General features: G+C 53.7%; 11 protein-coding genes and 2 long non-coding RNA genes across 27 annotated transcripts in view; 3 read left to right on the forward strand and 10 right to left on the reverse strand.

Moving 5' to 3' along the window:
- Positions 1–3,179: 3,179 nt before the first annotated feature.
- On the reverse strand, positions 3,180–38,518 carry FAM222B (family with sequence similarity 222 member B). 2 transcript variants are annotated; one of them, XM_084299497.1, is made up of 2 exons: positions 38,467–38,518; positions 3,180–8,516 (listed from the first exon to the last, which is right to left on the reverse strand). In XM_084299497.1, exon 2 carries the CDS (start codon positions 8,497–8,499, stop codon positions 6,937–6,939), a length of 1,563 nt encoding a protein of 520 aa, XP_084155623.1. In that variant the 5' UTR covers positions 8,500–8,516; positions 38,467–38,518; the 3' UTR covers positions 3,180–6,936. The 2 variants fall into 2 exon arrangements, with proteins under 2 accessions (XP_084155623.1, XP_084155622.1); XM_084299496.1 differs by lacking the exon at positions 38,467–38,518 and adding an exon at positions 13,341–13,469.
- A 1,490-nt stretch (positions 38,519–40,008) lies between these two features.
- On the reverse strand, positions 40,009–45,051 carry ERAL1 (Era like 12S mitochondrial rRNA chaperone 1). The gene is made up of 11 exons (XM_084299498.1): positions 44,949–45,051; positions 44,592–44,738; positions 44,384–44,511; positions 44,206–44,283; positions 43,985–44,031; positions 43,576–43,637; positions 43,006–43,118; positions 42,279–42,659; positions 41,661–41,810; positions 41,280–41,360; positions 40,009–40,972 (listed from the first exon to the last, which is right to left on the reverse strand). Exons 1-11 carry the CDS (start codon positions 45,040–45,042, stop codon positions 40,850–40,852), a joined length of 1,404 nt encoding a protein of 467 aa, XP_084155624.1. The 5' UTR covers positions 45,043–45,051; the 3' UTR covers positions 40,009–40,849.
- Positions 45,052–48,615: 3,564 nt separating this feature from the next.
- Positions 48,616–66,482, reverse strand: FLOT2 (flotillin 2). Of its 2 annotated transcripts, XM_084299501.1 has the most exons (11): positions 66,381–66,482; positions 59,752–59,833; positions 56,108–56,198; positions 52,576–52,699; positions 52,104–52,222; positions 51,690–51,803; positions 51,478–51,597; positions 50,847–51,061; positions 50,506–50,689; positions 50,262–50,411; positions 48,616–50,097 (listed from the first exon to the last, which is right to left on the reverse strand). In XM_084299501.1, the coding sequence occupies exons 1-11, from the start codon at positions 66,427–66,429 to the stop codon at positions 50,059–50,061; spliced, it is 1,287 nt and encodes a 428-aa protein (XP_084155627.1). In that variant the 5' UTR covers positions 66,430–66,482; the 3' UTR covers positions 48,616–50,058. The 2 variants fall into 2 exon arrangements, with proteins under 2 accessions (XP_084155627.1, XP_084155628.1); XM_084299502.1 differs by lacking the exons at positions 56,108–56,198; positions 66,381–66,482 and having other exon boundaries at positions 59,752–59,795.
- A 1,472-nt stretch (positions 66,483–67,954) lies between these two features.
- On the reverse strand, positions 67,955–70,667 carry DHRS13 (dehydrogenase/reductase 13; the record flags this gene model as incomplete). The annotated part of the gene is made up of 5 exons (XM_084299946.1): positions 67,955–68,217; positions 69,127–69,438; positions 69,542–69,665; positions 70,330–70,448; positions 70,541–70,667. The coding sequence occupies 5 exons, from the start codon at positions 70,665–70,667 to the stop codon at positions 67,955–67,957; spliced, it is 945 nt and encodes a 314-aa protein (XP_084156072.1).
- Positions 70,668–71,061: 394 nt separating this feature from the next.
- Positions 71,062–102,239, reverse strand: PHF12 (PHD finger protein 12). 2 transcript variants are annotated; one of them, XM_084299491.1, is made up of 15 exons: positions 101,771–102,239; positions 101,158–101,339; positions 87,403–87,475; positions 85,475–85,862; positions 84,820–84,940; positions 83,533–83,665; positions 82,672–82,836; positions 81,840–82,001; positions 79,974–80,790; positions 77,928–78,050; positions 76,460–76,603; positions 74,806–74,904; positions 74,199–74,281; positions 72,499–72,637; positions 71,062–72,234 (listed from the first exon to the last, which is right to left on the reverse strand). In XM_084299491.1, exons 1-15 carry the CDS (start codon positions 101,834–101,836, stop codon positions 71,900–71,902), a joined length of 3,030 nt encoding a protein of 1,009 aa, XP_084155617.1. In that variant the 5' UTR covers positions 101,837–102,239; the 3' UTR covers positions 71,062–71,899. The 2 variants fall into 2 exon arrangements, with proteins under 2 accessions (XP_084155617.1, XP_084155618.1); XM_084299492.1 differs by lacking the exon at positions 77,928–78,050.
- Positions 102,240–103,745: 1,506 nt separating this feature from the next.
- SEZ6 (seizure related 6 homolog) lies at positions 103,746–117,107 on the reverse strand (the record flags this gene model as incomplete). The annotated part of the gene is made up of 17 exons (XM_084299947.1): positions 103,746–103,817; positions 104,538–104,640; positions 104,731–104,851; positions 104,982–105,020; positions 105,106–105,303; positions 105,399–105,590; positions 105,684–105,878; positions 105,959–106,155; positions 106,254–106,392; positions 106,631–106,825; positions 106,912–107,078; positions 107,514–107,682; positions 107,770–107,955; positions 108,233–108,425; positions 109,070–109,203; positions 109,274–109,837; positions 117,044–117,107. The coding sequence occupies 17 exons, from the start codon at positions 117,105–117,107 to the stop codon at positions 103,746–103,748; spliced, it is 2,928 nt and encodes a 975-aa protein (XP_084156073.1).
- Positions 117,108–120,536: 3,429 nt separating this feature from the next.
- On the forward strand, positions 120,537–123,045 carry PIPOX (pipecolic acid and sarcosine oxidase; the record flags this gene model as incomplete). The annotated part of the gene is made up of 8 exons (XM_084299505.1): positions 120,537–120,662; positions 121,359–121,507; positions 121,720–121,921; positions 122,010–122,192; positions 122,260–122,412; positions 122,485–122,643; positions 122,763–122,838; positions 122,915–123,045. 8 exons carry the CDS (start codon positions 120,537–120,539, stop codon positions 123,043–123,045), a joined length of 1,179 nt encoding a protein of 392 aa, XP_084155631.1.
- A 1,249-nt stretch (positions 123,046–124,294) lies between these two features.
- On the reverse strand, positions 124,295–160,629 carry MYO18A (myosin XVIIIA). 12 transcript variants are annotated; one of them, XM_084299482.1, is made up of 48 exons: positions 155,523–155,541; positions 150,675–150,743; positions 149,764–149,819; positions 148,588–149,256; positions 148,292–148,357; positions 147,972–148,049; positions 147,546–147,581; positions 146,688–146,744; positions 146,121–146,208; positions 145,941–146,050; positions 145,689–145,865; positions 145,361–145,571; positions 145,063–145,205; positions 144,534–144,634; positions 144,390–144,453; positions 144,048–144,192; positions 142,055–142,228; positions 141,883–141,973; positions 141,590–141,782; positions 140,998–141,084; positions 140,029–140,170; positions 139,783–139,942; positions 139,515–139,701; positions 139,156–139,396; positions 138,221–138,330; positions 138,068–138,133; positions 137,646–137,774; positions 137,042–137,185; positions 136,082–136,171; positions 135,864–135,983; positions 135,670–135,781; positions 135,446–135,573; positions 135,188–135,342; positions 134,053–134,176; positions 133,766–133,966; positions 133,326–133,436; positions 132,905–133,009; positions 132,683–132,829; positions 132,475–132,588; positions 132,149–132,265; positions 131,992–132,075; positions 131,689–131,826; positions 130,711–130,896; positions 130,468–130,607; positions 129,781–129,825; positions 128,015–128,137; positions 125,909–127,105; positions 124,871–125,009 (listed from the first exon to the last, which is right to left on the reverse strand). In XM_084299482.1, the coding sequence occupies exons 2-47, from the start codon at positions 150,712–150,714 to the stop codon at positions 125,917–125,919; spliced, it is 7,194 nt and encodes a 2,397-aa protein (XP_084155608.1). In that variant the 5' UTR covers positions 150,715–150,743; positions 155,523–155,541; the 3' UTR covers positions 124,871–125,009; positions 125,909–125,916. The 12 variants fall into 12 exon arrangements, with proteins under 12 accessions (XP_084155604.1, XP_084155608.1, XP_084155609.1 ...); XM_084299483.1 differs by lacking the exon at positions 155,523–155,541 and adding an exon at positions 151,459–151,581 and having other exon boundaries at positions 148,292–148,354; XM_084299481.1 differs by lacking the exon at positions 155,523–155,541 and adding an exon at positions 151,459–151,581.
- Positions 160,630–164,768: 4,139 nt separating this feature from the next.
- Positions 164,769–169,401, forward strand: CRYBA1 (crystallin beta A1; the record flags this gene model as incomplete). The annotated part of the gene is made up of 6 exons (XM_084299513.1): positions 164,769–164,799; positions 165,437–165,501; positions 166,401–166,519; positions 168,172–168,313; positions 168,945–169,087; positions 169,254–169,401. 6 exons carry the CDS (start codon positions 164,769–164,771, stop codon positions 169,399–169,401), a joined length of 648 nt encoding a protein of 215 aa, XP_084155639.1.
- A 494-nt stretch (positions 169,402–169,895) lies between these two features.
- NUFIP2 (nuclear FMR1 interacting protein 2) lies at positions 169,896–190,707 on the reverse strand. The gene is made up of 4 exons (XM_084299495.1): positions 190,305–190,707; positions 185,967–187,676; positions 179,516–179,548; positions 169,896–178,916 (listed from the first exon to the last, which is right to left on the reverse strand). The coding sequence occupies exons 1-4, from the start codon at positions 190,468–190,470 to the stop codon at positions 178,864–178,866; spliced, it is 1,962 nt and encodes a 653-aa protein (XP_084155621.1). The 5' UTR covers positions 190,471–190,707; the 3' UTR covers positions 169,896–178,863.
- Positions 190,708–191,765: 1,058 nt separating this feature from the next.
- Positions 191,766–197,519, reverse strand: LOC311217450. Its single transcript, XR_014619031.1, has 5 exons — positions 197,451–197,519; positions 194,537–194,776; positions 193,139–193,214; positions 192,046–192,115; positions 191,766–191,957 (listed from the first exon to the last, which is right to left on the reverse strand). It is a non-coding gene; the product is annotated as an uncharacterized lncRNA (long non-coding RNA).
- Positions 197,520–209,885: 12,366 nt separating this feature from the next.
- LOC311217451 lies at positions 209,886–211,409 on the reverse strand. Its single transcript, XR_014619032.1, has 3 exons — positions 211,269–211,409; positions 211,051–211,142; positions 209,886–210,046 (listed from the first exon to the last, which is right to left on the reverse strand). It is a non-coding gene; the product is annotated as an uncharacterized lncRNA (long non-coding RNA).
- A 1,212-nt stretch (positions 211,410–212,621) lies between these two features.
- TAOK1 (TAO kinase 1) overlaps positions 212,622–276,985 on the forward strand; it is a 64,967-nt gene continuing 603 nt past the window's right edge. Inside the window, exons 1-20 of the mRNA XM_084299493.1 lie at positions 212,622–212,864; positions 241,039–241,265; positions 245,017–245,088; positions 248,007–248,108; positions 249,773–249,818; positions 250,715–250,811; positions 251,608–251,721; positions 252,539–252,630; positions 255,179–255,272; positions 256,694–256,775; positions 258,736–258,903; positions 259,818–260,021; positions 261,249–261,383; positions 261,968–262,204; positions 262,977–263,105; positions 264,575–264,778; positions 265,228–265,467; positions 269,136–269,348; positions 270,430–270,612; positions 274,503–276,985. The exon at positions 274,503–276,985 is cut by the window's right edge and continues 603 nt beyond it. Of these exons, the coding sequence (XP_084155619.1) occupies positions 241,134–241,265; positions 245,017–245,088; positions 248,007–248,108; positions 249,773–249,818; positions 250,715–250,811; positions 251,608–251,721; positions 252,539–252,630; positions 255,179–255,272; positions 256,694–256,775; positions 258,736–258,903; positions 259,818–260,021; positions 261,249–261,383; positions 261,968–262,204; positions 262,977–263,105; positions 264,575–264,778; positions 265,228–265,467; positions 269,136–269,348; positions 270,430–270,612; positions 274,503–274,964 (3,006 nt within the window). The 5' untranslated portion in view covers positions 212,622–212,864; positions 241,039–241,133 and the 3' untranslated portion in view covers positions 274,965–276,985. The remainder of the gene's footprint in view (positions 212,865–241,038; positions 241,266–245,016; positions 245,089–248,006; positions 248,109–249,772; positions 249,819–250,714; positions 250,812–251,607; positions 251,722–252,538; positions 252,631–255,178; positions 255,273–256,693; positions 256,776–258,735; positions 258,904–259,817; positions 260,022–261,248; positions 261,384–261,967; positions 262,205–262,976; positions 263,106–264,574; positions 264,779–265,227; positions 265,468–269,135; positions 269,349–270,429; positions 270,613–274,502) is intronic.

The raw sequence follows: 276,985 nt of genomic DNA on the forward strand, positions 1-276,985 counted from the left end.
GTTCTGGTCGATGCCAGCAGTGCCCAGCCTCAGTTCCCATTGGTGCCCAGTGCCACCCCATACTGGTGCCCAGTAACAGCCTTTACTGGTGCCTGATGTAATCCCATACTGGTGCCAGGAACAGCCTTTACTGGCCTCTAATGCTATCCCACACTCATGCCTGGTATTTGCCTGTACTGGTGCCCCACCTGTTCCGTACTGGTGCCCAGTAACAACCCATACTGGTGCCTGCTGCTGTCCCATGCTGGTGCCCGGTATGTTCCTGTACTGGTGTCTGGTGTTATCCCATAATGGTGCCCAGTAACAGCCCATACTAGTGCCTGATGCAGTCCCATACTGGTGCCCAGTATCAACCCGTACGGGTGCCCCACCAGTCCCGTACTGGTGCCCAGTATCAGCCCGTGCTGGTGCCCCACCAGTGCCGTACTGGTGCCCAGTATCAGCCCGTACTGGTGCCCCCCGGTCCCTCCGGTGCTCGCTGCCGCCGCCGCGCGGTGCCGGGGCTCGGGGCCGGGGCAGGACCGGGGCAGGGGCCCCCCCTCCCGGCCGGCCGCGTTCCCTTCCCGGCGGCTCCTCCCGGAGCAGGGGCCGGGCACAAGCCGGGTTTTTCCCTGCAGAGCCCAAACCCGCATTTCTCTTTATTTTTTGGGGGGGCTCTCGCTTTGGAGAGCGCACAGGGTGCCAGCACCAGAGCACGGAGCCGGGCTGCTCCCCACCCCCCTCCACGCAGCCTTTTGCTGAGCCTTGCACCAAAAAAAACCAGCCAACAACCCATGGAATTATGAAAAAGGATTGATGAAATGAGCTGAAAGCTGCAGGTCTCACACCAAAAGGCCAGCAGCCGTGGACCCGTGTTGCTGTTGTGCGGCGCAATGCCCCAAAACCAGAGGAAACCACCCCAAAAATGACCACGACCCCAAGCCACCTTTTCCCTATTTTCACCCCCCATTTTTTTTTTTTTTGTTTTCCCCTCTCTCCCTTTTCAATCTCCGGTGTGAAATTTGCCCTCTGCACGGCTTCACCCCGTACCCTCTCCCCTTCACCTCTCCCCCTCCACGTCCCTCCGGGATCCGTTCGGAGCCGGGGAGGGCAAATCCCCACCAAGAACTGGGTTGAGCAGCAGGAGATGCTCTTATAATTCACGAGGGGAGGAGGGAGACGAATCGATCCGCTGCTAAATTTAGACTCAAGCAGAGAGTTTAAAAATAAACTTCCTGGAAAGTTGTGGGAAGTTCAGTGCAAAGGACCCTAAAACATATCGGGGCTCCTTGCTCGCTGCCCCAGCCCCGCTGTGCTCGTGGACACACCTTCAGCCGAGCTGTCTGAACCAGGCATTAATATTTCATTAGGGTTAAAAAAAAAAACACAAAGACAAAAGTGCTTTTTGCGTCCTTTATTAAAAACCTGCCCGGGCTCGGCCGCCTCCCCCAGCCCTTCCCAGGACTGCGGGGTTTGAGCACCAGGACATGAAGGGAGAGGGTTTACGGGGTGGGCAGTGAAACCCCGCTGCGATTTCACCTCTTCAGTTTTAACACATCTCCCAGGCCAGCAGCCCTCCCGGCTGAACCCACGGCTTGTACCCAATTGCCTCGAAATTAGCTTAAACTAATTAGATAAAACACTCCGGTAATTTTATTACAATTTGGCCTTGTCGAGCGCTGGAAGAGAGTCAGAAACGTGGCGGCTGCACCACGACCCCAAGAGGGCTCTGCGTGTACCCAGGGCCAAGTGCTGCGTGAGGCTGGATGGCAAATCTGGGGCCAAAAACGAAGAATTAAACTTGTTTTTGTGGCATTGGCCAGGGTGGAGCAGTGTGGAGGCACCGGGCAGGAGCCACCCCCTGCCCTCACATTGTCCCCAAGCCCCCTCCCTTCAGCTGGGGGGAAATCTGGGGGCACGGAGTGGCATTTTAAGATTATGGATGAATTTAAGTTCAATGCTGTCCCACTCCCAGCTTGGTGTTTTATTTGCTACAGCTTCCCGTGTGCTGATTTTCTACACCTCTCCTAGCGCATCGCCTACCTTGGACCCAATTCAATTTTGGCAACGTGAGCCCAGCACAGGAGGAAAAGACCAAACACAGCAGCTGAACCATCAAAAAAAAAACCAAAAAAAAACAAAACAAAACAAAACAAAAAACTACACTCGACCTAAAGGAGAAGTTTCCAAGGGCTGAGCCCACTCTGCCCCCCCCCAGAGGCTGGGTTCCCCATGCCGATACCAGGGGTAGCTGATGTAAGAGGCTTTGGAAGAGGCTCTGCAGAACGGATTCCTCCTTGTGGAGACTGATGGAGACAGCAGACACCGAAGTGTGGTTCTGGCAACCCCAGGAAAAATGTTTGTTTGTCATCGGAGAAAATGTAGACGCCCGTGTCTTTCGAGCAAGTGCAGAGGGGTTTGGAAAAAATCAGTTGTTGTGTTCTCTCTTCTTGCAGAGGAAAACGTGCAGCGAGTCCCGTCCAGGAGCTCCATGATCGCTGGGAATGGAGGGAACCCCCCCCTTGGCTCCGTTTTCGGGAAGAGGTCTCTGAATGTTTTGATCCCCTTTAAAAAAGCTTTACTTAGTTTTATGCTAAGAACCCAAACTGGGAATTTATTGCACGCGCTGTTGGTGTCAAGGCTTCCGAGGGCATCGCTGGGAGCAGCCCCCCATACCCTGAGCCCTTCTTCCCCCACCCCGTACACGCAGGGCGAGGGATGGACCCGACCTCCGAATTTGTTCCACCTGGGCAGGACGTCAGCCTCCTCGCCCCCTGGCTCTGTGAGCAATTCCTTCAGCACCTCCCTGCCTCTGAGCATCGCTTCTGTTCCTCCAGCCCCCCTCTGTGCTCTTAGGGGAGAAGAGCAGCCAGGTCGTACCCCCGCACCCCGAGCCCCCTCCCCAAATTCCTTTAGGACGTGCCCAACCCCAGCCAGCAGCAGGCACCCGCTGGGTATTTCTGTACCCCCCCACGGTACTCGCCCTGCACACAAACAGCACAAGGGGCAGAGGGACCAGGGCTCTCTTTCTCTCTCTCTGTTTTTTTTTTTTTTCTGCTTTACTTTTTTTATTTTTCCTGCAGACAAAAAAAAAAAATAAAAAAAGATCTAGTTCATACCCGTAGCACATAAGAAGCAGCGTATATAATCAGTATGTGGTTTAATCAAATACAGCAGCAATTCCCCGTTGTCTCCACCGTGAGCCCCAGCAAACATTTCTGTTTGGTTTCTACGGGAGTGGCCAAGTCCCACGGAGACGTCTTTCACAGCGTAAGCTTAAAGAAAGGAAATTCACAAGTGTCTTTATAAAACGGTAACTTTGGGCTGTAACAAACTGGGCTTGAGATTTAACAGCTTCAAAGCTTCTGCTCAAAAGAAAAGACACGGAGATGGAAGCTTCCTCCTGGGAGGTTTTACACCACTTTCCTGTTTAACCCTTCTAGAAGCTATTTCATGCCAACCTCTGGCTGGCAAGGGTGGTGCCAGAAACCACCAGGATAACAAGATTCTGCTAAACCAGTGTGATACGGTACAGGGGACGGGGGTTGGTGCTGACAACACAGCATAAATAGTTCCAAAAAAAACGCCTGCAAAGACCCTGCTCTTGGCTCAAAGAGCAGAATTGCCACCTGCGGGTACCCAGGCTCCGCGCACGAGCATGGAACCAGAAATCTGGAGCTCGCATTTCCTGTGCTAGAGGTCATGAAGCCACTGAGCTAACGAAGAAAAAAAAAAAGGCAAAAAGGCAAGAAGGGAAGATCTGCGCTGGGAGCAGTGCTGTGAACTCCTGGAAGGCTCCCCGGGAGCCGAGGGGTGCTGGTCCCTGCGCCGCTGCTGCCACCGCGTTCGGCACCGCGCGTGGCACCGGCCTCCGGGCTGTCCTTCAGCAAGGAAAGGACCCACAGAGCGTGAAATAAATGGCACAGAAACACCTCCTACCGCACTGCGGGGCCCCTGGCCTCGGGATTAAGCCTCACCCGCTCCTCCCCGAGCAGCAGTGCCCCACGGGGCTGCCCTGCAGGCTGAGGCTGGGGTCCCTGCGCCTGGGAGGGAGGCAGGGCGGTGGCTGTCCCTCTGTGCAGATCTGATGGGGAAGGAGAAAGGAGAAGCTGTTAGCTGCCGTTCAAAAAAGCCCTCGCTCCTAGAACAACAAAAAGGAAGTGTTTTTGCATGTTTTACTCGGAAAGCGATGGCTGTTTTTTCAAGCAGGCACCTGGCAACGTCCCGCCTGGACGAGGCTTGGGAATATTTTTGCTTGGGAATGGTTTTGCTTCCCAGTCCTGCGGTGCCAGGGCAAAGTCTCGGAGGTCGTGGCTCTCTGCAGAGCAAATCGCAGCGGCTCCCAGTGCACATCCAGCGCTAGCAGCCACATCAAAACCACTTCGGCAAAGACCACGACAACGGGGCTCTGCTCAGGGCTCTCTCTTAGGAGAAGAGCAGGAAGGGAAAAAAAAAAAAAAAAAGAGCTTTAAATAAGAGTCTGGGGTCAGATTTGCAGCAGGCTAACGAAGAGAGGAGATGGCAATATTTTATTTAGTAAAAAGGTACGTATTCAGGTAGCAGAACACCTTACAGTCACTAACTTAGCAGGAAAGGTTAAAGTCATAGCACAGCCCTCGATCGATTTGGGGAGAGGGGAGACGCCAGGGAGACTGTAAGGGAAGCAGCTTCAGACTCGAACCTTGGCTTCCAATATAATGTATTCAGAAAAATATTGCATGAAAAGCCTCAGGATTTTAGTTCTTTCATAGATGTATATTTACCAGTTTTCACAAAGACTGCAGGAATACGATTATAAACAATAAATTAGGACTTCATGTTGCTATCATTTGGCATAACACAATCAGGCAATTTTTCCTTTTTAAATATAAGGCAACACAAGCCAACACATAATTTAATCCGTCTTTAGTCAAATTGCTTAACTTTGCTAAAGAGTTATCACTAAAGAACGGCTCATAGTACACTTAAAGGAATTTAAATAATGACATAAGTGTACTAACTTACGCAAGGAGTCAGAAAACGTACTCTGCTAAGCTTTGAAACCTAAATATTTGTTACAGCCCAGGACTACACATCTAAATTAAAAAAATACAAATAAATGTTTTCTAATTTTTCCATTTACGAAAAAACTTTAAGAATCTCTAGCCAACTATGACGTCACTTCAAAACTTGTAAGGTTTTTTTTTTTTTGTGTTTTTTTTTTCTCTTTTTTTTTTTTTGAATTTTTGTATGATGTCTTAAGATTTTAAACCATGCTCGTTAAGGAAAGTTCAAGGAGCAAATACTTAAGGCTTTGTTTTTCAAAGGGCTGTGAGGGAGGCCAGTGGATGGCAGAGGCCAGTGGGTTCACCCATACACAATGCTACTCAAACCCACACTACCAGGCGACATTCATACAGAAATATTACACTTAAAAGTTACAGTGTAGAGCAATAGGTTTTTTTTGTTTTTTGTTTTTTTTTTTTTTAGCCAGTGTACATATAAAGAATCAATGCATTTATTTGTTGGTTGTTTTTTTTTTTTTTGTAGTTTTTTTTTTTTTTTTAATTTCCAAACTTGATTGTGATCATTATGTTCAAGTATTAGCCTCGTTGACAGAGATGAGGAATTTTCTACTTACAACAAATTCGGCTCTCGGAAAAGGAAAGGTTTCAAGACATGGAAGAGAACAAGACGCTGAGGTTACCACCAGTTAGTGTCCTACCGGTCACTGACTCGACTAGCTGCTGCGAGTGACTTGGGGAAGGAACAGAAGTAGTTAGGCACCGAGACTCCGGGAAGAAGAAGGTAGGTTATTAACAGCTCCGCTAATTCCCAGAGAGGAGGGTTGTTCCAGTAAATCAGCTGGGGCGTTTTGCTGTAGGATACGGGACTCTAAAGCCCCCCCCCCCGGGTGTCTCGTGGCCGGAGCTTCGCTTCGGATCCACCGCCTCCCGTTCCACCAGAGCTGCTGCTGGAATGTGAGAGCATTGAGAACGTGGCCCCGCGCCACCGGAGACGAGCTGGAGTTAGGTCTCCTCGCCCTGAAATTCATCCTAGCTACAGGAGGAAAGAGGCTGAACCCTTTTTGGAGTTGTCAGTGGGTCTGGATTCCCGGCCCTTCGCCTGGGGACGGCCAGACTCCTAGCAGCGAGGGGTTCAGACGACGTTAGCTGGCCAAAGAGGAGCGGGGAAGGGAAATGTGATGCAGAAAAAGGCAGCTACCGACGGCAGCCAGGCTGCCTGGGCCCTAAAACCACCAATCCCCCTCTCCCCACACCCTGTCTGTAAAAAAAATACCAAAAGTATCGGAAAAAAAAAATAAATCTGTCGGAGACTCTTGACTTTGGACAAAGTCTAAACGATAAACGGCGGCATCTCCGTGAGAAACGGCTGGAAAGCTTCTTCCTATGTTAATGCCTCAATACGTACCCCTAGCTAGCTCTTTGCAAACGTAGGCTTCTTTTTCAATTAAATAGGCCTCTAGACAGTGCAAATGGTCAATGTTTAATGCATTAATGAAATGGGCTTTCGAGCTGAAAATAAGCCCTGCTTCCTGACAAATTCTGTTGCTCTTAATCTTCGGAGGAAATTGAGATGGAAATTTAAGCGGCTACACTACCTGGCTCTTCAAGGAGCTGGCGAACAGATGCAACTGCGAAACCCTGCAGCAACTCAACATCAGTCCAGCACGCAGTTACTAAGCAGAAGGCAAAAGCAGCACAAAGGGGATTCTGCGGTGAGGAAACAGCTGTGGCGTGGAGTAGTGTAATGAAATTCTTTGAAACAAAAGGCATGTTAAATATTTGATGCATAAAGGAGAGAGAGATAACATGTAGGCAAAGCTTTTAAATATACAGTATGTCTTCTTCCAACGGTTACTATAATGATCACACAAGTTTGCAAGTTAAAAATGCCTTGCTTATTAATTAAAATTAAGACTAAACCTCTAATTCTGTCTGTGAAAGTGACTGCAGCCTATCTATACCCTGGGTGTTGAATATGAAGATTTCGACTATCGGTTGGTTCAGGTGCTCGGTTGATGGGGGGCCGATGGACTTTTCCCAGCACGGCCATGCTCTGATCTCTGAAGCAAGACTGCTGGAAGTCCCCGCTTAGGTAATCCATGGTCTGCATCACATTATTCTGGCTGGATGGACCAGCTCCAGCTCTGTAATGAGTTCCTCCCGCGCAATCTAGCGGCGCTCCTGCCGGCTGGCCCCCGTGGAAAGGCATGGCGAGGTCCTGGGACCCGGAGCTGTCGCTGTTGGGCGTGGGCAGGATGTTATTCCACATGGGCTGGAAATAGTGCCCGTTGGTGTACGGCAAGGGTCCCTGCAAGCCGTTCACCGGCGGAGAGGGGGTGGGCTTCTCGAGGGGGGGCTTCAAGCTGAACGACTGGCCCATGCACAGTTCTTGGGGGTAGCCGGACGTCTTGCCGGGGAAGCTCTGCCCTGCCATCTCTCTCTGAGGGTGCTTCCCCGCCAGCCCGGCGGGCCCAGCAGCGTCCCCGCACATTTGCTGCAGATGTGCAAGCTGGTGCTGGTTCCAGGCGACCGATTTGATCTCGTTCTGGTAGGCGGGCGGCACCCTGTTAATATTCACCATGGGCACGTTAACGGAGGCAGAAGGAATAGCAGCAGCAGCATGGTCTACAGGGTTTACTACACAGGAAGGCATGGGCGTAGGGACGTTGTGAGTAGATACCCTGGTACTTGCATTGATAAGCAGGTTGCGACTTATGGGGCTGGGGTTGGCGATCTGTCCCTCACAGACTGAGGTAGTGCTAATGCCAGCTCTGGCCTGGCAGAACTGGTTGATCTGATGCACGATGCTGCTCAGGTCCGGTGGCTGGTTCTGCTGCAGGGTGGCAGCCATAGAGAGGGGAATGGTTGAGGTAGACACGGTCACATTCGGCGGCGCGTCTGCATCCGGCATCTTTCTGCTTCCATGTAAACCCGGCTGCAGCAAAGGGGCGGGGGGGTGCTGCAGAGTCTGGTGTGCCATGGGCTGAGGATGCTGCAAGCCCTGCGGCTGCTGCATATTCTGAGGGTGCGGCAGCGCCTGCGGGATCCCCTGAGGGTGCGGTAAGCTTTGTGGCTGTGGTATCCCCTGAGGGTGCTGCAAAGTCTGTGGCTGCGGGATGCTCTGGGGGTGCGGCAAAGTCTGTGCATGCTGGAGAGCCTGCTGGCGAGCAAGCGCCTGGGGGTGGGTTAAAGTGCTAGGTGCAACGTAAGGGGTGGAAGGGGGATTCATCATCGCTTCCGGCAGCAGGCGTGTGCGTGTCCCGTCAAAGTCCTTGATAATTCCTTTCGCTGGAGATTTGACTATGGCCAGGAGGCCCGTTTTCGTGGTGGCCTGAGACGGGTAAGGACTGTACCTCTGGCCCGAAGTATCAAGTCCGTTCACAGTACGGCGTATGTGTTTCCTCTGGGGAACCTTGACGCTGTTGGGGAAAATCTTTATAGTCAGTGGGTTGTTGGCGACCTTCTTAGCATAAGCATCCAATTCTGCTGGGGTAGGATACTGTGCAGATCTCATTTTCTGTGTAGTGTCCCCTGCGGAGAAAGGAAATTCATCAATACTGACTCTGGCAAGCCAGGGACCAACCCCAGGACACGACAACCACGCAGCAAGGGGAGGAGATCTCCAGGGAACCAAGAGGCACCAACTTCACCTTCCCACACCAGCAGATCATCTACCACATCCCTCGTTCCCTTTATTACCTGGAGACCAACAGCACCCCAGTTCAACTTCAGGATAAAACTGTCCAGAGGAGCCAAACCAAACCCGTGTTTCGCTCAGAGCACGTTTACAGCTGGACAAAACCAGGGAATGTGCTCTCAGCATTGGAGCCTGCAGTACTTATTGTGGCTGGTGGTGGTGGGCCAGCCTTTCGTCTCTTAATTTAAGGCTGCCTCCCCGTGACCCTTCGAGCCATTTGCAAAATCTTTAGCATGTAATTCAGAAATCAGAAAGTTATGAATTAAACATGAAACTCGCGTAACGCCGAGGTGGGAGCCTTACAGAGCACTTCGGCTCAAGCCTCCACTTAAATCTGAGCTCTCTTCTAGATGCTGCCATCTGAAAGCACTCTGAGTGTCTTTTTGTCCATTAGGAAGTCCTTGTCAGTCCAAGTTCAGCAAATGGAAGGAGGCTCCACGAACGTTATTTTATGGCTGGCAATTATTCCTTCGGCTGAATTTTCAGCCTGGCACCTTGCTAGGGACAGCAGCCCGCTATCAAACAGCAGAATTGTGCGATTACCTCACAAGATTAAAACCGTGCTGCTCCGCAGACACAGACAAAAGACTTCTGGAGACAGAGGTGTGGTTTCACGTATGCTGATTTGCAGATACCTACCTTGCCTACCAGCTTGAAGTGCTTTTGGAAAGAACTTCAGAAACCTGGGGAAGTGCTTGTGCCTCCCGTTGCAATCTCACTCCAAGCAGAGACTTGGGCCCTTTCCCTACCACAAGGCTCCTACTTCAGAAGTCATTTTGTAATCTTCAAATAATGGCTCGCAGCTTTTACAATCCCACTTTGCTTTTGCCTTTCTCCCCCCCCCCACCCCCACCTTGCAAACAGGAAAAAACGCCCATCCTTTTTGCTCCACTTCTCAGCATCCCCGTGCCTGAAAGGAGGTGAAGCACAGGAGCCAGCTCCTCCAGAGCCCAAGAGCATCCCAGCCCTGCATCTGGCTCTCTGAGCCGCGGAAATCGGAGTGCTTGATGCTCTCAGGCGAGCAGCCTTTCCTTTTGAAAATCCATCTCTGATTCTTCTAAGCAAATTGCCTCCAAAAGGCTCCCGAATGCAGCTGAAGCCCGAGGAGCAGCCGGCTCGCACTCGCTGTCTCTGCGTCCTGCGGCTTCCAGCCTTCCCGAGCCAGGAGATCAGTGCTGCTCTAAGAGCACTCACCGTCGGAAAGCAAGGGCCAGAAAACGGGAAATGGGATGAATACCGAAAGGAAGGATAATTATAGAAGTATTAAAAATACCTTTTGTGAAATGAGAAGCTCTGCAGGCGGGCTGCCGTGGGTCCCTAGCACAGCACGCACCGCGCTGCTGTTTATGCTCGTCCCCTCTGCGTGCTGTCCAAACACGGGCACACAGCACCCTTCTTCTTAATCAAAGCGCTCATTTGGCATTAACCTGAATATCCTCTCTGTTCCTATCCCCGTATCTTCCGCTGCGGGCAGGTGGTTTCTGTCTGTCCTTTTGAGAGCTGCTGTGTCCCTACCGGGGAGCAGAACCTCTGAATCGCGTTCATCAGAGGCCAAGGCCTCCGTGAGCTTCCCAACCTTTATTTTTAGCAGTGTCCCAACCTCATCCAGTTCTGTTTCTTCCCCCTGGGGCAACCCCTTGCAACACGAGTCAGGGAAGAGCCATCAACAAGGGACAAAGGAACGCATACCTCGCGTACCTGCAATCCTGAATCTGGATGGATTCCTTCCTCTGAGGGTGAAAACAACCCCTCAGCCAGGCTTAAGCAACACACCAACGTCACGTTTGGTACCCTACGGAATGGTAAACCATCTTTTAAATCCCTTGGCTGGGATCTTCTGGAACCAACCATTCGAAACAGATCCCTTTGTGTAGACAGCTAACTTGATGCTCCTCTTACTGTGAACTACCTCAGTTGATGTCCTTAGGCCTGACCAAGATGCTGGGTCCCAGTGTGCTGTGTAAAATGTTGTGCTGTGCTGTGCTCACGAGCCTGAATATCTGACCAAAATACCCTATAAACCAGTAAAAAACGATTAGGTCTTGTAGCTAAGGGAATGGAAAACCAGAATAGACCGAAAGAAAATGCTGCTATGAGGAAGAACACGTGTGATCTGTGGGCAAGCACCAGAGCTCTGTACCAGGCCACAAAGGTTCCGTGAAGAAAACAATGGGACAGTGAACGCGAGGCCGAACACTTTTTGTTGAAAAGCAATTATTTCCTGTTTACTACAGGGTAAAGCTGTGCATCCGAGCAATTACCCCATAAACTGATGGTGCTAACGCCGAGGCACGCGGCTCATCTGCTGGCATCCTTGCAGGCGTCGCACCACGCCAGAGCTATTTTTGTCAGATGAGATCCACTCCTCTGCCTCACCTCAGCGCTAATGCAGCATCTTTCAAGTGCACTTCACATTAAGCCTTTAAACCCCACGGCTTTTCGAATTGCCTATGGTTAAATTTTCATCACCGTTAAATAAAACACAACCGGGCCTTCAGGATTCCTGCCCTGTTGAGGGCGTCTGCAGCAGGACGAGCGAAAAGCAGCCGTGCTCGCCTTCTGCACAGGGGTCTCGGCTGCAGAAGACTTGAAAAAAGGAGCCTCAGCTCCCAGATCGGAGGTGATTCGGGCTGAGGATGCTGCCTTCGGCCTCAGCTGCCCGCACAGCCTGTCCTGTGATGCTGTCATAGGTTGGGATTCGAAGGAAAATAGGAAACCTGGAGTCCCTTAGTGGTTCGGTTTCAAAAGGAAGAAATATAAGTGATCAATCCTCAAAGCTCCTACTCCACGGACCATCTTTAAGAAAAATGCCTCTTATTTGAAAGTAGGAAAAAAAAGATAATCGAGCCAGTGTGGAATTTTAAGTGTGAATAAAAGTCTGATCCAGAAACCGACACTTAAACCATTAATACAAACACATGCTCAGCCTGAATAAAGGTTATCAGGTGGAGTTCTGTGCCTTTTGCTGAAGCAACAGCACCATTATTAAAGCCCTATCCCACCCCCCATCAAAAGTCACGAGTCACTGTTCATTAAAAACACTCATTAACTCAGCTTTCCCTTGGCCAGGGGCTAGAGCACTCGTGCATATACAGCGCGGAGAGAAACGCACCAATTAATCTTACACACATCTGCAGCAGGGGTGAGCGAGGTCTGTGTGAGCAGTTTCCTCCTCCACATAAATCAGAACAAACTGGAACAGCTGAGCACTACCACCGCCAGCCAGTGCCTGCCAGCTACTTTTGTCCTAAATTCTTTTAACTGCAGTGCCCCGAACACTTCACCAAGCAGCAGGCAGCGACGCTCTGGGCACGGGGATACGTCGTCCTCCGGAACAGCAGCGGGTACCATCAGGTTAAAACACTGCCTCGTAAGCTGTGTAATTAGCAAACACCTGAATTATGCACGGCTACGCTGGCGTGAACCTAAGTGATTTGCTTTCAGAGCTAAGCTTTCCAATCCGCCACAGACGCTTCTCGCAATGCCAGAGCCGAGGCACGGCCTCTCCACGGCAGCCTGCCTTTTGGGTAAGCTCGTTTTAGTCAGCAAAACTCAGACTGGGAATGGAAAGGGAGAAGGGGGAAGCCTAGCTTCGCACCACCTAATGAAGTCCTTTTGTGAGTAAGGATTTCTGCTGTAGACACAAGTGTGGTTACAGGCACCAAGCCTGTGGAGTCGGCATAAATGCTCCTCGAGAGGTGCTGGGGAGCACACGTGTACGTGAACAGTGTCACGCGCCACCGGCAGGACTGGTACTTTGAGAATGTCACCCTCAACTGCAAAATTAGCTTACCTATTTTCAGCAGCATCTTACCACGTTAACGATTTAGCTCTAACCGGAGTGTTAATTACTTGGTTTTAAAGAGTAACGAGTCCACGAGCAGACCGAGGGCACCAAGATCTCCCGGTGCACGTTTCACGCACAGCTCACATCCCTGTGAGCCACGTACACGGCTCTGACGTAGAAACCTTCTGAAATTTCAGCTGAACAATCAGGGTACGACAATAAAGAGCAGAGACAGCGTCAGATTTTAAAAACCTCTAGCCAGTAACCCTGTATTCCCAAGTGTAAGTCCTGAAAATACCACTTCGGCTATCGACAGGAACACTGGAGTTATCACAGTTCTCTGCAGACAGATTTTGAGAGGCACCAAAGAAACATCAGAAAGAAGACGGAAACTTTGAACTTTAGTAATTTGGGCTAGATCACGAATATTTGCAGTACATGCCCCAGGTGTGTACAACAAGAGAGCTGACCTCAAAGGGTTTGCATTAGCCCAGTCTAGCTTTTACGGGTGTCTACGAGTAATTAAACGAATCGAAATGAAAGAGAGTCGGGAAAAAGTTGTGTTAAGGAGCAAGTCAACCGGCACGCTTTTAGCACAACATGTTTCCAGCAGAGGCATGAATCTCACAGAAACCTTGCCTGCATTTTGGCTCGTGGTGGTTAAAATTACCCTTTGGAAAGCCTTGCTGCACGCACGTGAACCTCCACAGCGCTTTCTCGTAGCCATTGCTGAGGGATGCCTTGAAGGCACAACAAAACGAGGCCTCTGACATTAAATGGTTTTTCCACTGTACCCTAAATGTTTATTTCACAGCTGTACCAGAGCCAGATTTAACAGTTAACCACATCCTGCAGACAAAACGTCACTCACATTTCTGAAGTCCAGTGTTCATCTGCGTGTAAGAAAGAAGCTGAAAGGAGAGGTCACCTGGTCCTGGCAGACAGGCCAGCATGGCAGACAGGCACTAACACAACATGGGGCATTCACTCCTCTGCACACTGCAACAACAGAGAGACAATTCAAAGTTATAATACACGGAGGAACACGGAAAAGAAAGAGGCAGAGAGCCGTCCCTGGGAGAAGGCCTGACCAAGCACAGACGCAGGACCACTGGCCCGTACCAAATCTCGTGGCAGCAGTGGAAACGCTTTGAGAAGTGGGTCAGCTACCTGCTTAAACCAAAATACCTGTCTTGCTCTCTGCTGGCTGACACGCAGAAGGGGATCCGTAATTCTCTCTTGGATTTCAAAGACGGTTGTTACGGATGGCAAAGAAACCTCTCCTTCATTTGACTGGCTCTCTCACATCGCATGAAGAGGCAGGGCACGTGCTGTCCTCTTGCTCTGCATGGGCTCAGAGTTTCTGGCCCCAAGCCCTCACAGCAAGGCACGAAGCACCGAAGCTGTTTATATGCAAGCTCTGCACCACTACGCTCAAACCCCACCATCAGTGTGCCAATACATGGTGGGTCCAGCAACAAAACCAACTCAGGATTCAAGTCTCCCAGCATCACCAGGGCTGGGGAGAGAGTTTTTGGTTGGAACAAGGTCTTTAGAGGCTACCTGGCCCAAGCCCTTGCTGCAATCCCCCCTCCTACAGCAGGACACAGCACTGACAGACAGCCACGAGCGCTTCACAAAGCTCAGGAAAATGATGCAGCTGAGCCAAGCTGGAGAAATCCGTCCGATTTTCCTCCTTGCCCAGATCTCCACAAGCATCAGCACTGCTCTACAAGCACTAGACCACACGCACTACCAGAAATGGAAGATGTGCAGCTGTAAAACCTTGCAAAACCAACTCCACACCTGGATTTCTGCTCGCCCTCTGCAGCAGGTGGAGTGCTCAGAGTCCTTCCCGAGGTGCTGAGACACAAACACCCATCACATCCACGTCTCAGAGGAACTTTAGCAACTGAGCCGTTGCTTGCCGTCCACAGATGAGATTTCTTCATGACTCTAAGTATGCAATATTCAGGGAAAACTTCACAGACATCCTGTGGGCAGCAATTTCTTGCCTCAAATTACACCCAGCAAGACCAAAAGAAAAAAATAAGACTCCAGCTCCTTTTAATCGGGAGACAAAACCACCGTACACTGCCTGAGCTTTACCTGCGTGAGCAACAGAAATGCTCGGAGTCAGCAAGAGAAAAAATTGTATTTTTCTCATTTCATCGTCTTTGTAAGACTAAAAAACAAGACCTATTTCTCAGTGGAAAGCAGGCAACAAAATTAAGAACCTTCACCGCAGTCGAAAAGCCACCAGATCACATCACACCCACCCAACTTTTGCTCTCGTAAGGTGTGATGCCAGTCCAGGATCACTTCTTAACTGCATGGCCAAGGGAGTTTGGTGTCTGAACCACCACTGATAGCAAGTGCAGCCCTGAAAGAGAGCAAAGCCTGCTGCAGAGCAGCACAGCACCCGGGCTGAGCGAGCAGCAATTCCTCCAGCGAGACAGGGGCAGGGGCTGCTCACCATCAGCATCAGCGTCCATGACAGCCCCAGCACCGAGACATGGACTTTAATATTTTAGAGCATGCTGTAAAGGCAAGTTGCTCCTGCAGATAGATAATCACTTCGGGCAATGCCAAAGGTTCATACAAGACTGGGGTGGCAATAATAATTTTAAAGGAAATATCTGACTTAAAAAAAAATCATTTTGAGTGGAAGCATAAAATCATTCTCTTAGCCTGATTTGCAATAAGCAAATTGATGCCATCTAGGTCACTGCTGAGCATTAAAAAAAGGAATTCAGACTTAGGCAGAAGTGCTGACCATGACTCCATTACTGAATTCCATATTATAATTAAAATCCTGCTCCATTTTTTGTTCTCCATGAAATTAACATTTCTACAAAACGGGTATCTCGGTACTTGACAACAAACGCATTTGAAACATCTTTACAAATGCATTAATATTTTTTTTTGGTTAGAAATTAATTGACGTTTATTCCTGATGAGATTTCTCCTGCTGACCCTCAACAGGAGCTGGTGCAGACAGGTCGAGCAGACCACGGGGCTGCCACGAACTGAGAGCTGCTGCGTGTTTGGGTTAAGGTGAACATCCCTGGCTGCCTCACACCCTCGTTACGCCTCGGGTCAGGAGCTCAGGGTCCTGACACGGGGGCTGCAGGGCCCATCGCCCCCTCTTGTGCTCGGCTTTATTGCCTCTAATTAGTCCAGAGCAGGAGAGAAACTGAACTTGGCACGGCAACAAATCCTACCAGCAGCCTTGGCTCCGAAGCTGCAACTTGTGTGGGCACCAGCACCTGCGAAGCTCCCCACGCTGCCTCGGTCCTGGGAGCACACGAACTCTGTTACTGGGGGAACTGGGAAGGGTCACAGCGCTTTGCACCATGCCAGGCTCAGCAGCACCGTCCTCTAAACTGGTCAAACTGGGCAGCAGGCTGCCCGCTAGGCTCTGGCAGCTGTAAAACCCTTACCTTCAAAGTTTTTCAATCGCATTGTAAAGCGCTTCTGTGCATCACCAAGCACAGCTGAACGAGCTCTGTCTTGAGAATGTATGCAAAAAGATAACGTACGGTGCTAGAGAAAAACAATCATTAGATTAAATAAACAAATACCTCTCTTTGAAGTGATTTTAATCTAATCTGGCTGCAGGATATAATCCTACCAGCACGCGGACTGCAGTACGCTCTAGGAAATAGTTAGCAGGTTTAGACACATGAATAGATTTTTTTTTCTCCTAAGATGCATTAATAATTAAAACGTTTTAAGCTTAACAAGGATTTACAGTGCTTGGGGTTTCGGAGTAACTATAACGTTGCCACAACGACTGTTCCAGCCAGCCTTACCTTGGTTTTTTTGGTCTAGGCAGCGCAGCGCATCCTGCGGAGGGCAAGCCAGGGTTCAGGGCACGACAGGGAAACTCACCTCTACCCACCGCCAGGGACACCACCCTGGGTAATTTCAGCAAAACTTACCAAATATCGTCTTTCTGGACTGAATACATCACGAAAAAATACGTGCATGATTGTCTGGCTGATATTCCAAGTGTACCACTGCCTCTGCCAGGCCCCGCGCCAGGGGGAACTTTGACACGGAGGAGTAAAAGCGAGGTGTAAAGCGACTCGGCACCGGTAGGAAATCTCTCATCCTCCAACACAGCTTTATCATTACATAAACAGACCCCACACACCGAGTTATTGCCAGGATTTTAAATACGAGTGCCTGAAGCTCTCGAGAGGCCTTCCAGGGTAAGCACACAAAGGAAACGCTCCCCGTAAACCACCCCCGGGCAGTGAAATATGGGAAGCCGAGCTGCTTTAGACGAAAGCAAGCTGCTGAAGTCTAAAGTTAGGTTCATGAAAGTAAACACGCATGTTTGAAATTCCAAACTGCGGGCTCGGGGCGGGAGGGAGCAGGAGCATCTACCCGCACAAAAGAAAAGCTCGCAACTATTCCAAGTTTCCAGCACCCCGGGGTCCCGTAAGCTGGGAGTTAAGCACTCGGGGCTGACCGACACGCTTCGCTTCTCCTCCTCATTCACGAGGTGGCCACGTGAGATTCCCGAACTGGAGGCAGGATTTATGGAGAACCCCCAACACGGGCTGCACGGCCCAAGTTCACCATATATATATGTGTATATATATATATATAAATGATGCAAACGAGACCAAAAACGAAGGTGGGTTGTGAAGTTTCTTGGGTCCAAACGTTTGCAGGAGCTTTCCAGGGAATATAATTGAACCTGGGCCCATCCTCCTGCTCCAAGGGAACCTCGGTGTCTCATTTACCCCCAGCAGGCTGCTTGGGACCGAATGAGACTCAGTCCTTTTCCTTCTCCTGAAGTAACCTAAACATAAAGGGGGGAAAAAATTTGTTCCCATCAGCTGCACACGCCGAATCCCCTGCCAACCTCGGTGCTCAGGATGGTTTTTTTCCAGCCTGCTGGGTTTTACTCAGCACCCTACTGGTCCTGCAGCTCCCTGCCTCTCTCCAGCCCTGCACAGCCCTCTCTGCCCGGCCACTCACTGCACCCTCTGCTTGCTCGGGGCTGCTGAAAAGCTGGAGGGAGATCTTACCTTTTCCTGGAGAGAAATTACCAAAGGAGCACCGTGCTGGCGGCCAGCTGGTAGCTCATCCCCTTAATGATTTTTTTTTCTAAACGGAAAAGTGCAAAAATAAGGTGCGGAGAGGCGGTCTTTTGAAACGGCGATAAATCACGATAGCACCAGGGGTGTTTGGGGGTAAATAAAGAGGAGCACTGAACAATAGCAAGGCGCCTTTCCTAACGAGCACAGTGCTCCGTCAGCGTCTGCCTGGACGGGACCTCTTGGCTTCCTGCACCCGGCTGGACCTTTTGCAGAGCCCTGCAACAGCTCCCATCAAAATCAATCCCTGCTCCTCGCGGTTTAATTACCTATGATTTCGCTTGTAAACTGCTTCACCTTTCAGGCTGACCTCCATTTACAACGTTACTCAGGCAACAAAATTAAAGAGTTTGGAGTGGAGAGCAGGGAGAATTGAAATGTGCGGGGCGTGCTTTGGGGAAAGGGCAGGCACCTGCTGCAGCACAGCTCCCTCCCCGAGCCAGGATGGCAACGCTAGGTGAGTGGAGGAAAAAAGCAGAAGCTTTTGGGTAAGAGCACTTAAATGGGACGCTGCTCGTATCACGCTCCTCGTGCCACGCGTGACATTGGTTCCATCAAATCCCCTCCTCGGCTGAAGCGGCAGCGAGCTCAAGGTTATGCTCTCGGAGTTTAAAAAGCTGTTTTTAGGTCGGTCCCAAGAGATTATTTTAAAACACGGCACAAGGCAGCTGCTGGAGAGGAGAAGAGTCGGCTTTAATTGTACGATGGGTTTTTTACATAGCTTCTGACCTTTCGTCTAATTGAGGCCTGAAGAAGGGGAAAAAAAAAAAAAAGAGGAAAAGCTACACGTCACTTCGGTTATTAAAATCCATCAGGCTCAGACTTTAGCCCTGGGATAACCGCAGCCAAAAAATTGACTCGCAAGTAATTATCACTGCTATCTGCAATAAAAGTTAATTGGACATAATTGAACTAAAGCCCTAATCTGAATGAAGCTGTTGCTGGCAAGAAGCCTGCTCCTGCCTGCACTTTGCAAATGAAACTGCTAAGCAGGGAAATGGACAAACACGGGGCTGCTCCCACAGCCTGCAAACAGCTCGTTAGCTGCGCCAGGAGAAAGCCATTAGCGGGGCCCGTCCTCACCAAAAGAACCTTCTGACGATACCCAAGTGGGACAGAGGGAGAGAGTTTCCAAAGCAAGTTTTCAGTTTTACAGACCTCGTCGTGCTATTGAGCAAACCCTCGTATTTGTCAAAAAACGCTCAGTTTGGTGAATCTCCCGTCGCTGTAAAATTATGCACTTTTGGAGCGTGGGGAGATGCTAACTCCAAAGGTTTCCAGTGTTGATAATTCGCCGCCTGCGTGCAGTCTGAGGGGCTTTCCTGAGCTAGGACGAGCTGCTCTCATCTCCTCTGGGCAGCAGACTGAGCTGCACAGTGCAGGTGGCTGGGGGCAGGGGGCGTGGAACCAAATTCTCGCCGATTTGCCCAGCCTGGTTTGCATTTTTGTGAACTACCAGACCAGAAAAGGGCAGCCGTCTCCCGTGCTGCTTTAGAACTTCCTCCCAGTTTTAATTATTAACACCCTGCCCTTCACCAAAGCGTATCGAAGCACTTTACAAACATCACCGAGCCCGCACAACCGCTCCGAGACGGGCAAAAATTGCACAGGGCTCATTTTACAGAGGCTTAAGGGGTTTTTGGACCAGCTTTATATTACAGGACGGGTCTCATGATTATGGAGCTCGCCTACGATAGGAGAGGTTGAGGGCTGTAGCTGGCTCACCACGGATCCCTGACGTGGTTTTGGATGAAGGGTTTCATCACCCCATGCCACGGTTGCTCCTTCTGAAAAGGATGGTAGTGGGTGACAGTTTGCTACCACGGGAGAATATCCAGGAAGACAAATTAAACTGCAGAGCATCCAATACCCCCTCGACGGATCACTTACAAGGTCAAAATCCGGGAAGGAAGGGACTGGAATCGGACCACACTTCGTACGCCTCAACTCCATTTACTCACCGCTGCTCCTCTTCATTTTCATGTGTCAGGACAGAGGAGAATTTTAGCTCAAGAAAGCTGCAACAGAGAACTAGTGATATAAATTCCCTTTCATGACCTAAATCAGTGGCTTATTTTACTTTACTCAAAGCCTATCACCTCTTTTTAAGCCTATTTTTAGATTTAACTCCACATTTTGCAATGTGGCAGGAGCTGATAGACAACACAGCCCTAAGTAGGTCTCGCCAGGTGTTGCAGGTCTCTTCTCAGGCTAAGGGAAGATGTAAAAAAGACAAGTCAGAACGTTTGCAGGGCCTGGCCACAGCTTCAAAGGAGGATTTCTGGCTGTGCTTGAAACACAGATGCCAGTGGTCAGCTATGAGACAGATGAGATACTGCCCTCACCATGGGAACTCGAGCAAGAAATAGGAAAATCAGCCCATATTCAAAGGGAATTTGAATAACTTTGGATCTGCCTCCTCTGAATTTTCGCTAGACTAAAGCACTCTGACCTTTAATTAATTTTCCTTCTCCTTTTAAATGGTAACTTCCAGCTCCGAGGCTTTTAACGCGGTGTTGGCGGGGGTGCAGGAGCAGGCTGGGCTGTACCCCAGCGATGTCGAGCAGTGCACAAACCTGCACGGTCATTTCGGAGAGAGCACAGGGTGCTACAATGGCTGAACTGCCACAATGAACATCAGGGGCTGGGTAAATACAGCCCTGCCATCGATGTCAGGGCTTGCCCGGATATTAGGCTTCGATTCTTATTTTCAGAAGACAAAAAGCTCCCTGCCAGTCGCTGTAAAGGCTTCGATTCTTATTTTCAGAAGACCAAAAGCTTAACTTTCACTGAAAATACCACGTTTTTCAACGAGGTACTAAGGGGAGCGAAGCAACATTCCTTCCTCAAAAGCATCCATTACCTTCGGGGCAAACTAAAGCCACGTTCCTCCGACTGCTTGAGCACCATCTCTGCTGTAACAGGGAGCACAGACCCAGGAATCCTACACGCCGGTATTTCGGGGTATTTCAGGGTATTTAAGTTAGCCCCGACGACGTGCCCACGAAGCACGCCCCAAACAGCCAGCCTCCAGGATGCTGCTCGCACACAGCCCAGCAGAGGCAGGTTTCACCAACAGCCGCTCTCTCCCTTCTCGTGCACGACTTCCTTCTGCCTTCAAGCGATAAGAAACCCAGCTGCAGGCTGACCCTCTTCCCAGGGCAGAGGGCACGCTGTTAACAGCCACCAGCAGCACGCCGTTGTGTGCCCCGTGCCTGTTCCCTGCCCCTTCCCACGCCTTAAGGTGGCCGGGAGCAGCAGGAGGTGGAATTCTGGGGTTTGTTTTACCACGAAGGACGTCCAGAGCGCCTCCCTCGCGATTTCTCCTGCACCAGCGCTGGGCCACAGGCCTGGCTGGAAAGGAAGCTTTGCTTAAGCACAGCCACAGAAGGGGAAAGGAAATGTGAAATACTTCTCTCTCCAGTGGCTGCCTTGCACGGATCACCGTTATCTTTAGCTCCTCTCATTCCAAATAACCCTGTAACAGCCCAGAATTAAAGCCTTAATGGGGACTTACACAAATGCTCATGGCTGCACAGGACAGAACAACAGTTTGTCCTTTAAAAATACCACCAGAAGTTAGAGATTCTGACAGTTCCCCGAGCAGGAAGGTAGCTCTCCTCCTCTGTTTCGTACAAGCTGATTATTTAATATTTTTTCAGAGCTAACTTTGAACAAATTTCACCTATAGGCAACACACAAAGAGCAAGCCAGATGCGCTAGATATCGAAAACTCCGCTTCGAGTCCCGCTTTAAAAATAGACTCGCTTGAAAAACGAGAAAATATTTGCAAATAAGATGAGGCAGAATGAGCTGCACTTCGTGCAAAACCCAAAACGGAACTGGTGCTAAGAACAAAAGCAGTGACTCACTCGCTGAGCAGGTGCCGGGGTGCGGGGTGGACACGGTGGCCGGTGGCACGCGGGCTCTGGGTCCTGCTGGCCATGCACGTGTGCCTTCCTGCCCCGTGCACTCACGCTGCAAGCTGCTGGGCTCAGGGCTGAGCTGTTTGGCCACCGAGCTCGGGTCCCACCTATAGGGCAACGGCAGCAGCCCGCTGACAAAGCAGAGGCGTGCACAGACCATTTTTGAGATAGAGGAGTGGAGATGGGCATCTAAGCCGTCACCGTGCCGGGGCTTCCTGCCGGACCCCGGCCGAATCAGCTCGGAGATAGATCCACAACCGTTTGCAGGCTCCAGATAAGACCTTCTCTAGCTGGAGATGTCGTGCAGCCCTGCTGTCGAGATGACAAGCCTTCCAAGAACTCGAACAGAAGCTGCCACACCAGCACACGACACTCAGCAGCGGCCAACACAAGCCGCCAGAGGAACACGGAGGGGATGGACAGATGCTGCTGTGTTTTCCTACCGACTTCCAGACAAGGTGCCACCGCCCCGACGGCTCACAGACACAGACCTACCGTCCTCACCAACCTGCCACGGAACTCGAAGGCCGTCTCCTAACTCTACAGAAAAAAGGAGAAGAAATGCACTATTTGGGAGGTACCATACAGAGCCCGTGCTCTGCCCGGTGCCTTTCCAAGAAGGATGAAAAGTGGCCAGCGGCACCGCTGGCAGTTCAAAACAGCCCTGGGGAAAGCAACATGAGCACACAAGGCATTTTCAAAGGCACAAGAACCAGAGATTTTTGTCTGCTGGCCCCACAGAACAGCTCCGAGCGATCTCACCTACTTCTCTGAGCAGCCACGAACACATCACCGTCAAGAAGAGCTTACACTCGAAGGGATTCCTTTTCCCACAGCAAGGTTTACTGACTCCAGGTGAGCAGGAGCCTTTGGTTTGCTTGCGTGTCCTTCCCCCTTTGCACTTACCTTTTTATATACGAAAAAAGAAAGAGATGGTGATAAATAAAGCGCGTGGACAGGCCACAGCTGCAGCTGTAACATCCCTTGGATGTAAGCACAACCTGGCTGCAGGGGGGAGAGCCTGGCCGAGCGCCTACCCCAGAAAGTCACCGAGGCAATCCCCCAACGGTTGCTTCATTTCCAGGCAATTTCTCTTCCCTACCATGGAGTAACCAAGCTAGCTGCGGTCAATGAATTCTAAAAGGTAAATTTTTCTACCTTCAATTAACTGCATTAGTACTGTTTATAACCGTGCGATTGATAAACGCTCTGCAGAAGCTGTAATTAATGTATTTTTTTGTCTTGGAACACATAGCGAACCCCTTGGCACTCAGACACTTAATGAAAAGCAATTTATCAACCTGCTTTGAATAGCTCAATCCGACTCCTTAATGCAAGGAGCAGCACGCTTTGCTCAAGGCGCTCCAGCTCTGTGAAAGCAACGCGTGCTGCAGAATCACAAATGCCACCAGACACGGTTTGGATTTCGACAGGGATGACACCAACCAGGATGCTCATTGTGCTGAGGACCGGGTATTTCAGTAGGATCTGGGGCTTAGCTGGGATCCTGGCCCCGGGTGCAGATGTGGTTTTCCAGGAATGAGGTTTAAAGGGTGCTTTTAGGATGCTGGATGAAGCTCTGGATTCTCCTCCTGTGCTTCACAGCCACGCAGCGCTGACCCGCACGGGGACGCAGACAAAAATAAAGTGATTACGGAGCATCTGAATGCTAATTTCTCAAATTCGGTGTTGCTTCGTACGTTTGACACATGCAAAAAATAAAACAACTCCACCACCAACAAAAAAAAAACAGCGTTTAGAGGGAAAGGCTTGACATCGCAGAGTTTTATGTCGGTATTAGCTGCTGGGGGGATTAGCCAGCCTTCAAAGCCTAAACTCTAAACTCGCATTTCTGGAAGCACAGGCTCCAAATATTCAATACAGAAATGGGTCTGTCCTCCATATGGCAGCCTGCATGGAAGGATTACATATTTCCATCGCACACGTGAGCCTGCTCCCCGTTCCTGCAGCGTCTTGCCCTCTTCCATTTGTCTTTTGATTCAGATAAAAGCCAGCGCAGATCCTAACTGCTGATACGGAGAAAGGCACAAGACACAGTGTGACTTTGGATGAAGGAAGGAAAAAAAAAAAGAAAGGACTCGGGTCCAGACTGCTAGAGCATGTCAAGAGATTGGCTTTGAAACTACAGAACCAGAAATGAAAGCGCGGCTTTTTTATTTGATTTGATCAAAGCAACTGGGGACTGGGAGGGGGGGGGGAGAAAGAAATCACATCCTACAGATGCAGGCTAAATTTTAACTACTTCACACATAATGCGGGACCAGCTGATCCCACAGAGGCATAAATAAAGAGAGAAAACAAAGAGGTAAAGTCACTCTGGCTCTGAATGCGCTCTTTCCACAGATCGCTGCTTCAGGGTCTGCCAAAGAGCAACAGGAACCCATTTCAAAGCAAGAAAGGCACAGGAAGCATGTACCCAGCACTCTCGCCAGGGGCACACATTTGAAGTCTCCAGCGAAGAGCAGAGGAGCGAGCTTCTGACGACACAGAGAAAACGCTCACAATGCAACGGCTATTGGGGTAAATAACCTGCTCCTCCCTCCGGGACTCTGCTCCCCAGATCCGACTGCGAGGTAGCAGCAGCGTGAGACAATCCTCCAGAGGCAGGCTTTGTGCTGCCCGCTGAGAATTACCAGCAGGTAATTCTTTCTCCTCGCCCAGAGCATCCTCTCTGATCCATGCTGGGCACAGGAGGAGGAGGTTTTGCAGAGTACAACCCAGAGCACGGGTTCTTGCAGGCCCCAAACGGCAGCAGGGGAGAACCAGACGGCCGCAGCTGCCCCCCTCCCTGAGAGGAAGGGTTATAAATACCTGCCGGGTGGGCTGCGTGCCTGTGGAAATGACTGGCTGCAGAAGGTGAGCCGTTTCCTCTGGGTTAGCACGGCCAAGCTCTTTGCCTTTCGCTAAAAACGAAGCAGAAGTCATTTTAACATGTGAGGCAGACAAATAGTCGCGCCCAGGGGATCAAACAGCTCTCCAGATGTTTATTTTAAATGAAATTCAGAAGCCAGCATGAACCAGATTTTAAACGCTGAATAATCCGCACCGTGATTTGCATGAGAAACCTAGGAAAAAAAAGGGAAAAAGGTTGCGTCCTACCGCTCCGAAACTCTCCAGGAACATGCAGGGGTCAGAAAGGACGTCCTGAGGAGGAGGGCAGGAAGCAGGGAGCACAGAACTGAGCAGCAGATCTGTTCCCAGGCTCTTCAGCTGACACCTCCAAGCACGAACAGCCCCGCGCTGAAACCTGACGGCTGTTGAGTGCATTTCTGCCTCCTGCGCTGTGTGCTCCGACGGATGCTCCACGCACACCTCCTGGGGCATCTCATGTGAGAAGCCTTTTGACCTTCCTCACCAAGATTATTCATAATCACGGGCTGAAAAGCGTCTAGAAATCTCAGCCCTACATCTTGAAGCTCCTTCCCACCTTGCTCCTGGAGTGAATGCCTCCTGATTGTGCGAAAGCAAGAATATTCAGCCCTCAATCTCGTAGCTTGGGTGTTATGCTGACAATGTCTCCGGAGAGCGGAAGAGAAGCGAGGACAGATTTCCAATAGCTCAGACGCTGCTCTGGAAGAAAAGCTGCTACACAGCAAGAGAGATAAATAGAGAGGGAAAGGAACACGCCGGGGAACTTCTCCCAAGGTCACATCAGGATGCCGAACGCCACCCATCTGCAGGGGGAGATTCAGACGCTGGGTTTAACCACCTCCATCCATTTGCTTGTTGGCAGCCACGGTCCTCATTAAACCAAACTGGTTCTGAGCATGAAAGGAGGGCGCAGGGAAGACGGTGCTAGCTAATAAATACAACGGGAAAGGCAACAGAGGCGGGCCTGGATGGAAAACGCAGCCACACAACGGGCAGAGACTGTGCAGAGCCAGCGTGAGGCTCAGCACCATGGCACATCCCCAGCGGAGCCTCCAAGCCAGGCTCGTGGCTCCCAACCTGCAGCAAAGATGAAATCCTGCAACGTGCAGGCACAAACAGCACCGGGATGCCGGCAGGAACCGGAGCTTTTACGACTCTGCTGCCACGCAGGGTCACCCGCCCGTCCCAGCTCCTCACTGCTTCGAAACGCAGGCTGTCGACACGTGGCAGATCACCCAGGACAGAGCGTGGCGTGAAGGAAAAGCCCTGCCCCAAATATTAGATCAGTTCCTGCTGCGTGCCCTCGTCACAAGAGTGCTTCTCGCCCGTCTCAGCGCTCTGACAGACTCGCTGGGCAGAATTTCAAGCTCTGACAAAGTGATCTTATCACTCCTGCGCCGCGCTCGCTACACAAGCCCCTGATTCAGCAGCATGTAAAAAAAAAAGAAAAAAAATCTTCATTTGCATGAGAAGCACTCGCTGATCACAAAGTCTTCTGTTCAGCACTCCCCTTCCCATCGGCAGCAAGACGTGAGAGCTCTGCTCTCATTCTGCTGGCGGCCGAGGTGGAATATTCTGCCTGTGCTCCCCACGTTTGAAGGCGATCTTTCCCCAAGATTTTCGCTGTGTTTCGGAGTACCACAAAAGCTGCACACATCCAGTGCCAAGGCCCTCGTGTGCGATGCTTTCACTGGCACTTTTAATAACCCTGCCGCACAAAGGAGGTTTCATATCAACGTGCAGCCACCGCAAACACCTCCAAAATGTCTCAACAAGTCCAGTCTTTTCCAGTCTCCGTTTACAGCGCTCGGTGCCACGGCATGCAGAGCTTAAAGAGGACGGACTGCCATCGAGAGGGAGGTGCAGTCATGCGGAGAACAACGCTCTGATTGCAGTGAGATTAATCTCTGTCGTGGGAAACCCAATAAAACACGTATTTTGTTATCTTTCATGACAAAGGGGCTGTTAAAGCTTAACTGCGTTAGCAAAGTTTTGCCTTTGGACTAAGCCATGAGCCTGCAGCATGGAGGTAACGCACACCGGCAGAGGCAATTAGTCGGTTCTCTCCTGATTCGGAGGGAGAAAGTCCACGGTTTCAGCAGCTGAAGACTTTATGCAACAGTCCCGTGCCCTTTCCCGATCACCAGTGGGTCACTGAGGCTGGTCCCAGCCTCCAGGCAGCTCCAGAGAGCTCCTACCAGCTCTCACCTCCAGCTATCCGCCAGAGTTCGTCGCGAACCACGCAACCCGAAATCACACAGGACCCTGAGCTAACTCACCAGAAATACCTCCCATCCACGCAGCGACGCGGTCCCTGTTTGGAAACATCTCCTTTCATCTCAATCCAGCGCCGAGGAGTCAGGATCCGATCCCGAAGAGGTGCCGGGGCTGCTGCTGCTGCCTCCCGTGCGTCGCCGAGCATCTCGGCCGGCGCGTGGCCGCGAGGCGACGGCCCTACGACGGCTGCTGCTCAGCAACTCGTGGAGGCTGCATTTTGGAGCACGCTGCTCTAAGCTGCTTTGCTGGCAATTTCTGGCCCGCGCGGCGTGCGAGAGCACAGCCCCGGCCTCACAAAGAGCAGACCTGTAAATGACATCTCGAGGATTAAACTGATTGAGATGCAATTTGCCTAGCAACCATTCATTAAGCAGAGTTCACAAACAGGCCAGCAATCTATTCCACCTCCTTATCCGAGCAGTAAACAGATAGCAGTCTCTGCTGTGTCCTCTCTCCGCCAGCTCAGACACGTTGTAAACAGATTTTTCAGAAGTTTCGACTCCTACGGTCAACGGCGGAGCACAAATCCTGCCCTCCCAGCGCCAGGGATTCGGTTCCAGCCAGCGCCTCGCCGGCCTCGAGCAGCTCCAGAAGGATGACAACGCAAATCAGAAGGCAAACGGTGAAACATCTCCCCGGGATTTTCTCACCTCGAGCACTAAGTCTTTATCCCAGCCTCCTATCCCAATCTTTAAAGAAAAATCTTCATCATGCGAGCATGTGGCACTGCTGTCCTGATCGCTGAAAAAGACTCAATGAAAATCTTGTTCCCCTCCTTCGTCTTCTGAAAGGAGTTGAAAGGCACTTCCAAAGTTTTTGATAAAGGTTCCCCCCTTCAGAGAAGGAAGGAAAAGTCACATTCTCCCTCCCATTAAGTGTTTTTCCTCAAAATAAGCACGACAATGCCAGTGGCATCAGCAAAAATCAAGCCAGCTATTTCAACGTCAAGAATTCAGCTGGAAAGTTTAAGCGAAATCGTGATTCTGCGTCATTGTTTCCCCACAAGAAACATCTGATACTACCCCGTTCTGCCCCAAAATTAACCAACAAAGCTGAGCTCGGACACATTGCAGACTATATACCTGTACCTGCATGGTTTTACTTTTTTCTTCTGGGAAATCACTGCGACATCCAGCACGCTCTTACAATTAAATATGCAAGAAAGAAGAATTAAACTGGCTATGAATAATTAATCTCACATAATACTACTTCATAAGGGAAGTCTGGCTGAATATTCCCATGGAGGAGACGTCCCCAAATACAAGGCACACCACGACCAGTGGCTTTCCTTTTCTTATAGGGTCTACGAGTAACTCCATGGCTGCTGCTCGGTTCTGGAGTAGGTTCTTCCTGGCCGTGCCTCCCTTCTCCTCCTTTTCCCTGCCCATCAGGGTTCAGGAAAGCTTGAAGAAACGAGCTGCTGCACCGCTCATCTGCACCTCAGAGCTCGCAGGCTTCCCAAACACTACCCATTAAAAAGCAGAAAGCAATTATCTCCCTTCCCAGCGGAGGATAAAGCAAGTATGATGCAACAATTACTTACAAGATAGTATCAGGTTAAGGTTGGGAGAGAAAAAAAAAAAACAATTAAAAAGGTTTGCAGGAGCTAAGGAATGCAGTTTGCTCTCCCAGAGCCTATCTGGAGGAGAAAGATAGCATCAGCTCGCAGAGCAGACCTTCCTGCTCCGGGTTTACTTTTGGAGGCTACGGGACATAAATCGCAGCAAAGCTACGGCCCCATCCCTCCTGGCTCTGCCTCACTAGTTTCTAGAGCAAAAATCAACTGAAAATAGGTTTTTAATTGAAACCCTGAGTTGTTTCACCTAATATTTGCTGAAGTCTCCATAAAATTGGGATTTGGCCCTGGGCACTGTGCACTAGGTACCCGTGGGGTCAGCTCCATGCTGATCACTTGCTCCACGCGGAAATCCCCAGCTCCCCGACGTTTATCCGAGCAGCACGGCACGCAAACAGCCTCCTGCTGCAGAGCACGACTCCTGGAGACGTGCATTTGAAATCAAACCACACTCGGTGCTGCTTAAAGCAGAGCTGGGCACAGAGATGGTGACAGCCCTACGGCTCAAGCCCCCGCTGGAGGATTCGGCGCTTTTCTCCACCACAAACACGAGTCGGGGGTCCTCCTCCACGCCGGCAAAGTCACGCTGGAGATGTGCAGGTTTAATATGAATTTTCTATTAAAAATTAAGAAGATTAAATGAAACCTGTGAGCTGGAAGGTGCCGCCAGTGTTGCTTCGCTGCCGCGCTCGCTGCCCGGAGGAGTTGGATGCAGAGGCAGACGGGGATGGGGCACAGCACTGCTGGCTTTGGGATCCCCCACAGACTTCAGAAAGACTCCTTTATTTCAGCAGGAGGTGAGGACAGCGGCTGCACCCCGGTGCTGCTGGGTTTCAGTAGCACGGGGGGTTTACTGTCTGCCTTCTGCTCTTCTTTTTCCTTCATGCATGCGAGCACAGGGCAGGTGGCTCTCCATCGCATCCGTGGCGAGGGCTGGAGGAGCAGAACCCCATTTCCAGGTGCTTTTGGGGGTTGTTGCTACCAGCCAGGAGCTGGATGGAAGGTGGAGCCCGTAAACACATCATCCCGCTGAAAATCCCCGCGCCTTCTCTCCTGACATCCAGTCCTCTGGGCACCAGCACTGATCTTTGCGAGCTCGTCCCTTTCTGCCTGCCCGAATTTAATCACCTTGCCAGGAAGCATCCTGCAAATCCCCGGAGTTTACAGAAGCCAAGTTTAACCTTCAGTCCCTAGGAATGCTAACAGAACAGGAAAAAAAAAATTAACCCCGGCGCAACGACAACAAAAAGTCCGTAGCTGCACTCCTAACGACGCAGCAAACCGCAGCACGTGGCGGTATTTCCGAGCACCTTGCTGGGGATAAAACAGCAAACGGACCACAGCTTCCATTTTGAGGAACAGAGGGAAAAGCCAACGGAGCCGAGGCCGTCAGCAACAAGGCACCAGGGTGGGAGAATTAAAGGGAATACAGCACCACGTTTAAGCGATGGTAGAAATGTCACTGATTTGAAAAACAAGTCACCTTAAACATTTCAAATTTCGCCATCTCTGGTACTTCTCGTGGCTTAGCCTACTTTTCCCAACCTCATTTGCATCAGCCCAATAGGCCTCCTGCTGGGAGGCATTAAAATGGCAGCGCCCCATGGAGACGGGCTCCCTTCACCAAGCCAGGCTGAAGGACTAATAAGTATTCCTAAAACATTTTAAAGCCATTAATGGTGTTTAGTAAACATTTATTTAGAATTAGTGCCACCGGTAGAAGCTGCCTTAATGTGCTCTGCTGCAGCATCTGAGGGAAAGGTCGGGCAGAGCAGCAGGTACCCCCCAAAAATCCCAAAAGCCCCAAATCCGAGGCTCCTGCCCTATGCCACCCCACTGATTTGCCGTCCCCAACCCCAAAGCCGTTGTCTGGGTATCAATGTGTGATTCCCAAGAGCGCAGGGAGCCTTGCAGACCTCCTGGCTGGGGTTTGCAGGGGGGAATTTGGGTTCCTCTGACCGCCCGTGGCTGGAGGTGGGCCCCCAGTGCCACGCCTGGTTCCCAGCAGGGAGCTGTGCAGGATCAGCGCGTGTTTTTGTGGTGTTTGGGTGGCTGCAGGACAAATCCACTCCGCTTTTGGCGATTCATTCCGCCAGCTGAAGGGAGAGACCAGCACAAATGCAGTGTCCAGCTCGGCGGTACCGATACCTTGAGGATTTGGTACAAACGCAGGGTGCTCTCCACGAGTGGCCGGGCGACGCGTTATCTGCTCGGAGCCATCTGCACAAAACCAGGTAGGGTTTTATCGAAGCTCTGGAAAGCAGAATAAATCATTTCCTCCGTATCTGTGATCCTGACAGAGACAGACGCTGCAAATCCGCGAGCCGGCGAGTGCAGGCTTGTCTGGTTAGCAGAAATAAAATTATATCGGCATCATATCTGATTTATTTTTAATAAAAAAGAAGGCAAACCAGACCTTTAATATTGAAACACTCACAGCCAGCACCTCCCCGGCCCACAGGAGACATCACATACAGAGTAGAATTGTGAAAATAAACCCAGGATGGGCAGTGGCATTTCTCCTAGGAAGAGCCATCGCAGTCGAGACGCGTTTTAATTGTCACACGTAATGAAAAGCACCCGACTCCTTCTTCATTTGCTGTCCTTATTGCTAACAGTGTAGGGCCGTGAGGTTTCTCAGGGTGTTTTCTGACACCACCAGCGTGGCCGTGCCCCGTCAGGGCATCAGGAGCGAGCTCGGTGGCCACCACCACGCGGTAAAAATAGCGCAGCCCCCTGCCACAACGTCCCTACCAGGTTCCCGGCACCATTCCCTGAGGCATCTCTGCATGAACACCCTGTGGAAATGGGGAAACTGGCACTGGAAACTCACCGAAGGGGAACGCTGATCCCTTGGGACATCACAGCCACTGCTTTAAAGCCTCCTTTCCCCAAAGAGCCCTCAGCTCCATCTCCGAAAGCTACCAGAGGGTAGTAAATAAATTATATTCCCCAAAAGCGCTGTGAACAAGAGAAACTCCTCCAAATTCAGCGAGAAAATCCTCGCTGAATTTGGTCCTCAGGCAGCAGCCACGTCCAAGGGTCCACACGGGGTGACTGGGATCCGTGTTTTATTTCCCGACACCCTCGGAGTAACTTCTAACACCTGAACTCGCTGCTGCCCTGGGTGTTACTGGGTGAGCCGAGCGCTCCAACGCGTGGATTACGACAAAAGAGCCACCAAGCATCTTCAGATCTCACTTTCCTCCACAGACGGAGGTTCCTGCGCTTTCACGGGCAGTGCTGCACCAGAATAAAATCCGATTTAATTGGCTCCTAAACAGCCGAGCAACCGCTTTCATTTGATTTCAGCGGCAGTGATTCCTAAATCAAGCGGCTCGACCTCCAGCATGGGATGACAAGCAAACAGGACAAGCAGAAAGGGACATCACAAAGCTACCCGGAGCCCCAATCTGTCAGCCCTGGGATGCCACACAGCCCTGCAGCACCCACTGATTAACCAGGACCAGCAAACGATCCGATCTTTGCTCCAGAGGAACCGCTACAGCGGCTGGGATTGAACCCTAGGTGCAATTTCCCTCGTGCACGCTAGATGGGAGCATGGAAAACCTTAATTCTTTCCTGCCTTGGCTGAATGTTAAGTGGCTGAAATGTATAGCACGCTGTCACATTCGGAGAAGCCTCTTCTGTCCTTCATCTGCAGCTTGGCTAATTGACACGCTGCGAGTAAGAAGCTGCCCGGAACTATTAAGGCTAAGCTGTGCTGGAAATGAGTAGTAAATAGGAGAGAATATACAGCAGAAGTATTAACCATAGCATTCAGACCGCTTTTTAAAGCACACGTATTCCATTTCCAGAGCATTTCAATAACCAGCGCCGATGAGATCCATCACAGAAATTGGATTTAGGTTTTAGAAACCTTTGGCTTATTTTCACAACCCAGTGATTCTATAAATACCACCTTGGTCAGGAAGAGGAACGAGAGATGGGAAGGTGCAAGAGGCTTCAGGAACGTTGCTGGAGCTTTGAGTGGGAAACAAACACATTTCTGGAAGATACTGGGGGAAGTATGGGGAGAAACAGCGCCCCGGAGTCTTGCAAAAGGATCTCAACACAGATGAGAGCAGCAGAGCATCGAATCTCCCTGGGATTTCACTACACAGAAGTCTTCAGGAAAGTCTCTTAAAAGTCACTTGTTCCCAAACCACGCCATTTCTAAATTTAACCACCGAAAAGAAGAACTCGACTCAGACAATGGCACCACCAGGAAGAAAGGCACTGGGAAGAGCTGCTCTCCCTCGCCCGCTTCGGCCTTTTCACTTATTGATTTTCCTCCACATTCATTCACGAACGCTCAGCACGGTTGTGAATAACCTGAAGTCAAAGAACACACGAATTACCAGCTCTAGGAACACATCGCCTGTTCCAGAAAAGCCGAGGGCTCTCCTGGAAGTGCACAACAGGCTGGGGAGCGGATAAAGGGCAGCCAGCAAATGCCCGTGGTTCCCTTCCACAACGAAGCCCAAGCATCCTCTGTCATCCCCTAAATGGCTCTTTGCCCCCCAAACCATCAGGCTTCGTCCTCGGGGTCCTCGTTTACCTCCTGAAACTCAAGGAATAGGAATAAACTCGTCAAAGAACGGGCTGGTTACAGCTGCTACGAGCCAGCCCCGCTCACCTCGCAGAGGGTCCCGGTGTCACCTGCAGGGCCGTGGGGAACAGCACACCAAGACAAGGCTGAGAAATGGTGACAGAATAAAAGGAAGAACGGAGACAAATGACTTTGCTGGAGAGTGGAGTAATAAACTGGGCGAAGGGCTCCCCTTTCCAGGTGTTAAGTGGTTTTTTTTTCCCGTTCCATGCTAAAATAATAGATCAGCAGAGGAGGAAGTTACTCCGGGGAGTGGAGTTTCCATTTTTTTGGAAAGGCTGACACAACGCCCTTTCCATCCAATGGAATCTGAAATACACAGATTTATGGGATTGGCTCGAGACAGCCATCGTAGGACACTTTTCAAAGCCTTCTGCCTGCAGGAGCTGCCTACAGAGAGGAACAAAACGAGCAGCGAGACAACAGCCACAGGAAAGGGCAGGGCTGCGGGACGCGAGTCCTCCAAAAGGCACGTTCCAAGTTTTTAAGCAAGCTGACAGCAAGAAGAGGGATCGCAGGATACAGCCGAGGGTGCAGGGGGGTCAGGAAACGAGCAAACCCCGCGGCGCTCCGTCCTGACTTCTGCAGGCAGGAGCAAACGAAACCACGTACCGTTTCTTCTTCCACTGCGTTCTCCCTCAAGCCCCGAGTGATTTTTCCCTGCCTCCATCCACCCGACAGGGCGGAATTAAGGGGCAGGCAGAGCCTGGCTCCCATCCTAGCTGCTGAGCACAGGACGGGGAGACAGCCCGAGTCTGAGGGGCGAAATTGCAGAAAGGAAGCGAAAGGGAGACGGGCTCCGAGCAGCAAAGCGCATCCCCATACCTATTTCCACTCGCCCTCACGTGGTTCCCGAATTAGAAACAATCAGAATCCTGCTGGAAACAATATACAGCTCCCTAATTGGGTTGTCTGCGCTGCAGACGTCAGCAGCGTATCGCCTAGCAGATCGCTTTTTGAGTGTTTTTTTTTTTCTTTTTTTTTTTTTTTAAATACTAAAAATAGCTTCGCTTGCCTGGTTCACCTTCCCTGCACCGCATCGCTACGAACCTACAAATCCCTCACTCACCGCACGGCGGCTGCGAGCTGGGGGCATTCAGGATCCGCTCCCTCCGGAGGCAGGATGCGGCGCCTGGAGCCCTTCGACAAAATCTCCCCGCGAGCCTCAGCCTCGGATGCGCTGTGTTTACAGAAATCCTCATTTCTAACACATTTCCCTGTAGTATGCCCGTCAGCGCATCTCGTTAGAAGCCCAGAGCAGCTCAGCTACCTCCGAACAAATAAAGAAGCCAGCAGCTCGCTTCAGCTGCCCCGTGTGGTTTGAAAACTTTAAAGCCTCACCCCACCAAATGACACTCCTGTGAGATGATCCCGGTAACAAAATATCGCCGTTTTCTTCACAAAGCCTGGGAACTTGGATCTTCAAGCACAGCGTCAACGAGTTACACGCTGGGAATCCACAAACTGAGCATCGTTTCTGAGCACTACCGGAGAAAATCCTAACAATAAACCACATAAAAAAACAAGGGGGGAGGCGTGATGGCAGACAGACTGCACTGGAAAAGGGTCTGCAGGGTTTATAAAGCTGGATCAGCCGTGGGCCGCAGTCACTGCTTCTTTAAAATGCCCAATTTAAATCAAAAGCCGAAAGAGGCAGCCAAAGATCCTGCCAGTCTCTGGCAGTCCCAAACCGAACCCGGCTCAGGTTGACTGAGGCCAAGCTCCTGTTTTTTGGATAGGAAGTTTAGCTTTTGAAGAATGCAATCCACAGGAAAATATCTTTGGGCACGTTTAAAAAACAACCTGCGAGGATCCCAGCTGGCAGGACACCTTTTAGTACCTCTGTTCCTCGGTAGCTGACTCAGTATTTGCAAAACAACTTCTTTATAGAAAGAAAAAAAAGATGAACAGTGTGACAAACTCCTTCGAGCATTCATAGTCAAACCGATGCTGTGCAATTAAAAATTGCTCACAGAGCCCATTGTGATTAAGATTTTACCACGAGTCACAAAATGCAGTGGGGAAGTGGCACAACGCACAAACAACGGGTTGAAATTCTTCGCTTTCCAGCCAGAAAAAAAGCTTCAAACGCAGTCCCTTCCAGATTTCACCAGCCTCTGAAACCTGTCCTCACCTCCAGCAGCATCTCACCCCAAAACACACCCCAGAGGCTCCAGCAGGCCGAGGGACGAGCAGCCTGATACTCAAACAGTGGCTGTGGTGTCTCAGCAAACTGCTACGTGCTCCTGAGGCAGTTCTTTAAAAGTTCCAGCCGTCTGCTAAATAAATCAGGCAAGCTGAGCTTTGGCTGTGCTCTCAGTGGGGTGGTTAGTAATTCCATAAATCCTGGAATCCTGGAAATGACCAGGCTTTAGAGAAACGCGACATGGACATGACTTCATCGCCCATCCCCATCAATCAGCGCCTCCCCTCGCTGCCACAGCTCGCCTGCTGCAGATGAGGGTGCTGAGCAGCACGGGCACGGGACGTTCTGGCTCGGGGCTCTGAGGACAAGAGGTTTTGGGGTGGCAGGAGCGTGCCTCTGCCCTCTCCATCCCTGTGGGCCAGCCAGGAATGAGTCAAGGGCAAAAACGGGGAAGAATAACCGTGAATGGACGAGCCACGGTGGAAGGGAAAAGTGAAGGAGGAAACAAGGAGTTTCCATCCCATATCGTGGTGTTTCGGTGCGTGCAGCTGAGGACGCAAGCTAAAGCTCGCACACATCTTAAAGCAGTCTGCATTTCTGGAGAGCACAGATACCTCGACAGAAGCCTTACTTCTCCTCTTCATCTCCAGTAACAGCTCCCAGAAGCAAACGTAGCTAAAGCAGCGTCTCTGTCAGAGGACAACTTGAAACAAATACAAATAAGACCAGAATTACGGCAGATAGCCAAGCTGCAAAGAACAAAAGGGGGATTTAATTTGATGTTGGGAGAGAAAGACAATCCTACGTGGACACTCTCCAACGTACTTCTGATGTTATTAACAGCAAGAGCACCTCAGGCTGTGCTAAAGCAGAAAAAGCGTGAATCTATTTGCAAAGTGAATGGAAAGGGGGGATCAAAAATACCATCTTATTAAACGGCGTGCGTTTGGTGCTAAGTGCATTATTTATCCGCTCGAGAAATTCCCCAAATGAGAGCGGGTGCCCGAAGTAAGGTCACTGCTTGATGTCAATTCCAAAGCAGAACTGCGCCTTGTGAGGATTTCAGCACATGCCTGCTCTTTTATCTCAGCACAAAACGAGATCTATTTTTTTTTACACTTCAAAAGCCACGTAAGGCAACAAATAAAACACACGCCGAGCACGAAGGCCCAGAAAACATGCCAGCATCTCTCAGCAGTCATCCTTCCCGTGTCATCCGTTCTGTCAGATTTATCTGGTTTTGCTTAATTCGGGTTCCACTGATAGGCATCTTTCCTCTCTAGACCATCAGGCCGGGTAGACTTGAACTCGATGTGGCTTCTTAAAATAGCAGAGAGAAACTACAGCCTATTCATCAACCGCTCTCCCAGCTCCAGCTCTGCTTAGGACTCTCCCCGAAGAGGGTCAATCTCTGATTTCCTCACCTCAGAAATTCTACCCGACCGCACCGTGTAAAGAGCACTTGAAAAAACAGATACAGCCTTTCTTTTTTGGAAGCTTTTCCCCCTGAAAGCTGTATTTATTGCGGAACAATCCTATATTTATTGTAAATCCCACTCTCCTTTTGTCCTGACTCATACTTGTTTGTGATCCAAAACCTCCTCTACCAAAATCTACCAAACAGTCAATTTTCCTGTGCTTGCTTTCCGTTCCTGCTGCTTTTTTCTCCCCTTTTCAGGTCCTCTTGGACCTGTTTTGCACCGCTCCAGACCCACCTGCCTGCTGCTTCTGCATCCTTCATTCCCCGGGCTGCTGCAGGCAGTGAGACCTTGTTCTCTTCATCTCTAATATCTGTAATATGTTTCAACAATGTCTTCCCCGCTGCCTTATAAATCTACTTAAATGAATGCACTTCCTAGCTAAGGCAGCTCCGCTCCTCCTCGCGTTTTTAACCTCTTTCAGCATCAGCCCTTTCCACTTTCATCGAGTCAAGGAGCCTCACGTGAGGATCAGGTCTCTGTGACAGCACGATCCTGTAACCTGTGCTCACAAGAGCGGCTTTCACGTGTGTTTTCAGAACAGAAAAGAATGAAACGCCCACTGAATTCAGCCCATGATGGCTTTTCCCTCTACGGACTGCTTTCTAAGCTTATTTTGGATGAAAAATTGCAAGTGCTCTGCTGCTGCTTCCCATCCACGTGAAATGAGTAACGCTGGGCTCTAACAAGTTCAGATTCAGGTGGCAAAGACCCACTCGGAAACGCGTGCGCAGGGAGGAAAAAGCAACCATCACGAGTCTGCTCCTGCCAAGGCAGCAGCAGCAGCCACAGGACTGAATCAGACAAAGTTCCTACAGCACGTACACAGAGCCCACGGAGCCCAGGAGGAGTTATTTGAAGGTATCCCCGCTGCTCCAGCACAGACACCGCTCGGGAGCCCTGCGGGGTGCTGCTCTCTTACAGCCACCCCGAAAACAAAGCAGCGCCTTTCTGCAGCAAAGAGGTAAAAGCCTTACGGGAAAAAGTTTTCTAAGCGAGCTTGTGACTTTAGTTGTGATAAAAATGAACGAGAACGATTAGGACCATCGCAAAAAGTGGGTGCAAAGTGTTCCTGAACTAGGCAAGGCCAGAACCGGGCTGCACGGGATTTATCCTACGGGCGGTACGGGGCCGGGAGAGGCAATGTCAGCGAGGGCAGCACACCTCGGCCAGCCCCACGCCACACAGCCGAGAGCTTTCAAGCACTTCACCTCCTTCAAGCAGCCCGGCCGCACCTCCTCCTCCAGCTGTCTTTCTGCGCGTTTTTTTTTTTGTGTGCGTGTTTTTGCATTTTTTTTTTTTTTTTTTTTTGCTTTCCCCTTCACGCTCCGCCGTTCAGCTTCCCGTTCAGGTGCTCCAGAAAAAGGGCTGGCAGGAAATCAGAGGGCCCAGGGCGGCGTTAACAATGGCTCTTGCAAAACCGCGCCGCCGAGAAGCCGCTCCAGCTCCTTCCCCCCCTCCACACACCCCCCTTTTTCCACACACCCCTCCCCGGTGCCTCCGGGAACCGTGGCACAAAGGAATCGCTGCGAAGCTCCCCGGGGAGAACAGAACCGGGGAGGGCCCCCCCTTTAGGAACCGGGCCCCGGGGCCTCCCGTTGGGGCCGGGCCGAGCCGTGCGGGCCCCTCCTGAGGCGAGCACCGGGGCTGTGTGAGGAGAGGAGGGGGGGGGGGGGGCGGCCCCGTGGAGCCCCCCCCCCCCCCCCCACCCCGGGCTCCGGTCAGGCCGCAGCCCTCACTCCCCCCCCCCCCCCTTTTCTGTCACCATTACACCTTTTGTCCCGCGCGCGCTGTCGCGACACTCCCCCTATCGCGACAGGCGGCGTGAGGATGCGTGTGTGGAGAGATGGGGGGGGAGAAACCGGGAAGGACAATGAGGAAAAGAGGCGATGGGGGGGGGGGGGGAAAGAACGGAAAAGCCCAGCTCGCCGCTTGTGCCCCCCCCCCCGTACACCTCCTGGAGGCCCCGCACTTACTCTCGGTGCCCCTGCCCGGGCCTCATGGCGCCGCCGCCGCTGTGCCCGTGCCGGCCCCGCCGCTCCCCCCCTTCCTCCTCCTCCTCCTCCTCCTCCGCCGCCGCCGCCGCCGCCGCCCGCCCCGGCCGTGGTGGCTGCGCCAGGAGCCGCCGCGCATGCGCCCCGCCCGCCAACGGCCCCCGCCGCCCCGCCCCGCCGCCATTACAGCGCCCCCTCCTCCTCCTCCGCCTCCTCCTCCTCCCCTCAGCGGCCCCGCCGCCATGACAGCGCCACCGCGCGGCCGCCATTAAAGGGCGGGAGGAGGGCTGAGGGGAGGGGGGGGGGGTTGCGCGTTTCGGCGCGGAGCTAAGGAATTAAATGTGTGAATTTGTGACGGAAAAGCGGCTCGCTGTTGAGTTTTTGTTTGGTTTTTAATAAAAATGAAGGAGATGGGGTACAGAAGGGAAAGGGGGACGCAGACAGGCGCGGCGACATGGCGCCCGGGGGCTGTGGTGGCTGTGAGGGGGGCAGTTGCGGGCTGGGGAAGTAACGCAGAGCTCCCCACACAGGGACAGGGACACGGTACTTGTGCTGAGAGAGTAGAATCACAGAGTCATAAAATCATTAGGGTTGGACCAAATGATCTTGGAGGTCTTTTCCAACCATCACCCTCCTGCCAATGTCACCTCAAAGGGTTTGGGTTCCCTGTAGGAACTCCCAGAAGACCCCTCCAGATCTCTCCCTTCAGCCCAGAGGTGTTGGTTTGTAACAGCACACTGGATTTCACCCCAATTTCTGGAAGGAAACTATTCAGTACTGAAAAAATTGAGCCTGAACTCAAGCCCACAGACTCAGCCCCACACCTAAAGCAGCACACAGCACCACTGAGCGCCCCCAGCCCCCTTTGCTCAGCCTGCAAAAGCCTTGCCCACACCCTGACCCATGTCAGAAGCTCTACATCCCCAACAGCCTCCCCAGCCTGAGCTGCTGCCCCAACTTTGGCCTCTTCTTCAGCTCTGATGGTCTCTAACTTCCAGTCTGCAACCTTGGTGCAAAGAGTAATGACTCTGTAGTAATGTTCCTGTAATAAACTGAGTCCCTAAGAAAAGGGTTGCCATCTGTTTCTGCATGACTAACTAGCCCTTCTGAAGTAAGCACCTACGCAATGCTGCTAGAGGCATCTTCACACCAAATCCCTCAATGTTCATTCATTAGCCAAACGTCCAAATGGGTGTAAAGCCAGGACACCACTGGGCACTGAAACCAAGATGTGTTGAGGCAGGAAGACACCTATTCCCTGCTCTGCATGCCCTTCTTACAAATATGCTCCAGCAAATGCTTGTGTGTTCAGCAAGCAGTTCTCTGGCCTCTCTGCTCCCTTCACCTGCAGTCAGGGAAGCAGCTCGCATACACACCAGGAACGGATCACAGTCCAAGCTCCATTTCTCTGCTTCTTCAATAATCCACTCAGAAGAGGGTGGCACCAGGCACATCCCTCCTGAGTCAGCACCACCTGCCAGGAGCAGTGAACTGCCTAGGACACTGAGGGGAAGGATGCCAGGGTAAGGAGAAGGAACACATTTTTATTAACTAAAGCATAGAAAAGGTGAACGTGAAAGAAATAGCTGGCAGTCGTCTAAGCGGAAGGTGCACACATGCCTGTGGCAAGAGCTCCAACACAGCAGCTGGAAACCACTGGCCTTCATGACCTATAGAGTTTCAGAGCTCTCTGCCCCACCCCGTTATGAGAATGTTTCTGCTAGCCAGCAAACTCTTCCAACTCAAGCTCCCTGGGCAATACTGACTCCCTCGCAGCTCTACTCACAACCATGAACAGGGTGCAGAGCAAGAAGCATGACAGAAATGAGAACACCACATGGGCTGGGGTAGCCCCTTCCTCCTGCATTACCACGGCTGGCATCACTCAGCCTTCAGAAGAGATGATAAACGTGCGCTAACAATTCTTCACTGCGACCCTTTGCTAAAGGACAGGAGATGTTCCCCCACACTTCGAAGAACCACAGTATTCACCCTTCCCTTTTTGAGCCAGACTCTTGACTCAAATCATCCTGAACTTCCAGCCACAATCGCTTGGCAGCAGGGATGTGGGACACAGCCCAGAAGCAGATGACAGCTCTGCAAATGCGGTGCTAGAACCACACACGCACCAGGTTCTCCAATGTGTGTCCCATTTCCATATGATAAGGCGTAGAAGATCTGTAGAGTTTATTTCCATTTGGGCCATTCCCCAAAGAATAATATATTCTACTTCAGCCCGCTATCTGGACTCCATCCTCCTGTTTCTGGATTGAGCAAAGGTGTTAAGATACCTGCAGCACAAACTGGGAGCGGTTTCTCTGCACGACCACAGAGCTCAACGGCTGTCAGAGCCTCCTTAAAGAGTTCAACTCTTCACCTCCACCTTGAGCTTCAAGCGGACATCACAGAGGAAAGCGTTCATCAGGTCCTGGCCAGCCTCCTGAGCGATCCTGCTGATAACCGTACCTCTTTTTCCAATCAACATCATCTGTATTAAAACCCAGAGAGAACACCATCACTCTCATTCTTCCTGTGGGGAGGAGTCACCTAAGAAAACAAGGGTGCGGGCACAGAAGCGTATACAACATAGCAGCCAGGGATGTCCTACGACCAAACCATGGGCAACTGATTGCTTCAGAAAGGTGCAAGGTGTTACTGAACGGCCTGTGACTGTCACAGACCTGGATCTTTCCAACACAGAGCCCACTGCTGAGAGAAAAGGTGTCTAACACAGCAAGGGCACACATGCAGGAGCAAGGGGGCCTCCTCTCATGCTCCCCAGCTCTCTTACTCACCATATGAGACTTCCTTGGGACCACGAGGTTCTGCACAATGAGGAGCTCTCCGCTTGGCCCTTCCTCCCACAGCTCTGTCACCTGCAACAGCAAGCACAAACCCAGCAGCTCAGCACAGGACCTCACAATTCAGCACAGGATCTCTGGAGCCACAAATGTGACTCTTTCACAGACTAAAGCTTAGCTCCCTGGAACATGCACGTGTGTGACCCCACTTAAAACACACAAAGGCTCTCGCTGCCCGACACCCAACTCCCAGGTCATCCCACGTGGCCTGTGAAGGGTCTGGCAGATTTCACAAACTCAAAAAAAAAAAAGGAATTTTCATCACACTGCCAACAAAATAACTTGAAGGCAAGTCCGCTTGCACACGCTTCCCACCTGAGTCACGCCATAGGGCACCTCCAGGGGCAGGTACTCCAGAATCTTCTCCCTGATGATATTGTCACAGATCTCTTGAGGGGACTGGCTGGTCAGGACCCCGCTGTGAAACTCCCACGGGCCTGGCTTGGCTTGCATCAGGAGGTAGCGCTGTCAGCACAGAACACCCATCACACCCGTTAGCTGCCGCGTGCCATCCTTGTAGGGCCACAAAGCTCTGTGGTGAGTTGCTATGAGGATGCTCCTTCTAGCCACCAGGGCGGTGGCGTAATATCTTTGGCATGGAATGGAGAAAGGGAAGCTTCTGAAACTGAAACAATCCCAAAAGGTCACACCTCCCGAAGTCATTTGTACGAGCTACAAAAGCCTACAGTACTACTCGCAGCTGCGTGATGCTGCATCGGGCGTCCATCATTATGGACAGGCTGCTATTTGGGGAGCCTCAACTAAGACAGAAAACTCTGGAGATGTCAAAAGAGAACACATCCCCCAGCACAGACCCACCCCAGGCCAAGGACAGCAGCTCTGCTGGCTCGTCACAGGAGGAGCAGCTCAGTACGAAGCCCTAGGGTGCCACGAGGTGTTTCACAGCCTAACAGCAGCTCAGGCTGCAGTTACCTTCAGCGTATCCACCTCCTCTCCTGTGAGAGCTGCCAGCATGAAGATCTCCTGGAAGCGTGGCCAGCCCTTCCTGTTTTTCAGATCTCTGCATTCACGGGGCTTTGGCCCTTGTGCTTCTGTGACACGATCAGCCCTCGTGTCACTGCTGCTATCCAAGCCAGAGCCTTCTTGGGCTTTAACTGTTTCCTGCAGACCAGGAGACTCGTGGGCCCGGTTCTCAGGTGGAGAAGCCTGAGTGTTTTTAAGAACAGTTTTTGCTGAAGAACTCAGATTGTGTTTAAATGGAGACCTCACTTCCAGCTTCTTTCCGTTTACAACTCCCTCTGTTAGCTCAGTTACGAGTTCCAGCAGGATGTACTTCTTCTTCAGCAGATCCACCTGGTACGAAAGAGAGGTATCACAAACTTGTCCCAAATGAGGCTGGCATCCGGACCCTGGCTGTTGGGGAACTGAAAGAATCCCCCCAGGGCCAGCAGCTGCACCAGGACATCTGCAGCTGAAGCAGACAGCTGGCCAGCTCCACTGTTGGACCAGCGGTTGTTTCCAGGCTGATTTAAATTCTGTTTTGCAGCAGACAGCTGCAGGGACACGTGTGCGTGCAACACAGACACATAAACACACAAATATTCTGCAGTGGAGAGGAAAATCAGTGTCCTTTGACATACCCGGAAACACACCGGTGTGACTGACTGCTAAAGGCAGGACAAACGAGCTCCTCATTTACCTTGTTCAGAACCAGGACGCTGGGGACATGGGGAAACTCAGAAAGACACTTCAGCACCTCTTGGCTCAGACAGTTTCGTGTCCAGTGATCCGACACATCCACCAAAACCAGGACTGCCAGGAAAGTGAGGGAAATATAACGAACCTGTATTGTCCAAAACCTTAGTTTTAAGTTTCCTTGCAGCCCATGGTTGAATCGTTTCCCTCCTGCTGCTACTTCTCTCTCTTGTAGAGGACAGCATGCAGGTGGAGCCAAAAAGGAGTGTTTTAGTTGATAAAACAATAAATCCAATTTATACTTGCTGTGCTAAAGAGATCACAAGTTCTAAAATGCAACATCCACGCCCATACGTTAACCCAAGCTTCAGACTTCCGCATCAGACAACGCTAATCCCCTCCCTTGGTGAAATAATTCAAGTTTTTTCAATGCCCTTCCCTCCTACCTCCTAGTTAAAGCTCCCAGGACTGCTCTTACTGCCCAGTAACGTATCCAGATACCGCAGTAGGAGGGCTGTAAGTTTGTGTGGCAGATAAAGGGTTTGGCTTGATGCAAAGGAACTTGAGCACCCACCTAAATCTGCATGTTTCATGCTGTCCCATGGGTCTGTCAGCATGGCCTCTTCTAGTTTATGCCTGAAAGACAAAGGCAGATGGATAAGCCAGACATGAGCTGGACGACAACCATCTTCCTTCCCCCTGCAGGGGAGGAAGCAGCACTTTCCATCGTCCCAGCTCACGCCGAGCTGCCTTGCTGGCTACAACAGCCCTCACTGCACACACACACAGAATCAAACACACAACGGGGCTGGAGGGATTCTACAAGTTCTGCGTGCTGCTGAAATAGCAACAATAAAAAGGTGAGAAACCAAAACGAGGCTAAAAATAGAAGTTCCTGCCCTTTCTATTTTACAGACTCGTCACTTTCTGCTCTATCAAACCTCAACTTGACAGAACCCCGTCTCTCCCTGCAGCAGCGATACCTTTTGGCTTTCAAGGGACTGGTGAGGCCAGGCGTGTCCAGAATGACCTAGGAAGGAAAAAAAAAACAGATCCTGTCAGTCTGCCTGCAGCCAGTGGCAAAACTAAAACTTACATCTGCGTGATTAATTTTGTAAGAGATACAAACGAGAAAATCCTTCACTATCTGGCTAGCACTCCCTGCTGCCTCAGGCACGCCATTTCGGCAGCGCTGGAAACTCACCAGCTGGGTGTCCTCAAATGTGACGACTCCCTGGGCTTTGCATCGGGTTGTGTGCACTTTCTTCGAGACGGGGAAAACCTGTAAGAAATCAAAAACATTCCACATCCAGGACACGTGAAAGAAGGGATTTAGCAGCCCGAATCTGGTGCTGTAACACATTTATAACAGCGTTCAGTACCTTTCTGCCCAAGAGCTGGTTAGAGAGTGTGGACTTCCCAGCATTCGGTGCTCCAATGATGGCGATTCTTAAAACTTTGGGGTTCTGGGGCTGGTCAGGCCGGTCCCGTAACAGCCGTTTTTGCTCCTCTGGGGGGTTAGAAGGAGCCCGAATGTTGCTAAATCCCCACTGACAGCCCCAGGGACGGCCCCGGGCCGCTACCACTCACCTTTACTGGTGGCCACGGGCGGCGGGTGCTGGCCCAGAGCGCAGACCGGCTTCTCAGCAGGGATGCCCAGGATGCTGCCGAGCGCGGAGCTGCTCCCGCTGCAGCGGGCACCGAGCCCCCTGAGGGCCCGACTCTCCAGGGGACGAGCTGAAAAAGCAGCAAAAGCTCCAAATCGTACCGAAAACGCCCCAAAACTGAGGAGAACCGTTCCCACAAAGCCCAGCCGGCTGCCCCCTCACAGAGGGCCGCTGGGCCTGCCCCCGCCTCACACACACGGGACCGGCCCCGCTCATCCCCAGTAGCTCCGGTCCCGGGTCCCCAACCCCAAGGCCCCGGCTCCAGGTCCCCGTTCCCCACCTGCCCCCCCGGGACGTGCCCCCGCCGCCGCCGCAGCCCTCAGGGCCCGGCTCAGGGCCCTGCCCGCCGCCGCCACAGCGCCGGGCGCCGCCATCTTGCCCCGCCGCGGGGCAGGGCGGGAATGCCACCGCCGCCCGCGCCCATTGGCTGAGAGGGGGCGGGGAGCATAGAGACGGGGAGGGGCGGGGCAGAGCGCCGCGCCGCGCCGCGAGGGGTTGTGGGAAGGAAGCGGGAGGCTGGGGGGGGGCGGGGTTAAAATGGGCGGAAGGGGGGTTGTGGTGGTGTGGGCGGGGCTTAAACGGACTGGGCGGGGCTTAAAGGGAGTGGGCGGGGCTTGTGGTGGAGCTCCCCCTGCCGGCCCCGCCGCGTGTTGCTGGAGCGCCCAGTGCTCCCAGTGCTCCCAGTGCTCCCAGTGCTCCCAGTGCTCCCAGTGCTCCCAGTGTCCCCTGCCACACAGCCCGGTGCACCCCAGTGTGCTCTGTGTCTTCTGCAATGCAGTCCCCTGCCTCCTGCTGCACCCTCCCAGTTCATCCCAGTGCACCCCAGTCCAGCCCAGTACCCCCTGCAGCACTCCCCAGTCCATCCCAGTGCACCCCAGTCCAGCCCAGTACCCCCTGAAGCAGTCCCCAGTCTATCCCAGTGCACCCCAGTCCATCCCAGTGCCCCCTGCAGCCCAGCCCATTCCCCTCAGTGCTCCCCAGCGAGCCCCAGCACTCCCAATTCCCCCCTGCAATGCACCCCAGTGCCCCACTGCACCCCAGTGCTCCCCAAGTCTCCCACAACACACCCCAGTGCCTCCCAGTGCTCCCCAGTACCCCTTAGAGTGCCCCCCAGTGCTCCCCAGTGCTCCCCGTGACACACCCCAGTGCTCCCAGCACCCTGCCCGCACCCCCTGCACCCAAACTCCCCGTAGGGCGCCCTGTCCCACCCCACACCCCAGAGCCCCAGCGGACCCCAGCACCCTGGGGGCACACAAAAAGAAGGAAAACCAGAGCCGTGGTGCCGCGAGCGCCTTTATTGCCCCCAAACCCGCTCCGGGGGGGGCTCCATCTGCGGATCCGTGCCGAGCCGTGCCGCGTGCCCGGCCGGCAGCAGAACCATTACCATTACTAAACTCAGTAATGGTAACGGTTTCCCCGCCGGCCGCGTTCCCTGGCTGCATCCAGCGCAGCCCCACAAACTTGGGGTGCCCCAAATGTCCCTAAATCCCTCCCCAACCCCAATTCCCCGTCCCCTCCGTGCCCTCGCGGTCCCACGAGGCGGCTCTCGTTGCGGTGGTGGGGTGCAGCCCGGGGGAGTACATCATCTATACTGTAGTGTCTCATAGCCAACTTACAGTATACGATGATATCCAGCCCGGGGCGGCGGGAGCAGCGCCTGGAGGAGAGGAGAATAGGGTCAGCGTCCCCCTCTTGTCCCCCCCCACGAGCACAGGGGGGTCCCCCCGCTGCTGGCACCCACCTGGCGGGGTGCTGCCGGGCCCCCCACCCCGCTGGTTCTGGGGGGTGCCGGCTCTGCCCCTGATTTATAGGAGCTGCCGGGGTTCATCTGCATATCTCGAATCTGCAGGGCACAGCGGGGGCGGCCCCATAACCCCCCCCGTAGGGTGTGGGGGGGCTCAGCCCCCCCCAGCAGCTCCGTGCCACCCTGGCGAGGCTTTGACACATTGGGGACACCAAGGACAGGGGGCTCCCGGGGGGCGCCTTTGTGTTGAAGGCAATGGGGTGGCCACCGTGAGCCCCCTCCATGCTCCATCTGTGGCTTGTGCACCCCTAAACTGGGAGCTACTGGTTGCAAACTGGTGCCCAGGGGTGGGCTGTGGGTGTCGGGGGTGGCAGCCCCATGGGGACAGGGGTGCTGGGCCACCCCCCAGCTACGTGTGGCCTGCCGAGAGCCGTGTCCCCGTGTCACATACAGTTCCCTGAGGGACAAATCCCTCAGCCACGTGTCCCCAAGAGGGCCGTGTCACCTCCCCGTGCAGGACCGTGGCTGTCCGTATCCCCCGGCCACGCGTGTCCCCAAACCCCGTGTGTCCCCACGGGGCCAGCGCCGTGCCCGGGTGTTTGTGGCGGCGGGGCAGGGACGTGCTGGCATTCCTGGAAGCCACCTGTGGGGCCGTGATAAGTCCCCGTCTGCGTGGGCACCCCGATAAGCAGCAGCCACGGCTGCTGGGGACCCTGCCCTGGGGTGTGAGGTGTCCCCCGGACCTGCTGTCCCCTCCGTGTGGTGACAGAAATTGGGGCAGCGTCACCTGTGCTGCCATGGCCAGGCCCTGGCAGGAGGTGGCACCGGCCTGGCCCCGGGCAGCACGAGGCCACCAGGATTTGGGGACAACCAGGGGCTGTCCCCTGCTCTCTTTGCCCCTCACTGTGACCCAGGGGTCCTGGGGGGGCTGTAGGATTCCCCAGAATGTGGCACAGGCACCCCAAAACCCAAAGCAGGGACTTCACCAAAGCGTCCCCATCCCCACCAGCCCCGCTGTTCACTCAGCACCCGTGGCACAAGGGGACAGCCCTGCCCCATGTCCCCGCACCCCGTGGCACTGAGCGGGGCCAGGGGGTCCCCAGCAGCCCCCAGACCAGCACTGAGGAGCTGATGGGGGGGCCCCGGCTGCTGCAGCCCCCCCGTGGCGCTCAGGGCAGCGCCTGGCTGCAGATAAGGAGCCACCGAGCCGTCCCCACCCTCCCTATCAGCAGAGCCACCCCAATGGAGGGGGGGGGACATGGGACAGGGGCCAGCCCGTGCCCCTGGGGGGACACGGAGGGGCTGGGGGCGTGAGGGGTCTGCAGGAGGCAGCAGGACGGAGCCCCCATTGCTCGCTGTCACTGTCCCCATGGGTGTGCTGAGGGGGGCAGAGCCACCCTGCTGTCCCCCAGAAAAGCGGGTGCCATGGGACAGAATCACAGAATATTTGGGGTCAGGAGGGATCCTTAAAGGCCACCGGGTCCAAGCCCTGTGCCATGGGCAGGGACAGGGACACCTTTCACTCCAAGCCCCATCTAACCAGGCCTCCATCACTGCCAGGGACAGGGCACAAACATCTCCGAGGGTCCTGTCCCTGTCCCTCATCCCCAAAAACCCCTTCCTTACATCCCATCAAACCCACCCTGCTGCAGTTTAAAACCTTTATCCCTTATCCCGTCCCTCCAGGCCCTGCTGAAAGTTTTTCTCCATTTTCCTCACAAGGCCCTGTGGGCAAGGCCCGGCTGCGGCCTGGGACTGCTCGGGGACACTGGGGACAGCGGTGGTGGGAGCTGCTGGGGACAGGGGGGCCTTGTGGTGTCAGTGGTGTCCCCACAGCGCTCAGCTCCGTGGGGTAACGATGGTGACATGGATGGGGCGGTGCAGGAACGGGATGAGGCCCCAGGCCCAAATAGAACAGCTCTGGGGATGGGACGAGGAGGCTGTGGGGACACACGGTGATGGCAGAGAGACCCCGATCTCTGCAGGGGCACCAGGAATTGGGACCACAAATTGGGACCACGAGCCCCGATGCCAGCAGGAACACCCAGCCCGAGCAGGGTCCCGCAGCACCCGAGCAGCCCACACCACGGCTGGCCACGCACCGGCTGCCGGGAGGGCGAAGCCTCCAGCCCAGGGACGCGGCAGCAGGGGACAGGACGGGGACAGGAGACACAATTTGGGAGCCAGGGCTCGTGGTGACACGTGGTGACAAGGCTTTTATTATCGCACAGCAGTGACACGGCGCAGGCATGCACACGCACATGCAGATAGGGCGCCCTGCCCGGCACGCCCGCCGGCGAGCGCCAGATCGGGGCCGGTGGCCACGAGTCGGGGGCTGATAAGGCCGGGCCCCCCCCACCCTATAGAGGGGACAGGGCGCTGCTGGCCCCACAGCAGGTCACCCCGGCAAAAGGACTGGCCAGTACCTGTGGCACCACCAGGGCAGGGGTCCCCGCACACCCCCTGCCACAAATTGGGGTGGCACCGAGCTGGGGGTGAAGGAGCTTGTGGAGCGACCGCCGCCAGATGGGGTTTTTATGGACACATTTGTCGGCTACACCCACACCACAGGCGGCGAGACGGATGGGGACGGGGGACGGGGCGGTGGCAGGCACTATGGGGACACGCACAAAACAGACTTTTTCACGCTGGCAGTGGGGACAGCAAAGCCGCTGGCCAAAAGACACCAAGGGACTGAGCTTTTGGGGACAAAGGGTTTTGCAGGAACACTGGTCCCCAGGCCAGCTGCAAGGGCTGTGGTGCCAGAAGGGGAACGTCCTCACTGCGGTGCACGAGATGCACGGTGGCACTTGGGGCCAGCAGCCTGAGCAGTTCTGCCTCCCTTTCAGGATGGAGCAGCTTTGGCACCACGCTACTTTTTGGGATCCTTGCAGGGCCGGGAGGGGATCCAAACCGCCCCTAGCCTGCCTGGCCCTGCAGCACGGCCACCCTGCGGGGGTCCCTGAGCTGGGGAACCTTTGTGTGCCCTGCTGGGGAAGGGGCACGGCAGCCGAGGGAGCTGGCTCGGGGCTGAGCAAGATCCCAGGAGGAAAATCCCTGAGGGAAGGCAGCAGGGGAGCGGGCACCATCCCCTGGCAGTGCCCCGGTGCCACCCTATCCGGGGTGTGACTGCCACCTCCGGGGAGCCCTGCACGGGCAGGACAGGGCCTGGTGGCACAGCGGGGCCCCTGCGGGCCAGACAAAGAAAGCTAGCCATAAAAACAGCCGGTGGGCAGCAGCAGGGGTCGGGAGGGTCGCTGTGGGAGGGCAGGGAGCCCAGGGGAGGGCCTGGCTGTTCTCTTCCTACAGCTCCAGGCGTCCTGCCGAGTCTTTTGGGGTGGTCGCCCGAGGCCAGAGAACAGCGAGGCAGCACCAGACAAGCTGCCAGGAGTGACTGCGGGTCGGGGGGGGCCAAAGGCCGGCCAGATCCAATACACGGTTAGTTACAAAATAAATCTCCTCCCACCCTTTGGAAGAAAGAAAGAGTGGCTGGCTGAGCATGCATCCTTCTGGCCCTACAAAAATAAGGCACCAGAGCTTAAAAACGAAAACTCCGATTGTCTTTGATAGAAAAGGAATTCCCGAGTGTTGAAGGCAGTCGATGTCGAAGTGCAGAACGGGGAGGGCTCTTCACTAGCTTCGGGCCTCATGCCTGGGCCCCGGTGGCTTTCTGGATCAGGGGAATCTGCAGGAGGGGAAGAGAGAAGCTGTTAGGGCTGGTGGAGAGGAGGCAGGGAGCTGCGCTGAGCAGCGCTGGGGCACGAGGCTCCCCAGAAGCCTCAAGAATTTTGGGTGAGTCCCAGCACCCCGAGAGCCGCAGGGGTTGCCAGCTGGGGGTCCCTGGCTCACCTTCGTGAGGTCCACGCCGGTGATGGCACGCACGGAGGCGGGGATCTCGGCGAGCAGGCGGTTCACCTCGGAGGTGGTGCTGCTGCTCTCCCCGCTGAGAACAACGATCTCGTCCACTTTGGAGAGGGGAGCGGCCACTTTGGCCGCGATCTGGGGAAGGAAGGAGGGTGAGGACCCTGTCTGTGTGTTCCCAGCCTGGGAACTCAACACCTCTCAGAACAGGGGAGAGCTGCCCCCTCCTCACCTCAGGCAGTGCATCCAGCACCAGCGCCAGCTGGGCGGCCTCCCCGTAGCGCTGCAGAGCTTCGGCCTTCAGCTTCATCCCCTCGGCTTCTGCCATCCCGATGGCCTCGATCACAAAGGCCTCCGCTTCTCCCAGCTTGCGGATCTTTTCCGCCTCCGCCTGAGCCATGAGGACTTGCCTCACCCTGCCGAGGGAAAGCCAAGCCCTCCAGCAGCCGGGACCCTCGCAGCCCTCACCCGGCTGCCCTCCCTCCCTCAGCGCCGTGCGTCCCCTCCAGAAGCGATCTCGGCACTTTGCCGGGGACAGAATTGGACCCTCTGACGAGGTGGGGGCTCACTCACTTCTCTCCCTCGGCGATCTGCTGGATGCGGTAGGCTTCGGCCTCGGCCGGCCGCTTCACGGTGGCGATGAGCTCCTTCTCCTTCCGGATGACTTCTTTCTCTTCGACGTCGATCTGCTTCTTGCGCTGCACCACCTCGATCTCGATTTCCTCCTGGCGGATCTTCTGCTGCTCCCGGGCGCTCTGGAGCTCGTAGGCCAGCTGGGCCTCCGCAGTCTGCAGGCAGGAGAGGGGAGAAAAAGGGGTCTTGGCCGTGATCTGCTGGGTGCAGACGTAAGGACCCTTGGCAGGCTCTGAACCAGACGTGGCTCCTGCTCTGGACCAGGCCTCCACTCAGGGAACATGTCCCTGTCCCCAGTGCTGTGCTCAGGGTCCTTCTCTGTGCTATTATTTGAGCACAGCCAGCTCTGGGTTCAGTTTGGGTGACCCTCCCCATTCTTCCACCTCCTCCTAGTCCCACCTAACTGCTGCAAAGAGGGCAGGAGAGGAATCTGCTGCGAGGAGCACACGCAGAAACGTGGGGTCTCCATCTCTAGCTCTGCTAACACACGAGGAAGGAACCTGGAAAGCCCCAGAGCTACCAAGGCCACCACGAACCAGGGAGCAGCAGCGGGCTGTCGGGTACCTCTCACCTTAATGTTGACCTCCTCGGTGAAGGCAGCTTTCTGCAACTCAAAAGCACGCCTGGAATCTGCTATTTTGGTATCCGCCATGAACTTGACATCCAGCATTTCCTTCTTGCACTCTGCCTCCTGCGGAGAGCAAACAGAGAGCAGAGCTCAAGAGCCTGCAGCTGGAGCACAACAGGCAGCTGAGGGGAAGCTCAGCACGTCCCGGGACTCACCCGAATGCCCGCGTCTCGCTCGGCTTCTGCCACCCCGATGTCTGCATCCCTCCGGACAGCCGCCGTCTGAGTCTTCCCCAGGGAGCTCAGGTAATCCACTTTATCGTAGACATCCTGGGGAGGAGGAGATAAGCTGCGGTCACTTCACACGAGCCGCTCCATCTCGCTCCCTTCCTGCTGGAGCTCACGGCCACCATTTGGTAGGGCCAGGTCAGAAAGGGCCGTGTCAGCCTGCTGGGCTATCGTTGAGCTCCTCCACCAGCCCTGTTTGGGGCTTGCAGGACGGGAGCTGTCACGGAAAGCCCCAAAGGGCTGTAGGTTGTCACCTACAGCAGGGGCACGGGGCCAGACTCAGCTCCTGTGTCACAGCACGGCCGGCTGCAGCCCAGCCCCATGCCCCTCGCCTGGGCATACCTTGATGGTGAAGCTCAGGATCTCGATGCCCATGCGACCCACGTCTGGAGCTGCCACCTCCCGCACCAGCTTGGCAAACTGATCCCTGTCCTGGTAGATCTGCTCCACCGTCAGGGTTCCTGCAGAGGGAAGGCAGGGAAAGCACTTTATTAGGGGGAAAAAAAGCCGCACGGAAACAGCAGCACGGGGCTAAGCTCAGCAACATCCTCACTGCCCAGAACCTCTCCAACCACGAGGTCAGGCCTGGGCACGAGGGGGCCTTTTCAGCCCACGCCGACATCTCCAAAGCACAGCCACCACGCACAGGCTACCTGTGACCCCCGGGGACTCGGACATCTCTTACTGCAGGCACTGAAAACTCATTTATCACGACACCCAGCAGCAGATGCTGCAAGGGAGGAACCATCTCAGCTGTCCCATCTGCGGGCAGCAGAGGAAGCACTGCCTCAAGGCTGCGGGAGCCCCTCCGCACCTAGGATGGAGCGCAGATGCCCCTCCAGTGTCTGAAGGACCACGTTCTTCACGTCCTGCACGTTCTTCCCCAAAAACTGCTCGCAGGCCACAGCCAGCAGCTCCTTCTCGGTCATTATCTTCACCTGGAGACAGGAGACAAAAACCAAAAGGCTGAATGTGCCTCTCCGTGGCGGGACGCGCACCCAACAGCAGCAGCAGCAGCAGCAGCACCACCACCAGGCTGCCAGGCCCCCGTGCCACCAGAGCTCCAAGGCCGAGCCACGTCACCGGCCCCACGGTTGGGCTCCTGCTCCCTGCTGCTGGGGACAGCCCTGCGGGCACGCCTGAGCCCTCCCGAGCCATGGCTGCAGTGTCTGAGGCCAGGGCAGGCACCCTTGCACCTCTCCAAACCCTGACGGTGGCTCGGCACGGAGAGGTGCTCCCTGAGGCCATCCATCCTGCAACATCTGAGAACAGCCCCACCAAAGAGCCCCAAACAACCCGTTCAGCCCCTGCACCAAAACCAGACCTAGGAGGAGAGCACTTTCTATCGCTACCCTGTCCAAAAGCCATTTTATTACCCTTCTCTCCCTCCTCCTTCGCTAGAATTACTCTTTCTGAAAGGCAGAGGACAAGGAAGAGCCTGGCGTGCCCAAGGGACACCTTGGGAGCAGGGGCTGTGCTCGGTGCTCCCTGCAAGGAGAGGGGACGAGATGGCTGCAGCACACCAGGTATGCCCATACCTGGGAGCTCCTGGCCACGTTTTGTGCGACTCCTTTCACGCGTGGTGACCAGCACCCCTCCGTCCCACTCCCTGCAATCTGTTAATGGTCCCCAGAGCTGGGCACAGCCACCCCAGCTGCGCTTTCACCTCCCAGCCAGCTCCAGCTGTGACACCACCCCCAGGCTGAGATGAGCCAGGGTCTTAAGAAGGTCCTGCCGGTCCTTTTTAAAAGCAAACCGGGTTAAAAATCCCTATGGATTTTTAAACCTCCACGCCAGGCAGTGGAGATGCAGCACACGCCTCCGGCTCACATTCAGAGCCCTACAGGTGCCAGCCACAGGGAGCTGCGGCCCCAAATGGTGGCAGCTCCTTTTGGCCAGGCCCTATTGCCACAGGGTGCTGAGCGAGTCCCACAGCACCCTCTCATGGAGAATTTGGGGCTGGGCACCGCCTGCTGCTGAGGAAGGGCTCTGGCCCAGGAGATCCTAGAGGCAAGCTACATCCTACCTCCTGCCCCATGGACTGCTGCTGCCCGGCATCGTCCTGGCTCAGGGACCTCCAAAAGGGACCCCGAGGGTCTCGCCATGGGCTCTTGGTGTCAACGACACTCAGCAGCAGTGGTTACGGTGTGTGTCCTCTCCCAACAACCCCACCTTTGGGGAGCCACAGAGGAGATGGTCAGAGCACAGAGCAGGCACACGGGGAGCAGGGAAGGGTCCTGCCTCTGCAACAAATCCAAAAACCGGGTTTATTCGGGTGCTGCTACACCCGAACCATCCTGGAGTCAGTTCACCACGCAAACCAAAACAGGGCCGAGAGATTCGTGCTCAGCTCATTTCCAGTTCTCATTTTCCCCTGCAACAGTCGGTGCGTCTTCAAACGTCTCCAAATCAGAGAGTTTGGCTGGCACGGCAGCAGTGCCTCTACAAACCAACCCCATCTGCAGGAGCAATACTGCCGTGCCCAGCTCCAACCAGCTGTGTTCCCCACAAGGGGTGAGCAGGAATAACCAAATGAGCCCAAAGCTAAGAAAAATGGGGCAGAAGACACAGCTCTGCTGGTCTGAGGCAGTGTCCCCCGCACCCCAAGCGCCCAGCCGACAGGGGAAGGAGGCCACTGGAGCGCTCCTCACTTGTGGCTTTAAGAAAGAGCATCCTTGGGAACACTCAGCACTTCTTTTATTGCAGCAAACATTTAAAAAGGTGTTTATCTGGTAGTAATTTCCTTTTTTTTTTTTTTTGCACAAGCTTTTAAAAGAAAAAATGGTTGCCTCAAAAGTTCTCCCTCTGGACTTCTGCAGAATTCAGAACTCTGCCCTGTACCTCCCAAACCCAACTGCCTCCAGCGAGCTTTCAGCACGGTAATTCCCCACATCTCACAATCCTAAACCTTGTAAGGTCTTTAAAATGAATGAATTGACAGCAGAAAAAAAATAAGTGAATGGTGGGAAGAAAGAATAACCTAAATGAGATGAATTTGGAGCTGCGTTTTTAATCAAGGCACCTGGAGGTCCAGCCTTCTAGCAGCGTGCGCTGCCTACTTTTTGTAGGCAATGGAAGAATGCCCCAAAACTAAGCGAAAAAGGGAATGTTTAACAGAAATACCTCCCCTGAACGGTGTCACCAAATGCAGGACAGAAAGGACTGCAGAGTTATGAAACGTGGGGTTGGAGCCATGGGCACATGCATTTTGCCAAGCATGCGAAGACCACTGAGGTTAGGTGACATGTTAGTACCTAAATGGGCAGAAAGAGCTGAAAAAATGAAAATGAGGATGCTTCACACCAGCAGGGAAATGCCCTCAGCCCCTGGAATTATCCGAGCTGTGCTGCTCCTGTCTCACAGGCTCCAGCAAGAGCCACCCTTGGAGCCAGGAGGAGCCCACAGAGCTCCCGTGCTGGGGCTCCTGGGCACAGCCACGTTCCCAAGAGCAGCACAGTGCAGGACCAGCCTTTGCCTTGTGCAAGAACCCAAAAAACTACTCCTGGCTGAGCTTACATCCTTGTCTACGCACTAGACAACACACAATTACTCCATGGTGTCAGCTCAGAGCAAACCAACGAGCCTCGGGAGGACTCTGGTGCCCTGCAGAGCGCTGGGTGAATTCCTCCTGACGCTCCCGAGGGGCTGTGGCTGGCTCTTCCCGGAGGAGCCTCTTGACGCACGTGAGATTTTGGGTACGTCACTGCAACCTCCTGCCAGCGTCCCGCCCGAGGCACAGGGACAAGCTGTGTCAGGGCAGCACACCCCAAAGCCTGGGAAATGCAGGTGTTTAGATCAGCACGAACTGGATTTCACGTGTGGAGAAGGCTTGAAAGAACCAAAATTCCTTTCAAGCCGGAAATTTTATGTACAAATTTTATCGTCCAGAGGGACCGAGCTCTTTCTTTAGGTTTTAACTCACTGTGAAGAATTACAAGATCCACGTGCTAATGATAATAAAAATAATAATAATAAAAGACACCCAAAAGACACCATCTCAGGAGGGAATGGCTCGGTCCTGCGGTGTCACACAGAGCTCCAGGGGCACACCAGCATCACAAAGAGATCAGTCACCAGCACACACCTCATTTGCCACGGGGACAAATGAGACACCAGAAAAACAGGGATGATTTTGGGGAGAGGAGAGGTCACCCCCCCCTGTACAACGCAGACATGCGGTCGTGAGCTGGAATCAACGAGGACAGCGTGGTGTTTTTTTTTTTACAAACACTTCTTTTAAAGCAGTTGGCTTCTGTTCCTGGACAACAGCAACCTTTTAAGGGGGAAAAACCAGACGCAGGTTAGAGACATGCAATTCCTGAAAGGATGGTTTGGAGTTACTGTACCTGTGCCACACCTGTGACAGTTAAAGCTACCCCCTCCGCCGTCTCTACGTCCTCACACCTGGGCTGTAACGTCATTATCTCTAGGGAAATCCTGCCAAAAAACGTAAAATATTTGCACGTTTCCAGGTAACACAGGCTCAGCTCTCCCCTCGCGTCTCCTGCCCCAGGCCACCTGCAGCTCTCGTCGCAGGTAATGTCAGACAGGCACGGGGGGCACCCAGGGGCTGAGTCCGTCCCCGGAGGCAGACAAAATGCTTTGGCCAATAAAAGATTTCCAAATCATGCTTAAAGGTGATTTATCAGCAGGGAAAGGCCGGGAGCCAGGCTGGCAATAGGACCGTGACCCCACAGGAATGCGGCCAGGAGCTCGCGGCTCCAGGACCCCGTGGGAGGCTGGTGTCAGGTTTAAGAGCACAGCACGGACCCCGGGTGCGCCCACCCAGCATCACCACCCCCAGGGTAACCCTGTGCACACCCTGCTTGGCAAAACCCAGCGCTGCAAGAAGCCTCTGCCCCTGCTGGGTTGGCATTAACACAGACCTGCTTCCTCAGTGCCTCACCCTCCCTATTTTTCCTGTCCTGTAACCCGCAGGCAGACAGGAGAAGCGAGTCTCCAGCTCCTTGGGGCCATCCCTGCACAGCATCGGGCACCCTGAAGCTCTTGCTGCAGCTCCAGAGCCATCTGATGGCCTAACCCACACCTCGAATTAATTTAAATGCTGTGCAAGTCCCAGGGAGGTTTGGTGTCAGCACTACGCTGGTTTGCAGCCGCTCGCAGTGCTGAGCAAACACTCGCCCTCTGGGTTGCAACTCCCCCAGGGTCTCCGTGCTGTGCTGTTAAACGTGACAACATCCACAGCGGGCTCTGCCTCCACGTGGAGGAGGAAGGGCTCAGTGGAAACCCACATCCAAACCTAGAGAGCCGGCTACTGCTGCAGTTTCCCCACGGGTGCACGGATTTCCTTTTGAAGTGGCACAAATCCTGGCTTCCCACCTTCCCCAGAGGCTGTGCAGAGCCCGGCCGTGTACAAGCTGATGCCTTTCTGCCCTCCACCAGGCACAAGATGTGCTCAGTGCTGCCGAGGGGAGGGTCACAGCCGGAGCAAACCTCTGCAGCGCCGTCGGAAGGAGCTGAATTTGGGATCTGCCCCCGTGTGCACCTGTCTGCATTACCCACAGAGCAAGGGCCGGAGAAGGGGAAGGAGAGGAGAGCTCTGAGATTTGCCCTCTCCCGTTAGAAAACCATTCGTTTTGGGTCATCCTGCTGCTGCTGCTGCTGCTGCTGCTGGAACCAGAGGCAGAAGGGTTAGCCGCGCCGTGAGGAAGCCGGTGGGTTATTACCTGTGCGACCCCCGTTACGTACAGTGGGACGCCCTCCGACGTCTCAATGTTCTCGCAGCGACAGAGGATGGTCATAACCTCCAAAGACAGTCTGAGCAGCGAGGAACAAGGGCGGGACAGCAAATACACACAGCGGTTACCAGACAGTCAGACACTCGGTGCAAAGGACAGGCGGGACTCGGGGGGCTCGGCTTTTCCCTGCCCTGTTCGCATTTCTCCCTCTGCCCGCTCCCAGGACTTCGTAATGCTGGCCCAGAGCAGCCCCCTCACGCTTAAAAAGCACAGCCAGATGCTGTAACGGGGCTGGACAGGGTCTCATCCCCCCCCCAAATCCCATTTGAATCCCAAATCCCATTTGAAGCTGAGCCATGGATCCCACCCTGAAGTCAGCTGGAATTTTCTCTCACCGTGCTTTTCACAGACAGAAAATTCCTTTTTGTAATCGTTTAAGTGCTTCTGTGCCAACACGTACGATGGGCTAGCAAAATAAAAGCACCAGGGGTCTGGCTACACATCCCTGGCTAAGGCATTGATGAGAGAAGGTGCTCCCAAGGCTGTCCTGAAACACTGAATAATACCACTTGGTTCCCTGCTTCTCGGGCTTTTATTGCTGACCCCTAACCAAGGACAGGATTTTTTACTTTTTTTCCCCCAATCCTCAAGGTTGCGGCAGGGCAAGAGCCCAGCTCCCTGCCAGCTCTAACTGTTCCTTTTGTCCCCAGTCAGTGCTACCTGGCGGGGTGCCACTGCTGGCGACACAACAGCCGCTGCCTCCTCATGCCACCGGCAGCTCCAGAAAAGCTGGCCTCATTTTGGGAACCAGCCTCAGCTCTTCACGTGCCTGCAGCAGTTTGTGGAGCACAGCTTATGGGATTTGGGCAAGACACTGGTTTGCAAAGGAGAATTAAGCCCCGTATCCCATGGCATGAGCTGGGGGTGAAGATTTTGAAGTGAAGGATTTGTTTGGACGCTGGCAGCGCTCTCCGAGCCCCGTTTGCTGGGCGATGCAGGGACCTCCAGCTCGCTCCTGGCAGGCAGTTCTTCGCCCTGGACTCACCCCTTGCTGAATTTAGCCTCCTGAATGGGGCTGAATCTCCTGCAAACGGCAGGTCAGGGCCCTGCACTGCTCTCTGGGCTTCTCCCACCGCGAGACGAACGGGAACAGCAACCAAAATTTGAGGAGGAAGCCAGACTGAATGCACTCCTCGAGCACTGTGCCAGAGAGCAGGGCCTTTCCTTCCCCTCCCACCTTACACAAGCATCGCTAGGGACCCCGGGCCGAAGCAGGGGGTGTTAGCTGGGGTCTCTCCATGCAGCCAGCGAGCTGTCACAGCCCTCATAGCAATCCCTCGTGGCAATCCCACGTGCCAGCCACCCGGGAGAGGACCCAGAGGCGTCGTGAGCCCATTGCCAGCAGCAGCAAGGGCTCCTTTGAACCATGCAAGCTGGGTGACCCCGGGAGAGCAGGAGGGCATCGTCTGCAGAGCAAGGGCAGCAGCGTGCTAGCTTTGTCTGCTGGTGGTGACACGGGAGCAGGGAGAAGAGGTGGCAAGGGCAGGTGGTAAAAGGTTAACTGCAGCCGCTGGGCTTCCCTCAGTGCAGAACCCCAAAAGTCACGTCTTTGGGTTTTTCCCTATCTATTTTTTTTACATAGATAGACAAAACCTGCATCAGGGAGGTGTTAGGACAGAGGCACACATAGGAGCATTGCCACAGGTCCTAGGAATAAGGAGCTACATCAGCAGGGCAGCAGCAATGACAGCACGTTAATTGAGAGCAGCAACAAGCAGCAAGCAGAATCCACGGCTGAGGAAAGGGAGAGAAAGGAAATCCCGTGGTTTTAAACAGGAACATGGTCTGCTCTTGTGGCAACAGCAGTCAGCACACCTTTAGCAATCCAGGCTACGGGGGCAAGGGCCCGTTTGCTGTGGGGTGAGGGCTGGGGCCACCCTGGGCAGAGCGTGGCAAATCCTCCCGGTGCTCAGTGCTCACAGCACCTCTGCCCTGGGCAAGCTCAGCACTCACAGAGGACAGCCAGAAGCTGTGTGGCTGTGAGAGACCCTCTGATCACCAAGGGCACGAGACAGGGCCCACGCTGCTCCTGCCACGGCTGTACAGGGGGAGCCTTCCTCTGAAGAGCCCAGAGGTGGCTGCAGATGGAGGCAGAGGGCTGGGCTGATGCTCAGCCGTGGTTTCTCAGGTACCGGCCGGTCCTGTGCTCCTAAAAATCCTCCTGACAGCCCTGCTGGAGCAGCTCTGCCTAGCCTGCACCCTAAAACCTCGAATAACTGAGGTCTGCTTACCTTTGGGTGTCGGTGATGCACCACCACGCCCAGGCCCAGCCTCCATACACGTACTGCTTCACGTCAGAGCCACAGCAGCCACCTGCAGCACAAAGCACAGAGATTGAGGGATTTCATACACGTGCCAAGGAAAAACCCGCACCCTAACGGGGTGAAGCACAAGCTGAACAACCTCAGAGCACCGAGGAAAGGGTCACCAGCTCTGCCAGCCCCTCGGAGCAGGGAGAGCACCTTGCATCAGCTGCCTTACGGTGCTGCAAAGCCCCGCTCCACAACATCACCCAGGTGAATCCCAGCATGCCTGCGGTGTCTGATAAATAATAAACAGAGAAAACTCTTCCCAGGGCCCGCAGGGAAGAGCTGAGACTGTCCCAGCACGGCCCCAGTAAGCAGCGCTGGAGCTGGAGCTCCCTCGTGGTGGACACAGGGAGCCCCGTGCTTTCCTCCCCTCCGCAGCCCTTCCTTCTCACAGCCATTTCCCAAAGGCAACCTTTTTTTATAACTGGCCTACGAATCCAGAAAACTGCATTTACAATAAATTGCTCTGACAAACAACAGCACACAAAGCTACTCTATTTCAAACCAGGGTTGTATTTTACTTTCGTAAGGCAGTGTCAGCAAACAGAACCACCCTAAGCTGGGACGCACCAGCTCTGGCACAGAAGGCCACGTAAGAAATCCTTCTCCTTTCCCTCACCAGTCACCTCCACTGCAAATCAGCAACCCTGAAACCTCCCAAAAAGCCAGCAGGTCAGTGTTAGAGGCAGGGAGAACCTTCAAGCTACCCTGCAAACACCTCCTGGTTCTGGCAACAAGTACTGTGGCACACGAGGCTTTGATGGTCCATCATGGAGCCGACCACAAACAGAGCATGGGCAGCCCCCAAATCTCCTCCAAGAGGCATTTCCCACCCCGCAGGGCTCCAAGCAGGCAAAACAGAGCCAGCGTGGTGGTCTTGTGCTCCACAGCACAGAGGAATCGCCTCTCATGACCTTCTTCTGTAGCTGGAGGGCTACGTCAGGCGGGCAGGGTTACAGGAGCTGCTGTCACAGCCCCGCGAGGCAGTAACTCCGTGCCTTCTAACATTTCTTGGCGGACGTGAGCCCGGCCAGCTCGGCCGGCCAGCCAGGCCCTTGTTTTCCAGGAACAGGAAGGGAGGTGTTGCTGCAGCGCCGCGTGGAAAGGCCTTTGGGTCTGCGGGATCGACGTGGTCCTCTGCTGCACCGCTGGGAATTGTTTCATAACCTCCTGAGAAAACTCCGCGCCCTCGAGCCGCCGCTGTTACAAGGAAGGAACATGCCTCTGCACACAGGTTTTGTTTTTTGTTTTTTTTTTTTAATATTTCTTCTGCAGGCAGTGCAAGGAAATGCCTCGTTTAGGATCACACCCAAAGCCAGTCCTGTGCTTGCCTCCCAGGAGCGCGTAGCGCAGCTACACAGCTCTGCTCACTGAGCTACGCTGCGTGGCAAGAAGTGTTTGAGGCATAAGAAAAACAGGGAAACCTAAGACATTAACCAGGGGAGGGACGCCAGCTGGTAGCTTTCACACAGGCTGGGTGTCTGAGCTGAGCAGAGCTTGGTCCTGGTAACACCTCAGAGCAGCCGATCGCTGATTCCCCATTGCAGCTCTGCAGCCCTGCTTCCCAAATCTCAGAGATCAAGTGAAGAAAAGGAACGACCAAAGTGAAACCCTGGCAAGGCTGAAGAACAAACCCTCTAGCACGATGAGATGTGGCAGAAAAGTTGCCTTTTCCAGCTATAATACACCCAGCCTGGGTCCCCCAGCTACTTGGACATCACCTCCATGAGCAGCCACCGTGCCTCTTCTAGGGGCACCATGCTACAAACGGAGGATTCACGACCTCTGCCCAGATGGAGGGGTCCTGTGTTCATGCAAGAATCCCCAGAGCCAAGAGAAAGCACGTTGTCTGTTCTTTTTATGAAATCAGATTAATCATTTGAGATAAACAGTTCTCTGGGAAACACAGGAAACCTGCCCTAATGGACAGCATGCAAGGAAGAAGACAAACCCCGAGGGTTAAGGGAACACGGGGCTCAAAGCATCAAGGCCAGCCTTGCAGGACAATTTAGGCTCATGAACAAGCTCCGTGTCCTTTGATCTCCCGAGGTAACCTGAGGCTTGTAAGGTGGCAGGAAGCGGTGAGCGTTCAGGAAAGCAAACCATGGCAGCAGGCTGCTCGGGTGGCTGGGCTCCCTCCCAGGGGCTGCCCAACGCCCAGCACAGGATCAGAGAGCGATGCTGCTGCCTTCACGTGCACGGGAGCTTCCATCTGGCGCTGGGATCGCCTCCTCTTGCTGCTGGAGGTGGAAACAAACAGCTCGGTCGTGTCGGGATGATGCCAGGCTGGCCGGAGCATCGGGCTTGTGCTGGGAAATGTCACGGGGTGCTAACAGCCGGGTGCAGAAGGACAAGGCACAAATTGGTAACTGGAAAGAGTTGCTGGAAAAAGGCATAAAGGAGAGGGGAGAAAAAGGCGAAGGCATACGTAAAGCATCTCATGGAATAAAGCAGAGTCTAGACTACAGTCAGCGTCTGGTTCCCACGTCCTACCGTGAATATAAATCAGGCTTTGTCCCATTGCAGAAGTGGTGCAAGGTTAACAAGAATTTATTTCAACAGATGCAGCATTCTGAGCGGATCCGTTCAATTCTTTGAGGGTCACTACAGCAGGTGAAAGCAGGTTGTGCTGGTTAGCTTGGTTTGGAGACAAACTGAATCAAAATCACTCAATTTAAACTACGAGCACCAATAGTACAGAGTGGGTTTAAAAAACACACCTTTAGTTTAACCAATCTTGTAAACAGAAACCCAGAAGACTGAAACCACCATGGAGACGCATGACAAAACCACTGAGATTTTACCCCAGAATTCTTCCTGGAAACAAAAAGGGAAGTCCGGAGGCTATTTTGTCTGCCTCTTTTCCTGCCATCCTCTCTGAAAAGCCTCGAGGATTTAGCAAGCATCTGACGAGGGAGAGCTGGAGCTCCAGCACCTGCAAGAAGCTGAAGAATTAGCTCCTGAGAAGGAAGTTGGTGTCTCCTCGGGGGCTACAGAAACCTCCGTAGGGTTTCTGTGCTCATGTAATCGATTGTCCTCACCTAAGAGCTGCTCTTTCACATCGCCAAACTGCATGGTGTTTCTTTCGGGCCATTTGGGCAATCTGTTGAGTTCATTTCGAGCCTAATCCCGCTCTCCAAAGCTCTCAAATCCATTCCCAGCTCGCTGCCATCTGCAAACTCAATAAGCACATTCTCGATTCCGTTATCCAAGCCAAAACAAGGAACTCGATAAATCCTTCCAGCCGAACAGTGAGCCACTGTTAGGTTCCCTGGCAATGGTTTCCCAGTCACTCTCGTACCAGTTTTGTAAGATCTGAGAGCTCAGCTCCTCCTCACACTGCAGGCCTCTTGCAGAACGGGCAGGGTTTGCAGAACTTCCAGAAGCCTTTATTTCAGGCTTTCAAAACTCATAAAAAGAGCCTGTTCTCTTTTTATGGTACATTGGCTCAAAATCGTGACCTCTTACGGGAAGTAGAGGGCTGTGAGCGCTCAGATTAGATCTGGAAGGGTTAATTATCCCCGAGTGCTGGGGCCTGGCATGAAATGTTTACACAAACTAGAAATAAAATGCCAGCTCTTCTTTGACTTTGAAAGAGATTAAAGAGCCCCAGAGGGACTTGACTTAAAAATTCGAGAAACTGAGCTGGATGCTATTTCTCGAGCTGACTTCTGAGAAATCACAAGCCAGCGCAAGAAGCCTCAGTAAAGGCGAGGTGTGCCTCAGCTGCTGCTCTTCCCCACACTTACCTCACCTGAGGGGGAAGGCAGATGAGCTGGATGTGGCTTATGTTCATCAAATACGTGTCAGGTGTTTTCTTCCGAGTAGTATTTGTTTTGGTGTTCTCCTAGGAAATAAAGCTAGACCGACTGGGCTGTCACTTCCTGGCTTTTTTGTTTTTCTCCTCCTTTCACATCACGAACTTTAGCTGAAACAGCAGTCTGTCCTGCCCCAAAAACGCTGCGGTCTGCACCGACTGCTCCCGTAACACGCCTGCAGGTGTCCAGCTTGAATTTGCCACCCTGCAGCCCTTCCAGCCAGGATGGAAGACGGCCAAGCTGCAGAGATGTGGGCAACGCTGCCTGCCCAGGGGAGCTGCAGGATGAGCAGAGCCATTAAATATCGCATCTCCTCATTACGGGGCCCTGCAGAAACCTTACAGCGCCGTCTTTCAAAAGGAGCAGATCGATCCTCAGCCACAAAAGCTGCTTTCACCCAGGCTGTAACCCAAAACCAGTGTCACGGATTGGAGAGAATCCATTTATCTTAGTGGGAAGAGCCTGACGTCAGGATGAGCAGATATTTTCTGCTTCCCCAAACTCTCGGCCGGCTCCAGCCGTGGCTCAGAGCAGCCAGGAAGGAGCCAGACACCCGTCAAAGGCTCCCCAGGGCTTGCACCGAGCCTCACTGGCAGCTCCCAGCACCACTGCTCTTTGGCAATGCCAGAGCCACGTCCCAGAGGGACCATAATCACCTAGGTACGGCTCCACGGAGCATCCCTGCCACGCCTGGCCTCCGCATTTCACAAAGGGATTGCCTGAGAGCAGTTTCTTAGAAGGAGAGGAGCGTTGCTCAAGAAGGGCAGGACGTTGCTCAAGAGGGGCAGGACGTGAGAGCCAGCAGGCAGCTTCCCAAAAAATGCCACGAGGCTCCTGCACGCACACAAGTTCCCCAGCCACAGCTCCTGCGGGGCTGGAGGAGCTGAGATGTGCCACGAGGAAGTGAAAAGAAAAAAAGAACACCACTCCTCAAGGAACAGAAAAAAAAATACATGCCAGAGGAGGCACGTGACAGAACTTCCTTCAGCAGCCCCAGCTAAGTTTACAAGAAGGAAAACTTTCCACTTTGCTTCACGATGTCGAGGTGCCTTCCTGCAAAGCGAAGCCTTGCAGATAACATCCGTATGACAATTCAACACCGCAAGCCAAAAGCCTCCCGTTAACTTGCTGTTGGGTTATCCTTCCCTTCCCTCCTCCCTCCCCAAACCTGACCTAACCCCATCCAAGTAAGCGCTGGGCCATGAGGTCCTGTCTGTTTTTCCCCAGGGACTGCTTGAGTTTCTGGAACCAGAGCTGCCCGGAGCTGCACCCTCCTGCCCCTGCCCTGGCACTTGCCCAGCACGTGGGTGCTGAGGAGCTGTGGGGTGGCTGCAGGGCTCTGCAGGGCTCTGCCACCCCCGAGCTGGTGCTCTCAGGGGACAGTAAGTGCTCACAGGTCACAGTGGAGGGCAGCCGGGTCTGGTGGCAGCACCGAACCCAGCTCCGACCCCCAGGGCCTGCCATGATTTGTGCTTTCCCCCCAGAAGGCGGCTGTGTGCTGAGAAGCATCCTCGGCTCGCGGCCGTAGGAGAATACCAGCAGATGCCACAAATTCCTGCTGGCCCATCCTACAAAGCCGCGTTTTAACTTCTGAAAAGAACAGGGGTTAAACCAAGCTGTTAAAACAATGCCATACTGGCACGGCCCCTTGGTTCCCCTGCTAAATGTGGCGTTTCACCAAGCTGCGCTGGTTTTGGAGGGGTCTCTTGGAGGGAGGCGCAGCATCAGCTCTAGATCTGCGGACCAGATCCCAGCTGGAAGCACCCAATTTCTTCAAGGTTTTCATGTTTTTTTCCCAGCTTTGGGACCACAGACGTGCAGCAGCTGCTCACGGACCAGGAAAGCTGCAGGAAACTGCTGCTCCAGCCAGCTGGCGGGTGCGGTTTGCGACCCCTCCGAAGCGGCGGTCAGAGGGCACATTTGTTTCCCAAACTGCAGTCTGTTCCTGCCATCTCTTCAGAAATTCCCATAATTATCCGAGAGATGAACTGACAACAGCCCAGCCGGGCTGCGGCCTGCTGGATATTTTGGTCCAAAAGCATGACGATGTGGTTTCACCGCAGAGCTGCGACCACAGCATCCCCCTGGCACTCACCCGCAACTCCATGCGAGTTTAGGTTCGAGGATCACAGCATTGACCTCAAAGCCAGCCCAGCGGTGAAAAGAAGGACGTAATGTGACCGAGGGCACACAAAGTGACACCAGCCTGGACCTAACCCCGTTATTTCCTTGCACGTGGCCCCATACCAGCGGGGCACGCAGCCCTCACAGCAAGCCCTAACGTCACCTCACCAGCCCTGCCTGCAGCCTGCCCCGTGCCAACGCATGGACTCGGGGGATTTTACAGGTGGTTTAATTAACACCAGCCTAATTAACCGGCTCGCCTGGTGGGCTTCCAGCATCAGCACCCCTGTGCAGCACTGACACCCGGGGTGCTGGTGGCTCCTCGGCCACCGAAGGCTGCCAGCCCCAGCGTCACGCCGTGTCCCCACCTGCTGCCACCCACAGCGGGGACACGGCTGCAGCCCCTGTGACAGTGCCCCCCGCCACGTCCTCCCTCGTGGGGCACCCCAAAAACCCCTCGTCCTCCCTTCTCACCCCCAAACAACCCCCATGACAGAACCACCCCCACACCACCTCCCCGCTGTCCCCCCTCAGGACGGGACCCCCGCAGCCGCAGCGGCTCCCCAAAAGCCCCCTCCCCGGCTCCCCCGAGCCCCCCTCGACCCGTACCTGACACCACCAGCGCCTCGTTGGGCCCCACCGTGTGGCAGTTGCCCATGGTGGTGCCGCCGCCGGCCCCGCCGCCCGCTCCCGCAGCGCCCCGCGCCGCCCCGCCCGGCCCCGCCTCGCGGCCGCCATCTTGGGAAGGTCGGGGCCGGGAGGGGGGGCGGGGCTAAAGGAGCGCGGAGCCGCCGCCATCTTGGGGGCAGCGGGAGGGGGGGGAGGCGGAACGGGGGTGTGCAGGGTGGGTGTGCAAGGGGGTGTGCAAGGCTGGGTGTGCAAAGCAGGCGTTATTGCATGGTGTGCAAGGCGGGTGTGCAGGGTGGGTGTGCAAGGCAGGCGTTATCTGGGGTGTGCGAGGCAGGGTGTGCAAAGCTGGGTGTGCAAGGCAGGGTGTGCAAGGCAGGTGTTATGTGGGGTGTGCAAGGCAGGGTGTGCAAGGTGGGTGTGCAAGAAAGGCATTGCATGGTGTGCAAGACTGGGTGTGCAAGGCTGGGTGTGCAAGGCAGGTGTTATGTAGGGTGTGCAAGGTGGGTGTGCACGGCTGCGTGTGCAAGACTGCGTGTGCAAGGCACGGTGTGCAAGGTGGGTGTGTAAGGCAGGCGTTATTGCGTGGTGTGCAGGACTGGGTGTGCAAGGCTGGGTGTGGAAGGCAGGTGTTATGTGGGGTGTGCAAAGTGGGTGTGCACGGCTGCGTGTGCAAGACTGCGTGTGCAAAGCTGGGTGTGCAAGGCAGGGTGTGCAAGGTGGGTGTGTAAGGCAGGCGTTACTGCATGGTCTGCAGGGCTGGGTGTGCAAGGCTGTGTGTTCAAGGCTGGGTGTGCAAGCTGCAGTATGTGTGTGCATGGCAGGGCAGGTGTTATTGTGGGGTGTGCACGACAGGTGTCACTGTAGGGTATGCAGGGCCGGGTGTGCAAGACAGGGTGTGCAAGGCAGGCATTATTGCATGGTGTGCAAGGTGGGTTGTGCAAGGCAGGCGTTATGGTGTGCAAGGCTGGGTGTGCAATGCTCAGTGTGCACGGCAGGGCAGGCTTTATTGCAGGGCGTGCACACTTCAGTATTTGCAGGTGTGTACACAGCAGGGCATGTTTTATTGCAGGGTGTGCACGGCAGGGCATGCACACTGCAGCAAGCTGGTGCATGCACTGCAGAATGTGCATGTGCAAGCAAAGCAGGGCACGCACTGTGTGAGGTGCAGCACGTGGCTGTCTGTGCCTGTACGTGCAAGGCAGAGCGTGCTGTATTGCAGCACATGCCCACTCTGCAAGGCTACACGTGCTGCTTTGCTGCAAGTGCAAGGCGGGGTGACCCGTGTGTGTGTGCACAGAAGCTGTGCTGCCTTGCGAGGCGTGCACGCTGCTCGGCAGCTGCTGCAGGGCAGCTCAGGGCACTGCAACCCGCGGTGCCGGAGCAGGAAAGCAGCCTGCACTGCACACACGGCCACCGCCTCCCCAAAACAAGGGCACCTCCTCCACATCCACCACCTCGCCGCGTCCCAACCCCGCTGGCAGGCGACGCCGTTGCAGGACGCTCGGTTTTATTGCACGGGGGACACGGGGAGGGGGACAGCGGGCTGGGGGGGGTCACGGCGCCAGCCCCACCAGCCTCTCGCTGGCCTCCCACAGCTCCCGGGCCACGGCGTCGTCGCGGGCGTGGGGCCACGGCTCCTGCAGGCGGCAGTCGGCGAAGTAGCGGCCGCTGAAGCGCTCGAGGCCCTCCTGCGTGGCGCAGAACAGCGAGGTCTCGGCGCCCTCGGCGGCGTCGCGGAAGAAGAGCCAGGCCAAGGGCACGAAGAGAGGCTTCAGCCAGAGCGGGAGGTGGCGGAACAGCTCCGTGTTGACGAAGCCTGGGGCGAGGGGAAGGGGTGGTGTCGCAGCCGAGGCCCGTTGGGGAAGGGACCCCCGCCCACAGGGTGCTGTTTGGTCAGGGTGCTGCCTGTGCCTGAGCCTGGCCCGGCTTTGCAAAGCTGCTCTGCAGTGCACGGTGCTCTGTGCAAAAAGGATGCGCTGTGCAGGGAGTGCACCGTGCAAAGGGATGCGTCGTGCAAAGGGATGCACTGTGCAAAAGGTGAGCTGTGCAGAGGGATGCTCCATGCAAAAGGACACACCATGCGAGGGGATGGGCCGTGCAAAGCGTGCACTGCACCAAGGATGTTCCATGCAAAGGATGTGCTGTGCAAAAAAGGCATCATGCAAAGGGTGCAACGTGCATGGAATGCACTGTGCAAAGGGACCCTGTGCAAAAGGTGAGCTTTGTTGGATGCTCTATGCAAAAGGATGGTCCACGCAAAGGCAGGCACTTTGCAAAAGGACACACCATGCAAGGGGATGTGCCATGCAAAGCATGCACTGAAGGGATGTTCCATGCGAAGGGTGCACCGTGCAACAAACACATCATGCAAAGGGTGCAACGTGCAAAGGGATGCTCCATGCAAAGGGACCCTGTGCAAAAGCTGAGCTGTGCAGAGGGCTGCTCCATGCAAAAGGACGGCCCAAGCAAAGGGATGCACCGTGCAAAAGGACACACCATGCAAAGCATGCACTGCACCCAGGATGATCCGTGGAAAGGATGCGCTGTGCAAAAAAGGCATCATGCAAAGGACGCAACGTGCAAAGGGATGCTCCACGCAAAGGAATTCTCTGTGCAAAAAACTTCTCTGAGCACAGCCTGCACCGTGCACAAACCAAAACCCCGCGCTCTGCACAGGTGCAACGCAGGCACCGCATGAAGGACGCTGCGCCCGGCGGGGCCCTACCTGGGTGCACGGCGTAGGCGGTCACCTGGGTGCCCTGCAGGCGCGTGGCCAGCTCGCGGGCGTGCAGCACGTTGGCCAGCTTGCTGTCGCAGTAGCCCTGGAAGGTGGGCAAGGGGCCGGGGGGCGGGCGGCCCAGCGCAGCGGGGTTCAGGCGGCCGGCGCAGTGCGCGGAGGAGGCGACGATGACCACGCGGCTGGGAGCGCTGCGCTGCAGCCGCTCCAGGAGCAGCTGGGTGAGCAAGAAGTGGCCCAGGTGGTTGACCTGGAAGGTGAGGCTGAAGCCGTCCTCCGTCGTCCCCCCGGCGCTCACCCCTGCGGAGGGGCAGCGGGCGGTGGGGGCGGTGCTGGAGGTTGGGGAAATTTGGGGATGGTTTGAGGGGGGTGGGGGGGGTCCCCGTGCAGCCCGGGGGCTCACCGGCGTTGTTGACCAGGAGGTGCAGGTGGGGCTCCTGGCACAGGAAGGCGCTGGCGAAGGCGCGCACCGAGCGCAGGCTGGCCAGGTCCAGGGGCATGAAGAGCACCTCCGGGTTCCCCGTCTCCTGTGGGTGCAGTGGGAGGGGTGCTGGGGGTGCTTTGGGGTGTCCTATGGGGGTGTTTGGGAGGGGTACTGGGGTGTATGGGGGGTACTGGGGGTGCTTGGGGGGATACTGGGGGTGTATGGAGGGGTACTGGGGGTGCTTGGGGGGATACTGGAGGTGTATGGGGGGATACTGGAGGTGTATGGGGGGTACTGAGGGTGTATAGGGGGTACTGGGGTGTATGGGGGATACTGGGGGTGTATGGGGGGGTACTGGGAGTACTTGTGGGGGTACTGGGGCCTATGGGGGGACACTGGGAGTACTTAGGGGGTACTGGGGGTGTATGTTGGGGTACTGGGAGTACTTGGGGGTTACTGGGGGTGTATGGGGAGGGGTACTGGGGGTGTTTGGGGGGGGTACACTGGGGATGTGCTGTCAGGGTGCCCAAGGAATGTCCTAGGGGTGCCCAGGGATGTCCCATGGGGGTGTCCTAGGGGTGCCGGGGGGGGATTTTGGAGGTGGCGGGGTACACTGGGGGTGGCGATGGTGCCCAAGGGCCATCCACGGGGGTGCAGCGGGGTGCCCGGGGGGGTTACTTATTGGGATGCCCGGGGACGTCCCCCTGTGGGGGTGGGCTTTATGGGGTTTCGGGGTGTGTGTGCGGGCGGGGGGGGGGCGCTCTCACCGTGCGGATGCGGCGCGCCGCCGCCTCCCCGCGCCGCGCACAGCGCGCAGCCAGCACCACGCGCGCCCCGCAGCGCGCCAGGCCCCGCGCCGTGGCCTCGCCGATGCCACCGCTCCCCCCTATAAAGCACGGGAAAGGATGGGGGGGGAGGTTATAAACCCCCGGGGGGGGGCCGTACCGGGCCGTTCCCGGTCCGTACCGTGCCGCTCACCCGTGACGATGGCCGTGCGGCCCCGCAGATCGGGCCGGGAGCGGGGTTGAACGGGGGCGCGCAGGCGGTGGCGCAGGAGGACGCCGAGCGCCAGCAGCAGCCCCGCGCCCAGCAGCGCCCACCCCATGCCCGGCCCCGGTTTTTCCGTTCCCGGCTCTGCGCCGCCTGCAGGAGCAGCCCCGGAGCCGCCCGACCCGGCCCCGGCCTCCCGGCAGCCCCGGCGGGAGGAGGAGGAGGAGGAGGAGGAAGAGGAGGGCACGGGGGGGTGCTGCGCTGCTCGCACCCGCAGCTGGAATTTGGCCCCCGGAGCAAGGCGAGCTGCTGGGGAGCATTGGGTGGTTGCAGCAGGATGGGTGGAAAAGAGGGTAAAACGGTAAAAAAAAAATAAGGCTGGAGGTGTGCAGCCCTCCCTCCTCCAGGCCTGGAATGGGGAAAATGAGGTTCCCCCCCCTCCGCCCCCCGTCTCCCCAGGTGGTGGGCACAGAGTGAAGACAGACAGGCAGAGAACGGGATGTGAAGTATTTGTTTTTATATACAGAATACAGGAAAGTTTCTGTAAAGTCTAAAACGTTACAATTACTATGTACAGTGGAGCTAGCTGTTCTGCGGGAGGGGGCGGGGGGGGGGGTGGCTTATAAACAAAAGAGACAGACAGGTTACGACAAACGAGCTGCTACAATAAGACAATTTGAGGAACGTCATACCACATGTAGCACTGTACACAGCTTTAAAACATTGAAAATGCCATCACTGATGTATTTACACAGAATCCCAACACTTTTCCTTATTCGAAATAAAAAAAAAAAAAAAGAGGATGGACACCAGGAAAAGAACTCATTTCTCACTGCCCATAATACACAGTAGCTACTTGTAGTGCAACCATAGCAGGGAGGGATGGGAAAAAAAATAACTGTGGGAAGAAGAGCGCTTCTTTACATTAAATAAAACAATGATATTGTATAGATTTGCTGTATGAAAACTGTATTTCTCTTTTAATATAAAACTATTGTCACTGGCACAAAATAGAACAAGTTTCTGATTATTTTACAACTGCATGGGAACTATCTGTCAGAGAGAGTCCTCGAGTCAGACAGCGGTCGCCCCTCGCTCTGACGCGTCCTGCTCTCGCTGCAGTTTTTCCTTTTAAAATGAAATGTATAGTACAAATATATGTGCAAATGCCCCTAAAACTTGAGCAAAAAAGAAAAATTAAAAAAAGTTAAACGTTCTTCATTTCATGCAAACGGCGTGTGAACAGTCTCTGGGCTGACATAGAAAATCCCACCTCGGTTTGTACATTTTTGCATTGCAAGAGTCTGAGGGCGTTCCCCTTGCTCCAAAGCTCTCTTCCTACAATTCCTAGGGAACAGAGTTGGACCGCAGCACGGGCACCTGGTGGGGTTTCAGAGAAAGCTTCTCCTCCAAGTCCATGTCTTGTACTAAGGCAGTGTCCCCCTTGGGCTGTTTGGTCGCAAATTCGGTAATGCTGAACACAAACTGCAGGCAGCCCAGCTTGATGTAACTGCCGTGGTGGAGCAGGGCCGTGCCCTCCCAGCCGGCCCCGCTGCCCCCTATCAAGCTGGAGCTGCTGGCTTTGCAGTTGCAGGGTTTCCGATGCTGCCCTTGTGCCTGCGAATTCATCACAGTGGCTTCTTCATGCGGCTCCTCTTCCTGCTTCCTGCTTTTATGGCGCTCTGGAAAAAGGAAAAGCGACGTCAGGTACAGGCTGGACGGAGCCAGGGGGTTGTTTTCATCAATGGGGGCTGCTGCTGGGGTGCCTCAGGAGCAAAACCCTGCAGCCGTGAGGCATTTCAGCAGCAAGAGGCTGACCCCAGGGCTGCAGAGAAAAGGAGAGACCCCCGAGAGGTGCAGCAGCCCCGAGGAGGAGTGACGTGCACCCGCTCCTGTCCCCCTCCAGCAGCTCCCCCACGTGGGGCCGGCCCCGTCTCCACACTCACTTATCACGCTCTGCACTTTGGCAACAATACTGCTGGGAGGAGTGGGTGCCATCTTCTCCGAGAAGTCACACGAATAGAGGACGTTGTCCACGGTCGTCCCATGCTCACTGTAGTTCAACAGCTCGTAATGTTTCGTATTCTGAAACGAGGGAGGAGGAGGAATAAAGACACCAGGTCAGAAAGGCTTCTGCCCATCGGGAGGACTGAAACACGAACCCCTCCCTCCCTACAGCTGTTGATGGTAAAATCAGAGCGCTTAAATTGAGTTCTGACTTCAGAGAGCAGCACCCCCAAGCTGGTACATGGCTCACAGCACAGCTGGCTTCCCAACCAGCTGCTGCCCAGGATGCTTCCCAGCAGGCAAATAAGGCCAGGCAGCTTTGAAGAGGAGTGGGTTTTACCTGCTGCACTTGAACCGACAGATCTTTTGGAAATGGGTTCCAGCTGATCCGTGCACAGCAAGCACGCTGTTTTAACAGGCTAAGTTTGTGCCATGTGGCTTAGTCCTGTGCCTTTGGGAAGCAGGCACAAGATGAACAGAGGGGTACCAGTGTGCAGCAGCAGACATGGGGTAGGGTGGCTTGGATTTACAGACCTTCCATGAAGGCCGAAATGCCAGGAGACATTACCGTGACATAGAGCATGACACCAGCAGCCTAACACTCAACTGAACTCTGCAGAGGATGTCGACAGCGTAGAAGAGATTCCAGGTTAGCTCAGAGGAATCATCTGACAGCAAGAGCTTGTCCTGCCAGGGCTATGGAACTTCAATCGAGTTACAAAAACTTGCCATGCACAGGGGAGCAAGTTTTCAAGTAACCTGCTCGACTGCAAACCTCCAGGCCAGAAACTATAGACAGAGCTAAGCAGGGGAGTTCTGCCTCTTTTTAGAGCAACCACAACCACGGGAAGCTCTCCAGAGTACAGAACAAGTTCAGTGATTCCTTCGGATTGACCGCTGTGAGGAGATGCTTCGGCTCAGATTTAGGATCTGGATCCCATTACCACGCGTGCTCTGGAGCTTGTAGTGCACCCAAGGAGCAGCTAAAGCAGTTTGTGGGTTAATCCTGGATCCTGCACAGCAGCTGGTTGACAAATGGGGACAGAAAAGACTACCTGGCTTCAAAAACTGTTGCCATGCTAAGAGACATCTCCGGTGGCACTTTTATTGGCAGACCAGTCTGTTCACTTCAAGAACAAACTAATCTCTGGCCTGTAGTTAAGAGGCAACCGTAGACCTCTGTTTACACTGAGAGCTTAACTAAAACTTTAGTTAAATAAGAGGCATGAAGCAGCTCCCTGTTTTGTTCCCGTCGAGGTTCTACGTAGGCAAGTGAAGCTTAGCTTTTATTAGCACAGCTGCATCAAAAAGTATCGAACCATTTCCATGATTTTTTTTTTTTCTTCTTCCCCTGGATGCCAGCGGTGACAGTGCTTACTTGTGGTCAGTCTTTGTCCACGAGCAGTTAGCTCAGAGAAATCCTGCTGGCAGAGCTCTGTGCTTCAGAAAAGGGGTTTGACAGAAAATGCTGACGCAGCCTTCACTGGAGTGAAACCATTCACAGCTCTGGCTCTTACTTTGTAGCCCACAAAGGAGCACCACACAAAGACAACCTGCTGCCTGCATCTCCAGCTCTCACTGCCATGCATGCCAAATAAAAAAAAAATAAAATAAAATAAAAAAGGACTCAGGCACTCACCTCATCGTAGAATATGCAGGCATGTTTGCCGGACACGTAGTTACAGTGACCATAGCTTGTAAGGCACACATCCATATCAGCTCCTGGCAATGGGGAGGACAAAAATACTGGGTTTATTTCAGGGAAAAAAAGAAAAAAAACCTGTCAGGCAGCAGAGAACAACAGACAGAATTAAACTTCAATTAGCAAAACAACAGGGGAGCAACTGCCTTTGTCCGCACTCCCAGGCCTGCATGAATAATGCTGCGATAAGCCACGAACAAAGTTTCAGTGGGGGAAGGGAGGGTTGGGGCTGCACGAGGCAGGAAGGCTGCAGAGTATTTTGGTGTTGCTGGGCCTTTCTGGAGCGCCAAAAGAATCTAAGCAGAGAAATAAAACCCACAAACAACCCTTAACTCTCCTCTCCATCAGGCAGTTAACCTCTAGGAGCCATCCTGCTGTTACAAAAGTGGAAGATTCAAGTGGATGAGGAATTTCCACCCTTCTTGTTAGCAAAAGGGGTCCGTTTGGGTCTGTTTTCTTCAACGTCCGCTTGGCAAACAAGCAGGGAGGGCTGGGAAGAACCACCCTGAATCTTAAAGGTCACGCTGGGGAAAAAGCCACTCACCTGTCCCGATGTAGAGGGTTCGATAGCACATATTGACTGCACCCCCCAAGCCCATCAGAGGATAGAACACAGCCCGGGCTTGCACTTCCTTTCTTTGCGCTGCAAGATAAAAGAGAAAGGACTTGAACAATCTTATCAGCTACACAGGCTGCTTGACGCCAGGCTCTCCAGAAAGCACTGATCCTAAGAGGGACGCAGGCAGCTTTGGCCTAAAGGTTTCCCAACCCTCTAGGAATGCGTGTGGATTAAACATCTTTGTCACCAGGGAAAATTGTTCTTCCCAGTAACCCACACAAGCCACGCAATTGTGGAGTGAGCACAACGGAGCCGTGCTGGGGAGAACACAAGCTTCCTGCCACCAGCTTCTTTCTTAATCTCTCCCGGTTTGGGTAATCAAAGACCTGCCTCTTGCTGTAAAAGCACCACTTTAAAAAAAAATAATAATTGGTGAACGCCACCAACTGAGCAGCTGAGATTCAGCTTCCAGTGAAGCTGCAGGAAAACCACATGGATTGAGCAGGGTCCAGGACTGAGCCTCCAGAGCTCCTGGCAGCAAAGTTCAAATCACACCTTCTCCCACGCCCCAGTGAACTGGGCAGAAAATCATCTTCTGTGGAACAGAGATCACACTCCAGACCCCACAGGCCTGCCAGGATTTCGGCAGCTGCCTTTTGGAGATAAGCCCCTTACGCAGGCAGAGCCTCTTCTGATAGCACATCTGGGTGGTAGTTTTGCAGCAGGAGCGTGGTATCAAAGAACAGAACATGAGGATTACAAGAGATTGTTTGCAGAGTCACCTGTGTCAAGAACAGTGGGGTTGGATGTGCAGTGCTTAATACAGCAGAAACACGCAGCCTCCCATCTCTGTGCAGCTGCCCTGCAGAGTCCTTTCAGCTGTCCAGCTCTGCTGACTCAACAGGGCTCACTAGAGGTTTTAGATCTGATTTTTATTTCATCAGCAATGCTAAACAGTCAGCTGGATGCATCATCCTGCCCGGAAAGGGCCAGGGGTTAAGACAGCACCAAGCTGCCTTTTGGGAGGGAGGCTGCTGAAGGATTCCCAGGGCAGCACAGGAAAGCAGCTCCAAGCACAGCCTGGTGCTGCGTCCTACAGCAGGGCTCAAAAAGATTGACAAAGTGTTTAGTGAACGCTGCGATGCTACAGCAGGCAGGCAGAGAGTTTCAGAAGGTGGTTACTGGTACTAGCAGGCTTCCCAAGATCTTATCTTGGGTATTTAGCCCCAAAACCCATAGCAGGCAACTGCTCCTGCACCAAGGCTGTCCGGTTAGTGCTTGAGGGCAGATTAACCCTGACTTCATGCAGAGGAAGAGGAAGACACGATCCCCATGCAGATTTAGGCGTTGGTAATGTTCATAATATAAATCAAGAGACCATAAACAAAGCCAATGCCGAACTCAGGCCCATGGAGATTATTTTTATTGCTACAATTTGAAAAAAAAAAAAAATAATTACAGAGGGACCTGTAGGATTTTCTGGCCAGTGGGGAGCCAGAGCAGGAAATGCAAGGAAAGAAGCCTGAGAGGTGGCACCAGGCAGATACCAAAAGAGGAGTGAGGATGTTCAACCAACAGGCAGGGGAATGCCAGAGAGCTACGGCTCAACCCAAACCGACTGCTCTAGGGCTGCTCTTACCTTCGACGTGGTTTGCCACGGGAGACTGCTGATGGGCACTGACACCGCTTGCTAGAGACTGAGCTTTGGAAGGGAAAAGCTGATGTATTCTCTGCAAGGCCAGAAACTTGATCAGCTGCTCATCCAGCATATTTATCTCAATCTCTGTTAACAAACAAAAAGCAATTAGTCAAGTGATTCGCGGACAGGGTGCCATCTGAGCTGGATTTAACCGTCCCATTTTCCAGCGTGCCATTTGCTTCTCCAGCAAAGACTGCCAAATCCTGCAACACAAGAACGTTACGTACAGGCGGTCAGGCTTCATACCAACACCTCACGTGAGCAGCACGTGAGGAGAGTGTCAGCTCCGGCTAGAAAGCTGCAGTTTGGGCAGCAAGCACAAGTTCAGGGCAACGAGGTCTGATAAACTGAAAATCTGCTGTTTCAGCTCAGAAGCAACAGGTCTGCAGAGGTGGACGTTGCCCCTTTTGGCAGCGGGTTGGGTCCTTCATTTCCTAGCCAGAAAGGCTGGCTCTGTGCTGCAGAGGAAAGCAGTAACCACTCTGGGGCAGCTACACGCTCCTTCTTGAGTCACGCGCTGTCAGAGCGGGGTCAATTAACCAAAACAAGGTAATTCAGACAAGATTTTCAACCAGCTTTGAGGTAGATCTGCTGCTGATAGCTGCGGAGTGTTCCCGTTCGCGAAGCCCCACGGAGATCTGCCTTCTGGGAGCAAAAGCAGGCTGCCCGACCTCTTCTCCACGTCAGCAGCAGGTCAAACAGCAGGCAGAAGAAGCAGAGCCACGAGGGCCCTTCCCGAGAGCAGAGAGGCAGCCCGGCCGAGGGGAGCAGTCGGGGCTCACCCAAGAAAAGAGGGTGACCACGCCAGAAAGGCTCTTGTTCAGAAGCAGGCACTGGCGACAGCCTGCTGTGCTGGGTGACAATCTCCTCCTCCTCACGTCGCTCTGCTAAGACTCTGCATTTCTTGCCAAGTGCAACAAAAGGAGAATAAAAAAAAATAATAAAAAAATCATGCCAGTCTAGGAGACGACTGACAGAAGCAGAAATCAATCGGAAAATTAACGGAGCCAGTAAAGCCTCACGAGCCGGGTGACCGCTCGATGGCACGATGGGGAGCCGTGGGCTTCCTGCACGTCGGGAAGCCCTGCGGGGTGCAGGCAGCACCAGGGCACGGCAGGGCTGCAGGTTTCTGCACGCGGATCCCACCTGGAAAGCAGCCCGTGCAACAGCACCGTGATTGTTCCCCAGAAAAGCTTCAGGCAGGAACACTTCATTGGCCTCGCTGCCTTGGCAACGCTCCGAGCAGGGAAGCAGGGAAGCGTGTGGTATTTAAGGGAAGGCATTTCCAGCCCCTCCCTCACCTGACTGCAACCCTTTCATCTCGGAGCTTCTCCTGAAGCAGAGCCTGGGTGCTCGGGAAGCAAACAGGCAGGGCTAGCAGAAGACTGAGAACGAACTAAATACTCACCGCCGTCCACAAACGCTTTCAGGGAACTGCTGAGGTCCAGCATAGCTGCGGAGTTTGAAGTGAGTGATGAGGGCAGAGTTAAAGCGCTTCCTATGGATAAGGTGCTGGGACTGACCTTACCATCTACAGAGAAAGATGGTGCAGAGAAGATATGTCACTGTGACGTTCGTCAGACATGCACCCAGCCCCTCGGGCTGCTCGCAGCTTCCACGCTGCTCAGAATGATTAATTCTGCTCGGAGCCACGCTTTGAAAAAAGGCCCGAGTTACAGGCCGAGTGCTTTCGGCCCCTCGCAGAAGGATTAGCGTGTGCCTCGAACGCAGGATCAGCTCTCGGGCTCTGCACCTAAATATTTAAGGCTCTGCTCCCCCGTCTGAAGGAGCAGCGATGAGAGGCTGCAAGCGATGTCATGCTACAGAGGCCGGGAAGACGAGCACCGAGCCCCCAGCAGCTCCAAGAGCTGGCTAAACCTTTGCCAAGTGGCTGGGTCTAGGCCTGAACATGCAGAAAAAAAAGCACGTCTGCTGCATCCTTTTGATTTCTGGACGATTATCGGCTGCAGGGTGCAGCGCGCTGCCTGGTAGGAATGTGACAGTCGCTGGCAGGATTTATTATCCACCAAATACAATCCCACTGCCTCGGCAGTGACTGCGCAGCCCAAAGAGGCAAATGCCAGGAAGCAAAATCCCTTTAAGGCATGGTCGATACCAGTTCTTCTCAAGTTGGTCTGCTCAGAGCTACGGTAAGCCTGAAGCTTATGAAAAAAGGGGTCACAAATCATTTGTATTTTTGTCAGTTTGCACCCGCTCTGCAGAGCACCATTTAAGATGTTTGTCAGTACACGTGTGGTGTTAGATGTAGTCCATCTGAACACATTTACGCCTTTCCCAAGAGAAACTGCATCCAAATGATGGTTTAATGGGCGTTTTGTGGAACCCAAACTTCACGCTAGGAGAAATTTAACATCTTAAGTAGCTGCAAAATGATGGAGGGGTTGGTTTGCAGTGTTTTCAAGCCACAAGGAAGAGGCTTCCTACAGCACAGCCCCTTTTCTTTCCTCCTCCTAAAGGCCCCCCAGCCTCGCACGTCTAAGCAGGGCACCAACTAACAGCCCTGGGGTAACTCGGTTTGTTTGGCAATAAGCAAGGAGACCAAGTGCTCTGGGGACTGCTTCCAAACACGAGATAAAACCCAGAAGCTGCCTGTAATAATTTTTTTTTTTGTAAAGAACAATAAAAGATGGTGCCTGCGTTGCCTGGATTGCTCCACCCAAGCCTGCCATTGAGCAAGGACTGCAGAAGTGACAGCTCTGGCGCTTGCTTTCCAGCCACTGCTTCCAACCCAGCCTGCACAAGGGGGCTAACGGCTTGAGGTTAGAGCTGCTGGGGCAAAGTGAGGAGGAGAAGGCTTCAAGTGAGAGCTTATTCCAGCAAAATTTACGAATTATGGGCCGTTACTCCCGCCCTCTCCTCCCAACATCTTTGACTTGATGGTTTTATGCTGATGAATGGGTGCAGGCACCTCAGCAGCGAGGTTCTGGGCTGTAACCCAGGGCAGAAGCAGTACATCCAGCCCGTGACTGCCCCGTGTGAGCAGACTGGCAGGCACTGAGCACACCACAACACCCCAAACCCACGTTTCTCTAACATCGAGGCTGTGCAGCTGAAGATTTCTAATACCTCTGTACCAGAGGACGCAACCATCACCAGGACAGAGATGAGAGGTGCAGGGGAGCTGTTCTGGGAAAGGCCTGCCTCGCAACCAGCCAGTCCTTTAGAGCAGCCAGCTGTTGAGATGTTGAGAGCAGGATTTACACCTGCTGCTGCTTTCCAGAACCAACTGGATCTATCACCCTGCTTCTCAGAGTGGAGTTCCCTGCATCCCATGGCTCCCATGAAGGGACCTAGGACATAGAAGACCTAAACTTCCCCCTGCTCTCTACAGAAAGCCGAATTCCCCATTAAGCAAGGGCGTGCTGCTAGAGCCTCGAGGTTAGCTGAACGCCTTCTCAGCCCTGGGGGCCAGGATCAGCCCTTGGGCCCTTACCTGAAGGTGGTGCTGGTGAACAGAATCTGTTTGTGGACCCGACAGCCGAGATCCCATCTCCTGCAGCCTGGGGAGGGGTGAGAGCCCTGGTGGCAGTCAGAGGGGAGCCCACGGATCGCAGGTCTGCTGTCAGCGGCGGTCCGATCTGCGTCTGCACATTCTTTCTTTGCAAAGTGCTGGTGGTGTCCAGGCTGGCACAGGAGCTCGATATGGAAGTAGGCATACTCGTGACCGGCACAGAACCCCTTTGTGCACAAGAAACGGGTCCCGCGACGTTCTCCGTTTTGACGACGGTTCCGATCGTGTGATTCAGCAGCCCACACGTCGCTGGGGGCGTGAGGGGCCTGGGCCACGTTTGCCGGTGCGACAAAACGGGGATTGTGTTACCCGACCCCATCAGCCTCTGGGAGTCAGTCAACTGTGCCGCAGGTTCGGACGAAACGCCGTAGAAATGAGGCCCGTTGACCTTCACGTCAGAGGCTGTGGGCCCGTTGGAAGTCCCGCAAGAAGCCCCCTTCTTGGATTTGTCTATACAGGAGCTGCAGTTGACCTCTTCCTGTGACAAAGTCTGCTGGGGTTGCGAGGAGCTCAAGGAATTCTGAGTGGTAATCCCTGAGGTGCAGGATGACATGGAATAGAGGGAAGGTGTGGGTGCCTTGTCAGCTGCCTGGTAAGGGTTGGCGAGTGCGCCGTCTGCCACGATAACAGGCTTAATATCAGCCTTCTCTGTTTGCTCAGAGTCCCAAAGCGAAGTCATCTGCTTAGCAGATAAATGTTTCAATATGCTGCACTGGAGCGCAACAACACTACAGAGCCACTGGGAGGAAGACAGAAAAAAGAAAAAGCACGTTAGTTCTACAAGCAGACGCTGCTCCAAGCCTCAGCCACCCCATCGTGCCCCACAGCCCGCAGAAATCCAGCTGCCTGACTGCTGCAGAGCGCTCAGCATCTGTTCTGGTGCTCATCTAGCACCAGGAGAAGTCTTTGCTCAGATGTACACGTGCACGTCCAAAATTAAGTGCTGTTTATCTCTGTGCTGGGGACAGTACAACGAGGAGCTGAGATTACAGGAGAGGGAAGGCAGCAGACACTCCCCTCACTTCACATTTAAAGCACTGCAAACTTTTCAGCTAGTTACGTACGTATTTTCCACTGACACGGGCTTCTTTCCAAAGAAAACCCTCTATCTTACTCTGTTTCACGCTGGAAAGAAATGCTGATCTACCTCACGTTACTGGGAGCCACCTGCAGGGGTGGAGAGCACCTTTTCTTCTACACCAGGTAGAAGACGACCAAAAAACTTAAATTTTTAAGCTTCATGGTGAACGTGCCCATGCCATATATAAGAACCCAGCCCGAGCTAACAGGAATCAGACCACAGCACCGATGGCAAAGCAACGTGCCTTCGCCTTGCTGAATCCAGCAAGAAATTTCATGCAAGACTTGAACGCTCACTTGACCTTGATTTGAAAATCTGAGGCTATCGGCAATAAAAAGCAGCCCAGAAATGTGACGTTAACACACAAACGTGTCAGAGAGCAGCCTTACATAATCAAAGGGGAAAGTATTTCCCCTCAGCCAGGAAATAAAACTGACATCTAGACAGAAAGCCCTCAACTCCGCCGTTCAGACCAGGCGACTCTCTCACCACTTTCCTGAAGTGTCAAACGAGGAGCTTTACATTTCAGCTGCAAAGCCGAAATGAAGTTTTAATGGGCAAAAGTGTCAGAACCAAGACGAGCTATCACCTTCAGACGCACGATTTTGAGACTGGTTTCCTAGACAACTGCTCTGATCACGACTGAAATGGAAGAGGACCGTCGTACCGAAGCGACTAGAGAGTCCAAGCATTTTGACTTCATTTACCTCCTGTTGTTCTGTCTGGCTGGCTAAGTGCTCAGTGTTCAAAAGGTGCTTCTGCAAGGGTTCCTCGGGGATCCCGTTACAGATCAGCTCGCCGTCTCTAATTGCTGCAGGCGCAAGTAACGGGGGCGGAAGCCGGTATTGGGACTTTATAGCATCAGGAACCTACATTGTGGAGAAAGAAGATGACACATGAGAACAATTACTCAAGAATGACTGGTTAAATGAAGTGCCTAACCAGCACTGTGCCTTGTGTTTGCTGCTTTCTGACCCAGAGGAACCCTGCAGACAATACATTAGAAGTTTCAAGTGCCGAGTACTTTAATTTAATGCAACTATGCTGAAATTAATAGGTTTCATTCCCTTAGGTCAGGCATGACTTCAGCGTAACGTGGTGGCTCCAGCATAAAAAAAAGTCACGCAAAGAAAAGGCGAGGTAAGAAGGGAAACGTTTAAAATACCTATATGGCATTTTTCAGGCATTCTGGCAGAAAATGCTTTTTGTGGTTTAACAGGGAACATGAGGCAGCCCAGATTCTGCCTCTAGTGCCACCTTCAATGGGTTTGTGTTGTACTTCTCGTGCCTGTGTCAGATTTACAGGCTTGCTTCTAAGAGCTGAGCGTTATGGTTGCTGGAAAACGAGCTTCTTAAATCCTACACGTAGTGAAAACTGCTCTGACTGCCGACTTCCAGACCTCTCACCACACGTTTATTCAGACCCCACCTTCTTCCTCCTGCCCCGACAAGGCGATCCCTATGGGGCACGCCGGATTCCCTTCCAAACTAAAGCACGCGCGTGGGGAATTCTGCCAGTACCTACTTGTTGACACTCACCTTCAAACCCTTTCTCTTCACTGACTGAAGAACTCTGCGATTCGGAGGATGTTTCTTATGGATTCGGTTTAAGAAATCCACTTTGACAACATGCTGAGATATGGTATCCTGGAACCGGTCAAATACTCGGCACCGATTACTCAGGGTCAAGTTCTTCTGGTTCAGCTGGGTGATCAGATAATGCCACAGAAGTTAGGGATCTGCAGGTCACTAAGGCACCCTAAGACTCTCATAACGCCTCGTAGCACTGGCAGTACAGCATCAGCTCAGCTTTAGACTATTCGCTTCCTGCGGCACTAACCCTTTCTGTTAAAGGGCACATTGCTGGAGGTGAATACAAAAGCACTTAGAGGCCTCCGAAGTAGCATCAATGCTCTCAGAAGCAGTTTCTCTGGGCACAAGCCCTTTGTTCCAGCCCCCTGTTTCCTGAGTATTTAGTCTCAAGTACAATGCTCTTCCACAAATGAAAGCTCCCGCTTGGAATGAACGCTTTTTGGGTTAAGCATGCAAAGAATTACTTCCCCTATTTGTAGCACTGTGCTGCTTTGTATCACAGTTCTGGAAGCTCATCTAGATCTTAAGGAGTCCAGTCTGAAAACTAGACAAGCTGCCAGTGAGTCACAATCTGAGCTGTCAGCTTCAGTTACGGGAAGGAGTTCCCCCATCCTTATATTTTATTGCAGCGAGCAGCATCATATTCCTTTGGAGAGCGTGTTGCTTGCAGCAGGAGCTTTACAAGCGTTACAGGGAGCAATAAGAGCTCGGAAGCTGTTTTACATTTGTTGTACTTTGTCCTTTAATGGACCTGCCAGGTTCCACTCCAGCATCCGGTTACCATACTGCAATCATAGTCCTGCTTACCACCACGTGCTCTATGTGATTTGGGCACATCCATCTACCCAGAGGCATGGCAGTAAGAGGTGGCTCCAGACAATCCATGTGGAACAGGAGTGGGCAATAATCACACTGAATGAGAGGTGCCACTCTGCAACTCCTGCAAAGAGAGAGCCATATCTTATTTCCCACGCAGAAAGCAGAGCATTAACTGAACGTGCAGGCAGGCTTGGCTGGCCACTTCGGCTTATCTTTCCCCACCAACTCCCCTAACGCCGTGTTACTTGCATCTAAAATTAGGCTTCAGATTTGTAACTCGATCTATATGGACCTTCTGCAAGGCCCACTCAGGGCAAAAGGACCTGCCCATAAACGAGGGTTCCTTGGTTCAACAGAAGTCCTTTGGCAGGAGGAGATCCCATTGCTGGAAAGCTGCAAGAACCTGTCCGAGTCACGTAAGAGACTTCTCGAGTTGACCTTGTGCGTTAGTTCTGAATGGCTTCATTTAGAGCAAAATCCAGAGATCCAAAGGAAATCTCAGATTGTCACAATTTTCCTCAGACCAATCTTGTGTGAAGCTGGGACATTTACTTCAATAAGCCTGAGATGTTCTCAGAACACACCTCGAACTCCAGAAAGCTACTACCCCCACTGCTCTGGGTTCTCTAAGCAGTCAACTCTATGACAAAGCCATCAGCCGTTCCCCACAAAAGCCCACCTGAGTCTCCAGCTTCATTCCAGAAACTCACCCTGACTGGGTTCCTGAAATAAAGTTTTTTGGTTCTGCTGACATTTTGAGCCAGGATTTATCGGTGCTTTTATTTCTGCAGTTATAAAAGAGCACAGCAGTATTTTATACTAGTTCTAAGATTTACTATTTCAGCACAATACTCCTGTTTGCCTTGGGCTTGTATCTCTCTGTAGATTTCTATTTCCTAAAGGTCACCTCCTCACATATCTCCTTCACAAACCATAAACAAACATCTCAGTTGTCTAAACAACCATCACTAGAAGTCTTCCTTGTAGAAAAACACTGAAGGCAATACAGCTCGCTCTTTTCAGGCTACACTTTAAAACCTTTACAGCCATGCAGGACTGCAGAAGCCACACCTATACTTGTCACTAAGCATTTGTTATTTAGCAAGGACAATTATTCCTCCATTTGTTTAGCAGATTGTAAAGCGGGAACTGACAGGGAATGGAAAAGGTAACAGATAGTTTGCTTTTTTCATCAAGAACTTTGTTCCCGTGAAGGGTGCAGCTACACCAACGGGCTTCCCTGGAAGAGTGAGCTTCCCTGGAAGAGTTACGTACCTGTTGCATGTGAAGCAGACTTTGACCGGCAAGGGAACCAAACCATTGTGGTCTAACTCGTGTTGTGCTTTCTTGACGTTCTTTCCTGTGGTTTCTTCCTTTCTCCTCCTCTTGCTAGTACCTGAAAGTAAATTTTAAAAGGCTTTGGGTTACCCACATAGCAGAGATTCGCTTCCTGGCTGATACACATAATCTTCTCAGGCAGAGGCAAATAGAAAAGGCAGGAAAGAACTGCTTAAGGAGCCCTTATCAACCACTAAATCTAGAGTCAAGTGACAGAAATGGGCTTTAAAGGCAGACATACTTTAAGCTTAAGGCACAGGATGTCACTGAAACAATTACGCTGTTACTCGACTAAGCTATTGTACCTAGAGTCAAAATCAAGTATTTGGACAACTGGAAACTTTTTCTTCAGATCGATGATCTAGACTAGGCCGAATACAGAAAACATCTATTTCAAGGAGGTGGAGCTCCCAGCAGCATTCCCACTGGGGAAGCCAAGAGGCCACCTGCTGTTGTATGAGGACCAGGGGCACTTCTGCACTCTATTTTCACCAGACAGCATCACCAAAACCACAGCTACCAAGGAGCAAAGAGGGGAGAAAAGGCAAGTTGGCAGCAGGATGCAACTGCAGACACCTTTACCAACGCTCACCTGGAAGTGCTGTGGTGCAGGTCAGTTCATTCGGCAACTGGAACTGCGTTGGGTTCCTTTCCATGGCAGCAGCAATAAGAAGCTCAAAGGGTCGCTTCAGCTGGGGCTGCCCACAGTCCATTTCTGCAATGGCAGAGTCATCATCCACGTCAATTATGTCCTCATCGACATCATTCTGCTCCGAGTTGGGGGTCTCGGTGCTGGCATTGGATGTGGGAGTGCCAGGCCGGCTCGCTCTCCTTTCCAAGATCCTGGCATGCGCATTAGCCCTGATGCTGCTGCTAGACCTGTCCAAGAGGTCTGCGTCACTGGTTGGGGAGGTGGTCCTTTTCCCAGATTTGTCCACCAATCCATTTACCTGCCCCAGCTCTTTCTTCTGTTCTCGCTTCTGCACGACATGAATAGGCAGGCTTATCATGGAGGCCACAAACAAAGCACATCAACCTTGACAAATAAGCAATCGAAGACAAACAGCATCTGAAAAGGCTTCAGCCACTTACTACGACTTCCCCCGTGAAGTCACCATAAAGCCTTGACCTAGCAAAACCAATTTGCTTGCAGCTAACACACAGATGACAAACCAGCTGAAGGGAACCAAGCACAGGGAGGAAAATTAGCATGTCTCTCCTTTCAGGACAGCCGCATTTGAGTCCACATCAGGACAATGTTTCACAGCTTCTAGTCCTAAACACTTGACAGATCAGACAACTCTGTTTACTTTGCTAGCCAACACTGAGAAACTCCATGGTAGACCACTCATTGTCGACACAGTCTATTAACCCTGGCAGTGCATCTGAACCCATTACAGAACAAGGAGCTTGAGAACACAAGCACAACGTAAAACCAGCACACTATCTCTTGACGCCAGGACTCTTGAACAAGGTGGGCAGAGAGGACTGCAGCAGAGGAAAACAATACATGGCAATCACTGAGGGATCCGTTTTTGCAAGAGAAGGGGGCAGCTGCATGGCCTGGTAGCGGCAGCTGAACTGCTCCAGTGCCAGCGTCACCAATCTACAAGATCACTATGAAGTGGTCTGTAAAAGGAGAGAAGTGTTATCAGACAATTTTTAATAGAGAATTCTTTTCGTTGGTGTTGTGGTGTTTATTTGTTTTTAAATTTGTGACCCTCCTCTGTGCTGTTAGCAGATGACTGAACAGTACCCTGGAAACAGAACAAGGAAATAGCTTCGGGAACAAAAGACTGAGTACAGAGTTTTCTTCAAATCTGTTCTGGGTGTCACTTTAAGGGAACAGTTACTAGTTGGTTGGTACAGTTTCTAAATCCTCTGGTACGCAGTCTTACGTACTCACAGCAGTAAGATGTTTACATTGTGCAAGACAGCTTCCTGGAGAAAGAGTATCAAGGAAAATAAGACAAGCCACAATCTTGCCCAGTCATCTCCTCCCCATCCTGTTCAACAGCCCAGGAAATCACAACTCACTGTGATTTCACCCTCTGCTGATGTGCAACTGCTGTGAAGTCACCCTTCTAAAAAACGCACATTAACCAGAATCACAGCCCTGATGCCAAAGCTACATTATCAGGCCACCTGTTTGACCTGAACACAGCTCACCTCCTCCAGCATTAGAGCCCTTCCCTCTGTGCCTCAGTTCTCCCTCCCTTCCAGAATGGGAGAAAAAGGAAAGCAGGTTAAAAGGCACAGCTTGACACAAACATAGCAGGCACTTCAGTTTTGTGGTTCTTAGTAGCAACATTAAAAAATACCAGGACAATCTCATCAAGACACTTTGGTTTTCTTGCAGCCTGTTCCTAACAAAGCCCCCTTTACGACCCTAACCACAAAGAGCAATTCTGGTGGCGTGTACGTTCACATTAAGGGGAGAGGAAATTTTAAAATAAAGGGTTCACATTTCAGATGGACAGTTGGAAGGGCAGGGAGCACGGTTGTTACAAGAGACTTTACCTTTCGGCGCACAGTGCAGCGGTGACACATCCACTCCCCTGGAGGCAGCATTTCCTCACTGAGCGGAGGGTTGCTAGAAGAGAAATAAAAAGCAAAGCTTTACTGTTATTTCTGGAACATCTCATTTACACGTAGCCCAAGTCAGGGCAGCTCTGTCACCAGTGACGTTAAGTCTTCCATGACTCCCGTCTCATCTCCACGATGCAGCATGCTCCATATTTTTAAGAGGACAGTCTTAGAATTGAACGGCAAAGATAAATGGACAATTCATTTGCGTGCCATAAGTATACCTTCCCCTGACGCTCAATCCGCCTTAAATAACTTGATTACTTGATGTAACACTACAGAGATTACTGTGCAGCAAGCATTCATATAGTGAGGCATTTCTAGCCCTTGAATTTGCAGTGCGAATGCAACTGAACGAGCTGCCATGAAGCCTACCCACTGCTTCTCATGTACTCCATCCCTGGGCACACTAACTTCATGGTGGAAACCACCTCCTATCTTAAGACAACCCAAATACTCTTAAAAGTGTCACCATGTACAGCTTGCCTTGGCTATGAAGCACAAGATGCATCCTACTCATATGGATTTGCACTTACTATAAAGGCTGTATCACATCAAAATGACATTCTCATTTTGATTCTAGAAATAAACCCAAGTAAATTAGACGAAGGAGCAAGGAAGACTATTTTGAGAAACGTTTTTTCCTCGGTGAAAGGCAGAGCAGCATATGTTAGATGATACACTTCCCTTACAAATCCTACTACTAGCTCGAGTACTTTCCAACACCTCTTTATCATTAAGTTTTGTTATTTCAGCAAACTGCTGACTCTCGCAGGAAAAACATCCACGCTGTCAGATAAACAGCTAGTTACCACGCAGCACGGCTTTAAGATCTGCTTGAAAGAGTCCTGCCTATCGATGCTGGAGATAATTACACAGGAACTCCACAAAGCAAGGCCTGTGCTGCGTGCTCAGCGGATGCAGCACCACCAGAAGGACGCGGAGGCTCCTTCACCCACGCCAGCATCACCTCGGCTATGGCAGGGTTACAAGATGACCGCTGCGTGGCCGCACCGGCGAGGAGCTCACAAGGCCTTGCCCAGGAAGCTGCGTGGGCAGCCAGCCTGCTCCAGGAGACTTGTTCCTAGCAGACTGAAATCACACAGGGTCCCAGGCCGGGCTCCCACGCCTGAGCTATAAAAACAAACGCGTTTCCTTTGTTCAGGCACGGCCCTGGCAAGCCTTGTCCCGTGCGTGTGCTGTCGGTCCCACAAAGCCGCCTCAGGTGCCACAGCCAACAAGGGCCATGCTCAACCTTGAGCCACTTTGCCTGGGTGACCAGGGGGAGAACGGAGTGAGAACCAAAGCGGTGTGAGCCGCGGTGTTTCTGGTGTCAGGCCCCGGGGAATTCAGTAGAGCCAAGACATCTGGCAGCCATTTTGAGGAGCAGCGCAGGGTTTCGGAGGCCTCAGCGTTGCAGGCGGCTCCAGAAACGCCACGCTCTGCCCGTGCACAGAGACGTACCTGCAGCTTGCTTCTGTTTCTCATTTCCTGGAGGGCCGGGATGAACAAGAGATCGGGCTCTAGATGACAGCACCAAAGCCTCAGCCACCGCCTGCTTTACACCAAGCCTCAGGTGTTTGGCTGAAGCGGCGACTCCCCCCTCCCCGGCCCACGCTAATCTCCTGCTGACAGAAGCGTGGAAAGGGGGTGGAAGGAGGGGAAAGGAATGAACGATCCCCATGTGCTCGCTGCCCTGTGAATCCAGGCTCGGCCCTGAAACAGCTCAGCTTTTACCCCTGCTGCCAGCAGGGTTTGTAGGTCCGCAGCCACAGTCAGCACACATCGCCTGGCCCACCTCCGCCTCCCCTCCCAGCACCCCGGGGAGGAAAAAAAACCAAAAAACCCACAGCCTTTGACTCGTGGAGGAAAAAACCCACAGCCTTTGACTTGTTTGCGGTGGATCTGAGCCCTCTGAAGCCGCCGCCGAGCGTGCCTCAACTCCTGGGAACACGTCTGCCCCATCCCAACGCACGCGCGGCCTGCCAGGCGTCCACGCGCTGCCAGGTGCCTGGGGGCATCTGTTTTACCTGCTTGCCTTCGTCTGACGTGCCTCACAATGAAACAATTAATACCGCCAGGAATCCTGAGAGGTGCCTGGAAGAGTCAGAACGGGCTCCGTGGTAAAGGTGTGTGGCGTTATGGTCGTGGGTTTTTTCATGTTTGAACTATCTGCCAGGGCAGCCCTGTGTACACAGTGCCCTTACGGGACAGCTCACCCAGGATTTACTGGAATGCTTCTTCCCAAAAGGCCTGGGAAGGAGGGGAAAAGACGAGCCTCAGAGCAGCAGCGAGGTTTTGGCTCTCAGACTAGCCTCCTGAGGTGTTTTTTTTTTTTTTTTTTTTTGCTTGCTGTCAAGGCCTAACTGCTCCAGCAAGTGTATTAAAAGACTGATTCTGCTTCTCCTGGTTAATGAACTGTTCATCAAGGCAGCTCGCTGCACTAACAAAGACTGATGAATGCTGTTCCTGGACTGCTGGCCTCTCCGCACGGAAAGAGCATTTCCTGGGTCTTCACATAAAGCCAAGGAAGTGCTAAAGAATGCTATTTTAATTGACTAGTTATGACCGCATTCTTCAACCTTTTACTGTAAGCATAAGAAAAACTCATTTTTAAATCCGACCAAGGCGCTTGATCTTCATAACCAAGGTAAGAATTAGCACTTTGGCAGGAACACCATGGCCGCTTTCTCCCTATCTTTCATACGTTCATTAGCATGCAGATCTCCAGCCGCCAGTGTTTGCTGCCAACATGACCTGTGGCTGCACAGCACCAACTTTATCCTCACTTCCAGCACATCTCCTCTGAACCACACACCACTCCATTGTGCTGCTCTGCAAAATTTTGGCAAACATTCACTTCGGAAAGGTCCCCCCCTTTTGTCATCACAGGCAGGAGCGATGACCGGGGCTATTTAACCTGCAGGGTTTGGTCTGACCTGAATCAAATGTGCTCAGACAAACACATTTCTGAATTTAAGACAAAGACAGATCCAAAAAATGGAGTCTGATTTTTAAGGTTAATATCCACACAAACACCTGGAAGAACAACTCTGAAAATTACACATGTCCATCACTGCCTATTCAAAAGCCACTACACCAAATTGCTTTATTTATTTATTATTTATAATACTAGTCTAATAGCTTTTTTTTTTTTTTTTTTTTTTTTTGAAATAGCCAAGTAGCATCTCTTGAAATTCACCAGATTTATGTTTTCACGACTTGCTTTTGCAAACTTTTGGACTAGCTCCCATGGTCTCAGCATTATGCAGAGCCCCACTTAAATAAAATTTAAATAGCTATGATGAAATCAAAAATCTCCAAGAGTCATCTGTGTGTTCGGAGTTTTTAATCAAGCAAACAATAGCACGAAGCCACTCAGCTTTTCAATTTCACACTCTGGAGCTCTCATACATCAGCTGCCTGATGTTCGTCTAAATCCCATAATTACTCTTCACTTTGCTGACCTCAATAAATAAGTAAACACGCTCAAAGAACGGCACCTTTCTCAATGCAAGCCGGGCCACGGCTCTCGGAGGGAGCCTTACAGGCAGACCCGTGGTTATTTACACACGGCGTGCCTGGTGGCCATCTCACGTCAGAAGCATGTCGAGGCCGCGGAGCGCATGCCCCAGACCCACCAGGCTGCAGGCTGCTGCTCTCAGGCTGGGGTAAAGGTGGCAGGAAAACACCACGGTGTCTGGAGGAGCTTTCTGCAACGACTTGCCTTTGATTTTAGTTGTTTTCAGCAACTGGGCTTAATATTTTTGCTGTGCGGTGGAAAATAGTAACCCTGTGAAAAAAATCTAGGTAAGATTTCTGAGTTTTGTGTCCTCAGAAAACTTCCCTTTACCTTAGCAAGGCTCAGTGACAGGCTCGTGATGAAGGATGCCGGTTACGGCTGCCAGTAAAGCAGAGGAAGAAGCGTTCGGCTCTTCTATCGGGCTCCTATTTATCCTGATGATGGATAGAGGTACAGCTGCTCTACCGGCTTCATAAAGAACAAGGCTCCCTGGCTTCCTACGGCAGGGCCTCAATGGCAGCCCGAGCTAAAACAAACCAGGAAACCAACCACGCTGCCCGCGCATTACAAGCGCCCCATTGAGAAACAGAGAAGGTTGCATCACTGACACATTCAGGCCTCCGGAGCGGTTTTGCTGAGCCCAAGTTACACGTTTCTGCTCACAGCTGCTCCCAAACCCTGCAGGAAGACACCTGGGACACAGCGCTTGCAGCCCCGGCCGAACCCATAAAACCCCACAGAACGAGGCAGCAGCTGCAGCTTGGTGTAGGTTCCCTGCTGCAGCTCCCTTACCTTCCTACTGCGAGTCCTGGATCAAAGAGGAGTTTACTATTTTCCGTGAAGAAAGAAGTGAGGCTTCATTACCTTAAGATAATTACTGGGAATACTGTCAGCTTTCCATGCCGACAGCGTCTAATCAGAGGTCTACAAAATGTTCTTCAAACTCCATCTGCTCCTTAAGAGGAGCAAAGTCCTGACGCTCAGGAGCACAAGAAAATCCTCCTGATGAACACACGGATTTCTCAAGCACCGAAGCAGAGACCACCAGACTTGAGACAAGCTCAGCACAATTTCTGTTCCTCGCAGACCTCTGAGCGTGACCCGATCGTGTTACAACCAGCAGAGTTTTAGGAACTTTCTGATCTCGAATAGGCTCACATATTGTATACGTTACACCTACTTAAGGCCAGCAGTGCAATTCACATGAACTGCAGAGCATCAGCTGCTGTACTTCTGTAGCTGTGGTACAGATTCCCTTCCCCTAGGGGAATGAGTGGGAAAAAAGCTTAATAGCAGCCAGCCTACGTTTGTTTACATCGAGGTGAAAGTATTGAGCACGTATAGAAAAAGCAAGGAGAGGTGTGTACATCAGCAAGGAGACCTGGGCATCACTGGACAGGTCAGTACACGATTATTTCGGCTGCCACTAAGCAAGGATGAGGACAGAAGTGACCATTTCACATGTCACAAATTATACTGTTATAAGGCCACACTGGGAGAAACGATGCATGCAAGGGAAGATGAAGGTACCCTAACAATCTGTCCATATGCCAGGACAAAAACAGAGCAAGACTTGAACCCTAAGAGCCTAGGACATTAATACTGCCAGGGATGCAATCTCCCAAAGTGTCATTCGCTGCGTGCTTCTTGCATCCTTCCTTACACCACTCCTGCCAGCCCGGTGCTGTGAAGAGCACCAAGTACCACCTCGTGGAAGCCTGCATTACCTGCCTTACTTCACCTCTCCTCCTCTTCATCACCAGTGCTCCTGCCCCTCCATGTGCACATGGGCACCCCTTAGGCTCTCAGAAAATCAGTAAAATTCTCTCCAACACAAAGATGTCCAACTTTTTTGTCTTGGACCTGAAATCGGGAGCTTCCAACAGATTGGTTAGGCTGCATGAAAAATGTGACCACCTGATGCCACGGGTTCCTTCTATTCATAGGAAGAACCTGGCCTAGAGAGCATTCCCCAGACAACCCATTAGTTATTATCCTCATTAACAGCTGACAAAAAATAAAAAATAAAAGCACTTTTCCCCTTAATTTCAGGTGTTGGATTTCCATATATAAAAATAAGCACATATCTGTGCAAGTAGATATGAATGAAAATGTATGTATATTGTCACGTGCACCCTCTAAGTACTTTTTTTGGTTTTAATTTAGTTTGGTTGGTTTTGAGCTCTGATATTTGGGACATACTTGCTAGCAACTGTCTGGCTTTGTATTTATAACCAGAAATCAGAAAAGTCAAGAGGAAGACTTGTTGACTTTGGAAAATTTGGGTCATACCCTGAAATTCAGACGTTTTGCACATCCCATTTCTTTCCTGCACATCACTCCTTACGCCTGCACCGCAGACAATGGTAACAATAGCCCGAATTCAATGGCCAGATCCATCATTAAGTGTTCGGATCTTTATAGCACCATCTTCTTAACAGATTAGAAGTCATCTCCTCAAAGCTGGCTGACACATAGGGCAGCAACGGGGAGAAGAAAGAGGGCTGAGGAACAACACAGCTCTGGCGAGAATCGGTTCACCCGATCGTGTCTCTAAAGAACAATAAATGAAGAGACAGCTCTGGGGGAAAAAAAAAAAAAAAAAAAAAAAAAAAAAAACAGGTTGGAGAGGTTTCTGAAAGGTGAGCACATTCAGCCCTCGCGATACTGAATGTGTTCAAAGGAGACGGGGCTGAAAGGACGGAAGCAATAAGGTGGCAAAGGGAGACCAAACGCAGGGAAAGCAGAACATCAGAAGAGGCTGAAACGCAGGCCCATAAAAGCAAGGATACGAATTTGCTGTCACACGGCCAAGTGCAGCACAATTCTGACACCTACCCGGGGGCTAGGTTTTCCCGAGAACACCGGGGAGGAGAGGGAAATGAAGAGCAAGAAAAACAGCCCCCCAACCCCAACCAAAAGAAGAAAGCACAACCCAAAAAGCGACCTTACGCCGGGGTATAAATCCTTTTCTGCCTTTTCCCGATCACCTTCATATCCTGCTCCCGTTGCTATTCTAGACTGAGATCACCGGGAGGTTCACATGACGCCCTGCCCCAAGTCAGAGGCTGTACAGGCAGGTGTTTCACACCAATCACTGCCGCTTGCCAGAAATTCAGCATGGGGTTTTCAGCCTGCCAAATTGCATCCTCAGGCCACTGCTTTCTGCGGGGTTCAAAGGCAGTAATCTCCAGCTCCATCTAGTTTACTTCAAGTGACTCGTGCAGAGCAGACGTCAGCAGAAACGGGTTAGAGTTGGGTTCAGGCGCTCCATTTCCCCCAGCCAGCTCAGAGGCTTTTTGTACTCGAGATTTGATGCTGGAAGGACAATTTAGAGGGTTTTTCCTTCCTCTTTTCTGACTACGGGAAGCGTTTGCTCCGTACCCTAAACGAAAACGTGATCGCGTTACCACCAGTGCTTCATTAAAGAGAAGGTGCAGCACTGTTGTTACACAGCTTACAGACACCAGGCCCCGCAGCACTCCTGGGAGAAGCTGGGCAGACATCTAGCGTGCCGTGGAGCTGCAGGCAGCGTAAGGAAGAGCCGGCTCCGACCATCTGACTGCGTCGTAAAATCCCAAGTTTAGCCAGTAACTCGACGTGGCAAGCGGCTTTTTGCTTACACTCACTCCTTTCGGATCCAGCACTTCGTACTCCCAGAACAAAGCCATATTATGTTCTGAGATACGTTAGCATTTTCAGAACTCCGAGCTCACTTCCTGACTGGTTTAAAAAAAAACAAAACAAACAAAAAAAAACAGGTAGCTGAGCCATTCTCACATGTGATTTATATTGCAACAGGCAGCGTTCCCTGAACGTTCAGGCTTTGCAACGCCTGCTTTCAGGAAGATACACACCTCTTTCCTGCTCTGCGAGGAGCTGCTTGCTTTCTTTGCAGCAGATTCCTGCCGCTTGCTGCTCACAGGGGCTCCAGAGCACAGGACAAGCTCAGGAGCCTCACAAACCACGGAGTCAGTCCAGAAAGAAAGACAGTTTAACACCCACTTGCACTACACACAGGGGTTTTTTACACCACCACCACAAGAGCAAGTGCAAACCAAGTCAAAAAGGTCACGTTCAGGGGGCAAAACGCATATCTGACCCTTTCTCTTCCTAAAAATACAAAGTTTGTGGTTAAAAATCGGTAGCTGACAACAGCACGGGAGCACTCCCACACACCAGCCCTACCAGAAGCACAGCAGGAGGTCAGACACGCTCCCCATTTACTATCCCCACCTAAAGCAACTTTGGGAAATGGAGAGAGGGGAGAATTATCAGAGCGTCACACCACTTGGTGCACTCACACGGTGGTCCTTCTCCCAACCCCAGCTTGAAGATCTGCAGGCAGCTGCACGACCGAGCTCGCGTGCAACGAGCAGGCACCAGGCAGGCTGAATGAAGGTGAATATATTTACAAGATAGCGCTAAGATCTCCATAACAAACAGTCATTAGCAGATTAGTATTCTGAATCTAATCCAATTAAGAATTTCCTTTGCAAATGCCTGGAGGAGATGGAATTCCTCCGGGAAGACCTTTCCACGTTTTGAAACGCTCCCGTGAGTCATGCCTGCAGGTCCCACGTACCAGGAAAGACCAGCTCCGGAGCAGCTACCGAGGCCACTTCATCCGAGGGAACTTCGTCAGGATCAAACCTCAGCTCCAGGACAGCACCGAAGGAGTTCTCAGCTCCGCCAGTCCCAGTCACGGTGAAGCTGGCACCTCCCCAAGCAAAGGGATGAAACCGCCGAGAACTTTCCTTATTAACAGCCTCACGCCGTGCCCTTTTACAGGATCAGGCCGGATGTTTGCCACGGGGCTGGTCTGTACACGAGCTGCCTGCAGACAAAGCCTAAGCGAAGCAGTTAAACATCCCCTCGCTGATTTTCAGGATCCTCGGGGCTTGCAAGTCTCGCCCCTTCACGCTGATGGTGGCGATTCACAGCTTGATCCCAACGCCCGGCTCGGGCCAACTCGTGCCCACGCTGCAGAATCTGCTCACACTCAGCCCAACGCGAGCACGCACACGCTGCCGGGAGCTGGGATTTGCCAGCCCCCCCGAATTAGATCAGTTCCTCCGCTTCTCCTTATCGGCGGTTTTCTGCTGCCCTCGGCTTAAGGTCACAAATTCAGGTTGACCTTATCTGGTTTTGCACCGAGAGATTTAGGCCGAAAATAAGGGGGGGAGAGAAAAGCTTTCATTGGTACGAGCGCCGCAGAGAACTGCCAGGACCGATCATGTTACCACATCTGCAGACACATGCGCAGTGACCCCGCGCTGGGAAACCAGGCCAGTGCGACTGCTTCCTTCTGGTTTGGGAGCTAGACCACGCTGGCCCCGACAGCGCCGAAGTACCAGAAGGGGAGATGCAGGGCAAGAAAAGCTGCCTGCCTCTTTTTGCCCCTCACTTTCCCGTTCTAACAAACTCCATCAGTTAAGACAGAGAGAGTTAGAGCGACGTTTTGCACAGAACTGCACTCATACAGATGTTGGAGCAGGCTTTTGCCAGGCATTTAATGTAAAAACCAAACCAGGAAACCTCAAAAGAAAAGCCTTCGCTGAGTTAAACTACACTTTTTGAAACTGTCAGAAGAGCCAACGCGTCCGAATCGCACCGACATGTATTTAATTCAGAGTCCGGGAGCTGTGCTCCTCCTCAGGTCACTCAGGGCTGAGATAAGCCTCTGGGCAGCTTCCCGGCCACCTTGCCTTTCCCGGCAGGGGCAGATGCTTTGGGTTCTTTCAAAGTTTCACCTGAAAGCCGGAGGCAGCCCAAGAGGCACCTTCAGGGCAGGATCAGCAGAGACAATAGCCAGGGTGATGCTCCCCTCCCCTCACCCCCTCCAAAGAATGGGGATTTATGCAAAAACGAAGGGAGACGGAATGCCGAGATAAGGCAGGGAATGCCGAGATAAGGCAGGGCGGTTTAGACCTGAATGAGGCACGGAAAGAGTTACTAATGTCCCTCCAGTTAAACCCAACTCCTTTTTCCATTCTATGCACCAAGCATTTAACCCGTGCGACTCAGAGAACGTCCCCAAGGCTCAGCTCTGGCTGCTCCCCTTTGCAGCTCCGTCACTCCCGTTCTTCGACAACAGCGCTCGGGAGGAGGCTGCCAAATCGGAGGGGAAACGGAGCCAAAAGCTCCAAATATAAACACGGCGAGAGGCAAGTGCTGCAAGGAGTCCGATGGAGCTCGCGGGCCCCGCTCGGGATTCGGCGTGCTTGTCCCAGCAGGGCTGCGGGGAGATGCAGCCCGGGGAGATGCAGCCTGTGGGGGAGAAGCTGTTTTGCCAGGCAGCACCCCGACGCCGTGTGCTTACGGTTAAGGGGCAGTCGGTGGGATTTAGGCAGTTCGGGTGGCTCCGCCACGCTAGCAGCACAGCTCCCAAAGCCAGCAGCAGGCGGTTTTAGGAAGGACTCGGAACAGCGGCGCCCGGCGAGGTGAGCGATTTCCAAGAGGGCTCCTCCAAGCAGAAACTCGCAGCGAGGCTTGAAAGGGAACACAACACTGGGCTGCCTTAGCTCTCCCTCCCGCCGTCGCTCCCCTCCCCCAGCTCGCTCCCGAAACTTTTCCTCTCGCAGGGATCTCTCTAATCCTCCGCTGAGGCTGGAACAAATTCGCAGCACCGCGAACCGGCTTCAACACGAACTCTGCTTACCCACAGCTTAAGAAAACACAGGGAGTTCTAGCAACCACACAGCAGGAGGGGGATGTAAACGGGAAGGATAGCAGAAGTGCTGAGAAATAAAATTATTTTTCCATCGCATGAAGGCAGGGCACACACACACACACCGTTAGCACAGAACATCAGGACAAAACGCTTCGTGTGCCACGGCCCCAGCCCAGGTCACAAAGAGCAGAGGATCAGGAGCTAGAAGCCGTAGGCTCTGCTTCCACCAAGTACCAAGGGGAGAAAAAAGCCTCTCTGGAAGTTTAAACCTGAAGACAGTCACCTGGCTGTGATATTAATCCAAGTGTGTCAAAATTAAGTATCTGGAAGGGATTGCACACTTCCCCAGCCGAGGCAGGTTATCTGCAACCTCCCGCAGCGGCACCCGAAGGATCCTTACACCCAGCGAGTGATTTGAGTGATTCAGAGCTGGTGCTGTGAGAAGAGCCCAAACCCTCCCAGCAGCCGAGCCGGGGAGGCGCTTCCACCCACAGAAACTCAGCCACTTCCACGGCAGAGCTGGGTATTTACCCTCAGAGACGCGCAGCGCCGCCAGCCGCGAGATTCTCAGCGTTTTGGCCGAGCGTTTTCTGGTTTCTGTAGAAGACGAAGGGTTTGGGGGCTACGTTGCTTGTTCTTATTTATGCCAATTCTTATTTCCAAGCAGCGCTCAGCAGAACAACTGCAAAGAGCGCAAGGACCACGTGCGGCGCCTCACGTACCGACACAACCCCAGCACTGCATGGGAGCCGCATGATCCGTGCAGCTCCTTTTTCAAGGAAAGGCAAGCTTGGGAGCCACAAACTTCTTCCCTAAAGAACCAACGTGCAGCTGTGTACAACACGACACCGAGGAGCCTTCCCTACACAGAAACCATTCTGGTTTACGGGCCAGGCTTGTCTCCAGCCCACTGCGTTAACCCGGGCCGATCACGCCTCGCCTTTCATTTTCCATCATCTCCTACACAGCACCGACCACAACCCCTTGGCCTACGAGGAGCTTTTTGTTTTCTATATCGATAATAAATGCAACCTGGTGCTAGAGCTGGCAATAAATATTTAAAGAACGGTTAAGCTGTTGACACAATTCAGCTACCATGCTACAGCAGCGTATTTAAAGTGCTGTTCCGATTACTTAAAACAAGCGTTGCATTACAGCTGCTGCTCTTTAAATAAAAAAAAAAAGAAAAAGAAAAAGAAAGGAGGCAGAAAGGAAGCTGCAAGTGCAGCCTTTATGCCTAAGTTTATATCCAGAACGGAAGTTTACTTTAAGCAAGATGTAGGAGGTAAAGGGGAAGAAAATGTGGAAAGAACCCCAGCATCCCTCTGACACAACCTGGCCTGCTCGGAGGACTCGGCAGGAAGGCAGGACGGGGCCCTCAGGAGCAGCACGCAGCAGGGTTTGGGCTTTTGCTGGTCATCCGAATGCTCACCACCCAGGAGATATCCCAAGGAAGGTGAGAAAAGCAGGAATGAACAATCCGAACTGCACCTTCTGATCCTGTCCTGACGGGCGACTAGTTAGCCAAAGGGTTTTTGTGATTATAACACAAACCAACTCAACCCTGGTACAGCCAAAGCTCCCCAGCTGTCTGGCTTACACGGCCATTTCCCACCGACCAGCTGCAAGGAACTTCCCAGATTAAGTCACGAAATTTAGCCAGATTTAGCCCTGCACTGAACAGACTCGTTTACAGCCGAGGTTAACCAGGATTCAGAGCCAACCAAGCAACTTTGCAGCCTTCGTGACAGGTCTCCCATCTCAAAATCTAACATCCTAGCCTCAGCAAGAGAAAGCTCAGGATGTGTTCGAGAGTACCTGAAAGCAAACGCCGTGTTTTAACCAAATACACCCAAAATACGGAGGAAAAACCTTCAATTAAAGCCCACCGAGACGGTGGGATGAAAAAAAAACCCTTGGTGCCATTCTAGCAAGCGCGGAGGATGTGCAGCACCAGCAGCAGCACTTCCCCGGGGCAGGAGGGATGATGTCATGGCTGCTACAGCATTGTCGGGTGAGCCTGGCCCTGCGCTGCTAACGGGACACTCCCTGCACGACCGCGGCCGCACGCTCAGCAATCGGTATCAGCAATCCCTTAATAAGTGCTCAGAGACCTGCAATTAGCATAGAAACACGGCATAACCACCAAGAAAAAAAAAAAAAAAAAAAAAAAAGGAGACAGCTGGAACAGGGCAGCAAACAAAGCTCCAAAGCATGAAAGAGAGAAAGGAATGCGGTTAAAAAAAAATTCTCCCCTAAGGAAGAATCCTCCGTGCGCCCGAGCTCCAGCTGTTTGACTCGCCCCGCTCCCTCCTCCACCCCGTTTCCCCGCTCTGCCTGCGCTCGTTTCGCACCAGCCACCAGCCCCGTGGCAACTGTTGAGCAGCCTCTGCCCCACCTGGGCTCTCCCCCCCCGCGCGGGAGAGGAGAGAAACTTCGGGGCTGGGAAAAAAAGTTCAGGTGTTTTTCTCCTCTGCTGTGAGGCTTTTGTGCGGACCCGGTGCCCTCCTCCCCGCTGCAGCCTCGCAAAACCGCCTCCGCGCGCGCACCTCCGCGCCACGGCCCCGAGATTTGCATGCAGGAAAAAAAAAAAAAAAGCAGAAAAAAAAAAAAAAAAGCTCTGCCTTTTTATCAACAAAGCCGCACCGACTCCGGGCACGGAGAAGAGCCGGCCGCCCCCCAAAATCCACGGCGCTTGGATGAGCCAAGCGGGTCTCCGGAGTCAGGAGGAAGGCAAAAAAAAGGAGGGAAAGGAATAAGCCGGGCCAATTTTTAAACTCCGCAGGCCCGGATTTCCACGGAGGGGGAGGAAAAGGGAAGGTATTTGCGCCGTTGAGCTACCCGGCGAGGGCCGCGAGGGTTCGGGAGTCATATATGCAGCCAAAATGGCGCTGAGAATAAAAATATAATTTAAAGGAAGGTCGCCATATTGTAAACAGTGAGGCAGGGAGACACAGAGGCAGCAACCTCCATTATTCCCAGCAGCTGCAGCAGCACGGAAGCGCCGGGAGAACGTCAGGCCCCGCGCGGGGGGAGACGCGGCCGCGGCTTCCACCCCACATCCCAGGGGGGGGAAGGAGACCCCCGGGGGGCGTCCCCAGGGCGAGGGGTGAGGAGGGGAGGCCGAAGGCCCCGGGGGGAGGTGGCAGGGCTGGCGCGGGCAGGAGCAGCCAAGCGGCCGGGCTGCGGCCTCGCCGCTCCTCGGGGCCTCTCGGCACAAAAAGAAAGGAAAAAAAAGCTGGAGGTGCCCAGGGGGGTGTCGCGGTGGCTGCCCCCCCCAGAAAAAAAACACAGAGGGGGTGCTGCCTTCGTGCTGCGGGTCTCCCAGAGGGGTTCACGCCTCCTTGATTTTTTTTAAGGTTGGCCTCCCGGCCCCGTTCGGCCCTCCTGGATCTAACGGGGAGCTGCCGGAGGAGGAGGAAGAGGGAGGGAAGGCAGCGAGGGGGACGTGGAGGGAGACGGAGGAAGGGAGCGACGGCGGCGGGAGCCTTACCAGCACTGGAGGTGGAAGGCGGCGGGGCAGTGGTCGCAGCAGAGCAGGTCCCCTCCTTCCTTGCAGCTATCGCAGCTGTCGTGGTTGGTGGCCCTGCCGCTCCGCCGGGGCTCCTTCTCGGGCCTCCTGCTCTTCTTCTCCCCGTCCTCGCTCTTGGGGGGAGCCAGCAGGGCCTGGATTTGCTGCGTGCACACGCACACACACACAGAGAGACACAAAAACCCCCGGCGGGGCTCTCAGGGACTGCTCCACACCCCAATCCCACAACCCCCCCTCAACCCCACGACCCCCAGCACCACCCCAAGCCCCCCACCACCCTTCTCCATACCCCGGGGGGGGGGGATGGCGGCGGCCGGGCCCGCCCTGCGCCCTGCAGGGGCCTCTCCCGGGGGCTGGGCGAGCCGCCGCCTTCCCTCCACACTTCCTTCTATGGCCACAGGGCTTTTTTTTTTTTTAATTTTTTTTTAAATTTTTTGGGGGGGGTCCCCGTGTGTGTGTGTGTGTGTGCCCACCCCGGTCCCGGTGTTTGGAAGCGGGGCCCGGTGTCTGTGTCCCCCCCCCCCCCCCCTTCTTCCTCCTCCTCCTCCTCCTCGTCCCGGCGGCCGGGCCTCACCTCCATCAGCCCCCCGGAGGTGTCCAGGTCGTAGACGATCGTCTTGGTCTCCATCTTCTCCCACATTCAGCCAGCCCCGGGAGCGGCCCCCCCCGCCCCGAGCTCACACACACACACACACACACACACAGAGAGAGGAGCGGAGCACCGGCAGGCGGACAGCAACCGGAGAGGAGCAACCGGAGAGGAGGGCACCGTGAGGGGAGCCCCCCCCCCCCCGCCCCCCAACGCTTCTCGCTCCTCGCCCAGCGGCCTCGGCCCTACCCCACGGGCCGCTGCGCTCCGCCCGCCGCCGCCGTCCTCCTCCTCCTCAGCACCCAGCCGGGCCCGGGGGCGGCTGCGGGGGACCCGCCGCCTTCTGCCATCCCCGTGACACCGGCAGAGGGCTCGGGGCTGAGCTTTTGGGGTGAGGGGTGAGGGGGGAGCGGCCCCGGCCCCGCAGCGCCCCCGGCTCCGCTCCGCACCCGCCCGGGCCCCGCCGCCGCCGCCGCCGCCGCCCCCCGCGCACGCGCAGCCCGCGCCCCGCCGCCCCCCGCACTGCGCATGCGCGGCCCGCGCCGCCGCCGCCACCGCCGCCGCCCCTCCCCCTCCTCCCCTCCTCCCGCCCGCCCGGCGGAGGAGGAGGAGGAGGGGGGGGTGGGGATTGCGCATGCGCGGCGCTGCTACCCCGCTCGCCCCGCCTCTTTCCCCGCCCACCCGGCTCGCCCCGCCTCTTTTTCCCGCGCAGGCGCGGCGCATGCGCAGCGGGGAGGGAGGAGGAGGGCGCGCGCGCGCAGGCGCGTGGCCGCCGGCACGTTCCGAACGCGGAGGGAGGGGGGAGGGGGAGGGGGAGCGGGGTTTAGAGCGGCGCGGTGACGTCACGGCGCGGGGTTTGGCGCGCCGGCGGAGGGCGCGCCTGACGTCACCGCGGCGCGGGCCGCGCCTCTTAAAGGCGCAGAGCACCTGGAAAATTTGGGGGGGGGGGCACCCAGGGGGTGGGGGCTGGGGGGGGGGGGGAGCAGCGTGGGGAGCACCCAGGGGTGCTGCAGGGCGCCCCCTCGGGTGGGGGGGCGCTGTGCCCAGCCCGGGGGGGGCGTTATAGGGTGGTGTGTGCCCCCCCACCCCCACCCCAGGGACCCCTCCATTACCCCAGGGACCCCCCCAGGACCCTCCCAGGACCCCCAGTGCCCCCCCCGCTCAGCACCACTCCAGGATTTCTTCGAAAACACCGCTTTTTTTATTAATGATCCGACCAAAAGATGAGGGGGGGGCTCCTCTGAAAAGGGGGGGGGGGGGCACACACCCTATGTGACACCCCCAGCCCCAGGGAGTGGGGGGGGGGCACACAGGGACACAGCCAGGCCCGCTGCCCCCCTGCCCACCCCGGGGCTGTGGGGGGGCAGATCCGGCCCCATAGGGTGCCAGGACGTGCGGTTTGGGATTATTTTTTTTTTTTTTTGGGGGGGGGGACATGGGGACACCCCCATGGGTGCCCCCCATCCCCCAGGAGGGTGAAGCAAGCAGAGGGGGGGGGGGACACCAGGAGGTGGGGGGGGGGGGGGCAGCATGCTGGGGGCACCGGGGTCAGGAGGGGGATGGGGGTGGGGTGGGGGCACCCCGAGCCCCCCCTCGTGTCCCCCCCCCCCCCTTTAGGACACCCCATTACCTTGCTGGCTGCCCCCCCCCATACCCCCCCGGCACCTTCAGGCTGCCCCCCAGGGACCCCTGCCCATCCCTGGGGGCTCCCCACAGCCTCGCACCCCCCCCCGCCCCATTTGGGGGGCGTCCTCCATCACTGGGGAAACTGGGGGGGGCTCAGCACCCCCTGCCCACCCCCATTAGGGGGGTCGGGGGGGGGCTGGGGGAGACCCCACGGGGGTCTTGGAGGGGTTGGGGTGGCGGGGAGGTTTTGGGGAGGGGGGCTCCCGCCGGGGGGGGGCTCCTTGCGGGAGGTGTGCCTGGCCCCATAGGGGGGGGGTTTGGGGGGGGGGGGGGCTCAGGAGGGGGCTGCGGCACCCCGGGCTAGATGGACACCTCGTATTCCCTCGTCTCCTGCAAAGGAAACAGACTGCGAGGGGTTGGACACCCCCTGATGCTGCGGGGTGTCCGGGGTGGGGGGGAAACGTCTCCCACCCTATATGGTCCCGGGGGGGGGGGCACATCCCGTAGGAAGCTTGTCCTACAGAGCCCAGTCCCTGGGATGGGTGCTGCGTCCCCTGTGGGGGCGTTGGGGGGGCTGTCCCACCCCGGGTATAGTGCTGGGGGGGGTGTCCCATCCCATACTCGGTCCCCAAGGTGGATATCCCATTTAATAGGTGGCCCTGGGGGTGCAGTCCCATCCCATACCCGCTCCCCAAGACGTAAATCCCATGGAACAGATAGCCCCAGGGGTGAATACCCCATCCCATACACGCTCCCCGAGACATAAATCCCATCCACTGGATGGCCCCATGGATGCACATCCCACCCCCTACCCGGTCCCTGAGACACAAATCCCATCCCACACACGTCCCTGGGGCTGAACCCACCCCACACACACTCCCTAAGACCCACATCCCACCCTATAACGTCCCGGGGGATGCCCACCCACCCCATACCCCTCCCCAAGCCCCCCCTATCCCACCCCACTCATTCCCCGGGGGGGGTGCACGGCCCCCTGCGCGCACCCCTTGGGGACAAGCAACCGGGGGGGGGGTCCCCGGGGAGCACGATCCCCCCCTTTATCCGTGGTCCCATGGGGGAGGGGGCGCAGACCCCCGGCTATGGGGGCGGGGGGGCCGGTGCTTACTCCGGTCTCGTAGGTGGGGTTGTCGAACGCCGACTCCACGGTGATGTGGTCGTAGGGGTGCGAGCCGGAGAGGGGCAGCTGTAGGGCCGGCTTCCCCTGGAGCCTGCGGGGAGACGGAGACAAAGGGGGGACAACGGAGGGGCTGGGAGCATGGGGGGGGGGTGCTGGGGACCCCCCCCCGGTGGGCACTCACTTGGAGAAGTAGAGGTAAACGCCCGCGATGAGCAGGGCCACCACCAGCACGGGCAGGAAGACGGCGATGGCCACGTTGGTGCCCTCCAGCGCCGGCCCCGAGGGCACTGCCTTGGCCACGGCTGCCCCGGGGGGAGCAGAGGAGGAAAGGAAGGGCTCAACGGGGGGGGCACCCGGCAGCGGTTGCACCCCCGGGGTGCCCACTGTGTGCTAGCACCCATGGGTGCCCCAGCAAGCCCCCACTTCCCTTACCATCCAGGTTGCGGTTGCTGTAAAACTCATCGTAGGAGGCTGCAAAAGGAGCTGATAAATGGGGAGAAATGTGGAGGGGGGGGGTCCACGGGGGTGCCGGGGCAGGGGTTGGGGGTCCGCTCACCCGCTTTGCAGATGGGGGGAGAGCCGCTCCAGCGCGAGGGGTGCCCGGGCAGGCAGCGCAGGGTGCCCTCGCCCAGCAGCGCCCGGCCGGAGGCGCAGGAGAAGCGCAGCGTGGCCCCCGCCGGGTACAGCCGCCTCTCGGGGCTCTGCCGCCCGCCCGCGGGCACGCCGGGGTTGTGGCAGGGCTCGTACGCCTCCGCTGCGAGGGCAAGGGCACGGCCACGTCACCGCCCGCTCGTCCTCCCTCCCCACCCTTGGGTGCACACCGGCCCCCCGGGGGTGCCCCCGACTCACGGATGCATTTGGGCAGGCGGTCGCTCCACTTGGGTCCCCCCGACGCGCGGTCGTGGCAGGTGAGGAGCCCGGCGCCCGCCAGCACGTAGCCCTTGTCGCAGACGAAGCGCACGGTGGCCCCCACCGGGAATTTGGGGCTGGAGACCACCCTGCGGCTGTGCTCGGCGTCCCCGGGGTCGCGGCAGGTGGTGACTGCGGGCGGCAGGGACGGGGAGGTGAGGGATGCGGCCGAGGGATGGGGTGGGCGAGGAGGGGACGTGGGGGGCGCGTGTCCCCGCTGCTCACCCCGCTCGCAGGAGGGCAGGTCGCCGCTCCACGTCAGGTCCCAGTGGCACATGAGGAGGTCGGTGCCGGCCAGCTCGAAGCCGGGGTAGCAGTGGAAGGTGACGACGGTGCCGTGCAGCAGCTCGGGCTGCGAGGCCGTCTTCCAGCCGTTGGCGATGTCGGGCAGCTCGGGGCACGTGTCGTTGCGGGGCACCTCTGCGGGGACAGCGGGGTGAGAAAGGGACAGGAACAGGGACGGGGAGGACGCCGACACCCCTCCTTGCCACGGGGCTCACCGGAGAAGTGGATGACGAAGCCCTGCCGGTAGGCGAAGACGCCGGCGCCGGGGTCGGACTGGAACTGGATGGTGACATCGGCGCTGGAGGCGAAGAGCTTGAAGCGGCCGCGGGCGCCCGTGTACTGGCCCAGGATGCGCGCCGTCAGGTCGTCCCCGTCGTAGAAGGTGAGCACGTCCCCGGCACCCAGCCGCAGCCTGGGGGACACGGGGGGGGGTGTGAGGGCAGGGTGGGTGTCCCTACCCCCAAAACCCTCCCGGACTCATCCCCGTGCCGCGGAGCCCCCCGCACTCACACGCGGACATCCAGCATGACGCGCTTGTCCTCCTCCACGTGCAGCCCCCAGATGCAGTCCTGGCCCTTGCCGTACGCCTCCGGCCAGTTGGGCGACAGCACCACGCCGGCCGCGTCCGTCAGCTCCCCGCTGCACACCGCTGCGGGCGCACGCCGGGCTCGGCACCACCGTGGGGGCACTCGCCACAGCGCCCACCGTGGCCCCCCCCCAGCTCCAGCACCCGCTTTGGCACCCCGAATCTAGCACCCAGCATCGTGGCGCTCACCTCCAGCACGCGCCGCGCCGTGGTGGCTCCACCACCCGTGGTGACCCATCCCCAGCTCCATCCCCCCCAGGTCCGGCACCCACAGCCCCCCATCCCCGTCCCCGGTGCCCACCGCGGCACGCCGGCTCCGTCTCGTTCCACTGCGGGTCGCTGGGGTCCACGCACTCGATGATGGTGGAGCCCTGCTCCAGCGTGTAGCCGGGGTCACAGCTGAACTCCACCGTGGTGCCCACCGGGTACCGGGGGTCGCTGGCCGTGAAGTTCCCGTACTTGACGAAGGGCTCGTAGCAGTGCCCCTGCTCGAAGGCTGCGGGCACACGTGCAGAGGTCTGTGGGGTCCTGGGGAGGGGGTGTGTGTGGGGTTGCCCCCTCCCCGTGACCCCGACCCCGTACCCTCGTAGCGCAGCGCCATGCCCGCGGCGGCCCCGCTGCTGTCGGTGGTGAGCTCCACGAAGAAGTGGCGCCCGGTGCTGAGCAGCCCCTCGATGGGCAGGTACTCCACCTCGTAGGAGTCGTACACCGGGGGTGCCTCCACGTTGTTCCCGTTGCGGATGATGAGCCTGGTGAGGCGCGGGGGGGTCAGGGCGCTGCACCCAACCTTGGGCATGGCCAACGGTGCCCATCCTTGGACGTGGCCAATGATACTGACCCTAGGACATGGCCAACGGTGCCCATCCTTGGATATGGCCAACAGCACTGACCCTAGGACGTGGCCAACAGCACCCATCCCTGATCATGGCCAACGGCACCCAGCCTTGAGTGTGCCCAATGGTCCCCATCCCCTGGCATGGCCAACGGCACCTATCACTGAATTTGGCCAAGGACACCCATCCTTGGATATGGCCAACAGCACCCGTCCTTGAGCACTGCCATCCCCCTGTCCTTGAGCACGGCCAACATCACCCCTCCATCAGCAAGGCCAACCCCTCCCACCCCCTCTCATGGCGCGGGGCTGTCCCGAGGTGCCCCCTCTCCCACCCCGTGCGGACCCAAACCTGTCGTCATCCTCGGCCAGCGAGACCTTCTCGAAGTGGAGGTGCAGGCGGTGGCCGGCGGGCGCCTCCAGCAGCCAGTGGCAGGTCAGGTTGTTGCTGTAGTTCCCGGGGAAGCCGGGGGAGATCACGCGCCCCACCGTGGCGTTACGGATAGCCCCGCCGCACGCCGCTGCGGGACGGGCAGGGGTGGTCAACGGGTGCTTGGGTGGCACCGGCCGCGTCCCCACAGGGGGTTCACCCATGCACCGGGGCTCACCCATGCACTGGGGCTCGCGGGCGCTCCAGAAGGGCCGGGTGGCGTTGCGGCAGGTGAGCAGGCGGGCGCCCTGCAGCTGGTAGCCCGCGGCGCAGCGGAACCGGGCATCCCCGCCGGGGTGCAGGCTGCTGACCGAGACGTCGCCGAAGGCGGGCCGCGATGGGAAGGGGCAGCTCAGCAGGTAGGCTGGGGGCGGGCGGTGGTGTTACGGGGCAGGACAGACCCCCTCCGGGCACCAACATGGGGGTCCCGCACCCAGCCCTCAGCCCCAGCCCCTTGCATGTCGGTGATGTTGCTGATGGTGCTCAATGAGGGCGTAATTTCTAGTGCTAATTATCTCTCCATTAGTGTACCTGCTTAACCTGGATCGCCGTGTTGCAAATTGGTGCCACACCAACGGGGGCACCCCACGGGGACAGGCAGCACCCCGCGGGGTGTCAGCAGTCCCGGCAGCGCCCCGTACCTTGGTAGTGGAAGCGGTAGGAGCCGGGGCTGGCGGGCTGGGGGCTCTGGAAGCGCAGGGTGAGCAGGTTGGCGGGGCTGCGGATGACCTGGCCCCGCAGCAGGAAGGACTCGTTGGCCAGCACCGCGGGCTCCAGCCCCGCCGCGCTCTCCACCGTCAGCGTCTCGCCCTCGGCCAGGCTGATGTTGTGCACCTTGGGGGGGGGGGGAAAGACACGATGGGGGTGTCACCGCGCTCCCTGGCAGCGGGATCTCCCGCGGTCGATAGCGCGCCGGAGCTTGTCCGCGCGGGGCAGCGCCTTTCAAACACGGTTAGCGCCGCCGTAAATCTCCCCGTGGCACATGGAGCAGCAAGAGCCCAGCCAGAGCCCTGCGGCACGGCCGGGCCCGCGGCAGCCAGGCGCGTGCTCCAGCACTCCGGAGCAATTTGCTGTTAATGATGTTAATTAAGCAGCGCTGCGCGGTGATGAACGGCGGCGCCGGCGAGCGCGGCTCGGCGAGCTGGGGGCTGAGCGCGGAGCAGCAACCCCGTGCTGCTGCCTGCTGCTTGCAGGAGGCTTTTGGCGATGCCAGATTGGGTTGATGCCGTCGTTAATTAAATCCTATATTGCTTCTTCGTCAACAGGTGCCAGCCGTGGCAGCCGACAGCCACGGGGCATCGCGCCAGCCCCGTGCACCCACGTCTCTGCTCTGGAGCCCGAGGGTGGGCGATGCCCTGAGCTGTTTCTCCTGGGACAGTGGCACAGGGATGGGGACAAGGACAGGGACACGGCTCTCTGCGCCCTGTAGGGCCATGCGTGGAGACAGGGACTCACGCCCTGTGCCACCCGCAGCTCACCTTGATCTCCACGCCATAGCCAGGGTAGACGGAGATGGTGTAGGTGCAGTCCAGGCTGCTGTCATACGGGGCACCAGCCGGCTCTGGGGACACCAGCCAGCCCTCGGGGCCCGCCAGCGTCCGGTTGCACGGGGCTGGTGACAAGGAGACCCCCGCATCAGCCCCGTGTCTCCCCGACCCCCCAATCTCCCTCCCGGTGCTCACCTGGCCCCTGCAGCGTGGTGACGGTGGTGGTGGTGATGGTGGAGGTGGTGGTGGTCCCCTCCTCGTCCCCGGACACCCCAGTGCCCCCCGGGGACGTGCCAGGGGTGGTGGGCACCCAGCTGGGGGCTGCGGGGCTCGATCCTGACCCCGCAGTGGGTGAGGGCGAGGGGTCTGCACCCGGCGTGACCCCCCACGGCTCCCCCCACGGCCCCGGGCGCTCGGCTGGCGTGGTCAGGGGGGCGGTGGGGAAGGCGGCACGGGGCAAGGCGGGGGCACGAGGAGGGGAGCGGGGGGCCGGGGGGCCAGGGGCCGGCCGCAGGGCATCAGCAGGCAGTATGGGGCCGGGAAGGGCGGGCGGGAAGGGCGCCTGGGCCAGGTAATCCTTCTTCAGGAAGGCCTCGTGCAGCAGGTCCTCCAGCAGCGGGTGGTGGTTGAGCAGCTTCAGGGTGGGCGCCGTGCTGACGAAGCGCGCCTCGGCCTCCCGCTCGGCCGGCGTGGGCAGCGCCGTGGGGTCCCCCTCAGCCTCCGAGCTCTCCCCGGCCTTCCCCTGCAGCCCATTGAAGCCTGGGGGGAGGAGAGAGAGGGTGGGGTGGCGGGGACGTGGTGCACCACGGGCTGGCGACACACCGTGGAACGATGATACACCACGGGCTGATGCTGCACCGTGGACCAATGCTGCGCCACAGACCAACGATGCGCCTTGGATTAATGCTGCACCACAGATTGATGCTACACCAGGGACCAAAACTGCCCCACAAACTGATGTTGCACCACGAACTGATGCTGCAGCACAGATTAATGCTGCCCCACAAACCCGTACTGCCCCACAAACCCACACCTCACCACGGCGCTGCCCCAAGCACGAGCCCTTCACTGCGCACTGATGCCGCACGCGGTGATGCTGCGGTGCCACCCGCACCTTTTGGCCACGCTCCCAGCACAGCGGTGCCGTGCCGTGCCGTGCCACGGGGAGAAGAGCGGTGGCAGGGGGACCGAGGGCTGTCGATAAAGCCGATTGCTTTCTCCAGATGCATTCCTGGGTGAGCAGGGCCTGAGCCAGGGCAGCGAGCGAGCGCATCGACCGCACGCAGCAGGGCTCGGCCGCACCTCACCCCAGCGTGCTCTTCACCAGGGCAGCATGGGCAATTAGGGCTTGGCTAATTAACGCACAGCTGGGTCACGCTGCACGTTAAGGGTTGCCCTCCTGTCCTCTGGAATCAGCCCTGCTGGGGGCAGCCCTGGCCTCAGCTTGCCCTCTCCGTGGCAGGGACCCCCCCAGGACCCCCATCCCCATGGTGCAGACGTGCAGGTGGCTACCACGGGGCCGTCACCGTAGCCCCAACGCTGGGACCGTGCCCACCAGCACCCCAAAATATGCCAGACCTGGCCCCCTCCCTGCTGCCCCACACAGCCCTGAGGACCCCCCCGGTGCCACCTCCCAGCCCCCTTTACATCAACACCCAGCTCTGCGAACACCCCAATTAACCCAAACGAGAACAGGACTTCATCAGCCCTAACGAGCCACTGTGGGGGTCCCGGGGGCGGGGGGGCTCAGCCCCTATCCCAGCCGTGCTGTGGTGCCGGGGGGGGGGGTGACAGTGACGCTCAGCACCCCGACGTGGCACGGAGCAGGGCGCATGGGCACATCTCGCCGCGCACCGGCGCTGATGACACGATACTGCCAATTACCGGGTAATTAGACTGAGCCGTAGCAGGGCAGGGCCCCGCAAAGATTAATTACTCTGCAACTGCCACTTTTAAGGGACTATTAAGAGACATTAGCTTCGGAGAGCAGCGTGGGGGGAGCCGCTGGGTGCTGCAGCTTGTCCCCAGCACCACGTCACCCTGTCCCCGCGTGTCCCCCCGCTGCCCAGGGGGGTGAGCGCCCAGCCACGACGCCTCCGCGAGGTTAACCTGCCCCCCGGCACCGCCAGAATTATTTTCTAACAGGATCCATTTATTAGAACATAAAAGTTAATGAGTTTATATTGAAGGGCGCCAAAAATCGCTTTTAGGCTTTTACAGCAGATCGGCGCTCCGGGCCTGGTCCCGCGCTGCTCGTGAGCTGTCCCACACAGCAAACGGGGGCGCTGGGGCAGAGACATCCCCCCCCCAAGCCCCTCACACCCCCTACCCACAGCCTGTCACCTGCTCAGGGTGCTGGGGGCACGGTGGCACGTGTCTGGGCTGCGTGGATGGGGCCATAACACCACGGTGTTGTGGGTGGCACGGGATGCTCGTGGTGCCACGAGGATGTTTTGGGTGCCACTAGGATGCTCTGGGTGCCAAGAGATGCTCGTGGTGCCACGAAGATGTTTTGGGTACCAGGGGCTGATTTGGGGTACCTCTGGGCACCAGGGGATGCTCCTGACCCTCGGAGGACACCGGGTGCTGGGGGGCACCACAGAAAACCAGAGCGAGCCCAGATGCCACCACTGTGCCCCTCAGGCACCGCAGGGATTACAACCTCCACCTCCGCAGCCGTCTCTAAGCAGCTTATCTCCAGTGGCCGTGCCATGGCTCTGTCCCTCCCGGGTCCCCGAGGTGGCCGGGGGCTGGTGACAAAGGGACCTCTGCTACCCAGCACCCACCACCCTGGGGTCTGGTGCTGTCGGGGGGGGCCGAGACCCTTCCAAAGGGGCCGTTCCGTCCCCTTGGGTGCCCCCTTGGCATGCGGGGCACGTGGCTGCGGCCGGGCCGTGGTCCTAATCCGTCACATCGGCTTTGCCGGGCTGGAGTCTATTAACGGCGGCCGCGAGCCGGAGAGATGCTGGAGACTAATCCGTCTGCGGCGGGCGGCCGCCCCCCCGGCAGAAATCAATCGCGGCTGGTGTCGCAAATAAATAAATAAGCAGGCACGCAGCCGCCCGGGGAGCGCCGATCGATACGGCCGGCGAATAAAGCAATAACACAGCGCCCGGCAAAGCAGCTGGGATGGGCCAGATGCTCGGCTGCCCCCGGCACCGGCCCTGCGCCCTGCCTCAGTTTCCCCATCCTGGGGGTGCTGGCGCCCAGCTGGGGTGCAGGATCGGTGCAGGGAGCCGGGTTCGCCGCCCAGAGCAAGGGCAGGGGCCGCGGACGTGTAGGAGCCGAGGTTTGTTTTCCAATTTAAAACCAATCTGGCTTTGCCCCCGTGGCCAGGGCTGGCAGCTGTGATGAATGAGCTGTCAGGCAGCCGGCGCCACGCTCGGCACCCCGCGGTCCCCAGACAGCCTCCCCCAGTCCCCAGACACCCTCCTGCGGTCCCCAGCCACCACGGGCACGTGCGGTGCCACCGGACTGAGCATCTCGAGCCATGGGGATGTGCCTGACCGATGGCAACTCCCCGTCTCTGCCACCTGCCTCGGTGTCCCCAGGGATGGAGACGTGGCACGGGGACTGGGACGCCCTCCTGGGTGCCCAGGAGCAGGCAGGGAGCGTGGGTGGGTGCAGGCAGGGATGGGCACCCGTGGGTGGGCGCAGGCAGCACCAGGATGCAGGTGGGTGGCACACGAGCACGGATAGGGGTGGGTGGGCGCACACATACGGCACGTGAGCACCACCCTGGTGCCTCCACGGCCAAACCAGGGCTGCTGTCCCCTCTCCAGAGAGGTGACAAGCAGCGACAGAACCCGGTGCAGCAGCAGGGGACACACGAGGGGCAGCCCCCGGGGACACCGTGGGCGAGCGCGGCTTCCAGCCCCGGCAGCTGGCGGCACAGCCCGGCTTTAATATTCATGGTGGCGCTCGCAGGGAAGCGTTTGACCTTGTATGTTTTGCGATTCTCCTTGAATTGAACAGTCATTTACCCGCTGACACATGTCACATGTCGCCGCAGTCGGTTCCCCGGAGCATCGCGGCCGAGCCGCCCGCTGACATCCAACCGCGCCGCCGGCACGCGCCGCCACCGAGCCCACGGCACCCAGCACCCAGCCTGGGGGCTCCGGGGGGGCCCAGCCTGGCCCCTTCCATCTTGGTGACCCCAAATTTGGGCCACCGATGCGTTGAGACCCCAGGGAGATGGGCGCCCCCGGATCGTGGTGCCCCCATCCCCTCCGTGCCGCCCTCGCTCCCCGCGCCCCTGCTCCCCGCGCCCCCACTTCCCCGCGCTCCCTGCGGCGCTAATGCATTTGTACGGCGATTTCCAGCAGCAGCAGCGATGATAAATTGCATGTCTGCTGCTATTTCGGACCTGATCGCTGTCGCCACGCACGCCGGCGGAGCCAGCCAGCCTCGTGGCGGCGTTTCCCCCCTCCCCATGCGCACAGCGCCCGGAGCAGCCCCCCCCTGACCCCGCAGCCGTGTGCCAAAATCCCTGTCACAGCCCCCCCCCCTGTGCCACCCTGGGGTGCCAGCCCCATCCCCTGGGGTGCCAGGCCGAGCTCGGGGCTGCACGGGGCAGCCTCGGTGCTGTGCACGGGTGACGTTTTTGCTCCAGTTTTTGTGTCCCCCCCCCGACTCCCAGCCCTGCTCCTGCTGCCAGCGATCAGAACCGAAAGGCGGCGGCGCTCAGCGCATGAAACCCGCTCCTGGGGCTCCCCATTCGGCTGCTCGGCCCCGACAGCCTCCCCGCAGCCAAAACCCAGCCCCAGCAGCACGGGGATGCTTCTGGGGGTGCCAAACCTCCCCCTAACCCCCCCACCAACCCCTCAGGATCATCCCTCCCCCCGTAACATAGAGCCCCGCACCCTTCCCGGCACCCCATCGCTGCTCTGTTTGTGTAGGGCCTACACTAACAGCAAAGCCACCCAGCTCGGGCTGGAAGCCACCGAGGGCTGATGCCACGGCCACCCCCAAGGGGACCACACAGCGGCTGGGGACAGCCAGAGCCCCCCCCTGTTTGGGGACAGCCCCCGCACGGCGCCGGCTGATCTGGCATTTCAAGCACCTCTCTCCATTTTCACAGGGTCACAGCGGCGCTCGCGCGGCTGATTAATATTTGATCCCTTCAGAGCAGCTCGTTACTGCATTTAAATTATATCCGTAATAACCCCCAGCGGCACGGCGAGCGGGCCGAGGGCCAGACGTGTCCCCAAAACCAGGACGCCGCGCCACGGTCACCGCCACCGCGGGGAGCACGGGGCCAGGTCCCAGCGGGGGAGCTTGGGGACACCCCTGGCCCCTCCAGGAGCCCTCTGGGGAGCAGAACCCCGGCACGAGGAAGGGATCCTGCCGCTCCCGAGCCACCGCCACCGCCGCCTGTTACTGGAGAGAATCCATTACCTCCCTGGTTATAGGCAGCTTTCAGAGGCAATCTTTCAATTGTGCGCATTTAAAGAATTGATTGGAAGCTAAATTATCCTCTCCTGCCGGATCCACCGGAGACACAACTTCATCCACCTCCCCGGGGGCAGCCGCCTGCGCCCCCCGAAGCCCCCAGCCCACCCCGGGCACCGCACAGCACCCGACGGGCCCCGGCGAGCCCCGTGCCAGCCTGGGGGTCCCCAAAACACCCCGTGAGGGTGTCCCCATGCCCTTGCCGTGCCCTTCGCAGCGCACAGCCTCCTGGCACCCTGCGGCAGCGCCGTGCCCGGTGCGGTGCCCAGCGCCGGCTCCATCCCCGGTGAGTTTCCAAGCGAGGGGTTGCCGCTGGCCCAGCCACGCTCGCCGTCCCCGTGGGGCACCCCTGCCCCGCTTAAGAGCATTATCCAGATAATCCTGGCCCGGCAGCTCGGCGGCGTGGCGGCGATGCACTCCTCCAAGGCACGCAGGGGAGGAGAGCGCGCTCGGTTAATTACCGAAGCAGATGCTCGCTCGCTTCCTTCCCCGGCAGCCTCCTTGCACGCAAAGCCCCTCCGAGGGGGCACAAAGACCCCCCCCAGCAGGCACGCACACAGACTGCAGGTCCCCAAAAAGCACCGCTACCGGGTGTGCCTTGCTGAGGACGGATGGAGCAGCAGAGCCGGGGGGCACTGCCAGGCCCTGCGCCCCCCCAGCCTCGATCCACGCCGCCTGCCTTTGCTCCTAGGACCCCTCCTCACAAGCTGGACTCTTCAGCGTGGCAAAAAAAACCTCCAAAAATCCAGGCTGAGCAGGTTTCAGAGCTTGGGTGCTGCGGGGAAGGCGGGATGGAGCCGTGCCCTGGTACCGCAGCCGCTCGCTGCGGCAGCGCCACGGAGCTGCCCCGGTGGGCACCGGGGAGGGGGGAGCCAGGGCTGCCCCCAGGAGGGGACAGCACGGGGTGGGGCTGGCAGGAAGGGGACAGGGTCAGACCCTTCCTTACCACCACCTGAGAGCATCTCCAATCCCCCGGCCTGGCTGAGGGCCCCAAGCCCCCATCCCCGTGCCCCCTGTCCCCGTGCCACGTCCCCACCACGCACCGGCCCCGATGCTGAGCCAAGGCCACACCGAGCGTGGCGGTGCCACAAAAGTCAGTGCCAGGATGGGACCCCCATCTAACGGGGATTTTTTGGGGGGGCTGACCCCACAGGCAGCCCCCAGCCCCGAAACCACATCCAGGGGGGCACAGGGTGGATGGGACCCCACCGCTCCCAGCCCCGGGAAGAGCTCAGCACCTCCCAGGGCATCCCTACCTCTACGGCTCGGGGAAATACACATGCGGAGTTTAATTAACTTTATTGATATTCAGAAATTAGGGGACTGACTGGAGGTAATTGCTCATTAGAAATCATTAAACTGACACGGCAAGCACCAGCCTCCCTCTGGGGAAATCCTGCCCTACCCAGGGCCCCCTCTCCTAGGACAGAACCAACCCCAAACAGAACCAGGGACGCGACCCCCCTGCATCCCCACCACCCCCCCACACAGCAGGACAGGGCTCCCCGCAGCCTCACCCCAATTTTCACCCCACGGGAGGGGTCCCCTACATCCCCAAGAGGAATGGGGCCAAGGCCAGCAGCTTTGGGGTGGCAGGGCGAGCCGGGAATAGCAGCGGGCACGGGGCCACGGCGTCCTTCCCGGCTGGGCTCGGCGGCCAGATGGGAGTTTATGTAACTCCCCGCACGGCTGCTCCCTGCGGCTGGCTCCTCCACGCAGCCTGCACCCCACGGGGACGTACCCCCCAACAGGGACAGACCCCCCCGTGGGGACAGACCCCCTCACCAGACCCCCATCGCTTGCGCCGTGCCGGATCAGGGCACCCCAAAGCTTTCCAGCTCCCCTATTTTTTATTTTTTTTGGGGGTGGGGGGCTGCTGAGCAGCACGGCGGCGAAGGTGCCTGCACCCATGGGTGGTTTTAGGGTCGGCGAGGCGGGGGGGGGATGCGGGTGGTGGTCCTCCCCCTGGGAAAAGCCACCCCCTGCCCTTCCCCGCCACCCACCCCGCACCTCGGGGTCACCCCAAGCGATGCAGCAACCAAAAAGCCCCCCCCACCAACACCCCCCCACATCCCCCCCCAACCCCACAGCGGGGTCTGCACGGAGGGAGCGGACCCCAATGGGGCGTAGCCTGCCCGTAGGGGGGGGGGCGAGAAGCGGGTCCCCCCCGGGCGGTGCCAAACCGTGCTCCGCGTACCCCCCCCACATTTCACACCCCGGTAAAAGGGGGGGGTGCCACCGGAGCCCACCGTGGGCGGCGTTGCAGGCTGCAAAACCCCACCGGGGGATATTTTTTTTTTGGGGTGGGGGGCACAAGATTAACGTTTGGTGGGGGGGGGGGGCGCATAGAGGGGGAGGCTGGAGAGGAGATGTGGGGGGGGGGGGGTTCAAGTTGGCAAAGTTTGGAGCGGGGCCACCGGCACGGGGGGGTGCAGAATGGGTACGGGGGGTCGTAAAATGAAAGGGGGGGGTGATAAAATGTAAAATGGGGCGGGGGGGGGGGGGGTCTCTTACCGTGCGCGGGGGCGCGGAGCAGCGCGGCGAGCAGCGGCGGCAGCAGCAGCAGCAGCGCGCCCATGGCCGGCGGCGGCAGCACCGCGGACAGCTCCGCGCTGCGGGCGGGGGGGGGGGGGGGGGGGCAACGGGAACCTCCCCCCCCCCCTCCATCACCACCACCCATCCCCTCCCCTCCCAACGCCCCGAGTGCGGCGCCCGCCAATCCTGCGGGCTGCGAACGGGGGGGGCTCCTCCCTGCGCCCCCCCCCCCCCCTTTCCCTTCCCTTCCCTTCCCTTCCCTTCGCCACCGCCGCCGCCTCCTCCCCGCCCAGCGCCGTGATGCTGGGAGAGAGGGAGGCTGGGGGAGGGGGGCACCCCCCCCCAAAAAAAAAAAGAAGAAAAAAAAAAAATAGAATAATAAAGCCCAGTGCCCCCCCCCCATGTTGGTGGGGTGGAGCTATTGAGGGCTGTGGATGGAGAGGGGGAAAGGCAGAGCTGCGCATCGCATCCTCTGTTTTTTTTTGTTTATTTTTCCCTTTTTTCCTCCCCCCCCAAGGACCCCCACCCCATCCCAACCTTGCATACCCCCCCCCATTCCTCCCCCACCCCTAAATAGCCCCAATTAGGGCCGGGCTCATCACGCTCAAGCAGCGAAACCTGGGGGCGATGGCAGCTCGCACAGCTTGGGCACCATCCTCCCCATCCCTCCCACCCCCGTTTCATTCCTCCCCCCCCATCCAGGGGCTGAATTCTGCCCCCCCCCAGGACCCCTCCCTCGGGCTGCAGCCCCCCTAATCAGCGGCACGGCCCCCGGGGGGCTCGGTGGTGGGGGGGAAGCCATCCTTGCAGCAGGCAGATGGCGTTGGCACCAGCGCAGAGCTGCTCGGTGCTGGCTGCTGGACGGCTCCTGCCTTGTGTTAAAAATAATAATAAAAAAAAAAAAAAGGAGAGAAAAGAGAAAAAAAAAGGGCTCTTTGTTTAATAAACCACCCCCCCCCCGCCCCCCACGTCTCCGTGAAAGCCCAGATGGCTTCGCCTCGCCGCGCTGACGCCGCGCCGCGCGCAGCCCCCGCAGCCCCAAAATGATGGGGCTGGGGGCAAACGCGGCCCTCGGGGCATCCCGGGGGGGCTTCAATCCCACCCACGGCACCGGGGGGGAGCCTGGCCCTGCCACGGGGACCCACGGCCTGGTTCGGTGTGGGGGGGTCCCTTGGGGGTGCCGTGCAGGGATCTGGCACACCTGCCACGCACCGAACCCCAGCGTTTGATCCGCCGGCGGCTCCGTCGATGTGCCGTGCGCCGAACCCCGGCGGGGCTGGGGAGACGGGCGTTTTGGGGCCAAACTGAAGTTTCTAACGTGGCGATATTCAAACAATTTTAATCCGCCCGACGCTTCCCCCGGCACGCACCTGGACTGCTAATGAGGGGCTGCCTTAACCGGCTGTTGATTTTGAGACAAAGCAAACAAGCGCCGCGCGGATAGATGCCTTCGGAGCCTTCGGAGCCTCGCGGGCGGCGCGGGACGGGGAGAGGCAAAGGAGGGCGAAAGCAGCCTGAACCCCTCACACCTCAGCTCCTGGAGCTCCCTGGGGAATTTCTCTAGGGCTTTTGTAGGGGCTGGCTGGGTGCTGAGGGTGGCACAGCCCAGCAGGGAGCGTTGCGTGGGTGACGGTGGCCCTGGGGAAACTCCAGCGCGCAGTGGGCGCAGTGGGCGCAGTGCATGCAGCGTGTGCAGTGCGTGCAGTGCATGCAGTGGATGCAGCAAGCCAGTGCCGAGCCCCACCAGGCCCTGGTTGCATCTCCTCATTCCCAATCCCTCCAGCCCTGATCCAGGCAGTTTCTGCAGCCCGGCAGGGAATATTTCATTCTTACCCCGCGGCCTGGCACCGCTCTCCTGACCTGCGCCAGCTCCTTTAGGGAGCTGACTTCTTGCTGCCGCGAGCATCGCCTGTGGTTAAGTCAAACCCAGGTCAAGAGGACGGTGGCAGGGCACGAAAAAGCACGCTCTGCCCCCTCCAGCCACATCCTGCTGCCACCGATGCAGGGCTGGAGGTGCAGGGGGGGTCCCCAAAAGCACAGGAAGATGCGGCTGCTTTGGGGTGCCGGCATCCCCCGAAGCCATAAGCCCTGGTTGTGCTCAGCCACGCAAGGAAAGCAACGGGCTGATCCTGCCCCACCGTGGGCCCCACCTGGAGGGGACAGCCGTGCCCTGACGGGTGTCCCTGGCTGTCCCCACGGCCGTGGTGGCCTCCCCGGGCTTTTCCAGCGCGATCCATTACCGCGCCGTTAGTGGGAGAGGAGTTCATTTTTGCCATTTAACATTTCATGGATAATTAATTATTCTTCATGTTCCCAGCGAAAAGCAGAAGCAGGTACGGGCTGTTCAAAGGCTGGGTGCCGGCGGAAAAGCGAGCTGAAACCCTGGGAAATTGGTGAATTTATTCGCAGCATCAAAGGCGAGGGGGCGGCGGCGCCGCCGTAATGGGGCCCCGCGCTGCGCACAGCCCCCGGGCACCCGCCTGGTGCTGAGCCCGCCGCGGTGCTGAGCCCGCCGTGTGCTCACCAGGGGTGAGCGGGCGGGCAGCAAAATGGATAACGGCATTTAACATCTCCTAATAATGACAGCTAGCTGGTAAATAATGCCTGTTATACCACGGGAGCCGGAGTGAATTACTTCCCCGAGTTAGCAGGCAGGCAGCGCAAGCTGGGGGGGCTCAGCGCAGCCCCTGCCTGCATTATCCCACCCCCCTGTGGTGCCCCCTGTGTGTCCCCACATCCCAAATCGCACCCCAAATCTGCACGCTTGCAAAACGCACCGTGGGCAGCGGGGCGATGAGGGTGCCTGGCCGTGCACCCACCGCCCGGCGGGCCCTAAATCACGGCTATCTGCTGGCAGAGGGGGAGAAAAAAAAAACACAGAGATGGCAACCCAGTAGTTTATGGATATAATAAATTGCCCCGGAGGAAAAAAAAAATGTTTCCCCTGAAACAAACGGCGCGGGCTGCAATCCGCACACAAATGGCCCCTCGGTGCGCGGCCGGGTTATGGCCAGCCCCTCGTCCCAAGAGCAGGCACAAAACAGTGGGGCGGGAGCGGGGAGTTTAGGGAAAATAATTTTCCATCGTGTTCATGCTGCCCACTTGCTCCAATCTCTCCTGGCTGCCTCCAGGGCACCCCGCAGCGCCCTTGGGTGCAAGTCTGGCAGGGGGTGACGGGTCCCTGCGGTGCCAGCGGGTGGCAGCGGGGTGGCAGTGGTGTAGGGGTGGCACGGGGAGCAGGGGCTGTGCTGGTGTTGGTGGGGAATCGGGGGGGGCTCTGAGGATGGGGAGAGGCAGGATCCGGCCCCAGCGTGTCCCCACGTGCTCCCGCTGCAGGCTGGAGGGTGGCCAAGGCTCTGCTGCCAGCTCCACCCGGACGGACTCTGCCCCGTCCCTCCCCTTGGCTCGGCTCCTGGCGGCGCGAGGGGAACGGGGACAGGGACAGGGACAGGGGACGGGGACGAGGACGGACATGGCTGCCCTGAGCCAGCCCCAGCAGGCGTCCTATGACGCCATCGTCATCGGGGCTGGCATCCAGGGCTCCTTCGCCGCCTACCACCTGGCGCAGCGGCACCGGGACACACTCCTGCTGGAGCAGGTACTGGTGTCCCCAACCCCGCTGTGTCCCCAACTCTGCCGTGTCCCCAGCTCTGCTGCATGGGGACGGGGACCTGGCTGCACTGTGCCCAACCCCGTGCCATGCGCATGGCACAGAGCCCGGGTGTGCTGGTGGCACGACCCCAGTGTCCCCAGTGACAGGACCCCCATATTCCCAGTGCCAGGACCCCCATATTCCCAGTGCCATGCTCCCCATGTCCCCAGTGCCAGCATCCTGGTGTCCCCAGTGCCAAGATCCCCATACCCCCGGTACCAGGACCCCCGTGTCCCCAGTGCCAGGACCCTGGTGTCCCCAATGCCAAGACCCCCGTGTTCCCCATACCAGGACCCCCATATCCCCAGTGCCATGATCCCCATGTCCCCAGTGCCAAGACCCCCGTATTCCCAGTACCAGGCCCCCTGTGTCCCCACTAACAGACCCCCAGTGCTCCCAGCAACAGGCCCCCAGTGTCCCCAGTGCCAAGACGCCCATATCCCCAGTGCCAGACCCCCCAATGTCCCCAATACCAGCACCCCCATATCCCCAGTTCCAGCCCCCCCGTGCCCCCAGTGCCACCCCCCAGCCCCACTGTTTCTCAGAGCAGCGTCCATCAGGGTGGGCTGCGTGCCCCGCTACCTGTTGGGGCTCGGGGACACCGGGCAGCCGTGGTCACCCCGATGTCCCCGTGCCCCACAGTTCGTCCTGCCCCACTCTCGGGGCAGCTCGCACGGGCAGAGCCGCATCACCCGCAGCGCCTACCCGCAGGCGCACTACGCCCGCATGATGCCCGACAGCTTCCTCCTCTGGCAGAGGCTGGAGGCCGAGGCCGGCACCAGCCTCTACAGGTGACGGGGACGAGGACCGAGCCCCCATGCCGGGCACTGTCCCCTCCCCGGGGAACCGGGCTGGGGGTGGCGAGGGGTCCGGCGCTGTGCGGGGAGGCAGCCCGCGGCTCCGGTTAATTTATGGGGCTCCCTAAAGGAGGAGCCGTTAAGGAAATAAGCAGCTAACGGTGCCATCCGTTGTCCCCAATGTCACCGTGGTGGTGGGGATGCAGGCGGACGGGGCTGGTGGTGCTGGGGCCGGCGGGTGACCCAGAGCTGGAGGGCTGCCGGCGCGGCGCGGGGCCCGGTGACACCCTCGACGCCGCGGCGCTGGCACGGCGCTTCCCCGGCCTCCGACCTCGTGCCGGGGACGTGGCCCTGTGGGACGGCAGCGGCGGGGTGCTCCGGGCAGACCGGGCGCTGCGGGCAGTGCAGGTGGGTGCCACCTTGGGGACAAGGACGGGGGACAGGGTGGGTGTCCCCATCTCCATCCCCGCAGCCACCTCCCGCTGCCCGCACCCAGGACGTGTTTCGCCGGCACGGGGGCACGCTGCGCGACGGGGAGAAGGTGCTGAGCATCCAGCCCGGTGCCGTGCTCACCGTCACCACCACCGGCGGGGTGTACCGAGCCCCCCGGCTCATCATCACGGCTGGAGCCTGGACCAGTGCCGTGCTGGCACCGCTGGGCCTCCGCCTGCCGCTGCAGGTGAGGGTTGGTGGCACCGCGGGGCGGCGTGGCCGTGGGCACGGCTGACCCCGTGTCTCCTCCCCAGCCCCTGCGCATCGACGTGTGCTACTGGAGGGAGAAGGAGCCCGGCAGCTACAGTGCAAGCACGGCCACCCCCTGCTTCATGGCTTTGGGGCTGCCCGAGGCTCCCCATGGCATCTACGGGCTGCCCGCCCTCGAGTACCCCGGGCTGGTCAAGGTGAGCATGGCACGGTGGTGGGGGCACCGTATTTTTCCCCCCTGTTTGTCCCCACTGAGCGGCTGTCCCCAGGTGTGCTACCACCACGGCAGCCCCGTGGACCCCGAGGATCGGGACCGGGCCCCCCCGGGTGCCCCCCACCCCGATGTCGCCCTCCTGAGCAGCTTCATCAGCAGCTACCTGCCCGGGCTGGAGCCGCAGCCGGCCGTGCTGGAGACCTGCATGTACACGGTGAGACCTCGCTGCCCCCTCTGTCCCCGGCCACGGGGCCAAGAAACGTCCCCCGGTGTCCTCCCTGTGCCCATGGGGTGCAGCCCCCAGCCCCGCTTGCTCACCCTGTGACCCCACAGAACACCCCAGATGGAGACTTCATCCTGGACCGGCACCCCAAGCACAGCAACATCGTCATCGGGGCCGGCTTCTCGGGTAGGCGAGGGGCACCCGGCCCCCCCTGTGGCACCCTGGACACGGCCGTGTGCCCCCCAACTTCTCCTCCCTGCAGGCCACGGGTTCAAACTGGCGCCGGTGGTGGGGAAGCTGCTGTGCGAGCTGAGCCTGGGCGAGGAGCCATCCCACAGCACGGCCCCCTTCGCCATCAGCCGCTTCCCTGGTGTGCTCCGGGCTGCGCTGTAGGTGCTCACGCCCCGCTGTGCGTATCCCTGCACCCCAAAATGCCATCACCTCCATCTCCCTGCATCCTAGCATCCCCACAGCCTGGAATCCCGATACCCTGCATCCCCACATCCCTATACCCCACTGCCCAACACCTGGCACCCCTCTGTTCCAGCAGCCCCACACCCCAGCTTTCTGGTCCTCTGCATCCCAGTGACCCTATATCCTGGTACCCTGCACCCCAGCATCACTATATACTGTTCCCTGCCTCCTAGTGTCCCTATATCCTGATCCCTGCCTCCCAATGTCCCTATATCCTGCTCCTCTGCCTCCTAGTGTCCCTATATCCTGAACCCTTGCCTCCCAGTGTCCCTATATCCTGATTCCCTGCATCCCAGTGTCCTTATATCCTGGTCCCTGCATCCTGGCATCGTTATATCCTGGTCTCCTACACCCCAGTGACCCTATATCCGGATCCCTGCCTCCCAGTGTCCCTATATCCTGGTCCCCTACACCCCAGTGTCCCTATATCCCGGTCCCTGCCTCCCCACACCCCCCACGCCACGCGTGCCAGCCCAGCTCTGCCAAGCGCCCGTTCCCCGGGAGCTTTGTCAGCCTGACGGAGCTGGAAGAGCACGGCGAGACACACTCACTTAGGAGTCAAGTTAAATGTTTTAATGTTAAATGTGCCATTTTATTATCATTAGATCGCTCCCACTTAATGAAAGCGCATTAGCGCAGCGTGGCTGTAACAGCAGCGAGCGCCGAGCTCGGCCCATTTGTTTCGAAGAGATGCTGGGGGGGGGGCAGAACGGGATGGTCTGGGGGGGTCCCAAGGGTGCCAGGGGTCCCCAGAGGTCCCCAGGGTGCTGGGAGCTCCTGGGGTGGGGGGTTTTGGGTGGCAGCACCCGGTGGGTGCCTGTGCTGAAGCCCAGCGCAGGCGGCCAGCGGCGCACATCGCCGTCTCCTCCTCGTTAAATAATTAACAGCGGCAGGCGGAGGGCTCCCATCTCCGCCGCTCATCTGCATATTTATGAAGATTGATAAACGAGTCGGCACCCGGCACCCTGCGGGGGCCGTCTCCCACCTCCCCTTCCCCAGCACCCGTGGGTGGGGTGGGCTCGGGGAAGGCGCTGGGCTCATCCCGTCCGTGCACCCCGGGCAGGAGGTGTCCCGCTGCACCCCACAAACCCATCCTCACCCCCCCATAAAAAAAAAAAAAAGGGTGACCCCCCTGGGACACAGAGCAGGCAGGAGGCGGCGTCACCAGCCAGAAATGATGTTTATTTTCATACAGAAAGGAAGGGGATGAGAAAGGACGCACAGCTGGGCTAGTGCAAACCAAAAGAGGTGGAGTGGGGGGGCCGGTGAGGGTGGGGGGACACACACAGCCCGGGGGGTTGGGGGCGCACGGGACCCCGTCCCCACGTCCCCTTCCCGGCTGCGGGGCGGCTGCTCCCGGGGGCCCGGCCGGAGACGTCTTTGGCTCAACTAAACGGGGATGGGGAGCACGGGGAGTGCCCGGGGGGGGGGGGCTGCTGGAGGTGTTTTTTTTTGGGTGGGGGGATTTTAAGTTACAAAATAAGGAGACAGCAGGCACTGAGGAAGAGACCGAGGGGCGCGGAGCCGCCGGGGAAAGACGGGGAAGGGGGCACGGGGGCTGCAGCCAGCGAGCCGGCCGGGCTGCTCCCCCCGCGGAGAGAGCCGGGACCCCCCCTGTCTGTGTCCTCCCCCCTCACCGTGCAAAAAAAAACAAAACAAAACAGAAATACCGGCTGCCCGGGGGGGCCCCGAGGAGCCCGTGGGGCCCAGTATTTCGGGGCCGTGAGGGGAAGGGCGGCGGGGGCTACGCGGGGGTCTCGGCGGCCCGGCTCTCCGTCTCGCCGTCGCTGGTGGGGCTGCGGGACGAGCGCTCGGCACCTTCCGTGGCGTCCAGGTCCTCGTCCCATCGGTCGTAGGTGAAGGATCTCCGGCAGCCCGTGGGGCTGGGGGGGAGAAAAAAGGGGTTAGGGGGGGACGGGGCAGCTGCCAGACCACCGCCCCCCTGCAACGGGGCTGCTTTGGTCTCTTTTTTTTTGTTATTTCTGAGAGATTTGGGCACTGCCATCGCCTGCTCGCTCTGCGTGCCCAGCTGTTGGGACCCCACGTGCACAACCCCATGTCCTGAAAACACCGGGTTTGGGCTCAAACGGGTGCTGGGCTGCACCCACTGACTCTGGAGCTGTGCCCCCAGCCCTTGGGGACAGCCCCGGGCAGGGGAACAGCCCAACCAGCGATCCAACAACTTTCTGAAGGCTTTCTGTCCTCCTCCTCCAGCCCTTCTCCTGTCCAAGCCGTAGGAAAGGATTGAACCTGCTCAAAACCTGCTGCTGGGCTGGCTGGTGAGCCCCCAGCACCGCACACACCCACCCTTCCCTCTGGGGTGCAGCACCCCAGGGTGCCACCAAGGTGCTGCAGCACCCTAGGGTGAGGCTGCTTGCACCCCCCATGCTCCGGGGTGGATAGGGTGCAGGATACGGCCCCAGAGGACCCCCACACACCCAAGGCACAGCCGCCCACCCCGGCCACTCACCCGCGTCCCCCCCCCAACATCCACACACTGCAGCGGGTGCGTGTTAGTACCCGGGTACCACGGGGAGGGCTGCGGCCCCCACCTGCCCACCCCAAATTTCCTGGAGAACTCCCCACGGTGCCGGCGGGGAGCCGGCAGGGGATTTAGGGCTCCCCGGCGTCATCCCGGTGCGTCGGCTGAACACGAGGAGGGTCCCAGCAGGGATGCTGCTTCGGGGGGGTCCCCAGAACCATCCGGGGCCGGGCGAGGGTTAGGGCGAGCGGTTAGTGGCACACGGGGAGGTTCATGCTGCACTGCACACACCGCTCCCACCTCCTGCCTCAGTCGCTCTCGGGGCGGTACAGGTACTTCATCATCAGGCTGTCCACCTGCTTCTTGCGCTGCTTCTCCTCCTTTTTGCCCCGGCTGGGGCGCGCCGGCTCCTCGCCTCCCCCCCCTGCCGCCCGCGGGCCCTTCTTGACGCTGGACGTGCTCCGGTAGGAGCCGGAGGAGGAATCGGAGGAGGAATCGGAGGAGGAGCCCGATTCGGAGGACGCCTTCTTCTTCTTCTTCTTGGATTTCTTCTTGGACTTCTTGGCGCGCTTCTTGGAGCTCTTCTTCTTCTTCTCCTCCTCTTCCTCTGAGGAGGAGGAGGACTCTGAGGAAGAGCTGCTCCGGTGCCGGCTGGCGTGCCGGGACGACCGGGACACTTCGAGGGCGGATGCGGAGCGGCGGAGGCTGCCGGGGTTTCGGTCGGCGGCGCCCAGGGGGGCCGCGCTTTTCACGCTGCGCACGCTGCGGCCGTCATCCCCCGAGTCGGCCTCGGGGCTGGAAAAGCCCCCAGCCCGCGGCGAGCGGTAGCTCAGCACCTCCTGGATGGCAGCCTCCAGGTCAGGGTCGAGGTAGGAGCGGTGCCCCACCGGGCGGGCGTCCCCGGGGGGCCCGTCCTCGGAGGCGGCGCTGCGGGGCCTGGGGGGCACGGAGAAGCTGCGCCCCAGCGGGGGCTGCCCCCGGGACACCTCATCCGCCTCATCCAGGCGGCTGCGTGCGAGGGAAAGCCGCGACTCGGGGCGTCCATCCACCCCACTGCGGCGGCTCCGCAGGCTGCCGGGGCTGGAGAGGGCGAAGCTCAGCACCGAGCAGCCCTCGTCCCCTTCATCCCCATCCTCCGGCCCGCGCCAGGAGGCCGAGGAGGCCCGGCTCACCGGGGCAGAGGCGACGGAGGCTTTCTCGCCCTCGGTGTTAGCCGAGAGGGACCACCGCTTGCCCAGCCCTTGCCGAGCCCGGCCGCTGGCGTCGGCGAAGGCGCGGGCGATGACGGCCGCCCGGTCCTCGTGCTCGGCGCCGCGGGCCGCCCTGCGGGCAGCGCGCTCGGGGGACTCGGGCCGCTCGCTCAGCGCGCTGAAAAGGGTCTGCTCGTCCCCGCGGCCGCCTATGGAGTCCTTGAGGCTGGGCCGTTTCCTATAGCTCAGGCAGCTCGCCACCGACACCGGCCGCTCCTCGGCCTCCGGGCCGTCCGCGGGGGCCGATCTGGGCAGGGGGGCACCGGGCGCGCGCCGGGGAGGCAAGAGAGAAAGGAGGTGAGCTTGGGGGGGGGGGGGGAAGCAGCGTGCGGCGAGGCAGGCTAAATAATTTGCGTCAGCGGAAAACAGCTTCATGGCAAACGCCATGCAAATGAGGGTATTGTTCTAGCCCGTCACTTTGATTCCCCTTTAAAGTGCTTCGTTCAATTTATTTCATTGTCAGCTACCTGGAGCCGCCGCGTTTGATTCCCGACTTCAGAAAAAGGTGGAATTATCTCCAATAACAAAATGTTTTACATCTGCACCGCTGAATAAATTAAAGCAATTAAGAAAAACTGGCTCAGATCTTTCCCCCTGCTCGGCAGAAGGAGGGGGGGGGGGAGCCCCCCGGGACTCCCGAAGCCCTGCCAGGAAATTGGGTTTGGATGAAAGCAATCTGCACTCATCAGGTGAGCGCGCTCCCCGGGGATCGGCCCTGACCGCCGCAGCAGGGGGACGTGAGCAGGGCCACGTGTCCCCCCTCGGGGACAGCTGGGGGGTGTGAGGCTGGCTGATGAGCCAGGGACGGGTGCGAGATGGAGGAGCTGTGAAAAAGGGGAGGATGGGAAGGGGTTGCAGGGGCAGGAGCCCACCACAGGTACCTGAGCAGGGAGGCAGGGGAGGGGGCTGCAGCTGGGATGCTGGGGGACCAGGGAGGTCCCCAAAAAGAGTGTGGGGAGCTGGGGACGTGCCAGCACCTGGGCACATGTGTCCCCAGCAGAGACTGAACCTCTCACCAGCGTTTGTCTTTCCCCAGAAAACCACACGAGCATCATGCAGCACCGCAGCACCCATGGGTGATGTCCATCCCTCGCCCCGGCCCCTCGTTGGCCATCCCCGCCCTCTCCTGCATGCTGACACCCCGACCTGCACCCACCTGCTGCTCTTCAGGCTGCCGTCATCCGAGAGCGCTTTGGAGGAGCCTTTGTTCTTGGACAGCCACGACTTGACCCCATCCACGCGGTCCTCCAGCTCCGAGTCCACGTCCGAGTCGCCGTCGCTGGCAGAGGGAGAAAGCCCCACGGTGAGCGGGGGGGCACCGGGTGCCAGGGAGGTACCACCGTGCACCCGGCGTGGCCACCTCCTGGCACCCATCCTGCTCCATCCTGCTCCATCTCGGGGGCACAAACCCGCATGCTTCAGGCTCCCCGAGCCACAGCCGTGCCAAGACCCCCCCCAAGACCCCCAAAAAGCCCCCCCAGGAGGACGCGAGGATGCTGGGCAGGAGGGGGCTTGGCACAAGCGTGCCAGCTGCCCCGGGCACGCGGCGCTTCTCGCCGCAGCAGCAGGAGAGCCCTGGCTGCGCACGGCGACGTGGCTGGAAAAATACCGACGAGGCGCAGGGGGAGCGAGAGGAACCACGCGGGGCACGGCTCCAGAAACCCAGGGGGGTGGATTTCGGGCTCGCCGAGAGCACGGGGCCAGGGAGAAAATAAGTGGGTTCATTTTATAGGCCGCCGTCAGGCGCAGAATTACAGCGGGGAAGAGCCACGTTGATGTCTCTGGGTAAACAGGAGTTTAGCAGGCAGAGCTGAAATGACTCCGGCAAGGCGGGCGCACGAGCGCGGCGGGCAGATTTACGGCCCCGCCGTGACGGAGAACCCCTGATTTACACCCAGGCATAAAAAAAGCCCTATCTGGCTTAAAACATCTAATTTATAATGGCCGTTCATAACCATATTGATTGCCTTTAGAAAGAAGGTGCCGCGCGCGTTGCAAAAATCCATTGCTCCGCGTTAAAAGCATCCCTGCATAAATCTCTGCTAATACCCAACTGCTCACTGCTTTCATTAGGGTTATCGCAGCACCCGTGAGGAAATCGAAGCCTCGTGTCCCCCCCCGACCCCGCCGGGCTCCCTGCTGCCGGCCGGCACGGGGATGGATAATTTCATCCTAAACGGGTGCTTTATCCACACGGCCTTGGGCTCAGTCCCAGCCCGGGGACCGGCACGGGGAGGGGGGGGGACACAGGCTGTTATAGACCCTGCGTATGAATCCTCCTCGTTACATTCAAAGCAACGAGCTGCACTTCATCACACGCCGCTCCCTCCCCTGCAATATATCCAGGCAACGCTCGGCTTTAAAAATAAATAAATAAATAAATAAAAAAGGAAGGCAAAAAAAAAAAAAAGAAGGGAAAAAAAATAAAAAAGAAGGCAAAAAATAAAAAAAAGAAGGAAAAAAAAATAAAAAAAGAGGGAAAAAAAATAAAAAATGAAAAAAATAATAAAAACACAAGTAAACAAACTCAGGGGGCAGCCGAGGTTTTAAATCGGTGGAATTAAACTCCCCGTCAAACGCAATTTATGTCCGGAGGAGAGTGCCATTAGTTAACTGGGACCCGCATCGCGGGGGAGCGCACGAGGCAGCCCGGGTGGCGCGGGACATTAATTGCGGGTGACAGCGGGGCTCCGGCGGGTCCCGGAGCTGCTTTGTGCCCTCCCGGTGCCCGGTGGTGTGGCAGGATCCGGCCCCGGCCCCGCGGAGGCGGTTAGGGGCAGGCGGTGAGGCCGCGGGTGCTGTTAGCTGCATGCGGAGCTGGGCCAGTGGCATGCGGGGGCCCCCGGCCCCGGGGGGGGTGAGCTGGGGTTAGGGGATGGGGATGGGGTTGGGGGGGTGGAGAAGGAAAGAGGAGGTCCTCACAGTTTACTCTTTCTTTTCTGATACTTTGCCACCATGTCCTGCAAACTGGGAGGGGGTGGGGAGGGAGAAACATAAGAGAATGAACTCAAATGGAATTTAAAATAATGATAAAAAAAAAAAAAGATAAATCAAGTGGAGGGGGGATGAAAAGGGAGTAAATCAAAAGGGGGGGTGGGATGGGGGGGGGATTTGGCTGCTCTGACCCCTTCTGCAGGGCTGGGCTGGGCTGGATCCCAGCACCCTGAACCTCTAGCGACCTGGGGGTCCTGGGGCTGTCCCCAGAAATTTGGGGCTGGGGGTGCTCCGTAACGCCCACGGCCGTGCTTCGGGCACCTCTGCAGGCTGCAGGGGGGCTGCGGGTGGAAGAGGGGGGATGGCCGGTTGCGGGGCTGCGTGGGGGGCTGCGTGGGTGGGTGGGTGAATGGATGGATGGATGGATGGATGGATGGATGGATGGATGGACGGACGGACGGACGGATGGATGCACGGGTGGCCAGATGCACGCGTGCAGCGATGCACAGATGGATGGATGGATGGATGGACAGATGGATGGACAGCGCCCTGCCAAGGCTGGGCACAGCCCAGGGCCCCCCCCCCAAACCCCCGTGGCGTTTCCGAAGTGGCGAGGAGAAGCGGTGAGCCCGGGTGAGGTGCCCCATGCGGGAGCCAGGCGCGGGGCGCGCTCACCTGTTGATGAGGTCCTCGTTGCTGTCGCTCTCCATCTCGTCCTCGATGGCAGCCTGCAGGTCCCCGATGCGCTTGAAGGCCAGCTTCAGGTCCGACTGCAGGCTCTGGTTGGCGGCTTCCAGGCTCTCCAGGTCCATCTCCTGCGGGGACGGTGCGGGGGTGAGCATCGGGGGTGTGGGGCACAGGGACCCCACTGCCCTCGCAGCCCCTTTTTTGGGGGGTGCTCCGGAGCGATGCCCTCACCAGCTCGTGCTTCTTGCGGCTGGCCTCCGCCTCCTTCTTGGCCAGCTCGCCCATCTCCTCCTTGACGTCGCGGAGCTGCCGCTGCAGCCGCTTGTTCTGCTCCTTCTCCCGGTTCTCAGCGGCCGCCCGCTGGTCCCTCTCCTCCGTCAGCTTCTCCATGTTCTCCTTGAGCCTCGTGGCCAGGCTCTGCGGGGGCATCCGTGTGGCTTTGGGGGCAGCCGCAGCATCCTCCCTTGCACCCCGATGCCCTGGCCCCCCTGGGTACCCCAAAATCGCAGCAATCCCCCCCCCCAACCTGCTGCGGTTACGGGTGCTGTGCCACCCTCCCCGAGGGCTCGTCCAGATCCCGTCCCCATGAATTTACATGAGGGAAGGAGGCGGGAGGAAGAGCGGCATCACCGGGGAGAACCCCCCCCACACACACACCCCCCCAGGCCAGGGAAGGGGTAGAACAATTGCAAGGGCTTTGGTGAATTGGAAAAATAGATTTAACTTTGTGCGAAGTAATTACAGCATGTAATGTAGGGAAAAAATAGCTTCCATTCTCCAGCAGCCGCTGAGCCAGCCGCTGCATATTTATGGCCCCGGCAGAGAGAGCGGGAAGGGAAATAACAGCTAGGAAAATATTAAGAGGAGAGCTAAGCTGCTCAGCTCCCTCGGCAGAGAGCTGCAGAGGCAGAATATAAAGCAGGCTGCGTTTAGCAGGGCCGGGAGAGTCTATAATTTCACTTAGTCGATGCAGGGAAATAGCAGCACTTTGCCGGGCCGGGTGGCGGATTACGGTTATCAGCGCCCGCGGGAGCTTCCCCGGTGGGGCCGGTGGCACCGCGGCGGCGTGGGGGGTCTGGGGACACCGGGGATGTCCCCAGGGGACCCCTGGGCTGCTTCGTGCCTTGGTCGCCTCGCCGTGGTGGTTCCGTGGGGACTGGGGGGGTGTCGGACCCAGCCTGAGCCTGTTAGGGGGGTGCCTGCGCCTACCTCCAGGCGCTTGACTTGCGTCCGCTCGAACTCCAGCCTGGTCTCCAGCTCGCGGATCTTGGCCTCCTGCCGGCTCACCAGCGACTTGTCCACCATGGACTGCTCGAGGAACTCCAGCTGGCTCTGCAGCGCTTGTAGCTGCGGGCAGGCAGCCTCAGTGCCAGCTCCCCCTGTGCCTTCCCCCCCCCGCCATCCCCACGGAGAGCTCTGGGGACCCCCTGGGATAGTCCCCACGATGCTGGGGGGTCCCACGGGGCAAGCAGCGGGTTTCTGGGTCCCCCCGCCTCCAGCTTTGCTCCTCACCTTCTCCTGCAGCTCCTGCTTCTCCTTGTTGACCTCCTCCAGCTGTGCCTGGAGGTCATTCATCTGCGCCAGGTCCCGGGACGCCTGCGGGACGAGCCGGGCTGTTAGCGGGGCCGGCAGGGGACGGGCGTTATGGGGCGCGGGGGTTCCCCCTCACCTGGGCCACCGCCGCCTTGTGCTTCTTCATCAGCTCGTTCATGTCCTCCTGGTCCTCCTCCAGGCGACTCTGCACCTCGTTCTTCTCCCGCTGCAGCCTGCTCAGCTGCTCTTCCAGCTGGGGGGAAAAACAGCACCTCCCGCTGTGCCTCCTGCCCCCCTACACCTGGCCGAGCCCCCAGGGAGGGGGCACCCACCCTGGCACGCAGCAGAGAATCCCCCCAAAAAAAACCCAGAGGGTGTAGGCTCACCCTGCTGGCAGCGGGAAGGGGTCTCCCCCTGGGGGCATGTCCCCACCACGGCATGGCACACCCCGAAATCACTTACAGCTGCCTTGGCTTTGGAGAGGTCATCGATCTGAAGGTGGAGGTCTTCAATCTCCACCTCCATGGACTTGCGGGCCTTGACGGCGGCCGCGCAGGTGAACTCGGACTCCTCGAGCTGCAGGGACACGGCTCAGCACCCGGCCTGGGGGCACGGGGACATCCCCAGCCCCTCGGGGGACACGCTGTGGGGGCGGCCAGCCCGGACCCACCTGGTTCTTGAGCTGGGCGATCTCCCTCTTGCTGGGTGCGTTGTTCTTCAGGTGGTCCAGCATGATCTGCGCGTCGGCCAGCAGCGCCTTCGTCCTCTTCAGGTCGCGGCGCAGGCGCTTCTCCGTCTCGAAGTCCCTCTGGTTGGCCTGCAGAGGGAAAGCCGTGCCAGGCACCGTGCTGTGGTGACCCCCCCACGGCACCTGGGTGTCCCCGCGCCCTACCTGGTCGCTGACGGCCGATAATTTGCTCTCCAGCTCCCGCTTCTCTCTCAGCACCTTCTGCTTGTCCTCGTACTCCTCCTCCAGCTGCACCTCCATCTGCTTCAGCTGCGGAGAGCCCGGGGAGCCCGGTCAGGGGGGACAGGGATGGGGACAACCCCCCAGATGTGTGCCACGTGCCCCGGGGACAGGGGGTGACCCCTCGGGCCGGACACGGCGAGCACCCGTTTGCGCAATGAGCGGCGAGGTGCCCAGCGTGCGAGCGGGACCGGTCGGACCTGCCAAGCCTGCTGGAGCCGGGCAGCGGGCGCGTGGGAGCCGGGCGTTGTGTGATGGTGTCCCCAGCACCTCCCCGGCAGCCAGCTGGGGCACGGGATGCATCCCAGCCTCCCCTTTGGGCAGCGGGGCCGTGGCCAAGCCCTACCTTCTTCTGGCACGACTGCCGAATCTCCTCCACCTCCTCGTCGCGGCTCTCCACCTCCTTGGCGTGGGTCTGCCGCAGCCTCTCCATCTCCATCTCGAGCCGCAGCTTGGCCTGGAAAAAAGGGGAGAGAAGGGGGGGGTGGTAAGAGCCAAGGGGACACGGGGACGCCCCCACGCCGCTGCCCTGCTCACCCAGTAAACCCCCTGCTCCTCGGCCGACCGCGCCGCCCGCCCCGTGGTGACCTGCCGTGCCATGGTGGCGGCGCCACGGGCCGGGAGCTGCGTCCGCAGTCGTAGCCTGGCCTGATGCCGGGGTGAGGGCGGTCGCCTCCGCTCACCGGGCAAGCCCGGCCCAGGTAATGACAGCCCTGCACGAAACCACCCCGCCCAGAAACCCACGCGCACGCGGGGCGGCCGAGCCCTCGCCCCTCCCCGCCGTACCTGCTCCAGCATCTGGATGGTGCCAGCCTGCTCGTCCAGTTCCTCCTCCTGGTCCTTCACCTTGGCTTCCAGGTCCCGCAGCTGCTTCTTCACCTTGGCGAGGGACGCCTCGTCCTTCGACTCCTGGCAGGAGATGTCCTGCAGCTCGGCCTCCAGCGCCTCCGCCCGCTGCGTCAGCCCGGCGATGTCCGAGTCCTTATCCTGCGGGGACGGGGAGCGGCGGTGAGCCGGGGGTGGTGGTGGGGGTGCCCGGCGTGGCGAGCGGCGAGGTGCCGGGCGCCTCTCACCTCCAGCAGCTGCTTGAGGCCGAAGACCTCGGCCACCAGCACGTCCTTCTCGCGGCTCAGCTTCTCCCGCTGCAGCCTCTCCCGCTGCGCCTCCTCGTGCGCCTGCGAGAGCTCGCCGTCGAATCTGCGCGGCGAGAGCGCGGCGAGCTCAGCGCCCCGTGCCCCCACCAGCCCTGCTCCACCTGGCATCGCTGCTGGCCGTGCTGCTTACGAGCCCTTTCGTCTCCAGCGGGGAGATGCTCGGAGCAAATCCTCCCAGCACCTTCACCCAACGGCTCCTCGGGAGCGCGGCGCTTGCGGTGCGCACCCGAGCAGCCTCCCCATGGGGCTGTCGTGTGCCGGTGGGACCGTGGCTGCTGGTGGGGGCTTGGCTACGTGGGGACGGCTGCTTGAAGCAGGACGCAGAGGGGCTACAACGCACAGGGGTCTCCAGCACAGAGGGGCTCTTGCAGTGCCTCGGCTCCCTGGTCCCATCCCCGGATAGCCACAGGGACGTGAGCCCCCGGCATGGCAGCGCTCAGCCCCTCCCAACGCCCCCAAGAGAGGATCAGAGGGGTTTGCTCTGAAATCGCTGCCTCTAGGGCTTGGAAAATAACCCTGCACTCGGGTTTGTGACCTGTGTTACACACCCCGGCAGCTAATCCCCATTTTTCTTCGCGCTGGGTAATAAACAGCTGCATTAACACAGACTCCAATCCGCGGAAATTGAAATTAATTAGATTGGATTCTCTCGCTGTATTTGTGTGTGTGATCATTACCATAATGAGATGAAAGCGTCCCTGCTGCTTAATAACGTTAGCAAACTTTGGGGCTGGGAGAGGAGACGGGAAGAGAGCGGGCGCCGAGCAGAGCCGCAGGGCACAGCCCCACTTGGGGGTTCGCTCAGCCCCGGACCCCTGGGGGGGCAGCGGGGTCCCCCACGTGGGGAAGGGGCTCCCCAGCCCCGAGCATCCCCCACACCACATCCCAGGGAAAAGGGAGCCTCATCTTCCCCGTGCAAAGCGCCTCGCCCAAGCGGGAGCTGGTGAAGTGCCCAAATCCCAGCTAAAATGGTAAAACCACGCTGCGAGAGAGGCTCCCGGAGCCTCCCGGCGGGGGGTGCCACCACCCCGTCCCCGTCCCCGCGCCACCCCACCTCCGCTGCTTCTTCTCCAGGTCGTGGTTGCGTCCCTGCTGGCCCTCCAGGTGCAGCTTGGTGTCCTGCAGCTCGGACGCCAGGCGCTGGCACTTCTTTTTCAGCTGCTGCAGCGCCCGCTGGCCCTCCTCGCTGTCCGCCTGCAGGTCCGCCAGCTGCGCGCAGGGGCAGGCAGGGTGCTCAGGGCCGTGGGGTGGGCAGGAGGGGGTAAAAAAATTGGGGAGGGGGGGGGGGGTCTCTGGGCAGAGCTCCACTCACCCTCCTCTCCAGCTGCCTCTTGCCCTGCTGCTCCACCTCCAGCTTGTCCTCCAGCTCCTGCTGCAGCCGCTTCTTGGTGAAGTCGATCTCCCGCACCGCCCGCTCGTATTTCAGCCGCCACTCGCCTCCTGTGCGGGGGGCACCGGGGGACTGTGGTGGGCGACACTCCAAGGGGGCACCCCGGGGTGAACTCAAAGTTTTAGGTGCCTGCTGTGCCACGGTACCTGAATCATCGTCGTCCAGCTCGCCGTTGAGCTCGGCTGCCCGGATGAGCCGAGCTTCCATCACCTCCATCTCCATGGACTCCATCTGCTTCTTCAGGGCATCGTACTTGGCCTGCCAGGGGACACGGCCCCGGTGAGCCTCGTGGGGACCCGGGGAGGTGCCGCGGGGGCCGGGCAGAGGCACGGTGGGTTACCTGCAGGTCCTTCATCTCCTTCTCGGCCCGGAGCCTCTCGGCCGTCTCGGCGTCCAGCAGCTGGGAGGCCGACTCGCCCGTGTTGCGCTCGTCCGTCAGCTCCGACGTCAGCTCCGTGATCTGGGGGCAGCGGGGACGTGGTGGTGGTGGTGGTGGTGGGAGGCAGGCACCGGGGTTTGGGGACGCGCTGCGCCCACCCGGGGCCGGCTGGGACCTACCCTGCTCTCCAGGCGGTCGCTGTTGAGCCGCAGCTCGTTGCGCTCCTTCTCCACCTTCTCGAGCTTGCTCTTGAGCTGCTGGATCTCTTCCTGCAACACAGCGGCGGGCGGTGAGGGAGGGGGCAGGCGCCGAGGGAAGGGGCTGGCAGGCACGATGCTCTGCACCCCCAGCACCCTCCCCCCCGGCGCGGGGAGGGCCGGGTGGGGGCTCCCCGGGGCTGGGAGGCGCTGGCGGTGCGGGGGCTCTCCCCTGCCAAGGGCTGGGCAGGGACTTTCCCCAGCCTGCGCTGGCTCCGGCGGCCAACTCCAACCCCATAAATGGTGCCGAAACACCCGGAGGCCACGCAAAGTTGGCCTCCGGCAGAGAGGGGGGTCCCTGCACCCCCTCCCCCCCCCCCCGGGAAAAGGGGTGGGAGCAAACAAAGCCGCTCTCCTCCTCTCCCAGCACCCAAAGGGTTTAGGGCACCCAGCCCAGGCGGAGAGGGAGGGGATCCTGGGGGGATGCCCAACCAGCACAGGGCTCCGTGCTGCCTGCCAGCTGCGAGCACATCGCTCTCTCCCTTGTCCCCTGGTGCCAGCAGGCAGGCTGGGGGGGACAGGAGGGGACCTCAGAGCCCCCACCCCGGGTGCCCGAGGTGAAAGCTGAGCTGGCAGCAGCTCGGTGCCAGGCGGGGGGGCACGGTGTCTGGTTGCCTGTGCCGTGAAGAACCCCCTGCGCACGGTGCCCGGTTTCGTTTCCATTCTCCACGCCTTGTAACCGGGCTCTCGGGATGCTAACGACATGCTGCTTCGTAAATTAGGGAGCAATTCGTGCTGGGGGACACGGGGCAGTGGTGACCCTGCAGCCCACCCTCTGTGGGATCCCGCAGCCCACCCCGCTGAGGGTCCCTGCCCGTCTCCAAGGCGCACCCGGCCCCATCCTGCCCCATCCCCGCCCCCCCCCGGCGCAGCGGTACCCACGTCTTTGCCCCGGATCTGGTCCTCGGTGAGCTGCACCTCGATGAGGGGCCGCACGGTGGTGAAGAGCTTCCACCAGGGCCAGTCCTTCACCCCCTTGTTCTTCTTGATGTTCTTCTGCACGCAGCGGATGGCCAAATCCTGGATCTGCGCGGGGCACACGGCGTCGGCACGGCTGCCGCGGGGCGCCGCCGGCCCAGCAGGACGCACGGGTGCTCAGCACCCCCACCGCCACCCCGGCGCACTCCCCTTCATTAGCATGTGGGCTAATTGCTCCTGGCTCATCTGCTGTCCGATTACCTCCGGCACCCGCACGAGCTAACCTCGCCGCGGGCGAGGCGCCGCCGCGGTGCCTATTTTACGCGCTCCTTAATAATAAAAAGCAGGAGCTGGCACGGCCGCTTCATCCCGGCAGCCCAGCGGGGCAGGACGGAGCCGACGGCCCCGGGGCTGGCCCCACGGCTCCCCACGGCTCCCCACGGCTCCCGGGGAGGGGGAGAGAGAGGCGGGAGGAGGAGGCGCTGGGCCAGGCGGCGGCAGAAAAGCTGCGCTGCCCATTTTAGGCGAAATTGTGCAGCGGAGCGGGGAGGGGAGAGGCGCCACGAACCTTCCTCTTCTTGAAGAGCTGCCGTGCCAGGAAGCCCCTGCACGCCGCCTGGAACAGGGTGATGTTCCTGCTCGTCTGCGCGTCCCGCTGCTCCTCCAGCCTGGCCAGCGAGCCCGCCCGGAAAAACACCTGCAGGAGGGGGGAAAAAAAATAAAAGGGGGGAGATGCGGTGCCACCATCCCGCTGTGCTGGCCGGTGGGGATGTGCCACTTGTGTCCCCTTGTCCCCACCACATCCTCGCCCTTCCCCAGCCCCCTGGCCCCGTCCTGTGTAGGGTTTTTATTCGGGGTTTTTATTCCCAAGGCGTGAGGAATGGCGTGGGTGGGAGCGCACACTGCTGCCCTTGTGCCGCTGCGCCCACCCTGCCCTCAGCCAGACCCCGAAGCCTGCAGCGGGCAGGGACGGCCCCGGCGGGGTCCTACCCGGCTCAAGCCCATGTGGTAGCTGCTCTTCTCCAGGTCCAGCGACTCCAGGAGCTCCTCCACTGCCTGTGGGGAGGGAGAGAGGTCAGGGACAGGGTGCAGGACCCCAGGGTGCAGGATCCCAGGACCCCAAGGGGTGCCAGGCACGCGTACCCGCTTCTCGTCCACCACGATGTAGTTGCGCCCGTGCTTCTTGGTCAGGTGCGGGGCCAGGACGTCGAAACGCCGCCTGAACTCGGCAAACACCATGTGGTCGGGGTAGCCTGGGGGCAGAGCAGAGGATAGGGGGGCCGTGGGGCAGCCAGGATGCCCGGGGGATGGCCGGGGACAGCCCCGTGCCCCCGCACGCACGCTGCCCCCTCCCCTGTCCTTTGGGAGATCCAACGGGGCCACCCAGGACGGCTGCTGGAGGTTTTCCTTGGCCTTGTTGTTTAATAATTTCAGCCAAGATGTGGGGTGAAAGCAGCCAGATTGCTGCCCCAGGGGAGAGCAGGGACATGTGTGTCACCCGTGCAAGCAGGCGGGCCCCACTACGGGTCCGGCCTGAGCCGCAATTAATTGCCGAGCCTCCCCATCTTAATTAACGAGGGGGGTGCTGATGAAGAGGCTGACCCCTCCACAGCTTGGGGGGGAGTCATGTTCATCGCTGCGGGGAGGTGTGCGCCCGGCATCGATTTCCAAAGGCTGCAGGAAGGGTCTGGCCCCGAGGCCGCATCCCCCAGCACTTGGCTGAGCGCGACCCGGAGCCCCCCTCCCCGTCGGGACCGGGGCCGGCTGCCAGCGGGATCGCTGCCAGCAGCCGGGCAGCACCGGCGCAGACACCCAAGTAAGGCCATGCCTGTCCCCGGCACCGAGCCCCGATGTGACAACAGCCCCGCGGGGGGGAGCGGGGCCAGCCCCCCCGGGACGGGAAAAGCTGGCAGCAGCTGGGCTCTGCGCAAGGACGCGTGCCAAAGGGGTTCCCCGTGGGGCCCCGCGCTGCAGACGGGGGATTTGCTCCCCTACTGCCACGTTCTCGCTCTCTCCGCAGCCGGGATGCCCGTGGGTGGCAGGATCGGACCCTAAATTTTGGACGGGGGGGGGCTCACCTTGACGGTACATGCGGAGGGCGTCCAGCAGGCGGGAGCCGCGGAGCTGGGCGCGCAGGAGGGGCACGTCGAGCTGCATCAGCCCCGCGGCCTCGCAGTGCTCGGCCGGCAGCTCCAGCTCGCTGCCGCTCACCCGCCGGCACGGCAGCCCCCGGGGGTCCCCGCCGCCCCCCGCCGCCTTGGGCAGGAAGCAGTGCACGAAGTGCAGCTTGGACTTCTTGATGCTGTCGATGAGGGCATCCTGCGGGGACGGGGGAGAGGTGACACGGGGCAGTGCCCCAACAGGACCCGGGGACACACACCCGTGCCATCGAGGGTGCTGGGACCCCCCCCAATCATCCTGAGGGCCCCCCACTCACCACTTGCAGCTTGATCTGGATGCACAGCGACTTCTTTTTGACGGCGGCCACGCCGGTGGTGAAGGTCTTGCGCATGCTGGTGGCGCGGCGCAGGGCCAGCTGCGAGCCCCCCTCCAGCCCCGCCACCGAGCCCGACAGCACCAGCGCCGACCCGCCCCGGCCCACGAACAGGCTGCTGATGACCTTCCTGCGGGGCACGGAGAGGACGTCACCCCCAAAATCACCCCTCTCCCAGGCTCCTTCCCCAAGCCCGGGGGACCCCACTCACTTCTGCGACTCCTGCAGCAGGACGGAGGCGTTTTGGGTGGCCGGGTTGTGCTTGACGTGGTTGAGCCAGCCCGTGGCATCGTACTCCACCCAGTTGGTCCCCGAGCTGTGGCCCAGGAAGAAGTGCCGGGGCTTGTCGCTGGGGAGCAGCGGGTCGTGCCCTGCGGGGAGACACGGCACCGCTGGGCACGGGCACCGCAGCCGGCTCAGCCGGCGCAGCCACGTGGTGCCGGTCGCCCCCCCAGACCTTTCTTGCCCCCCTCCTGGGGACCGTAGTAGGCGAAGAGCCGCTCCAGCAAGGTGTCCTCGCTGCCGCCTGGCTGCAGCGCCTCCTCCTCCAGCAGCCACAGCAGCCCCCGTGCCTCGTCGGTGCGGGCCAGCGAGCGGACCTGTGGGTGACACCGCGTTGGTACCGGGACCTGGAGGTGGGCAGGGATTGGGGGGGGACCGGGGGAGACGCGGGGAGCATGCAACCTCCTCTGCTGCCAGCAGCACGGCAAAGCGGCGCCGCGCGAAACGGCCCCTGCTTAGTGGGTACCTGGCAGGGAAAGAGGCAAACGTAACGCGCCAAGCTCGGTGGCGAGCCAAACGCTGCGCTCTGGCACCCCTGGGATCAAACCCGGTGCGGGGCCAGCGCCAGCAGCCCCACTCAGTCTCTGAAAGCCTCATCCAGCAGGGAACGGAGCACCCCAAGGACCAGGGCACCCCAAGGATGGGTGCACCCTGCAGAGCGGAGCATCCCGGGGATCAAAGCACCCGGGGATCAAAGCACCCCGGGGATCAAAGCACCCCGGGGACTGGAGCATGCCAGGGATCGCCCCAGGGCCATCCTGCCCTCATCCTCCCCTCCCGGAGGCACCGGGGAGCACAGTGCCGGGGATGCACCAGGGCTGCCCGCTGCTCACACGCTCAGTCACGCTCTCATTGCCAAGCACTTAGGAAATCACCTTTCCTTCCCCATAATTACCGCTAAAAGGACAGCAAAGCAGCACGGCCGATGCTATCGCCGTGCCTAATGCTCAATAACCCGCCGTAATGGATCGCGGGGCTGCCAGCAGCCGCTCGGTTACGAGGAGGAGCAGCAGCAGCTGCCTCCAGCCCCGCTGTCCCGGCCCTCATCCGTGCTGCAGGAGCGGGTTTTGGGGATGGAGGTGGCCGCAGAGGAGCTGGGTCACGGCCGGGATGGAGGCCGCGAGGAAGCGCTGTGGGTGCTTACCAGTGCCTGGTGTGAGGGCTGGTCTACAGTGGCTACAGAGCCCCAGGTAGCGGGCTCTGTGTCAGCCAGTGCAAGCTCTATGTTTTCCTGGAGAGGACGGACAGAGGAGCGATTAGTGCCTGTGTGACTGGAGATCAGCGTTAGGGCCCCCGCGGGCCGGTCAGTACGTTAGTCTCAATCGGATCTAGACAGGAGATGGGGGTTTCCCGGGCGTCCCACCGCCCCGCTGCTCCAGGGAGAGGTGCCAGGGGCAGTCAGGACACCAAAAGGGGTCCCCGTGACACCAAAAAGGGTCCCCGTGGGCACCCAGGTGGTGCCGAGATGGAGCAGCGGCCACCGTCACCCTCCCACCACCCGCAGCAGGCCCCCCAGGGCACATTTGCCGGCACCATCGGCGGTGGGAACCCCCCCGGAGAGACCCCTGAAGCAGAGAGCGCGGTGTCAGAGCTGATTGGGTTGGACCCGGTCCTGAGCGACCACTTGTTAAGAAATTTGGGGAGCAGGGGGGGGGGGGGGGGAGGTGTCACAGGAGATGCTGGAGCAGAAAGGAGAGAGGAGGGGGTGACGGCGCCCCCGGGGGCGTCCCCGCTACCTCCTTGTAGCGCTCCAGCTCCTGGGCGAAGGTGCGCTGGTGGAAGAGGAGCTGCAGGCGCTCCTGGGCGTAGTTGTGGCACAGCTCCTCGAAGGTGGCCCCGCGGCTCTGCCCCGCCACCTCGGGGTTCTGCGCCCCGGGGGTGTCCACCACCGTCACCGAGCACACCGAGTGCTGGCTGGACTTGAGCGCCCTGCGGGGGACGGGAGGGGACACCAACGGGGTGGGTGGGTGGGGGGGTGGGTGCTGACCGACCTCCCCTGCCACCCCCCACCCCAAATCCCGTCGTGTACCTGTTGAGGAGGGAGATGAGGAGGGTGAAGAGCTCCGAGTACAAGCCCGCGGCCATGCCCTCCAGGCACTCCAGCGCCGTCAGCTTGGGACCTGGCGGAGGGGACGGCTGCGCCCTGAGTGTCCCCAACCGAGCGTCCCCCTTGGGGCCACCCGTGCCTCCCCGCGCCCTACCTGTGCCATCGCCCATGCCCTGCTCCTCGGGGCCCTGTCGGAAGGAGGTGGAGCGCTGCAGCGTGCCCTTGGGCTGGTGCTTGAAGATGGAGGAGGAGAGCTCCTCCAGGCTGCAGCCCAGCAGGTAGGCGGCTTTCTGAGCCCACTCGTGCCGCGCAAACTGCTTCCTCCCGGCTGAGGGGGGAAAAAAAGGAGGCTCAGCGCCGGCTGTCCCACCTTCGGGGCTCTCCTGGTGCACCCCGGCTGGTCACTGGGTCCCCCACGGTGGGATGGGGACAGGGGTGGCACACAAAAGCCAACCCCGAGGCGGGGATGCTGTGCACGGCTGGCGCAGGGGGAACCCGGGGCTTGCACGTGGCCAGCACCAAGAGGAAAAATTTGGGGCTCGATTTGAGGAGATGGGGGGTGAGTGGCTTCGCCTCCCTGCAAGGCTGAGCCATGCTGGGAGATGGGGACACCCCTCTCCATCACTGCCCCCCGCTTTGACATGTCCCTGCTCGGCGCAGCGGGACAGACCGCGGCTGCCGGACAGACACACGGACACGGGGCGGGGAAGGGAGGTGGGAGCGGGTTAATGGGGACACGGAGGGGGGGGGGACACGAGGGTGGGACGGGGCGGGGAAGCCAGAGCCGCGCGGAGAACAGGACTTTACCTTCGTCGGCGTCTGCATTGCAAAAGGGCAGCATGCACCATGCGAACAGAGACAGGGGTTAGCAACACCGGCACGCGGCAGCGCGGGCACGCGACGCGGGGACGCCCTCCTGCCGAAACCCACACGCACCGAGCCTGGTTCCTAACCCCCCCCCCCGACCCCCTGAGCACCGCCACGGTGAGATGTGAGATGCTGAGACCCGCTGTGGGGTCTGCCCCTGCCCCACAGCAAGCACCACGGGCACCACCTGCCCAGATCCAGCCCCAGGAAAAAGGGGGCTGGGGCGGCCGAGCTGGTGCTGAGCATCCCCAGGGCCTGCGAGATGCAAGGAAGGCACCGGGAGCAGGAGTTGGGCTGGAATGCTCCCCCCCCACAGGCAGGATTTGGGGATGCTCCCCCTGAGCAGGATTTGGGGATGCCCCCAGCCCCTCGCAGAGGCTCCCGCACCAGCCATGCGTCCCCGCAGCGGTGCAGCAGCGGGGCCCTGCTGCCCTCTAGTGCCTCGAAGCGCCCCTGGGAGCACGCTGTGCCCGCCGAGCACCCAAAACCCGCTCCAAAACGCGGCACAAATGGGGCTCTCCGCCCATTTCCATCTCGATTCCCTCCCCCCAAGCTGCTGAACCCCTCGATCCAAGCCTCCTGCGAGCATGCAGAGCCCAGGGCAGGCAGCAGAGGGGGCTTCCAGCACCTTGGGGGTAACACAAGACCCCCAGCGGGGAGAAGAGCAGCTGCAGAGGCACCCTCAGCCCCCCGAGCCAAATTCACCCCCCCAGCAGTGAAGAGGTGAACCAGTGCCACCAGGGCAAGCCCACGGTGCACTCCCGTGCTGGGGTGCCAAGAGGTAACCCCAGGGCTACCAGAGCCCAGCCCGGGGCTGCTCCCAGCACCCCAGCAGCACCCCAAGCCCCTTCTTAGCCCCCAGACCACCACCAAGCCCGGAGCAGAGCCCTGCATGGCTCCAGTTACCAGCTCCATCTGCCAGTGGTTCTGTGGGAGGACAGGGGAGGGAACGGCGTTAGGTGGGGGGGACAACACATGTGCGCCCCCCACGCTCCCTCGTCCCCAGCCCCAAAACTCCCCGATGTGACAGGGACGGTGCCAGGGTCTCACTCTGGTGGTGCTCATGGTGTTTGATCCCTGTTGGCTGGGAGCTACCCCACTCACCCCGACCAAGGGGACAAATCCAGGTGCCACGGAGCACCCAGAGCACTGCCCGTCAGCTTGCACAACCCCAAAACACCCCCGGAGCCTGTCTGCAAGGCACAGAGGTGCCAGCATCAATCTGGACCCCGACCAGCCAGCAGAACTGAGCTCAGCTTAACGCGTCCCAGCCCCGTTACCTTTGGTGGCTCCGGCGGCCCCCAGGTGACAAATGGCCCCCAGGACGAGCCAGAAGGCTTTCTGCTCATCGCTGGAGATGCCCATCACCTTCATGGCAGCCTGCAGCTTGTTGAACTGCTGGGCTGCCTTCTGCTTCTCCTCGGGCTGCGGAGAGCAACGGGAGCCATTGGCACAGGGTGACAGCTCCCAGTGCCTCTGGCCAGGCCACGAGCACCCAGAGGGGCCGGGGACCAGCAGAAATCCCCCTGCCCGATGGGACAGGGCCACCCTGGCTCTCCCATCTCCTTCCCCATGCCCAAACCCCGCTGTAGCCCCTTGCCCAGCCCCGCAGCAGGCAGGACCTTGGCGAGGGGCACGATGCCGAAGACGTTGTTCTCCGCCAGGTGGTTGAAGTGGAGCTCGGTCCTGTTGGGGGAAACACCACCCAGGTTGGACCCTGAGGTGCCGGGAGACCTCAGAGACCCCCGTGCCGGGGCCAGGCTCACCGCAGGGCGCTGTCGGGGCAGGCCAGCAGGTAGTAGAAGACGTTGAAGGTGGCCTCGTTGGCAGGGCGCCGGGCGACACGGAGCTTCTCCAGCAGCAGCGTCTGGGAGAGGTCAGAAGGGTTGGGAACCATCCCCGAGGGCCACACTCCCACCAAGACCCCCCAGCCCCAGCCTCATCCTTGCTGCCAGCCCAGGATTTCCTTTTCCCTGGGCTCCCAAGGAGACGTGGAGGTCTCCTGGCCCTGCTCTGCAGGACGCTGCAGTAAGGCAAACACCCACGCAAACCCCGAGCATCTCTCCTGGGGGCGCAGGGCTCGATCAGCAGGTGCACTGGAGCACGAAGGGGCTCTGCTGCATTTTAAGGGCTGCTGTTATCACCCCGACTGGCTGCAAACAAAGCCACGAGCTCGACGCTTGGCTGCGAACACGGCCGGGCTGGCAGGAGCGGGTTAGAAAGGAGAGCTGGCAGGAGAAAACGCCCTCGGGACGGACCGGCTCCTGCGCCGAGGGGGCCGCCCCGGCCCCTCACCTGTACGGAGGCGGACGCCACCTGCCCAGCCTGGTCGAAGTCCAGGGAGATGATCTGGGAGAAGCGCGTGGCGTTGCCGTTCATGCTGGTGCTGCTATTGCCAAAAGCCTCCAGGACGGTGTAGAGAGCCTGCCACTTCTCCGCTGCGAGGAGGAAACAAGCGGGGCGGTGGGGTGCGCGTGGCCGGCGGCGTGCACGCGGCGAGGGCGCCGGCGGTGAGACGAGTGAGAGAGCAGCACCGTGACCGCAAAGCGAGGGGCGTGAGGAGGTGGCAGGGGGCCCCGAGGCGAGCACTCACCGGAGAAGACCTTGCCGGTGCTGCCGGCGATGGTGGCGAGGTACTGGACGAGGTGCTGGCAGTTGGTGGTCTTGCCGCTGCCGCTGGCGCCCAGCAGCACGACCGCCTGGTCCTGGCGGCTCATCAGCATGCTGCGGTAGGCAGCCTGGGCCACGGCGTAGATGTGCGGGGACGTGTCCTCCCTGCGGCACCCCTTGAACATGTGCATGACCTGGGGGGAGAAGCGGGGGACGCTCGGCACCCTGAGGCCCCGCAGGAGCACCTCTGAAGGGTGACACAGCTCCAGCGCCACCAGCGTGCGCCACCGTCCCCCCCACCCCGGCGTCACCTTCTCGGAGTACATGGAGGGGGAGCTCAGCGGGTTGATGACGACCATGGTGGGGCCGGCGTAGGTGTGGATGAGGTTGCCGCCGTAGCGCTGCCGCAGCGTGTGCAGGACGCTGGACTCGTTGAGGTAGAGGAGGCTGGCCAGGTCCTCCACGCGGTCGCAGGACGGGGGGTTCGCCTGGGAGCGGGGCCGGGGGTCAGGCGGGGAACGGGGGTCCCCACCGCCCCGCGGCCCCCCATCCCGCGGCCCTACCTTCTCCACGTCGTCCTCCTCCACCTCCAGGACGGCTCCGTCGTGGTCCAGCTTCACCTTCACCTTGCCCTCGGGCAGGGCGCTGGCCTCCTCCGGCCGCAGCTGGCTGCCTGCAAGGGCACGCGGGGCTCAGCGGGGCCGTGCCGGGCACCCCCGTGGCCTGGCCCGACCCCAACTCACCCAAGGAGAAGCCATCCTTGTGCACCAGCCACACCTTGTCGGTCTCATACCAAGCCTCCTCGGCAGCTATCTGCTCCTCCGTCTTGGCCTGCGAGACAGGGGGACACGGGGCTGGAGGGAGCGTGGCGCCGTGCCGCCTTCTGTCAGCCCCGAGCCCTCCCGAAACGTGTCCCCAACTTGTCCGCTGCCCTGGGGATCCCAGAGGGTTTGGAGCTGCAGAGCCCCCCTGTCCCTGACACAGCCGGGGGTAGACACAAAGCCACAACGACCCTGGGATGCGGTCACCACACACAACCCTGGCTGTGCTCCCAAACTGCAGCCCCGGCACCCACGGCACCCCCGTGCCACTCGTGTAGCCGTGCTGGGACACAGGGACACGTGGCGTGCTGTGGGGACGCAGGACATGCTGCAGGGACACAGGACATGCTGCGGGGACATGACGCAGGGACACAGGACACAGCACAGCGGTGGCACAGTCCCACGGGGGTGGGTAAGGTCGGGCTGGCACAGCCGGCACGTGGGGGACGTCCCCGCTACCCGCGAGCAGGGCGAGCCCCGGAGCCAAACCTGAGCTGCAGCAGGGACGGGGCCAAAGGGGGCTGCCAGGACATCGTCCACTTGTCCCTATCGAGGCCGAGAGATGGGGCGTGAGGGCGAGAAGGGCCACGCTCTGCCCCGCAGCGAGCACAGGAAGCAGTGGGGGAAGAGAGCGGAGGCGTGCGGCGAAGCGTGGCCACCCCGGAGCCCCTGGCCACGCAGACACCGCAGCTGGGACAGCTCTGCCAGCACAGCAGCAGCTCCAGCACGGTGCTGGACATGCACGGAGCTGGGAAGGTGGCCACGAGGCCGGGTGGCCAAGCTCCCAGCGCAGGCTGGGGGTGAGGGCACAGCACCCGGGGCTGGAGGTGGCTGTGCCGTGCGCCCGGGATACTCTGGTGCATGCCCAGCGAGTGCCGGCGCAGGGACACGCGGGGAACCAGGGCACTGCCCCCACTCCTGCACCTCTCCCTGATGCTCACCGGCCCTTCTGCCTGGCTCTGCCCCTTCCCTGCCCGCTGGAAGCCCCTGCCCTCCCCAGCCAGGCTGAGAGCCACCGTCCTCCTGCCACCTCCACTGACAGCAGCCGGGGTGCCTGGCTGTCCACCACGTGCCCCAGCACGGCCACGGGGAGCCCGGAGCTGCAACAAGTGAGCCCGGGGAGAGGCTCCCAGCCCCGGCCATGCCCTGCAGGCTCGGCTTGCTGCGACCGAGGGAGCGCGATGAAGACGCGGGGCCACCCTGGCCGCTCTCTGCAGCAGCCCTGGGTGGGGAAAGCCTTACGCTCCAGCACGAGGCGCGGGCGCAGACGCCAGCCCAGCGGCAGACAGAGGACAGCGGGAGGTTGCCAGTGGAAGCAGAGAGCTCCTGAGGACAGGGGTACGGTACCTGGCTGGGTGCCGGGGCGGAGGCTGCGGGGTCCAGCTGACAGCAGCGAGGGAGGAGGAGAGAAAGAAAAGAGGGGTAAGAGGCAGAGAGCAGCAACGGCACCGCGACACCCCACGGGGCCCCGGCACGGCCAAAACCCCCCAAGACATCACCCCAGCTGGCACAGCCGTGCTCGGGCTGCAGCGGGGACACCGACACAGGGACGTGGCACCGCAGCTCCCCACGGCCACGCACATTGCTCGGGGCAGCGATCACCAAACCCACCAGCCAGCGGCGCCCAGAGCGGGGCCACGGGGCTGGCGGCCAAAAACCGGCGGTGCAAACACCAAGGGAGAGCACGCGGCGTGGACGGGGCAGCGTCCCCATCCAGCACCGGGCACCGGGCCACGCACAATCACCAAATTCCCCCCCCCCTCCCCAAATTACAGAAGCTGTGAAGATCCTCTCCAGCCGGCGCTGCGCCTCCTCCGACGGGCTCAGCTGGGGAGCGGGGCCGGGGGCAGCCTGGAGGCAGAGCACCGTTAGCAGCGGGCTGGCTGGCACCGGCACGTCGCCGGCACACATCACGGGTGCTTTTTTTTGGCTCTGAAGCCCACTGACACCACGCAGGGCACCTCCCTTGCGCAGACCTACAGCGCCCTGCCCACCTGCACCCGTGCTGGGGCACCCGCAGGCACCCAGCACTGCCCTGGACAGCCCTGGCAAGCTCCTGGCACCACAAATCTCTGGTCCCTGCTCCCACGCACCTGCTGGGGGGGTCCCGGGGTGGTTTTCGCGGGGGTCTGTCGCTTCTCGCCGGGCTGCTGCTTCTTCTCCACACGAGCAGGGTGGGGAGACAAGGGGCAGCGTGATGCGGTGGCCAACACCCACCCGGACACACCAAAAAGTGACCCCAGCCCGGCACCACACACCCCAAAAACACCCCAAAAACACTGCAAACCATGCTGGTGAGCTCACACCATGCTCCGCCGCGCGGGACGAGGCGTCCCTGCGGGTCGTGCCGCACACCCACGCCGGGTTAGAGCCGTGCACACAGCGGTACCTTGTGCCTCTCCAGGGCGGTGGGCTTGGGGGCGGGTGCCTTTGGCGGCTCCGCTTTGCCTCCCGAAGGCTGCGCCAGAGGCTCCAGCTTGGCTTTGGCACCCGGGGACACGGACGGCTTTGTGTCCCCCGCAGCAGGTGGGGAGCCCGGCGCGGCGGCTCCTTTGCCCCCCGAGGGCTCGGGGGACTTCTCCTCTCGCCTGTCTCCCGGCCGGAGCCGCGGGCGGTGCTCTTTGGTTTTGCCCTTGGCCATGAGGGTTTTGAGCCCCGCTGAGATCTCATCTTTGGGCTCTGGCTTGGCGGGGGCGGCCGGCACAGCGGGGGGCGGTGGTGGGGGGGCAGGGGGGCCCAGCTCCTCTTTTCTGGGGGGCGGCACGGGCTCGGGAGACTTGACATCTCGCACCGGCTCCCTGGCACCGCCGGCGTCCTCCCCCGGCAGGACTTTGCGCACCACCTTGCGCACCACCCGCACCACCCTGCGGCGGGACAGGCCCTGCCCGTCGTCCCCCTGTGCCTCGGTGCCCGCTGCGGGACCCTCGGGCCCGTTGGCAGCCCCGTTCAGCACCGGCTCCGGGCTCTTCCCGGTCCCTGGGGGCGGTTCGGGGCTCTTCGGGGGCTCAGGTTTTGGGGGTGCGGGTGCCGCATCCTTCGCGGCGCTCGGGCTCTCTGGCTGCAGCCACAAAGATAGGGGTGGGTTAGAGGAGTTCTGACGGTGCCGTGCCCACTCTGAACCCCTGTGCTGCGGGATGTGGCTGTGCTGGGCAGCTTGGGCTGGTGCCTGGGGTCCCAGCACGGCTCCTGGCCAGATTTCAGGCACCACAGGACGCGTGTTGGAGACATCCAGACATCCAGCCCCCTCCCTGAACCATCCTACAGCTCCCTGCGGTCACTCAGAGCAAGCACCGAGCCCCCGTCCTGCTGGGCTCTGCAGGGCAGGGACGAGCCCTGGTGAGCCAGAGGGGCAAAAATTGCTGTGACCTACAGCCGGGCACCCCTGCGGCTAGGTGCCAGCTCCCACCACCACCAAAACCACCCGCACACCACACGCTGCCCTACACCAGCTCCAGGAGGGGGGACGCTGAGCCCACGACCCTCTCAGGAGGTGCCACCACACCGCAGCCAAGGGCGAGCCCCATCCCGGCACAGAGCCCCCATCCCCGTGCCCTGCAGCACTTACAGCCCCGTCCTCCTTCCCGGGTCTTTTCACAGCTAAGGCTTTGTCCTCGTCCTTAACCTGAGGGTCAGACAAACAAGAGGGGCGCGTTTCAGCCGCCGCGGGGGGACGCGGCGACCCGGTGGGCTCGGTGCCGGCCGCCTGCTCCAGCAGCACCATGGGGAAAGGCACGCAGCCCGGCGCTCTCCGTGCTTCGGGGGGGAGGAAGCCTTTGTGTGAGCAGGTGAAACAGCCCAAATTTGCAGCCTGCTGCTGAGCACGAGGCCTCGGTCCAGCCCGAGGACGGCACCAGCTGAGAAAAGGGGGCGAAGCTCCGAGGCGCGCCCCGCAAACCCCAAAGCGCGGCGCAGCCCCGCTCCCCGCCGCAGGAGGGGCTGCGTTGGCAGCTGGTGAGCGAGCTGGTAAATAAAGCCCCTTCGCTCCTCCCCGCGCAGGCTTCTGGCTTTTCGCACGTTGCTCAACTTAGCTCTGACAGCTGAGCTAAACACAGCGCTGAGCAACAGGCAAGGTGCGCGGGGGGGAAAGCGATCCCGCCCGCCGCCAGCCCAGCGGCACGGCGCACGGCGGTGGCACCAGCTCAGCTCTCTGGGCTCAGCACTGCCAATTCGGGGTGTCCTGGGTGGTAATGTCGAGCATGAGGGGGTTCACACCGTGTTAGGGGAGGCACCAGCCACGCACGAAGCGGTGGTTAGTGTGTTAGGGGGTGCATTCGTGGCCGCAGCCGTGCAGTGACGGGGTGCGGGGCGGCTGCCTGTTTGCTCAGCGTGGCACAAGGGCAGCTCAAGGGCCACTTAATGTGCCAGGGGGGGAATTTTGGCCCCGCTGGAGCGCTGCTCTGGATGTGGCACGCGTGCTGGGCAAACGGGGGGAGCTGGTGGGCACCGTGGGGTGCGAGCACACGCGAGCAAGACTTCCCTTCTGCTCCCAGAACGCAAAGCGGGATGAGAAGGCCATGGCGATGTCTCATGGAGCCGCAGCCCTGGCTGGGGGAGAGAGGGAGAGGTGAGAGGGAAGGCTCGGGGGTCTCAGGACCCTGAGCTGACCCAGCCCCACGCAGCCTCCGAGCAGACGGAGCCTGTAGGAACCGCTCGGGGACAGGCACAGAACTCATTGTGCAAAAAAAGCCCCTTTGCTCATACGGCAGCACCGTGCCCAATTTTCCCCCCGTGCCGGGCCAGCCCGCTGCAGTAAGCAGCTGCGGGGTGAGGGAAGGGATATTTTCTGCCCTGGGCACGCACTCGGCACGCCGGGGGGGCTATTCTGAGCCTGATCCCATGCCAGCAGTCAGGCAGCCCAAGCAGGGACCCGGTGGGGTCTCCAAAACCCAGCGGGGCCAATCCTGCGCTGCCCATTGGGGGGGTCCACAAAGCACCACCCCTGCCAACACAGGGCGCAGAGGAGCACCCAAACCACCCGTTTGGGGTCACAGCACCCTGCTCCCCCCATCCCCAGCACCTAGGCCCCCTCCCACCCACTGAGACACAAACCTGCCTGGGGGGTCTGGGCACAAACCTGCCCACGGAGCCCCCAAATCCTCTACCCCCGGTGCCCTCCCCTCCACGGCGCATGGCACCAGCACCAGGGTCCCCTGCCACAAGCAGCCCTCGGCCACCACGGCGGCTCCCATCCCACCACGGGGGTGGCCCCCACGCGTCCCCCTCGGGGTCCCCCCCAGCCGTGCCGGGGTCCCCACCTTACCGCGGGGCCGGCAGCGGGGTTCCCGGTGGGACGAGCAGGGCTCAGGGTGGTGGGAGAGGCGCGCGGCGGCGCGGGGACAGCTGTGCTGATAGGGCCACCCTAAAAATAGCCGAGGAATGCGAGGGCCCCGGCGGCGCGCGCAGCAGGCGGAGGGCGCACGGGGGGGAAGCTCGGGCAGCGGGGGCCTCTTCGCCGACGGAGGAAGTGATGTGGGCCCGCGGCAGGCTGGCGCCACGGGGGGGGAAGCGTCCGGCCCCCCCCCTGTCCCACTGCCCGCCCCTGTGGAGCGGGATCCGTGTGCTGAGGAGTGGGGTCGGGTGCTCCCGCACTCCTCGTGGCCCCAATGATGCTTGCTGGGGGGGAGCGGTGGAGAGCGTTGCTTTGCCAAGAGCGTGGCAGCCCCCCGAAATGCTACCGGGGGTGGAGAGCCCCGTGCACCATGGGGGGTGGCACAGGGGGGCTGTCCCCGTGCCGGTGGGACAGGGATGAGGGTTGGCACCGCAGTTATACCACGCCAGCCCGGCCGCCCCCAGCACGGTGTCACGGCCCCCGTATGGCCGCGTCCACTGCAAGGCTCCCTCCGAGCACCGAGGTCTCCCCGGAGGCACGGGACCGGCACCGAGGGCGAGTGAGGCCGGGGCCTCCCCACGCGGTGCGTGCCGGGAAGGGGCCGGCAGCAGGGAGCGGAGCGCACCGGCAGCACCGCAGGAACTGCCCCAAACCTCGAGGAGACGCTTGGTGAGGGCAGCGAGCGCAGGGCACGGGCACGGCGGGGATCCCAGGTGTTTGAGCAGGTCCCTGCCCACCCTGGGGACACACACACATGTCCCTGTCTGAGGACACGTCCCTTCTGGCCCCGCACGGCAGCCCCAAACCTTCAGCACTCGCCTCTCTTGGGGCACAGAGCGGGGACAGGTGGCCAAAATGCCCTTGGCATTGCTGCTGTGACGTGGCAGAGGGTGCCACGGTGACACCGGCGTCCCCAGGGAGCACCAGCAGCAGGCACGGTGTAATAGCAAAGGGGTCATGGGCACGGCCGTGACTGCAGGAATCGCCCCGGCCAGAGGCACGTGGCTTCGCCTGGAAGTCAGCACCTGTGGGCTCCGAGGGGCACGGCCACCTCCCTGGCGAGCCCAGCGCACACAGACCCCTGTGATGAGACCAAAAGGGTCCCAAGCATCCCCCAGATCCCCGGCCACAGAGCTGGGAAGGGCCCGGTGCCCGCGGGCTGCCTCCACAGGGACCCACAGCCCGGCTGTGCGCGGATGATGCACTGGCCCCACAGCCAAACCCGCTGGGCACCACAGCCCCTTGGGGCTCCCTGTGCTGGGGACACCCCACAGCACTGTCCCCATGGCAGAACAAATGACAAATGGATAGCTTTCCACGGAGAACACACAAAAAAGGAGGAGGAATCACATCGGGGGCACTGCAAATCCCACAGCCCCAACCCCGCAGCCCCCAGCGCCTCCCCACCGCCCCGCTTTGGGGACCACACGCGTCCCACCGCCACGTCCACCCATGTCCCAGCACCACGGTGGGACACCGGGCGCAGCAAGGAGCTGGCAGCCAGCTGCACCACGGCACGTCAGCCGTGCGCCCCGGGTGCCGGCGGGCGAGCAAAGGCCGGCGCGGGGCAACCAGGGCACGCGGGGCGCGCCGGCACGGCCGCCGGATGCCTGTGGTCTGGCTGAAGTGCTGGAGAGGTCGGGCGCGTTTCTGGAATATTTCTGCCCTACCAGAGCCGGACGGCGCATGCCTGGGCCCTGCCCGAGGAATTTGGAGGGTAAATAAATAAATAGGAGCGTGGAGCCCAGCCAGATCGGCTGCCCAGCGCCGGGAGCGCGGCTGGGTTGTGGTGGGGCTTTCCCCCGCTCCCCATCAAAGTGCTGTGCCGCCAGCCAGACCCCATGAACCTCACAGAGTGGTTGTGGCTGCCCAGAGCACCCCAAGCATCGCACCCTCTGCCTCCTGGCTCCGGCACGTGTCCCCACCTCGGGGACAGGCGGAGGGACAGGGGCAGCTCGGTGGGGGCCCCTCCGTGGAGGGGTTAAACCCCGGCACCTTCCCCGCTCCAGCCGGGGAGGGGCTCCCAGAGCAACAGCCCAAAATATGCCTATAATTTCCTGTTTCAAAAAGGATCATTTTTATTTAAATTAGGACCAGAAGCATTCCAGGGAGCTTAGCTGGGCCTGGGGGAGAGCCGGGCCTCCCTGCGCGCGCCGGCACCTTGCACGGCCCCCGGCTGCACCCACTGCCTGCCCCAACTCCCCGGCACTGCCGCTGGCACCAGCTCCACCTGCAAAGCCACGGCCGTGTCCCCCCGTGTCCCTGCTGAGGGTCAAGGGTCCCCAGCGAGGACACAGGACGAGCTCACGTGGAGAGGTGCCCCTGCCCCGAGCCGGAGAAAATGGACAGGGAGCACGGGGACGGCAGGGCTGGGGATGGCGGTGGGGAGCTGGCTGCAGCCCAGGCGCCCGCCCCGTTACGCTGCATATCCTGAAGATAAGCAGCGGTCTGTGGTCAGCGCACGGGACGGCTCCTTTCCAGGAACTGCTCCTGCCATGATTTATGATTTATGCTTTAACCCCCTGCAGGCACTGACCCCGCAGTGCCCGGCACAGCCTGGTTGCAGCACAAAGGGAAGGGCGCCGCTGTTACCGAGCACAGAGCACCCACCGCAGAGCCCTGACAGCCTCCACCTCGGCTTTCTGGTGGCTTTTTGGAAAAGTGAAACCCGGAGAGGCATGGGGGAGGCAGGGGGAGGGCGGGCAGAGAGCTCTCCTTGTGCTCTCCATGCACGGTGGGAGCAGATAGCTGCTGCCCGCGCACGCTGGCCGTGCCAGCACCCGCCACGAGGCCATATGCTGCGGCATCTCCCCCGCAGCCCCGGCTGCTCCAAGGGCACTGGCATTTCCTCCTTCCCCTCCCCAGCCCCAGCACTGCGTTTTTGGTGCCACAAGCACCTCACCAGCCCCTACGTGCTTACATCAAACATGCACCTGCACCCACAGTGGCGTGCTGCAGCAAGAGTGGCAGCCACAGGCAGGCAGCCGTGGCCCTCAGCCCCCAGCCCCAGTCCCTCGGGGCTGTCCTGGAGCCAGCAGTGCCCTGAGCAGCTCTCCAGAGCTGGCCACGCTGCAGGGCTCCAAGGAGGAGCTGCTGGAAAGCCAGCACCCAGATTTGGTGCAGGCTCCACCCTGCAGCACTGGCACCTGCTCGGGGAACTCAAGGAGCAGCCTCCCCACACCACGGTCACCAGCGACACGGCGGGGACAGGCCCAGCTCTGCCCAGCTCTGCGGGGTCTCAGCATCCAGGGAAACAGCTGGAAGCTGGCCGGGGTGATGGTTAGCCCGCGGCAGGGTCAGCAGAGCCAGCAGCACACGCGGAAGATGTGGGTCACGCAGCCATTAAGTTTCTATTTATACAGCACCAGCCACGCACATCGGGCTCTGCAAACTTTCCGTCTCCCCATCGCGCTGCACGCCGCGCCGCCCCCACCGTGCCCGGGGGGGCACAGCCAGGAGGGGAATCTCATCACTCCCCTCCTGCAAAGCTTCACAAGTTTCCCCCCGAGCTCCCTTCCCTGCCAAACCTCGCTCCTCCCTGGGAGGAGAGGCAGGGGGAGGTGGGCGCGGGGGGCTTTGGGGCTGGTAGGCATCGTGCTGTGTCTCAGTGCTGGCACGGATGCTTTGCCTTCACTTATACCTGGGTTAATGCACAGGCTTTCCAAAGGAGAGCCTTTCCAGAGCCCTTCCAGCAGGAGAAAGGCTGAAAACAGCCTCACGCTGAACATTTTGGGGCCAAAACCCACCAGTATGAACTCACGAGCCAGCTGCAGACTCCTTCCTCAGCAGCGTCCTGCCTCCCGGAGCGCAGCAGGCATCGCCCCCGCATCCTCGCCACGGCCGCCCGCTCCTCCCTGTGCTTGCTGCAGCCGGGAGCAGCTGCAACGCCCGCTGCTTCCCACGCCCTGTGCCAACCCAAACACCCGCCGCGAGGACGGTGGCGGCCGGCAGAAACCCGGGGGCACCAGCCGGGCGGCAGGGACGCCGCTACTCACATCCCAGGTGGCGCGGCGCGTCCCCTCGCCGCCCCGCAGCCAGCAGCGGCTCAGCTCGCTCAGCTCCAGGATGGGCTGCACCTTCAGCTGCACCGTCTCCCCCGACTGCCGGATCATCTCCACGATCTCGTCCCGGGATTTGCTCTCCACGTTTCGCCCGTTGATCTCCACCAGCCGATCGCCCGGCACCAGCCCCAGCGCCAAATCCTTGGTGCCGGCGCCGGGTTCAGCGAAGTGCACGACGCGCCGGTACACCTGCCCGTCGGGGGCACGGTCCAGCATGGTGGTGCGGCGCAGGGAGAAGCCGAAATCGCCGGTGTTGCGCCTCTGCAGCTCCAGCTGCCGCGGCACGGGGGGCTGCGGGGGCACCAGGGCGGGCAGCCGCAGGTCTGCGGGGAATCTCTTGCCCACCAGCTCCGGCACTCTGGCTCGAAAGGAGGCGGCAGGAGGGGTACGGGGGTGTCCCGGGGGCGTCCCGTGCTTGGCGAGCTGAGCCTCCAGCGCACGCACCTCCACCTGCGGGGAGGGGGCTGCCGAGTGCTCAGAGGGGGTGGAGGTCTCCGAGGCGCTCTCGTCCCGGCTCTTCTGCGAGAAGGAGAAGCGTTTGACGATCATCTGCGAGTTCTGCTTGGCCAGCGAGCCGAACTTGGCCGCCCGCTGCAGCACCGAGCCCTTGAAGTTGGCGTCGTCCACCTTGAGGTCGTCGCTGGAGCTGGCCGTGCTCAGGTGGCCCGAGTCCAAGATGACGCTGCCCCGGTTGCTGTCGGAGTCGATGTCGGTGAGGTGCAGGTCGGAGCCGCTGGCCACCTTGATGGGGATGGGGTTGGAGATCTCCAGGCGCGCCTTGGAGTCCCGCTTGGAGGCGCGGTTGAGGTTGAAGAAGCCCCTGCGCATGCTCATCTCCTCCAGGCTCTTGAGCTCGGCCGCCGACATCCGCTCCTTCTTCTCCTTCTTTTCCTTCTTCTCCTTCCGGGCCCCATCCTTCTCTTTGTCCTTCTTCATCAGGTTGAACATGGTGGAGGGGGGCTCGGGGCGCGCTCGCCCCCGCGGCAGGGTGCTGCTGGGGGCGCTGCTCACGGCACGGCCGCCTGCCTGCGGAACGACACACGGACACGGTCAGACCACGGCCAGCACCGACCCCGTGTCCCCAAAGGGTCACCTGCTGCCACCCCCAGCCCAGGCCACGTCTGGGACGCCCCAAAATGAGAGCAGAGCCCGGGCAAGGCCCCCACGGACCCCTCAGGCAGTTTGGGAGCCGCACGGGCAGGCAGGGGAGGGAGGTTTCCCGAGGGCCCGTGATGTTTGCAGCGGTTTCTGCTGGTGTGGATGTTTCCCCAGGCAATACAGCCTGCGGCACCGCAGACACCTCGCCTGCTGGTTCAAAAGCCCCTTGTCGAAGGCACAGAGGCCTCTCTGGAGCTGGCCCCAGCCTCGGCCACCGCAAAGCCAGCAGGGACGCAGGGAACAGCAGCGCAGTGTCCCCACCCAGGGGGGACAGCGGGGAGGGAGCCCCCCAAACACAGCCCTGGCCGAGTGCCCCCCTAACAAACAGGAACCTGTGAAATCGCATCCCTCCAAAAGGCTGATAACCGCCTAATTTTAGCCGGGACGACGCAGAACTCGTGACGCTGCGGCGACCTCCAGGAACAGTCGCTCTTTCATTAGGGCATCCCACGCAGGGGGAGGGCCCCAGCCTGCAGCAAAGCCATGGCACGGCCGGCCCCGGGCCCCACCGCACAGCCTGAACCCCCCCGGAGCCCCCCACACGGCCCCGGGGCACCCCCAGCCTCGGCCCCGGGGCGAGCGCTGCCTCCCCGCGCGGCCGCCAGCCACCCACCGACCTCCATTGTGCGCCTGGGCTGCGGATAAACAACTCAAAAATCAAACAGCTGGGTGGAAAAGCAGCGAGGGACGGACTGACAGCTATATATAAACAGAGCAGGAAGCCGCGCCGCGCAGGAACTGAACCTCGGCACAAAGGACAACAGGAAAAGTCCCCACGTTCCAAGCATCTGCGCTGGAGCTCTCCGGCGGGGAAAGGTTTGTGGGACCCACGGGGACAGGCACAGGCTCCGTGGGCACCTGGCATGCCCGTGTGCCATGCCATGCCGTGCCGTGCCGTGTCTGCAGAGCCATGCTTCATCTCCAGCGCAGCATCCCCACCTCCTGTGCCACCTCCCCGCAGGGCCACGTGCCCCCAGATGCACCCAGCAGGACACAGGGCCCTTTGTGCCCCGTGTCCGAGCTCTCCTCATGCTGGGGACGAGGGCAGTGCCACTGTGGCCTCGGTGCCAGCAATGGCAGCGAGGGAACCACCGGCACCCCTCCTGCTGATATGTGCCACCGGTGACCCCACCTGCTTGGGCATCCCCAGAGCAGCACGGTTTGGCCAGGGCAGTGCCAGGCACCCCCAGCTCACCATGGGGCACCGAAGGGGCCGGGGGCTGCCGGGACCCTCCCCGGGTACCGCGGGGAACCCCACGGGCAGAGCGGCCGGCGCAGCCCGCCAGGCAGGTGCTGCTGAGGGACGAGGCCCTTCAGAGCCCGTTGGCCAGCACCGCTCTTTGTCCTCGGCCGTTCCTCTCCCCCACACACATGCTCCCTCCGGGCCTTTGTATGCTCGACAAAAAGGGGGAAGGAGCGTTACGAGCTGCATCGCTAATGAGCCAGCAGCGCCAACCAGCCAGCAGCACCAGCCCGCAGCACCGCCACGCGCACCCCACGCAAGGCCACTGTGCACAAGGGGCAGGAGCTTTGGAAGCCACGAGGCCCCCCCAGCACGGCCAAGCACAGCCCCCCGGCCTCCCCCTGGTTCTTATGGGGTCGCTGCCTGTCCCCAAGGAAGCCCCGTGATCCCAAGGACGCCAACGGGATGCAGGCACTGGAAAAAGCCGGGCGCAGGCGGGTGCTGCGAGCAGGGGGTGGCCGCTGAGCGTTCCCCTGCTCCTGAATCACCCCGCGCACCCTCCCCGGCTCAGCCCGGGCTCGTTCCGGGATTATCCAGCTCCAGGCGTGTTGGGGTGGCAGCGTGCATGAGCCAGCACACGGCGGGGAGAGGCGGCCGCGGGCGCCGGCTTCGCCCGCGCGTTGCACGCAAGGCGCTTGCTGCGACACGCGGGCTGTCAGGGCAGGGAGGACATCACCCGCAAGGTCACAGCCGTAGGGGAACCGACCACAAAGCCACCCCCCCAAGACCCCCAAAGGGCTCCCCCGCTGTGGTGCTGAGCCCCGTGGCCCCACAGCTTCCCAGCAGGGAGGAAGGCGTTCACTGAAACTCGGGGCCACTCCTTCCCTCCCCGCGACGCAATCTCGTCCGACGCGCTCCCGACACGGGGACCTGAAGCGCAAGTTTGCCGGCCCCTGCCCGCCCCACGGTGCCGGCGGTGGGACCTAGAGGCTGGAACCCACCCCCTCGGGACCCCCATGCCCCGGCTGTGCCCCAGGTTTGGGGACAGTCCTGAGGACCAGGGAGCTGCTGGCAGCGATGTCCAGCTGTTCCCATGCAGCGGCTGACCTGTGCCACAGCTCCTCGCCTCCTCGCCGGACGCCGGCACAAGATTTCCGCAGAAGATTTAGGGGGTTTCCAAAGCTCTCCACTCTGCCTGCCCTTACGGACAATGCCGGGATGCGTCAGGAGGAGAACAACTCCTTCCAGCACCACCGGGCTCTGCCCAAAGCTGGATTTTGGGTCTTCCCGTGCAGGAACCCAGCAGCAGAGGACGCGGCTGGCTGGCAAACGCGTCTCCGTGCCGGGAGAGCTTCAACGCGTCACCCTGGGCTGTGGGGTGTGTGTGCCCGGCGCGCCCCAGCGCCCGCCTCGCCCCAAACCAGGGCAATAAAACAGCCTGAGCGTTACAAAACACCGCTGCAGAGCAGTGACCCCGCCGGGCTCTGTGCTGGGAACAGCAGAGATTCAGCAACCGGCTGGTGGGGAAGGAGAAGTCCGCCGCTGCAGGACACCCCCTGCAAGGGGGCTTCACCCCACTGCCCACACGAAGGGCCGCCAGCAGACATCCAGCTGCCCCGCAGCACGTTTTGGGACCCCATTTTGCAGCATGACCCCCAGCAGGGCCCAGCCCACGGCAAAGAGCTGAGCCACAGCTCGTCAGCGGGCAAAGTCCAGGGCCGGCGCAGGCGCTGCGGTGATGCTTGGCTCTGCCCAGGGCTGGGTGCAAGGGTGGGGGTCCCCTGGTTCCAAGGGACCCCCGAGGCGAGGGAATTGTGGCTGCTGCTCTCCTGGCGTGCTGTGGGCCCACGCTTTTCAGCATCTGCCCTAAGTTTAGCTCCAACACTCGTTGACCAAGCGATTTGCATCTCAGAGGCCGGCTGGAAACCACACTATTTCTGGACACGCGTCCCAGCCCTCGCCGCTCTATATATTGCTCCCCAGGCAAATTAACGCATCGGCAGGCACTGCAGCACCCAGGGGCTTTGCCAGCCCCCCTCATTTGTTGTAAGACCACCCCTTTGGACACCCCACAGCACCCCCAGCAAGGTGACCCGGGTGCCAGGGGACCACTGCTTAGCGGCGAGCCGGGCGAATGGCTTTGAGTGCAATTCCCTGGCAGCACGGGGGGGCCCACACCTGAATTTTCTCCCTGCTGACACCCATGCGAGCAGGACCAGGCTGCCTGCCCCCAAATCTCCTCCCCCAAAAAAGGGGAGACAGCATCCCCAGCACCCCCCACCCCCAAATGCCCCCCATGGGGGGCGCGCACAGCTCCCGGCACGGCACGGCACGGCACGGCTTGGCACGGGGAGGGGGGCACCCAAGGGCGCAGCGCACAGCAGGGGAAGGGAGGGGGGGGTCAGGAAAGAAGAAAGAGGAGGAGGATGCACAAACACGGGCACCGCAGGACAACAGCGCCCCGTGCGCGTGCACGCCGGCGGGGGGGTGCACGCGCACGCGCGCGCACGCACACCGGCGCGGCCCGGACCGGGGGGAGGGAAGGGAAAAAGGGATCCGGGGAGGGGGGGGAGGGAGCGCGCTGCAGGAGCCGCAGCCCCGTCCCGGTGCCGGTGCCGGGCGCTCGCTCACTCACCCGGAGGCGCAGCGGGGCCCCGGCGCTGGAGGCAGCGGCGGCGGCGGCGGCGGGGCCGGGCCCCGGTGGCGGCGGCGGCGGCGGCGGCGGCGCGGGGCGGGGCGGGGAGGGGCTGGGGGGGGCGGCTCCGTACCGGGGCGGGCACTGCCGGCTCTGCGCGCGCCGCCCGCAACACCGGGGCGCGGCCCCGGGATGGGATGGAGAGGGGTGGCTGGGGGGCGAGGTGCTGCGACCCCCCCCCCCGGGAGAGTGCGAGGGATGCGGGGCTCGCCCCGGTGCGCGTGCACCCGGTGCACGCAGGCACGCACACGCGGTGCGCGCACACAGCCGGTGCACGCACGCACGGAGGTGGCACGCGCCCCTGGTGCACAGACAGCGCGCACGCCCGCATCGGTGCAGGCACACCCCCAGTGCGCGCACACAGCCTGGTGCACACCCCCAGTGCACACACACACCCCCAATGCACACACACAGCCTCGTGCACGCACACACACACCCCGTGCACACACCCCCAGTGCACGCACACACCCCCAATGCACACACACACACCCTGGTGCAGGCGCACCCCCAGTGCACACACCCCCAGTGCACACACACCCCCACCCCAGTGCACTTACAGCCCGGTGCACCCAGCAACGCACCCACCTGGCCATAAGCTGGGTTGCACACTCCCCCCCAACACCCCCAGCAGACACGCACACTCTTGCACAGCCTGGCGCACGCTGCTGGTGCACGCAGAGCACGCTCACACCCCCTGGAAGTGCAGCACAACGCAATCCTATGGCACAAACCTGCAGCCCCCCAGCGCACGCAGTCCCCACCCCGTGGCACATCGCACCCCGCGATGGAAAGCACCCTGGTGCTGTAAGGAATTCGGGCAGCTTCTGGGGACAGCCTGCACGGTGCCCGCAGCTGGCAAAGGTGCTGCTTTGGGGGTGTGGGAGCGATGAGGTGTGCGTGCTCCTGGGGTCCCCCTTTTTCAGAAGGATCTAACCAAGGGCAGTCCACCCGGCAAGGGGAGGGTTTCAGGCTGACCATCCCTGTATCCACCGGTGTGGGCTGAGCTGGAGAATCCAAAGCAGGAGGTGGAGGAGCTGCCTGCAGAACCATTTCATAGCCGGTGCTTCTCCCCATGGCACCTGTCCCCAGGAGGGCTGGGTGCAGGAAGCTGATGGCTCCGGGGGATGCCCGCTGCCTCGGACAGGAGGCAGCACGTGGTCAGCAACCAGCACCAAGCACCGCAGTGCCTTTGTTATGCCCCTTCCACTCGTGTCCAGCTCCGGGCAGTGTGTCTGTAAGGTTAGGCACAGCCCAGAAATGCTGCAAACCCCCGTTGGGGCACCCTGGCATGCATGGTAAGGGCTGGCAGCCTGGGGAAGCTGGAGAGAGCTTAGGGAATGAGGACCCCATAGTCAGGCAGCCACAAGCTCGTCCCAAAATCACTATTCAGTGTTCATCTCTGCCCCAAAGCCCTGCATGGACAGAGGGACCCATGGCACTGGGATCTGCCTCCAGTTCCTCCCCGCTGTCTCCCTCATCTCCCAGCCCCGGATCCTAGCAGCAGATGAGGCCCAGCCCTTGCAGCGATGGAGGACGGCAGCCGTGAGCGCAGCTGCCTGCTGCTTTTGTGGTGCTCTCCTTTTGTCCTGGGCACGTGGCGCTGAGCACGGGGAGCCGCGGCCAGCTGGAGAGCGGCAAGGGGGACGGGCGAGACGGAGGGTCGGTGGCTGAGGTGGCTTGTCCTGCTGCAAGGGGACATGTCATGCTACTGTACCTCGGTGCCCTGCTTCCCAGCACAGCCCGGCCGACAGTTAGAGCCTGCGGCAGCTCCTGCTCCCTTATCGCAATGGGCAGGCAGCAGCGGGGCTGACGTCGGTTGGAGCTGACGTTGGTTGGGGCCACCGAGCCTCAGGGCAGCATCGAGGGGCTTACAGAGCCTTGTGTGCACCTCCCCGATGATGAACACCTCCGTGCACATGGCAAAACGCCCAGCACACGTCTGCGGGAGCCTGTCTGACCCCACCAGCCCTGCCCTGAGCAGCCCTCCCTCCGCACGGAGCTGTGCGGGGCTTTACTCAGCAAATCTCACACCCTACAAACTCCCCGTGCTGCGCACAGCTTTACGGGGTGCAGCGGGTGCTGGCAGCATTTTGGAGTGCCCACGGCAGGCTCAGACGTCTGGCCACGGCAGCGAGGGCCCCGAGTTGGGCTGGGAGGGGAGGCAGCCGCTTCGCAGCGCCACGGGGTTTGCTAAATAGGTCACTGCTTTTTTATAGTCTCCGGGATCTAGAAAAACCAGTTGTTCCTGACAGCCCGCGGACCGACAGCGCTGTGGCAGCAGCGGTGGCTCCCCAGGCCCTCGCTCCCATCCTCCCCTGTCCTCGGCGGGGGGATCTGCCCCCAGGAGGGGCTCGGTGTGAGCTGCAGGGGGGACCTGCAGCACCCCTGGGTGCCATGCTGTGGCCATGCCCGACACGAGGTGGTGCATAAAGGGGGTTTCTTCCCCACCCTGTTTGTGGCCGGTGCTGGCTGCCAGCTCGGGGCTTTGCCCAAGGACCGTTTGTGGTGTTTTCTGTTCACAGACCGGCTGTGTGTGGGTGTAGGGGTGTGCGGTGCCGTACACCCCCTGCACACTGCTGCACGCCCGCATGCGCCAGCTGCAGAGCTGCCTGGCCGGGCTGAGCTCTCCCTCTAGCGGCACCACGCTCCTGGCAAAGCCTCCATGCCTGCAGGGCATACGCAGGGGGCTGGGGGGGGCGTTGGGGATGTGCTCCAGCCCATATCCCCCTCTGGCAGGGTCCCCAAAAGGCACGCTGGAGGATGTGTGTGCTGAGAGGGGTTCACGTGCTGCTGGGGAGGGTGCCCCGATTCACCTGGGGACACTTTGTGGGCTGTGTTTCAATGGCTGGCCAGAGGGCAGCCGCCCCCCACCCCAAATTTACTGGGATGTGACAACAAAATCAGCCATGGTGTCAGTGTCAGACCTCAGCAGCACTCTGCTTCCCCCCACTCCACCACCCCAACCCCCTTAATTCAGGGTGCCCCCGTCCCCATCCCCAAGGACGACCCCAAAGCAGGGCTGCCCCATCTCCCCGCACACCCCACCCCGGCCATGCCGCCCTGCCGGGGTCCCCGCAGGCCACGCGCCAGGCCGGGCTGCGGGCCGCGCTGACGGGGCGCTTTGTTTTGTGCTGCGAGGACAAAAGGGGCAGTCAGACGCGGGCGGGCGGCGCTTTGTGCCGGCAGCCATGCGCTGAGGCAGCAGCCCGCGCCGCCACGCTCGCCTCCTGACCCCCGGCGGCTCGGCCTACGCCCGCCATGGCACCCACAGCCCGTGCCCACCGTGGCACCCCACAGCCTGCATCCCCCACGGCACCCTCAGCCTGCACCACCCGCCCCGCCATGGCCCTGAGGGAGCCCTGCGGGGAAGGGGGAGCAGGACCTGGTTGCCATGGTTACCGTGAGGCTTAAGGCCTAGGTGCGCCAGGTTGCCATGGTTACCGCGAGGCCTATAGTGCCGCCCAGGCCTATGGCAGGCCTGCCGCCCCCACGGGCTCTGCACCAAGGCCATGGCGGTGCTGTGTGAGCTCAGGGAGCCAGCACCGTACCGAGGGCCTGGTGTGGCTCTGGGGACATGTGGGCAAGGGGTCCCGCAGCTCCCACCATGTTGGAAGGAGCAGCCTCACGGCCCCCTTGCTGCCATGGGGCTGTGGCTGACCCACAGCCCCCGTGCCACCCCACAGCCCCAGTGCCACCCCACAGTCCCTGTGTCACCCCACAGCACATGGGGTGGAGGCAGGGACCCTCTATGGCCGGCGGAGCGAGTCTCACCCAGATGGTGCCATGCTGTCCCCCCCCGTGCTCACCTGCACCCAGGCCAGGCCAGCCCCGTGACGGCACAGTGCATTGCCCCTGGAAAATGCCAGAAGAGCCAAAATGTTGAGTCATTCACGCCCAAGATTATCTGTGCAAACAGCAGCCTCGATTATTTTTGTTATGATCAAATTTTTTTTTTTCCTTTATTATTTTTTTTTTTTTCCCCAAGAATGTGGCCGGGCCCATGGGGATGAGCTGCTGAAATCTCTGGGGATCAGCAGAACAATGCCAGCCAGAGCATTGTGCTGACGGCTCCGCAAATGCTGGCAGCGGCTCCTGGCCAGCAGCTCCCTATAAAAGCCGGGCCGCTGAAGTAGGCAGACATGACATGGGCGAAGCAGCAGTACCGCCTGAGCTAGGTGAGTCCTGGGGCCGGCCCCGCTCCACCCCAGCCCCTCTCGCCCCGTTGCCACCGTGCAGATGCTCCTCTCCGGTGGCAGGAGAGGAGCCGGAGGTACCTGGAGGGCCCACACGTCCCCGCTGGCAGCTCGGGCACAGCAGGTGGCAGAGAGCCCCCCATGATGTGGGGTATCTCCGTGCCCAGCACTTGCCTGGTGGGGCACAGCATCCCTGTTGGCACCTCAGGCTGTCCCGAGGTGAGGATGGAGTGCCCAAGGGAGGCATCACCAGGGTAGGGATGGTAGCAGAGGGTCCCTTGGACCTCTCCAGTAACAGGGCAGAGTGTGCTCCCCAAACTGTCTTGGGGTTTCCTCACCATGGCTGGGGGAAGAAGAAGTGGACCAAGCGCTGCATCCCGGTGTGAAATGGGTGCACGGGCTCCGTGCCATGGCTGGGAGGAGGGAAGGGGCCCCGTGGTGGTGGTGGGCAGGCTGCGGGCAGGACGGGGCACCCCATTTTGTCTGTGTCTCCTGAGCCACCTCTGTGCCCCCCACACCGTCCTGCAGCTGGTGAGGATCTCACGGAGAGACCCGTGAGCGGGCAGGGGGATGCGTGGCAGTGCTCTGCAACACCGATTGCTTTTCCTTCCTTCCCCAGATACCTTTCCAGCAGCAAAGATGGCTCAGACAAACCCTCTGCCTGTCCCCATGGGCCCCTGGAAGGTACGTCCTTGCACCCGCTGCCTCTCAGGCGTGGAGGTGGGAGACAGGGAGGGGGCAAAGCCGGTCCTCCCCAGCCAGAAAAGCTGCACCACAGGGAGTGAGGCCGGGGGAGCCAAGAAAACAAGGCACAGGAGCATGCCTCCTGCCTGCTCAAACACCTCCGGGGGTTCATAAGCCTCTTTGCAGCACCCTGGCCTGGCTGTGCCCTGCTGTGACAAATTGTGCCATGCCAGGCAGCTACTGCAGCCCCCAAAGCCACACGCTCTTATTGCCCTCCCCTGTGGGTGAAGGCATGCTGGCAAGGTGGGCATGGGACTGCAGGGCACAAGGGCTGCAAAAGGGGCATTGAGCATGGCAGGGCAAGGTGGAGAGCAGCCCTGAGGGCACCAGGGATGGTGACAGCACTGGGGACAAAGCCAGTTCACAGAGGGAACCGAGAGGGAAAGGAGAAGCACGTGTGCAAGCAGGGCAAAATCCTGCCAAAGCATGGAGAGGACAGCGTCAGCCACAGCCCCTGGGGAGTTCCCCCTCACCCTTTTCCCGTTAATCCTCTTTGCCCTCGAGTGTTCAGAGCAGAGGCTGGGAGATATGCCAGCCACAGCTCTGCCACCCTCCCATCCCAGAATGGCTCCAGACGGTGCTGCTGCCCCAGGGACTGATCTCCACAGGGGTGAGCAAGAGAGCGGAGCAGGGGCTGGCATGTGGCTCCCTCAGCACCAGGCAGGGCGCTGCGGGGCCAGCAGCACCGGGATGCATGAAGGCATGTGGTGCTGCATCGAAGCCCAAAGGATGCCAGCTGGCTCTTCCCCAGATGGAGCATGACCCTCTGGAAAAGGTGCTGGTTCTTTTGGGGCCACTGCCGGGCAGTTCGCAATGTGGCAGCTCGTTCTCTGTTCCAGATCACCGTATACGACCAAGAAGGTTTCCAGGGCAAGAGGATGGAGTTCACCTCGGCCTGTCCAAACATCATGGAGTGTGGTTTCGACAACATCCGCTCCCTAAAGGTGGAGTGTGGCGCGTGAGTACCCGGCTGCCCGTGGCATGGGTGCTTTCCCAGGTGGGGGGGCTGGCAGGGCAAGGGGTGCCTGAGCACGTGCAGGGCTGGAAAGTCTCACCCCACTGAGCTGGAGCCAGGGGAAGCCAGGTACTGGGATCCCACCCCTGCCAGGGCAGAGCAGCAAGCTCTGGGCAGCACCAGCATGGACACAGGGCCAGGGGAGAGCAGCAACACCTTTGGCATCATCTAAAACTGCCTCCCGCGGTCTGGGAGCAGTCGTGCTGCAGTTCCTCAGTGCCCAGCATGGATGATGCCCGAGGATGCAGCAAAGATCAGTGCTCAGTGAGGGGCTCTTGGCTCACAAGCTCAGCCTGGTCCCCATTCACCCATGTAACCCTATGAAGCACCATGCCTAAGAACCCCATTTCTCAGCCCAGGGCCCAGCCCTGCTCCTCAGGGCCATAGCAGAGCCTTCCTGCAGCCTGAGCTGAGCTGCCCCGGTCACTGTTAGGGTATGGAGCAGAGCCAGGCTTCTCCCTGCACGCAGGAACCTTCCTGTAACAGGCGAGACAGCTCTCGAGCTGCTCCGAGACGCTGTGCGTAAGGAGCAGTCCCCATGGCAAACATCCCGCTGGGGCTGGGGAAGCAGACAAGATAGATTTGCACTGCTATATTTAGGATTTGTAATGCTAATGGGATTACCGCAGCATGTGTGCTCGCGCCGTAATCAGCTCACTGCTCCACTTGACGTGTTCCCAGCCAGGCTGTTCACCTTGCTTCCTCGGAGGCTGACTGCAGGGCATGGGACCAGGGCTGAGCTTTGGTCAGTGGCAAGAAACCCTCAAACCCCCACTCGGCGTGCCCCTCAGCATCCCCTCTACCCCATAAGCAGGCCTGCAGGATGCACAGCACTGTGCCTCCCTCCTTCCAGTGCCCAGCCCAGTCTCTGCCTCCCTGCTCCCCTCAGCTGTGGATGTCCCATCCCCAGTCCCTGTACGGGGACGTGCCCAGGAGGGGTCTGCACCCTGTGGGGTGCCCAGGCTGGGGGTAGGTGCTGGGCAGGCTCTCGTGTGGGTGTGCAAACTGCATCCTGCAGGGTGGAGGCGTCCCTCTCACCTCCTTGTTGTTTTCAGTGTAGAGGGACCCAAAAAAGAAACAGGCGACAGCTCCCAGGCCTGCCCAGAGCCAGGTTGGTTCTGCCTGGTTTGGGCATGAGGAATTCAGGTCTTTCCAGCTGTGCCAGGCTGTAATTAGGAAGTAAGGCAGAAATGAGGTGTTTGGGAGAGGACAGCCTGCTGGAGACGTCCTTTGGCACCCTAACATGATGCCAGCCCACGCAGACAGCCACAGAGCTCTGCTGGGGAAGCGAACCCCCACCGAGGTTTGCAGGCTGGGCCCCTTGAGGGTGGGATCCCACCCCCTGCAGCAGCCAGGGGATGCTGGTGATGCCATGCTGAACGCCTCTCTGGCACTAGCCAGGCTGTTACACCCTCTCCGGGTGCTCTGCCCACATCCAGCACCGTTTCCTCTCCTCCCAAGCACCCGGGCTTGCGGGCAGAGGCCAGACCTCAACCTCCTCCTTGCACCTACATCCACGTCCCGGTGCCAGCCCCGAGCAGGATGCCCAGAGCTGCTTGCAGGAAGCCCTGGCAGCCCTCGCTCTGTTTTTGCAGCTGGGTCGGTTACGAGCACACCGGCTTCTGCGGGCAGCAGTTCATCCTGGAGAGGGGAGAGTACCCGCGCTGGGACGCCTGGAGCGGCAGCAACGCCTACCACATCGAGCGCCTGATGTCCTTCCGCCCCGTCTGCTCTGCCGTGAGTGCCCCCGCTCCTGGGCTGCCTGCAGCCTCCTGTCCCGGCAGCAGCAGAGGCACAGGCAGGGCAGGAATTGCCCCGGGCAGGGCAGGAGCTGCCCCCAGGTGTCTGCGCTGCAGCAACCTCTGTTGCCCCAGCACGGAGCCAGGCAGGGGGCTGGAGGCAGCAGCGGGCTGCACAGCAGCTCCCAGCTCGCACGTCTCTGAGCCCAGGCAGAGCGAAGGCTCCCAGGCAATACCCCCAGACCAAGAGACTGAGGTTAGGAAGGGCAAAACTGCTGTGCAGGCAGCAGAGGCTCTTAGAGTGGGCTCAGCTCCTCCCCTAGTGCCCAGAAGGATTTGCTGTAGCTTTTCTGTTTTCTAAAGCTTTAAAGGGAATTTCTGGGCCGGCTGTACATGAGCACAGCTGTTATTGATGCCTCCCAGGACAAGCCCTGATTCTGCCCCAGCACCTTCACACCAGCCCCGGGGCCTCTGAACGTCCCCATCCCTTGGGCTGCGCACACAGCCCCCAGGAAACCCTCCAAACTGTGCTGTACGGGGGGGGGGGGGGCAGCCTTTGTGCCGCTGCCCCAAATTGCGTCTGGGGAGGGCGCACTGCCTCCCCCTCACCCGCTGCTCTTCCATCCCAGAACCACAAGGAATCCAAGATCACCATCTTCGAGAAAGACAACTTCATCGGCCGCCAGTGGGAGATCAGCGACGACTACCCCTCGCTGCAGGCCATGGGCTGGGCCAACAACGAAGTGGGCTCCATGAAGATCCCCTGCGGCGCGTAAGTGACGGGCAAAGGGCCACCAAGCACCAACGTGCCTGGGCTTAGCAGCAGGGACAAACCACGGCCACCGCTCTGCTGCCACAGCCCGAGGGGGGACGCCCCGTAACTCCCTTGCTTACCTCTCGTTCCCCTTACGGCCGCCTGACGCCTCCGTTTCTTCCAGCTGGGTTTGCTACCAGTATCCCGGGTACCGCGGCTACCAGTACGTCCTGGAGGCCGACCACCACGGGGGAGACTACAAGCACTGGAGAGAGTGGGGCTCGCACGCCCAGACCTCCCAGATCCAGTCCATCAGGCGCATCCAGCAGTAGCTGCCCGACGCCCGGCCCCCCAACTCTCGAGCACATCTTTGCAAGGTTTCTAAAGCTCACCGGCTCCCTTTTGGTGCTAATACTCCCCCCTCCTGAAATAACGCCCCCTTCTTGTACTGCAACTGCTTTATGGAACAACACTCCTAAACGGTACCAGCTGCCACAACTGCCAATAAATGTGACTGAAAGAAAAAGATAAAACCAGCCTGGTGGGTGTTTGCTGTTGTGCGCTTGGAATCGAAGTCGCGCGTCCCCATCCCGGCCCCTGCAGGGCTCCCTTCCTCCTCCCAGCCCTCCCCGTCCCCCTGAAGGTACGGGACACCTCGCCCCATTCCCCTGCGAGGCCGAGCCGTGCCCAGCACTCACATACACACAACCACGACCACACGTGTGCTCCGTGGTCAGCATCACCCGGCCAGCAGCCACGCAGCATCCCCAGGGCCAGGGGGATGCTCTGTAAGAGCGCAAAAAAAAAAGTCACACCGACGCCCACAAACTTTAAAATTTTTATTCAACAATTTACATCACTTATTGTCTGTCTTAACGTATTCGATCTACACAAATTTCTTTTTTTTTTTTTTCCTGATAAAATAATAAAATTTGGATAAATTTTGAAGACCTGTTGGTGCAGAATAAACAAAATTCAGGTAACTTTTTTTTTTTTTTTTTAAACATTTAGTGTGAAGTATGACATCATTGGTAAAGATACATCATGCCATTACAGCTCATGGACATTACCTATCCTTACAGTCCGTGACATCACCCATACCAGCGCAGCGGGCTGCGCCGGACACAGCTACAGCAGGTATTACACTAACTCTTCTAGCCACCCTCTCACGATCAGGAAAACGCCTACTTTTCCAGCTGGGCACACAGAGTGCGTTAACCTATTCCAAAAATACCAGGAAGGGGAGAAGAAAACAAAACCGACCTTTCCTGTTTCGTCTGGTTGCACACTACAACATCGACGACAAAGAGGGGCTGCCCCTCTCCGCAGGTCAGAGGTAATTCAGCTCCTGAGCAGGTAGAGCACAACCCCTCGCGGCGATTTTAATACACACCAGGGAACTGAAGGAAATGAGAACTATCGGCAGGGCAGGAGGAGAGGGCTCCTGCCCGGGAGAGCCGTGCCCTGCTCCTGCGGGTCTGCCTGGAGAGAGCTCTCCAGCCCAGCGCGGAGTCGAAGCGAGCGGTGGTGTTTCGCACCGCTATTAACACTGAAGTATTCGGGGAGGGGGAGAGAGGGGCATCCGTCCCCCGAGTAAACAAGTCGAGGACCTCCAGAGGCTTGCGAGCCACTGAAGGTGTGTAAGTACACGTGTGATGGTAGATAGAAAAGCAGCCCTGTTCTGTATGAAAAAAAAAGCTGTCAAGTTAGTACAAATTTCTGCCATGGTGAAGGGAACACGGGGAGAAAGCTGTCGGGGTCCTTCTCCCGTCACAAAATCCAGACGCCTCTGCACAAAGGCTCTGGGCTATGCAACAAGTTTTCAAAGGGGGCACCTGCAACCCAACGCACATAACTCAGGAAAACAAAGCCAAAATAAAGCTCTCACCCCGCAGGCCGGGAGGGAGCCCCTGCTCCGCTCCGGCGGCCACAAACCGCACGCACCCCGCGCACACACACCCGCAGTGGGACAGCGAGGAAGCCTGTCCCTCTCGCTCACAGTGGGAATACAAAACGGTAGGGTTTCTCTTCGGTTATTTTGCCGTTAGAAGCCTCAAGTTTGCCCGTGCCACCAGCTCTGCCCGGCGGGCAGATCTCCATCCCCTCCTCCAAGCTGCTTCGCCTGGCACGAGAGCGCGGCCGGCGCGGCTACGGCCACCGCGCTCCCGACCAGAGAGAAAAGGGCACTCGTTCATCCAACAGCACGAAGTGTATCCGAAACAAGCCAGCTCACCCCTCTCCCTCCAATTACTAAAGTAGGCTCTTTAAAATAAAAAAATAATATATATATTTATATAGATATACAGAGAGAGAGAGAGAGAGAGAGACAGAGAAAGCAAAGGAGAGAGAGGCTACTAAAAAATCAAGAAGCGCCAGTTTTCTGCTACAGCTGTCAGCAAAGAACTGTCACCTTACATCATACCCTCCGAGATGGTGAAGATAATGTAGGCAATGACAGCACAGCAATGCAAAAGAGGGCAGATAAGTCACTTCTGGTAATGAGACACAAATTAAACTTTCAAAACATGTGCATAGCTTTATTCATCTGCTTCAAACTAACCTTTTCACGGAGCTTCAGCGAAACCCGAGTGTGCAAAATGCATTTCTAAAAAATAATGCAAGCAAGCTTTCACATTTACAGTGGCAGAAGTACGGAAAGACTAACAGAAATCACACGGACGGGCGAGGAGAGAGAGAGAGAGAGATGAAGAAACAAGAATTGCACAGCTTCATATTCTGAGTCACTGACTGCAAACATAAGCATTTCTACTTCGTTAACTGTAAGCAAGGCATGTTTACTTTTCCTTTACGAAAAAAAAAAAAAAAAAAAAAAAGAAAAAACCCACAGTAACAAGAACCACAGCCTGGAAGGGAATAAATCCCCTGGGCAATGGGAATCCCGGCTGCTGCAGAGAACCCCCAGTTCCAGAGTGGCGCTGGCTCTGGACCTTCACCTGGTTTTGCTCTGCAGGCAAAGCACTGCAACGCTTATTTCTGTCTGCAGGAGAACAGCAAAGCAGATTCTTTCTCTCACCCCCACTCCCCTCGAAAGTCGCAGAAAACAGGTCATGTTAGGAAAGGAAAGGTGCCATCCTGAAGGACATTTTCCCCAAACTGTAAGACAGCCACTAGCCAGACTGGCTTCAAAGCCTCGTTTCCACCGCAGACCCGATGGGCCGACTGGAGATGGGGCAGGGTTATGGGAGATGGGAGATGGTTACTGGAGATGGGCCATGGTTATGGGACTTGCGAGTGAGCAGCCCAGCTCTCCGACAGTTCACGAGCCACTACCAGGTCTGTTCAGACTGAGCGAGCACACTCGCAAGGCACGTTCAGGATAGGGACACACACGCACGTGTGTAAAAGAGCAAACGCTGGCCAAAAGATGATGCTGGATAAATTAATTAAGCAGGCGGGGAATTCTGCTCTACGCCATTTATACGCTATTTTCCAGGCAGTTGTAATCCCAAAGCTTTTTTCCTACACCACTTTAGCCCTTCCCTCGCTTTACTAAGATTTTTTTTAAAGGATTTTCTACAGATAGTCAATTCCCTCTGTCTTTCTCCGTGGTGTGCAAACCCCCCTGCCAGCCCCGGTGGCCTGGGTGTCACCTACGGGGAAGGAGAGGTCCTGGAGCCACCCACGCCCCGTGGCAGCGCCCCAGGGCCCTTCCTCCCGTGCCACACGCCTTCAGGCCACGCTGCTGCAGCAGGGCTTCCTCCAGGGAGGACATCGGACACGGCGCCAGCCTCGGGGAGGCAGCCAGGCAAGAAGGAGGCCGTGCGATTTTTAATACTGCTGGTTAACTTCACATTGAGATAAAGCATTAAAAAGATTTTTTTTTTCCTTTTTTTTTTTTTTTTTCCAGAGATGAGCAATTTCCTTCCAAAGATCTATTCAGACAGAAAACAAAATATTCAAAGCGGAGACGAGACAATAGCTCATTGAGATTTTTGACCTCACAAATACTCCGGCATCTTTCCCGCACCGCCAGCCATCGAGGAAGGAGAAGGTGGAAACCTCGGGGATTTGCACTGCCTTTCCAATAGCAGCTTGAGAAAAGGAAGGAGAGGAGAAGAAAAAAAAAAAAAAAGCACAGTGTTCTTTCAAGTTAAGAGTTCTCCTTTTGCTTGCGTTTGCATAGAAATTCCCGTAGGTCAGCACCAGGATCAGGTACAGCCCTCTCCGACACCCCAGCTCCCAGCTCCCCGCAGTTAGTGGCTGTGTTACAGGAGGGTTCAACTATCCTCAGAGGAACTACATGGTCATGTAAAAAAAGTGCATCACACATTCTTGATTTTCAGGGTTACTTATAGCAGCAGCAGCATTAATCCAAGACATGAACAGTTGTAGATTCATTCTCAAATGCAGCAACACTCAATGAAATGTCTTCGAGGAAGGTCACAAGAGGGTCCTTCTCAAAAGGATAAAATGAAAATTAGACTATTTAATATAGACAAAAAGGAGATAAACCAACAAAATTAAAGACGCATAATCTTATTTACATTAAAAAAAACATTCTTGTTAAAATATCTTTACAACACCTAAGCAAAAAAATATGTATTTTAAGAATAAAGCAGAAACTCCTAAAGCAGTATCCATTTTTGGAACCCTTATTTAGCACCTGAGGAAAGACTGTATGGAAAGCAGACAGGTTTTTTTGTCTTTTTTTTTTGTTTGTTTGTTTTTCTTAAGAAAACTGTAAGTTGTATTTCTGCTAAACGTTCATATGTTCGCAGTACACGAGTTTCATACCACAGAAAGAAATGAACTAGTTTTTTTTTTTTTTTTCCTTTTTTTTTCTTTTAAAGATACTCTACTCGTTAATAAGGCTGTAGAAAAGGGATACTGCTATCTTACAAAATGGCTTTAGGGCTCTGGACACGTCGCGATGAAGCTTTCTGATTAACAGTCATGATAAATACAGGTCAGCATCCCCTGGTGAGGGCACGGGTAACGCCTTGTTCCTGGAGCAGCCCGAGGGGCGGCCGCGCGCAGCGCTCCCGCATCTCCCGGCACCGCGCTGCCGAGCGATGCCACTCGCGAGGACCTCCAGCAGGATACAAGGAAGCCAGCCTCACCCTGCGGCGTGATACCTATTGTGCAAATTGCTAAAGCTCTGTGAGCTCTGGACGGCAGCGCAGCCGGCAGAGGAGACCGAGATCTTCCGCTCCCGCGCGCCCAGTCCAGGCCCGCGGCTCTCGGCTGCCTGCGCTGGGGCTTTTTTCACAAGGAAAGGCCGAGCACACCTCGTCCTCGTGGTGGTTGAAGCCAGAATCGCCCTCGCTCCTTCCCCACGCCAGCAGTCTCCCAGCCTCAGCCCTCCTCTGCCTTCTGCACCCGGGCGAAGTTTTGTAGCAGCTTTAAGTTACGGTTAGCCTCGTTCTCTCCCCTCCTGACCTTAATCGTCTCCCTTGTAAACAGCCTCTGCACGGAAAACAAATCACTACACACGTACATACAGAAAGATCTGCAAGGGACAAGACTCCTGAAAGCTCCGGACACCTTGGCAATTCACTGAAAATGCTGAAACAAGAGCAAAAACTGGATGCAGGGGAAAGCCACCGACTGCACACGAGCAGTCCCGAAATCGGCCCGAGGTGCTCCCGCAGTCACCCACCAGCCTCTTCTGGAAAGGATGCGGTCGTGCTGAGGTGATGCTCTCTTTAAGGTGAAAAGCACTAATTACACACACGGCTCAGAGGACAACTTCCATCTCCTAATTTTGTTCCAAGCAGGAAGCGATTTCCCTTCTGATTTAGCCAGCCGGCTCTCCCCGTCACCGACCCCCGTCAAGCAGCTGGCACGCTCGCAACCCAGCGAGAATTTTCTTTTAAAAGGAAATCCACGTTTAAAAGAAGCTCCCAGCAGCGAGGGAAGGCAAACAGCGGGGCTGGCGGCTCAGGAAGGGGGATGGGTTGAAGCAGGTGAGCACCAGAAAGCAGACGCTGGAGCTACCCGTGTTATCAGAGAGCCTTCCGAAATCGGAGAGATTTTGGAAACGGGTTTCGCAGATGGGTTTAGAACAAAACCAAAACGCAAGCAGACCTTGAAAGCTGAACACCTGGCAAACAGGCCCAGAAAAGGGGACTGAGGGGCTTGGAGGGCCTTCCTCTGCACAGAGCAGCTTCGGGGAGCACACCAAGCGCTCCCCAACCTGCCAAGAAAGCACGCACCCAAGCCTTGGGTACAGGAGACCCCAAAGACACCCTACAGGACCTGCCGGGGAGGCAGGAGAGGTGGGGAAAGACCGAGTCTCCATCCAGAGGAGAAAGCAGTGCCGCAGGGATGCCCACACACCCGCACATCCCCTGTCTTGGGCAGGAATCACTACTCAAATAAATAGGAAGCCAAAAAAAAAAAAGGGAACCGGGCAGAAAGGGACACGTAGCGCCTCCGATGAGAACAGAAAGGTGAAAGAAGCCTTAACCTGAATTAGTTCGTAGCCATTACAAAAATAGGTGGTGATTTCACCCTTAGAGCCACTTCCCAGCACTACACACACCCAAGGGGTTTTGTTTTGACCTTCCTCAGCTCAGCGTAACGAAAGCAATGGCACCAGAACCACACGCTCCTCCTCGCGCTGCGGACGCCCCCAGCCCCCGGCAGGGGGCTGCGCACCCCCTGCGGGCTGTTTTTGGTTTATGCTACAGTACTAATACTCTGAGTCCAACAAACAAACCATGAGACCGATCAGGAACACCTTAGCATTAATTCAATGCGCTAAAATTAGTCACAGCTCAATTTCACTTTTTTTTTTTTTCTTTTTCTTTTTTTTATAAGTTTACACAAAAATAATCAGAAAACAGATTAAATCTTAAGATATTTTTAATAAGTGCTCAGTAAGGAATTGTGTGAGGACTTGGGGAGGACTGCAGACGGACAGGGCGAGTTACACAAAGCACAGAGAAAAGCTTCTTCCACGGTCCTGCCTGGCTCCGGGCGCTACCTAACCAAACCTGCGCTGCCTTCAGCGGCGAGCTGCGGCCACGAGAGCTTGGAAAAAGGATTTCCTAACCACGTAGTGCCGAGCACGTGCCGAGGAGCTCGTGCAGACAGACAGACAGACGGGTGTTTGAAGAGGGGATGTTCAGAGACACAGCAGAGGAGGGGTCTCTGCATGGGTACGGCTGGCACGGGGCCACGCGGCCGCGAGACAGAGCAGCGGGGACGGAGGTCGGGGACCAACCAACCCACCCAGCGTGTGCACCGTGCTTCCTTCAGAGCTCCTAGCCGGGGCAGGGTACCAGGACAGCTCAGACCCCCCCAGGGGAGCAAAACAGGTCTTGGTTTTGTCTTTTTTTTTTTTCTTTTTTTTTTTTTTTTTTTGTAATGGAACCCAGCCCTTAAGGCGACAAGTGACTACACAAGGCAAATAAATACACAGCAGAGCCTTAAAGCCAGTAAAACAAACTGGAAACTTTGCAATCAGCCTTCGACACTTCTTCCATTTTGAAAATAATAATAATAAAAAAAATGATTTCTTCTCCCTTACCCCTCCCACCAGCCCCGTTGTCCAGTTTGTTCAACACCTTAAAGCTCAGGAATGCCCCGGCTCTTTCGCAGGGGAGCGGGAGGCGATTCCGACTTTTGGCAAGCAGTTGGGAGACTCAACAGAAGTAAAAACAGGAAGGTAGGAGGACTAGATGTAGGGCACATCTGTAAACATGTTGTACATCTGCAAGTTACACACACCTGCAAGGGTGATACAGTTTATAGGTGAAACAGAACTACCAGCGACTGGCCAACCACAAATTTCTGAGCTTGGACTGATACAATACATCGCCACTATACAGTATCATACCAGGGTATTATACTATATAGCACTTCATACATAAAATGGAGTAGGCAATCCAGAGTCAAACTTTTAAAACTAAGCATTGCAGAAAGCTAGCACTCTTACAAAAGGTACAGAATTCAGTTTCGATGTCCCACCGTGAACCTACGCGCTTCATCCAGGAACAATCTCATTAAAAGAACAAAAACAATTAAAAAGGCATGCTACATACTCGTCGTTAACAAAAAAAAAAAAAAAAAAAAGTGGATAAATCTAAGCACGAGGGGTAGGCGAAAGGTTTGGGCTTCTCTGCTTCCTGTAATGCCCCAGAGGATCCAGCCTCGCCGGAGGATTCAGCACCTCTGCTGAGCTGGGTGCCCAGGCACACGCGAGCTGGCGCTGAGCTCAGAGGGGCCAGAAACCCCTCGGGGTTGCTTTTGGGGTTATTCACTGCTGGCTCTCGCCTTGGACCCTCCGATCCTCCCACCGGGAGCCCCCCCACGAGAACCACGCAGCCCCCAGAGGGTTTGGACGTGCCACACACAAGCTGCAACGGGACAGAGCGGGTTACACAGCTGGAGCCTGCAGGCTGAGCAGCCTTCTCTACCACTGCTAGAAAGCTCTCCTTTCGTTCATTATTCTTTTTAAATTATTATTTTCATTCCTAAGCCCTCCATTTTTTTGTAATAAAATATATTTTTATTAAGAGAGAATTAGAAGCAGAGCCCGGAAATACACAGACTGCGTTAAAATATAAAAGAGCGTTTCCAACGGGCAGGTGCGGGGAGCCCAGCCATCGGTGATCTACAGACAAACTGAAAAGGATTCAAGTTCCCATTTTACTTTTTTTTTTTTTTCTTTTTAATTTTTTTGTGTTTTTTTTTCCTCCTTTTTTTTTTTTTTTCAATTTTTTAAGAGAAAAAAAAATAATTAAAGAAGGGTGAGAGTTAGCAGATCTCAATTCCACTTCAGTTTTTCAATGAAAATGGGAAAAAAAATCCAGCACACGTAGTGTTAGGAGACAGACAGAGCAAGTATGAAGCACCTACGTTGAAAGCAGGAGATTTTTTTTTTTTTTTTTTTTTTGCTCCCAGTAATACAATGGCATTAACCTGTGGGAACAGTGGTGTTTGTTGATTTTTTTGTCTGTTTTGTATTTTTTTTTTTAAAACCATATTAAATGCCTAAACCAATTATTTAGTTTTCCATGTTGTCTTTTAAAACGAAACAACTCTTCAGTTGCAATAGTCCAACGTGTAACCGGAGCCAGGTCAACTGTGTGACTTCACCATGCATCCTAGAACTGCAGTATTACCATCTTTCCCCCAGAAGAACGATGCTTTAAGACAATTTTCCCAAAATAGGACTGGCTGCTTTACTCCTGGCAAAAATATGTTATAATTCTCTGGAAAAAAAAAAAAAAAAAAAAAAAAAAGAAACTCTGCAAACTTCAAGGTGTTTCTCCAGCATTCAATGGAAAACAAAACAGGAAAAAAAAAAAGGGGGGGAGGTGGAAGGGAAAGGGGAGATGAAGGATGGTGAATCATCCTGATTTCCCTGTGATTAGTGTGTCACTACAGTCACAGAACAAGAAACAGAGACCTTGTCAAGTGGAAATGCCTCTCCAGTGGGTTGCTGTTGCCCATGTAGACGACAGCAGGAACTTTAGAACTGGGCTTGTAAATCGAGTCTGTGTTTGTTAATCACTTGCATTCACTCTTTAAACAAAAACAAAACAGAACAAAAAAAGAAAAAAAAATCTATTCAGTACCGGAGATTAAATAATCACGTGTGTAGTCTCGTTGAAATAAATTTTCAGATTCCTTAAGAAGTCTAATTACTTTCAGTCGCCATTTTTAAATAACTATATTATATATTTGTATATATTATCCTGTGATTCTAGTTATGGTTCCTCTGCTGCACTGAAGATTTAGAAGGAGCATAAAAGCCTTTTGTCCCCCACGAACAGCACGAGTGCTGCAGAAAGGTTATAACAGGCAGTCTTGTCTTGCTACCTTCATTGATCCGGGTGATCCATGGCTTCATCGTAGGTGATTATCCTTTTGGGATCTGGAAAGAAAGCAAAATCCTAAGTTTTCGGCAAGCTACTTCCAGAACCCGTGGCTGAAGGTATTCCCAACGGACCTGCAAGATCCTCAGCTGTTACCAAAAGCCTCCCACCCCGAAAAGAGGTGCAATTAAAGGCAGGTCACCAGCTCTGTGCAGAGCTGCACTTGCTGCCCTCGTTGCATCACGTGCAGCAACACCATGGGAAGCACAAGGCCCCACATAACGCTCTCCCCACACTGTGGTCACAGCTAAAATGGGGGGGAGGCACCCAAATCTAAAGCTTAATCTTGGGTGTGACGCCCAGCACCAGAAAAATAGAACAATTACGACATGCACATGCGCAAGACTCATGAAATCTAGACTGGCTCTGTTTTTCTTTCAGGTGCTCTGCTTCACACAGAGCCTCCCACAGCCACGGTACAGCTTGCTGGCCTGGCTTTCAGAGATCCCAGCACAGATAAACCCAAAGAGATACAAACAGCAAATGCCAAAAATCTCAAGCATCTCCAGACACCAGCACGGCCGGCTCTCAAGACCCATCCCAGAGGTCAGAGCAGGACAGAGCGACCACGTTTGCTTGTTATTCCCAGCATCCTTACCTTGCTTCTGCAAATTCCAAATCGATTCCATTTCTGTGAAGACAAAATGAGAAGACCGTTGTTACTAGGTGCATCTAGGTGGTACTTACAGACAACCCCAAACACGCTTTGATTTCTGGAGCGTGGCACGACACCGTAAGTGACACACTGGGGCTATCGGACAAAGCCCACCCGACACAGCCCAGGACTGCAGAGATTTGGTGACAAAAGGCATCGAGACAGCTGTACCACGGCTGGAGGCATCAGGCAACCAAACCCTGAGTTAGAGATGTCACCACCAGCCCCTAGTCCTACAGATCGCAGTCTGTAGGACTTAGAGGATTTACAACTCTGCCTCCAGTGATGCTTTACGCCCTGCATCTTCAACAAGGAGCCTGCAGAGATGGTTTTCATGAGCCAACACGTTACGTGCATGATACAAGAAGTGCTGGACAAAGTGAGTTCCTCGTGGCTCACAGCATGCTCCTGTCAAAGCCCTCGGTGCCACGACTGCTCCAAGGCCACTGCCAAACAGCACCAACAGAGATCAGGGAGCGATGCTCCAGGGGCGCGTGGCTCTTTCCCCAGTTTGCCACCACGGCACAAAAACCAACCCGACCCCCCCAGACCTCTCTGGAAAAGCACGTGCCTTCCCCTGTTTACCTACGGAGTAACAAGAAAGTTAAACGTCCTCCTCGCTCGCATTAAGAAGCAACAGAAGGCTGCTCCGTTTAAATTAAGCCCCTAAAAAATTAAGTCACAGCAGGTCTTTAGAGACCTATTCAAAATAACTATAGCCAGCCGCTCGCAGGTTGCATTTATGAGCTGGCATATTTATGAAGACGCTAACTGCACCCTGCGCCCAAGATTAAGAGGCATCATTATGGAAAAGAGCAGCGAGGAGGAGCACGCGCTGCAGGAGCGATCTGTAAAGCCTCCCTTCTGCCAGAGGGGAGCACGGCCGCGACAGGTGGGAGCGGAGATGGCAACAGGTTATTGAACAACACAACGCCTCGCGTGGCTGCAACGCAAGCAACAGGTAAAGCACACGAGGGAAAGAAGATGAGAAAAGGCTACAAAACCCCTGGCTTGCGGCCCTTCGGCTTTTGTTCCCTACAACCTCGAGCTCCCCGGGGCAGGAAATTGCATGCAAATCAATATGACCTGTCCTCTCGGCACAATTAAGCCTTTTGTAAGGAAGGCCCTGACCGAACGTTACAAGGCCTGTTATTTTGGCCTCACAATAGCAGCAGTGCTTTACTTTCACCGAGGAGCCCGAACCACTGGGACGAGAGCTCCCTCACCCCGAGGAGCCCCAGAAATGAAGCAAGCCAGCTACCGAAATCCCCTCCAGCAGAATTGGGTTTTCCATTCACCGTGAAGTCAGACGCATCGTTTCCTAACCGCTGAAAAGCATCAATTTTCACAGCTTTCCCCAAAAGCAGGGGGCAGAAAACTGCTCTGGCACGTCGCCGGCTCCTCCACGTCGGAGCACCGAACCCGAGGTGGAGGCTGAAGCGCTGCCCGTGTGGCATCTTACTGCCAGAGGTGCTTTCTTCTGCGCTTCCAGTCAGTCCTACAAGCTCTGTCAGACAGCACCAGAAGGAATTGCTTAATGTGGATGTGCCTGACAGTGAAATATGGGGAGTTTCTAGCCGGACACCACCACCAAACAACTTCAAGTATCAAGATTCTGTAATCTAATGAAAAACAACCAACCAAACAACCCTTTCCAGACCCCAAACAACCTTCCTTTACTTCTTCAGAAGCAGCAGTAGGGGAGAGGGTGGTGTGAAGCACCCCGTACACCCTAAATGTGTGGATGCAGGGGCTGGCAGGTGCTCAGCCTGACCCACATACCACACCGAGCAGCACAAGCAAGCCGACCACGATACCCAATCTTCCCGACACTCCTGACGCCGCCTGCCAGCAGCACGAGCTGCAGGTAAATAGATAACTGCCATCCACAAACCCTTGCACAACCTGGCTTCAAAGCCGGCCCTGCTCCGAGCCGGGGGCCGAACGAGGTCACCTCCAAAGCCGTGTCCAACCTCTCCTCCAGGGCTTTCACAATCGAGCTACGGGTAAAGGAGCCGCTCGTGGGCACTGCCAATAAACCAGGGGGCTGCGGGGAGGGCTTTGATGTCAGGAGCAGACCAAGGCACTCTGGTGAATTGCACTGAGGCTCCTCGTGGGGCAATAAACTTTACAGCAGGATGGCTACGTAACCTTGGAGGGGAAGAAGTCTTTACGTGGTATCTCGTTAAGATGGGCACTTTTATACACGTTTCCCTTGCTAGAGAGAATGCCCCTGCAAACAAAAGTTTCTGCACTGTGCGATGTTCTCTGCTCCTATAAACCTAACACAAAGTGACAATCGCCCCTAAATTGAACAGCTAGAAAAGAAAATAACACAGAAAGAGCATCCGTGTTTGATGGCTCCGCAGGACGTGATGATTATGTTCAGGGATTGTCCAGGAAATAAAGCAAAAATTAAAAATTTGATGCTGCAGAGACTCATCATTATACCACTGGGCAGCGGTTCCTGCCACGTGGAAAAAGCAGAGAGTTGAAGAATTAAATCAGCTTCTGCCCCACAGCCCACAGGCAACTGACTGAGCCCTAGCCCCTTCCCACCGAGGCAGAGGGAAAACCACGGCTTCCAACCCCCCTCTCCTGATGCAAAGGACGAGATCTGCTGAATTCACAGCTCTGCCGTTTCTCCTGACCCAGTTCCCCATCCCGGCGAGCTCCTTGCTGGCCCACGCTGCCTCGCTCTATTTTCCACGCCGCTCTTCTGCTTCTTCATGCGAGCGGAGCCGCGGCGCGGCCGAGACACCGCGAAGGAACAAAGCGGCAGCGCGGGCAGGAACTCGGGGGCAAGGCAGCAGAGGAAAACTGCTGCAGGTTCCTCTCTCCTCCACCTACGTGGTCTTTGCTACCTTAAGACCTCGCTTACCCTCTCCTCAGCTCGTGAGCGGGACGCCAGCGAGCCCCCAAGCACAAGAGCTGCCGGACAGAGCCTGCTCCGAGCCGTGGGCACCCTCAGCCTGGACGATCACAGAGAAATTCTGCAAAGCCTTGACAAAAATTACAGAATGAAATGTTTCATCCAGCTATCTGGAGGAGTAAAGCAAGGGGAAGATGTTGATTTCAGTGGAAATAAAGCTGAGATACTCCCAGGCTCCTCTTCTCAAGGACCAAACCACCTGTGAAGACCAGTCCCAGCCTCAAAATGATGAGGGTTTTGGCAATGCCATGCCAGGATGAAGGTTTGCTTCTGACCCAAGAGGGAATAAAGCCCCTGAGTGAGAGCATCCCTCCTTCCTGGTCCTCACAGCCTCCCCCACAAAGCTCACATCCCTGGCTCCAACCAGACAGCGTAACCCACCGGCGTGTAAGTAACTCAGCTCCACCTTGCTAAATCCCACACGGCAGCAGCGAGTGTCTCAGGCGCTGCCACGAGCGTGCTGCCAACCCAGGCAGCCCGGTTGGGGATCACGTTTTACACCCAAGCAGGTCGGATGACCAGGGGAACCTCTCTGCCCTTATAAAAAAAAATATAAAATAAAATAAAAGGGAAGCAACAGCACGGAGCGGGAGCGGACAGGAAGCAACATGAAAAGCATCCAAGAACAGGAGCAGCCCTGCCAGAACATTCCCAGCACCCCGACCTGCGGGGAAAAGGCAACCCGGGTGCATAAAGGAGCTCAACTTCCTCGGCCAGGACCTCACTGCTGGCACCCACGTCTGGCAGGCAGGCAGGAGGATCGCTGCACGTCGAGGCACTTGTCCTAAAGCCTCGAGGCTGCTTGCCCTAAAGCCCAGCCCTCGCTGCTATCTCCCCGTCTCACTCTCTCTCCACGTGCTGCCTGTGCTGGATTTACTGCTCGTGGAGCTCAGGGCAGGGAACGCACCAGGGCAGGTGCCCCGAGCTCGTCCCCGTCCTTGCCCCGCAATCGTGTCTCTGTGGCCATAACCCCGCAGGCAGGGCAGATCCCGAGATCAATGGAGACTTTGCTCAAAGGCAAACAGATTGATCTGAAGAGGGAGGAGTTCACTGGCCTCTCTAACTCCAAACCAAACAAGCCGAGGACCCAGCTACCCACGACACCTGAACGCCTGCCCGGGCACAGAGCTGCTCCTTTCCCCCCGCACAGGCTGGCTCCCGGCTGGGACCCCAGGAAAATAACACAGGATAAATGGAGAACTGTGTGGGTATTAACCACTGCTGCCCCACAAACTGCTCCCCAGCAGCTCCGTTTGCCAAATGATTTCTGATCTGGTGTGACAGAGGAGGGCACGAACACGGTCTGACTGCAGGACAGTGGCACTGGGGTTTTCCATCCTGCACAGGGCAGGGAAAATGCTGTCCCTCCAACACCACTTGCACTAAACTCACCACAACAGCCTCCAGCAAACCCCAAAACACAACGTCCAGCATCACTGCAGAAAACGTACTAAGCCCTAGACTGATCTCTGCTTGGTACACCCACAATAGCACCTGCAGACTGCAGAGAAAAAGGAACTCAGGCTGCTCGGAGCACCCTGCCACCGCACTACTGGCACCCCCGTGATCCTGTGCCCCTAAATAACCCCCTGCAGCTGGCACAGACACAGCCTGCAAAATAATTAGGCACAGAGGAGTGGCAGGGCAGGAGCCCTGTCTTCCCAGGACAGCCGAGCACCAAGGTGTTCGCTCTGGCTGCCCAGAGCAAGGCCCACGTGGGGACGCCTGCCCAGGAGAGGAAGGAGCAGAAAGCAGAGCTTTAAAAGGAGCGATTGAGGTGTCTGCTCTTGCCGCTGAATGCAATTAACCTCAGAGTTCAGAAAGACTGAACTCAGCCAGACTTTGAAGTTAACACCTCCTTAAGAGGACATGGGAAGGGAGTGGTCTTTATTTTCCTGTTGGTACTATTGTTTTACTGGGGTCTGTCTTTCTCGCAGCTGGTGAGAAAGGGAGAGCCGAGGAGCCTTGCTGAGGTTACTTTTGTACAAGAAAGTCCAGGCTGACAAAGGGAGACAAATTTAAATGTTAGAAACATTTGCAAACTTAAGAGGATTTGACCAGCACTTCCCTTCTACACCACGCTAGGCTTGTGGCACCCCATTTCTGATGAGAAAGTTAAATTCAGGCTGCGGGCAGGCAAGAAATGAGTACAGAAAGCTTGCACTAAAGCTGGAATAGACCAAGCAGAGGGTGGAGGAATAAGACCCAGATAAAAATCTATCGAAAAATGAATTGTTTTTAAGTGACCGGGCTTACTATTACTGAAGGAAGCTATCTACGATTCTGTGTTTTAGACAAGGAGTTTATAAAGAGGTAACTTCACAGCTTTGTGTGGGTCAAAACACAAGTTTGCCAAAGCCACCCAAACACTAACCCCTCTGCAGAGGGGCTGAGATATTACCCACATACACACGTGGAAACGCCCCCACAAAATGGGTGATTGCCTTCTTCACCCTCGGGGCAGGGGGATTCAGGGACAGGCAATGTGGAGGAGAACAGAAAAGGTCCCGGTGTTTGCCAGAGGGGGAGAAAACACCGTGCCAAAAGGGAATCTCAGCTCCTCCTAGCACCGAGCCAGGCCTAGGAGAGACCTCTGAGGTTTTGGGGCCGAGACCAGAGGTAAAGCAGAGAGCAAGCTGTCCTACAGCCTTTGCTCTGCTCACTCCCAGCTCTGCGCACCCGTATCGTGCTTCAGTCATTTCAGGTTTTAATAAAAAAGAGCCAGACTACAAAGGACTCCATGAAAGCAATAAAATCATCTGAAAGATTTGGCCTACAAAGAGAACAGGAAAATTCAATCTGCAGCTTGCAGAAGAGATGATACGCAGAGATTTGTCTTGCTGTTGCCATAATATTTAAGAAGGATAGAGAAAAGTGTAGGGGTGGTGCTGAAAAATGGAAATTAAAAAAAAATAAAAAAAAAATAAAAAAAATCACACTGTGAGGAGCCAGAGATGCATAGGAATCATTTTCCTTTCCTTAAAGCCACGATTTCATGGCCAGATCTGCCCAGGGGAGAAGCTGCAACACTTTGGTGGAAGAGGTGCAAGCACAGACCACGAAGTCCTCTTGGTAACAGGAAAGCTGGTAAAGCTGGAACAGGGCAGGTGAACCTACACACCGAACGCCTCCCAGTGCCAAGAAGGACAGGAAGACCTGCTGGTTCCATGGGAATTAAAATGCAAAACATGCTAATAGCTAGCCATTACCCCTAGCGACATCACTTACGCTTGTCCATTGGAATAGAGGAACGAGCTGCTAACAGAAGCTAAATAACTTTTACAGGAATTTTCCCAAACCGTTATTGCCATTAGACATATGCAAGCAGAAAGCCCGTTTCTAAAACAATCAGAACTGCTGTAAGAAATACACCGCGTTATAATATTGCATTGCACTTCAAAGGAAAATAAAAAGGAAAAAGAAGAACAGAGAATGCCCTTAGGCAGCGCGTTAAGCCATTACCTTTAGTGTGATATTTAACAGCAGCACTCAGGTCAAAAGAACCCCAGCTATCTTTCCTTTCTAGGCCTCTCTGGTACCCCTGTTCTTTGGCGGAGGCTAACAAATTGTTCGTGGGAGAGGCCAGAGGATTCTCTACTTCATAGTCTTTTGAAAGAAACACTAAAGCACCTTGGCTACCGGTGTCTGCCTTTTGCAGCTCACCGGCGTGATGCGACTCCAAAGCTACGACACCACCCTCGACAGCAGTCCCAGGCTTAAGAATAGCGCTAAGAATTGGAGGGCTAGTCCGTTTATCCAGCTCGTAAGCCTTAGGAAACACAGGTTGTTCAGTTCCTGAGGGAATGATTTCAGCACACTGTGAAACCAAAGTGGCAGGATATTCCCCTTGAAATGTCACTTCCATTAACTGATTATCCGCAGGTTTCCCCACAACAGTTTCGGGGCCAGCGCTGGGCTCGTTTATGAACGACAAGCCCCACTGGTTCTGGAAGATATCTCCCAGGTTCTGCTGATTTGTCTGCGATGGGAAGTCGACTTGCGCTGTACCCAGAAGCACAGTTTGCATATTTGAAGGGTAGATAAAAAGGCTAGATTTCTTTTGTTCGAGAGCTGTCGAAGCTGTACTTATGTCCTGGGGTACTGACTCAGAAGAGGTTGATGTTACAGTACTAGCAGCAGTTGTGAGCAGTGGCTGGGTCCCTGGAGAATATACATTTCCATCAGTCCCTGCTAAAATTGGCCCGTTTGAAAAGCTAGCAGAAGTAACAGATTTCATAGCAGACATGGGGACTTGGGACAGTCGACTTGATGTTTGGGCCTGAGTTTCCCCGGCAGATGACGAAGACGACGACGATGACGTGGATGGGGTTTGAGCTGCTTTGTTGAGGTTTTCTTTAACTTTACTTGCATAACTTATTTTGGGAACAATTTTAGCACTGCTATTGTCCACTGGAAAAACTGGGGGTGGCTTAAATAAGGTCCATGAGTCCTCTTTAGACGTAGCTGACGAAGCATGCTTCCCTTTGGGCCGGTCATCAAACTTCTTGCTGCTAATCCCAGGTTTGGCATCAGAGTTTTTTCGCTGTACATCCCCAAGCCCAGGCTTTCCTCGGCCTGCTCCACCAGCCCCAGCCTCGTATTTCCAAACGGGCTTAGTATTTTCGATTCGGTTCCCCTTTTGTTCACTATAATCAGGCTTGAAACTCTCAAGTTCCTGTTTTAAGGTCGGCGTGCTGACCTCCTGTTGCATTATTTTGTCCTGTACTAGATTCAAGTTCTCACAACCCTTGGCACTGTTGCGCCTGCCTTTCCGTTTCTTCGGCGTAGTATATCCACTCTCAGAGCCGCTACCATCGTTATCGGCCCCCTTGCCTACGTAGCCATTGGTGATGTAGCTGGAGTTATTGGTTACCACGCCGTTTGGGACAGACACTCCCTCTGGCTTGTCTGAGGACTGACTTTCTCTAAGCTTGTTTTCGTAGGACTTCTCATTCTTTTTGTCCATGCTATTTTTCTGAACGAAGTTCTTGGTTTTGATTCCGGCTTTCCCCAAAGCACCGGCCTTAACGGTCTGCTTTGGGGTCACATTAGTGTCTACGAGTTGCTGGCTGCCATTGGGTACCCTGGATCCTGGGTTGGTGGTTTCATCAGAGCACAGGCCCTTCAGCGACACTTCTCGTTCCCCTGCGTTACCATTTAGCTCTCCATAGCCTAGAAGAAAGCCAAAGACAACAAAAAGCAAGAATTAGAACGGGAATCGTTACACTTCTGATTGCAAAAAGCTGTAATCAGCCCCGAACATACACAGTTTCACCGAGCAGATGTTTTAAAATAGGAGAACTTTGTCTGCTCTCCGATACATGAAAACACATCCTTATTTGCTGGAAGCTAAGGAAAAGTTCAGCAGAAGGCACCAGCAGCTACTGGCTCTCACCCAACAGCAGTGTGGTGTTTAACACAGGTAACAAAATAAAGCAAAGAGACACCTGAACGCTGCACAAGGAAAATGCGCTGTACTGAAACTCCCTTGCAACCTGGCGAGCTATTTCATCAGCTGCCATTTCCAGGTCACGCAGAGGAAATTCCCAGGATGCTTCAAGAGAGAGGGCCCTGCTGCCTTCGCTCCAAAATTCCTTGAAATTCGGCATCTACCCTGTGAGCCAGCTCCACGGCCTCTGTCCTCTCACAGGCCTGTGGCACCAGCAACCCCCCCTCCCACCTTCCTCCAAGCGCCACCTCTAGAAGAGACAACAAGCCGCCTTCCGAAGGACACGTGCGAGTCCAGCTGGAAGCTGTAGGGAGGACAAGGTGGCAGCATTTCCTCTGTCATTTCCAACCGGCACCTCCCTACACGTGCTCGGAGCAGGCGAGGGAACCGGGAAGCACCGCGTCCCCCGAGCACCGCCACCGGCCTCCTGCCCACCGAGAACATCCCAGGGAAGCGCTCGTGAGGGCTCCAGCCCACCAAAGCGGGGCACCGTGCTGTTATCTCATCTCCCCTTTTTGCTTCTGGACTTCAATTCTGGGCCTGAAGGCTCTCAAGGTCTTGAGGTCATGATTTAAGCGGAGCAGAAAGCCCAGACCGAACCACCTCGCCTTCCTCAAGCCGGCGCAGAGCACCACGCGTCCCCCAGGCCCGAGAGCGGGCAGGACTCCAGCTTGGAAAAGAATGTTTTTGTTGTCACCGCTGCTGCTGAATTATGCAGCTATACTAAAAAAATCATTGTTATCCTCACATCCTGGAGCCTCAGATGCGCGGCAGATGTAACTGCTCAAGCTCTGCGCGACTCGGGAACACGGGAATCCTTGTAGGGGATCTTTACAGAAATTCCACAGCCCCGTTTGCCGAGAGGGATCAAAAAGGGTTTTACTACACTCGAGTATCTCCAACCACCACAACTTCCACTGCAACTTCCAAAGGCGCTGCTCGGAACAGGGCCCATAAATACTTCATCCCAGAGAAAACGAGCAGGGCGGGACTCTCAGCTGAGTCGAGGGCTAAAAATTAAATATTCCCTAGCAGAGAGCAGGGGAAGCCCGCTCAGGAGTAACGTGGTGCAGCTGACCTTGCGCGACTCGGGGCTCCTGACACCACCAGCTAACGAAACAAAACAATACGCGCGGTCACGAGACCACTGCGGACGAGGAGCAAAAAGAACAAAAATGAAGAAAAAAAAATCCATTTCACCAAGTCAGCGTGTCAGCAGTTTCGAGTCCCAGTTTTCAAGGCTTCCCAACTCGGCTGAGTTTTGCCCCAAATCAATGTTTGGGGAGGCTGGCTCCGGCCTGGAGCCAAGGGGGGCAGCGACCCAAATTTTGGGGGGTGAGGAGGATGTGGGAAGGAGGTGAGGAGCCAAGAGGAAGGGGTGTCGGGGGGCAGCGTGTGGGGAGCCCCCCGCTACCTGTGGGGCTCCTGGGCAGGAGAGAGCTGCCCCAGGGCCTCCGAGCTCCCCGCTGATGGAAGCGAAGATTTCAAGGAGTATGTGTATGGAGGGGGGGGCATAAAAAAACACAAAAACCCCACCAAAAAAAAAAATCAAACCAAAACAACCCCCCCCACGCACATGGCACCGCGACTCCTCATCCCACCCTGCGCCGCCTCCCGACCCGCCGCACCCCCGGCCGCTTTTATTTTTATTTTTATTTATTTATTAGCAGAACGGGCGGTGTGTATATGTGTGTTAGGGGGGGTGAGGTCGTGCTTTAACGGGAGGAGGCCTCTCCACGAGGGGGATGGGGGGGTTCCCCCAACATCGGGCTCCTCACGGGGCTGCGGCTGGAGGAGGCCGGGGCAGGAGGCTGAGGAGGGAAGGAGGGAGGCAGGGAGGGAAGGAAGCTGAGGAGAGAAGGAGGCTGAAGAGGGAAGGAGGCTGAGGAGAGGAGGCTGAGGAGGGAGGGAGGCCGCCGCCCTGCGCTTTCCGTGACTCATTGATTTGCACGCTCATCACTTTTCCACACGGGGCGGCCTCCCCCCCCCCCCCCTCTTCACCCCCTTCACCCCCTTCTTCTCCTTCTTCATCCCCAACCGCCTCCTCGCTCCCTTATTTTTTATTTTTATTATTTTTTTTTCCTCCCTTCCCCTCCCCGCACGGCCCCGGGGCCGGCCCCACACGTGCCCGGCGCTGCCGCCGGCCCCGCGGCTCCCTCAGCCGCGCCGGCTCCAACATGGCGGACAGGAAGCGGCCCCAGCGCGGCGGAGAAGCTTCCAGCCGGGCCGGGGGAGGAGGAGGAGGAGGGTGAGGAGGAGGATGAGGAAGGATGAGGAAGGCCCCGCCGCCACCCCGCGAAGGTCACCAGCCCCGTCCCGACCTCCTCCCCCCTTCCCCTCAGCCCCCGGACCTGTTCTCCGCTTCGGCGCCTCCTGGTGCTGCGGGTGCTTGTGGAGCGGCGGCTTGGGCTGGGCTCGGCCGTCGGGCGGCGGCAGGTAGGGGCTGTGCGGGCGGTGGTGGCTGTAGTAGTAGTAATGGTGGTGGTGGTGGTGGTGGGGAGGGGGCTGCTCCTCCATGGGGAGGGGGCTGGCTCAGCTCGCTGCCGGCGCTGCCTTTTTTTTTTCTTTTTTTTTTTTTTCTCTTTTTTTTTTTTTTTTTTGGAGGGAGGGAGCAGCCGGGGCCGTGCCGTGCCTTTTTGATGATATTTTTTTCCTCTCGCTGTGTTTTCCTTTTTTTTAAAAAAAAAAAAATAATATATTTTTTGAGGCCGTGCAGGCTCCGGCGGCTGGGACGCGGCTTGGCGCGGGGGGAGGCGGCGGAGGGACTGGCAGCGCCCGCCCCGCGCCCCGCCCCGACCGGCGGAAAGGGAAGGGAAAAACCCCGGGGGGGGGAGGTCAAAAAATATGGAGGGGAGAGCCCGGCCCCACGGCTCGGGGCGGTGCTGCCTCCCCCGAGCCGCTCAGTGCAGGATTTGGGATCGGGGATGTGGGATTTGGGAGCGGGGATGGGGCGGGGAGCGGCCCCAAAGGGCCTGGGTGGGAGCGGGGGGAGGATGGAGGGAAAAGGGGATCCCACACGCGGGTGCTCGCCGCCTTCCTGAGGATGGGGTGAGGAGGAGAAGGGGTTTGGAGCTTCTGCTGGGGGTTTCCTCGGGGGTCCCAAGCCCGCTGGAGCGTCCCCGGTGCGGCAGGGCTCGGGGCTGGTTCAACGGAGCCCCCCCGGAAAGCAGAGGGGGTGTCAGATGCAGGGGGGTTTAAGGGGTAAGGAGAGGGATGGGGGACACTAAAATGTGTCAGCCGGGGTCACAGCCCTGTGTGGGGGTGCTCAGGGTGATGAAATAGCTCCAGGTGTTGGTGGTGTGCCCCACAGCAACCAGGGGGAGAGAGCGGCAAAAGAAAATTGTGTAATTAAAAACTTACAATAGCCACAAAATGAATAAACAGGGTGCACAGCCCATCCTTAAAATAGGATTGCGTAGCTTCTCAGGGCTTGTAGTTGTAGCCTTAATACCTATGTGTTATTTTAAGAAATTAAAATAATAAAGCTGCTCTGTCCAGAAAGCCCTATCAGGCTTTATTTCTGCTCTGCAGGACATCACACAAAACACAGAGCCCTTCCCTTAATTTTATTTCATCAGAATATGGTCGAAAGCATATGCCTCCAGCACAGCTTCCCCCTCCCCGTTCTTTTAACATATACAAAGTAAAACCATCCCTACCACAAATCCAACTTCTGCATTAACACCGAGGGCTCCTTTTCAAGGTTGGGGGTGCCTGAAAGAGGAGTTCTGTGCCCAAGAGGCCCTACGGTTTGCATTTCTTCCTGCAAAGCAATTTAAGGTGCAGTGAAAGCGTTTAAAGGATGACTGCGAACTGGAGGCTCTGCCCCTGCTCCCCGGAGTAACGGTGCTGGCAGCCGCTGACTCAGAGTGACCTCACGGCGCTGAGGAGACAACTCTCGAACCGAGGAGTCAGGCTTTAATCACAGCTGACATTTTATTGGTGGCTTGGAAGAATTTATTTTTAATATAGGGAACTGGCTCGAAGACAGGCTTCAAAAGACTCTGGAGAAAGCAAACAATTACGGACAAATCAGCTGCACACACACAGACAGCAGAAATCTAAATACAAAGGGCAGCGGGTTGCACGTACATGAAAGGTGAAGCAACTCTTCTGTTTCTTAGAAGCGCTGTGTTGTCAGTTTTACATTAACCCTCTAAAGCTGGAAAAAAAAAAGAAAAAAAAAAACAGATTAAAAAAAAAAAAAAACACAAGATAATGTAGCCTGGGGCCCACCAAGCCCCGTAACACACCTGGCAAAGGAAGCACGGGCACCCCACACACCCTGCTTAGTGCTGAGATGTCTTTTCATGCACTACAAGTTCCAGCATGCAGCACTGCTCCGTGCCCTGACGTCTGCGTGCCATGCTGGGACACGTAGTCCTCAGACGCTGCGCTTCTATTAAGGGCAGGCACAAATTTCTCATTGTCGGGCTATTTCATGCTCTCCTTTCAAGCCGACTTTGTTCCGAGTGACACCAAGCACCCTGCCCTTGCTAGCACAGCGCTGCACCAGCTATATAACGTGTGCTGACATTCAGCAGCTGGGTGGGATGTGTTCTCTGGAGCTGTGGAAAAGAAACAGGAGACTTCCACGCTTCCTCATCTGCAGCAGTTTCCCTCCTTGCCGCTGAGTTTGGCAAGTCAGCAGGGTCTCTTGCGAAGGAAAGAGGTAATTTGCCTTGGAATTCCACACCCACTGCCAAGCATTCCCACATCCAGGCACAACGCTGGGCAGAGCCAGCATAATTTCTAGCTCCAACTCAGAAGGCTATTTTATAAAGCTTTGAAGTGTATGGCTTTTCAGAGAGCCTGCCATTTAAAGCTGCAAAATGAAGGCAGCAAGGAGTGAATCAACTGCTACAGAGCTCATGAGAAAGTTTTCCTGGACAGACCTGAGGTGATTTTTGAATTCATATGAAGACACAGTTAAGCTTAAAAGCTACTCCAATGATTTCCTAAGAATAAATGATTTCCTCTCACACGCAACCCTCTTTAAGGCACTGCATTTAATTTCCATTAAATGTTTAGGGTAAGTTGAAACCTTGAAACTATGAAATTCATCCATGAAGAGATTCTTGTGTCTGTCTCCTGTTTAAGGCTCAAAACTGGGAAACATCAAAATTACTGTATGTATGGATACTGGGAAGTACTCTTATACAAAGCAAGTTCAGCATTTACCTACCTTTTTTTGCCATAACGTTTTCATTTCTAGCAAGGATCCAAACTTGCCAAGAGCCCTATATTCCAATACACCCAACCTAACAAAGTAAAAGAGAGGATAGTTCCAGTTATGTTTATAACAATACCATTTAAATCAGTAGAATATGGTCACAAGTCACCAGCTGATATTTAAATGCTGGAGGAAGACTCAGATCTAGAAGTAGAGGTTATTTAGGATGGATTATGGATGGAGAGTGCTCCTTGCAGCTTCTGCTTGACCAGGGGTATGGCTGTCCTCACCGAGCTCAGAACACTGCCATTGGCAATTGCATCCAGGTAGGGGGGGCCTTTCCTTGACTCCATTTTTGTACTTTACTGTGTATATTATTTATATACAAAGGTGTCTTTAAAGACTTCACCCTCTAGAGACAGTTTGATAGCAAGCTGTGGCTTCGAGGTCTTAAAAGGCAACAACAACAAAAACATTTAGTCCTTAGCAGAATTGTAGGAGTGGACACTGTGGACACTTATCTTTCCTATCCCTAATAATTTACACATTTCTACATAATAACACATGCTGAAGTAGATTTAAAATGAAAGAAAAAAAAAAAAAAACAACAACAACACAACTTACAAATGCCATAAGCACGCACTGTTAATCTTTCAGGAAAATTAAGGCAGCACAGCACCCAAAATATCCATAGGGCATAATTTTGTGAGACAGCAAACCTCATGTAATGGCTAGCTGCTCCCAGAAGGGAAGGTCATCCCTCCCTCTGCCTGCCTGCCTCTGCCCTGCCCTCGAAGCAGCACTGGAGCTTCTCTGATGCTGGGTGAGGCCATCTGAGAAATTAAACAAACAGAATTCCTCAGATGAAGAAGTGTACATTTTTCTTCTGGTTAAACTTCCTGGCCTGTTTCACTGGGGAGCCAGACAAACATTAATGCCCTTAAGAATGGGCTGCAGCTCCAGAGACTTCGGAGCTGCCTTGCAGAGCCAGCCCTGCAGCAGGGATGACCCCTTCTGGGAATTGGGCAGCGGGGACACAGCTGGGGCTGCAGCCGCTTCAGCCAGCTAATTTTATTTTGCTCATATTTGTTGAGTCAATCCCCTCGAGCGCCCGAGGATGGTGTGACCACCCTTCAAAGTGTTCGGAGCAAGCTGCAACAGAAGGGCTTTAACCAGTGGGACTTCATTCTGGTGGCTACATCCATTGTTTAATAGGGCTGGATCTGAGGAATGTCCCCAGTTGTAAACACATTGAAGTGTTCACACAGGCATGAGTAACATCTGCTGCCCATATCTGCATGAAAAATTGTTTACTAGAGTGCAATCGTAGAAACTGGAGGCTGCTTCCCGGACACGTATAAAGGGAGCACAAGAGGCAGGCTAGTGGTCAGCCTCAGCCAGGCCTCTCACCGTTACTTGTCCTGGATTTCCAAGAATCCTGGTTCTGGGGTTTCAGACAGTTCTGGATCTCCTCCTACACCCTAGGATTGTCACAGGGACCACAGAAATCAGCACAAGCTTCCCAAGGTGCTCCTGCAAAAGCTGTCCTGCGGTCAGCAGGTTGCTCTCCTGGGACCTGAGAGCACAGGAGGCCCTGCCTGACTTCGGCTGGGGATTGTGTCAGTCACTGCTCGCAGTAGACTTTGACCTCTGGAAGACAAACGGAAAAAGCTCAATCCACAAATTCCAAGTGCTTTTTATCTTGTTATACAACACAACAGTCACAAGGGTGCTAGTCATTCATATTTCATTCTCACTGCATTTGGATACCGAGCACTTATTTTGAAACAGGGAGATTTTTTTTTTTTTTTTTAATACTCATGGGGTACATAAGCATCTGGCACCAAGAGACCTAAATACCTGTGTTTGGACTCCAACCTAAAAATGCCTGGCACTGGCAGAACACTGAATCTGGACGGGTTATTATTTGAGTTATTACTACAATTGCTGTTTCATTGTGTGATACAGGGCAACAATGGTTGACTACAAGATTAGGGACTGAGAAGAGCCCTTGTCAGAAGGAAAATTAAAAAGCCCAGGACCATTCACCCCTGAGGAAGTGAATCAAAAAGCCCACAGTGAAGGTATTACAGAAGACGTAGCCGAGAGATAGCAGTTTGAGAACTTTTGTTCACCTTATCTCAAATTATTGGAACACGGGAACATGAAGGGGGAAAAAAACAGCAAATTAAAAGATAAGCAGCTACCTTTTAAAGCCTTGCATAAAATATAGAGAGAATTCGCCGACACGCAACATTGTGAAGAGCAAGGCATTATTAGTATTCTCAAAGGATGGGCATAATTCAGCTAAAAGTAAATATTAACATCTAAAATTGAGCTTTTAGAAGGATTATTATCTATTACTCTCCCAGGCACAAGTGAGAGTCTACCCCTTACGATTTAAGAGGAGATTTCTGCCAGGTATCTAGCACCCGGAGAGCTCAAAAGAAGCGGGGGGCAGTATTTACTCATTATAAAGCCATCTACTCAGAAGACCTGATGAACTGAACACGAACAAGACAGCTGGTAGCTCTACCTAGACAGGGAGGGAAACAGGAGGCAGCAGAGAGGAGTAATGACTTGCAAGGCAAGCCATGGTCACTGCACAGCAGATGCCCGTTAGTATTTTCCACAGAGAAAGTATTTTCTTGCATCCTCTACTTAATGGGTCTATGCTCCAATTTAGAGAAGACAGGTGTTTGGGTTACTGTGTGACAACACTGCACAGGACAGAGTTAAAGGCTACTCTCACCTCATCATCTTTTGCCCTATTTCCTTATCTCGGAATCTGGTCCGCAGCGCCACACTTGTTCTCCCAGCCAATTTCCTTTACTTCACTCCTTACCTACTTGTGAGGACTGAATTACAGGACGAGGCTACCGTACACAGCAAAGGGTTTGTAGAACAGATTTTCTGGCACAGCTCCCCAGGTGGAGATGTGGTTCATATAGGCAAAAGTACTCCCTCAACTATCTCCTTAAAAGGCAAGCTATACCATCAGAATAAATCATCCACTTCTTTGCTTTTTGCGTGCCATCATTGCTGCAGGGTTGAGTCTGGTACATTCCAGCCCGTGTAAGTATTCTGGCAAAACTAGTAGTTCCTTGACCAGGAAGACAAGATGCACCAGGAAGCGAAGAGCTTGTATTGTTTTCTAAAGAAATGGCTTCTTTTTGCTACTTACTGAGAGAGGAGAGTGAATGAGCCACGAGTACTGACTCCGGTAACAACAGGATGGGGAACTGCACCCAGAAGTCACCTCTGGGGTGGCAAATGGCAGCAGAACAAAACAACACTCCCAATAGTTCATTTATTATACGCATTAAATAATATTATTATTTCCTAATGAAGCTATGGTGAACCCTAAGTAAAATCTAAAGACATAACAGAATTTACACATCTGGAGTTGAACCAGAATCCTAGATGTAGGACCCCCACTCTACTGGAAAGTAGCCTAGGACTTCACACACCAAGTCCAATTAGTAATATTCTTCGTTATCATCTTTAGACTGCAATAGACCTCATGTCAGCCCCAGGAAAGGATGTGAGTCAATCCTTGACTAACTGGCTCTGATTCACTAAGGAACCAACATATATAAAGTCATCCTAAAGATAAAAAATGCTAAGGTTTGCTTCACTGATAATGTATCTAATGGCTGCTGAGGTTGGAGTAATAGAAGAGAGATGAGAGAGAACAGCACTACATTGCTATGGAAACTAGAATTTTCAAAATAAATACCTTTGCAGAACTGAGGTTGCAGATCTAAAATAATCCATACTGTTTTTGACATTTCCTCCCTTTACCATGAGATTCAGACAGGCTGACCAGCCAGCCATGGGCAGCAAGCTCGCATGCAGAGAGCTCAGCCTGCAGTGACACAAGGTCCCCCCATGGCTCACCCTCCTTATTCCAGTGCAGGTTTGGGCCCTGAAGAGAAACATCAGCACTTGGTCTGTTACCTGTACAATTTTGGGGGCTTTCCTTCCAGACTAGACAAGCCAGAGTAAAATGAGCCTATAACCACTTGAGGGGGGAAGTGCTATTTTTATCCCACTAAACTGGGATATAATTTTTTTTTTTTTCCTCCAGTCTTTTTCTTAAGTGAACTGAGACAACACAATATATTAAGCAAACCTTCTTTATGAGGTTCTGATTCCCTTACTCACTAGGAAACTCCTTACCGTAACAGATGACTCCTCTGCAATTACCATTCAGGGTCCCTACCCAGTACGTGCTTCCCGTTAGTCCCATTTCAGAAACACAACCGGTAACTTCCTTGATTGCATTTGGGCAAAAGGTTGCTCATTTTAGACACACACGTACCTCCACACCTCACACACCTGGTACCATCTCACCGACTGCTGCTATAAACGCATCCAAGCTCTCAAAATGCTGACTCACAGGGCTAAGACTATGGAAAAAAAAAAAAAAATTAGACTTGCTAATGTGGAGCCTGGCAGGTTTCCTGCCCTTCCTTATCTGCGAGCCCCTTGCCACCACAGGCTGTAACGAAGGACCTTGTTTCCTGGGAGGAGGCAAGGAGTAGGTACTTGTTTCCTAAAGATAGCCCAGATTCCTTTTGACTCTCAGCTGCTAGCTGGTAATTGCGGACAGGAGAAGAAAACCCCAGTGCTTACAGCGACGGGGCTACATCTGAGGAGAGATGAATGACTTCTGGGGAGGCTCTCTTGCTTAACGCAGCATTGCCCACTTCTGTGCATGCCTGGGATGTAGTTAAGTTTCTTTAAAATGCCCTGCTATGTACCACAGGACACGCTCCTCACCCGTAGCCTTCGCTGGCCGGGGTTAGTTCGATTCCTGCCTTCAGCACAGCTGACTCAGTGCAGACAGGCAAAAATCACTGTTTGCATTAGGAGGGTTTGCTACACATCAAGATGCAGGCAAGCAGCGCTGGGTGCAGATTGTGGTTTGCTGCAGGCATGCCAGCACAGGCGAGGACAGGGACCCAAGCTCACACTGCGTGGGGACAGCGGGGAGCAGCGTGGGGAGATCCCTGCCACCTAGCTGGGAGCCGGGCTGGGTGCGTTCTGCCTGCGTTAGCACGCCGCTGTGCCCAAGCTAATCAGCTCTGGATCTGATCCAAGCTGACTGCCCACCACGTCAACAGCTTGTCTTCTCCCCCCCTGGGAAATGACCTGTTTGCAAAAGGCTGAGCATTTAGGGAAACAAAAGTTTGATGCCCACACTTTTCATGTGGCAAAGGACTTCAGAAAGCAGCGAGGAGCCTTTGGGACTGGACGGGATGGGCAGGCTGCTGAGCTGCCTCCTCCTCCCAGTACCTACGCAACTCATTTGCAAAGAAGCAGAGGCTGACAAGCCACATTTGCCAGCTGGGCAGGGCAGGCCAGGGAGCAACTCTGGCTGAAGGTAAGGAGCGGCAGACTGTGGTGAGAGCTGTACTGCAGCGAGCACTTGGAAATGACTGTGCTAAAGGTCTGGATAATGACCGGGAAGGTGAGGTGCTTCAGCTCCCACAACGATGCAGAAACAAGCTGGCAACACAAGTTCTCTCTCCACTGCTCTCTGGTGTTCCTAAGCAGGTGAAAATAAATCTTCACGGCGGAGCCCAACGCCAGCTCCTGAGGAGCTCTGCCTAGGAGAGCGAGTTAGGGTGAAGACTTCTGAATACCCCCTCAGCATTTTTCTGTCAGCTGGAACCTGATTTAGAGAAGTTCCTTGTTTGAGTTCATGCCCTTAGATTACACTGAAAAAAACCAAAGTCCTTCATGCGCCTTGGGGACACCTAGTGCTGGAGTAGAAGAATGTAGAGTGCAACACACAGTCACTGCAGAGCTGGGTGTGCTGGAAGCGACACTGGAAATGTCCTGATGAGCCCAGATATTGGGGCAGCAAGACAAAGGGCGATATATTTCAGTATCTGTTAGGCATGAGGCAAGAGATCACATGCTATACCAAGCATCCACAACCTCACCTCCCAATTCAAACTGGTTTTGATATAAAATACCACTTACCCAACCAGTGTCCCCTAGCAGGTTCATCATACTGGGCATTACTGTGTGCCTTCCCCCAGCCTCCCTAATTCAGGAGAGATTCCAAGCCAGGCAGAGGCAGCAGACCCAGCTGTGTCATTTGGCCGAAGTGTGACCAAAAGCACAGCTTTTGTGCCTCTCTCCCTATCACAAATGCATTTTCTAATGTAGGGAGAGCAAAGAGCTGCCATAAAAACAAGGCAGCTGAAATCAGGAGCAGCCTGTTTGGCTTGCAAATGGCACCTGCTAGGAGGTGACGGCTGCGCAGAGGCTTGGGAAGGAGCGAGAAGGTCCCCCCAGGACAGGTGAACTAAGAGGTTATGGAGCTATTAGGTCATGCCACACACGTAGCAAGTAGCTTATCATCATGAGGAAGCAGTCTTTGTTTTTAAATTAATCACTTAGAGGACTCTGGCTTCCATCTTGTGCTCCCTTTTTATTAGCTTGTTTCATTTTAAAAAGCTATAAACCTTCAAAGCCGATGCAGAGGTGGGAACACAGCTAGAGAAAACTGCAACCAGACCACCACTTCTACAGATCCACAGGGCATAAATTGAGGCCACAGCCCAAAACAGCACTGAAAAAAAAAAAAAAAAAAAAGCCAGCACAGCCTCCCACTCCCTTCGTGTGCACGCTGTACCTGTATTTGATGTATTAGCTCCACGCTGCAAAGCCTGGGAGAAGCCCATCAGAACTGTGACGTGCCAGACCAGGCTGCCAAGCAAAGCACTCACGTGTCACTGGAAAACATTTTACCCCTGGAGGCACGGGGACTTGTTTAATACCTAGATGGGTGGTGAATGCAGGGCACCGTGTAGCACACTGCAAATTACAGTCACAGCAATCTTGTAGCAGGCTTTTCTGTTGTTTTTGGCTAGCTAGCAGATGAGAGTGGCTCTGTAAGTATCCCTCACCAGGCCTGCAGTAAACACACTGTACAGGCAAAACAGTACTGTTGTAATACAATGACAAAAATCAGGAAAAAAATACAGGAGGGGCTTTTTTTTTTTGCTGCTTTGTCTCACCTCAGACACCAAGAACAAACTTACCCAACATCCATTATCTGAAACATCACTGCTGCGATGGTTCAGATGGCTCCAGCATCTCCGTAGCAAATACCTGCTTTCAAGAGCTGTTAGAGTAGAGCATAAACATATCCTCTGGCATAAAATATGGATTGCTTGCTCCAATTTCACAGGCCTGTGTGAAATTTCAAGTAGATTAATGAGGAACAGTCCTGAACTAGTTAGATGGGCTTAAAAAAAAAAGTTGGGACTTCTTTCTCCAGGCCTTCTGCTTGACGTTAACTAACTGGTTAGCATTCAGGATCACAGTTACATTTGTGGAAGCTTCTGTACACTGCTGGTGCCAAGGTGAACTGGCTAGACACAAGTCACGAGTTGTATTGAATTGATTTTACCCGTAACCTGTTCTAAGTACAGCCTGCAATCAACACGGCCTGTAGCTTCAAAACGCACTAGAAGCGCACACCTTGGGACGCAGAGCTGCCTTTTTTATTGGCAGCTTACTTTCTGTCTCTCACTAATCTGAGAACAGTAACTATTGTGCTTTTGCCTTGTTTATAAAGCTTACTCGAAGCAAATCCGAGGACCTGTCCTCCATCTCGCATAGCTGCTGCTGCAATGACAGCGGCTCAGTGCGAAGACAGCCCTGTATGAAGGCAAGATCAGATCATAAATGCAGAACAGCTGCTTAAGCAGAACGTAAGAAAAAGCAGCAAGGATGTTGCTGGGCAGAGAAAAGCATTGCAAGAGCTTACAGATAGCCTCCTTTCTCCAGAGGCACATGCGCACTGCTACCGTTCAGTCGCATTTCTCTCCAGCTTCCTGGTAGCAGCAGCAGCAGGCGCGGTCCGTCACATCTGACTGGCTGCAGGACTCCGTCCTCGTCTGGCAGGAATGACCCGGCCTCGATTTTTCACAGTTCTGTCACCTCCTTCCTCCCTTTTTGGCACGGTAAAAATCACCAGGCATGAAACCTGCAGCACAAAGGAAATTCTAGCCCAGCCTGCTGCAGCACGCTTCCCTCCGCAGCACAGGCTGAAGGCACCGCGAGCCTCCCGTAACCTACATTAGGTTCCTGTAACAGGTCAGATCAGGCACCTCAGTGCCAAACCTGAGGCTTCTCTCCACGGCCAGACCTGGCACACACAGAGATCAAACCTCTGAGGATCATGGCGAGCAGCTCTGCTCCTTCAGTAAAACAGAGTGCTTTACAAAAACGAGTAGTTTAGCCCCACAAAACAGCTTTTTTTTTGGCCCCAGAACAAATATTGAAATCCCTTTAGGCCTAAGGGCCATCGAGCTTTCCCCCCACACAAATTGCACTGTGAGAGACACCAACTCTGGCTGAACAGCTACAGCAAAGCATACTTGATGCTGCCGTGGCTACGGACTCTGATCCGCCACCTGCCAGAGGTGATGCCATGGGCTGATGCGTTCACAGCCTGAAATTGAGGCAAGGAACACGCTGCTCTTGGCCAGCTTGCCAGTCCAGTGACACATCCTGACACGGGCACTGGGACAGAAAGGGGCAGACAGCCTCTTAAACATCAGGGCAATAAAACCCAAGGGAGAAGTTACGCATTAGCACACTATCTTAGCCAGTGCCACAGGGTGTGCCCACACCTTCGATCCTCTTGGCCTTCTCTTGGTGCACCCCTGAGCCCTCTCCCACTGCTCAGCACCTCTCTTTCCTCAGGGCTGCTTAGTAATTAACTGCTGCTCTTCCCCTTGCTTTACCCAGCTCTACCTGCACGGAACGGCAGCCAGAGCTACTCCTGTGTCATCACTACCTTTAAGAAAGGAGCAGACCCGCAAGCTATTTTTAGTGGCATTGTAAAGTTGTGGAGCTATTTTGGTCACATCCCTGTGCCGTAAGCTGCAGGACGCTGACAGGCTCTGAGCCTGCCTAGGGCAACGGGGCTCTGACTGCGAACCAGAGCGGCGCGTGACTCCGCACTACGGCCTCTCTGCCCTTCCTGTGCTGTAAGAATCTACACCAAGGTTTTATTTCTAATCATTTTAGAAACGAGCTACACATATTCCTGGGTACCAGAGGCTCTGCAGGTTCTTCATGTCGTTGTCTTCCAGCCTGCAGGTCTGCAGAAGGTGCTCTTCATTCTGCGGGCTCCCTCGCTCCCATTTGCCTTACTCACCAGGAGGCGAACGGTGCAATTAGGAGCCCGCAAAGGCACCCGACGAGATTTTATCCATCTTTTGCATCAGACCTCTGCGAGAGATCAATAAACATTAGGCTGGTGGCTGCTGAGAAGTTGGGTGCGTGTAATTCTGTGGGGGCAGAAGGGAGGCCAGGGAGGAACCACTCACGCAGCAACACGCTGTTCTGACCGCAGACGGTGCCGGGGAGCTCGGGGCACATCCAGGACACCAGGCAGGAGGTGCCTGGTCCAGACAGTTGTTTTCTCTCCAGTGCCTAAGGCTTGCTTGCCAAGTTTGCTGGGGCTACGTGGCAGGTGCAAAGCACGGGCAAGAACAGAGGCCAAAGCAACTGGATTTAACAGAATTAAATCCCTAGATACAAAAGGAAGCTTGAAGGATGGGAAGTGTGAGGTAAATGAAGGGACATAAAAGAGAATACTGAACTGCTGTGTTCAGACAGGGATGGGTGAGTCAGACGTACAAAGGAGGAGCAAGTGAGTAACCATATACACAAGTTATTAAACAGCTGACAGCCATCCCTCCCCAGAAAACCCCTCTTAGGGCTGCTGCTGTCTTCAGCTATGGTATGAGCTTTCCCAGGACACTCCAGATAGATGCAGGACTGTTAATATCACTGTCCCGCTTGGTGCAAGCCCATCATGTAGTGAAGAGGAACCAGAATTCCCTCAACTCAGACTTCAAGGTCCATCTTGCATTCCCCCTCCCTGTCTTCTAGGTTCTCCTCAAGAGTCCTGTTCTCACACCGCAACCCACAGCCTGCTCCTATCAGCTGACCATTAACTAATAAAATTTTATGGCATGTAAATTAAAACTAGTTTAGTAAGAAATTGACTTTTTGGTCAATATGTGGCAAAGGCGCAGACAGAATAATAAAGTTTAATATATTGTTATTTTTTTCAGGACACAAGGGAGCTGCAGCTCAGTTCAGACACAGATGTGTCCAGCAACAATATGTCAAGGCCTGTTGGATCAGAGGGCTCAGTGAAGTGTTCCGTGTTTCAGCTGCCCCCAGAGCTATGCACAAGACTAGCAGTAAGCATTACCTAGTGAAAACACTGGTGTGAGATGGAATAACACAGTTACATGTTGCATTCTTTCCCTGCTGAGCTTCAGCAGCCTTGCTCTGGGACGCTGCACAGGCAGGATAACAAACACAGCGTGACACAGAACCAATAACCTGCACGGTGTGCCCGTGTTACTGCTAGCAGAGCTGTGCCAGGGTAGGGAGTTACCAGTTTGCCTTTCATCACCTGTCTACGTCCTTAATACTTCATTAATTTGCACGCAATTTATCTTCCTTTTAGAGCATTACCAGAATCATCACCTGTCTCCAGTAATTATTTAATGAAGACATCAGATTGCCATCTTCGCAACGCAGGTATTTGGCTGGTAAATAAAATGCAAACGCATTTAGAACATTGCTACACCTGTTCCATTTTCTGGCATGGAAACACCAGACATACAGTAACAAATCACAGGCGGCTCACCCCACAGACGTAGTCAGAGGTTGTCCACCAATTGTGCGACTCAGGCAGGAGCACACAATGCGCTCTAGCTGACAACTGCAATTGTTCAAGCCTCCTCTAGGGAGTGCAGTCGTAAAGGAAGAAATGAAACTGCAGCACGGATGCCAGCTGGTAATCTGTGACTCAGGATATTCAGGCAGCCACAAATGGTGCCTGCCCATTTCCAAGTGCACACAGGGAGCAGCAACGAGGCTTGAGCTTGAGGGAAGAACAGGAGGCTACTGGAACCCTGGGTATGCTTTAATATGTGGAAGAAACGTCTTCCAAGAAAAAAGAAAAAGTAATCAATAAGTGAATCAAGCAATAGAACAACAAATACTGAACCAATCAGTTAAACCAACACGCCCGTGGGTGCATGCAGCATGGACAACATTGCTACGGGCTCTCCATCTCCTGCCCACAAGTAAATCATGCTGCGTGTCCATCGGATCATCCAGGGAAGGAATGCTCAGCCTCAAAACATCATTCAGCCCTTGGTCTCTGTGTAAAGAGCAGCAAATAGATTCATTTCTAGGACTAGCTGTATTTTGCAGTGCACGCGCATCTTGGCACTAGGAAGTGGACAGAGACATCAACTTATTTCACTCTAGAATCACAAAGCAGCTGGGCAGGCAGCTGTAGTACCTGGCTGATCCTGGTGGTAAGGAATCACAGGTCCAAAGGCATAAGGTTGCTGATTTCTTCCCTACAAATCCCATGCATACATCAACTCCAAGTCCTTCTACTCCTTCCTTAAAGAAGTACCAGAACGTGAAACAAATCCTCCCAGAACACAATCTTTGCCAAGAGAATCCATGTTCCCAGTCTCAAGAAAGAAATTTAAGGAATGCAGAAATAATACCACCATCCACCTGAGGCAAAGGGTAAGAGAACAAACATGCTGGTAACAGCCTGGATGGAAAGAGCTGATCTGCAGAACTACATGCAGACAAGTGGCAGGGTCTATCCCACAGCACAGCAAAGGACACGGTGTTTTCTGAAGTTATTTACCAGTTTGTGACAAAGCAGCTCCATGGCACTCCTGAAGTGGAAGATCCCTCAGCGTTGCCAGGACAGCACAGCTTTAAAACAGAGCATCTTTCTGACCTGCCAAAGCATGGACACGCTTTACTTTCCTAAGTAAATGCTACATAAGAAGCTGGCATCACAATAACTAGGGGATTACGTGGTGACCCACTGAAACAGAGGTCCTTCTGCACAATTCTTGCTCTCTCACAGGGTACCAGGCTCTGGGTTCCTCACCAGATCCCGTGGGGAGCAGCAGCACTGAGGACAGTGGGACTGGGAGGCCAGGAGGCAACAACTCTTGCTGCATATGGATAAAGCACCCGGCTGGCACAGAAAACTTTGCCACAAACAGAAACCATCCACAGCAAACCAGGAACTTACATGCACTAAGGACAACAACCGGACCAGGGACTTTGCTTTCAGCCAGACGCTCAGGTGGCAGCAGAGCTGTGGGACAGCATCAGCCTTGTGCTTTTAGAGACCGAAAGTCCCCTTTGCAGCAGGCAAAAGGACGATAGCTTCTGCTGTGTCTGTTACTAGATGTGGGTTCTGCAATCCAAATGCCAGCAGCTGGCTCCACGTAGACTGAGGAGCATTGCTAGTATCTGCTAGTGTGTAACAGCCCCTGGGAAGGAGGCACAGCCACTGAGCACAAGCTCCGTGTTTACTCAGCAAGCACCAGCTGAAGAGAACCATCTGACTTCTAAACTTCTGCTGCCTCCCACTTTTTGTCTCATCGCTGCACTACCTATCTAGGCTACAAGTATAGGGTGCCACAAGCTAATTCACTCATTCTCCCTTTATTATACGCCCTCTTGCTATTTTCTCACCTGTCTCCTCAACCAGCCTGCTGGAAACCCTAAGTACTGACACAGAAAAAAAAATAAGGAGTTAGTAGAAGCCACAGCAAACAAAAAGGAACCATCAGCTCACCCTTGCAAATAAAGGAACATCTCCTCCCTGTCCTATCTACCCTTACATTTCCCCATCAGCACTAATTTCTATTGCTGTCTTGAGCAGTTACAGGTGCTTTTTAATCGAGGCACAGGAAAGGCAGCCTTCACATTTAAAGATCCTCAGGAATATGCAAGGTTTTTAATGGTAATTTCTGGTGAGGGCAGATCTGATTTCTAAGGAGAATGTTCGTGATGTATGCATTTCCACAGTCTCTCCACCTCTTTAGGATTCCCACACTGGATTACAACCTACCTTCACATATAAGATGTTGAAGCTTTCAATGAGGTCACACCAGACACTGACAAGCACTGATGGGTGAGTCATGCTGCAGTAGCCAGAGATACTAGCAACAGATTTGTTAATCTGTATGCAGTCTAACCCTTTTTCTGGTCTAGAATCTTATTTCAGACTGAAACACAGTATCTCAGAGATGAGTGAATGCAGAATTGGGGAGGTACAGGACCGTATTTTTGCAACTGTTGTACAGATGATGAGAGGAGAATCAGTTCCTGGGAGTACCTTTACAGCAACACCTAATTTGTTGTTTTACTTGTAAAATGGAAGATCAAGGTCCAGATCGGGTCAATGGGGGAGCCATTCAATGCAGTTCACTGGAAAAACAGGCATGCTAATTAGGAATGTAAGGGTTCTCCTGGGAAAGCTCCACACACACTTGCTTCAGCAGTTTAAATCACCTCCAGCAAGCTGCTCTTCTGGAGGATACTGCCCTGTACCAGGGTCAGGGGGTGTAAATGCCTGCCTGTACAGCAGCTGCTCCAGCACAAAGCCCAGTGTAGGATTTGGATAGGATTTGCCCTAACATAAAGGGCAAACTAAATCTAGAAGACATTGTAGAGAGGGAGAAGAAAGAAATAATGCGGTGCTATGGTCTCATTGCTATGATGCTAACTTAAAACTTCCCACCTAAAGGAAAGAATTGTTAAACACTTCTCTTCAGAGGACAGCGTGAGCAGCAGCCGCCAGTAGGACAACTAACACAAGATGTCTTTTTACAGGGAAAGACAACCACCTGTAGATTGCGTAACTATAATGAGTTTCTTCCTAGTTTCACATTATTAGTCACCTTTCACCCTTCTCTGCCAAAGGCCTCTTCATATCCATCCAAACCAGAAACAGGACAGAATCTCCTCCTGTGCTGCTGCTTTCAAGGTCAAGGACTCCATAGCAGTGAGGCTTACAGCCCATCCCAGCCACCTTGCAATAACCCCAGAGTAACACCCCTTCCAGCCTTGCTGTTGGGAAAAGGACCTGAACAGACTCTCCTTATACTTTTTTTTTTTTTTTTTTTTTTACAGCCATTAAAAAGTCTTTGGACCAAAACATTTTGATTTTGCTTTTAAAAGTGAGACAGGAATATTATCATCTTCAACTGCATTTAAGACATGCCCCAAAACCCTACTTATCTTTAAGCATCTGATCAGATTTATTCAAGTGCAACGCATCTCGTGGGCTCTGTCTATCACAGTAAAGCTGTACTGGTATTCTGGAAGTAATTCCTAGCATGAGTGTTTCCAAACAGGGCAATTATAGGCACCCACCAACACAGCACACAGGTACATGATACAGAGAAGCACAAGCATATCAGTGCTTCTCAGAAGATAAAAGGCCTCACCCTGTACCTGGTAAAGAGATGTGGACACAGCCAACAATGCTGGGTCATCAGCTGGCTACAGAAATTGAATGTGTGCCTTTAACTCAAGGCAATTCTCACTTTTTCCTGTGGGGGCACTGTGTGGAACAGGCCAAAGTGACCAAACTTAATGTTATTTGGGCAAATCAAATCCTCCTGTTATACAATTAACTTTCAGAAAAACTGTCTCCCAGTTTTAGCCCAGAGAAAGAGTCCTGATCACATTTTATAAGTCCTGAAACTAAATCATTGCAAAGGTCCATCCAGAACCCTTCCCCAACAGAAGACATGCCTACCTGGAGTTTCTTGGTAACCTGACACAGGTGCAAACGACATACTGGCAATTATTTGTAGTTGCCCAGCTTGCCAATTGCTGAGGAAGGAAGAGCTGCTGAGTCACACTGCAAGCAAGCCACTTTTCCACTTTTGCCTGGCTGCCCAGAGGGTAGAGTGAGACAGTCACCAGGCTGAGATTCTGTTTATGCCTGACATTGATTTCCCCTGTGACAATAGTAAGTACTTGTGCCTCTGTTTCCCCACTTCTTAATGGACACCTCAACTCCCTTGACTCACAGGACAGGGATAAGTGCACAGCAAAGAACAATTCTGTTTGTCTAACAGAAAGCAGGAGAAGAGTGAAGCAGTATTGTTTTTGTGTAATACAAATGGGGTTATGTAATAGTGTCAGTATTGCCTCATTTTTGTCATTATGGCCTAACAAACTGTCAGAAGGATACTGCCTGACATGGTATCTTCATCCCAGTGAATGTACTGAGCTATTTAACCCGGTGATACAAAACCGGATCGTAACAATCTGTAAGACTACCTCGCTTCTTTTTGACCAACCTTCCTCCAGAACATGTTTTTCCTGTATAACCTCGTAACCCATAATAATGGCCTAAACTACGCTATAGGAATGATGTCATGTTTCATGAGCTAGTAAAAGCAAAACAATCCCTCACTTGTGCATTTCATAACGAGCAACACACTAAAACACACAACCACTTATCTTTACAAGCAGAGAACAAGGTGAAAGTTGGTTTCTAAATCAGTATATAATAGATTCGTAATAGCTTCTTGAAAGAATCTAAAAAAAAATTGATCAATTACATTCACTTACTTGACAAGTTCCCTAGAACAGAAGCAGTGACAAATGCAGTTCATAACCACAATTACAATTAATAACTAAATTTCATTAATTCAGGTTCCATGATTTATTCTGCAATTTATATTTGTTTCCTTAAAAAAAGGTCAGACTAAAGCAGCGTGTGGACTGAAGACTAAGGAAGGTATGCCCGTGATTACAGTGGCTGAAACTGCCCTAATCACACTCTTATCGTTCCTTATCTACTGATAGTATTTATATAGCAATGATTACTGAAGTAGGCCCCATCACTCCACTGAGTTACTACTGCACCAGCACCTTCATGTTGTAAGAAGTTTATACTGCTAGAGGTGTTGTCATTCTGCTGAGACAGAAAGCCAAGCTTCTCATCACTTAAAGTCATTAAAAAAAATAAACTATGACACTTCTGAAGAAGTAGGGGTGTTAACCCCAATGTCCTGGCCAAATTCCCAGCTTGAGTAATTACAATGCGCCTTGAATAAATTCTTGCCACAGCTTCCGTTGGACACAGCATTGTTCTCTACTTCCTCTCCTACAGTATTATGTAGTGCTGATGCATGCTCTTAAAGGTCCTGTCTACAGGGGAACGTCGTAAGGGTCTACCCCCATCCCAGCTCTGCTGCAGAACATTGGGAACACCACATGGAAACCAGTTCTGCCTGTCAGCTGTACCGTTAGGCAATTTGTAATTTTTATTTATTGATGTTCTGGCACCTCCTTCAGACGGAATTAACTTTGTGTATTGCTATCTGATAGATAAACTGCTGCAAATCCCAGATGCAGACATACGTGATGTTGTTTAGTTTTTCTTTAAATCAGCTAGATTTGCATTAATAGGCTAGCAAACTATGCTAAAGCAATTTAAGCTTCCTAGAAGCCTACTACAGTCAGCAGGAAAAGCAACCAAGTCATACCTACTACAACAGGCCTAGAAAACCATGTTAAATATGTCTCGTTCAGCTAGCAACAATAAACATTGTAATTTTTATAGTGCCTGTTCTTTAACAATTTCAGTCGACTTTTTCTAAACGGGTGGTCCACAGCTGATACTGTTTACTTTTGAAGCAGTCACTGAAGACTTATCAAATGTATATCTAGCATTTTAAATAAACTACTTGACAATTAATAGTGAAGCATTACTCATGTTTTTCAGCAGCCACCATTAGACTCTACAGCTTTTTACCCAGAGATTTTATCTTTTTATGTGTGTAATACAAAGGGCTGAGGCCTAGACTCTCTGCTGGTGTTTTGCTGGGTTAGCTCTACGTACCTCACTAACTGAAGCTTTTACTCTCATAATTCACGAGCTTTAAAGGCAACTTGTCTGCAGGAAGAAGTACAAGACCAAGATTTGGAAGAACCTGATCCTTAATTCCACCTTATGACCCCATGGGCAGGCATATCACTCCCTCTTTCTGCTCCATTTAGTTCTCTCATCTGCAAAAAGTAAACGATACCCACTAATGTGACAAAACAAGTACAAAAAAAATATGTTTATAGGCCATGCTGAACAGATTTGTGTTAAATACTATTGTTCCAACATTTGCAAATACAAATATTTACCTTTCCTCGTAGGCCCTTAATTTCCCCAGAAGCATGCATCCAAAACCATATTATTTTTAAAAGACAGAAACTGTAGTTTCAGAAAGTGGATGGTTTTATTTTTGTGCCATTACAAAAATGCCTTTTAACTTGTCAAACGATACGCTACAAATATCTTTGGCAGATGAATGAAACCAAGTTTCCTGTCATAGCTGCCAACTTCAAGGTTGAGATAATCAGATAAACCTTTAGTTTGCCTTTCCCAATACTTACAACAACATATGTTTGAAGTGATCCACATTTGTCTTACTTTTCCTACTGGGATTTGAAAAGGCAAAGTATTAGACCACTATGTGACACGTTTGCAAAACACTAGATGTGGTCCACAACTATTACAGTCAACCTCTGTTCTCAACATTCCTTAGGTTTCCTCTACCCCAGGTTAAATAATCCCCAGTAGTTCTGTCTGCTTGTTTGGAAATAAATGTGAAGTTTAGATTAATAGTCTACAGTACCATCTTTGACATCGGCTGGATACAAAGCCTTCTTACGGTACAAAATACCTCTTTATTTATAGAAAAAATAGGAAAGATGTTTGCTTGGTTTTAGTAGTATCAGTAATATAGGGGCTTACAGAATTGTGTTGTTTTATACTGGGGACACCTCAAAACTCTTAAGTGTTTGCAGGGCACCTTATAACCTGAGAACGTTTACTTTGTGTATAATCCTGAATTTAAGAGTGAAAGCAACACCTGCAAGAACACCTCTTCCAAACTTTGTCCCTTACGTAATTATCTATCGATTTATTATCCGGACATCAGTATAAGTTGTTATTTTGATGATTCTTTGCCCCCATGCTCCTGAAAGGGAAAGCAACTATAAACACAAGGGCGACTGACCTCAGCAATTTCCTCTGTTCAGACAGGAGCACAATGCACTTAAACACCATGACAAGGAGACTTGGATTGTTTAGAATTCCTCCAGCTGTAATCTATGGTAAAAACAAATAAACAAATATGTGACTACAAGACACGATAATTAATCCCTGCACGAAGCCAACTGTTATCTCTAGCTCGTAGACGGAGATACCAAAGCACACAGAGGTTCAACAACCTACCAAGTTCAAAACCCACCGCTGAGAGCCAAGACTACCGCTCAGGAGGCCATGTGCTCGCTCTGTGAGATATTTTTTTCCCCTCTTCTGGCACTAAGCCAGAGACGGTTGGGGCAGGCGGCCTGAAACACGCTGCTGTGCTCAGGCCAGGGGCGCTGCAGACCCCTGCATCAGCAGGCCCTCAGGGGTACTGCTGGTGGCTGAGCTGCTCCAGCACAGCCCTGTTGGGTCTCACAATTCTTCTTCACAGAATCACACAGAATTTCTAGGTTGGAAGAGACCTCAAGATCATTGAGTCCAACCTCTGGCCTAACACTAACAGTCCTCCACTAAACCATATCACTAAGCTCTACATCTAAACATCTTTTAAAGACCTCCAGGGATGAGGTCTTCACCCCCTCACCTGCCCCCAGTCCCCACCTTCCCCATCCCTAATCCCTCTTTCTCTCCACACCTCCTTCCTCAGAACCCTTCCTCAGTTTCCCCTTGGCTCCTGCAGCCCCACGGTGCTGTTACACCCTCAGCTCCCCCAGCCTAAAGCAGACCCCTCTCAGCCTCCCCCTCATCCCCCTCATTTCCCTCACACCCCTCAAGCACCCCCCATTTCCCTCACACCCCCTAGACCCCTTTGCCCACCTTCCCATCCCTCAGCCCCCTCCCATCCCTCAGCTCCCCTCTTCCTCACCTCCCCTCTTCCTCATCCCCCTCCTCTTCCTCACCTCCCCTCTTCCTCAGCCCCCTCCCATCCCTCAGCTCCCCTCTTCCTCACCTCCCCTCTTCCTCAGCCCCCTCCTCAGCCCCCTCCTCTTCCTCACCCCCCTCCCCACCAGCCCCCCCCTCCACCTCACCTCACGCCCCCATCACCCCCCTTTACCCCAAACCTCTCCCTCACCCCCTCACCCCCCCCTCCAACCCCTCCTCGCCCCCTTCCCTCCCTCCACTCCCACAGAAGGAGAGGGGGGGGACGAAGCAGAAGGAGGAGGAGGAGGAGGAGGAGGGCGGCGAAGTCTCGCGAGAGGGGCGGGCGGGGGCCGCTGGCTGCGGGCAGCGCGGAGCAAGCAGCGGCGGCGGAGGCGGAGGGGAGCAGCCGGAGCCCCGGGAGGCGCTGAGGGGAGGCGGCCAGGCGGGGCGGGCGGCGGCCATCGCGGCCCGGCCCGGCCCAGGCGAACCCCGCTCGCTCCGCCGCGGGCGGGCAGGCACGGCACGGCACGGCACGGCCCGACCAGCCGCCCGCCCGCCCTCCTTCTCTCCCTCCCGCAACGCCGTGAGGCCTGGCCGCGGCTCGGCGAGCGGGGCCCTGGTGGTGGTGGCGGTGGTGGAGGAGAAGGAGGAGGTGGTGGTGGTGGTGGTGGTGCTGCTGGTGCTGGTGGCCGCCCTGCCATCTTAGCTGCCGTGCCCCGCCGCCTTTGTGCCCGCCGCGCCCGGGCACCCGGGGGGGGCCGGGCCCGAACGCCCCTCCGGGGGCGCCTCCCCCCGCGGGGCCGCCGCCCCTTGCCCCGCTCCTCCTCCTCCTCCTCCTCCTTCTTCTTCTCCTCCTCCTCCTCCTCCTCCTCCTCCGCGGGGGGCCGACCGGCGCTCCCAGCCCGGCTGCGGCGGAGGGTAAGGCGGGCAGCACCGCGGGGGGCTCGGGGTGTGGGGGGGGGGAGGATGAGGAGGAGGAGGAGGAGGATGAGGAGGAAGAGGAAGGAGATGGCGGAGCGTGGGGGGGGGGGGGCTACGAGGAGAGATGGAGGGGAGAGGCGAGGCGGAGAGATGGTTGGTGAGGTATGGGGAGGGGGGGGGAGGAAGAAGAAGAAGAAGAAGAAGGCGGCGGTGGTGGTGGTGGGGCCGGCGCCTCCCCCGCCGGGCTCTGCGGCACTGCCGCAGGACCCGAGGCCGCTTCCCCGGCCTGGGGGGGGCTCCTCCTGGGGGGGGGGGGGCTGCTCCTGTGGGGGGCTGCTCCGGGGGGGCTCGGGGGCTGAGGTGGCGGCGGGGAGGGAGCGGTAATGGCGCTGCCGGGGTGTTCCCCGCGCCCCGCCGCTGTCACGGCCGGCTGAGGCCTAAGGGCTGCGGCCCGGCCCCCCCCGGGATTTTGGGGATTGTGGGGGGGGGGCGGGGGGGGGAGGTCCCGATGGGCCCCTCTCGGTACTCGCTACCCCCCCCCCCACCCCCGTGTTCCCGCAGATCTGACCGCGGATGCTTTATTTTTGATTATTATTTCATGATTATTTGATTATTTTTTTTTTCCCCCAAGCTCTTTTTTTTTTAATTATTATTTTATTTATTTATTTTTTTATTTTTCTCTCTCTTTTCCCTACCCCCCTCGCTCCTCCTCCCCGAGCGGTGAGTTCTCGGTGTAAATACCACTCGGCGCGGCGCTGGGGTGGGATCGGGAGGAAAGTGACCTATTTTGAAGGCCTTTTGATCGCTTCCCCCCTCCGAACGGGCATGTGCCGGCCGATTCCGTTAGCCAAATAGCGTTTCCCAACCATTTTAATTTGCCAGATTAAAATATCTCGCCGGGGCTAGGCTCCTGCAAGCCGGCGTGCGGGTATGCCTTTAGACAACCTCGCTCAGTCGCCTCTGCTGCAAGCCTCTCGGGAGCCTCGGAGTTCACCTTTGTCACTGTGGGAGCAAAAAAAAAAAATAAATTAAATAAATAGAAAAGAGAGAGATGCCCGGCTGCCTGTAACGTGCAGTTGTACCATTGTGCTGGGCGCGGTAGGAGAACCGAGGGGGGGGGGTGGGAAGGAAAAAAAAAAAAAAAACAAGGATTAAAATGGTTGTTGTCAAACGTAAGATCTTTACGTGTCTCGGGAAGAAAACGGCAGAGAGGACTTTGGGGTTATTTTCTGAGCAAAAGGCTCGGTGTCGGTGGTGCTCGCCCCTCCTGCTTGTCACGGCGTGGGGCGTTTGGCCGGGTGGCATTCTGGTGGCTGAGGTTACACGGCACTTGCCTTAACTACTTGGCCAAATCGTGTCCTTCACCTTTGCCCATCGCGTTTGGAGAGCCCTCACGGCCTTGTGGCCCTGCGTGCCGAGGGCAGATTAATAAGATGGTACCTAAAGGTTTGGCTGCTATCGATTCCTTACTATTACTGCTATTTATAGAGCGTGTGACATGGCTCTTGTTTTATGTATTTGGGTAGAGGTTACCGGCTTGGAATGCTTCAAATGAAACGTTCCCAAAATACCACCCCTAATGCTTCATGTATTGTTGAATGGTATAGCTCAGATCCCCAGAGTCTGAAAAATAGCTTTGGCTATTAGCACGTCATAATAGTGCAAATATTGTGGCAAACCCTGATATATTTTGACACTGCTGAAGGCTTGTTTTCACTTCTCAGGATTACAAAACACCAACTTTTGTTGCAATAAATGCAATTTTAGATACGTGATCCTTGAAACAACTCCCGAGTCTACGTTTTTGTTTCGATTGCCCCTGCTCCTAGTGAGCGTGCTGTGATTTTTGCTGCTTGTGTCCAAGGACAAACCTAATCAACAACTGGTTCGAGCCTTCGTGTTAGGTTCTCCACAACACTGGCCTAGTTCTGGCTGGTGCCTTTGCCATTTTTAGGACTCCTCTTCCTTTTATCTGTTGACTCAAATACATTGATAAACTTGAACCTCCATTTATCCTTTGAACTTGAGGGAATGTTTTTCTCCTCTGTTAAGAATGTCTCGCTGGAGAGAAAGGGATTCTGGCGGAACAGCTTAAATTAAATTTAATCTTGTTAAAAACTGGCTGAAGTAAGAACTCCTTGGGTAGTTTGATTTTTATTTATTTATTTATTCTTTAACTAGGCTGAAATTAAGTGCTGCATGTAGAGGAGCAGATGTTGGAGTCAGAATTATGTACAGATAAGGTGACTTAGGCCTCAAGTGAGACTGCTGGAAAAAGTTATCTGTCATGGCCTTCCATTGAATTCTTCTGCAAGCTAAGTTGGAGAATTTTAAGTCTGTACTTCCATCTAAATAACATTTCCATTTGTGCAGCTTTCATCTGGGCCTTATCCATGGTAATTCATCAGGTTTTGTCACTAGAGTAACGTATTTTTAATGTGTTGTAAGACAGCCGCCGTTTTTGCGCGTGGTGAAATGTATCAGAAGAGAAGCAAATATCACACCAATAATTACATCTTCAGATGTATCCTAGTAGTGAATTTCCTGTAATGGGGATGTTTTGTGGAGAACAATAGATGTGGCAAAGGATTCAGAGATTTGTTTTAAAGATGTCATAGGTAGCTGACTCTGCAGCAGAGTGCCCCTTGGACGCAACCTGTGCGTTCCCATCCCTTACCCCAGGTGGTTCCCAGGTACCTCGTCTTGGTGCTAATTCTCCTTTCCAGCAAAGAAAGAGTGGATGTGCTGCTGCTGTTCTCTCTCTCCTGCCTCTTTTGCAAGAATATGCTTCTCTAACTTTGTAGAGCCTACAGAATATTTGCAAAATATTCCTCACATACGTTTATTGGGCAGTATATCTGTGTTTGTTGAATAAGAAAATGTTTAGGGTTGATCTGGGCCTCTCTGATCCAGCAGTGGAAAAGAAGCCGTGATACATATCTCTTCTCCTATTCCACTCTCAATGTATTTTGGAGAACGCTTGCATAATTAATAAGATCCTATCTTAGAAGAATTTTCTCTTCATATTAAAATCCTTTTAACTACATAATATTACGTTGAAGTGCACACCAGAAACTCTGAGGACTTCTGGCTGCTGGTGTTACCAGTGGTGATCCTGGCTCTTGTCTTCTGAATCACGGTGGTGCTGGCCATTGTGTGCTTCCTTTTCCAAGTGCACTATGGAGCCTGAGGGTTTTGGTTGTATTTTCTTACACAAACCCAGACAAAGAGGAGAGCTTCAGCTCTGGGCCAGAGTCACGCCTGCATCAGAGGGTGTCCCGAGCCTGGGTTGAGCTGTGGATAATGTTGGTGCCCTCCTTCAGTCAACCAGGTCTGAGACAACCTTTGTCATAGCGATACAGAGAGGAATATTTCATTCCTTTTATAACTCATGAGTGTGTCCTACTCCTCTCCACAAAATGCTCGTTCTTGACTGAATGGTGCAGAACAAATCCCCGGTCTGTGCCGTCCTGTGCTCTGTGGTGAGTTCCCGAAACTCTAAAAGTCAATTTGGTTGTGTGGTGCCATCCTCCACCTGCTTTTCTGCGTGTGTCACTCCAGTGTTTCTGGTCTTTGTCTGATCCTGAGCTGAGCCCCTGCAGCTGCACCAGCAGAAAGCTGACCTTGGGAGAAATCTGCATGGTTTGGTGCTGGTTTGGTGCTGGTTTGGTGAGCTGGGCTGGCTCAGCACACTGCTGGTGAGTGCAGGGACAACTATAGGCACTGGGCTGCATGAGAGCCCACAGCTGGATGGAGTTTGTGCTGCCTGCCACCACGGCTGGACCGAGGAGGGACACTCAGACATAGTGGTTGGTGGCACCTCTTCCAAAATATTTAGTAGCTGGGTTTGGGGATTCTTTGTTTTTGTTGTTCTGTAATGGGCGGAGGAGATGATCACCCTACATTGATTTCTGCGGGGAGAAGAGACTGGAAAAAAATCCACTGGATAAAGGGTCAGGAAAGCACTAATCCCCCTGTGTGAAGCTCCAGCGGGAGCTCAGCTGTGCAGAGCTGCAACAGAAAGAGTGAAAACGGAACCTGAAATGTAAAAACGTGAAATGAGAGGTGAAGTGCAAAGTATCTGAGGGGGAAAAGTGCACGAAACAGGAGGGAAGGATGGGGAGCTGTTGGAAGCACGGGTGGCTTTTAACACCATATTCCTTCCTCCTTATCTAAGTGCTCATTTACAGCACAAAACATGGAGGCAGAAAGACTTTCTGAAGGTCCTTAGACATCAGACAGCATAATGGGTGCTCCAAACATGGTTTCTTAAAGCACTTTTTTTTAATATTTGATGATCACTGGGATGACAGTCTTCTTTATTATTATTTTTTGAAATTACCCAAGGGAAGCCATGAAGAAGTTTTAATACTTTGTCAGAAATTATTACACTGGACACTCTTGACAACTTTTTTATTTTATTTTTTTGACATCCTGCTAAATCTTCCTGGTTTCTCTGGCAGAAGAAAAAGCAAAGTAGCCACCGTAAACATCTGACAAAAATTGCCCAAACAGCCAACAGGCTTTGTTAATCCAAGGTGATGGCTTCTTACTTGGTGTGGACGGGAGGTGATCGCTCTGCCTCTTGTATCGCTTGGCTAGAAACCCTTTTGATTTTCCTCTAGGGGTCGGGATGGGGTGACAGCACGAGGTTTGCATATTGGGTTTTGTCCTTAGAGTGGAAGAAGCTAAAAATGGTTTGTTTTGGGGAAAAGTTAGATCTTGAGGGAAAAAAGTAAAAATCGCAGAACTTTGAAGCTTGGCTCTGCCGTTCTCTGTGCCTGTGATCTTCTGCTGACCCTTAGAGCAGTCCTACAGCCATGCAAATGTTTTGTCAGGGTGAGATGTAATTTTATAAGAACAGTTTTCTCCTGTGCTCATCCAGGGTAGGGTGCTGCCAGGGCAGCCTGCTGTCAGTGTGGGTGCGCGGTGTCCGAATTTGGTTAGGAGCCTCTGCTGTGTGTTGGGGATGGTTGGGGATGCCAAGCCTTATTTAAAAAGTAAATTTGGTTCAATTTGGGTGTTTAATGTTAATCGCAGAGATTCTTGCTGGTAGCTTTTGGACTGAAAGCCAATGTGTGTTTTGCTGGATTTCTTAAATTGCAAATCAAGTTGGTTGCAGTCTTCCAATTAGTTCAGCTAAACCTAAACCCCCCTAATTCTCCCCGTTAGTGCACTGCTGGTCACCAGGTCTCCGAGTGGCATCATCCTGCAGGATGAGCACCCCTCCTTGTGCTGCTGGTTCAGCTTTGGTTCATTCTGCCCTGGGCTGGCTTCGAACCCGAGGAAATCATTGGGGTCCAGGACCTTGGGACAGGCTGCGTGCATGTTGAAAGATAAGGAGCGATTCTTCCAACAGCTTTTGGCTTGTTCCCCATCCCTGTGCTCAACCTGTTGTCCGAGCACCCAGAAACCCTTCCTCTTCCCTGTCAAAGGTTGTAGCAGCCCCACGAGCCTGTTCCCAGGGAGCTGTTGCGCTGGGATTTCTTGGAAAGAATCGCATGTGGCACTGCACATGTTCGCTGTTTTGGTTTCCCTCCCCCTTCTTCATATGCAATTGTCCCTTCCCGCCTCGGTCCCCTTTTCATCGTTGCCTGTTCCTCCCTGCCCCAGCCAAGGAGACGAGAGGAGAGGTTATTTTTGCTGCTTCTCAAATAGGCCACGAGCGTGCAGTGAGGAGCGCGGTGACTTTCTCCGTGGGAAGCCGTCGGTGGCTGGGATTTCTCAAGCCGTGTCCCCCTGGCAGCGCGAGATGTTCCTTCGCTTGCAGCCTGCAGTTGTCACCAAGCTGCCCAAGCTCCTCCCAGTCCCCACTTCCTTGTAACCCAATCTGCAGGGAGATCATGGGATTTGAATGCTTTTCCCCTGCTCCCAGTGTTTGGGTTGTCCCTGCGCTCCTCGCGGAGCCATCGCTGCGCCGCGCTCTCCATTTCTCTGGCTTTGCCTGTTCCAAAAAGCAGTTGACAGTTGTTAAAATCAGTTCTGGGCCAGCCACGATTTGATGCAATTAAACTGTGTTAAATGCGTTCCAGAACTGCTTCTTGGCCTAGATAGCAAACTAGTTAAACCCTGGGTTTGAAAGCTATTTCTGTAGGATTTGACCCTGTACCCTCGGTGAGCTCGCTCTCTACCTTTGTAGATCTCAAATGCAGCACAGGGTCTTCTGCCTTCCCGTGTCTCCTGGGGCCTTTTTGTTGCTCTTTGCTTATCTGAGCCTTGCCTTGAGAATTACAGGCTGGTCTAACCCTAATAATCTCGCCCCACCACCCAGAAAGCCTAAATGTGTCGCAGCGATGGGATTTTCCCCGGCACCAGCTGAACCGGTGCAAACCCCACTTCATACCTGCTCGGTACCCCTAGCACAGAGGCAGGCTCTGAGATAGAGGTTTTTGTGAACATTTGCCATTTGAATTAAAAAAGGAAGGTAACCTAGGCCTCGGCAGAACCTCCTGCTGGCTTCTAGAAGTGCTTCTCAAAGTTGGGAAGGAAATAATGCCACGTTCACTGGCAGTGCCTTACTGAGAATGCCAAGCTCCGTTTTTCTTACAGGTTAATTGCCATATAGGCAAACCCTGAACTCTTACCTGGGTTTTTGGCTTGATTTTCCTCCTTTCCTTTCCACGCAAAACCCCTCTAACTCCTGCTTTGAAGTATTTGGAACTGGGTTAGTCTCTGGCTGGAGGTGTGTGGTAGAACCTCGTGTTATTTCTTGCCGGGACCTGCCCGTTTTGCAGCAAGAATGCAGGCAAACCCATCTGAATGCTGATCATCTGTCCTTTGAGGAGAACGGGAGATTATTTTTCCTTCAGTTAACACACTACGTGGGCAGACGAACCCCAGAGCATCGCCATTCCACAAGCCTCAGGTACCTGAGTCAGGGGACAGCTTTTTCGGGATGCTCGGGGCTGAGCTCCGTTGACCTGGGGGTGGTCACTGCAGTTATTTCCCTGCCCCGGGACCAGAAGGTGCTGCTGGAAGCTGCTACTGATGGAAAATGGCCTGAAATGGCCTGGGCTTAAGAAAGGGTCTCTATGAGAGCTTTGTGTCCCAAGCAAAATATGTTGTGGAAGATGCAAGTCCTCACCCAGGCTGTTACTTTGGTTTTGCATTGCACTACACGTTTTAAATTGATTTGCAAAACCAAGACCGGACAAAAGATTTATTCCTGACTTGACAATACCGAGCAGAGAGCTCTGGATACTAGAATAACATGACAATTGTTTACTTGGAAAGAACATGATTTATATTCACTAGCTTGTAATTAGTCAGGAAAGCATAAAAAAAATAATTAAAGAATGATTTGTAGTTTATTAAAGAAATGTTTTGACAGTTTTTGATGTATATATCAGCAGTTCTTTTTTTTTTTTTCCCCCATATTTTGGAAGAGCCCCTACATTTTTCAAATTCTTTCGTTTAGATGGCAGGTGTTCTTTCTGAAATAGCCCCTATCTCCTAAAATAACGTGTGAATTAATAGAATTAATATTTTCAACTATCTTGTATTTTCCCCTGTTGCAGGAATTGGTGGCTGTGGGCCATCGCAGCCAGCCTGGTCCAGCACCAGGGTGCGTGGCCCCCTTTCTGTAGCCTTTCACAGTCTTCCCGTTGCTCTCTCTGGTATTGAAGGCTAATAACTGTAGTGGCTATAAACTGGCATAATCACTACGCGTTTTGCAGGTATTGCAAATATTTTTATGTTTAACTAGAAATAGACATCGTTAATATTAATACGGGGAGAAATGAAATATTAATCCACAAATAGAAATTTCAGTAAGCTGTAACACAGGAAGATCGTCTTAAATATGTGATGCTTTTATACTTTCCTCCGAGCTGGCAGGGTGATAATGGTAATCCCCGGATCTTAATTTCATCCCTAACTCTCAAGGTACATGAAATGAGTGATGAATACATATTTGTCTCACGTTTATATGGCAGGGGTAGGGAGGTCCAGGTGGAGCAATGAGTGATTTGCTCATGATCTTCCTCGAGTGGCTGACCTACTCATAGAGCAGCCTGCAAGGGGGTTTTGTTACTTTGCATATTCACTATAGATTTTTTTCATCACAATGGTCACTTAGTGTTGCTTGTGAATGAGCTGGATAAATGCTGAAATTTGTAACGTGATATATTGCTGTGATGGGACTCGTTGCCTGATTTGTGCTTATTTTATACGGAAGTGTGAAAAGGGCCTTAAATACGCCATCAATCGGTCCTTAAACTTGATGAACAGCAAACTCAATCTTTTTGTTCTGGAAGCCAGTCACGCCCAGGGATAACTGGGGACGGCTCACCTAAGCAAGAATATTCCTGAGTGTGTGCAGTTGCAAGAAGTGGAGGTTGTCTGGACATCTTTATGGAGATCTGTGAGGGTGAAGTGTATCCTTTTATCCTCTCTGTGCAGTCCCTACCGCAGCTGTATCCCAAACCTCCGTAAGGGTCTGGATGTTGTGCAATGCCATGACACGCTGATGTTTTTGGTAAAAAAGCTTTCTCACCTGGTGTGCTAGGAAGAAAGAAGAGCTTCGAGCCCCTGTGCCTGCTAGGAGTCTGGAAGCGTTGAGCTCAGTTCATCGCAAGAAACTTTTCATCTGTTCTGGATTCTGCTTTAGCTGTCTCCACAGAGAAGTTTACAGCATTGGTATTCATTTAAAACATATCTATGCAGTAAAATTGCTGTGGCTTAGTTGGAAATAATCAAGCTAAGGATTATATTGCTTCAGTTCCATTATTTTTAAACTCGAAAAACCAAAACAGCATAAAGGCCTTGAAATTTGAGCCCGTGTGTGGAAGTGCTCAGTGTGCAGGACCTTGGTTTGCTGCGGGATTTCGGTTTGGTGTTGCCACAGCCATGGAGTACACAATTCAGTGAGGTTTTTTTGTGTGAAAATCTGCTTTTAGCTTTGGAACCAATACCACCTGTGCTGGTTTGGAATTGTTCATACCTATTTAGCGTCTGCATTGCAAAATCTACCTCCCTATTTCCACGGGTGTTGGAGAAACAAGGCTGCTAGGGCCCTGTGTGAGTGCAAGGGGAGTATCGTGTGAGGTGTGCTTCTACTTGTCTGCTTACGGTCTGGTCTGGAGGCATCGAGCACCTGCTGATTTCGGGGTTTTCTCTATGTGATTTCATGCCTGTGATTAGCATTTCTGAGGACATGACACATAGGGCCTCACCACGAAGGTATGTTCAGTAAATACATAAACAGAATTACAGCCATGGTCATTGTCAGTCTGTCCTGACTGGTTTCCAGAGGTAACCCAACAGGACACGGCATGCTTCCTTGGGTCCGTGTGATATAACAGCTCTCAGGCTTGAAACTTCTCAGGAAAATTCCTGCCCTGAATGGAGTTCCCACCTCCTTTTGATGCCTCCTCAATGGCATGTGTTTGTCTTTTGTTTTTAATGATTAGGGCAGGATATTGAAGTATTTAGATGGCGTATTCCAGCGCCTCACCATTTTATTGTTCGGAGACTTCAAGTCAAGCTCTGCAGAACACTTCAGCTGCTTCACAGAAATCTGTGGTTGCATTTATCCGAACCCAACCATTTGCTTTGCCGGGATTTCTCAAGGTAGAAGATGACTGGTAATAATAGGACCTGTAAGTTCTGGGAGGTGTGAGAGGTGTGGTCTGATGGCACCTTCTAAAAGCTTTTTCTGGAGAACATCTCGGAGCAGTCCCTGGTTAGTTGATGTTATCATTGCTGCCTTGTCCCTAAGTTAACAGCAAGGCCGTGTTTGTTTTGCTGTTTGGAGAAACTATTAGTATTCTGCCTGAATTGAGCAGGCTGCTAATAATACTGATTAGCTTCTGCATAAGGTGGAGATGGCAATCTCATTAATTTTGTATTTAATTACCAAAAAATCAAAGCAAAGAGCTCTGGAATGATTTGTAACCATTGTGCTGTTCGGTAGCTGTCAGTGGAGCCACGTGACCACTACGTATTCAATATTGAATTCTATCATTTACCTGTTTCTTTTTTGCTTTGCTGGATTTTTTGTGTGTTTTTATTTAAAATTAAGTCATAAACTGTTAAGAGTGAGGAAAATGGTTGTGTGGCATCTGGTTTGGTGCCTTGAATCTCCACGAAGCATCTTGAAGCTTCTCTTCAAAGATCTTGAAGAGATTTCTCACTTAAAGCCTGTTATTTCTGAGCCTGCCAGCCACGTCGGTCTGTTGAGCTCAGGTTTGACTTGAGGGATAGATCTGCTGGTGACGTGGGGCAGTCAGCTCACGGGCTTCTAGCACGGACCTCTCCTGAGCTGTAATAAACACGGACAAGGTATGAATGTCTCCTCTCGGCAGGAAACGGGGCTTTCCTGCTGCAGATGCTGCTTTCTGCATGCATGCACATCTCCACATTCCCCCGTCTCTGGCGTAGCGTATTGTACTTGCTCTGCAAGAGGGCTGCTTCCTAGAACGCTTACCTCACGTGGAAGAAATAATTTTATAAAGCTTTTAAGTAAGAGCAGCTTCAAATTTACAGCGACTCAGACGTGCTGCGCTCTGCTTTGTTCCGTCATGGTAGAAGCCACTTGCCTGTGTAACTCGAAAACAATAATAAAACAGGCATAAACAGGCATGAAACAAGGCAGTGTTCGAGGTATTTTTTTGGCGAGCAGTAAGTAAACACCTTTCACTTGATTCTGCCTGGCCTGGATAGCGTCAGGGTTGTCGCCTTCCCCTTTGGAATGGCTGCTCGCGGGCAGAGCTCCGAAGGGGAAATTCTTCTGCACGGACATGTGGAGTTGTGAGTTGTCCAAACGTTAACAACCGCAGGCAGCCCCGAAGTTGAAGCTTTTATTTGCCAGAGAGCTCCTTCGCTCTTGTTTGGGTTTTGCTTTTTTTTTTTTTTTTTTTTTTGTACGTGTGATGTCATCATTCTGCGAGGTCTGCGCTCCGGCGTCCTCCAGGAAAACAAAACAGGGGACGAGACCGGAATTTCAAATGCAAGAAAACAAGCCGATCTGATTCTTCCTCTCCTCCCGCCCCCTTTTTCTTTGAAAGGAGCTTTCAAGCTGACTTTTTACAGCAGGAATTAGTTTAATAGAAAAAAAGAGCATTAGGAAGCATGGCTATTTCTCTCCAGTTCTCACTACCAAGTTCTCCAAAATAAACTTTCCTTCCTGCCTTGTGTGCTGTAGGTAGTGAGGGATGTGATGCCTCTTGTGTGCCAGATAGGAGTGGATGGCTACCTTATAAATAGCCAAGGCCTTTAAATATCCAAGTCCTTATTTCAGGGATCTTTTTTTTTCTTTTACAGTAACTTTGCTTTGTTTTTTACTGTTCGGGAGACATTCAAGCAAGCGTGGTGTAGTGGCTAATTGCCACGTTTGTGTTAGTTCCTTCCCATAGAACTATCCCGTAGAGTTTATAGGAAGTCGTGGTACTACCAGCAGCCTTCCACCAAGGATACTGCAGGCCCTGGCCAGGGTCAGGGGAGCAGCCAAACCCAGCGGTGTGACTGCTGCAACCAGGCTGGAGCCGGAGGTGTCCCGCAGTTCTTCTCGCTTTTTGGGAGCCCTTCAGTGGCCCAGCAGCCACCGCCTTCCGCACACCAAGCTGTACATCCCACCTAAGCACCAACACGTTGTTCTTTTCCAGGCTAGAGCTCATTCATAATGACTTTGCAAAATAATCTGCAGAGAGGTGTTTTTTGATATTTGGAGGACGTAAACGCTGAGTATTGGTCTTCAGAGGTAGGTTGGGGTCTCCAAAAAGCCGTCCAGATGCAGTAAGAACTTGGGGCAGCAAGCAAGGCTGGAGCTGCTACTCTGGTGTGTTCAGGAACTTTAATTAGTTCCTGGTTGCTCTTTCTAGCTCGTGTCCCAAAAGTAAATACTGTTTTCTGGCATGGCATGTTGGGTTCTCAGTAGCTCCCTGTGCAGCTGGGCTGCAGGGGTGATCCGCATGCGGTATGAGCGAGCAGCTCTCATGGTTTGCTGGCCGGTTGTGAGGGCAGGATCTGCCCAAGGTATTCGGGCTTGTCCTACTTTCCCTGCTCAAAATACAAGATCCTTAACGTGTGTAAAATGGACACCTGGCATCCTCTTGGTTTACTGGCCAAAAGGAGCAGTCAGCAAATAGATCTTCCTTTTAATATTGAAACTTGACTGTTGTTTTTCTTTTTTCCCTAATTTGTCTGTTCCTACTGACAAACAAAAAGCATAATCCATCATTCCAAACTGCTGAAAAAAGAGGCCTCAAATTGCCAGGTATGAAATTATGCTGCTTGTTCACTTACCAGTAGGCAACAGCATGCCAGATGTTTCAGAACCTACAAAGAAGAAAGTTCTTTGTACGTGTGATGTTAGTATTCACAGAAGGTGTCAGATTGACAGCCTTGGAGATTGTGGAGATTGGAATGTTATTTATCCCTATGAAAGGTGCAGTGCAGACTGCAATAGTGCAAAAATTTCTTTCCTTATTCTGCTGTTACACCCTATTAGTGCCCTTCAGAGGCAGCCCCCAGGCGTAAGGAGCACTTTCTCTGTGCCCATTTAGGTAGTTGGCTGCTTTGATGAAACTGCCAGAAGGATATGAAGGTGTTGTTGTTGTTTATTTTTGTGATGTGGGTGCTTGTCTCTTGAAAGCCAAATAACAAGAAAGGAATTCACTAACATCTGCCTCTAAACAGCTCCTGCAGCAGAGACAACCTTCAGCCACCACGTTCTCTGGTCGTATACAGGCTGCCAGGCTCAAGTGAAAAGATGCTAGCCATCCTAATTCATTCAGTGAGTTATTCAGTGAGTTACCCATTCTTCTGCAAAGCTGTAGCACAGAATCAGGTAAATATATAATGCCGTTCCTTGTTTTAATAAGCTGGGCACTGGATGAAACGTTGAAAAAAACAAATGAAACGACCCAGAACCTGTTCATTTAGCAGTTGGCATAAGGAACTGGACATCAGACCTTTCTGGTTGTGCTGTGAACTTGTGTGATTGTAGGTCACCTCTTATTCACATGCCTTACATCTTGTTTGTAAGGTAAGAATGCTTATTGCAACTCTGCCGAGCACCCAGCAGATATCAGGTGCTTTTTAAGCGTCTATAATGCAAGTCTTATTCTGATGTTCCATTGCAATTTTGCCAATTGAATAATACCTCCTTAGGATAAAGTGCTGCAGAAGAAAAGGACAGGAGAAGGAGCAGTGTTTGCACCAGAGTTCGGACCTATGTAAGACAATAAATGCCAAAGACCTGTGAATGGAGATACCGTAGGTGTGGTCCTGCTGCACTGACACGGTTGGTTGATGTTAGTCATGCAAAGCCTCATTCTTCCTCATTCTGCAGGCTGCAAAACAATAGATCTGGGTTGTGATCTGCTTGCTTCAAGCTGTGGTGGTGATATGTTTGAATACGGTCGGCTAATAACGTTCCAGCTTCAGAATGAATCGTCTTTATTTCAGAGTTATGGCTTAATTTTACTTTTAACCAACAATTAAAAACCATCAACCGCAGTGCAAACCATCGTTTCCATCCCAAAAGGCAAGCCTCTTTGTTAAAGCTCTCAGTGTTCACCAGGACTAAATTTCTAATATATAAAATTCTAATATATTTGTAATATTGTTTCTCAGTATGAAATATCTGTTATGGTAAAATTTAAATACGGATAGCAATGATTAATTAAGCTGGACTTTAGGTAACAGCTGGTCTTCTCTAGCATAACTCCATCAATTCCATCACAGCATTTTTCACTTACTGTGAGGCAGAAAAATCTAATTTTCTTAAAAAGTAAGGACTACTTCACTGCAGCCGTAGCTGACTGTAAGGCAGATCCTTCCGTAATCGTAAGGAACCTGGACAGAAATGGTGACAGTACTGAACTCTAATGCAGCCAGCTTCTCTTATTTTTAAGGAGTGTTCACCAAACTCTCCAGGGATATAGGAGGGTCTCTGGGAGCTGTCATGTGGGAAAAGTGTAGTGTTTTGTGTGAACTCAGGCCCATCTGCTAAAACAAAAGTGGAGAAAGAATGCAAAGACCTGGTTCTAGGAGAAAAACAAAACCAAACCACATCAGGGGATGTCTTTTTGGAAACTTCCAACATCCCACTGCTCTCCTGGGGCTGTTCCTGGGCTGTCTTTGTCCCCTGATGCTTTACTTCTTCCGTATCTTCCCAGACCCAGCCCTTTTGTGGTGTATCAGTGGACAGTGGTGAGGAAGCCCTGCTGACCACACAGCTTAATCCTGCTCAGGCTGCATGGAGCGGTTACAGCTCTGGGCAATGGCTCCTTTGTCATCTTCAGCCTCCGTACTTCACACGATGGTGTGATTGTGTCTCTGAGTTGTGTGGTTCGGCTTTGGCCAAGCCACTGCCTCGAGATCAAAGACTCTTCACAAGAGCCACGACTGCCAGCTAGCAAAGCGCAGGCTTCGAGCTCAGTCCTGCCAGTACTGAGCGCTTAAGGAGGGGTATGAGATTATTTTAATTGGCTTTTCCTTTGCATTGCTGTTCCTTTACTGCATCTCTCAAAGGTCAGCCTCAGAAAAGTCACCTGTTGGCAGCTCCCTGCTCATGCCAAAGCTGAGGCCGGAGTCCTTGAAGCAGGCAGGACAGCCTTGTTCCAGAGAGCCGACGTGAGAGCAGGGTCCACCATATTTCAATTAATCTTTTATTTAAAGGCACAGAAAATAGTCTTCTCCATCAACTCAATCAAATTTTGGTCACCTCAACTAAAGAAGAGGAGTGGAAGTGGTCGCTGATTTTTTTTTTTCATTCATTTGCTTTTGTGAATGATAGCTGAGAACAGCTGGATTAAGCAGCTTTGTGTGCGAGCGCACAAAGAACCTGTGAAATATAAAAGTGTTTGGATCTGTGCTGCTGGAATAGACCAATTTCTGATTACAGCTTTCTGTCAAATTTAGGATGGATGCGTTCCTACTGTAGCTGAAATTGCCTTTCCAGCCTTAAAATACTTTAATGCTTACTAGGTACATTCAAGGAACTTAAGCACTTTTCTTCTCACTTCAGTCCAGAAGAAAGTGCAGCATTTCTTGCTTGGGAGCAGAAGACTTGGTGTACAGGAGGAAGGTTTTGGAAGTATTTCCAGAGTAACATGCATGGAATGGAGCTTGAGCATTAAAACCTGCTCTGTGGACCTTGTTTCCGAGTTGTTCCAAGTATTCCTTCAGGTGCAGTGACACTGCCAAAACAAGGAAAGAGCCAGCTAGCTTTTTTTAAAGCAGGCTTTTGGAGAAAAGATGTACTTGTTTACCTTCGGTGTGTGTGCAATGGCAACTGAACCTGTCTTTCTGGCGGGGAGGCAGTTAAGCAACAGGGTGCCTAAGCCCATGGGTTGATGGACATTTTAGGAAGCCCTCTGTGAGGTGAGTTCTGATACATTTCCTGGGCATATTCTGCTGGAAGTCGCTCCTCTCCTCAGCTTTACAGAGCCTGCAGGTACTGGGATCGAACGGACCCGTAGCACTTGAGCACTCCGTGGATGTATCTCCTTCCTGGTGGCACACAGACATCACAAGGATGCAGGCGGGTAAAACGCACAGCTCAATTTTTATATAAGCTCATCAGCACGGAGACTCCTTGCGTTTGCAAACCCGCTGCTGCTTAGCGAGGCCCACGGGGCGCTCCCGGAGCATGCGGGGCGGTAGCAGCAGCGGTGCAAAGCAGCACCGGGCGCTGCGTGGGCAGCTCAGAGCTGCTGGTGCTGGCCAGGCCCAGGGCTGCAGGGCTCAGGAGGACTTTTCCCCTGCAGCAGAGGCTCTCGTTTCCGTTTCCTAGACTGTCGGGAATCTCTGTCCTGCGCGCGGTGAATCATTCCTGGATAGCACCCAGGCAGCGTGGAGGAGGAAGGCGCCTGGTGTGAATGCAGGAGGTATAAAAGTCAGATGAGAGAGGGGAAATCAGAAGTGTAGTGAGGGACTGCAGAGGGATCAGAGAGGGTTGAACCACGTCTGATGGAGAAATGGAGCCGGAGGTTTGCAGAAGAGGTGACTGGGGAGGTGGGGAGGGAAGGCAGCGAGCGGAGGTCGGTTGGCAAGGGGGGTGGCAGGCTCAGTTCTGACACCTTCTAATTCTGGAGCGCTTGCCTTTGTAACCTTAATCATTTTGTTCTAATACACTAGATACAAAAATTACATTATATGTTCTGAGGAATTTGGTTACTATGGCAATGGGTATAGAAGTACATAAGAGATAAGATGTCAGCAATCAGAACAGCTGTAATTCAGCACACAAACCCGTGACTGCCTGAATTTGGGGAAGCAGGCCGCTGCAAACTTCTGCTTCGATCTCGTGTTTTATTGCCGGCACGTCTGTTCCCGTGTGAAAGTGACGTCAGGGCTTCTACAAGAAATCTTTCATTTTTTTTTTTTTTTCAGGAATTTCGGCAGCCGTGCCCGAAATTTCTGGGTAAACAAACCACATACCTCCCTCTGTGCCAGGGGAGGGAGGTCTCTGTCTTCCCACCCAGCCTCTGCATGCACAGAGCGTTTTGCAGACCCGGGGACAAGTTAAAAGAGTGGCTGTCCTCGTGTGGAAAATAAATGGGACTGTACAAAGTGCATGGTCATGAGTAACAAGAAATATCCCGTATAAAACTGGTTCATCAGTTAGAAATGGAAGGATGCGAAAGTCTTGAGTATATCCTTTGGTAAGATGCTGATTGTAAAATGGAGTGCTGTGTGGCTGGGAAATACGCAGATGTGGAGAATTTTGATGTTTAAAAAAATGCTTAGTTTGGGACAGATGTGTGGAAGGACTGCTGGGATGGTCTGGGAAGTGGCTGTGTTGTAAGGGGAGGCAGAACTGGCCTGCTTTTCTGAGCTGGCAGGCTAAGGAGACAGTGCATGTCTGTGCTTGCCCTTATCCCTCAGTATTGATAAGGGAAAAGAACTGCTGAAGCTTTGAATACAGCACAGGAAAAGGAGTAAATCAGTGTAAGCTGGCACATAATAAATACAAACTGTAAATCGCTCCTAATCGGTTATTAAATTGATTCCTAATCAAATAGGAATGGGGTCTGGAGCAGCCTTGTAGTCAGGGTCGTGGCTTTAAGAAGTCCTCAGGGAGCTGGCCATCGGTTGCTAACTGGATTCTGCTGTAGAGTCGCTTAAAATAGCAGGTACAGGACTTGAGAAGACCTTCAGCCCTATGATCCAGCTATCCAATGGATCATATTCTGTCTGAGCCACCGGCACCCAAATCGTTGTGTGTATTAGTTAAGAAAAACATTTTCCCCTGTGAAACTGAATAAAACTCATTAAATTAAAAGGGTATGCTCGTTATCTTAATAGGCACTGAAAGCTGCTTTTTTGTTAGTGGAAGAGAAGTAGCCTAGGCCTCGTAGAACTTGCAGGAGAAGCATTGCCTCAGCTAGGTAAAATCGTGAAAAGGATGTTCTTTGTTGGCGTTTTATTTCGGTTTTAGGTTGTTTGACTAATCCTCTTGCTGTGTGCTATTTAAAAAGTTTTCCTGCTCAGTCATGTGAGGACAGGGAGAATAAATACTCAGCTTGAGCTGGAGCAAAACGGGACCGGTCCCCATTACCCTGGGGGATTCCAGCAGGGACGGAGGTGTTGGGCTCCGGGTGCTCGGCGAGGGTCCTCCACTGGCTGCAGAGGATGTGGCAGAACAAACTGCACGGCTGCAGGAGGTTGCAAAGTGTCCTGATGCCGAAATACGTCCTACCTTCTTGAACCTGCTTGAAGTTGCAAAGTGGAGCAAGAAGCTTATATATGCATGTGTGTGTGTGTTATATCTGCATATGTGTGCTCCTTATACGTGTATCCTGCTGAACTCCTAATGCCCTGTGGCTGTGCTCCGTTAGATTGCTCCCTCCTTCATGAAGAACAGAACAGCCTCCCACTGGTAATCTGTTTTTAAAAAAGCTTTGCAGCATTTACTAAGTAATGAAGATCCATCGTGTCCGTGCGTGTTACTGGAACCTAGCGAGATAATTTCTCATTATTTGCGTGCGGCCTTTCGATAAACCTCTCCTCTGGATGTGATGCTAGTGGTATATTTTATAACCTCCCGTGTTAAACAAAATTGACCTTTTTCATAACAAAGTGTGTTGATGAAATGTTTGTGTCTCGTCCTGCCTTCTGTCTCTGGCAGTGGGGAACGATTAGGTGCTCCAGCAGAGCCAGGAGCATTCAGAAATACCTCACCTGACCTGTCTGGGGATGCTCTTACGCGTGTAAACGTCTCGATTAAAAACCAGTGTTTATATCTCTTGGACTCAGTACCTCTGCAGTATTTTCTGCAGGTTAATTTTGGTCTTTATAGCTTGGTTGGTTGAATTCCTTCACCGTTATAAATACGCTGCTCTTACATTTTATGGACGGTCCCCTTGCTCTTGAAGTGTGAGCATTTACATGACTTTCTTATGTGTCATTTTTAACTTTTACACCTTTTCTCATGGAGTTTAGTTTGTCTTCTTGGACATTTATGATTTCGTACTTCTGAAGCCTTATTGTACTGTACTTTGATTTTATTGCGAGTAGATTTGAGTGGGGAATAATAGCCAGGAGCAGACCATGGCAGAGATTTTCTTAATGATTTTTATCAGAAATTCTAGATTATTTTTGTAGTTGATTTTTCTTCTTTTTCTTTTTTTCTTTCTTTTCTTTTTTTTTTTTTTTTTTCTTAATTTGACATTGTCTTCACGTAATTGTGCAATTATTTTCATTGAGCTGTCTGCCCAAGGCTCATTTCTTGTGAGTTATGTTTAGTTTGGGAGTAGGGGTGTGCTTGATCACTCATTACTTTGGGAGCTTTCATCTCTTGTTTTGTTGCTCGTTCACATTATTTTTTTATGGTTCTTGTATCATTTTTGGTGCTGTCAACTGCCCTAAATAAAACTCGTGTTCTTTTCCTCTCTGATTTGAGACCTTAACTGCAAATATTTTGCAGGTTCTGCACAGTACCTGTGGTTGCTCAGGGGCTGCAAGGCCCTTTTCCCTTGGAGCGTTTCATCATCTATCTGATCTCTTGCTTTTTTCAGAGCTTTCTATCAGTATTTCAGCTCTCAGTCCAGAGGTGGTTTGGTTTCTACCTACGACAAACCAATGCTCAGAATAATTCTGTGTACCAGGCTTCGCTCAGTACTTCTTGAAGACCCTTCCCTGTTCTGTTACGTGAATGACAAATAGTCTAACTGCTTGGCTTGTTAGTTCTTGGGGTCACCCCAAGATCAGGATGTTATTTCCCCCAAATATTCAGTCAATTCTGTTCGGTTTGGTGTGTGCTGCCCTGGAGCAGGAGCTGTTGCAAGGAGCTGACGTTGTTCTGGAGTTATTGAAGTAACTCCTGGGACAGTTGCTCATCTTTGTAGCTCAGTGATGTTTAATTTCCAGATTTATTGAGTGACCAGCTTGCTTGATGTATGATCTGTGATACCTGCTCTTCTCACAGAGCCAAGTCATCACGATTTTGTGAGTAATTTGGCTTCCTCGCTGTCCCCTCGCCCTCCAGCCCGGCAGCAGAGTGGATGGGCGACTGCCCAGGGCCCCTGGCTGATGTGGGTTTGGTTGTGTTGTTCCATTTGCTGGATTGCTTTTATTTTATTTTATTTATTTATTTTTTACAAGACAGTTCCCACAGAATCTTCCAGTTCTCTCTTGGATTTCTCTGTTCAATTTAATTTCAATCCCAGATCCTTGCTGCTGGCTTCAGTGTCCCCAGGTTTCTGCTTGCTCAGGGAAGATTTGGAGCTGTGTCCCACTGAATTCAATCGTGTGCATGGTTTAAATGTTTTCCTGTTCTTACTGGTCAGAAAGACTTCAAATTGCTTCCTTTCAGGCCTCCTTTCTGAAACTGGGTATGATACTGAAACTTTTTAATTACTTCTTTTCTCAAGGGTAATTGCCTATATTGTGGGCTTCAGTGGCTTATTTCTGAGTCTGAGTCCAAAACAGCTAATTTGCTTGTTTACTGTATTCCTTGTTCTGAGGCAGAATTGGTTTAGGGGTCAAGAAAGGGTTTCTTAAAGCTCCAGTCCCATTAGGACATCTGGCTCTAGTTTCTTTTATGGGCAGCTGGAGTTTCCCAGTATTTTTCCCTCTGGACCTGATGGACTCCCATCAGCTGGCTGCTCACCAACCTTCTCCTGGCCGCTGAGCAGCATCTCCTGTGCTACAGCCGTCAAACCTCACACTCCTCAATCACTGTAGTGCCAGCTGAGAGAGGTGGGCACGAGCTGCCTGCAGGTGATTCAGTGCAGAACACGTTTTGGTGCGATGCTTCACCAAGTAAAGGTAAGTAGCTGGCAGAACTTAATGAACTGCTAAAGAAGGTGGCAGAAGATTTCATTTTTTTCCAGTTGTCTTCCTCATAGCTTTGCTAGCCTAAGGAATTGCTAAATTTAGAGCTGACCTTCATAATAAATATACCAGGACTATCACAAGCAAAGGGATTCAGGAGATGTTAGTGCTGGCTATGCCAGGGTATGGTTAGCGCTTCCTGGAGTACCTGACATTGGTCCTTGGGAAGCAAACATTGGCCATTTTTCAGCTTTTGTGTAGGCCTAACTTGATCCAATTGAATGTTTTTGCTTTAATAAGGAGGAAAAAATACAAGATGCTTTCTGGTATTAATGTTTCTTTCAACTGCATCACTAAGGTGTTTTCTTTGTGTTGTTTAAGCCGCAAGATCAGTGACAGATTTTGTGTTTCTTGGGTGAGTGACGCTGCAGAAATTGCCAGTTAACAAAAGCAATATTTCCAAGATTGCTGATAGTGTTAGGTGTACTCGTGTTTGTTTATAACTGGCATGTGTAACTGTTGTGAAAATAGATTCAGTTTCTTTGGAGTGTCTGTCTTTAGCACGGGAACAGGCTTACCTAGATAATTATCTTTTCTGACTATTTTAAGTAATAGAAATACAGAACACAAAACAAAATGGAAAGCACAGGGTAATTGTTGCTTTGGTAATCGCTGCTGGCTTACTGCTGGTGCAGATCATCCTAATAAACACTTACACCCAACCCAGAAGACGATCCTGAGCTATGGGAAACTTAACTTTCTGACTTTTGCTTGTGACATTCCTGGAAAGTAAACATCCAAGCAGAACAGCTCAACTGGATCAGAAAGTGTGCTGGGGTAAGTAATTCAGGGAGTTATGATGGACGTTTTAGTGTCAGAATCTTGAGAGGAAATCAAAGTAAGCCGCACAGTGTACAAGTGCATGTATAAGGCAAATGCAAGCAGTACTCCAAGATAAAAGTATCTTCCTGAGGCTATTCTGTGAAGAAGTATAATACAAGAAAAAAATACAGGTAGCGAAGCAGAGAAAGAAAGGAGAAAAAAAAATCTGCAAAGAGGTTTTTCCAGGAGAGAACCATTCCTCAAAAATCTTTTTTAAAGTAGAAAAAGGAATCTTACAGGAGTGATAGGCTTGCTTTGTCAGAAGAAGAAGAATCTATCATGTTGGGGAAGAAAAGGCTGTTTGAACGTGGCTGCTCACACAGACAAAAAGCTGCCAGAATTCACCACAATACCCAGCTACAAATTCTTCTTACCCTTATAATCTTTTCCTTCTACAAATACATACGGACGGGAATGCAGAAGGTATAAAGGGGCCAGCGTTTTATGACCGTTCTTTGCTGTAAACTTCTGCTGCAAAGGAGGACCTCAGATCACTCGCAGTGAGCAGCGCTCGTGGTACCCAGGTGCATGTGGGGTTGTAGAGCTTTGTGGAGGCTGTGAGATCTCACCTGCTTCGGCCCTTGGCAGACACACTCTTGTCTTTTCACTTCTACAATATGTATTTTCAAGTACAAGCTCGAGACTGAGGTGCCAGTGCAGAGAACAGTGTTGCAGTGGGGCTTTCCATGGTCCACAGTTACTGCCTGCATTCCCGTTTCCTCAGCCCATTCCCACGTGTCTTTGTTTTGCCTGTGGTTGGCATAATTTTCAGGGTGGTTCCTTCTTTAATCAATTTAGTGACAACATTTTGGATGTGTTTTTTTTTCCCCTGAATGTTGAACACCTTCCTGACAGTCTCTGATACAGCGCCGTCCATCTGCACCTCCATTTTCCTTAATGGCAGGTGGTCCTGGTGGAGAACAAGCAATCCAAAACCAATGATTTTAGAATCATGGATCAGAAGGGCAAGTTCATGACATTGTCAGCATTTTTTCATCTCAGCAGCAGCTCGCTACTAAACAGCAGAAGGCAGTCAGCAGGATCCCAGGGAAGATGTTCCTCAGTGCCTCTTGCCCCTCTTCCAGGGCACGGGAGGAGCAAAATGCCACTTGCTGCATCTCCAGGTTTTTCTTGTTTCATTTCGGGGATTTTTTTTTTTTTCTCCTTAATTACCACTCTAGGAAGACTTCCAAATTGCAGAACTAGAAGGAGAAGCATGTTGTTAGCTTGATGGGAAAGGCTTACCCAAGTACGCAAGCACTCTGCGGTGTGTGGTTTCACATGAATCGAGTGCTAAAATCAGTCATTTTGTGAGGCTTGGAGATGCTGATAGGCTTTCCGCTGTGAGAGTCACCTAGAATGCACCTGTTTTGATACCATCTGCCACGGCGTAATCGAGCACGGACAGGAAACTGATTTTTAGCTGCTCAAGGAAATGGTCTTTTTCTGCAGTGAGCAGAGAATAACTTGTTTTCCACATTGAGCCACTGGAGATGTTCTCCACTTTTATCAGAACAGGAAAAAAAGAGTAGACTGGGTGAGCCAGAGCCAGTGTTGAGAGATGTTTTAAGGAACATCCACAGCACTTGGTGACTTGGCAGGACTTCTTATTTTTCTTTTTTTTAAATCAGGTAACAGGTATATTGTTTGGGCAAGCTTGCTGGAAGGAGGAATTGCGTCCCATGTCTTGGAGGGGTAGGTGCCAAAGCAGCACAAACCATTTCTATCTCCTGCCTCAGACACTACATACGCTGTTCATCGTGCTGCCTTCTCTTTGCATGCACCGTGGCCTCATTTTGCAGTGCTGTAGAAGTTTTGCTGTCAGCCTCCTGGGCTCGGCAGTGGAGTCTTACTGAAGTGATGCCTGGGCTTACGTAGTTGTGAACCAGGAGAGCCTCTTTGGCAGCTCAACTGGGAGTCAGAGAAGAAACTTCCTCTACCTGCTGGGCAACTCCTTTCTTCAAAGTCCAGCTGAGGTTTGCCCTGTGCGGTGTGTGAGCAGACAGCTCCCACGTGCTGTGTATCTGGTTGGGATGCTGTGTGGTTCGTATTTAGGAAATTGCCTGAAAATGCATAAATAGCGACTGCTGCACGTTTTGTGTACAGTCAGCAACTTGCTTTCTATAATGTAGCTTTTTTTTTTTTTTTTTTTAACCTTATTTGTTTCTATTCAGACTGTATTTAAAAATGTTTTGTCTGCTCCTTTAAAAAATATAAAATCCTGGGACTGTAAGTCAAGGCTTCAGTGCTGTACTGAAAGCGAACAGAAATTTCCGAGTCAGTATTTTAAGCATTCTTACCATCTAACTCTTGCTTTAGGATAAATTGTAAGTAAAAGAAAAAAAAAAAATCAAAGTCAGTTCTTTCAATAGTTCCAGTTTACCATATTTATGAAAGTGGTGGAAATTTTTAGTGTCAGCTGGAAGCCATTCAGGAAAATTTTAATAGTGTGTTGAGTGGATAATTTAATCTCGGCTTCATACACTCCCTGGATCTGACCCATATGCAAGTGAGAGAAAATCCTTTTTCCCTCCTGACAGTGGCATGATGCACTCGTTGCCCATCTATTTGATGCTTTTGCATTAGGTCCTAGTAGAGGAAATGACTCCAAAATTTAGCAAGTGTTTGCGCTGCATGCGATGGAGATGCTTAAAGGAATAAAAACTAAATACCAGTTTCCAAATGGTGGTGGTGGGCTGTGTGTTTGTTCCCCCAGTTCCGTGGCTTTGATTAAGGAGGATATCAGAGGGTTGGTGTGTTTGTGCTGGATATTTTATTCTCCTTATTGTCTGCTGACAGAGTGCAGCCCTAAAAATCACAGGTAGTGGCCTCCTGAACAGGTCTTTAAGCCTGATGCACACATTATCAGGGAGACCTACCTAGTGTACCTACACTTGATGTTAAGGATAAGTTTTTATTAGTTTTGCTGTCCGAAGTGTATCGTGTGGTAGATGACTGTAATGTGAAGCAAGATTTACATCTCAAACAGCAAATAATTGCTTGTTTGTAGGTCAGTGATGGAGGAAAGCATTCCTCTTGTCCTCGTTAGCCATCGCCGGAGCCCTTGCAGTGTGCCCCTGGTACCCAGCGAGATGGAGAGAGGCAGGGTGGTGGGCTGCCTTACCATGCAGAAATCTGCTCACTGCTTTCATTTCAAGCTCCCGAGGTGTTTCTTTAACCCCAGTTATAATATTCCTACTTAGAGAAGCCGAAGGATGTTGAATATGTTGGTTCTTTGAAACTTCATTTGTAGGGACAGCGCGTGCTGCTTTTTAATGCTAATATCCTACAAGCCACCCTGTGCATTAGCTGTCACGTTTGGGTCTCCACGAACTTTTGAACCATCTGAAGGAACTGGAAGTGCTTTGAGGCACTGGTGCTTCGTGTAGCCAGGTGCCTGTGGTCATCATCATGGCTGGGTTTGGATGGGAGACTGAGGAGTTGCAGGGCAGGTAGGTGGAAGTCTCGGTGAGTAGGCTTGTCTCTCGTTGGCAGCACAGACCCGGTGCCTTGATTTATTAATGGGAACAGCTCCTTGGGGTGCTGTAGGACGGGTGTTTGGGTGCAGCATGGACAGGAGTAGCCTGACCAGCCTCACTAAATGTGCACCCAGCATTATTTCTCCTAATTTCTCTAGAGTTTCTGTAGTGCAATGCTTCAAGAGGCACATAAATACAGCAGAGCAGTGCTCGTGCTCTGCAGGATCCCGGGGGGACTTAGTCACAGGGCTGGGTCCGGCTCGAGCAGGGGATGGCCCGGCAGACGGGAGGCAGAGGTCCCAAGGAACAGGTCTTACCCCTTCTGCACCTTCCAGCTTCCTTGGGGCCGCGGGTCAAGGCGTGCGTGTGCTTTTAGCCTGGCCACGATTACAGGGAACGCGACGCCTTATTCACGGCCTGCTGTGGATGCGTGCACGCAGCTTCTGCTAATTGGCAGTTGTTCAGATGAAAGTAATTTGATAAAAGTATCTTGGCCTGTAATCAGTGCCATTAGTACTAGTAATGGTAGCCAGCCAGTCAATCTAGTTCGGTCCAATACGTGAAAATAGAGCTGGTCTGGACTTGTGCTTTGCTCCAGCCGTGGTTTGTTTTGAGTCCTTTTTGCCTCCTCCAGCATCTGGGTGGTTACGAGTGGAACCAGTCGCAGTAGGGATCGTGGTGTTGTACGCCGTGAGATGTTTTTTCTGTCCCTTCATTTGGGTACGAGTACCAACGGGGCAGAGCAGGGGGCTTCACCTCACTGCAGCACACACACCAAATGCCCCCTGGGCGGCAGGGAGCGGTGCAGGCACCCAGGGCACCCATCTGTCGGCCTCCAGACCTCCACCACCACCATGAGGCGACTGGTCCTGTCCACTGGGAGCAACTGGGTGTAATGGGAGGGCTGCACCGACCCTGGAGCTGCAGCAAAGAGAGAGCCCGGGTGGAAGAATGTGAAATATGTAACTGCGACCTGACTGTCATTTAGAAACCAGCTGCTTGGCGGTCTATAATTTAATTTTCGGTGCAGTTTAGATGCAGTTTCATTTTTATTTTTTTTTCTTAAGGTTCATCTGTGTTTTCAATACATTTACAATAAGGTGATGGCCACATCGCATGGTCGTAGACCTAACATCCATTCCCCAAAGCGTTCAGGTCTTGTTTCTGCACGAGGGGGCTGAGTGTGTCGGCTGCTGGACCGGCCGAGCTGTGGCAAGCCGGGCATGTTGTCTGGGCAAAAAGATATCTGGGGAGCTTTGGTGTTCTCACATCGTTAAAAACAGGAGCACTGCAGGCAGCTTTCTTAAGGATGGACTTTACACCGATGCATTTTATTGATCCGTGTGAGCAGGAAGGATGACAAGCAGAGTGCCACAAATCCTCCTGCACCTACTCTCTTCAAGTTCTTAATACCCGCTGGTTTTACCCTCGCACATCTCCAAGCAGCAGTTACTTCTAAGAACAGGGATAAGGACATCTGCCCTGATGCTCGCAGGACTTGGAGCTCGCCCCAGTGGGCCCAGCCTGGCCCCTGGGTGCCGGCTGGGAGGAAGGCTGAGCGGAGGCTGCGAGGGGTCCTGGCCGTGTGTGTGCAGGGCTTTCTCCTCCGCTGGCTCGTGTGCCTGCTGGCCATATTAGCAGGTTTATCCAAGCCTAGCCCCTCTGACTAACAGATGTAGGGAAAAGGGCATTCTGGGATCGCAGCAGTTGCTTTTGAACAACAATGTCCTTTTTGTAAGAATCCGATGCTTCTTAAAAGATGGAACATGACATCATTACCGTCGATCCAAGAAGCATTCCTTCAATAACACTGAGTGTGCTCTGGTTATCAGCTCCCTTCCCCCAGCCCCTTTCTCTCCCTCCTCTGACTGATGCTTTTTGTCTATTGTTTCGGCCGGGGCTGTAAATGCGAAACAGTTGTCTTTCAGTGTTATGTGCTTGTTAGGGCTGGAATCAAGTGGAATATTGTTGGCTCCTTTGAAAGAAAGGCCGAAAAACAACAACAAAACCCAACTTGCCTTGCAGTCTCCAGAAACGTAGCGTGCTGCAGGTAGGGGCTGAGTCGTGGCTATCGATTTCCCTTCCCACACCGCCTGAGTTACTGCCTCCTGCAAGGGAAGGTGGGGAGGTGGCAGCCCTGTTCCTGTGCACCCTGCTCCGTCGGCTGTGTCCTGTGCTAACGGGCTGAAGGCTCCCACGACGATGCTGGCATCGATACAAAATGTGCCTGTGCACGCTCGTGAGAGGGGTACGGCAGAGCTGTGAACAGCTGCCTGGCTTCTGCATGGATTTTGTACTTGCTCCACCGCTGGGATTTCAATCCCGTTTTTTCCCTCGGCCCCCGAGAGTGGGCTAGCGTGGAAACACATCCAGGGTTATGTTATAAATCTTGTTGAATCTGCTTGGAGGAGAGCTATGAAAATGCTGGATTTCGCTTCCCTGCTCTGCCTTCTCTCTCCCACGCATGTCTTCAGGAGGAAAGCTGGAGAACCTTGCAGTTACAGCTAGGTACGTCTTGGCTGTCTCTCGCACGATCGTGCGCTCCTTGTAGCCGTGCTGGCAGTTGTTTGAACTAACAAGGAGCAGGCAGTCTTTGGCACTTCCACGTGCTGCATCTGTCTAGAGGAGAGTACCACTGAGCACAAACACGCAGGGGTATGGCTTTTTCCATGTCAGAATTGCTCTGCAGGGAGGGGAAAACAAATGATTCATTGATGGTCTGGAGGCTTGGAGAAAGGTGGAGCTCTTACTGTCCTGGGAAGGAGGAGAAATGGGCAGCCATAGAGAGATTGATTCAACTCAGTGCCTTTTTTTCTGCCATAAAGATGTAAAACTTTAAGGGTAGGTTTTGAGATGTAAAATATGAATTAAAAGAAGTACAAGTCTCGACCAGATAAGGGTTGTGTGAAGGAAGGGAGCTGTGTGAGCAGCTGTTTGCCAGTGACACGGGGTTGGGTTTATTGGTGATAATTTGCGGGGAACCGAGAGGACATCCCAATCCTCGGGCTCTTCCCCTAGGATGAAAAAGCAGGCGTTTCACTCGCGATGGCTGCGTGGCTTTCACCTGTAGCTAAGAGACGGGAAGATTTGAGCACAACCTCGTGATGTGTTATGAAATGGATGGGCTCCAGGGCGCGTTTTCAGTAAATGACAGCAAAATGTAAACAGGAGAGGTTCCGTGCGTCCCTAACGGGGTCTGAACATGCAGTTGTGGTCCACTTTAGGAAGTCCACCAGGAATTTAATGGCATGTGTAACTCTTCAGGGAGGGGATATCAGAGTAATACGGGCTCGCTAGCGGCAAACTGGTTATCACCGCGATTCTGCTGACCCCTGTGCAGGGGGCTGAGCAGACACTGGGGCAGGAATGCGCCTCGTTTTGTGCTTTGATTTCAAATTGTGTTCTGTAGAAATAAATACCTGACCAGTGCCTCAGTGGGACTTTGACATCCCAGCAGATAGGTTGCACTGCTTCGTGTAAGGGGGTTGCTTGCTCTGGAAGAAGTGGAGGCTGCTCCTCCGCTGCTTTGTTTCTGTGTCTTTGAGCAGAGGATAACCAGTGAAGGCTTTGCAATCTTTTTCTTGCAGTGATCCATGCTGAAGAGGCTCCATTCATACAGATGAGCCAAGGGTTGAGGCAGCACTTTAAACCCAGATAGTCGGTCGGCTAACTGCCCAGCAGGATGCCATCAACCAGCCGAGCGGGCAGCCTGAAGGACCCCGAAATTGCAGAGCTCTTCTTCAAAGAAGATCCAGAAAAGCTCTTCACAGATCTCCGAGAGATTGGCCATGGAAGCTTCGGAGCAGTTTATTTTGTAAGTAGCCTCGTGGCTCGCGAATTGTAGCTGTGTTTCCTTTTGTCTTCAAACTGTGGACAGAGATTTTTTTTGAAATTGTTGAGGAAAAGAAACTGTGAACCTTTGTATGGTGCTTGGGGAAGAAGGATTTTCTTTTATGTCTGCACGGTCTGCCTGTTCACAGGCTGACGGCATCTTTAAGGTGCTTGCAGAAAGAAAAAACGGGAGACGTGGCCCTTGTCCAGTGCTTTTAGGTTTTGTGGCAAGTAGGGATTTTTCTGCAAATCAAAAAACGTACTTTGGCTCCATCGTTTCTGATCGGCAATGCACTTCTTTTGATTTGATTGTCTCCTTGTCATCTCCTGTTCCTTGAGAGAAACAGAGTTCTCTCCCTTCGTGCATACCCCACAGGCTCCCTTAAAGACATTCTTTGTATTTGACACCTGAATGTTGGTGCTTTTGTTATCCTTGGGCCTGTCACATCCTCCTTCCCTACTGCAGGCAGGAATCCCAGTATTTATCTGTACAAAATTTACTCGATGTGAGCGTCTGGCCAGTAGTTTCTCCCAGGCTGCTTGTAGAGCTCGACTGGAGGTGGGATATTTCATGGGAACCTCATGTGCAGGTTGCCGTATGTTAACCCAAGTGCACACTGCGAGACCTTCATTAAAAAACCATTTTCCTCAGAAAACCTTTTCACGTTTATAATTACAGGAGGTGTGGCCAAACCTGCCAATGTTCCTTCAGAAAGCCATTTGTGTCAGTATTTTATGAGGTGCCTATTCATTGGTAATAATTGCAGCAGACCATGTTGGGAACCTTCCAGCACAAATTTAATGCAGCACAGATGAACTAATTAGGAAAAGCTTCTTAATTTTGTTCCCTGCTTAAAACTAGGAGCTGCCAGTGTCTGGGAACAGATCTGGAGGAGGAAATGTTTTCGAATGGAGCAGTACTCACCTGCGGCCTTTACCTCACTCATTTGCTTAAAGCGTGGCTATGAAAGGAAGGAACACAAAATCTGTCTTCCTGCTAAGTGGAAATATTATTGAAGTTTTTCAGAAATACTGTAACTTACGAAGGAATGCATGCACCACATGAGTATGCAAAGCAAGCATTCAGCTGGAGATAACCTGCAAACTGTGCTAATGTCTGTTTGGGGGACTCTATTTTTGCTAAATAAGGGAGTGTTTCCAGCAGAGAAGATAAACTGTTGTTATTTGTGTGCTACAAAGTTTTAACCTATACCAATATTGAATTATGATATCTTTTTGTTGCCAGTAATACTAAGAGCTGGAATCTGAAACTGTTCCACATGATGCTTGGTATCTCAAGCAGAAACCCAAAAGGTGGGATGGGCGGCCTGGGAGAAAAATTTAGTTTAGGTGAAATAAGCGTAAAGAAATGAGGTAGAGGGCACATGTTTTGGGTCCTTTATTATTCTGTATAGCTGGAAAAAAATAAAAAAAATCAAGTTTCTTTAACAGGATTTTGATTCTGCTAATGTAAACTATTAAATTTTATCTAATCAGTGTAATATTGGATTAGAGTAAATAACTGCTTAAAAACATATTACCAAAGTTGATGACATACTCCACCTTTTGTTTGCTCGTGCCTGGCTTGTGTCACTGCTCAGGGGCACCAGATTTTAAACCTTTGTATGGAGTTTTCAGAGGATATATGCCCCTAAATGTCTGCCATAAAGCACGCCTGGTTTGGTTGGATGAAGTCAGCTGGCCTTCTAACAACTTCATGGCTTTTGTCTAGGAACTCTCTTTTTTCCAGTTTTTCAAGATCACAAGGAAACTTAAAAACAAACAAACAAACAAACAAAAAAAAAAAAAACAAGCAAAACTGTGATTTTAACATTCACTGGGGTGTCAGCTGTGGGGTTGTCTCTCTTCAGTCCCCCTACAGCAAAGAAGGGCTCCAGGTGTTATGCAAATGCAGCCAGTGGTGGCTTGCTTGAGTTTTCTAATATTTAGCACCCAGCCACCAGTCTGCTTTCATTGCATACAGCCTGGGCCCCAAATGTTGATGATAAATAGATGTGGGAGTAATGAACAAGTAGAACAATCCAGATCCTGTCTTTCCTTTTACTGGTGATCCCCAAAAGGGGGTGATATGTTTATCTTACGTGATAATTGGCTAAGTTAACACATCAGAGAAACTGTTCTTTTTTTCTTCTTTGTTTCTGTCACATTAAACATCCTGCAATAGTGCAACAGCAACAAAAGTTTATTTTATAATTAACACGACTTTTGCTGGTTCACCTCATGGGTTTAGTTTCTTAGAAACTGCAAGTCTGGCACCTCTGAATCATTTTGGTATTGTCCTCACCCTACTCCATGTTCTGCAATGTAATAATAGCTTTCATTTGACACAGGAAACCTACTACACGGGAACACTGCAGATGGAGCAGAAGAATAACCCACTCTCTTTTGTTAGCGCTGTGCTCCTTCTGCTCCACTGTAGTATTTTGCTTGCCTGCTTTATTGCAGCTCTTCACTGGCTCAAATGTCTCAGAGATCGCCTATAATTAGCAAAGGTCTAGGAGTTAAAAATTTATTCTTCTTTGCTTAAAAAAAAAACAAACAAACATAAAACCAGACCCCCCCCTCAAACCTTAAAATATTGCAATATCAGCAGGGCTGGAGGGAGTGTCCTCTCCGACAGAAAGAAAACTAAAAATAGTGTTGGTTCCAGCATCTCATAGCTGGCTGAAATCAAGACTGACAGGGAATTCTGGGAGCCTTTTTTTTCAATGAATGACAGAATTAAAATATGACTGAAAACCCTTTTTACCAAAGGCAGAGTCCTCATACTTCATTAATCCCTGTCCGGATAGGCTGTGCTGGGTAGTACCAATACATTACAAATCAGCGTTTTCATCAGTCATCAGCGAGTTCGGCGATGCACATCACTTTGATTTATATCATTTGGCTTCGTATCCAAGCTGATGATGCTTATCAGAGAGGCTCAGAGCTACCCTCAGTGCTGTGCCACCCAAACCCTTCAGGAGTGCAGGCTGGGGTTGGGGTTGGCACCGACATCCCAGCGGGGTGAAGCGGTGCTGGGCCCTGTCCTGTAAGGGCACCTGGGCCACCCTTTGGTGCTGAATTAAACAAAACTCATCTTAGCTTGGATTGTTCATGTGTGAAAAACCACGTGCATTTATTCTGCAGTATAAACAACAATGTTATTAGGCTAAGAAAATGAAAGTCTGAGCTGGAGCCTGACGATGGGTCGCGTAGAGTGCTGCCATCTCTGTAGGATCTTTCTTCCCTCAGGACACGGCAGCTTATTTGTGAGCACTGGGAAGAAAGTCACCAGCTAGAGCAGGATCCTGTGGCATCTTCCCTTATGTTCGAGATGGAATAAGGGGGCTGAGCCTCGCTTCTGTTTTGTCTGGAATCTACCTGGGATGTGAGAGAAGCTGATTTAGAGAGGATCCATCCTGCTGGAATTGCAGCTGCTTTTATAAGCTATGATTTTTAGTTTAGGAGTGATGGCATTCAGCTCCTGCAGAGACTTGCTGAACACAGAAAATTGTTGCACCTTGTCTCACAGATTTCTCAGAGATGCAGCAGTCACACCCCTTGGAAGACATTTTAGTTTTACTCCCTATAAAAGTTTTTTAAAAAAAAAAAAAAAAGGATAAAGATTTCTCTTTGCTTCTGCCAGAGTTTACTCCCTGTGTGTGTTTGTTTTACATCCTATGGGAAATGATGATTTGAAGAAACTGATGCCTCATGTTTTCGTGTTTCAGGCACGTGATGTGCGCACCAATGAAGTGGTGGCCATCAAGAAAATGTCATATAGTGGGAAGCAGTCCAATGAGGTATGTAGAATATCCTGCGTATTAAATCTTGACCTCTGCAAATGCTTATTATGTGGGATGATTTTAATTAGCTTCAGCTACAGCAAGAGAGATCTTCCCTGTAACTGTAAAGGTGAATGGGGAGACTGTATAAACAAAACAAATTTGTTTACTGTTCACAGTGTATATCTGTCTAATCTGCTCCTGGGAAACGTCAGTAAGGCTCATTGCTTTCAGACATGAAGTGCACATTTGCAGGGCCACATAGTATGCTTGTTATGTTTGTATTCAATCTTAAAAAAAGGAGTTGTCGTTCTGCCCTTAGACATTCAATTCTGAATTCCTTTTTCCCTTACTATTACCATTTTGCTTACTGTACAAAAATTTATTAGGAATAACAGCAACGGATGCAGCAGTGAAAGATTTAGGGAGAATTTTGCATTCTACAAAGTAGTAAGGCAGAATGCATCCTTCCCTGAAATGAGTCTTGAGGAGGAGGTAAAACAAAAGCAAAAAGCAACAGTGAATGAATGAGTGTGAAAATCTGAACAGCAGCACAATCAGGGAAGAGCTGTCAGAGCTGGGGATTAAGGTAGCCCTTGCAGAGTGATCTGTAAAAGTAGGCCTCTGAGATTTAAATGTTAAATGTTTTCTTGGCCACCCTGGATGTGTGTTTTTTCTTAAGACGCTTAACAGAGATAATTGATTTTATACTTCAAGCGTTTAAGTGTTAATACGGATTCTTGAAAAGCCCAACAAGACGTGAACAGCTGATTTGGTATTTCTGGTAATGACATCTATTAAGTTAGGGTGCCATTTTTTCAGCAGAAGTATTTATTGCAAGCATATTGTTCGAGGCATTTATAGTTGAGTCCTCCCTCCATGCTCTTTATCCCAGTCTTAGAAGCAGTCTAACTGATGAGTTTGACTAACAACTCGTTGCTTTCTGTGCTGCCTTTTGTGTATTGATCATCTGCGCTACAAGGAGCTGAAGCATTGCCTCCTTTCTGTGTGTGTCTGTATGTCTATGTGTAGGAGGTAGAGGTGGCAATGTCTCCAGCACTCCTAAATTCTAGCTTCACAGTTAATTTTGCTATGCATGTTTCTATTTTGTCACTGCAGTGACTTGTTTAACTGTGTACTGATGAAAGAATAATTTGTACTTACTACTTGTCCTACTGTTTTAATTACTGTGAGCTATAAATACTCTATTCACATGAATGAAACAAACTGTGCATGCTTCAGAAATAGCTTTTGTTTGTCTTCAATGCGTATGTTTCTTTATTTTGAAGAAAGTAATAAGACCAGGATTAAAACGCTTTATATTTTACTTCTATATTTATTTGTTTTATTCAGAAGTTTGCGAAAGTTATGATCTAGTCTGTGTAAAGAGAATTCATTAAGGGCATTCTGGTATCGTTTATATTTACTTCGTTTTCTTAATAAGATTTTATAATTGGTGGGATAAATCACTCCTTAAAATAAGCACGTTTCGTTTTTAAAATAAGTTTAAAACCTTTGGAATATGTAGCACTGCGCTCCTAATGTGATCTCAGAGCTTTTTTTGCTCAGGAAATCATGAATAAGTCTTGACTAATATATCGCCTCTCTCATCCCAATATAGAAGAAGTTCGAGTGGCGCTTCCTCGCTTTGGCTTTTAGTGCTTAGTACCTCAAAGGCAACCAGGTCATCCTTGTGCTGGAATGAGAGCGTCAGTGAGAAAATTTATATTAGCGTAGCTGCACGAATGTCCTTCTCATAAAATTTCTGGTATTGAGAAGCACTTAGTCAGTGAGTTGCTACATGCTCCCTCATTTCCTTTGTGCCTCTAACCTCAACATTTTTATTGAGGAGGACTGGGGGCTTTTACATGTTTTCCAAAGCATTTGAGTCTCTGGACCCTCTGTCCATCGATGACTGCAAGCCACACACACATGAGGTATTGAGATCAACAGGGCCTGAAAAACAACCTTTGACCCTTTTGGTTACTGGGGGAGGTTTCTCTGCTTCTGATTAACTTCAGAACTGATATTCTTTCTCAAAAACATTTTCAGTGTCAACACTGTCGTGTTGACATCTGCATACTTAAATGGTTTCGGCTACTGCATTTGTTTTTTGAACATCTTTTCCAGTAGTTCTTGTTTTTACCATTGCACTTTCTAGCTTCTGCTTTTCTTGCCTGAGGATGGGTGGATGTGCTGCAAATGGAAGGACTTGGTGATTTTCTCCAAGGGAGCAATGAAAGTGTCTAAGCACATATTGGAAAATGACATTTTGCCCTCTTCTGTACTTTTAAGTTGTACTGGCAAAGTTCCCCTTATCATACACCTGAATTTTGTTTTATCTGTTTATTCTTTTACTCCTGCAAAACTGTTCCCTTATTGAAAGATAACTCATGTTAAATTGTTCCTTGTAAGGATTAAACTAGTAATGGAGAAGTGTTATCAAGAACGTAGATATTTGGCAGCTGATAAATGGAGCATCATCCAGTGCAGTGTACTTCCCAGTAGGGATAAGTCTTTATAAGAGTTAAATGAGAGATATCTGATCCTGCCAAAGGACACTTATCCACACCTTTTTCAGGTCAGGATGTATGTTTGATTTGACAGCAGAAATGGTATCCCTTAGAAAAGGATTGCTTCAGTACTTCCTCAGGTATCATGTGCTTACCTGTATATCCTATGCATACCTATAAACACAAAACATTACATCGAAGAGAGATCCTTCCCCTACATTTTAATTGATCAACTTCTTATTTTGTAGGTCAGTTGAGGAGTTAAGTAGTGAGCATCATGGTGTTGATAGAAACTTTTTTGATTTGGAATTTAAGGATGATTTCTGGCTTTTAAAATAAATAAATGACATACTAACTTGACCAAAAAAAAATAAACCAACAGTTTCATGAAGTCTTTCTGTTCCTTTTTTTTTTTTCCTACAGAAATGGCAGGATATTATTAAGGAAGTCAAGTTCCTCCAAAGAATAAAACACCCCAACAGTATAGAATACAAAGGCTGCTATTTGCGGGAACATACAGCATGGGTAAGCATCTGCTGCACTCTGCACTTCTCTTGCCTTGGTTAAGGGTGCTTTAAAATATCTCCAGGTGGCTCTCAAGAGGCACCTGAACATTTACATTGCACAGACGCAGATAAGTGTAGCCAAGGACCTTAGAGATGCTCAGCAAAACTGCATGTAGTTTTTGGAAACAAGATTTAGAAAGTTTTCCCTTTAACTTGCAGAGTCAGGTGACTGTGCTGTTATTGTGATGTGTTTAGCTTGGTGGACTGACTATTTAAAATATAAATAAAAACTGGAGAAAAAAAATATCTCCATCGCTTTTCTCACTTTAAGGAAAAGTGAGAATTTCACTGGTACTGCCTGGGAGACAAATATGTCAACTTTATTGGATATTTGAGATCACTGAACAGAACATTTGGTATGCCCCTGAGTGTTAGCGGTTCAGTACTTTACAGGTTGACTGAATGTGTTCCAGAAGTAAGTGTTCAATTGTGTTTTAATGGAATAGGCTTGAATCCCTACTGATAATTGTAAACAAAGTATGTTTTGAATTGTTAGTATTTCTGCTATCTAACTAAATGCTTCTGTTGTATATTGTTTACTTCTGCTGTTTTGTTTGTGGTGGTGGTTTTTTTTCTGCGTGTGTTTTAGTGACAAAACCAACTAGCTGTTTTTATCTCTGGCAGTCATCTCCTAACCAATTTCAGGCATTTGATTTAAACAAACAAAAAACCAAACCCTGAAACTAGATGTGGTTTATTGGACTTTGTTTGCTTAAAACTGTGTGTAGGAATAGATGCGTTTGGTTATGTAGAGGAAGCATCTTGTCAAACTAAATGTGATTTAGCACCTTTCATTGACAAGGTCTTTCTAGTATTATGGACTAAAGAAATCACATCACTGAAGCAATAGTTTAAGATGTAAGTAGTGTTCATGTATCAGCTTCAATAAATCTGTAGGACAAAGTTTTAGTGTTTTTTTTTTTGTTTTTTTTTTTAAATCTGACTGGAACAAAATCTGAAGTAAATCTCTAAATAGCCCCTTAATACTCTGACAAGCTTGTTACGTGCAGTTTAACATTTGTCTTGGGTACATTCATATAGAATAAGGTACGTAATACAATACATAACTGGCCCTGAAAATGTTCTTGCCTTCCTTAAAAGTGTTGTTGCTTGGTGTCTTACACAAGAAGGCAGTGCTAATTCCAGTGAGAGCTGCTCTTGTGTGAGGGGTCAGTGCTAGGATGGGGCTTATGTTATAAGCAATACTTGCATTGTTGTAGCTGAGCACTGCTGATTCCCAGCTAAGTTTAGCATACAATCCGTGCTAGGATTTTTGCTGGTCACTCTAAATACCATTTTATTGTTGTTTATTATAGGTTTGTTTTGCAGTACAGTAATTTGCTGCTTCTCGTGGATACAATATATTCTGGAATATTTTTTCACCCGCCTTTCTTTCTTGCATAAAAGCTATGGAGTTCTAAGCATATGGAGTTTATTAAAGGGCAGTCTGTTGTTATAAAATGTCATGCTCCTTCTCCTCCTTGCTGGACATGGGGCAGACCAATAGTCTAGGCTGCATTTTATGCACCAGTAATTATTTCTAGATTTCTGTGGGAAAATCTAGAAAATCGGCGTTTGCTATCAGAGATTTTCTAACAGCTATTTTGATTTCTTCCCATACAGCTTGTTATGGAATATTGTTTAGGATCAGCATCAGACTTACTAGAAGGTATGTCACACATGCTTACTTGCCAGAAAATCAGTAGTACAGAGGTAGGATGTTAGAGAACCATAGAATGGTTCCTGAGTACATAGTTTCCTTTGGGAGAAGAATATGTGTAGACAGTTTGGGAAATTCATATGTGAATGTGGTGTTGTTCTGTAGAATATTAATGTTCCTGGATAAGCCTAGTTTTTCTTTAGTTCATATTATTTTTAAGTAAGTTGTCAGTCATCTCCTTACTTTCTTTTGAGTTTGAGATTCTCGTGTCACGGCAGTTCAAGATTTATTTCTGAAAACCCTTGCTGTTGATCCTAATGCTTACTAACAACTGTAGGCCTATTGACCGAAATAGCACTGCAGCAGTATTAGGGTTTTACTTGATGGGATCTTTGGTTAAATGGTCGCTTTTCTGTCAGGCTTCTTGAAGTGAACTTTCTTGGAAGAAATATGTGTGTTCAGTAAGTTGCTCATCTCCTTCCCTTGCCAGAAGCATTTCAGGACAAAAGGCTGAGCTGTCTGGGAGTCACCTTTATTGCTGCAGTTTGTTTATTTGTGTCTGAATTGTCATAAAGTTCTAGGGTTTGGGAACTTAGATGGAAAATTGAGTTTCAAACATATCTGGGAGAATTGTCATCAAACTGACAAGAATGTAGTTTTCAGTTGCAAAGTAGTCTCTTGATAGTAAATAGCTGCTGTTTTACAGTGAAAGATTACATCTGATTATAGAGTATATTTTATGCTGTGAACTACTTTTAAATTGCACATTTGCTTCTCATGCTGGACCTAGTAAAATTAAGTTTTAGTATTTTCTCTGTGTTTACATTGTTAACAGTACTCACTTGCATGCTGCAAACTACATTGTTTTCTTTAATATTGAATTTCAAATAAATTCTTTCCTGAAGTTCATAAAAAGCCATTGCAAGAAGTGGAAATAGCAGCAATTACCCATGGTGCTCTCCAGGGATTAGCATACTTGCATTCTCACAATATGATCCATAGGTAAGTGGTTATACTTTTGCTGTCTCATGCACTTATAGATAATTTACCGTGTTGATTGTATCCTCTTCATCCCAAATCTAATATTCGTAAGCAGGTATTTTCTTTTTGCAGTGACCATATGCTCCCAAACTAGTAATTTATAATAATAAAAAAAAATCCTAGCAAGCTATGTATCTCTGTATGCAATGTGTCTGGCGTTCATAATTTCTGCACAAGGGCAGAATTTGCTAAGCTTTTCAGTGCTTGGTATGGTGCTGATTGTTCCCTGAAGCAATGAATAAAAAGGTAGACTGAGTTCACCTAAACAGCTTGCAGCAGCTTCAGTAGAGACATTGTTGGGAAGAGGAGAATGTTAATATTAAAAAAAAAAAAAAAAAAAAAAAAAGGCTATATATGAATTCATGTGTTGAGAAACACACAGCAAGGATAGGATGCAAATGGCTCTTTTATTTAAAGTACCAGCTACATTTTAGTAGGACAAGTGATTTGAATAATTGCACTGTTAGGACTTCCTGAAAAACATTTATAAATGTTGGTTAAGGAGTTATTACTGAACTGTATATGAAACTTATCTAGGTGTGCCATTAGAAGTAGCTGAAATTTTAAGTTGATTTTTGAGACAAGCTAGATTCAAAGATCAAGGGTGATGTTAAGCTATTAGCCCAAAGATTAAAGGTTTTGTCTTTGGAGGAAATGTGGGTATTTTGCAGATTGAACATGTGAATGCTTGTTGTGTCCTATAGAAGGTTTTCTTTTTTGGAGAGGAATAATACTGACGTTTGTATTCTATAACCAGAGATATCAAGGCAGGAAACATCCTGCTGACAGAGCCAGGACAGGTGAAACTTGCTGACTTTGGATCTGCTTCCATAGCATCTCCTGCCAACTCATTTGTGGGGACGCCATATTGGTAAGCCAAGTGTTTTAAGCGTTTCTGGCTATGTGAAGTGAAAGGATCATTTACTGGGTATTTAATGTATTTGGACTTCACTGGAGCTAGCTTTGTAATCCTCTAGTTGTGGTAGTGATAAAATGTACTTTGCAAGAGATTAAATCGTAATTAGGTTCTGACTCCAAGAAATTGGGACTCCTTGTACTTGTAGTTCACAAAAAAAAAAAAAGTAATAAAAATATTTTGTTGTTCTGTTTACCCTGACTTTAAGTGGTGGGGGTGGGATTTAATAACCTGAGGTATATTTTAATCCCTCCCCCCAGTGGCTTTAACAGTTCGTATGTTCTTACCGCATCTGGCTGTTGAAATAACTGAAGTGTTTTTTCTTTCATAGGAAAGGCCAGGTTCATTGAACAAAACCCTTTGCAGATCCCTTGTATGCTTTTGATCTCTTACACCGAATCTGTGGTGTTTACACAACTGCATGCTATAATTATTTCACCAGAGTTGGCCAGCCAGCTAAACTATTGGAAATGTGGGAGGGCGAGATGGTGGCGATGCTCATGAATGGAGAGCTGGGCAAAGCACAAGAAAACATCGTGCAGCCTCCTTAGGGGGTTGTACTAGTGTGGGTGCCCAGCTGAGTGGCATTCTGAGGTCCATCCACATACAAACTGATCCTTGTTTCCAGTATCCCATGTTCATGGCTGGTATCTTGGGGAATTTTGTGTTCGTGGTAGCTGAAATCAGTGAAATAGTCTGTTTCATTGAAACACTGCTGATGATAATGTGTTCGGCTGAACAAAATTGTATGAGCATTGATTTACTATTTTAGGATGGCCCCAGAAGTGATTTTAGCCATGGATGAAGGGCAGTATGATGGCAAAGTAGATGTTTGGTCTCTTGGAATTACCTGTATTGAGTTAGGTAAGTTATTTTCTTCGCAGAAATTATGAAATAGAACTGTTTAATACTTAGAACTTTTCAGCTGAATTACAGTGCTGAAGACATATGTTTGCATCCTGTCCTGGTTTTCTCAGGGGCTTGAATTTTAGGGAAAAGAACTAAACGTGCGCTACAGAATTGAAGACCAAGTCTCCAACTTGATGTTAATTGAGATGGTGTTTTCAGTACCCAAAGAAAGAGTTACATAAACAAAGCAAATAGCTAATCTATATCACTAAACGTGTTCGCATTCTGTGAGAGAGGCAATTAACTTTTGAACTGAAAAACAGTCTACTTGCTGAACAGGTTTATAAATGAACCATTGAAAATACCAGTGTTAAAATATATTTAGTGTTATAAATTGATGTTGTTTGCCTGGAACTTTCGGATATATGAATCAGTCCTGCAATGATGGGAAGTTTGGGATAAGTAAACAGTTTCAAAGCTATATTCAGTGTACATTGCCATTTGTGAATAGATTTGGCTAGAAAATCACTTTTTACCAAAAGGAAAAAAAAAAAAAAAAAGAATAATCTAATTTGAAGTGTTAACCTATAAATCAAAACCAGAAGAAATTATGCTACTGCCATTTGAACAGACTTCCTAAAGCTGAACATCAATTGAAAAGGACTATGTTAGTATGGCATTCTATTTAAATGTACTGCGTGATATTTTCTAGGAACAAAAATACACTCATGGAAGCACAACACAGCACTACTTAGATGTTAGTCAGGACCCAGCTCTTTAGGAGCACGTAGCTGTAAGGTCCAGGGATGGTGAGGTTTATTCCTGCTCGTTGTACCTGAGGCTGTCCTGCCATCCTTGTCAGATCTCATCGCTTGTGCTCCAAAGCGACCACGCAGGAGGAGCAGCCTGGTGGGGCAGCAGGAGCTCTCAGGAAAACGCTAATCCATGTGAACTGCACAGTTTAGCTAAAAATGCTGTCTGGCATTCCAAACTGTCAACTTCATTTTCTTCCAGGACGCGAAATAGATTCTTTCTTCAGAGCAGAGATTTTTTGTTGCCAATATAAAGCAAGTTCAAGGGGTGTGACTGCCATGACAGAATCCTGCTCTGAGTGGACCGAGGAGATTTGGCTGGCTGCAGTGCTCCAGGAATGCAGTTAGCTCATGGCCACCACACCCCCGGGTGCTGTACTGCACGCTGCATTTTTGCAATACGAAGCGTTAGGCTTTGTGTATGGCTTCTAACTTGGTGGGAGGTGAGGCCAGGTCAAGACGGCAGAGTATTATAGGCTGGATCGGTGTGGTTCTCATGTGTGTTGGTTTGAGTAAGCATGGGAAGAAGGCAGGAAAATGAGACATCTCACAATCTTCTCAAACTGTTGCTTAGTCTTAGAAATGGCCCTCACTGAGGTCTCAGTTTCGCTGTTTCCTGAAGATTTGCACTTTATCCAGGTGAGTTAAGAGAAAAAAGATAGGGAGAGCAGCCAGTTAAAATAGTTTAATGGATCATCAGTCTGATCATCAGTCTGAGTAGAGACAACTGGTTATCTGACAGCTTAGAGCAGGTAAATTGCTGCATGGGGCTTAACTCCTCAATTTACCAGTTGTCAGGAATTTGTAGGGCTTAGTCTGTTCCCTGACAGCAACAAATAGCTGTGATCTCTGATACATAGGTTACTGCTACTATTCAAGTTAAAGAGCAGTATAAAAAACTATTTTTTCTCCTTTTTTTTTTCCCAGGAAGGAAAGCTTTCTGTTGCATTTTCACTGGTGCAGGAATGTCCTCATGGCCTGACCAGCTTCTCTGGAATGTTTATAGTGAGGCTGAGCTTTATAGGTTTACCCTATAAACATTCTGATGAAGCTTCAATTTTGTTGTTACAGTGAGATCATCTCCTTCCTCATTAAGTTTTCATGCTGTGTCAGTCTATAAGAGTAACACAAGCTTGAAAGAGAGAAGAGCCAAAGAGAATGCAACTCTCAAAATAGTATAGAGTTAGCCTGTGCCTGACTTCCTGCCCGGGTGCTTAGTCAGTTCAGTGTGATTCGATGGCTGTTGTAACCAGCTTTTTCTACATCACTGTTGTGATGTCCTGATAAAATGAAAAAATTATTAGCTTTTTAGCAACTCTAGTGTTGTGCTGTTTTGTTTTCAAACAAAACAAGCAAACAAAAGCAGAAGGGTGACACCAAACCAAGGATGTTAGTGGCTAAACACTGAGTATAGATCTTACTGTTAACTTACTCCTATTTTAGGACATTTAAATGAGTCAGAGAACTCAACTATGATAAACCACGTAATTTAGAAACTTGAGAGGACGAGGCATTTGATCTTCAAAGTGCTTTCATCTTCTGCAGTGGAGAAACTGATGGTATAGGACATATGCCAACATATCTGTCTGATTGCAGGGTAGGGTTGGTTTGGGGTTCCGTGTTCAGGCAACAGTGATTCTGCTGATGTGGTTTTCTTGTTAAAGGGATGTAAACTAAAAAATATAAAAGAGCAAAAAAAAACAAACCTGAGACTATCTCCCTATATAAAAATTATTTTCTTTTGTGTGTAGCGGAAAGGAAGCCTCCTTTGTTTAATATGAACGCAATGAGTGCCTTATATCACATAGCGCAGAATGAATCCCCTACACTACAGTCTAATGAATGGTGAGTATTACTGAGGGAGGAATGTTGTAGGGAACTGCTGTAAATGGAGTGCTTTGTCATGCTGAGTTCTTGAAATGGCTGGATTCCTATTGGGAAGATGTGAGCTGGAAGGTTCTTATTAGGATCGCTGTACACTATACACAAAATTGACCAATTACTAAATATGCATTTTAGGGTCTAGAATGTAGTAGGAACAGGACGAGCTGCTGGAAGAATGCAAGATCCTGTAATAAATACGATACATGGGCCAGTAAACTTGTGAAGCTCAGAGGCTAGCCAAAAACGTGGGGTTTAGTGTTTTTTGTTCTTTTTGCTTTTTTTTTTTTTAAATCACAAACCACACTGTCAATTCCTAAACCTTGTTTTGTTGAAGTATTGCTCTGAAAGATGAAGACACTGCTTGTATGTGGCAAGTGTCTGTTGCATAAACTTCAGAAGAATAAATCACAGTAGCAACATTTTGTGCCTCCCAGCCTCAAATGACTGTCTTTTTTGAAACAGTAAACTGATTTCAAAAGTTAAAAACTTCCTAATTATGTTTTTCTGAGCTGTAGTCCTAGGCCCTTAACATAATACATTGTACCTTATTTTTAGATTTTTTTTTTTTTCTACTTCAGAGATTTTCTGGTTAGGCTATTTCACACCCTGGTGCTTGACAAAACATTCGACTCATTTGCTGCATTTTTCTGACCAAAAGATGCAAGAACTTAATTTACTGAAAAATTGCGGTAGCAAAACCCCACATTACATGGTGGGGGGGCGGGGTGGGATGGAAAAAGAAAGAAAACCTGTACAGCCGACGTACCGCTATTCTCAGTGTTTAATCGTGCTCTTCTGGAAACTTGTGTTCAGGGGAAAAAAAAAGACGAAATAGGGAATTTTAGCTGATGGGGGAAGAGGTGGTGTTACTAAACAAATCGTGGCCTTAAGCCTTGCTTGTGACAGATTGCACAACAGGGTGGAAGTCGGGTCTGAAGGCATTTCAGGAATGGTGTGTTGATACAGTCTGAGGATGACACACACCTGCACACGGGGGGCAGAGCAGGGCAGAAGCTCTGCTTAGGCCTTGAAGAGTTTGTGCAACATAGAATTTGACAAGTTAGATGCTGACATGGAAATGAGTGGGTGTTTGCTTTTATACAAAACTTCTGCTGCTCTTGAATTGCCCCGTGTTTTCATGTTCTTGAGCTGAAACTTTCTCTGAAAGCTGAGGTTACAGGAACCTGCCCACTGGTAGCTGTGAGCTTTGGCTTGATTAGGGATGTCAGAGGCTGTGGTACAAGGTGGTGGGTCTGTTTGATTTCCCCCCACTCTTTCTACTAGCAGCACCCAGATGTGAATGTCTTGATGCCTTACTGAGCTTTCAAAATCAACTGGGTAGTTAATTCAGATGGATTTTTTTCCCCCTTTCCTTGCCACAGGTCTGATTATTTTCGAAACTTCGTAGATTCTTGCCTCCAGAAGATTCCTCAAGACAGGCCCACATCAGAGGAGCTTCTGAAGGTTGGCTTGCTTGTCCTTTTTGTTTTCCACGTGGTGTTAGAACGGGGCTGTGCCCTGTGACATTCTTCTGTCTCACCTACAGTACTAGGTTACAGTTAACGACGCTCTGCCCGTTAGCCTCAATGTCTTTGAGCTAAGGGTCCGGGGAGTGTAATCAGCTGGCATTCCTAGCTGTGCTGACCCTTAGCAGCATCTTGGGCAGCTCCCCAGGTGATTCTCCATGCCAGCCTTGTTCTCATGATGAGAACACGCAAGTGACACTGGCTGACCATCAACATGTCGAGGGTTTCGGTTGCTTAAGCTCAGTTTATCCTTCCAGTGATTATAATTAATCCTGACAGAGCTGCCATGCATTAGTTAACAAATGCCTTTCTTTACTTCCCTCTTTATTCTATGCTATATATACCCCTAAAGGCTTTTTATCCTCTCCCATCACCTATGTGCTTTACACGTAGGACTGAAATCTGCTGTTCTAATGGTATCTCTGGGGGAAGGGGGGCAGAGAGAGGCAGATTTTCTTCCCCATACTTCACCTGGACATGAATATGCCTCAACCATCTGCAGATTATCTCCTGCTTTATTTCTTGTTTTGTTTTGTTTTATTTTTCCTCTGGTATGCTGCAGATACTGGGTACCAGTGTGGTAGATGGTTGCAAAAAGCTGACGTGTTCCCTGAGCGAACACGACTCGCACAGAACTTAGGTGTTAGAGCTGCTTTATTATAAGTGTGACTTTGATGGATTTCCTCTGTGGCATCAGGTGGCATTCAGAATTTTGCTAGCTTGTCATTCTCTTTGCAGTGCTCATGACATTATTTTGGGGAATTTTTTATCCCTGCCATGTTTCTGCTAAACTGCCATTTTTCCAAAATACTGCATTAACTGAAAATGGATGCTATTTATGAAGGTTTTATCATCACCTTCTTGCATGTTTTTACTTAGCTGGTTCTGAGGACTTTTGCCTCTTTAAAAATGGTGCATTCAGAAAGTAAAATGCAATTACCCTGTAAAGGTTTTGGTGTGGGTGTGTAGTCCTGCCATTTCAGAATTCTGCAGATTGGTTTTATTTTGAGCAATGCACTGCAATTAAAGAGAACATTGATGGAAATTAAACGTTTGTGAATGTATTCCTTCCATATCTATAGTCTGAAACAGCTGCATGCCACTTTAGAGGGACAGGTAGGGAATGTGACATGTTGGAAATGGCAATACAGCCCTCCAAAGGAACAAAATGAAACTAGTGGTGATGTTAATAATGACTCATGCTTGCACAGCACATTTCATTTGGAGACTGGAAAAACTGCTTCTGACATACATAGGGAAGACTTGTTTTAACTATTAGCAAAATGTAGCTACCTTTGCAGTGAAATGTAGTGAATATCTCTCAAAAAGAAAAAAAAAAAAAAGCATAACATGGCTTTTAGGACTGAGTGTGCAGTTCACGGCCTATTTATGACTGAGCTGTATGCTTGAATATTTGATTCTCAAGCTTTATTAAACTAGGAAATTGGTTTTATAGGAAGAGTTAGCTGATATGTTCTTTAACATTCAGTTAGCGATGTTAACCAATGTAAGACTTTTAGCATTTGTATGTTATTTGCTGCTCTTTCCCCACTGAGACACAGCTAGATAATGTATCCAAATACCCAACATCCAAAGAAGTCTAATTTTAACCTGAGCCTGTTTTCATAGTACATGCAATACCACTTCTGTTTTTTTTTTTTCCCTGTTTTGTTTCACATCGTTATTTTTTGGTGGTTGTCTCCCATCAGAAAACAATCATTCAGAAATCTGTCTGGATCATGAAATCTAAATATAGTGACAATGTAAGCTGTCAAGGTATTCTCCTCCTGTGCAGAAAAGAGGGCTAACAAAACCAACAAGATTTCCTAACTGTTATATCCTCAAAGCATGTGCACTGGAGGCATGAGAGGTCCCTCACCTATTTGTGTGTTCTGCAGCACATGTTTGTTCTTCGGGAGCGGCCTGAAACAGTGTTAATAGACTTGATTCAGAGAACAAAGGATGCAGTGAGAGAACTGGACAACCTGCAGTATCGTAAAATGAAGAAGCTCCTCTTCCAGGAGGCACACAATGGCCCTGCAGTTGAAACACAGGAGGAGGAGGAGGTGAGAGAAACTTTGGATGTCATCACTGAACCAGAGAAAGATGATGCCATTTAAATAACTGTAGCTCAGATATTGCTAAAATGAATAGAGGACATTTACACACCTGGCTATAAACTCTGTCTTCCTGTCTGTACTTGGAATAAAGCCTACCTCAAGGCACATACAAGGACAAACAAGGTAGATGGCTAGTGCTGGCAAGAAGCCGTGCCATTTGCCCATGCCTGAACAGTTAACTTCCAGTTATGCAAATCTTACCTTCTTTTGTCCATTTATAAAGCTTTATGAGGACTTTTTCAGCAGCTGTATTTAGTCCCTAATTTGACTGTGTGTACCGGGCTCATGCTAGTCTTCTGGATACACCCAGAGAATGTTTTTCTGAGATTTAAGACAGAGAAATTCATACCTGATTTAAAAAAAAAAAAAAAAAAAAAAAAAGAGGGGGAGAAAAAGAATTTTATTTTTCCTTTGTTGGGTTGCATTCTGCAGTCACCACATGAAAATTCAGACTCCCTGAATTGCAGAGAGTCCAGTGCTCTCATCTACAGAAAGGAACTGTGCAAGGTGCAGGGTCCCAGCTGAACGCTTACTTAGATGATGCTGGTGTCAGAACAGTTTCTGGTGACACGCTGGTGCTGATTCAAGATAGAGTTCAGCTTGTTAACAGGCTCGCTGTTGAAAAGAACCTGACATCAGCCAGTTAATCTTGACAAGGTTGCTTCTTTCTCTCCCCAGCATCCCACAAGAGAAATGTTTCACGACAATGCCTGGAGGGTGGGAACTGCCATGAGATGGCAGGTAGATACCTATATAAAGGAATGGAATGAGCATATAATTTGGTAATGTCCACAGATAGAGCTGTAATGGATTTGAGTTTTCTTGTTTTCTAATTTTTTCTAATAATTCCTTTCTTCTAGGAACAAGATCATGGTGTCGGCAGGACAGGAACAGTGAATAGTGTCGGAAGTAATCAGTCCATTCCTAGTATGTCTATCAGTGCCAGTAGCCAAAGCAGTAGTGTTAACAGTCTTCCAGATGCCTCAGATGATAAGAGCGAGCTGGATATGATGGAAGGGGACCACACGGTGATGTCAAATAGCTCTGTCATTCATTTAAAGCCGGTAAGCATTGGATTTTTGGCTGGATAACTTTGAAAATATAGAATGGGAGTGGGTTTGTATTGATACAATGATAAAAAGTTATTGAGTGCTTCCTATTCTAAGTCATTATTGGCAGTTCGTGTGATGTGTCCCAAATACATTAATGTGCATTGGAAACTTTGGACGGTAGCTGTAAAAATCATTTCTATTAATTCAGTAACAATTATTTCGGTAATTGAATTGTTTCAAAATTGTTTGCTTGATCATGAGGACTTGGAATGGCAGGTTGTGAAAACATTCATTTAGTGAATGCCCTTACCTTGCAGAGCACTGCTTCATGGCACAAAAGAACGTGAGAGTTCCCCTGTTTTTCCTCCTAGTTAGTGAATTCTTAAATTTAAGACCTCCACTAGAGATTGAAATCTGTTCCTAATGCTCCCAACTTCCCAGCACTTGATTGGAATATTTGGTTAATGAGCGAAGAGGCACAGAAAAGGAAATGCAGCACTGTGGCCATGGCAAGCTGTGAAATCCCTTTGAGTGCCTTACCCCTCTGCATGATGAAGGATAACTGCAGATTGTCACTGAACCGTGCTGCTCTTGCTACGGAGGGGTTATCATACATTTTCTCAAACCAGTAACGTTTCCCTCGCTAATGATAGGTGTGGTTAGAATGTTTTGTTCTTTGCCCAGATATGCAACAAAGACACAGGTATTTCCTCAGGGAGTTAATTAGTATATCATATCTAACTACTAATCGCTCTGATGAATGACAAACTCAAAATAAGAATGTGGAATACACCATGACAAATTTTAAATTTTGCTTTGAGGTATTTCTGTAGTGGGTGTAATGAAAATCATCCTCTGTCTTTCAGGGTTACAGAGATGTTGTTTTTGTCTCTCTGGCTTGATATAATCTACTTTATAGCTTTTATGCTTTGTTGAAGTAAACTATTTAACTCAGTTTTCAGTTTTCCATTTATTTTTTTCATTTACAGCAGTAATTAGTAATTTTCCTCCTAGTAATAAAATTGCGCAATGAAATTTCCAAATTAAACATCCTAGACCACAGCTCCCGTTGCAATATATTCCTTTGTCCAACCTGTTGGCAGGAGGATCCCTCAGAGCCGATGAATGTAAAATGGGTTTACTTTCTTCTCTTTTAAATGTTTTTTGTAGCAAACTAAAACAAAAATATTTAGTAATGATGATTCTTTTTATTTTCTCGTGTTAATATTTGCTGATCAGGAGGAAGAAAACTACAGAGAGGAATCAGATCCTCGAACAAGGGCATCAGAACCCCAGTCTCCTCCCCAAGTATCTCGCCACAAGTCTCATTATCGCAATCGAGAGCACTTTGCTACTATACGCACAGCATCGCTGGTATGTTAAGCTTTTTATTTTGATGAAGTTGTAGAGGAAGGGATGCCTTTGAACACGGCACTATTAAACTACTTAGAGCTTTTAGGATTTCATGAGAATATGAGCTATCTTCATTGACTGAGATATTATCGCTGAAATAGCTTAATGGGAGTTAATAAAAGCATAAAGGAGACACCTGGACAAATGTAATTTGTGTATATTAGGTATTTATAAAACCAATAGGCTTAGTAGAATGCAAGAACCAGCTTATAATAATAATAAGCTGGCTTTTATTTTCATATGTATATTATGTACATTTGTGTATGCATGTACATATGCACACTCGTATTACATTGGGCTGAAGAGACATTATTTAGCACCAGCTTTATAACAATTGTACAGTTTTTCTGCTGGATCCCATGTGAGCTTATCATCTACAGCAGAATTCAGTTTTTAATCTGCTCTACTGCCATGAGGAGGTGTGCTTTTCTTTACAGCAAAATTACATTTCTTTACTGAATACTTTTCTTTTGTGGTCTGAAGACTGCTGAAAAGCAGAAGAAGCAGCATTAACTTACTTTGCCCCGATGTGGTTATCTTCCTAGGTGACAAGGCAAATGCAGGAACATGAACAAGACTCTGAACTCCGAGAGCAGATGTCTGGCTATAAACGTATGAGACGGCAACACCAGAAACAACTGATGGCATTAGAGAATAAACTGAAGGCAGAGATGGACGAGCATCGCCTCAGGTTGGACAAAGATCTTGAAACACAGCGTAACAATTTTGCTGCAGAAATGGAAAAGCTAATTAAAAAGCACCAAGCAGCCATGGAGAAGGAGGTAGGAGATTACAGTTTAACAGACTAGTCTACATTTGTTAATTACATTGAATTGTCCACTTCCCCTCACTGATGAACAGATGACATTGTAGTCTCTTACATGTCTGTTTTCAGGAGCCAAGCAAATTGCTAATTAGAAAAAGGCTAATACAGCACCTCCTTACACTAAGGGGTTTATGTAACTAGAGGAAAGGTATGTCCTTCATCGCAGTGCGTTATACTAAATGTTAGTATGCTGACCCCAGAAAAACTACTGTAAGGGTTTTCCTTTCTTTTGCCTTGTGTATGCTGTCAATAACTGACTGCCATCAAGTGTTATGGAGGCAGATGAGCCTGCAGAGAAATGTGCCAGCTGTGCTTAAAGGCTCACTGTCTAGTTGCTTGTGGATATGGGGGTTTTTATGCTTTTAAATAATTTATAATGAAGTGGTGCCACCTATAGAGATTATTATTGATTATTTGTTCATCTTAGATCTCTTGGTGGAGGGCTATGAATATAGCTGGTCATAAAGTGTTGACTTTGTTAGGAAAGAATAGCTGAACAATAGGATTGAGAAAATGAAGCACTGAAAAAGGACTCCTACTGGTGTATTGTTGGGGGTGGGAGGGAATAAGAAGAGGTTAAGGGCAAACTCCTGAGGCTTGTGCTTTTTCAGAGTCATGGTGAGTATTGTGGTTGTTGAACCATGAGTTCCAGGTCTTGGGGCTAAAATGGAACATAAGCTACGATTGATTAGGCCTCAGAAACTGATCTGCTTTTGGATTTGCTGTAGGCTAAAGTGATGGCCAACGAAGAAAAAAAGTTTCAGCAGCATATTCAGGCCCAACAGAAAAAAGAATTGAACAGTTTCCTGGAGTCCCAGAAGAGAGAATACAAACTCCGTAAGGAGCAGCTGAAAGAGGTAACCCGTCTGTAATGAGGAATGTGAACCAATAGTACAGTGTATGATACAGTGTGAGTGGTGAACGGTCAGAAATAAGAGTGCCAATGTGAGCAAGAAATCTTTACCTAAACTGCAGCAAGTTCTGCATTTCGTGAACAAAGTCTTGTATGTACTGTATTTGTTTCATGTCTTTGACCTTGGAGGAAGAAGGTTGAAAAAACAAAGATTAAGGAAGGTTATGAGCATTTTTCTCATACCTGGTTGCTGCAGATATTGAATGTGCACTGCAGCAGTTAGTGAAGTTTCTCATCACTAAATATTTCTGCAGCATGAAGAAAACAGAGCAGTAAAGGTGACTTGCAGATTATGTTTAAAGGCAAATATCTGTGAAAACACTTAATTTTAATGGGAAAAGCAGTCCGATAGTTCAGTAATCACTGTATTGTCGTGAAAACCATGACCTTTGTGAAATGCAGAGAAACTGTAGAGTCAAACTTCCTGATTCTTTTTATGGAGTGGCTGAAAGTGTAAGCACTATAAATAATTTTTTTGAAAGAACCGTTTAGAGCTCAACCATCAACTTCTGTGACGCAGCCTTGGAACTTTCCCCAAAGGAGAATATTCCCAAACATAGACATTTCCTGGGAGAAAAAGGCCAAAGAGCAGTAGAGCCATGAAAGATTTAACAAAAACTATAGTAACACGGGCTTTTTATAATAACATGGAATCTTTTCCTGGGCAGGCAGTAGATTACAGTGTAGCAAAAAAAAAAAAACCCTGATATACAGAGGAATTCTGTCTCATACTTCAGGTGAAATGTATCACAAATCTAGTTACTGTGTGGGCACCTCTAGCATGCGGTTCAAGTAAGCAGATTCTTTTGTGGCAGATGCCTCAAGCTGTGTATTTATTACAAATGTGGAAACTGTGGCCTTACGTTTCACCTGTGCACTTCTTTTTATTGTTTTTGTAAGTTATGAAATCTTAGTGAGTAGTCCCACCGTGATGAGTTCCTTACAAAATGTGTATGTGTTCTGATCAAGGAAGGTGCAGGAATTTTCTGTTGTGCTTCATGGGACTGGAGATTTGTGTGAACAGTGTTTGTAAATGAGATGGGGTGATAGTGCTTTTCTTCTCATCCCACTCCTTTGGGACCATGTATTTGGGGCCTGTATTTTCTGTGGCAAACCATTCTTTTTATGTTTTGAGCTAATATATATGTGTGGGAACTGTGGACGTGAACCCGATTTTGACTCATTAAAAGGGCCAATGCAAAACCAAACCAAAACAAAAGGCAGCTATGAATTGTCTCCTGGTGTTCCCTTGGATATGCGATATGATGCGTTTTGCAGAGGCTTAGATCATACTGAGCACGAGAAGACCGAGTGGAATGGCTTTGTCTGCAGCATAGTTTATTAGGCAGATCCACCCAGCTGTTCAAGGCCGAAGAGCTACTATTCCACAATTAATTACCTTACTCTTATCAGGAGCTGAATGAAAACCAGAGCACTCCAAAGAAGGAGAAGCAGGAGTGGCTCTCCAAGCAGAAGGAAAACATCCAGCATTTCCAGGCAGAGGAAGAAGCCAACTTACTGAGGCGTCAGAGACAGTACTTGGAGCTGGAGTGTCGCCGTTTTAAGAGACGGATGCTCCTCGGCCGCCATAATCTGGAGCAGGACCTGGTTCGGGAGGTAAGAGAATAGGCAGAGATGGGGCTCTGGAACCATCTGTGTGAAATGTATCTCATCTGCAACCCAACTCCAATCTCACCTAAGTGTTATTTACCAATCTGAAATATTTTAGTAAAACGATGGTTTGGTATTTTTTGCAATCGTTAAGAGTCAAATGTTCAGATTAGTCTCCTATTTTGAGAGAATTGTTAGGTCCAAAAAGTCAGCGGATGGAACAATTAAGGTCCTTTCCAGAAAGTGCTTACTGTTTTGCATCTAGAACAGGAAGAAGAAAAGTGAAATGAGGAAGGAAAAATTACCTGTAGCGTACTTCTGATAAGGTGTAGAAACCCTGCTTTGTCCTCAAATGTCTTGAAAGAAGTGCCCTTGTGAACAGAGTGAAATGTCATCTTGTACTTTGAGATTTGCATTCTCCAAGAAGCTAATAATTCCCTTTGCCGTCCTGGTAGGAGTTAAACAAAAGGCAGACCCAGAAGGACCTGGAGCACGCCATGCTGCTGCGTCAGCACGAGTCCATGCAGGAGCTGGAGTTCCGCCATCTCAGCACCATCCAGAAGATGCGCTGTGAGCTGATCCGACTCCAGCACCAGACCGAGCTCACCAATCAGCTGGAGTACAACAAGCGCCGGGAGCGGGAGCTGAGGCGTAAGCACGTCATGGAGGTCCGGCAGCAGCCCAAGAGCCTGAAGGTACGGCACGGTCCAGGGCTGCTGGGTGTGAGCTGCGGGAACGGGGTGGTGGTGGTGGTGGTGGTGGTGGTGAAGTGCTACGTTGCAGCTCGGTTCTCGTTTGCAGTGTATGTGAGCCCAGGGTATTTCGAAGCTTGTTAATTTGAAGAGGTGTCTAATTTGACAGTGAATATCTTGTTATAGAAGTACCTTGTTTGTCGAGTTGTGTGACCGCACCAGGTGTCTACAAGCACCATACGTACAAACAGTAGCAACGGTGAGCAGGGTTGCAGGGCGTTGTAGGCAGGCTGTAACAGCACTGTTCCCTCATTTTGTTTGAAAAGCTGTTATTCCCAGCAAAGCGTCTTCCTTTTTGTGGTAGTTTAAAATCTATTTAATCTTTTCAGTGTCATTTCCCCCCCCTCCTTCTTCCTACGCTGTGTTCTGATCCTCTTCTCCTCACATACGCAGGGAAGAGAATCCACTTTTCTATAATGAAGCTGTGTCATTAAAAAAAAAAAAAAAAGTGAAATGCACTATCAGTCTTGGCTTGCACACCTTGTTGATGGTTTTTATATTGAAGCTGGTATGTTAGCAAGCGTGGGGAAGAAAGAAAGATACCAGCCAACTGCAGTGTCCTCAGGAAGCTCCTAGCACTGACCTTTGCCATGAGGTGCTCCCATGGGCTTCTTGTAACTGCAGTGGCTGACCAGAACTATAGGGCCTCTGTAATTGAGGCTCTTACTTGTTTTCATTGCAAACCCTCACTTCATCCAAAGAAGTCCAGTGGTTTATTCTGAAGTGTCTAAGAATGGAGTGTAAGGCTTCCACATAGCTGCCTGGTACGTGTCCTTTGAGGAGGCAGACTGCTCTCCACCCAGTGTTCGGCTGTGCCAGTAACAAAATGGGTGATGGCATACTGAACACGAGATCTTTGTTGGTCTAGGTCTTCCTGCTTTGTGATATTTCACATCTGACTTAGTCTGCACCAACTGCAAGTCATCTCCTTGCAGAGAAGAAAACAAAACAGCTCGAAATGAGAACTTCAGCAAGAAAAAGAATGTTATTTGTCAATATTAGAATAATATTTAATAGTGAAAACCTAGCTTGTGAGTACAAGGGACCATCTGATCACTGTTGAGAATCTCCAAGGATATAAAGTATAAATAGCTGATGACTTCACAGGGAAGCTGCGCCGCACTCTGAGCTGAATAAAACTGAAGCAGCTGCATTAGGTTGATCCTTCGGAGATTAGCATGAATGAGTTCTGCCTCCCCAAGGTGATGCGGCGCAAACACGAGTGGGCAGCACGTCCCTTTGCGCTCCTCGCTGGCAGCAGGGACAGCAGAATCAGAGGCCTGTAGGGGCTTAGCTGCCCTCTCACCTCTGCGGACCACCCAGCCCCGTCCCTTCTGCAGTGAGGACAGGGCTGGAGCGTTTTGGCAGCGGGCACGGAAAAGCTCGCACTGTGCCTTGCATGGCTGTTGTGCGATTAGGGAAGGATTTCAGGCTTGAGCTGTCAATCCAGCACCTTTTGCATGCACACAGCGCTAATAACGCAGCCTGCTGGACAATTGTTCGGTTTGTAGTACAATCCCCCATTTATTGAGGCTGTTTCCTAGAATTAACTCATTCTCTCGCTTCTAATGCAGGCGAGTATTCTTATTTGCCTAGATAATTTGACTGTTTGTTCAGTTTCTCTCTCCAGCCATGTTTTCCCTGGAGGGCACATCTCAGGCTTTCCCTTTGTTACTTGGTGAAGGCTTTTGTCCTGAAAACAGTTTTTTTAACGGTCAGTGTCTGTCGCTGCTGTTACGGCACCAGAAGGACTGGTAACTAGAATTCAGTAGAAACTGCTCTGTTATTATTTTGAGCGCTTTAATTGTGATGCAAATGGCCTCTTGCTGGTGTTTCACAATACTAGGTCAAAATGATCTTGTCAGAAGTCTGACTGGAAACCTTACCCCTCCCTTCTGTTTCCTGTTGTTGAAGGCCTCGGGTTGGAAGGCAGTAAACAGGCTGGTGTCCAAGTGAAACTTCGCAGAAAGTGAGGACAAAATAGATTGCTGATGGTCTGCTGGGACCAGGTCCTTGATGGGAACGTGTAACCTGCACACGTTTCTCTTAGGGGCAGGGAGACACCACCTGAGAGGTTTCCTGGTGGGAAATAACATACTGTGAATTAGAATTGGCAAAAGCGATGTCTTCCTCTCCGTGATAGATTTGTTTGAATAAAACCCATCTCTGTCCTGTTTTCTGCATCAGGCTGGCAAGGTGGAGTTGTTGGTTTATGCAACAAAGCTTGGTGATGGCTAAATTGGGCTGGGTGCATTGTCTAAGCCCACCGGGTCTTTGTAGGTAGCTCCAAGTGCTGTGCTCATCGCCTGCCCTGCTCAGCCTGGAGCTAGTGCCAGGAGCAGCCAGTGGAGGAGCTGATGGGAGACGTGCACACATCTGCATTGCTGCTTCAGGTCTCAGGGCTCTCCCAGCTTATTCCAGGGACACAAATCTGCTCCTATGCTCTGTTCCTGCCCCAAGTGCATCAGGATGTGACCATGGTGGCTGACGGTGTGAATGGCCCAGGCTGTACTGAGTGTGCTGGTGTGGTTTGTTCTGTTCTGTTTCATCGTTTGGTTTTGTGTGGTGTTGTTTTTTTTCTGACCATGGAAAACTTGACTGTCTGTCAGTTACCTGCTGTCACTCATCACTTCTGGATTTGCTCGGGTTTTGTTATAAGTATCCCAGCCAGTCCTCCTGTAGAAAGATGCAGGAAACTCCACAACACCTTCCTTTTCAGGGCCTTAAAACGTTTGGCAGGTGTTACCCCTTACAAGCTGCTCTGCAGGCAGGTAAGGGAGGTGAAAAAAAAGAAATAATTTATCCAAGGTCGTACAGCAAAGTCGGGCCCAGGTACCTTTTCCAAGATTGATGTCTCCCGGCCCTGTGTGCAATAACACAGTTATGTCTCTGCACAGTACTGAGATGCAGCAAGTGCAAAAGGAAAACTCAATCTCCAGTAAGCCTCCGTTGGGACTGGGGAATTGTTTTGTTTGCTAGACTGGCACCATACCAGTGTTGCTTGTGGTATACATCTTCAAGTGTCAAACCTTTCCCAGCCATTTTTGCTTATCTTTATGAAAACGAGACTCTTAAAGTTAAGAGTTAAACATATCTTACGCTCATCAAACCCTCACTGGAAAAAGTGTTGCTCTTTTTCCCTGTCCCTTCCCATGCACCAGATCTGCTTCTTCTCATAACATTAAGTGCTGTTCATCTATATGTGCCGTACAACCATGGTCATGTGCAAGTATGGCTTTTGGTGCTAATTAATATTAGTTCTGTCCCTCAAGAACTCTTCTTGAAAAGCAACACCCAGCACTGGATCCAGTCCAGTGACAAATGTGAGGCTCTTTGTGCGGAGACAGCTGTATTTAGGCTGGAGCTTTGTTATAAAAGTGTCTCTATTGTAATTGTTTTGCACAGTGGCAGTGTCAAAGCAGCTGCAGCAGTAGTCATTGCCTCTTGTATATTTTGCTTCCCTCCTTGCACTGTAGATGTTAATATACATTTGTGTATTCTTGAACTCATATCCTTAATGTAATCCTAAATATCCATTTGAATGGATATTTCTCCCATTTGAAACACGCTGTTTTTTTTTTCTTTTGTTTGTGTCCCCTCCATCTTTCCAGTCAAAAGAACTACAGATAAAGAAGCAGTTTCAGGATACATGCAAGATCCAAACCAGACAGTACAAAGCACTGAGAAACCATCTGCTGGAGACCACGCCAAAGAGTGAACATAAAGCTGTCCTCAAACGGCTCAAGGAGGAGCAGACCCGGAAGCTGGCTATCCTGGCTGAGCAGTATGATCACAGCATTAATGAAATGCTCTCTACACAAGCTGTGAGTCGCCTCCGGGGGACCCAGGGTTCCTCAGCCAAAGAGGGATGTTTGCATTTTAACCGATCTGTATCCTGACAGCAGGCTATCTGCTTCCTTGCTACACATGCCATACCCTGCGCAGTCGTTCCTCTGTATTTAAAAAGCTGAATTCAAATACAGAGGAAAGAGGTGTTACTCCCATCAGACAGGTTGGAGCTGAAGCTGCTCTTGCAGAGATGCAAAGTGATGCATCCGTGTGGCTAAAGGTCTGCTTTTGCATGAAGTCTGACAGCGTGAATGTCTCTGTTAGAGCATCATTAAATCATGTGCAACTTGCTGTCATAAGTCGTTTAGGTTTTGATTTGTCATTGATACCAACCAAAGCATGTCCCACTGGTGGAAGATGCTCGGTGAGTCATGGAGGAGTTCAGAGGTTTGACTTTAAACCTGAAAAAAAAAAAAGTGTTAAAAGCGTTGTGAAGGCTCTGTAAACCCTTCTTAAAGAATGACCACCTGAGCAATTCTTTGAGTCCCTGCTATAACTGAATGTGCAGTTTTCTTTGCACTTCTTGCATATTGCATCCTGCTTGCCACTCTGCACAAATTTGACACTGTGAGACAGGGTAGCTGGCCTAATTTATGTATCAGAAGTGAAAAGTTCAGTATTGTATTGCTTTTAGGTTTGTGTCATTTTATTCTTTTGCCCTAAGTCATACATTGGCAGGGATATGAACTTAAAGTCTCCTGCTCACAGGAAATTGGTTAATCCAGTTGAACAGAGCAGGAGACCTTTTCTTTGCCTCTAGCAAAAGGACAGCTGTGGATATTAGCACCTCCAGCAGTCTGCTCTCTGCAGCATGGATCGTGGTTCCTGAGGCGCCACCGCTCATCAGCGTCACTTGCATCAGCACTGTGGGCTCACAGTCACCAGTCTTTGTCACTATAGGTTCTCTGTTCAGTGAAACCAAGTACAATGGAGACCAATTGTATTGCTAAGAAAACAAAGTCCCATCCCATTCTCTCCCTCTCCCCACAGTCCTCCCCGAGAGTGTCATGAGTGGTTACCCCATAGTGAAACATCTCTATTGTCTGCCTTTCCCAGCTGCGTTTGGATGAAGCACAGGAAGCAGAGTGCCAGGTTTTGAAGATGCAGCTGCAGCAAGAATTGGAGCTGCTGAATGCATATCAGAGTAAAATCAAGATGCAGGCAGAAGCCCAGCATGATCGGGAGCTGCGTGATCTTGAACAGAGGGTATCCCTCCGTCGGGCCCTCCTTGAGCAGAAGGTAAAATGGGCATGCGAGCATCATTAGCACACTCAGATTTCAGATCCTAAATTGCACTGTACCTATCAGCATAGAGAGAAATTGCTTTTACCTTGCTGTATACAGTAACATGGATCATTTGGATATTCGCCTTTCTGGGATGATAGCTCAGTGACACGCAGGCTAAACTTTGCCAGCTCAGCCATCCTATGTAAGCAGCTTCTGGCTGGGATAGAACTGCTTGAGGCATGCCAGAGCCGGAGGGAGTCATGCCTCTCTGCACAGAAGGGAAAGCAAACTCTTCATTCTGTCTCTGAGCTACAAATTAAAATCCCCAGTTTATAAAAGAACAGATATAACAACCTAACACAAAGTTTTTTGGTTTTTGCCTTGAAGTTTGCATGGTACAAGCAATTTAGGGGGGCAAAAAGGTGGCAGGGGGGCGGTTTAAAATGTATTAGTTGGTCTTGGGATTTGAGACCCTGTTTTTTATGGTAATATGTTTGATTATTTTGGTGTAGCTCTGCTCCATTTGTCAGTGTGCGGAGACCAAGCTGCAGTTCCCTACGAAATGACACTTGTTACAGAAACACTGCTGTCAGCAGCATTGCCCTTAAACTGCAGTAGCCAGAGCCACGAGCATGGGCAAACTGCTGCTCCCCGGGTTTCAACTTGAATTGGCTGTTATATGTGTTAAGGGGCTCCTTGTTGAAGCATGCTTTTCTATGCAGTGCCAGAAACATGGTGTTTATAGAAACGTGTGCGAGGGAGGGGTCTGTGCAATCCAGAAGAAGGGTAGTTAGTGCAGCAGTCAGTGAAAGGAAATGCACAGCTTTCCTCCTGCAGTTTTTTTCCGTTTTTGATTTGCTCTGTGGGTGCCAGCTGTCACCATTCACACAGCAGTCCCAAACTTTGCTGCTGCTCGGCGATTATTAAATTACAGCAATTACTCTGTGGCCTCGAGGTTCTTCACACTTCTCCCAGAGGCTAACAGATGGATGCTTGGCTGGTAGAGGGCCCTCGTTGGAATAAAACTGCTCCACCTCATGGTGAGCAGAGGAAGCATCTCCAAGAGTACAGCATGGGCCTGCTGTGCTTTGGTCCCCTGCAAGTAGCTGAATCTCTGGAAGTGACTGAATTTGTGAAAGCAGAGATCCTGTGTGGCACCCACGCGTGGAATAGCTGTCCTTAAATCCCATCGCTAGTCGTTCTGCTCCCATCCAGCTCCTGTCACAGCCCTGCACGTAAGCGTGTAACCAGGCTGGGTGTGCATTGCCCTCTGGCGGTGCGACCTGACGAGAGCTCTGGGAAGAAGTGTGACATAGCAAGCCTGCTGCTGGTCACTGCTCTTTGTGCGGGGGATCAGCAGAGACTGCACTGCACACAACATGATGCCAAAAGCTGAACTGAGGCCAGTGGCTTATGGAAAAGCACATCAACCAGTATTAATGTTGTACAAGTCTTTCAGCGTGCACAAGGATCAAAGTCTGTGCACAGAAGGCCCATACAAATCATTTGCCATCGGTAATGGGGAAGGAAGCTTAGTAAAGTTATAGTATAGAGGAGAAAAGGAAACAATAACAGTAAGTTCTAAGATAATTTTTCCTTTTTTTAATGTGTCCTGTATGTCCCTGCAAGACTAACACCTTAAAAATAGATAGATAGATAAATAAATAAATAAATAAATAACGGTCCATCAACTCCCATGGGAGGGAGCCTTTATTTCGCAATATAAGCAATGCCAGTGCATTGCTGCTCACAAAGTTGTGGAGCAGTGGTGAGACTTTCTTGCTGGGATTACAGTTACTTAGTGGCAGCTCAAGGAAAAACACCTGGGTGCGAAGGTAGATGCACCCTCCTTTTGCAGGGATATTCCTTACAGGGAGGGGTGGTCTGACTTTGTAGGAGCTGCCAGTGCTCTGTGTGGGTTGCTCAGCAGTGTCAGCTGGGATTTGTGTGCCGTGTGCTCACTGAGGCTGTCTGGCAGCCAGGGAGAGGGCAGGTACGTGCACAAGTCGAATGTCTGAATTCACGTGCACAATTACATACCTAGCCTGTGGCAAAGTCAGTCCCTGATGTTCAACTGTAAATGAGGCTCCAGAAGTAGGCATGTGCATAGGATTCTGCTTCCTTCTCGGCGCAGTGCTCTCTGTTTTTGGTGGTGCCCATCACCACAGTAACTCAACAGAGCGTAAATGACTCAGGCTAAGGAGCCAGCAGCCAGCCCCATCCCTGCACAGTCTGTAAGTGCCAGTGACTGAGGTCCAGTTACACCCTGATGCGATGTTGTTTGTATTGCACCAGTCACAAGCGTGTCCCAGGAGTGTCTTTAAAAGACTTCAGATTTACTCATTTCCTTCTCATGTGCCTCAGGCACCTCATCTTCAGTCCTGCATCCTGAGGTTGTTTCTAAGTGATGTCATTTTAATGCAGCGCATTGGGCATGCAGAGTTTGATTGCACAAAGTCCTGTTTTGTTTTGTTTTCTGTCGCAAAGACTGAAAACTATGTGCAGCTAGATGTGCTGAGGATGCTCTAGTTCTGCAAGAAAAGGGGATTCTTTTTATATAGTGTCACTGGAAGAAATAAGTGCAGCATTTTGAAGAGCTAACATCAGAGAAAGCACCTTCTTCCTCTTGCTGTTTGCAAGCCAGCTGACCACTGCGTGGCTCTCAGCAAGAGTAGGGAAGGCTGCTCCGTGGAGTCAGTGTCACTCACCTAGCACTAAGAAGCAGACAAGTGGAGAAGGCTGTTTCTGAGAGCCCAGAATGGCTCAGGAGATGACTCACATGGGAGCAGATTGTTTCCTAAATTCCAGATGAAGTCATTTTGAGTATTCCCTGACTAAGGCAAGAGAATGCTTACAGCGCTCTGCCCGGTACCTCCAGCACAGACCAAAATAACTCCTCTTGACCACATTGCTGCTGATGCTAGTGAGCTCTGCTTAAAAGCCTTGGCTACTGCTTTTTACCCTTTTGGCCTATTTCACTGAAGCCAGAAGTAGCTTTTTCAGTGCTGGCAAGAAGATAATGGAGCGATTCTTTGGTTCTCCACCTGACTGCAAAGATTTCAGTAAGAAAGGCTTTCATCCCTCCCTGACGGGTGTCAGGAGGCTGTAGCCCAAAGTTACCTGCACTGAAGAGAGCTGATCCCAGCGCCCCTACCAAAGTACAGCTGGAAACTGGTTTGGAACAGTGTCACAGGGAGGATACTGGAGTTGCCAGCTTGCATATCATCCAGCTAATAATCTGCCACACGGTGCAAACATCACTGCCTGCTTTCTTAAGTCGCACACACTGGGGGAAGTATCAGGGTAACACAACCAATTTAGGAAACGGATAGATAAGAGGTGATAAACATGAGCTAAGAAAAGCTGGCTGATGAACATTGGAGAGGAAATTGAATGTGGGCTAGTACATTGAATCCTGGAGAAAAGAGCAGCTGTCATCGTCGGATTCAGCGACGAACAGTGGAGGTCACATTAAGCTGTGTTGGCAGGTATTTGGCTGTATAGATACTGCGCTTGGCTCTGTCTAAAGGTGCTTTTGCAGTAGGTTACTATGGCGGCTGTAGGCTTTGCTGCATCTTAAAAGATTTATCTGTGTCAAATTGTTAGTATCATTGCAGGCTTGGGATTCACATCCCTGAAAGGCTCTGTATTGATGAGGGAGCAGGCACCAAGACACTCCAGCTAGTACCCGCTGAGCTTTGCTATGCACAGGGCTGAGGCTTACCCTTTTGCATTCAGAACAGATTGTGTGTTGGGGACATCTGAGCTAGATCCAGCCTCCTTTAGAAGTCCGGGGAGAAGGTTTTGCATTAGTTTGCTGTTTCAGGTCCTTCGGGGACTTGAGGCCGTGCCCGTAAAGGAGCCCTGCTGCTACAGACTCTCTCTTCTTTTTTTCTTCCCAGATTGAGGAGGAGATGCTGGCATTACAGAATGAGCGTACCGAACGGATACGAAGCCTGCTGGAGCGTCAAGCTCGCGAGATCGAAGCCTTTGACTCAGAAAGCATGAGGCTAGGTTTTAGTAATATGGTTCTTTCTAATCTCTCCCCCGAGGCGTTCAGCCACAGCTACCCGGGAGCTTCTGGCTGGTCCCACAATCCTACTGGGGCTGCAGGACCTCACTGGGGTCATCCCATGGGTGGCCCACCACAAGCTTGGGGCCATCCAATGCAAGGTGGACCCCAGCCATGGGGTCACCCCTCGGGGCCCATGCAAGGGGTACCTCGAGGTAGTGCTATAGGGGTCCGCAACAGCCCCCAGGCTCTGAGGCGGACAGCTTCTGGGGGACGGACGGAACAGGGCATGAGCAGGAGCACAAGTGTTACTTCACAAATATCCAATGGTTCACACATGTCTTATACATAACTTAAACAATAACTGAGGGTGGCAATTCCACTGGAGCTGTCTGCCAACAGAAACTGCCTACAGACACCAGCCCAGCAGCCTCCTCAGTGCGGTGCTGACGTGTGGAAGCTGGGTGCACATGGAATATTGTATTCATTTTGTAAAGCATTACGTTTTGTGTTTACTAACTGGGATGTCATAGTATTTGGCTGCAGGGTTTGGGGGGGTGGTTTTTTGTTGTTGTTTTTTTTTTTTTTTGTCGTTGTTGTTGTTTTTTTACTTTTTGGAGGGGTCTTGGGAGGGCGTCTGAGAAATATATGCAATTAGTCAGAAGAGTTGGCTGGTGGTCATCACACTGACAGGACAGAAGGGCCTCAGACTGCCCTCGTCACACCATCCGTAGTAAGTCTGAGGGAGAATGGAGACCTCCTCCCATGTCCATAAATTTCGAACTGCCACCCTGCAAAAACCAGGCAAGCTGCCTTTTAAACCAACATCCAGGGGAGGAACAGCTGGATCTTCTGTTCCGTTTTTATTTGTCATTAAAGTGGAAACATTTCTAGGGTATTGCCTCTTCTAGGCATTTTCAAAAGACTTGTAGGTGAGGAAGAAGGGTCAGAAGAGAGGCCAGGAGACACCAGGGCTCGGCAGGGCCCTTCTACCCAAGTGCCCGCTCCGTGTTGTGTAAGAAGTGAAGTTCTCTTAGATGGCACTGGTCAGCTTCCCGAGAACTGTGTAGGTAAACCTGTTTGGAGGGAACAGGCTAGAAATGTTAAAAAAATAAATTAAAAAATAATAAAAAAAAATTGTATTCCTGCTTTAGCACTCCCTGACTGTGCTGCTGGTAGCTCAGACGAGGTTGGGCAGAGGAGCGTAAGTAATGCACTTGTACAGCTAATACTGTGACATCTCATTTTAGCTAAGCATCAGAATAATTCTTGGAGCCCAGCGTAGTCCTTTTTGCTCCGTTCAGAAATGTTAGATTTTCAGCCAATCAGTCTCAAATGCCAGAGGTATTTTGAAGGATGCCATAGTCACAAAATGCCATTGATCGGGTTTTTCATTATTACACTACATCCACCGATTTATTACCTTTTTGGCTTGTTGCAATTTCCTGTTTACATGTAGAGTGTAGCCAACTGTTTAAATGTTTAGTTGCCACAGTGTACCAGGAGGAGCTGAGCCAATGACTCTTCCCAGTTGATGACTAACCCACATCACCACTGTAGATCTTGCTGCATGTGAGGCTCCTTTTTATTATTTTCGTTGCTGCAATACTTTACAACCTTTACAGTCCCTTGAGATGCTGTGATTGTTTGGCAGCATATCACACCACGCAAGAAGGCACTACTTCCAGAGGCTCCTCGGAGCTGCTGTACTACTGAAAGGAAGCAAAGGAGGTTGTGAAATCAATACAGTGATAAAAGGGCAGGGAGTCGAATTAACCGAGGGACTTTGTGGCATAGTGTCATCCCTTAGTGCTGGGAACTGGAGATGCCGCCATGCTCTTGTGTCAGTGCCCGAGCGGTCTGGGTCAGCCAGCGCTGTGGGGTTAGGAGAGGTGCAGGTAGATGGAGTTTGGCTTGAGGCAAAGATTTCTGTCTTGGGGACTGACCAGCCAGGGTTCTTTGTAAATGTTTTTCCTTGCACACTAATCATCTTGAAGAAAACACTAGCTGCTAACTCTAGGATTTGCCTTTAATATGTTTATAGGGCTCAAAAGCAAGGTTTTCCGAATGTGTTTGTCCACGTGACATATTTATAGTGTGAATACTCTAGTGTCTCGCTGCTGTTCGGAACTCTCAACAGGGCGACGTTCTTTCGTTAGCTAAATTAACATCCACTCCCAATCCTTAACACTCTGCCAGTGTCCAGTGAATCCAACTGGGACTTTTAGCATCTTGACGTAGCATATCACTCTAAGGAAATATGGAAACTACCAAAACATGTTTGAGCAGCCCCTTAGTAAAAGAGCTTTGTAGTGCTAAGAGGTCACAGAAGCTTGGGACGAGGCAGTGGTCCCAAGGAAGTGACTGGTTGCC

This window comes from Netta rufina, assembly GCF_964035555.1.
Source record: "Netta rufina genome assembly, chromosome: 21".
NCBI lineage: Eukaryota > Metazoa > Chordata > Aves > Anseriformes > Anatidae > Netta > Netta rufina.

What these genes read in the sequence shown, in the direction of transcription:
- ERAL1 (XM_084299498.1), bottom strand. Translation starts at nt 45,042, where the DNA reads ATGGCGGCGCCCGGCGCTGTGGCGGCGGCGGGCAGGGCCCTGAGCCGG. An exon ending in ACCAGCTCTTGGGCAGAAAG is followed by an intron (nt 44,284 to 44,383) that starts GTACTGAACGCT and finishes GATTTCTTACAG; the next exon opens with GTTTTCCCCGTCTCGAAGAA. An exon ending in AGTCCCTTGAAAGCCAAAAG is followed by an intron (nt 43,638 to 43,984) that starts GTATCGCTGCTG and finishes TTTGTCTTTCAG; the next exon opens with GCATAAACTAGAAGAGGCCA.
- FAM222B (XM_084299496.1), bottom strand. Translation starts at nt 13,422, where the DNA reads ATGCTGGCCTGTCTGCCAGGACCAGGTGACCTCTCCTTTCAGCTTCTT. An exon ending in GAACACTGGACTTCAGAAAT is followed by an intron (nt 8,517 to 13,340) that starts GTGAGTGACGTT and finishes CTTTCTCCGCAG; the next exon opens with GGGACACTACACAGAAAATG.
- PHF12 (XM_084299491.1), bottom strand. Translation starts at nt 101,836, where the DNA reads ATGTGGGAGAAGATGGAGACCAAGACGATCGTCTACGACCTGGACACC. An exon ending in GCTGCACTGTGCGCCGAAAG is followed by an intron (nt 85,863 to 87,402) that starts GTAAAGTCTCTT and finishes CATGTCGTGCAG; the next exon opens with AAGCGAGAACAGAAGAAAGA. An exon ending in TTCACCAGCACCACCTTCAG is followed by an intron (nt 78,051 to 79,973) that starts GTAAGGGCCCAA and finishes CTTTCTCTGTAG; the next exon opens with ATGGTAAGGTCAGTCCCAGC.
- MYO18A (XM_084299480.1), bottom strand. Translation starts at nt 156,536, where the DNA reads ATGTTCAACCTGATGAAGAAGGACAAAGAGAAGGATGGGGCCCGGAAG. An exon ending in GGGCATGGGCGATGGCACAG is followed by an intron (nt 141,974 to 142,054) that starts GTAGGGCGCGGG and finishes CCCCTCCGCCAG; the next exon opens with GTCCCAAGCTGACGGCGCTG. An exon ending in AACGAGGACCTCATCAACAG is followed by an intron (nt 129,826 to 130,467) that starts GTGAGCGCGCCC and finishes ACCCCCTCCCAG; the next exon opens with TTTGCAGGACATGGTGGCAA.
- FLOT2 (XM_084299501.1), bottom strand. Translation starts at nt 66,429, where the DNA reads ATGGGCAACTGCCACACGGTGGGGCCCAACGAGGCGCTGGTGGTGTCA. An exon ending in GCATCTGCGCTCCATCCTAG is followed by an intron (nt 52,223 to 52,575) that starts GTGCGGAGGGGC and finishes TTCCCTCTGCAG; the next exon opens with GAACCCTGACGGTGGAGCAG. An exon ending in CAGATCGCCGAGGGAGAGAA is followed by an intron (nt 50,690 to 50,846) that starts GTGAGTGAGCCC and finishes TTCCCTCGGCAG; the next exon opens with GGTGAGGCAAGTCCTCATGG.
- NUFIP2 (XM_084299495.1), bottom strand. Translation starts at nt 190,470, where the DNA reads ATGGAGGAGCAGCCCCCTCCCCACCACCACCACCACCACCATTACTAC. An exon ending in TGTTAAATATCACACTAAAG is followed by an intron (nt 179,549 to 185,966) that starts GTAATGGCTTAA and finishes TTGTCTTCACAG; the next exon opens with AAATGGAATCGATTTGGAAT. An exon ending in TTGGAATTTGCAGAAGCAAG is followed by an intron (nt 178,917 to 179,515) that starts GTAAGGATGCTG and finishes CTTTCTTTCCAG; the next exon opens with ATCCCAAAAGGATAATCACC.